We start from the raw sequence: 230556 nt of genomic DNA on the forward strand, positions 1-230556 counted from the left end.
AGCAATCAAAGGAGAAAGTTGTGTGTCTTCAGCCTGAGATCTTAAAAACTGAAGCCTTTCCAGAGGTTGCATTCAATTCCTGCTTTTAACATGCTAAATTCTCAAAAACATAGTCAAAAACACACTAAGACAAACTCAACCAAGCCCTTTCAGTCTTACCCTGATTAGCTGCTAAGCTAATTCTAAGGGTCATTAGCCAACTGGAACCATCTTTGAATCCAAGCAGTTTTACCAGCTTTTATTATAAACACCAGCACATTTCAAGTTTCCTCTTTTTGATCACAAATATAGGACTGTTTTCTCCTCCTCCTAAGTATACAGCATTGAGACACAGCATCCGGGCTTTCCAGCTCTTACAGACATTTCCATACGCCAAGTGCAGGATGGGCACCCACAGACCACACCCTCAGCTGCATCCTTTGGCATCTGGATTGCAGGGACGTGGACTCCAAGATGAGGTCGGTCCAGTTTTGGATTCCAGGATCACCTGAAAAAGATGCCTCCCACTGTTAAAAGGCTGCACATCTGGAGTTTGGGCCTGGAGCCGCCTTCCTAGGGCCCCAGATGGCTCACCCCTTCCTGTCTGAACATGGGGTCAGGGCTTTCCAATTGGGGGAAAAAGTGCGTCAATGGTGGGCAAGCTGAGCAAGGATGGCCAGATGGTCACTAGAGGGCCATGTCCTTACTTTCTCCCTTGGAAAGGGTGAAGATGTGGGTTGGTTGGTGGTGCTACATGATCTTATTCTTACTTGGCTTAATCTATAATATTCTAAGTAAAACCCAAGATTCTAAGTAAGGTCTGTGCTAAAACAAATTTCTTAGAAAGTTTCCTCAAATTTAGATTGCCGAATCAAGTGTTTTGAAAATATTTCTGTAAATAAAGGGCCCAAACAAAAGCTATTTGGGCAACAATTTCAAAATTTAACACAACTCCTGATCTGGGGGGACAAGGGGTAAGAGACAGAACTCAGCTCACCAGTACCCTGGAAGGGGGCATAATCTAGAGGACTAACTTCAACTCTCCGGGTGGTGGTGGTCCTCTCAGATGGGATTTTTACAGCATTCAGGAACTCGTGTCACCCTCTCAGTAAGGTCATCTGAAATGGGACACAGAGGGGAGGGACCGACCTGGTGCCTGAGTGCAAGTATCCCAGAAAGCTGGAGGCCTCTTCTCACCATAGCAAGGCTGGTGGCCAGGGCTCCAGTCGTTGCCCTGGAGGCTGCACCTCACTATTTCTAGAGGGTGGGGAATGAAGGGCCAAAGCTCTGCCTGTCCAGCCCAGTGTTGGAGGCTGTGCAGGACATACTGCATGGCGGCATCCTCCCCCACTGAACAAAGAATGTCAGGGGCAGGGAACCCAGAAACCACCCTCTACTCCCTGGAGCACCCTTTGCATCAATTCTGGGATTGGGATCAATATATAGGAAGGGGCGTGGGGTGGACCGAAAACAAATGCAGGAACCTCCCTAGGGTTGCTGGGGTGGGGTGACTAAGAGAGGGATGGTGGACAGGAGGCAAAGTACTTTTTCTGACCCATTTGTGTCCTTAACTCTGTGGGTGAAGTTCCTTCGTGAGCACTGAATGTGTATAGCCATCACTGAGCTGACTGTCTCGGTCATTGGAAAGAACCTTCCAGGTCTCGGTTGAGCCCTGTTGCCATCTGTGTGACTACTAGGACTTCGCCCACCCGCCTCCTCTACGGGCAAACAACCAGAACCATGTCTTACAAAGAACAGACTCCAAAAATATATATAAATAAATAAAAACCTTAAACATTCTTACAGGGATCTTAAAGAACAGAATACATGTTAAAAACTTCAGTAATTTATATCAATTTTAAGCGGTACGTTATATACAATGGGGGAAAAAAACACATGCATAGTCCAAATACAATGTTGAAAACAGCATTTTCATTAACAAAAACCCCGAACACTAAGTGTTAATACCATATACATGAATTCAAGAAGGACCACCCTTTTTGTCTGTTGCACACAGTTTATTTAACAATATGATATAAGAAATGAGTTGGTACTTTACCATCCTATACAGTGATTGAATCTTCTTGAATTTTCTTATTTATAGTAATTATAGCGCTTGCATGATTTACACTAGAATTGCTTTTCCTCATTTCAAGTTTCACATAGAAGAAAGAATGCTCTTCTCTATTAACATTAGCATGGTCTAAGAGAGTGATCATCCCTATTTTTTGTCTAAAACCAGTTTTATCAGAGAAACAAAGCAACAATTTCTACATCTGCAAGACAAGAGTTTGGCTTAAGCCAATATGTATAGATAGATGTGTGTGGGTGTGTATGTGTGTGCACGTAGGAGCCAATTCCTATCGTCCAGGGGTAATACTTGGAGAACGCCCACAGAGTTCACAATAGAAAAAATCTTCCCGCAACGTCAGAAAGTTGTCGGGATACATTATAAGCTTGCATTATTTCAAGAATCAGTTTCTGAATATTATTTTTCTTCTCACTTTTAAACATAAATGTTTAAAGTCTTGAAAATACAAATAAAAAATATGGATATAATGAACTTGTTTTTCCCATTAAAAAAAGGCATGAGTCACCAGCAATGACGACAAAAAATCCAAACAATCCCCCCTCCCCCCAAAACAAAAAAACAAAAACAAAAACAAAAAAAACAAAAAGAGAGAGAGACCAGATATTTAAATCAACTGGTTTTTAACAAAAAAATATATTCTTTGTATTGTTTCTTTAAACAGCAATCTACCCTTCCGTGGCCTGGAAGTAGCAGTTCCATCTAGGAATAAAAAGAACCTAGATGCTTGGATTTCAGTACAAAAGGTCCAAGAACATGAAAGGAAAAAAAAGTGATGCTCTCATAATGCTACAAACCCTCCACAAACTTTTCTAGGGTGTCTCCTGTGGTGTCGCCAACCAGGGACAGCTCATTGGACAATGCACTCCTGTTGGGGGTATTCAGCTGTGGTAGCATTGCACTCTGTTCGGGGTTCCCCAAGTGTCCCTGATCTATGGAGCTGGCCATGGTGACTGCGAGTCCTGGGTGGGGAGAACCAGTCTGGGGTGAGACGTGGTGTGGTGAAGGCTGGGGCTGTATCCGTGGTGATGGGCTGGAATGTGGAGGCTGGGACTGGGGCCGTGGAGACTGGACAGGGGCCGGAGATCGCACCTGGCTACTAAGGGATGTGGCCATCTGCTGGCCAGGGAGGTGCGAGGCCTGTGGCTGTCCTGAGAGCATGTGCTGCTGGGGGCTCATGGGGTTTGGCTGGCCTGGGGACCCAATCTGCTGCTTCATCTGTTGCTGCTGCAGAATCCGTTGCTGCAGAGCTTGCTGGATGTTGGGGGTGTTGTCTGCGCCCAGCCCAGGCTGCCCCATCTGGCCGAGCTGTCCCATCTGAGCTGCCATCTGGCCCATGGAATTGCTCTGCATGGGCAGGTGCTGCTGCATCCGCTGCTGCTGCATGGCCGGGGGATAGCCTCCAGGTCCTTGAGGCTGCTGGAACTGGCCATGTCCTGCCATGCCTGCAGCCATGCTAGCACTGCCCTGCTGTTGCTGCTGTTGCTGTTGCTGTTGTTGCTGCTGCTGCTGCAACAGCTGCCTCCGCAGCATCTCTCTATACTGTGGGTTCATACTCGCCATGCTGGGGTTGTGTCCCGGGTTCATGATGTTCAGGGCCTGACCCTGGGGGTTCAGGCCTCCCATTGCTTGCTGCTGCGGAGGCACACCGGGCCGTGGCCCGCTGGCTTGCATGGCATTCAGGTTCTGCAGGCTGGGCTGCTGGTGCAGGCCAGGCTGGGGCTGTAGGCCAGGCTGGGCCTGGAGGCTGGGCTGGGGCTGCAGACCGGGCTGACTGGCCACGTACTTGGCTGTGCGCTGTTTGATGAAAGCTGCCATCAGCTGAGGGTTTGACTTGAGGATGTTGAGCACCTGCTGCTGCTGCTGCGGGGAGCTAGGAGACTTCAGGGTCCGCAGCAGGTCCTGCAGGGCGCCGGGCGAGATGCTCCGAGGCGGCTGCACATTAGGCATCCGTGGTCCGGCTACAGCTGGTTGGGCCTGCATAGACATCACGGGTCTGGGCATACCCGGCATCGATTGTTGCTGGGGGATGGGTGCTGGCTGCCACTGCCCAGGGGGCAGGTTGGGCATGACAGGCCCACTGACCTGGTTGGGTCGGGGCACATTCAGGCCCACAGGGGCCATCTGGTTCACAGGAGTCACCATGCCTGTGCGCCCCGGGGGCATGCCGTTGTTGATGTTCACCCGATACAGATGCTGCTGCTGCTGAGCCTCACGTTCAATCTGCCGGGCTGCTTCCACTGCTGCAGGTGGGGGCTGGGCGGGGGGTGGTGGGGCTGGCACCTGGTTGGTGGGCTTCCCAGTGGACACTGTGGTGGGGGGCTGAGTTCGGACCACGCTGGAGAAACCGGCTGGTGACATGCTCACGGGTGAGGGCTGGGGCTGGGTTGGGGGCTGTGGTGTCTGGGGTGTGCTGGGTTGCTGTGTAGGGGTCCCGGGTGGTGCTGAGGTAGGGGAAGGCAGGCTTTGCTGAGGCACGTTGCGGGTGTTCATGGTGGCCATTCGCCGGCGCATGAGCTGCGCTTGCTGCAGGCGGTGCTGGATCTGCTGCTGGCGGAGCTTGTGTTTGATGTTGAGGCAGAAGGGCACGGGGCATTTGTTTTCTTGGCAGTGTTTGGCATGGTAGCAGCAAAGGGCAATGAGCTGCTTGCATACTGGGCAGCCTCCATTGGTCTTGCGCTTGCAGCCCTTGGTGTGCTGTACAACCCGCTTCATCTTCTGGCAGGACGGCAGCGAGCAGTTGGCGTTGCGGCACTGGCAGGCGTGCACCAGGGACTGGATGCAGCGCTGGATGCTCAGGCGTCGTGACTCCTGGGGGCTCTTAGACTGTGGCTCACCCTGGCTGCCACCCTCGTCGTCCAGGCCCAGCCCCCACTTAACCATCTTATGGGTGTGGCTCTTTGTGTTGTAGCAGTTGATGCAAAGGTCATAGTCCTGCAGACAAAGAAAGGGGTCAGGCTAGCATCAGCATGTGGCCCAGCGTTACCAGACATCCCAGCCACCCACTGGAACCCTCACTTCTGGGAACTCCTCCACAGCCCAAAAGGCTCCAAAGACCACGAGATCCATCTACTCGCCCTCACCCCACACTCTTCCAGGGGCCCCCTCGCATTTCCCAACCTTGTGAGCAGGTACATAGGCTCATCCATGCATATGGTGTGTGGCTTCATGTCCACCCAAGTCTTTCGAGTACATTGGTGGGCACTGGTTCCCCTTTCCTTCCTTCCTCTGCACCCTGGGAATTACACCCAGCCATCCTGCTCCCACGCCTGGCCTGGGAAGCCTGACAGTGAAGGAATGACTGTTGCTATACCCATTTGCTCCCAAGCGCCTGCCACATGAGCATCTGAAGTACCACAGACCTGAGTTCCTAGAGACTGGGTGCCCTCAGTGCATCCCCAGAGCTCTGCAGGGCGGTCCAGGAGGGCACTGGAGCTAAGAGGCCTTCACCGGGAGAAAGGCCCTCTCGCCAGATTTCTAAAAGCCGCCTATGTCTGGAGACAGACAACAGGTGCTAGAGCAGAGAATGGAACCCTATGGCCAGGACTAATAACCTTTTCATAGTAAAGACGTGAAAATCCCAGCAGTAGGAAATGAGAGGGAGAACAAAAGGAGGTTGGAAAAAGTAGGAAATAAAGATGAGGAGGGCATTACAAAGGATCTGCTCTTCCCCTCAGAGATCACAGAGCCACTGCTGTAGGGCCCACGACTGTGGAGTTCATCCTGGAGGCCGACATTGGACTGGGAGGAGTCTATGATTGTCTGCAGTTGGGGAGATGAAGGGCTCAAAATAGCCTGGCTCACCCCATGTGAGGGACCCATCTATGCAAGAGAAAGACCCCGCCCCTTCACACAGATGACAAGACTTCTGCAGGGGGAGCCAGTGTGGTATGGCCATGGGGTCCAACCAAGACAAGGGAGAAGGTTACCAGACAAAGTTCTGGAAGGATCAGAGCACTGCCAACACCTCTCCTGCTCTCTCCATGCTCCTGCTCTGGCACCATGAGGACTGTGGATGTGCCCGATACAGAGCCGGGATTAATGAAACACAGGAAATAACAAGTGCCTGTGGTCATCTCCTCATCTGGACAAGTCAGTGCTTGCTGACTCCCAGGAAGACCAGCTTGTCCTGCCAAGGGGGTCCTGTCACTGTCATGCTCAGTTTGGTCACGACCAGACCATGCTCCACGAAGGGAGACAGGCTTCTTCTTATCCTAAGTATCTGATGTTGAACCTAGTGCGGTCACATAGCAGGAACCCAATCAATAAGAGTTAGATCTTCTTATGTGTGAACTCAAAACAACCTATCTCATAATCAACAGCGCCCTTAGAGGAGCAGTGGTCATTTTTTCTCCCCTGAGAAGTGCCAATAGTTCAATCTAAAATGCAAATACATAGACCGCAGAGGGCTGGGAGCAGCCAAGGGGACCTCAGACTCGTGGACCACACCAGCTCTGCCAGTTCTGTCAGAGCGAGGCACAGGGAGGGAGATATGGGCCTACCTCGCACACGGTACAATGCCAGCGTGTCTCCACATGGTGCTTGCACTCATTGCAGGTGTAGACAAAGCGGTCCTGACCCTGGGTGTGCAACTCCACCAGCATGCACAGCGTGGACCACTTGGACCGCCTCAGAGAGGAGAATTCCCAGTGCTTGTCCCTGGCGAGGGTGAGGAAGGCATCGCGCCCATCCATGAGGTCGCAGCTGAGCAGGGGGTCGGGGTCAACAATAGGGGGCAGCGTATTGATGACAGGCCCAGCATGGAGGTGGATCACAAAGAAGACCTGCAGGAAGAACACCAGGAGTATGTCAGCCCACAGAGAGCGGTGCTGAGGAGGGCTGGCCCTGCAGGGCCCTGGGCTACCCGCTACCCAAGCCTGCAGATCTGAGACTGTGCTGAGCCTGACACCTGCTGTCCCAGGAGTGTGTCAAAGGCCCAACTCCCTGGGGATGAACTGACTTGATGATGCATTGTGTGGTGTTATCCAACCAGCCAGGTCTGCCTTCTAGGGGCTGGTCCTCCCTATATGCACCAGACAGAGTGTCACCATGCCTTTTCCCTTCTCTTGGCCAGGGGCAGGGTTGTGGCTTCTTCAGCAACTCCCCTCCTTTATCTTGGTCCAGAGGGGCACAAATGCTGGGTTCTGTGGCCTGCTCTGCGTCTCACCTCTTTGTGTTTCTCCATGGTAGCGTAGAGCTTCTGGGACAAGTCGTTGGACACGTTGGGCATACTGGGTTTCTTCTTGTTGGCCCGGCTGATACTGCTTTTATTTTTGTTGGTTTTCTTGTTGTTCTTTTTCTTGGCATTCTTGCTGTCACCCTGGCTGCCCTGCAACAACACAAACTTGTCAGACAAGCCCAGCCTCCTCCTCCAGGTCCAGTATCTAGCTGGGACTCCCAGCTCCAGGCCCTGGACTGTGGATGTGCTCAACACAAAACCAGGTTTAATGGAACACAGGAAATAAAATAACAAGTGCCTGTGATCGTCTGCTCATCTGGACAAGTCAGCACACACACACACACACACACACACACACACACACACACACACTCAGGGTGCTGAAAGTGTCACTCTAGGAAGCACCCTTTGCAGACCTCTACCTATGTGGGCTGTGTAAACACACTGCTGCCCTCAGAGGAAACTGCAGCGGGAAAAGTGATGAGGATGGAAGCAGGGCCTGTATATTCAGCTAAGACCCCAATGGGCACAGAGGTGATACATAAACATAGAGCAAGTGTGGCCTGTGTCATGAAGGCCACAGAACACGTTACCTCTTGAGGGAAGAACACACCTGGGATGCTAATTTGGAATCTAGCAACAGAGGAAGCAATTTTACATTGTTTCACGTCATCCCACTGGACACCTGCAGTTCCATGGCATATCCTGCATGCTCAGTGGCTTATTGCAAGACTCCAAATATCCACGAGTGAAATGGGAAAGGTGCTCATGAAGAAGCCGCTGCACGGATAGGAGCAGGGACTTGAAAGTGGCCCCTCCAGGTCCCAAGCAAGGCTACAGGACATCTTCCTGACCTGCTTCCATTCCCCAGGCCCATCAGGCCTGAAACACACCCATCAGTGCGGCAACTGGCTTAAGTCTAAGGGGTTTTGCTGCTCAGTTAAAATGCTCCTACTCTGGGAAGAACTCAGGCTTAGTCATTCAGGTTTCAAGGTGAGAACGCTCATTTGGTCTGGTCCAAAGAACTTAGTTTATAACCAGGGGAGAGAGAGGAAGAGGTAGGGATAGAAGGGTGGGGGGAGAGATAAACACACACACACACACACACACACACACACACACACACACACACACACACACTCTGGGTGCTGAAAGGAGTGACACTTTAGGGGAAGTGCAGTTGCACTCCACCTCCACCACCACCACCACCACCCCTGAGAAAGACCCAGGAGGGGACTAAGGAGTCCTGACAACTGGATGTAACATGGACCCAGATCAGAAAAGGTCACTGATAAAAACTAAGAACACTGAATGAACTTTGGACTCTGGTTAACAATGATGTATCAATATTGGTTCAGCAATTGTAACAAATGCAGCACACAGATTTAAGATGCCAGGTACTAGAATACATGTAACTCTGTATCATCTGCTCAAGTTTTCTGTAAGCCTTTATTCTAAAATATAAAGCCTATATTTTATTATTTTTAAAAAATATTTTTGATTTTTTTTCTTTTTAAAAAAATATATTTTAGCAGAAACCGGTTTGGCTCAGTGGATAGAGCGTCGGCCTGTGGACTCAAGGGTTCCAGGTTCGATTCCGGTCAAGGGCATGTACCTTGGTTGCGGGCACATCCCCAATAGGGGGTGTGCAAGAGGCAGCTGATCGATGTTTCTCTCTCATCGATGTTTCTAACTCTCTATCCCTCTCTCTTCCTCTCTGTAAAAAATCAATAAAATATATTAAAAAATATATATATATTTTATTAATTTTTCAGAGAGAGGAAGGAAGAGGGATAGAGAGTTAGAAACATCTATCAGCTGCCTCCTGCACCCCCCCCACCGGGGACGTGCCCACAACCAAGGCACATGCCCTTGACCGGAATCAAACCTAGGACTCCTCGGTCCGCAAGCCGCCGCTCTATCCGCTGAGCCAAACCGGTCAGGGCTATTTTTATTGATTTCAGAGAGAGGAAGGGAGAGGGGGGAGAGAGAGAAACATCAATGATGAGAGAGAATCATTGATTGGCTGCCTCCTGCAGGCCCCCCTCTGGGGATGGAGCCCACAACCTGGGCATGTGCCCTGACCAGGAATAGAACCACAACCTCCTGGTTCATAGATCGATGCCCAGCCACTGAGCTACACCAGCTGGGCTAAAAGTTATAAAAATATATAGATTTACTTTACAGTTTAGAAAACATAGCCAAATAATAAATAAAAATAATTTTATTTTATTTTATTTTTGCCACCAAAGCAATAGCAGCTATGCACATTTTATTTGTGTATTTTTCTTTACAAAGTTGGGGTGATACACAAGTTGAGGTTGCATCCTGGTGCTTCTCCACTATGGCAAGCACCTTTCCAGGTCTCTTTTAAGACCACTTTTAATGGCAAAGCATCCTTCCATCACAAGTGCTGCCCATAACTAAGCCAACCCTTAGTTAAGTGACTGGACACCCAGAATGGTGTCTCCATCCCTCACCACACGCAAATCCATGGTTAGCAATGGCTGGCTCAGGCATCAGCCTTTGTCTATTTCTATCTCCCAGAAAGCCCCACCAACACTAGGCCAGAGGCAGGCAACCGAGGTACATGTCCTTGACTGGGAATCAAACCCGTGACCCTTTAGTCCTAGGGCCAACGCTCTAACCACTGAGCAACTGGCCAGGGCTCCTCTTGGATATTTATAGGCATTGCAACATTAACATGTCTGCAGGCAATTCTTGACTTCTTCCCCCAAATATGCTCTCCCTCTTCCTCTTCCCTCAGGAAGAGGCAGCAACCGACACAACGGGCAACCCTGACCCAGGATTTTCCTCACATGCCACAAAGATCCACCCAAAACTCTGGGGCTGCTGTCAAAATAAACAGCGTATTTCCCACAGCCTCTACAGCTACGGCCAAAACATCAAGTCTTACTGGACACCTCAAAGCATGGCACACTTGCTTACAACTCGAATGCCTAAGTTTCTCCCCCTCCTGCTGGAAGCTTCTTCTCTCCAGGACCCTCTGGGTTCCTTCTCACCAGGTCAGTCTCTGCTCAGATGCCTCTGCCCAGACAAGCCCCTCCCCCCATTCCCTCCTAATTCCCTGTGTTTCCTTTTCTCCACAGCTTGCACCACTATCTCCGAATGTGCTGGGCATGTGTTTTTCTTGTTTCTCCTACTAGAACATACACCCCTTGAGGGCAGGGATGGTGTTTTCCTTAGTTCTCAGTGCACTGCTTAGGCCCATGACTGCACAAAGCGTGAGTACACAAGTGTGGACACCACAGAAAGAGCTTCAGGTGTGTGTGTTTGGTTTGTAAAATACTCTTTTAAATCAATTGATTGCTCCCTGGCTATGACACATTTGTTTCTGTCTCCATCTGTTCTGGGCTCCCTGGCAGGGCGCCCACCTCTCTCATCTTTCTGTGTCTTGGCCCTCTGTTATGCCCAGAGATTCTGAAGTAAGCACCTCCTGTCCCCATCTAGGAGGTGATGTGTCTCTAGTGCCCACATCTCAGCTCGCCCAGCAACCTGTGTGGTTTGTGTTTTCAAGCCCCAGACCTATTGTGCGTAGTGACAAGGTGAGGTTATGCATGAAAATACTACCACACACAAAAAGAAGGCCACACCCTGTGAACTCAATAGCATAAGTTCACTCTCCAACCTGCCAGAATTCGTCCTCCAGCGCACACATCTGGGGCACCAGCTTTCCAGGAGGGTGGGGTAGTGGGATGTAAGGGCTTTACCTCTGTAGTCTCACTGGCTGCAGTGCTCTCTTCCTTCTTCCTCTCTTCTTCTTCTTGTTCCAGCTCCTTAATGCTCTCCTCCAACACATTGGGCCAGAAGTCACCCTCAAAATAGGGCAATTCCTTGGCACTGGTGAGCCTGTCTTCAGTTGCTTGTTTGAAAATGTCCTGGAGAGTAAACAAAGCACAGCAGTGAGATAGGGACCCAAGCAAAGCCCCTGAGGAGGAGGCGGAGAAGGGCCACGACACAGAAGAGGATCCTGGTGCAGCATATTCCCATGGTGCACAATGGCCAAGATCAGCCAATTTAAACAGACGACATGACAGTACTGCTTTCAGACTGCCAACTAGAAATCTTGATAGACTGCAGATAAGATGCTTTTACATTTTTCACTTTTTTTCCTTTGGCTTTCTGATCTTCATAAATGAATACAATCTTATATAATAAAGAGGTAACATGCAAATTAACTGTCATGCAGTCACAAGACGGCTGCGCCCACAGCAGAGGCGGGGCTCCCATAATGAGCGATCAGCAGGGACCTGAGGCTGCGTGGAGCTGGGCCGGGGAAGCTGAGGCTGTGCCCCCTGCCCAGCAGGGCTTAACTGGGGACCTCAGGCTGTGCACCCCGCCTGGCAGGGTTTGACGGGAGACCTCAAGGCGCGCCCCCTGCCCTGGCACTGGGCCGGGGGACCTCAGGCTGTGCCTGGCGGGGCTTGACGGGGGGCCTCAAGGCAGGCCTCCTGCCCCAGTGCCAGGCCGGGGACCTGAAGCCGTGCCCCCCGACCTGGCGCCGGGCTGGGGGACCTGAGGGTGCACCCCCTGCCCTGCGTGTGCCAGGGGATCTGAGGCTGGGCACCCCCCACCCGGCGGGGCTTGACGGGGTTGGAGCTGGCTGGGTCTGGGTCTGGGTCTCACGTGATTTTGAGGCGCGCGCAGGTGGGCGGGGACTTGACTCTGGGTCCCGCGGCCCGCCCCAGACTCTGACAGGAGGAAGATTTTCATATACATTTTACTAATTTTCTTTCATTTCTGACACTTCTATTATAGAGAAAGGACAAAGAGCAATTTAAAAATATTTCCTCTAATTAATTCCCTTTTAATGTGCGCGAATTTCATGCACTGGGCCGATAGTTCTAACATATGTGAGTGTGAGAGAAAGACACCTGAAAGTATGTAAATTATCAGTGACAAAGCCACTGCATGCCCTCCTTCAGCAAGCACCAGGTACCTTGTAGTCATGGATGATCCGCTCTGCAAAAGCCTTGTCCAGCATCTTCTTGTACCACTCCTGCAGGCGCTTCGGTTTGGGGATTTTTTGATCAGGGGGGTGGCAATGGAAGATGTAGTCATCTCCTTCACTTGGGGGACAGGCCCAGATGTGTCCTGTCACATACCTGCAGGATACACACACATAATTCATATGAAAGTGTTGAGCAAAACTATCCCTGCTTTCAAGGAGTAACAGTTGAGGAACAGGGACCAAAGCAAGGACAGAAATAACTATATATAAAGAAAAAGGAAAGCAAAGAAATGACCACAATGCTTGCGGCAGAATGGATAAGACATTTAGAGAGATTCCAAACCAGTGTGCTGAGAGTTGGGGATACGTGGGTAAGGCCAAAAATCTCTAGTGTGCAAATGCACGCCTGGAAGTCAGCCCTAAGATGCTTCCTTCTCAGGTTGTGCAAGTCAGGCAGGAGCCTAGGCTGTAAGGGAACCTGTGAGCACAGGAGAAAGCCTGGGAAGACAGAGACTCATTAGGTTTATCAAATGGCTTTTACCCAGGGACACACTGAATTTCACCTACTTTCTTCTGCACATAGGAAAGGCAGTTGGATATTTCTAAGGGTTAAAGTTAAAATAAATCTTATTCATTCTGTTTAAGACACTTCAATCAAATGTCTCCAACTTTTTCAAATTTGGGAAAGGAATATGAAAGATCTAGAACATGACAACAGATATAAAGAATTCAGAGGCAAGAGACCACATCTTGTAGGTTTCCATTCCTACAAAACATTGAGAAAAAGCAAATTTATGGGGAGAAAGATTAGTGGTCACTGGGGGTAGGAGTGGGACAAGGATTAAGAGCAAATGGGCAGGGGGATCTTATTGGGGGATGACAATGTTCTGAGACTGATTAAGGGTGATGGCTACACCACTCCATAAAGTTACTAAAAGTTAGTGAAGTGTACACCTGAAATAGGCGAATTTTATAATATGTAACATATGCTTCAATAAAATTTTTTTTAAAAAGACACCAGAATGGAAAAATAATGAAAAGAATGCAGAAGGCAGAAAAAGTGCATGCATTGTGCTGAGAAGCCCCGAGAACATGAGAGAAGCTCTAGAGGCTTCAGAATCCAGCTAAGGACGCTAAAATAAAAACACATCAAACTTAAAGAAACATTCTCATTATTTCACAAACTAAACATACAGTGAAAATTAAAAATGGAACTTTAATTATTTCTGGATAATCTGAATGAAACTCACCCCAATTTCTTCACATATTCTAAATATCCAATAAGGATCTCATGGTAAACAGCTGTCCGCAGGCATCGGGGCCGGAAGAAATGAATACTGTCCAGATAAGATATGTACACACGCCTGGGGGTGGGAGAGAAAAATTAATCAACAGTTCAGGGTATCCTGAAATAAATTTTGTTCAATAGCATTTACACTGACCACAAAAAGGATATAAAAACATAAGAAAACTCCCATCGCCAACTGCTGCTGCCAATCAATAAAATGGAATCCAATTTCATCACCAAAGTGAGAAGCAATGGCATATCATCATTCACCACAGAGAACCATGGATAGATCAGGGCAAACTAAGAAGAGACATTTTTAAATTCCCTCTCACCCAGATTCTAGAGTGAACATGAAAGAACTCTTTATAGAGGTACTTCATTTTTTTTTTAGGTGCATCAGAGAATGTCCAGGCTCATGGAATGGTTCCCACCCCATTCTCTGTGGCTCTACCTGCCCCAGGTAAGACAGGGACAACAGCAAGACCAGAACCAGGATCCATGAGTACTCAAAACACAAAACAGGCTTGAAATAGTCATATAAACCCTCACACCCCACTTGCTTAGAGGAAACATAAACTAATTTGGTTAATCAATAGTGGATTATTTAATTTAAACCCACCTCTAAAGCACACAGAGTTCTCTAAGACACATAGAACCTTAGTGCATTATAAGACAGCATGACACCCCTTGAAAGGAGATAGAGGACTACCTTGTGTTAGGAGGGGGGCAATCAGAGCCATATTCTTGGACATGCATTCCAAAGAAGCATACATCCACTCCATCAATTTCCTCAAAAGCAAAGAGAGCTTTGGTTCGATACGGGAAAGATTCAGACATTTCCCCAGAATCCACAAACCTGAAATAAAAGTCAGAATCTGATGTTTGCATGCGTCATTGTTCATAAGGTGCTTTATAACCTAGATCTGCTGCTCTAAACCTGCTCAGGGTAGAGGAGATAAAGAAAGGCCTGTCACTTCTGACTACCAGCCCAGAGCTCTTACCACTAGTGCGAGCAGCTTGGAGATTTGATCCCATTTTTTATGACACAGTTTCACTTGCTTGGGAATTTTACCTTCTCTAATGAATTTGGGCTTGCAACACACTAACCACTGAAAATCATTTAAATTATGCAAAAAGGCTTGTCAGAAAGTGGGGCTTTTGTTAACCAGGTGGGGTAAGCACTGGGACAGTGCTGTTTTAGAAAATACCACAATGTCTGCACACAAACCGTGACTTCATCCCAGGCTTGACCTCCACAGTCTTATCTGAGCTGGCCACCACTCGAACAAAGACCTCCCCGGCTTCAGGATGATTCTGTCGCCGCAAAAACTTGTTGACTCGGTCTTCCAAGTGGTTTCCCAATCGTGTGGTCTGCAGTCCTGGAAAGTTTAGAAGGAGCAGGTGAGAGAGTTTTGGAAGGACGATGGAGAAGGCAACTGAGACCACAGAGTCCTCCTTTTCCTTTCAGGGTAATCTGACATATTTTATTTATTTTGGTTTTTTTTTGTGTGTATGTTTTTTTTTTGTTGTTTTGTTAATCCTCACACCCAAGGAAATATATACATATATTAGATTGAGTGGAAGAGAGAAGCATCGATGTGAGAGACACGACTGGTTGCCTTTGCACACACCCCGAGCAGGGCCCGGGGAGGAGCCTGAAACCAAGGTACGTGCCCTTGGCCGGAATTGAACCCAGGATCCTTTGGGCCACAGGCCAATGCTCTATCCACTGAGCCAAACTGGCTAGGGCAATTTGACACATTTTAAAAGAATTAACGTTCTGCCCTGGCCAGCTAGCTCAGTTGGTTAGGGTGTTGTCCCAAGCACCAAAAGTTTGTGGGTTCGATGCCTGGTTGGGGTGTGTAGGAGAGGCAACCGATCAATTTTTCTCTCTCACATTGATATCTGTCTGTCTCTCTCAAAATTAATAAAAACACATCCTTGGATAAGGATAAAAAAAAGGAATTAACATTCTCTAAAACCAGAAGGGACCTAGTTTATCCTATGAAGTAAGTGTTTTATGAGGGAAAGGGGTACTCTAGAATCTCAGGCACTCTACATCTTCAAAATTGCCATCAAGTGCCCTGATATTTCCATCTTTTTTGAACCATAAGGGGCAGAGGAGCCATGAAGGTGGACCTGAATCTGAAAGAAGATGGGCTACGGAGTAAAGTGGGGGAGCAGGCATAAAGAGGGCCATGCTGTGCCCACCAGCCTTCTGCCCCCTCCCCCTGGGCCTGGTGAGGCGGAGATCTGGCCCTGGGTGCTCCCACGTAGCTGCTCAGAGTCACAGCTGTGCCCCAAGCTAGAACTCTAACTGAAGCAGGGAGCCTGCCACTGCTTTCCCTGGAGGAGGTCAGGGCTGATGCGCTTGTGTTCCCTGACCCACTCTCCCCTTCTTGCCCAGCTTTGAGGAGAGTCCCCACTGCAGAGTTAAGACAGAGTGCACAGTACATTCCATGGCCAACTAAGCTCTGTCAGTGTTCCTATTATGGCAAGTGCACAGACACTGTCTCATATCCAGACCTGCCCCAGCTCTGTTCCTGGGTAGGTTCCTCCTCCCCTCCACAATCCTCTCTTCAAGGGACCACCCAAGCATGGCCATTGTGATAGGGCATATACAGCAAGCTACCCAAAGGCAAAACATTAGGTAAAGCATAAAAAACTCCTTGCAGCCCTAGCTGGTTTGGCTCAGTGGATAGAGCATTGGCCTGCAGACTGAAGGGTCCCAGGTTCGATTCTGGCCAAGGGCACATGCCTGGGTTGCAGGCTCGATCCCCAGTAGGGGGCGTGCAGGAGGCAGCCGATCAGTGATTCTCTCTCATCATTGATGTTTCTATGTCTCTCTCCCTTTCCCTTCCTCTCTAAAATCAATAAAAATATATTAAAAAACCCCAAAAACTTGCATGTGAGGAAAAAAAAAAAAAAAAAAAGACTAGCAGCAAGAGCTGTTCACAATGATTATATATATACTAGTAGCCCTGCGCACGAATCTGTGCGCCAGTGGGTCGCTGCCACCCTCCTGTAGCTCTCCGCCTGCTGCCCTGCCCTCCTGTAGCTCTCCCTGCCCCCCTTACCCCCTCATAGCTTGCTGCTCTGCACCCTCCTGTAGCTCTCGGGTGCCTGCTTGTAGTTCGCTGCCCCACCCTCCTGCAGATCCGTGATCTGGTCGTTATGCAGTTGGCCATTACGCCTCAGGGCATAACAGATAATTAGCATATTCCTCTCTTATTTTATAGGACTAGAGGCCCAGTGCATGAAAATTCATGCACTGGGGGGGTGAGGGGTGTCCCTCAGCCCAGCCTGCCCCCTCACAGTCTGGGAGCGCTCAGGGGCGGGAGGCAATCTGGCAATCAGGGGAAGGCGACACCCCATTACACCTCTGCTGCTGCCACTGCCAGCAGTGCAAGCCTCGGCTGGCCCTGGTTACCTAAGCCTCAGGCGGCCGTGGGCGGCTGGGGGGCTGAGGGGACTGGGGGACTCTGGAGGCAGGAGCGTTGCCATCTTGTGGCTGTGGGCGCCGCCATCTTTGAGGGTGGGGTAATCAATTAGCATATTTCCTCTTTATTAGACAGGATAATGGGATTTTAAAGTTTTCTTCTTTATACTTATTGATTTAAAAAATATTTACAACAATAAGAAATGTTTTTAAAAAGGTATTTAGGATTTTAGAAGATTCCTTACTGAGGTCAAGAAATATATGGAAAATTTAGACTAACTTTCTTAATTCCATTTTTCTGTGATAAAATACCAATGGTGGAATTCTTTTGATATATAAGTTATGCCTCAAGAAAAATGATTTAAAAAGAAAAACTCCATAGTGGCAATAAAATAAAAAACACACAGGAAAATAAAAACTTGAAAAGCTATAAAAATGCAGGGGAGTGAATTTGTGATCTATTTCACATGCTGATGAAGATGTACCCTGTACACAATTGTGTGGTCACACTCTGGACCCCTTACAATTCCGCACATCCCACACCTGAGACAGCTATCCTGAGAAATGCAGCATTAGCTGTAAGGCACAGGCCATCTCGTCTGTTCTTTGTGAAGCCCCTAAAGAAAAGTCTCACATTCTTGCCCATGTTCTCCCATTGCCCCTCCATGCTGCTGCTGAGTACGTTTTTTTTTTTTTAAATATATTTTATTGATTTTTTACAGAGAGGAAGAGAGAGGGATAGAGAGTCAGAAACATCGATGAGAGAAACATTGATCAGCTGCCTCTTGCACACCCCCCACTGGGGATGTGCCCACAACCTAGGCACATGCCCTTGACCGGAATCGAACCCGGGACCCTTGAGTCTGCAGGCCGACGCTCTATCCACTGAGCCAAACCGGTTTCGGCACTGAGTACGTTTTGTTCCCTCATGAGGAGTTTCCAATCCAGAAGGGAGGACACAACTAAGAAGGGCCACCATAGTGAGGGAATCCCCTTACCTTCTGAAAATATGACCCACACACTATGATTTTCAAATAGCAAACCAAAGGACCTTTAAAATCAGGTCTTTATACTTTTTTCTTCAAACCATCGGAGTGAAAGCAGGGTGATTCTCATCCATATGATGCACACATGGAGGTGTATTTTAGGTCTCTCAGTGTTTATGCAGTAGGCCTTTCTCCCAGATTGGGGGGGTCAGGGGGCGCTTTTCTCTTTATGTGATCAAATCCTTCAGCTTATTGCTTTCTCACTCTGGGTTTATTTTTTAGGAAGGTTTTTTATAACCCAGCACAGGAAAAATACTCTGTGACCTTGCGTTCACTTGCAGTTGTTTCCTTCTCCTTTAACCATCTGAAATTGAATTGTGTGTGTGGTATAAGGTAGGGAAGTGGCTCTGGATGGATGGTCAGTTGTGACTATCATTCACTGACTACCATTTGAAAGACATTTCTAATACTCAGTGCAAAGATGAATGAGGCAAACTTTCCTTTGTGATATACAAAAACTCGGAACACAAGGGGTGACGCTAGACTTCTAAGATCCTTTTCTGTAAGCAAATGTTCTATATCTTAAACACTAAAGCTCATCTACCAAAGGTCCATGTGTCTTTCTCTATCATTCTCTGGACTTGGGGTGAGATGAGAGCCGGGCCAGCTCTCGGCTCTTCTGTGACCCCCTACACCTCACCCTTGTGCCTTCCAGCTGAAGTTGCTCTTCTGGTGAGGTCTAGCTCTCTTGGCAGTTTAGTTTGGTCACTGAAGCTCTGGCCTAAGCAAGTGTTTCTAAGTTTCTGACTGCTTTAGTGATTTCACTCAGAATGGACCCCCTAAGGTAGAGGCAACTACTTCCCCCAAGGCACATCTGGCAAGGTCTGGAGACATTTCTGATGTTCACCACTCATGAGGATGGCGGTTATTGATATTTAGTGGGCTGCACCAGGGATGCTGCTAAAGTCCTACAAAGCACAGGACAGCCATCATAACAATTATCTGGTCCCGAATGTCAATAGTGGCTCAGTGGAGAAACCCTAATCTAAAGATAAATATTACAGTAGCCAATAAGAGGTCAATGGGAGAAAAAAGGGGACACATGTAACACTTTCAACAATAAAAATTACAGTAGCCAGTGAGTTTCTAAGTATCTCAAAACATTTTATAAAAGTGAGTTTAAGTTATAGGATAACTATGGATTTTATTAACTACAGAGTTTGAACTTGAATTGACAATGACCTGAAAGCCTATGGAATGACTTCCTTTTTGCCTGCTTCATGTCCCCTACTTCCCCCAGCATCTCTCTTCTACTCCCAGCACCTCAGATTACCTGGCTCTTGTTAGAGACACCCTGAGCTGTGTGCTAGTCACCTATCCTGCTGCAGGGAGTACTGGGAAGGTGCACTTTAAGGTTCCACTGTAGGTGGCTTTCCTACTCAGGTTCCCTATTAACTTAGCAAAAGGACAGCTTGGGAATGCCATGCTGTGGAAGGTGCACCCAGTACTTGAGAATCAAGTGGACAAAGGTTACGTATTGTACACATATCTATAAAAAAAATCAGATCTATGAAAAGTTACTTTCAGTAGCTACAGACAGATATCATAAAGAGACACCAGCAGCCACTCTAAATGCAGCAACATTCCCAAGTCTTTGTGTAGACCAGGCTCCTACCAGTCTTGGATGGATGGCGGCCGATTCCCAGGGAACTTGAGAGGGTCACTCCTCACAACAGCAGGGTCCACACCTAGTGATGGGCAAGTGGCTGCCCACATTTGGCCCCAAGACTGAGTGTGTCGCTCAGACAGAACAACTGTGTGTGTGTGTGTGTGTGTGTGTGTGTGTGTGTGTGTGTGTGTGTGTGTGTTGGCGGAGGTCTTATTTTTAAGCTACTTAAGAAGGATCTGCTGACAAATTTTCTCTTTAGAACTCACAATGTTTACAATGTATCTAAGCTTTCTACACTTGCATCTAAAACATGGATTGAGCAAAAAGCTGACTTTGATATCATGGTAAGGTCAAATGGTTCTTTAAGGGGAAGACAAGAAAAATACAAAGTATTAGAAAACAAACTCACAGATAAAAAAATGTTGGACAGGTCATCTACAAAGCCACGTGTTGAGAGGAACCAAAGGAAAACTGGGATAATTATACAAGTTTCTACAATGTACAGACCAGGAAAAAGAAATCCTTCCATAACTTACTCTTAGCACTGAATTTGTTTTCTTTTCGAGTTCTGCCAGTTTTCTTCAAGCAGTTGTCACATACAAAGCTGTAAAAACATAATGGGTGTGATTAGATTATACAAAACAGTATATGTTGCCAAACTAGTGAAATGCAGCATTAGAATACTTTGTTGGCTGTTTAAGTTGCATCATTATACAAAAGTGAAGAGGCAGACTGCTTTGATTCTATAATTCCTAAAGCAGGCAAACACTTAAGACTTAAAACTTAAAACCAACTGCCATCTATCGTAATTGCTGAATTCTTGCTGACAACAATGAATGAAATGCAGCAGCAGGCACCCTCCCCTCCACGCTGTGCAAAACTGCTTTCCTTTTCCCAAGATCACAGGAAATTACTCACCCTGACGGCCAAATGATATCATAGTGTAAAACACAAATCTGATGCATTTTCCGGCCACACTCCTTGCAATCAACAAAACTAGAAGACAAAGAAAGCACACTGAATGCACAGGGAACCACAAAACAGAGTGGTCTGTAGGAGCTTGTGTACTATGTTCTCTTATCCTCTTGAATACTTAGAGCATCTGGTATTAATACACCTGTTGATTGATTCAGCCATATTTTAAAAATGCATCAGTATATTTTCTGTGGGAAAAGTTCGAACCCTTCTTTGTACAAATGCCTCATTCCTCTCTTCTCCCAATCTCCTTTGCAACTAGGAATGAACCTTAACTTTTAAAAAGTGCTATGATAAAGGCACATTTTATGGGCCAGTATTTCTGACAGTACTATACATGTTGAAGACCAACACTTGCTCCAGGTAAGTGCACACTAATAGTAATAGAGAACAATACTTTCAATATTATAAACATTTATTCTTAGGCCTAGGCACAGGAAGTGTCCTGTTCTGAGTTAGTCAAAAAGGTGGGAAGTTCCAAACTGACTAGTAAATGACAGTCCTTATTCAAGTAAACACTGGAAAGCAAGGGGACGCACTGAGCCTCTTGCCCTCTACTGCAGACCCCACCCAAGCTCACCTGGAAATCTTAATTGCCAACTTACTTGAAGGTCAAAACCTGTATTTTAGCCACTCCCTTAGCATCATCACAACTGGTGGAAGTCTTAAGTGGCAAGAAAGTGGGTTCAGGCTCTTCCAATCAGTCTGGATGCTGAGCCCTATTACCGGATACATGATCAAGTCCCTGATCTTCCCACTGTCCTTGCTGAGCAAGGCTTAAACCACAAATCAAGCCTTACCCAGCTTCTCTGTCCCTGCTCTACTGGAGGAAAAAGACACATGCAAAACTGTGCAAAACCGCAGCACCATTAAATGGCACTCCCAGGCTGTGTTGCTCCCCCCATTCTATCTGGTGTTGTTCTGAACCTTCACTCCCTCAAGTGCCCCATCACTGTCAACAAGTTCCTTAGCTGAAATTTCAGCAGTTGAGCTCATCCCTGGGTTAAGAACTTAAAAGGTCAGCAAGTAATAATTCTCTCAGCTTCTGTGCCTGCTCCAAAGACACCCCATTCTCAACCCTTCCCTCCTATGTCAGGGAAGAGGAATGTAAAAAAATATGGTATTTGTTCTAGACCCCATTTTATCAATTTTGAATTTCAATCTCTCTCCCCTTCTATTATCAACCAACTGGATGACTCCCCTTCCTACATTTTTATTCATGCAGTTACCCAAGCCACCACTTAGACTGGACCTTTCCTCACCCTGCAGTGTGGTCTCTTCCACCAGAAGGCTGTTCAGGTCGGCCTTCCACCTCCTGCCTAAGCTGCTCCTCTGAGTCTCCTAACTAGTTCCCCTACTAGGGAGCAAAGTCTTCCTCTCCACTGAATCTATTCACAAATCCAGCATAATCTTTCCATAACAGAAGCCAATGATGTCCCTCCAAACCTCCTTAGCACACTCAGGAGAAATCCTACAGGTCAAAGAACTGTGTAAGGGGCCCTGCACCTAGTGCCTCTCCTCCACATCACACGGGGCTCCATCCACATGCTCTACCTACCAACCACTTGAGCTTACCGATGTTGTTGCTGAACATCCTATGTTCTTTTACTCCTTTGTGTATAGAATATTCTTCCCATTTTTCAACACCTGATTCCAGATGAGTGTCACCTTCTCTGGAATGCCGTCATGCCCAGGAACAGGGCCCCTCACCTTTGGACCACCTTACTACCTCCTGCTATCTGTGCTATGATCCATCTGTCTCTTGTACGGACGGACAGAGCTCCCGCCTAGTAATGAGTATTCCAATGTAATGTATTTTGAAGTTAAAAATGAATATAAATCACAGTGAATCTGAAAAACTGAAGGGGAGGACATAATGTGAACAGGGAGCTGGACAATTAAGACAAATAATTCACTGGTCATTAATGATCCGGGAGGCACCTCCTCACGCACCAGGCACTATGCTCAGGCTGGAGTTCTTGTATTCAATGTGTACCCAGCCTGGGCACTACTAGTAGGAGAGATTAAGTAAGCTCTCAATGTAAAGTCATGTTTCAATATGAGGTCTGGGTGGAAAGTCTGTCTCTTCCACTGTATCAATAGGCCTCACTAAAGCTAGGGGTTTGGAGCCAAGAGAGGGGAGGACCTGTTCTCAGTTCTGGATGCACTACAGTCACGTTTACCAAACATCAAATGGTGCTGGAGCCTGCGCTCACTAAGCAGCTCTGAAAGTGCATTCAGCACAGCGGTAGAACACAATGGGCCTCTCCACACACTGGGGTGGTCTCAGGACTCGGCTTTGGGGACCTGAAGGGGTCGTCACACTGAAGGGAGTTCTGAAGCCTCTTTAGGGGCCACCACAGAGCAAACTTTGCAAACACAGCATTCTCACTGAGCACTGGAGGAAAGTCAAATATCTGACAATGGCCTTTGAAAATATACCATGCCAAAGACAGTGGCAAGAACATACACCAGGCTTCTCATTTATTATTTTTAGAAAGTGGTTTCTAAGAGGTTTTGTTTCTAAAATTTCCCTTTAAATGATACTAGCACTACTCTACCAAATATTCCTACCTTTGTTTTCTAAAGATTCACACTAAATGGCTTCTTAAAAACACCAACGACCAACTTATTAGAGAGGTTCTATTTGAACAAACATCCACCTAAATCTTGTTAAAATTCAGTACCTGAAGAGCATGTTACAGAGACATACATATTTAGTGTGAGTTAAAGAAGGATTCATATATGAAATAACTTCACACAATAAAATTCCACCCAGGGCAATGCATTTACAATGTCTTCTCCCACAACTCAATCATAAGGAGGAACTGTTCTTGACCTGAAACTAAAATCTAAAAGAAAGAAATAGCTATATACTCACGGTTCAGGATCTAAGGTATCATTTTTCTTCTTTTCAAACTGATCCTTTGAAATTGTCCTTGTTTAAAAAGAAGTAAAAAAAAAAAGTTAATTAATTTAATTGATCTGTTGAGTATAAACTATAGTTTCTGGAATATTATTTTGCAACTAGTTCTTCAAACGGAAAATAATAGCTAAAATCTCAAGTGGATGCAATGATGGCATGAAGATATAAAACTCAGTTCTACAGAAAGCACCACCATTTAATCTTCTCTATCTTTCTCGGAACATTTCCTCCTAACTATCATCAGCACTTATTACAAGATTTAACTAAGACTAGTAAAAATACGATGGCAAAATTGTGTTTCAAACTTGTTAATTTTCAATCAAATCTATATGGTGACTGGCTACTAAATTTAACTGATATTGGTGTAATCAATTCTTTTTTTAAACTGATTTTTAGAGAAAGAGGGAGGGGGAGAAGGAGAGAGAGAGAGAAAGAGAAACATTGATATGAGAGAGAAACATCGATCTGTTGCCTCCCCTACGTGCCCTGACCGGGAATCAAACCTGTAACCTTTTTGGTGTACAGGACAATGCTCCAACAAACAGCCACCTAGCCAGGACCAATTCTTTTAAGTATAATATTCCCTCAATGACAGAAGGTCAGCATCTATGTGGGGATATTTTACTCTTAAAGGGCCGAGTATTTGGCTTCTATTGTCCTTTTGTTATGATCAGTGTATATATGTGAATGACTTTTGATTCACATAATTATACAATCCAATTATTAATCATGTAATAGGACCAAAAGATTAAGATGACAAGGGATAGAAAAATAAATCAAATAGGTTAGAATATCTGTCATTTTGATTTGTAAGTGGCCATGGTTTATTTTGCATTTGAATAAAGTAGCCTTGAGTTGCAGACTAAGTGTCCTACCCTGCTGGAAACTGCGTTAGTGTGAAGCCCTGTTGCCTGTGGGGGGGGGACATCACACTAGCAGAGTAGCCAGCGTGGTTGGAATCATGGCAGAGTCCAGAGAAAAGAGAGAACCATAGAACACTGGTAGTCCTGAGCAGACATGGTGGCTGGCAGATTTTTATGTTTCTCAAGCATATAAATGAGCTGACCACAGAGGACAGGCATTGGGACCAAAAGGTGGACTCAGTGAAGGAATGAAAGGGCCAACTCAGGCCTGTCTAAATTGGACCTAGTGAGCAAGAGTCAAGTTTCCAGCAAATAAGGAGACATTTACATTCTGGGAGCTCATTATCTGTGTTCCATTAGCTTCACAACTTAAAGGATGAAAGTAGGTACATGAAACTCATTTTTTGCTACTGCCAGTCTGTGGATAGGGTTATTTGGTTTCTTAGGTGTACTGAAAATTTATAACTTCCAAAAATGGAGGGTGGCAGCCACTAGGAAAAGCCAAGTGTTTTAAAAGAAGAATTGGAGCAAGGTTGAGAGAGACCTGTGAACCGCACGGTGCGGCTCTGAACACCACTGTACCGAATGGAGGGAAGAACATGGAAGTGTCACTGGTGTTTAGCTCAAACAGCTACATGTTAAAGTATGAATGTGAGCATAATTAATATGAGAAAATATACTACACACAAGTCAAAACAGCAGTAGTGCTTCCCTTTTACTCATGGACAAGAGACAAAAACAATTAAGAGTCACTCCCGAGAAAAATGACAGGATAGTACTTACGTCTGGGGTTGTGAAGGGTCGTCACCAAGGGTAACATTCTCCCCCTGGATCTCTGTGAAACACTTCTCACAAAAATGATACCTGTCAGCAAGAAGGCCATACTTGGGTGAACTGGTCCATCATAACACACAGCCACCCAAGCAACGAAGCCACCAATCAGAGCAGGGCAGATCACCACGACGAAGGGGGGGCGTTGTTGGTTGATTGATGGGTCAGTGAGAACAATGAGAGGAACAGGGGCAGGTTGGGAAGGGCAGGATTAGAGAACAGGGAAGGGAACAAATAGCACAGACATAGAGGTAAGACGCAAACACCAAGACAACACAGAGCAGAAAGCCAAGGCAAAGCATTGATTAGCATTCGGTCTCATTGCACACATCACAGGCCATCATCACTAACAACGACTGGGCTTGGTTCAGCTCCAAGATGCAAATGTTTGCAAGGAGTTGTTAATACTAGAATTGTAAGGAGCTTAAAATTTAGAAGTTTGAATTTTGTATTAGAGAAAAATCAAATACAATTTCAGGGTTTGAGATGGAAAAAATTTACTTTGAACAAAATAGTCTGACAAAAGGCCTTAAAAAAGCAATTTAAACTGAAAATGCTTTTTTTTCAAAATGGAAAATTTATGCTTGACAGCAATTCAGAGATTTTATTTCTGGTTTTTAAGCCAGATCTTTAAAGGTATAAAAATGTTCAGCACTCAAAACTGGTTTTAATTTTTTTCTCGTCTTTTTTTCTCATGTTAATCACTTAACTGGGTTATAATACAAATGAAACCAAATCCATTTTCTAGACAAACATTTAACAGAAATGCAATAGGGGTCAAAGACTTTCCAGCCATTTATCAATAAGAATATACAGAGAAAAAAATGATATATTGTATAAACAATACAATATATATAAATCCACAAACAATGTTAAAGACTTTTAAAATTCAATTCTAAGCTTTGACTTAAACTTTTTGGTACTGGGACCAATCATTCATCAATCTGAGATACTCAGTGATTGACTGCTCTGACTTGGTGACAATCCAAGTTAAGCAAATTTAGAAAGTTAAATCTTTAAAGCACAATCTGCATTTGAGAAATTATCCATAACCCCAATTTCTTGTAAGATAATACAGAGCCTCAGCTCAAGCTATCAAATAAGAATAATTAAAATAAAAACTATTAAATGTTTGGAAAGGACATGAATGAGAAATCAACAAAAATGCAGGCTGATGCTGCATAAAACAAGATGGGCACACAATACTGTAAAAAAACAACAAGCTGAATGAATGTGACTTATACAAGCAAAAAGGATGAGTATAAGGCAGCAACAGCAGCACAATAAAATGCGGTTTTAGTGCTCAAAACTACGTCTACAAGATGCCAAGAGGATTAGTGTTAAAGACACTATGACGAGACTTGGAGTGCCACACTGAACCAAGAGTACAGAAGGAGATGCGGCAGCTTGTAGTTTCACACGCACGCATGCACAGCTACAAACGACTGAGAGTCAGACACCACCTGGCCAGTTTGTCTTCATTACTAAAATAGGTCCTCTACAAGTCCTAATTCTAACCTAAATTAAATACATTGACATTTTGTCTGCTATGTTTTACTGGCTGAATACATAGTATATTAAAGGCATAAAACTTGAGAGCATGCACACACCCCAAGATTACACAATTTTTCAGTATGTTGATGAGGAACTTGACAGATTCCCTGTGGGTAACAACTGGATTAATGAAAGTTTTTTGCTGGGACCTGTTTATTTAGGACTAAGTCAATTAATGAATTCTGCCAAGATTAAAACTCTGACCAGAAACAGATTAACATTGCTGTTTTAAAATATATACAGGGGTAGGCAAAAGTAGGTTTAGAGTTGTAAGTACACAAAACACAATGTTTATTATTGTATATGTGTTTATTAATTATTATATTATTTGTCTTATAATTATTTCATAGCCTCACCTATGATTTATTTTTTAGTTAACGATGGCTGGTAATTTAACCTACCTTTGCCCATACCTGTATATTATGTTTTTTTTTTTTTCCTGAATGAACTTCAACAATATTCTGGCTACTCACTATTTTGTTAATATTCCTATGGAGCCTTGAAATCATGTAGTGAAAGAATTTTCATGTGGAGGACATGATCATCACTTGGCAGGAAAGAATGAAAGTACAGAAACTATAAACCAACTCAGTGGCGACCAGAACAATAGACAAAGAAGATATCCCCTCCATGCAAATAATTTCCCTTTTGAAAATAAAACTAGAAATTGAGTGTTCCAATTCATTTTAAGATTAAACACACAGCCACTATGGACTAACGAGAAGAGTAACTTTGAACACATTTTGAAATGAAATTGCCGCAATAATTACATGTGAGCATAAATGATTTTAAACCCTGGACAAATTCTTAGCTTTTGTTCAAGCTGGACATCAAGTCCAGCAACATTCAGGAAACAAGAATCATAAACCCATTATTTTCCAATGAAGGAAACTGGCCTGAGACAAATCAATGATGGCTAAATAGCTACAGAAACCTATGCTCTACGAGTAACTAACTCCCATCCCTGAAAAACTTCAAGGATCAGTAACTGGGAGAGACAGAGAATTAACTCATGCTAGTGCCTGTCCCAAAGCAATGCCAGGGACATTGGAGAATCAAATCTGTTGAGGTTTTAGAGGAGAGATGAAGAGGGCCCAGGGACTCACTCTAATACCCTCTGAGAAATTACCACAGTCCACAGAAGGGAGCATGGGCACCCATCTAGTCAAATTGGATGCAACCACCTGGCAATCAGCGGGTGAAAATATCTTATTATCTAGTCCAAACTTTATTCACCCTGGAAATATAAAGTGATTCAGAAATTCACTTTTCATTGTTAACAGCCTAGTTGACATTCTGCCTTGTGTGAAGGAAGCAGTTTGATGAACATGGAATTATAAAGGAGAAATACTTCACATAATCTGATGATGATGTACATCTGGGTACCTAATGTTAGCACAATGTAACTGCACAGTTTATCTGTAAGGATAATTTAATGTATGGAGTAAATTTTCAAATGCAGATTGTTTTAAGTACCATATCAGTATATACAAATAACAGGGATATCTATAGATAGTATCTATCTTACCTACAGATAATAATTGGAAAATCTATAAAACAGTTTCCCCAACATGAGTTTCTTTCAAATTTTTAAAGTATGGAAACAGGTGAAATGTAACCACACTCTAGTTTATATATTAGTTTCACTTGTTTAAATGGCCTCTAGGATTTCCTATTGTTTCAGTGCCCAAACAATTTATTATAAGTGTCAAAACAATAATTCATAAAAACAGCACAGTAAAAATGTAAGCAGTTAAAATGTCCAACACAGAATTAGGCTACTGCTTTATTAGAATTACATGTTAACCTCTTCAAGGTCAGTATTCTAGAAAGAACAGCTTATGAGATTAAGCTGAGAAGTAGTATTCCTACACTTACATAGAAATACAATTGGACATTTCAAAACTTTCAAAACAATTCTATTTGCACTCCATCAATAACCTCCTCCAATGGGTAAGTAGTGTACCCTGATGCTATCAAATTATGAACTTATTTGCTCTCAACTTAAATATGGCCAAAATCTGTGCAAATTAGCAAAGACAGGGTCTCAAAGGACTCAGGCACAATGAAACCAATAATGAAAAGGTCCCAAAACTTCAGAGATGGTGGCAAGCAATCTGTTGTCTTTTCTTCCTTCTATACCCAAACTGGCACCTAGCAGCAGGGGTGTTTTTCAGGGTATAGTTAATTTTAACCTATTCTCTTAAAATTTCATAATTTTATTTTGCTTGGCATATAAGTTTCCAAAGTGAACTCCTATTCATTATTTCATTAAAGGCTGATAACTGAGACCATCAGGGAAGGTGTTACTGTGCCCATATCACAAACAAGAAGAAGGTTAAGCTTGATACATATACATTATGGGATGTGCTGAAGACTACTAAGCTAAGATTGTAAATGGATGGACCAGAACTTCCACAACACTTGTCAGTATGGGAGAGATTCCATTAAAAAAGGGCTATGTATCATTTCAAACTTTGTCTTAAAATGCTTCTATTGAACGAAGGGCAAGCTAAGACAGAAATTAAATTCTGAGTGAGCTAGGCAAGGCTTAGAAACCTTTATTGGAAACATTTTTAGGTCAAAAGTTTTTTAAAGTAGAATTTTGATGAAAGTCATTAATAATATTGAATATGGGTATATATATATTTAAAATTAAAATAATTTAAAAACATAAATTGGAAGAAAAATAATTTCAAAATTCCAAATTATTCAGTCTGTGCATGTACCCTAAACAAATAACAAAAACCTCTCTACTTATCTTCTTCAAAATATTAGAACGTAAGCTATTACTAAGCAAACAAGATCAAAATAATTAAAACATCACAAGTCCTAATGTTGACATTTAATATTTGAAACTAAAGATGAAGATTAGGCATGAAGCTTCTTTGTGGTCACAAAGAATCTAATTGCCAAGTCATAAAATGGAGGCAATGTAACTAAATCTGACCAAGATTTACAACCTGTGCTTCAAGACATAATGCCCTCATGCTATAGCAACATGAGGCCACTTAAAACAATGAATGCAAATAGCTTAATTTTCAAAACAATCCCCAATAAAAAGTAATATTTTCATTTCCCCTTTACTTAAGATAGGGGATATATTCTTTGTAAGCCATCAACATTTGAAGAGAATGGTAAATATTTCTCAAGCATACCTACCACTTGAAAAACCTGAAATGGCCATCTTATAATAGGGAAGTTTTTTAAAAACTCAATAAAAACTCTAAATGTCATTCTGTATTGTGCAACTAATTAAGAACAAAAAGTCTATGGTTTTATTTTTTCCAATCAATTAGCACTAATGCAAGTCTTTTCATCAGACTGTCCAGGTCAAATTATCTAGACAAATATTTACACAGGAATAGTAAAAACAATGTTTCAACTTTATTAGTATCTTGAAAAAGGCAGGTCAATCTTTATTAGAGTTATTCTCAACTCCAGACTCTTTCTTATACGGTTACTTTTTAGAATCTAGACCATGACTCAAGAAAGAATGTACCCGATCCAGGTAGTGCAGCAAGCAACTGTGAGCTTAAATTTTTATACTGTAAAAGCATTCCTTAAAATTAAGACTGTGAACCTAACTGAGTGACCAAGAAACACTGAAATTGTGGCTCCTTTCATTGGAACTTCATGAAAGATATGTACCTGGGCTATAAGCAGACAAACATGCCTTGCTCTAAGACCTTTGATCTGTAGTTCAGGAAGCTGCTCAATGCTTACCTATTCTGATAGCTGTAGTAGGCTGCATCTCGAGGAATTGTACACAGTTGCTTCCCGTAGCAGCACAAAGTCTGTGGGGAAAACTCATACTGCAAAAACAAAGGAGAAAATACTAAAAATATAACCTATTTATTGTCATGTAAAGTTCTAGTCAACTATGGAGGGTCAGAGTCAACTAGTAAATTAGTTCTGTTAGTACACTGGATAGTTTCCGAACAATTTTCACAGCTATTTAAAGATATTTTTTGATACAATGCAAAATAATTAGTGTTTAAGAGACATGTAGTATAGCCCTAGCTGGTTTGGCTCAGTGGATAGAGCATGGGCCTGCGGACTGAAAGGTCCCAGGTTCGATTCTAGTCAAGGGCACATGCCCGGGTTGCTGGCTTGATCCCCAGTAGGGGGCATGCAGTAGGCAGCCAATCAATGATTCTCATCATTGACTAGAGGCCTGGTGCATGAAATTCATGCACTCGGAGGGGAGAGAGGTCCTTCAGCTGGGCCTGCGCCCTCTCTTGTCTGGGAGCCCTTGGGGGATGTCTGACTGAAGGCTTAGGCCCGTTCCCCACAGGGAGAGGCTCCCACCACTGCCGCTGCACTTGCCAGCCATGAACCTGGCTTTTGGCTGAGCAGCGCTCCACCTGTGGGTGTGCACTGACCACCAGGTGTCAGCTTCTGCGTTGAGCATCTGTCCCCTGGTGGTCAGTGCGTGTCATAGTGACCAGTCGTTCCACCATTTGGTTGATTTGCATATTAGCCTTTTATTATACAGGACATTTCTCTCTCTCTCCTCTCCATTCCTCTCTGAAATCAATATATATATCCTATCTAATAACAAGGAAATATGCTAATCGACCCTCACACCATCGCAAAGACGTTGGCACCTACAGCCAATAAGGGGAATATGCTAATTGACTGCCCCATGTTCAAAGATGGAGGTGCCCACAGCCAATAAGGAGGGAATATGCTAATTGACTGCCATGCCCTCAAAGATGGCGGTGCCCAGTCCCCTCAGCCCCACTGGGGCGGCAGGCGCAGCAAGGCCGGGCCTGCTCCATGCACCTGCCTCTGGAGTCCCCCAGTCCCCTCAGCCTCCAGGGCTGTCTCAAGGCGCAGGCAAGCCTCGGATGATGGTTGCCCAGCTGCCTAGGGCTGGCCCGAGGTGCAGGCAAGCCTCGGATGGCTGCTGCCCAGCCACCTAGGGCTGCCTGAGGCTCAGGTAACCAGGGCTGGCTGAGGCTTGCGCTGCCGGCAGTGACAGCAGCAGAGGTGTGATGGGGCATTGCCTTCCCCTGATCGCCATTTCGCCTCCCGCCCTTGAGGGCTCCCGGACTGTGAGAGGGGGCAGGCTGGGCTGAGGGACCCCCACTCCAGTGCATGAATTTGTGTGTGTATATGTGTGTGTGTGTGTATCAATGAGTGCATTGGAACAACAAATCGATGCCTCTCTCCCCGTCTCTCTAAAATTAATAAATTTAAAAAATGGAGACATATATTATTGATAGTGAATGCACACAGGGGCAGCCAGAAATGCTTAACCCAAGGCCTTCCCCCAAAAGCACCTCTAGCTTTGACCATCCATTATATCGCTCCAAGTAAGCAATTGTTTTACTCCATCTGGGTACTTCCCAGCACACACGTGTGGCCAAAATGTTGAGTCTACCATACTGTTGGACTAACTGGGAAAGTTCATTGTCCAGAAACAGTTTAAACTGTACCTTGCGTCCACAACAATATCCAAGGGACTGCATAACAGGGTCAATTTCTTGTTCAAAGACCTCTGCCAGTTTACTGCAAAACTTATAGACCCGAGACGTCTTGCGATTATAGAGCCAGGCATTGTTGAACATCAGCCAGACATCATCCACGTACTGCCAGGGTTCTTGGTACTGCCCTGTGTCTAACTTTCGCTTGATGGTGGAAAGGTCCATGGGGTTCTTCACAATGTCAAAGTAATCCTTAAAGACAAAATGGGGGAGAGATCAACCAAAGGACTTGTATGCATGCATATAAGCCTAACCAATGGACACAGACAACAGGGGGGTGAGGGCACGAGTGGGGGGGATGGGAGGGTAATGGGGAAATAAGGACACATATGTAACACCTTAATTAATAAAGAAATAAAAAAAATGACACCAATGAAGATCACCAATGATTTTATAGAATCACTCAAATCGTAAGCCATAATTTCCCATAAGGTAAACATGCCTCAAAATTATGAATGTTTTATAATGCAATTTCATTGTTGAAATAACTTTGTGCGCACAATTATTCTGTTGGAAAACGCATGTTTATGTTTTCACTTATAATTTAGCAACTGTAGTTTGTGTGAAGTATATAAATTTAAGAATTGTTTAATTCTTTCTGTAATGGCATTATCACATTATTTTTTATTTCTAGTAGATAGCTGAAGTTTATAGTTAGCTCTTAAATTCATTTAGAACAATCTCAACATGGTTTTAAAAAGTCTCCTGGGATCCAACATCATGTGGATAATTTGGAAAAAGTTCAAAATGTTAAAATAATGTAAAAATAAATCTTGTGAAATGGGGAAAAAAAAAAAAAGACAAATGGTCTCAATCTAGTGGATACCCCAAATTCCAAATGCCAGCCTTATCTTAAAATAAAATAGAAAGTACCAGAACAACTTCTGTTTCCAACATTAAGAAATAAGAACTGAAAACAAAATAACCTCTGATCTTCCTCTGATTTTACTATCTAAAATTAACATTTTCAAATGTGATCAAATTCCTTCAAAGGCAAAGTTAAAGAAAAAAAATTAAAAGAACTGTTTACTAAAAGATGCTGTTTAGCCCTGGCTGGTGGCTCAGTTGACTGGAGCATCATCCCATATACTAGAAGGTTAAGGGCTTGATCCCCAGTCAGGGTGCATACGGGAGGCAACTGATCAATGTTTCTCTCACATCGATGTTTCCCTCTCCCTAAGAATCAATAAAAACATGTCCTCAGGTGAGGATTTAAAAAAAAAGTGCTGTTTAAGATTTTAAAAATAAGAATTTTCATGCACTGAATTACAATGGTAAGCAAATTTATCAGACAATATGTTTTTCTAGAGATTCACTCTTGGTTCTACCAAGCAAAATGAAATTCCAAGATAAACATGAAAACTGAAAACAAAAATAGTAACACTGCTTAAAAGAATCTGTTGGGTCACCATGGCCTTTGCCATGGGATATCAAAATGAGAGGCCCATGTGTTTTATAATTGACTAGAGGCCCAGTGCATGGAATTCGTGCACTCAGGGGGTTCCCTCAGCCCGGCCTGCACCCTCTCACAGTCCGGGAGCCCTCGGGGGATGTCTGACTGACGGCTTAAGCCCAGGAAGCGGACATCCTTAGCACTGCTGCAGAGGCAGGACAGGCTCCCGCCACCGCCGCTGTGCTTGCCAGCTGTGAGCTAGGCTCAGGGCTTCTGGCTGAGTGGCGCTCTCCCTGTGGGAGTGCATTGACCACCAGGGGTCAGCTCCTGCATTGAACGTCTGCTCCCGGGTGGTCAGTGTGCATCATAGCGACCAGTCGTTCCACCCTTCAGTTGATTTGCAAATTAGCCTTTTATTATATAGGATATTCACCAATTCTTTTAAGTTCATTTTTTATTTTTATTTTATTTATTTTTTAAATTTATTTTATTGATTTTTTTACAGAGAGGTAGGGAGAGGCATAGAGAGTTAGGAACATCGATGAGAGAGAAACATCAGTCAGCTGCTTCCTGCACACCCCCTACTGGGGATGTGCCCGCAACCAAGGTACATGCCCTTGACCGGAATCGAACCCAGGACCCTTGAGTCCACAGGCCAACGCTCTATCCACTGAGCCAAACCAGTCAGGGCTAAGTTCATTTTTTAGACAAAATCTTACATAAAACCCCAAATATAAAGTGAGTCACCAGAAGCTGTGAACCAGAGCAAGTGGGTGGTGAGCCCAGTGCACAGTCCCCTCTCACACACCCTAACCTTTCCACGGACCCCGAGGCTTCACAAACCAGGTGGGAAACACATTTTAGTAAGAAGGTGCATTACTGTTTTGGCAGCAAACTTTTTTAAATAGTTTGAGAAAAGTCTACAAAACAAGGTTTTAAGAAATAGAACATGGATAATCATGAGTTACACTGGTAAAATTATAATATATTTTTACTATATGAACTTACAGGAATTCCTAGGAGCTGGGGATCTACAGGCTGGCGAAAAGGTAAGGACTCTGGATCCTGTCGATATAGCGCTTCTAGGGTTGGCATAAGAGCCTGGCGCAATTCCTCCGGCTTAAAGACTGTAGTTGGAAGGCATAAGAAAAAAACACACACTATTTACAAGGCACCCAGACCCTTCCTTTATGACACTTCAAATGAAAGTCTGGCCGTTTCTGAGAAGGTCTGAGTCATCTCCCTCCCGGCACTGAAGCTTACTAGGGTTCTCATTCAGCAGAGTCCACAGACATTCTAAAGCTATAAATCCAGGGTTTCTGAAATAATAGTAATATTGGTGTTTCCAAAAACTGTATACATGTCATGAGGCATAATACCACACTAAGTTCGCTCTTCAGTGAGAAATTTCAACATTAAAACTGTTGGAACAGAAAATGAAGCTCACTCCCAAATCTGCTTCATTGATCATACGGTGGAAGGGACCTTTCTTGCCTAAAGTAAACTCAGATCACCTGAGATAAATGGTTTTGTACTACAACCTCACAAAAGTACACAGTAACAGAGCTATAAAAATAAGTATTTTCCCCAAAAGTTCTATACTTCTCTCCCACATTTACCAATGCCCATTTCTCCAACCTCTCAGCTATTGCATTTCCTACTATATTTTCTGTTGTCACCAATCCAAGGATAAAACAGTGGCTGCCAGATACATTCAAGATGATACATTCACATGAAACCCAAATGAGTTCTAATGACACGGGGAAATGTGCACAATAGCCTCTGAAGGCAAGCAGCAGGTCAGGCAGCAGTGAGTGTGTTACAACCCCACCTTGCTCACACACATCCTATGTATAGGAAACTGACCAATAAGAGGCAAATACGTCAGAGGAGTTCTGATGACTTGGGTTATAAGTGATAATATATTTTCTCTCTCTCTCTCTCTTTTTATATTTTAAAAAGACTTTCTAGAACTGACATGTGGTAAACTATAATTTAAAAATCAGATTAACATACCATAAACATTTAAAGTTCTAGTTGGGAAGTGGCATACATCGAGTATATTGAGAGATGAAAATCATGGCCCTGAGAAGTTTCCCCAAGTTTATTGCCATTGGAGCCAGGGATCGCCCATATGTCCTGACTGACCTCCTGTGGAAAAGGAACACCTGGATGTTTTAGACCTGGGACAGCTGCTGGAGATCAGAGAGCATATGGATTATCCCAGTTCAGCGCTCTCCAGCAAACATTCCCATTGGAAACAAGTGCATCCTGCTTTCAGTGAACTCCCTTTCTTCTACTGTTTTCTTTGAATAACTTTCTAGAAAATAATTCTTAAGTTAATCAAGATTTTTTTCCATTCTTCTAAACGAGAGGTCAGCAAACTAGACTAGAGGCCAGCAAACTCTGACCCATAGGCCAAATCTAAAGGCCTATGAGCTAAGAATAATTTTCGTTTTTAATGGTTGGGGAAAAAAAGAAAAATATTTCCTTATATGTGAAAATTATACAACATCAAATTTTAGTCTCCAAAATAAAAATTTATTAGAACACAAGTGTGCTGATTTGCTGAGATGTTGTCTCATCAAACAACATTTGTATCCTACAATGTAGCTGAGTAGTTGCAACAGAGACCTTATGACACACAAAGCCTAAAATATTTATTCCAGGCTCTTTACAGGAAAAGTTTGCTGACCCTGCTTCAGACCTCATCATCTCCTTAAAGGCATCAAAATGACATGGCTTACATACAGCTGATTTTGGTATACAACTTCACCACACATTGTTTAACACTTATGCAGAGGAAAATGTATTTTCAAATTCCTGTCTTTATTTGAAATAAGTTATCTGCTACTAATGAGTATGGTGTGCTTTTTCCATACAATCAGCAGGGTGTACATCAGTAATCGTTGAAGCATGGACCATGGGTACCATGAGGAGCACTGTGCTAATATGGGAGCTGCCAGACTTATGTGGCTACTTAAAGCTAAGTGAATATTAAATAAAATTTAAAATTCAATTCTTTAAGTCACACTTGTCATATCTTAAGTACTCAGGAGCTGCATTTGGCTGGTGAACACCGTAACGGAGAGCAGAGAAAGTTCCAGCCCTGTTTCACGCCTTTCTAGGGGTCTGTGAAATCACATTTATTTATGTAATATAAAACAACTTTCATAATAACACTAAGTTGTTATTTGCCTTTTATGTCATGTTAACCTTCACACAGGTGGGGCACTAACAGGGGGGGAGTAAAATTTCTAGCATGGCAGCAGCCTCCCCAAACCTGACTCAGTAGTCACTATGATCTTTGCTGCCACTGTGCACACACAGGGGAAAATGCCAGCTGCACTTAAGGATATTCTTGCTGAAGCAGTTAAAATTATTACTTTTGTTAAACCTCAACCCTTGGCTACACGTCTTTTACCCTATATGAAAAAAAAAGGGGGGGGGGGAGTTGGTATAAGGCACTTCTACTGCATGCAGTGCTTGTCTTGAGAGAAAGCACTTGTGCGAGTGTTGAGAGCTGAAGTCATTGCTTCTTTTTTTAATGAAACACATAAAACTGGAATGACTGATAGACAAGCTACAGTTATTCAGATGTGGGTATGTGGCAGACATTTTCTCAAAAATGAACAAAGTGGGAGTTATTTCAAGGACAACTGGTAGTATTTTTTGCCAAAGATAAAATCTGGACTCTCATAAAAAATTAGAATTTTGAAAAATTTGTATCTATCACATGAGCTTGATATCTTGTTGAAATTTACAAAACTTTTTTTAAGAGAGTCATAGTGATGTTAATGAATGTGATTTAAAAAATTATTGTATAGTAAAGTATGCTAACATTAGGAAGATCTGCATAATTCAGTGAACCAAATTTCCAGATGACCAAAGGATCATGTTATAAAGAAAATCATGAAAGGCCAAAGGATCAATTCAAAGTACAAAACAGACAAATGGACTCTAAGGTCAGAGTTTGAAAAATTCAGTTGGAAAAAAATCTAAGGATTCCTATTTCACACTACAACTAATCTTTAAGAAACTTTTACTTGTTGAGTGTTGTAGTAGTATCAAAAAAGAAAATCACAATTATTTAAAAAGGCTGTTATTCTTCCCTTCATCAACTATCTATCTGGAATGGGACTTCATGTACTGCAACCAAACAACGTAATACAACAAAGTACAAGCAGGGGGCAGATATGAGAATGCAGCTGTGTTCACTTTTGTCTTTGAGCCAAAAAATTGTAAAAAACAATGGCACTATACTAGTTATTAATAGTTTTGGAAAAGTTATTTTTCATAAAATGTGTTACTTATGGGTGTTAGGTAATAGATTTATTTTTAAATAAACTAAATATTTTCAAAATTTCAAACTGAGCCAACAGTGTTAATTTCTAATAGAGTAGATAGCAATACATAATCCATACAGACAAAAACTCTTTGGGGTCCTCAATATTTAGAGTACAGAGAGGTCTAAGACCAAAAACTTGAGAACTGCCATACTCCATAATCTCCAGGGCCCCTTCCAGCAGCAAAACTGTATAGCAATAGACTCTAACATTTCTCTGCCATCTTTCCCAAATGTAGCACCTGCAGGCTTGAACTTCATGAGCCCTGTCCTCACATTTCCAAGGGTCACCTGACAATTTTCTGACACCCTGCTACCTTCTTTACTTTTTAGACACCTATCAAAGTAATTTTTAAAAATCACATTAAAAAAAAAAAAAAGAAAGAATGAAACAAATAAAAATCACATCCATTGTGAGGCTGGCTCACCCCACACAGCTCGGAACCCAAAGCATCTTCACTTACTTGCCCCCACCCACTCCTACTGCACTAGGTCACGGGGTCCCACTCCACCCACTTGTTACTTTGGGCACTTATCTGTAGCAGCAAACACCTACAAGTTCCTACATGTGTGCTGCCATGGTGATATTTTCCCCCATACCATGGCTTTCGGTCATTTTCCTGCTTGAATCTGTCAGTGGTTGTTCATACCTTGCTGAGTAAAGGCCAAGATCCTTGGCCTGCTCAAGGACTCAAATGCAATTTGAACTCCAGTACCACAGCCAGGACATCTCAGAAGACAGCTGTGTGCCCCTGAACTGCCCCCTAGAGCCAAGGCTTGTTTCTTATTAAGCCATGAACCTGTGAGATCTTAGGGAGGAGTCCAGTTTGGTGTCACTACTTCTACTTGGAGAATAGCAGGCAAAACAGATAAAGGGGGAGATGCTACTCTATTTCTCCTTTAGCTTTTAACCCATAATGTGGAATCACAACACAATGGCAAAGCAGCACAGTTCAATAAGTTCAAGAAAACACAACTTACTTTTTTTCCGTGGCTGCGAAGGAGATGCTGACTGGGAAGTGGCACCATTAGCGGTGCTCTCTTCTTCCTCTTTAGCTTCTACTTTTACTTCTGGCTTCTTTTCATCCACTTCCATTGGTTCTGATTTCTGCTCTGTTGTGTCTGATTCTTCTTTAACTTGAGAAGATCCTTGTAGATCTTCCTCCATCATCTTGAAAAAAAAAAAAAAAAAAAACCCCACAAAATTATAACTAATGATACATAGATATCAAAAAGCTTTATTCTAACTCAGAGTTATTGGAAAGCTCTTAAAAATCTATGGGTTTGCCGGAACCGGTTTGGCTCAGTGGATAGAGCATCGGCCTGCGGACAGAAAGGTCCCAGGTTCGATTCTGGTCAAGGGCACGTACCTTGGTTGCGGGCACATCCCCAGTAGGGGGCGTGCGGGAGGCAGCTGATCGATGTTTCTCTCTCATCGATGTTTCTAACTATCTCTCTCCCTCCCTCTCTAAAAAATCAATAAAATATATTTAAAAAAAAGATTAAAAAAAAAATCTATGGGTTTGTTAAAACCTTCTCCTAGTCACAGCTGCATTTATCATTCCTTTCCCTCCCACAAGAAGGAATAGAGCATTTGGTGTCAGTTGAGTTGCTTTAAGATAGTACCAGTACAATTATGTACTAATTTTTAAAATTTTATATGCTGGAGTACTTAAAATATTGCATATATACATATTTACCATCACCCACTCAGTAGTTTTACATATAGATTTTTCTAGTTTGGAACAAAAATTTCCTGGAAAATTGGGGCAGAGTTCAAAAACCAAATTGTTCAGCCCAGACAGCGTGGCTCAGTGGTTGAGCGTCAACCTGTGAACCAGGAGGTCACAGTTTGGTTACTGGTTAGGCCACATGCCTGGGGTGCAGGCTTGATCCCCAGTGGGGGTGTGTAGGAGGCAGCTGATCAGTGATTCTCTTTCATCACTGAGGTTTCTATCTCTCTCTCCCTCTCCCTTCTTCTCTAAAATTAATAAAAATATATTTAAAAAACAAAACACCAAATTGCTCAGAAGGCCAGGCAAGTAAAGTAAGTGAATGCAACAAAAAGATGAGGTGTGAGATAGCAGGAAGTTGTGGAGACTCTGGCAAACTGGAGAGCCCATGTCCCCTCTAAAGGTCATGCTGGTGTTCCCATCCAGACTGCTGCCAGAGAGGACTTGAAGAACAGTGCTGACAAAGCTTATCATTTTCAAGAAAACCCAAAAATCTGGAGTTTAATTTATGATTTCCCACTTTAAAAAATATCGTGTGAGCCAAACAAAACACTTAATATAGATTGGATTCAGCTTACAGTCTGCTAGTTTTCAACTTCTGCCAGTTTAATTAGTAAATGAATAAACCCCTTGTGTAATCTAACTCTGCGGACTATAAATGAATGAAAAATGGCAATGAAAAAGTTGCTGAATGATTCGAACATTTAAAATACAAACCTTTTTACCACTGAGTTTATTAATTGTAGGTTTGTCATATATTGTTTTTATAAAGTTGAGATATTCCTTCTAAATTTACTTTATTGAAGAGTTTATATCATAAAAGAATGTTAAATTTTGTCAAATGCCTTTTCTGAATCTACTGAGATGATCATATGGTTTTTATCCTTTATTTTGTTAATGTGATGTATCACATTAATGAATGTTGAAGCATCCTTCCATCCCTGGGATAAATCCCACTTGATCGTGTTGTATAGTCCTTTAAATGTATTGTTGAATCTGGCTTGCTAAAATGTTGTTGAGAAATTTTGCATCTATGTTCAAGGATATGGGCCTGTAATTTCCTTTTTTTTGTAATGTCTTTTTATCTGCTTTTGGTATCAGGGTAATGCTGGCTTCATAAAATGAGTTTGGGAGTGTTCCTTCCTGTTCAATTAAAAAAAAAAAAGTTTAAGAAGGACAGGTTTAATTCTTCTTTGAATGTTTGGCAGATGCCATCTGGTCCTGGACTTTTATCTAAGATCAGGAACAAGACAAGGATGTCCATTACCACTACTTCTATTCGAAATTATATGGGAAGTCCTAGCTACAGCAATCAGGCAAGACAAATGAAAGGCATCCAAATGGGAAAATAAGTAAAACTCAACTATCCTATATAATAAAAAGCTAATATGCAAATAGACAGAATGGTGGAACCGAACAAGCTATGACGTGCACTGACCACCAGGGGGCATGCGTGGAACATGGCGGCGGTGGCCGTGGTGGGATGGTGAAGCAGGTGAGTGGGGGTGCCAGACCACGGTGGGGTGCCGGTTGCTGTCATTGGGGCAGCATCTGGTGGTTACTGAAAATTCTTTGCTCTTGCGCACCATGGTCCCGCCTGGTGCTCACACCTGCTGCCGGTGCCCGATCTTCCCTCAGGGCTTCTCCATCTCCCCCTGCTCCCGAGGGGCAATCCGGGCCGGCAGCCGCCTCTCGCACCCACGGCCGGTGTCGGCCCCGTTTGCACCCGCTGATGGCGCTGGTCCCGATTGCTTGGCGCCGTCAGCGGGTGCGAGTAGTGGCTGCCAGCCCTGATCACCCCTGAGGGCTTCTCCACCTCCCCCAGCTCCTGAGGGGCGATCGGGATAGCAGCCACCACTTGCACCGGCCCTGCTCGCACCCACTGCCGGCACCGGCCCCAATCGCTCCGCGCCGTCAGAGGGCGTGAGCGGGGCTGGCCCCGTCAGCGCGTAGGAGCAGCAGTGGCGTGAGCGGGGCTGCCACAGACAGGGGACCAGGGGCCACTGTGGGAGGGGCCGGGCGAGGGTGCGGAGGATGGGCCGAGACCCGCCCCTGTGCCTACTGCAGCCTCGCGGCCCACAGTTCCTTTCAAGGTGCACAAATTCGTGCACTGGGCCCCTAGTTAGAACTAATAAATGACTTCAGCAAAGTTGCAGGACACAGAATCAATATGCAGAAATCTGTTCAGAATTCTATATAGTAAAATAATGATCAGAAGAAGATGTTAAGAAAACTATCCCATTTACAACAGCATTAAAAAGTATAAACCACCACCCTGGCCAGATAGCTTTGTTGGTTAGAGCATTGTCCTAATATACCAAGGTTGAGGATTCAATCCCTAGTCAGGGCACATACAAGAAGCAAGCAATGAATGCACAGATAAGCGAAACAACGAATCCATGTCTCTGTCTCTGTCTGTCTCTTTCTCACTCTCTAAAAATCAATAAATTAAAAAAGTATTAAATATCTAGGAATAAAGTTTTTAAAATATTTATTGTTGAAAGTATTACGTATGTCTTCTTTTATCCTCCAATATCTAGGATTAAATTTACCCAAAGAGGTGAAAGACCTGTACTCTGAAAACTGTAAGACACCAAAGAAAGTAACTGAACAAGATACAAACAAATGGAAGGATATATCTTGCTCACAGATGGAAAGAATTAATATTGTTAAAATGTCCTTGCTACCTAAAATAATATACAGATCCTATACAATCCCTATCAAAATACCAATGGCATTCTTCTCAGCATTAGAACTAATGCTAAAATTTATATGGAACTTCAAACGACTCTTAACCTTTTGCACTCGGATGTCAAGTGTGACTCGACACGGTTAGCATTGGAATAAAGGAATCGAGAAAAAAGGAAGCAAGTGCAAAGGGTTAATAGCCAAATAAATCTTGAGAAAGAACAAAGTAGGAAGTGTTATGCTCCCTAATATCAAATTATACTACAAAGCTACAATAATCAAAACAGTATGATACTGGCATTAAAAAAAAAGATATAGTTTCATGGAATAGAATAGAGAATACAGAAAAAATTCCTTGCTTATAAGGTCAATTAATCTATGACAAAGGAGGCAAGGATATTCAATTGGGAAAAGAAAGTCTCTTCAATAAGTGGTGCTGACAAAACTATGAAATTGGACCACTTTCTTACATCATATATAAAAATAAACTCAAAATGGATTAAAGACTTAAATGTTATACCTGAAACCATAAAACCCCTAGAAGAAAACATAGGCAGTATACTCTTTGCTATAGATCTTAGCAATATCTTTTTGGATATATCTTCTCGAGCAAGAGATATAAAAGAAAAAATAAGAAAAAACAAGTAGTCCAGTTTAAAAATGGGAAGAGAACCTGAGTAGCCATTTCTCTAAAGAGAACATACAGATGGCCAATAGACATGAAAAGATGCTCAACATCACTAATTGCCAGGAAAATGCAAACTAAAACCACAATGAGATATAACTTCATATCTGTCAGATGGTTACTATCAATAAATCAACAAATAACAAGTATTGGTGAGGATGTGGAGAAAAGGGAACCATTGTACACTGTTGGTAGGATTATAAATTAGTGCAGTCACTACGAGAAAGTGTGGAGATTCCTCAAAAAAAAAAATTTAAAAACAGAGCTACCGAAGAAAAACCAAGATGGCGGCATAGGTAAACACCTGGACTTGCTGCCGCGCACAACCACTTCAAAACTACAACTAAAAGACAAAACGGACATCATCCAGAACCACAGGAAGGCTGGCTAAGTGGAAATTCTACAACTAGAAGGGAAGAGAAAAGCACACTGAGATTCAAAGGAGCTGCGGAAGTAAAGTGCAGAGGTACGGAGGCGCACGCGCTGAGAGGGCTGGGCACTGAGTACGCGGCTGACCTTTTCAATCAGCAGGGAGACACAAGCTCTCGACTGCTCTGAACTCCAGTTCTGGGCGAGACTCTGGGGACCCAGACTCATACAGGGAGAAACTGGACTTTCTGGCATCAGGCGGAACTCGAGGGCGGCTTTCTCTCAGAGGTGCTTGCAGCGATTACCAAGGGACACTGAGACCCAGGGGCCTCTTAGGGCAGGGCTGACAGGAAGTCATTGCTGTTTGCTCCACCCTAGACTCCGCCCCATCCAAACTGAGCGCAGAGGATTTTGCATATGAATGGCCTGGTCCTTTGAAATCTAAAATTACCTAACAAACTGCAGCTGAGTCAGAAAGACCCAGAACATCCAAAAGAAGGCCCAAGGCCCCACAGCAGCTTGCACTGCTTCACAGCTGGGCCTCATCTGGGCACATCCAAAACCCAAACAAAGAAGAGGAATCCGTAGCTCTTGCTGGGTGGCCTCAGGCAGAGGCTAAATTAGCACCTCCTTGGAGATCCATGAGCCAGTGTACCCAGGGGTCAGAGTAGGACCATCCAGATTACAACTCCTCAGATCCATAAGGGACACACTCAGGGGGCAGACTCAGTGAGCACCAAAGCCCCACTGAAGCAAGTCTTATTTCATAAGGGTGTCTCCAGCACAGAAGTTCTCCCATCGTAGACACAGCTGATCCTCACAGCCAATTGGCCTGGAGGTCAATTCCTCCCAGTGATACCAACAACAATCAAAGCTTAACTACAACAACACTGTGCACACAGCCCACAAAGGGGTGCACCAAGAGTGTCCACCTCAGGTAACTGGGGAGGCTGAACCACTGGGCCCTATAGGACACCTAGCACACAAAGCCATTCTATCAACACAGGGAAGCAGCTAAAATGCGGAGACAAAGAAACAGGTCACAAATGACAGAAATGGAGGAAAGCAAACTAATGGATATAGAGTTCAAAACCACGGTTATAAGGTTTTTCAATAATTTTCTAGAAAGGGCCGATAAATTTAGTGAGACCCTCGAGGATATGAAAAAGGACCAACAAGAAATTAAGCATACATTGACTGAAATAAAAAATAATATACAGAGATCCAACGGCACACTAGAGGATCGCAAGAACCAAGTCAAAGATTTGAAATACAAAGAAGCAAAAAACACTCAACCGGAAAAGCAAAAAGAAAAAAGAATCCAAAAAGTTGAAGATAGTGTAAGGAGCCTCTGGCACAACTTCAAGCGTACCAACATCTGAATTATGGGGGTGCCAGAAGAAGAGAAAGAGCAAGATACTGAAACCTATTTGAAGAAATAAGGACAGAAAACTTCCCCCACCTGGTGAAAGAAATAGACTTACAAGTCCAGGAAGCACACAGAACCCCAAACAAGAGGAATCCAAAGAGGACCACACCAAGACACATCATAATTAAAATGCCAAGGGCAAAAGACAAAGAGAGAATATTAAAAGCAGCAAGAGAAAAACAGTTAGTTACCTACAAGGGAGCACCCATACGATTGTCAGCTGATTTCTCAACAGAAACTATGCAGGCCAGACGGGAGTGGCAAGAAATATTCAAAGTGATGAATAGCAAGAACCTACAACCAAGATTACTCTACCCAGCAAAGCTATCATTCAGAATTGAAGGTCAGATAAAGAGCTTCACAGATAAGAAAAAGCTAAAGGAGTTCATCACCGTCAAACTAGTATTATATGAAATGCTGAAGGGTATTCTTTAAGAAGGGGAAGAAGAAGAGAAAGGTAAAGATAAAAATTATGAACAACAAATACATATCTATCAACAAGTGAATCTACAAATCAAGTGAATGAAAAATCTGATGAACAGAATAAACTGGTGAATATAATAGAATCAGGGGTATAGAAAGAGAGTGGACTGACAATCCTCAAGGGGAAAAGGGTGTGGGGGGTGCGGGAAGAGACTGGACAAAAATCATACACCTATGGATGAGGACAGTGGGGTGTGGGAACCAGGTGGAGGGGAGCTATGGGGGGGAAAAAGAGGAACAACTGTAATAATCTGAACAATAAAGATTAAAAAAATGCTATGGAAAAGAATAGGAAGACACAATTTAGATACATAGATATATATTTAAAAGCATATGACCTCATATTGTACCTTCAAATTCATAAAGCAGGACATACTAGTTACATAAAAAAGAATAATAAATAAATAAATAAATAAATAAATAAATAAATAAAAACAGAGCTACCATACGATCCAGCAATTACACTGATGGGTATTTATTTGAAGAAATTATAAACACTAATTCGAAAAAGTATATGCCCCTGTATGTTCCCTGCAGAATTATTTACAAGAACCAAGATATGGAAGTAACCCAGATGTCCATCAACAGATAAATGGATAAAGATGTGACAATAAAAAAGAACGATGTCTTGCCATTTCTGACAACATGGATGAACCTATAGGTTATTATGCTAAGTGAAGTAAGTCAGACAAGGACAAATACAGTATGATCTCACTTATACATGCATCTGAAAAACAAAATAAATGAAAAAATAAAACACAAACAGACCCATAGATATAGAGAATAAGCTGACAGTTGCCAAAAGGGGGGGGAGGGTAGGAGAATGGAGTGGGAAAGAATACATAGATATCTTTATTTAGTTATTTATTTAAAATATTTTTATTGATTTCAGAGAGGAAGGGAGAGGGAGAGATAGATAGAAACATCAATGATGAGAATCATTGATTGGCTGCCTCCTGCATACCCCCAACTGGGGATTGAGCCCGCAACCCAGGCATATGCCCTTGACCAGAATCAAACCTGGGAGGGACCCTTCAATCCACAGATCAACGCTCTATCCGCTGAGCCAAACCAGCTAGGGCTCTTTAAAAGGAAATCTTTAAAAGATTATTTTTACAATTTCTGTTTAGAAAACACTGGTTTTCAAAATCAGTGTTTTCCTAAGCTTTGCATTTTTTTTTGTTAGTTCATATAATTTAATCTTTTTCTTTATTGATTAAGGTATTACATATGTGTCCTTATCCCCCCAATGCCCTCCCCCAACCCCAAGCTTTGCATTTAAAAAAATAAAGTAAAATATAAGCTAGTGCTCTTCATTTCTGGCAAAAAACCAAACAATCAAAAAACAAGACAAAAAAACCCATACCTATATCTAAAAATAAATAACCAATTTGTTTTTGATTATGGGTTTGAGTAGCAAGTAAAGAGGATATTAAAACAAAAAGCAAGGCCCTGGCCAATTGCTCAGTGGTTAGAGCATCAGTCCATGGACTGAAGGGTCAATGTGCGATTCTGGTCAAGGGCACATAAGGCTTGATCACAGCCTTGGTTGCGGCATGCTGGAGGCAACTAATCAACATGTCTCTCACGTAGATGTTTCTCTTTGTCTCTCCCCCTCCTTTTTACTCTCTCTCTAAAAAAAACCAACCACCTCAATGGGAAAAATATCCTCAAATGAGGATTAACAAAACAAACCAAAAGACACACCAAAAAAACAAAAGCAGGTACATCCATGATGGATCCCTGGCACCTACCGCAGACGCAGGCTCCCCCTTGGATTCACTGGCATCTGGCTCGGTGTCCTCAGTCTTGACCTCAGTCTTCATTTCCAGCATTGGTATTTCTGGTCCTGGCTGCTGGGAGTTGGTTTCAGCACTGGCCACTGATGATGGAGTGGGTACCCTGTTCTCAATGCTGGCTGCTGCCTGGGAAAGCTGTAGAAAAATCAAAATCATTTATCTCTGTTAATAAAACAATATATATGGTTTTAAACTCTGCTGCTGGTCACCCAATATACAGTTTTGTGTTAACATTTCTCAATACTAACCTAATAGCAACCCCATTTGAGAGAATTGAAGAACAAAAGTTCAAATAGGAGTTCTAGATGAAGACAACATCAGGCAGAAACACAATTGATTTCTTGCTAAATATACAGAGATGGAAGAGTAGAGCTTTCTACATGTGGATATGAAATTATTTTCTGCAATTTTTCTACCTAAGCCATAGAAAGAACCCCCTATTTTAAAATTAATTCCTTCCAATAAGATCATTAATGTTTATGATTAAAAGTGGAATTATAAATATACTAGTGACCTGGTGCACAGATTCGTGCACATTGAAAGGAAATTAATTAGAAGGTAGCCTGCAGGATGGGACTGGGCGAGACAGGCCACACCCTGGAGCCAATCTCCCGCAGTCCCTCCCTGGCTGGGTGGGAGCTGCTGGCTGGGGAGGAGTCATCACAGGTGCTGTTGGATGCTGTAGAGATGGCATGCCAGCGGCTGTGGAAGCAGGAGGTGGCGTCTGGTGCAATGGTGATTGTGTCACTGGTGGACAGGGTCTTAGCTGTAGGTGAGTAAGCAGGTTCCCTCCGGCAGGTGGGGACCCTCAGCTAGACCTGCGGGGATCGGGCCAAAACCAGCTCTCCGACATCCCCCAAGGGGTCCTGGAGTGCGAGAGGGTACTCTGCAAAGTTGCTGTTGTACATACAGGGTGTGGAATGCAAACACAAGTGTGTAGTAAACTAGATTCGGGGCTGACAGTGCCCCAGCAACAACATAACCCATGGCCAAAGGTGGAATCACGCGGTCCTGCGAGGAATTGGGCTCCCTCCTCTCTGGTTTCGGGGTGCATCACCTGAGAACCGATGCTGCCAAGTCACTGTGTTGAGCATCTACCCCCTGGTGGTCAGTGTGCATCATAGCAACTGGTCTCATGGTAGGAGGGACACTTAGCATATTAGCCTTTTATATATATATATATATATATATATATATATATATATATATATATATATATATATATATATAATAAGTATATATGTAGGAGGAGGAATAAAGTACCTATATGAAATAAGAATATATAATTAGCTTGTTAATTGCAGGAACAGTGTTGGGATTAGTGGCAGAGAAATAAGCAAACATTAAGAGAAGGAACCACTAAAGGAATTATAAATTTTCAAAGCCTTATCCAAGGTAGTTTAAAGTAAACAAACAAAAGATAACATAAAATTAGAAAGGCTTTGGAGAAATACAAATAGTAATGTTATCTTGGGATTGTTGTTGAGATTAATTTTGACATTTAATAAATACCTTCAGTCCCTAAGAAGAAAGTTAATGTATTTCAGGGGAAGAGGTGTTTCTAAGTTAGACTGATAAGAAAATGGATATTAAGATTGATTTTAGTGATAACTGGGGAGGGAGGTGGAGGCAACAAGAGGGCAGCCTTAGGTCCCTGGGTCAGTGGGGCAACCCAGCCTAGGAGAGGCACCCAGGCTGGGCACCTCCAGCAGGTCCACGAAGGACTGGGCAGATTTGAGCCACAGGAATTACTAACCTGGATCTGCCAAGTTGTCATAAAAAAGAAAAGGCTTGCAGTCTGAAAACAAGGCTGATTGGCAAGGTCAAAGCATATAGAATCAAGAACATGACCACATCCTTAAATGTTAGGAGAAAAACTACCAAGACTCAGAAGACATAAATCTAGGACAGATAATGGGAAACAGACTGCTCTTATAAACAGAGGTAGTTTAAAAATTCTACAGAGGACTCATGTATTATTTCTTTAGAATTGCTGATTTTTGCAAACTCATTTAAGTAGGAATGATAATAAGTCATGTCCCGCCAAACACGGCCTTTCAGTTACTTTTTGGAGTGGCACCAAGATTCTATAGCAACTTCATAGCAGAATTAATAAAAAATTTTACTTACTGATTTGAGAAAGAGAGAGAGGAGTAGAGTGAAAGAGAGAGAGAGACATTGATTTTTTTGTTCCACTTATTCATGGATTCATTGGTTGTTTTTTTGTATGTGCTCTTACTGGAGATTGAACCCACAAACTTGGCGTATAGGGACAACACTTTAAGCAACTGAGCCAGGGTCATCACGACAGAATTATTTATGGGAAAGTTCTCATTAAGAGTCTCAGAACAAAGATGACAGAGAGGCTCACCGGCGTGCCAGGAGGCTGGGTGTGCACAGGCGTTGGCTGCTGCTGTGATGACTGAGGGGTGGCCACAGATGGGGGCTGAACTGGGGTCTGAGGTTGCGGGGTCACCTGGGCTGCTGCCTGGACTGTAGGAGTGCTCTGGGCTTGACTAGCACTGGGCACTGAGCCAGGAGTTGGGGTAGGAGTCTGCCCGGAAGACGACACAGGAGTTGATGGCTGGGTGGGAGCTGCTGGCTGGGGAGGAGTCATCACAGGTGCTGTTGGATGCTGTAGAGATGGCATGCCAGCGGCTGTGGAAGCAGGAGGTGGCGTCTGGTGCAATGGTGATTGTGTCACTGGTGGACAAGGCAGCTGGGACCCAAGCATGTTCAGAGGGTTAGGAAGAGCGGCACCAGGCACCTGTCCCTAACAGAGGAAACAGAGTATGTTAAAATTATGCCCCCTATTTGGAAATGTGGCAACAAATTTGAAGAACTTCAATGTGTGAAAATCTAATCATGGTTTCTTGAAGAGGTCTGCTGGTTTCAGGAGCATGTTCCATTTGCAAAAATCTATCTAGCGGTACACTTATAATGTGTACTTTCCAATAAAGTTAATGCTATGTTTCTTCTATTTTGATTTATATAACTGTCAAAATTCCTGGTTTAAACAAACATGTCCACTCAGTTTACTAGCTTCATGCTCCATAATATCCACCTACAGCTAAGACCAACAGAAAAGATTATTTATCTTAAAAAAAAAATGTTTCAGTGCAGTGATCTCAGCTGAGGATATGCTTCAGAGTATCTGTAGAACTTTGAAAAAGTGATTCCAAATCACTGGTCTAGAACAAGGGCTACAAACTACTGCCTGTGGCCAAACCCAGTTAGCTGCCTATGTCTGTAGTAAAGTTTTATTGAAACATAGCTCGCCCATTCATTTGTGTAGGAATGAACATGGCTGTGATTTTCCCCCACAATGGTGGAGGTTAATAGTTAAGACAAAGAGTCTATCTATGTATGGCCCACAAAGTAAAAAATATTTACAGGACATATTTGCTGAACCCTGTTCTAGAGCAATGACATGTTATGGAAATTAAGAATTAATGAATAGGCATTTAGAGAGTAAATTTAGAATAGTCAATTACTTTTATTCAATATTACTTCATGTTAAAAAATTAAAAACACGAACTTCATATTTTAGAGGAAGGTTTGGCCTATTTTAAATGCATGTACATATTCATACAGCAACACTACTATACTATAACAACAAAAGGGTTTTAAAAAGGCAGTAAAATGGGGAGAAATACTTTGATTGGTTGCCTCCTGTACATGCCCTGGTGAGGGCCCAGGCCAGGGAGGGAGGAGCCAGCAACCAAGGCATGCTTCTGAATAAAACAAAAAATACAGAATAAATGCCCGGGCACAGTGGCTCAGTGGTCGAGCAAAGACCTATGAACCAGGAGGTCACTATTTGATTCCTGGTCAGGGCACATGCCTGGGTTGCAGGCTTGATCCCCAGGTGGGTCGTGCAGGAGGCAGCCGACCAATGATTCTCTCTCATCACTGATGTTTCTAGTTCTCTCTCCCTCTCCCCTTCCTCCCTGAAATCAATAAAAAGATATATTAAAAAAAAAAAAAAGGCAGTAAAATGAATGGAAAATAGTTCTCTTCAACTTTAGACTGAATAAGTAAAAACAAATTGAATAAAAGGATAACTACGCAACTGATCCAGTTAGCCTGACTTCAGCTGGACAGTTCAGGCACAGGTAACAAGATACACAAACCAAAAATCATTAGCAGTGAACTCATGGGACCCTTCCTTACTCACTTTTTAAAATTCAGTGTCTCTCAGGATTTGCATATGAAATTTAGAATTTAAAAGACACAAGTAAAAACCAAGAAAAAGACAACAACAACAAAAATCAAAATGCATAAGCACACAAATCAAAAAACCACAAACCACTCTAGTTTTACATGAAGTTCACCGCAAGATGTTAAGAGTCATTCCAAACAAGGTAAAAATGACAGGATAAAATAAGGACAATATCAAGAGATGCTAAAAGATAAAAATCAAATGTGTAGTCTAGAATTCTAATTTCCACAAAAAAAAAAAAAAAAAACACACAAAAAAAACATGCTTAGGTCAGTAGGAAGCTGGGGCTGTATCAATGTAGGTGGCCCAAAGGCAAACGGTACCTGTGACACGCCTGTCTGGGCCGCTGGCTGCCCCATGCCTACATTGTTCACACTCATTGCCCCACTGGGTGAAGGGAACTGGTTCTGAGGCAGGAACTGGTTCTGTGTGGGCGCCTGGGCCATCATGTTGTTGGCATGTGCACCCATCATGTTTGGAGGCTGAGGCATTCGGGAAGGAGAAATGGCCATCTAAAAGACAACAAGCATCATTGAGAATTCAGAGGACAAAAGCCAAAGTATTCAAGATAAAGTAGAAGAGACAGAAATCTTCAAATCCTCCCTCCCTCTTGGGAAAAGAAAGACCACTCACTAAGACCTTACAGCTCCGAGGCACTTTGCCAGCTTTCTCATGCGAAGTATCTAATGAGTGGGCTTCAGATTGTCCTCTGGATAGAAATCAATAGCATGCTATAATTTAAAGTTCAAGGTATGTTTTTCTGAGTTCTATGAAGCATTTAGAAAGCAGCCGCAGGAGAGTAAGCTCTAGGAGTCAACAGACACTGACAAGTCCCTCCTGACCACAAATCTGAGGCTGCCTATTCCATCTACAGAACTCCATCTTCTCAAAGAATCAAAAGTCCCTATGAAATTGGCATTCAAATAAAATAATGGTCAAATAATTTTCACTACAGTAACGAAGATGAGAGAGAGAGAGAGGGAGGGAGAGAGAGAGAGAGAGAGAGAGATGAAAGAAATAAAGCATAACCAAAATCTAAAGGAACAGGTACCATAGGATTCTAGACAATCTACAATTTCACTGCTTAGAGAATTTTCCTTATTTGGGCAAGGCCTTCTCAGCACAGTTAAGGCAAGCAGGACTTACCCCTGGAACGGAGCCCATGCTGTTCATTGGGACAGAGTGGTTCATGGGGGATGCTGCGCGCGGTCCCATGGGAGCTTGTGGCAACTGTACATTCCCCAAAGACATCGGATTAAATGAATTCATCCCTGTAAAGTACCCACAATAGTTCATTAGGAAAAGCATCCACAGGGAAACAGAATTACAACTTGCCCAATAAACTCTAAGCAAAATAAGATGGAACACATACACAACACATACAACTGAAAGGAAATCACCCAGTTAATCAGATGATTAAGTAACAGAATTTTCATATTCAGGAAAAATGGCATCAATGCTGGTGAGAGTGGTATGGTGGGGATGGGAGTGGGGGCAGGGCAAAATGAGGAGACGAGGGCAGAAAGCAAGGTAAACCACAAAAAAAATAAGGCTGAGGAAGCACTGATCAGCATGGCAGGACCCTGATCAAAAAGCATCAAAGTGATAAGGAGACGAGGCTACATCGGGAAGATGTTCCCAACTAAGGAAGAGGTATTAACTAAGGCCAGGGCACCAATCTGAGCCAACCTCTCACTAATGCGTGCTGGAGCATCTGGCTTCCGTCTTCTCTCCTGCAGGAAGCCCATTCTCATCCCCTCATCCTCCACCCCCACCCCGGCCTCCTAGTTCTTCAGCTGGGTTTATATTTATTGTTAGAATCTGGGATACGACTCAAAATATGGTTTTAATTTTGCAAGCAAGTTAAGTGTTTAGAAAGCATCCAAGAGTGGCAAGTTCTCAGCCTTCTCTCTACAGACGAGAAAAATCTCATGTTCACAGTACCTTTGCTGTCCCGGGGCTGCCCATCATTTGCAGAAATGTTACACCATGAAAGACACCTCACTAGCTGCTAAGTGTCTCCAGACCACGGCCTCTCCTTCTTTGTAATTTCCTACAATCCTCTGAACACTCTTTCCTTTATATTATCAGTTTATCTACCATGTCTACCAGTTTATCTACCATTATGCAATAAGATTACAGCAAACTTTAAAAATGACCTTTTCTCCCCTCCCAAACTACTAACAGCGGAACCAAGACTTGCTTTAGAATCTTTGGGTAATGTCACCACATTATTTCACAACCTGTAAAAACACCTTACTGTTCAAGTCTCAATTAGACAAAAACTATAAAAGGTTTGAAATGCCCCTGGTCCCCAAATTCCCAAACTAAAATGATGGCTTCAACCAAGCAAAAACCACAGAATTTCAACCTGAGAAAGAACCTTTAAAAGGTGAGAGACCAGCTGCCAGCACCCCAGCCTGATGTAGACTCTCTGAGTGTCAACCCTGCTGGCTAGGCTTGAACACCTGCACTCACAGGGCCCAGAACAGCCACTGCACTTTCTCCACCTCACCCTTAGTGCTGCTCGCTGCCCCAGGACTGGCCTGATGCTCTCCTTTCACGCATTCAGAAATGTTTCCTTCCCCCACCTACAATGTTTTGTAAGACTCTTCCTAAAAGTAATGACCTCTCTTGAATCCAAATACAACTGATATTCATACTGCCTGTGGAAATGCTCATCAACAATAAGGAATGTAAGGAAAGAAGTGCTATCCTATATAATAAAGAGGTAATATGCAAATTAACCCTTACGTCCTCACAAGAGGGCTGCCTACAACCAGGCTGGCAGGGGGGTTAGTGAGAGATGACCAAACGACTGAAGCAGCAGGCTGAGTGGGCGACCAGGCCGGCAGGGGGATTAGTGAGGGACGACCAAACGACTGAACAGCAGGCTGTGTGGGGCGACCAGGCCGGCCGGGGGGTTAGTGAGAGACGACCAAACGACTGAACAGCAGGCTGCGTCGGGCGACCAGGCCGGCAGGGGGGTTAATGAGGGACGACCAAATGACTGAACAGCAGGCTGTGTGGGGCGACCAGGCCAGCAGGGGGGTTAGTGAGGGACGACCAAACGACTGAACAGCAGGCTGCATGGGGTGACCAGGCCGGCAGGGGGGCTGTGAGGGGCAACCAGGTCAGCAGGAGGGGCAGTTAGGGGTGACCAGGCCGGCAGAGGGGGGCAGTTGGGGGCAACCAGGCCGGCAGGGGGGGGGGCAGTAAGAGGCGACCCGGCCAGCAGGGGGACAGTTAGGGGTGACCAGGCCGGCAGAGGGGGGCAATAAAGGGTGACCAGGCTGGCGGGAGGTGGGTGGGTGGGGGAGCAATTATGGTCGACAAGGCAGGTAGGTGAACGATTTGGATCCAGTGGTCCAGGATTGTGAGAGGGATGTCTGACTGCCAGTTTAGGCCCGATGGCAGTCGGACATTCTCCGAGGGGTCCTGGATTGGAGAGGGTGCAGGCTGGGCTGAGGGGACCCCCCCCCCCCGCACGAATTTCATGCACCGGGCCTCTAGTAAAGAAATAAAGAGGACAAGAGGAAAAAAAGAAACAATACACTTTGTGGCTGTTGAACGGTAAACAGAAAGATGATTCACAGCAATAAATACCTTGAGAAACCTGCATGCGATTCACTGGCAGGGGCATGGGCCCATCTATAATGACAGGGGGGAGGGGGGGGAAAGGTTATTTAAAATAATCCTTGATTGAGGAATAAGGAATTTTTCTTGAGTACTTCAAATTTAAAGAAAAAACCAGTCAACAGGTCCCAAAGCACTGCACATTTGATGCTCGCAAACCCTTTAACCCTTTGCACTCGCTTGCTTTTTTCTCGATTCCTTTATTCTACTGCTAACCATGTCGAGTCACACTCGACATCCGAGTGCAAAGGGTTAAAGGACCTCCTCATGAGAGACTCAATGTCTAAACATGGGCCAATGTACAAGGTCATGACAACTATCAGTCTCCAAAATGTGGGCTTCCTGAGAACATAATTCTATATACGTAGAAACACACCCCAAATACAGAAGGAAAAACAAGCAAACAGACTAAGGGCTGATAGAAGGAAATGAAGTCCTTACTTGGAGGTCTCACAGGTTGTGACTGTGGTATCCCAGGGGGCTGCGCCCCGGGGGCTGGTAAGGCTGGCTGGTTACCCAAGATGCCTTGTTTGTGTAAACGTGACCTCCGTTTTTCTTCTAGTTCTTTCTGTATCTTGTAGATTTTCTCTGCTAATAAGTGATAGTATTCATCCTAAAGAGCAATAAGATTAGGCAGTTAAAACTATAAAAAATGAATGATCTGGTTTTTATGTTTTAAAAAACTAATGAACTCTTTATTAAGTACACTGGCAAAGGTAAGTGTTCAACACTTCTAGCTAATAAACCAAAGGCCCAAATTCTTGTTGAACTAGTTACATTACAGGATTTAATAGACAGTAGGTATTAAATGGATGTTACATTTCATTCCACAATTGAACCTCTTCTTGGATATTCACCGGAGCTGGCAATAACATAGTATAAGCAAAACAAACAACTCCCACATGGACGTGGACATGAGATCCATGGATAAAATGCTATTTTGTATACCTCATTTACCTGTAATGGTGATACTATAGTAAACAAAGAGAGTTGTGAAGGGACCTAATTTTTTTTCAGAGAGGAAGGGAGAGGGAGAGAGAGAAAGAAACACCAATGATAAGAAAGAATCACTGATCGGCCTGCCTCCTACAGGCCCCACATTGGGGATCAAGCCTGCAACCCAGGTATGTGCCCTGACAGAGTCCTCAAGGTGATGGGCCTACCCAACTAACATATCCCTATTTCCAGACAAATCAGCCATACAGATGCAGTTATATCTACCACAGGTATGTGCAGGCTGGAACAAATATGGCAACCTACCCGGCTGTTGGCAGACTCATACATGTCCCCTTCCACTTTCTTAGCGTAGGCTACGAGGTTCTCCATGCGGCGATCCTTCAGGGCTGCAGGGTCAGGTGTTGGGAAGATGGCTTGGACGCTAGGAGGACAACATACTCTATCAACCCACTTTCAATACATCAGTATCTTGCCATTTTATATGTGACATGGAAAGAGAAGCTTATCTACCTACAGGGGTGATACACTGTTGAGAGAAATCCCAAATCTCTCTTGCCTAGAATATGAGTACACAAATGAAGTCATTCTCTAGAGACAATGCTAACCTGTTGATTTATCTTTAAGTCCAAAACAATATTTTGCTATTAGCAATAAATGCTAGGTCATCTCAAGAATAATACAAGTTTTTAAAAAGTATTTTTATTGATTTTAGAGAGGAAGGGAGAGGGAAAAAGAGATAGAAAAATCAATGATGAGAGAGGATCATTGATTGGCTTGCCCCCTAACACACCCCACACTGGAGACCAAGCCCACAACCCAGGCATATGCCCTGACTGAGAATTGAACTGCAACCTCCTGGTTCATGGGTTGATGCTCAACCACTGAGCAACACCGGCTGGGCAAGAATAATATGATTTTGAATTCCTACTTTTAAATTATTAATTACAAAAAATTTTTATTAAAATAATGAAGAAAACTTCGAGAGAACCATTGGTTAACTTCATCTTCAATTTAATTTAATTTAGCTTGCGAAAGTTAACTATTAACTTCCTGCATGTTCACTGACTATATATATGATAGTACTATCATGACATCTGTATTCACTAGGCCCAAATTCCCCCAATTCTCAGGGGTCTCCAGAAACATAATCTTGAGCCATAAAATAAGACAAAGCTTCTGAGCTAATCCCAGCTCCCTCATGTATCCCAGAGCTCAGAGGACATATCTGGCTGCACTGGGAGTGTTGGCCTCTGTGACATGGCTCACAGTTCATGCTCCTCTATAAGGTAGAGCTGTGAATGCTCTGGTGCCCCTCACTGGGAATGCAGGGTCTGGGATTCTCTGGCCTGCCAGCAGTGTCCATGGTTCCCTAAAAAAGGATGTTGAGTCCCTTCAGCTACTAGGGTACTATCACCTGGAACCACTTAGGAATTAAATCAGATACTGATGAAAGTGCAAAACTGTCACAATGCTATCAGCCACAAAATGTTTCTGTCACATGTGAATAATGGGTGAGGTGGAAACGTACAGTTTATGCACTAGATGGCTCCGCAGGTCCTGGGTGACATGTTCATGCCAGCCTTTCCGAACACCAGTGCTGGAAGTAGGTGCTGCTGTTGGTATAGTGCTGAGGGTTCCAATGTTTCCAGAGTTTGAGCCATCATTCATCAGTGGGCTACGGGAAGAACAAGAACTTCATCCATCTATTAAAGTGACTCAAATGTGCTTCATTTAAGTAAGGCCTTCAGCCATATGAGACTTAAAAAAGTTTAAGTTAGGAGAGCCAAGTGATGAATGTACAACAAAATTGAAACCATGTTTTATCTATTATCTGCTCTGCATTTATAATTAAAAGAAAAATAGCATGCCTCCACCCAAACTATTTTCTCTGCCTCACATTTAGAAAGAATCACGGCGTTTTGTGTGATTCCCAGCCCACTTTCATGTGTTACTATCACATAGGAGCTGATTGAAACATGGGTCTTACTTTGTGGCCCCAAGGGAAGTTGGAAGAGCTGATTCTGAAATCAAGTTTGGTGGCTGCTGATCTGTTGTTATTCCTCCTGTTGGAATGTTCATTGGGTTATTTCCTTTAAAAACAGAAAAGAAATCAACTTCTAAATTATAATATACACTTAAGAGTTCAAGTCACTATATGAATAAGCAATTCTTAATGAGTTATAATAAAAAACACTATGGCAGGAACTCTGGAAGTTATATTTTCAATAATGGTGATTGACTTGTAATACAAGTTCAGTTGCAGACTCCTTCCCACTGTATTAGGTAATTAAAATAAGACAGTTTTATGGAGGCTGGATGGTAAAATAAGTATACTATAAAGCTGTGGAAAAAATTAGAAATGATCCATTTCAGCTTTAGATTTTGATCCTGGCTTTATTAATACCATGCCCTAAACAACTAAACTGACTTGTCACATATATGTGCCATCTATTTTTTTTGTATATCAGAAAATAAAACCATAGATACTAAGTGTAGGTGAAAAGCATAAAAGGTCAATTTGTCTACAATATTCATTTTATAGGATAAAAGAAGTTACCAGTCTTATCCCAAATTAAACCATCAATAGGAATGGAGTTAGAATAGAATTCAGGTCTTAGGACTCCAAACCAATCTCCTGGTCAGTAGAAGTTAGATATACATTAGGGCAATTGGCTTCCAAATGAGATGTTTTCAAAGAGCCATTTTTAAGGTAAAATACTAAAGAGAGAGAGAGAGAGAGAGAGAGAGAGAGAGAGAGAGAGAGAGAGAGAGAGAGAGAACAAAATGAACACAATAACCTTGATTTAACTTGACTGACATAACTGCTTGGCTTAAGCCTAAGTTTAAAAGGACTATGTTGATTTAGCCCTAGCTGGTTTGGCTCAGTGGATAGAGTGTCGGCCTGTGGACTGAAGGGTCCCAGGTTCGATTCTGGTCAAGGGCACATGCCCAGATTGCAGGCTCGATCTCCAGTAGGGGGCATGCAGGAGGCAGCCGGTCAATGATTCTCTCTCATCTTTGATATTTCTCTCTCTCTCCCTCCCTCTCCCTTCCTCTCTGAAATCAATAAAAATATTTAAAATATATATTTAAAAAAGGACTATGTCGATTTAAAGAAAAATATTAAGTAAACAATATGCAGAGGTGGCAAAAATTTTGGAGATATGTAAACAAAAGACCAAACACTGGCAAATAATGGGATAAGATTACACTAGGCCAGGCGTCCTCAAACTACGGCCCGCGGGCCACATGCAGGTGTTTTTGCCGTTTTGTTTTTTTACTTCAAAATAAGATATGTGCAGTGTGCATAGGAATTTGTTCAGTTTTTTTTAAACTATAGTCCGGCCCTCCAACGGTCTGAGGGACAGTGAACTGGCCCCCCGTTTAAAAAGTTTGAGGACCCCTGAACTAGGCAATACTAATACATTGGTACACGGAGAAGGCTGAGACAGGAGAGATTTTCTGAGACTCCTGTTAACCGGTCCATGTCCCGGTTGGTCACTTCCGGCTGTGGGACAACCCATAACCAAGACATGCTAGAAATGGCAGACCATCTATAAGTTATCCTATATAATAAAAGCCTAATATGCAAATCTACTGAACTGCGGAATGACTGGTGGAATGACCGGTCGCTATGACGCGCACTGACCACCAGGGGGGCAGAAGCTCAACACAGGAGCTGCCCCCAGCCCACAGGCCCCAGGCCAGCCAAGGTGGGTGTGTCAATGGGGGGGGGGGGGGGAGAATCACCCCAGTGGTCACCCCACAGATCGGCCCTGATTGCCCACCAGGCCTAGTGCACTGGGCCTCTAGTCCATTAAATAAATGATGTACTGAGAGTCAATGCAAGTGGTACAACCATAATTCTAACTTGTGAGACTTTGCATTCTGAGCCATATGAAGTGCCCTTTATGAAAACTGTCCAGACAGAAGTGGCACAAGCAACAAAAATGTCAGGCAAATGCTACTCTTTTAACAAGCTGGTAACATATTCCATGAATTGGAAATGTTTGCCTTTTCCTGGAAGTTTTTTTTTTCTTTCAATTTACAAGATACCATCACCATAATATATACATTTATTAATTTGAAGTTAAACTGAAAACAGCCTCTGGTTCCAGGAAGACTTGTCATTTCCATGCTGTATTAGGACAAAGAAGTTTTCAAGAGTTCCTTCACTTACCCAAGGGGTTGAGAGTCCTCATCTGCTGGTGAGTTTGAGGCTGTGCTGGTTGCTGGCCAGAAACCTGAGGCTGCAGCTGCGTCTGGGGCTGGTTTAGGTAGGGAAGTCCAAGAGCAGCATATGCTCGCTGCATGGAGCTGGGGTCTATAGGATTTGGGTTACTTAAAGAAGTAGCATTCTGCTGGCCTGTACCAACAGAACCAATTGTGTTCTGAATTCCACTAGCTGGAGACCCCAGGATGGCTAGAACAACAAACAAACAAAAAAAGTAAGCAATAGAGAGAAGCCCATAAATTATTTTAAAACTACTGAGAAACAAGTAAAAATTTATCAGAAGACTATATGTCATGAAGTATTAGAACAAGTCTACCAAGAAAGGAGGTGTGCAGAGAGAAGGATCCTATTCTATTCATCTATTCTGCATGCCAGTAGCTGAGGAGCACAAAGTTGAAGAAAATCCAAGCTTCTCTCTTAGAAAATAACAGACCATAATATCAGAGATCACTTAATAAAAATTAATATGTATCAAAGTCTCAGAATAAGTCAGTTCTAGGGGAGTGGCAAACATGATAACAAAAAATGTTTTGATTCTTTTTTTTTGGGGGGGGGTGGTCTCCAGCCATCACTGAGATGAACTAATAGGCATCCCCCTCCTGCTGCCACTCCCCCTGGGTCCTTCACTGTACAAGTCAGAAGGATTAATAGAAGGAGCAGAGGTGATGCTCAGTCAACACTTATTAATAAACCTATGATGTGATCTTCTAAATAACAATATCATAATTCCTTGAAACTTATGTGTACAATGACTGCATTAACACCACACCTTTCTTTCCTACGAGTTTCCTATGCAGGAGGGCACCATGCTGAGCTCTCTGACTGTGTAAAGCTAATCAAGAAAGAATGTACTTGACTGACTGACTGATCTAGTTGAAATTAATAGATAGAAAGAGGCTTGGATTTTCCTTTAGCCAGGTGTCATCTCAGCTTCACTGATATTCAAGACCTGGGCTCTGCCTCCTGCAACCATTAGCTTCTCTAAAGGAAAATCTATGACAACATAAAGAACCTCATTCCCAATAGCTTCAAAGTTAACTGACAGATGACCCCTACTTGCAAATCCTTGGTCATTTCAAATACAATTCATCAGTCCGTCCGTCCATCCAGCCATCCAAATGTTCTTATTTGGTGAGCAGTTACCATATAATAAGTTTTATGACATACTATGTATTCTTAAGAGTTCCCTTCTGTCCAACTTCCCCAAACTTTAGAGTTATATTATAAATAGCTGATAAAATTGATACTATAACATATGATTCTTAATACATAAGATACTATATACTAAGGCCTTTTTTCAAAATCAGACCATTATGTGTTTATTTTCTCACATTTAACCATCAGTGCAACTATAACATAAACAATTCAAATACTTATTAGAGTAACTTAATTAAACTGAAATGTGTGAAAAAACTTGGTAATTACACATTCCATACTGCTAACTTTTCTAACAAGGATATTCAGATCTCAAACTCATTAATGTTTATTAGTTACAATTACACACACCAAGCATCTCATTACAATAAATGAAAAGATTCCCAAGCTATACTTTATGACAAGCGTGTAGCTAAAATAAATCACATAGAATATCTTTATTTTTTTCTAGTAGTATTTAATCATGTGCTCATTGTACTCCTGAAAACAACATGCTAAATTTTCTAAAAGCACTATGATGTAAAAAGGAAAATAATAATGGTAGGATGATTTATTTTTCTACCACCTTGTGGTATAAGCAAGAAGAGACCCAGACTACATTTGTTACACATAATGATCAATTGTGGAAAGGAATTAAAAAAATAAAACTAAGTATGTATACAGCTTTTCATTTCTATGTGAAGATGCAATAGAAATGCTTTAGTGACAAGTTCTATTATATTCCACTTTCATCCACACTTCCTCAAATACCATCCTTTTATTTTTTATTTTTTGGTTAATCCTCACCTGAGGATATTTTTTCCCATTGATTTTAGAGAGAGTGAAAAGGAGGCAGAGAAAGGGAGAAAAAGGGGAGAAGGAACACTGATATGAGAGACACACGTAGATTGGTTGCCTCCCACATGCGCCCAGACTGGGGCTGGGAATAGAAACTGCAACCCCTGACCGGGAATTGAACCTGAGACCCTTCTGTGCTCAGGCCAATGCTCGAACCACTTAACACACAAGCCAGGGTCCAAAATGCCATCCTTTAAAAAAATAAAATAAAAATTCTTTATTGTTGAAAGTATTACATATGTCCCATTTTCCCCCATTGACCCCCTTATAGCCTGCCCTGCCCCCTGCCCCAGGCCCTCACTGCCTGCCCCATTGTCTGTCCTTGGGCCATGCATATATGCATACAAGGTCCTTGGTTGATTACCCCCCACCCACCCGTCCTCCTCTGCCTTCCCTCAGATTCCCCAGTCTGTTCCATGCTTCCATGTTTCTGGATCCACTCTGTTCATCAGTTAATTTTGTTACTTAGATTCTACATGAGTGAGATCATGTGATACTTGCTTTCTCTGACTGACTTATTTCACTTAGCATGATACTCTCCAGGTCCGTCCATGCTGTTTCAAAGGATAAGAGATTCTTCTTCTTTACTGCTGCATACTATTCCATGGTATAAATGTACCACAGCTTTTTTATTCACTCATCTACTGATGGGCACTTGGGCTGTTTCTAGATCTTATTGTAAATTGTGCTGCTATGAACACAGGGGTACATACATTCTTTCTGATTGGTATTTCAGGTTTCTTAGGATATATTCCTGGAAGTGGGATCACTGGGTCAAATGGCAGTTTCCTATTTAATGTTTTGAGAAAACTTCATACTGTTTTCCATAATGGCTGCACCAGTCTGCCAAATGCCATCTTTTTAGTCAAAATGTCCCCATCTTAGGGCGAATTCCATTCCCAAGTCCAAGGTCTTTTTCAGGGCAGCCAGACAATCCCATGGAAACTGCTGACATGGTCACTGTAGTTGTGTTTATGTTAAAAAGCATTTATTTCCTAAATATAAAACATTACTATATTTTTAAAAAACATACCTATCAAGAGACAAACAAGTATTTGGAACTTGGCATTTGTAACAATCGGAGGCAAGGAAAACATAGTACAAGCAAAAGATGTCTGACATTTAAAAGCATGGCCCAATTTGAGTCCAAATGCTGCTAGTAGATGACATACTACTTCAGAGTAAGAAAACACAGAAATTTATTATTGGGGTGATGATTGGTTGAAAGGGGAGTTATCAGGTAAAAGCAACCATAAACTCCGTTTTGGGAGCTCAAGATGCTACCATCCCCTCCATGAACATTTTCCTGATATCTCTCTTGGGCAGCAGTCATTCTTCCCTGAATTCTCACATTACCCACTAGGGCTCTGCTTCTCTTTGGGCATTTACACTTCACATATTCACTTGCTCACTCTACCAATTAAGTTGGTACAGACTGTTTGCCAGGCACTGCTAGGCTTCAGGATACAGTGTGAGCACAAAGCCTGCACTCAGAGCACAGAATGTTGGGAGAGATAACAGACTAATCACTTAACAAATGTAAAACTGCAGGTCTCTATCAGAGAAGATCATGCTCATCTCACCTTCCCTGTACATTCCCTGAGGTGGGACCAATGTGTGACTCATCTTGACTTTGTATGTCGAGGTGCCTTGTAAAGTCCCCTGCAGAGTTCAAGTGAGCTGTAGCAGTTTAGCAGAATGACTGGCCTTTTTCAGACACCTCCCACCCCCAGCCCTGCAGCACTGAGTTCTTCAGGCTGAACAAATTTTAAGGAGTGCTAAGAACAGCAATGCTTCATCTGGCATCATTGATAATGAGGCTGTCCACATTAATCAATTTTATACATTACTGACGTTTATCTCCTTAAATGTCAAAACCTCTTATTCTTTTTACTTTTTACCTCTTTTTTTTTTCTTTCTTTGAGCTAATGCTATACATTTTCATACACAATCAACTGCCATGTCACACACTGCTGTATTAGTTGGCATTCCTGCTACCAGCACATCTTCAAACCACTCCCTGGCACCGCCACTGCCCCATTACTCCCCTTCTGTCACAGCTTCATCAGGACCCCATGACCTAGGAAACAAAAGGCTATGCTTCGTAGTGGTCTGTTTCCAGGACTCACTGTCACTTTTCATGTAGATCCAAGGCAGTCCTTCCCTATCGAGCACAAAGACAGTTCTTCCGTAGGTTCCATGCATAGTAAACTAACTTGCAAATTGAGTTCACCAGGAACTTCAGTCCCCAATCATTCTCAATAAAACCGAACTCAATTGAAAATCCAACAAAAACTGACACATTCCAAAGCTTTGTCAGAGTGGCGGGAGACATACCATTAAGCAGACAAAGCAACTACTTACTATCTAGTCACCACTAAGATTTCTACTGAAAAAGTTGTGCTGGAAGTTACTCAGGCCTGTATACACATCTCTGCAGAGTTGCTTCCACACAATGCCTTGCAGGTGCCATGCATGCCAGGCCTGCCTTCCTTTCCAGCATCTTCTTGTACACAGTACAGGACATGATAAAAGAGAACATCCTAGCCCAGTTGTCAGGCCTCCCATCAATCCACCATTGAGCAAGAATGCACAAACCAAAAAACAAAACAAAAAAAAAGCATGCACAAACCTTCCAACAGTTTTTCTTTAGAAGCCAAATGACTCAGGAGCGAGAAACACTATGTTACGCAGAAGAGCAAGGACAACACTGTTCTGATCAAACACATCACCAATGATTGGTACTTAAATCAGGGATAAACAAGCCCACCACTCTGTCCCTATTGCCATTTAAGTTCTACTGCCTCCTCTGCTCCCCATGCCAACAACAGTCTGTCAAAAGAAGTGTCTGAGAATCTCTGAGACCTCTCAGATGGAACAAGAGCCTGTTCAACAAACACTTACTGAGTACCTAAGAGGCTACTCTTTATGAGTAGAAGTTTTAAGGAGGTAGAGTTGGACTCAATATCACGAAGGAAGGTATTTTAAAACAATCAGAGGTGCCTAAAATTAAAACAAACAGCCAGGCTAGGGAGTGAGCCAGTGGAGGTATTCAAGCAATAGACTGGAGGTCTGCTGATTGACACTGTCAATAGGCTCATGCTGCATGAGTAAATGGGTTCAGTTCGACTCTGGGGCTGACCTTATAGCATCTATTTGACAGTCCTTGTGGATTTCTGAGTTGGTTTCCCCCAGAGAAGGACTCAAATCTCTTCAACAGCTCCAGGACAGATACACGGCCCCTTCAAGGCATTCCAAGAAGAGCATCTCAGCCGTTCATGTGCATACCAATAACCTGGCAATTTGTTAAAATGCTGACTCTAATATAGAGAGCCTGGTATGAGGCTCCAATGTCTGCATTTCTTTTTAAAATCTTTTTAAAAAAAACTGATTTTAGAGAGAGAGGAAGAGGGAGAGAGAAAAACATCAATGTGAGAGCCAGTTGCCCCCCACACGCACCAGGGATAGAACCTACAACCCGGGAGTCGAACCGGCAATCTTTCAGTGTGCCGGATGACGCTCAACCAACTAAGCCACACCGGCCAGGGTCCAATGTCTACATTTCTAACAAGCCACCTGGGAGTGCCCATGTTCCTGGTCTAGGACTACACCTGGAGTAGGAAATAAACTTCACTAATGAGGCAACTTGAGTTCTAATAGGCAATTTGGTCATGTGTCCACACAGCTCCAGTCCTCCATGTCACCCTATGAACTAGAATTTATTGAGAGTCAGATGCCAGGACTGACATTAGATATACTCCTTGGAAAGTCCTAATTATTCAATAAATTCTGATTATCTCTGTAAAGGATAGATAGCATGAGATTGGTGATTACAGAATCTCTAGAAAACTGAAAAATCAAAATCTCAACAACATAAGCCAAAAAGGTAACCAATGGTCTGAGATTCATTTCAAACAATCTCAGGTTAGCTCCACAAGTATTTCTGGTAGGTTCATAGAGACATCAATGAGAGAAGTCTGATAGTAAAAATGTGTGCACCAGGTAAGGTAAGCATCTGTGGGAAACCCTGCCTAGAAAGCACACAGTCTTGGTGGCAGAGGGCACATGCTCCACGAGTGGGCACAGTTGGGTCTGAGATAGCCCCCAGGGGTCCTCACCACCTCAGTACGAATAGTCCCTCTTTCCCTGAATTACCTTGTTTGCACAGGAACCTCTGAGTCCAGTCAGATCCTGCTCTTACAGACATGTCAACTCTGCTGACACTGTTCATGCTGTTTAGAATATTCTATTGTTACTTTATTGAAATTGGGTTCCATTAAGCCTCACCCTCCAGCAAATCCCGGTCTTCTCTCCTCAAGGATTGCCAATACTAGTGACTTGTCTCTACCTTGTTCCTTTAAGTGATACCACTGTCACATCATTTTTTTAAATTTTTTTTTAATGTTTTATTGATTTTTTACAGAGAGGAAGGGAGAGGGACAGAAAGCCAGAAACATCGATGAGAGAGAAACATCGATCAGCTGCCTCTTGCACACCCCCCACTGGGGACGTGCCCGCAACCAAGGTACATGCCCTTGACCGGAATCGAACCTGGGACCTTTCAGTCCGCAGGCCGACGCTCTATCCACTGAGCTAAACCGGTCTCGGCTGTCACATCATTTTTAATGTAGATATTCTGACGCTGGAACTGACTTTAAGGTACTAGAATGATGACTCTGCATTTCTTCTCTATTGCCTAAACCAAGTGTTCACACGGTTAAGCACAATTTGCTTTAGAAGAGTTGAAAAATACCAACAAACATTTACAGAAAAGATATCGTTGAAACTTGCTCATTATATCAAACTCTTCTATAGAGTAGTCACAACACTATTGTTAGAGCCCAAAGAATACACTCAAAGTTGAAACCTAATTTGAGAAGCATTTAATAATTTTTTAAATAGGAGCTTTCATAAAAAAATTACTAAAACTTTGTACAAAGATAATCTAAATATTACCATGACTATAATAAAATCGCCCTGGTAACTCCTTACATTATGACTAGTAGAAACACTGTGGTTTACCACTTCAGAGAGCACGCACCAGATAAACTGTCACAACAGCCAGAGAGTTATAAGGATGTTAAAAAAAAAAAAAACCCACAAAAAACCACATACATTTCTTTAAAAACACACACACAAAAACCACATTAATGTTTCTTAAAAAGAGAAATCACAAAAAAGTTTACAATTGTCATGGTGATACATACTAAAAACAGAAGGTCCCAGAAAAGCCACACCCCAAATTAAAAGTACAGAATGAAATCTTATCTCATTATTCATAGAATTAATACTGTACAACTACAAACTCGAATGAATATTTTAGCACTTAAAATGGTTTTATACTAACTTAGAGAAAAAACAGACTGTATTCTACTAGAACTATTGTCCCAAATATCTTGTTCTAGAATACCCAGATTCCTAGACTTTCAATTTATATGAAAGATGTCCTGGAAATTTTTATTAATTCAAATTTTGGTCAATCAAAAATTAGTTTAACTCATTTTGGGAAGTGACTTTGAAAGGAAACTTAGTATGACTCCTTCTCTAGAGAGGGAAGGAGAATAATGGGCCCATGACCCCTGGATGTCTCGCCTAAGTGACATGGACACTGTTGAGCAGAGTCAGCTCACTAGACATCCTCTCAGGAGCGGGTGAGCTGGACTTAAAGGAAAAGCACCTGGGTTATCATCGGTGCTCCACTCCCGGACACTTAGGAACAACGAGCTTTTCCATCTTTCCTTGTACCACTCGCAAAACAACCAGAAAAGAAAAAAGCACACATTCTCCAGGTAGCAGTGGGGTCTTGAGGAAGATGATCAAGAATGAGAGGAATGAACATGTAACCACAAACGGGAGGGTGGCAAGATGGCACAGACAAGATGGAGGAAGACTAGAAAAGATTGTTCTGTGCTCCAAGTCACAGGGAGCAGCTCCAGCCAAAGGGGTAACATGATATTAAAAAGCACGTCTTATCTGTCTAAACTAAGGGACGCCCAAAGACCACTGTTTTACGTCTAAAATGACAGGAAAGAACTTGAAATTGGGAAGAGATGCTCATCTTTTCACTGCTCTGATGACTACAGGGAACCCCTGGGAGTCCCACACAAGCCTCCTGAGCTGGGATCACTGCTTAAATGGTCAATCAGCTGAAGGCTACACAGATGACTCCAAAGACAACAAGCAATGGGAATGATCAGAATGCAGCCAGTCTGGGGCAGAGACTCTCAATCTGTGCTGAATAAATTGTAAGTTATGTTAATAGGACTGGGAACTGCAGCTCTATGGGGGATGGAAACCTCTCAAATGTCTACTACATGTGGGATTCTATACTGACCCAGCCTGACTGACTTATCTATGACTTTGGGGTAAGAGGTTTCCAATTCCAAAAGAAGTGTCCTTTTATTTCCCCTGCTCCACCCCAAAATCACTGCAATTAGTGACGCAACATTCAAATCCTCAGATACTGAGTATCTGTCAAGAAATAGGAAGAGTAGGTCACTTTGGTGATAATCCTTTCCCACTGTTGCCAATTCTGGTACAGGGGGGTGGAGGTGGCAGAGAATTAAATTCCAAAACAACCACGCCCACTGAGCACAATGAGACTGTCTACTCACTAAGCTTTTGCTTCATCCTTTGTCACTGTGTGTCTCCACTCACTACTGTCCTTTGTGGTTAATAATTTCTGCCCTGCTTCCTACCTATGCTTATGTATTCTCTTCAGAAATAGCTTATTTTCTCATCTCCAAGCTTCTCTACCCACAATGCTCACTTACTTTGTTGGTTTCGCTTGTCACTGGCATTTTTCAAAGGGAGGCAAACAGGACAGTCATGTCGTGTGCAGTTCTTCCAATGAGAGATGATTTGTCGTGAAGATGCACAATGGGCAACTATGACCAGAAAAACAACGAGATGTTATTTTTCTATCCAAATCGTCACACTTTCAAATACACCTAAATTATAATGCCAGGTTCCATAAGAAAATGGTAACAAGGGTAACCATAACACAGTACAGGCAGTCCTCAACTTACAAACAGGCAGTTTTCCAAAAAGTTTGTAAGGCGACTGTTGAGAATTCCAAACAAAAACTTCCCATAGAAGCAATGTTATGAATGATGGTGATTAAGGTTCAGCCCACAAAACAAAAGCTATTTGACCTGAAGTACTAAACAACTGGAATGAAAGGTAGAATAAATAATTCTGTAAGGTCACTATTTAAAATAAAAATGTTTTATTATGTTTAAGGATGAAGCCATCTAAATACTCTTGTTGAAGAAATACAAATAGAGAAATGAGAAGTCTGTGGAGATTCTGAAGGGGCCCCCCTGGGCACTTTTCAAAGTACTTGAAAGGGTAATTAAACCTGGTTATTCTCAGTCTTTACCTTCAAACTTCCATATTAAGGCACTGATTTTTTTCTAAAGGTTTGGCATAACCCTCCTTCGGGTTCTCCATCAGTTTAAGGGTTATGCTGGGGACTCACAAATGTCATAAAGGGAGAGAGGGAGATCAGGTAGACAATCTCCCCAAGGTTTAGGAGCACAAGAGAGAAAAGGAAAGAGGATAAAGATTAGAGGAAAGTATAGTAGTTAGTAAGAAACACTTTCTTTGGTAGAATCAAAGGGTCTGCCACAGAAGAGGGGGAAGGGAGGCACATGGTGTGTAAGTCACCACCGGGAGTGAGGAGGTGGCAGAGATGATATGGTGCACACAGTTCCCCAGGTCATGGATAGTCACCCAGGACAGCTTCCCTGGTACCCTGATTAGCCTCAAGACAAAAGTATGGAGGAGAAAGGCAGTGGCTTGACACACGACACAGTTGCAAGAGACATTATTGAGAAAAGGGTTTGTACATGCATGTGTGTGTGCTACACTGCCCAAAAGAAAACAGTGCCCTAGACATTTATAATGAAGACTATGTTTAAGAAGTGACAAATATTTTCTGTGACAGAGGAAGGAGGAAAGGAACAAATGCAGGGCACAGCCTTATGCAGTAGAAGGTCACAGAATATTATTATAAAACCAAATCACCTTTCTCCTCAGTAATTAAGTGTTCCAGTGGTATCTGACAGGATGGTGTGTAAAGACGTAGGTTGCAAGAACCTTATAAGAGAGCTGGCTAATAACAAGGACAAATTTCGTCCTAAGCTTTGCCAGTAGGATTTCAGAAAATGGCACTTACCTTGACAGGCTTTCCCAGCCTGACAGTGTGTCATGTGATTCAAAACATTTTTCATGGTTCGACAATGTGGGAGAGAACAGGCCCGAACCTCTCCGTTTGCTTGTTCTCGTCTCTGACATTTATGAGCGTGAAGCAGTAGAACCAGCTGCTGCTGTATCAGTTTGCGTTTTTCAGGATCTGCAGTGGGGCCCGTTGCAATTGCTTGTGTGGGTACAATTCCCACTGATGTTTGCATCTGAGACTAAAATAAAACAAATTAATAAACATTTAATAAGCTTTTAGAGTTCCAATTCATGTTCATTAATTATTTTTCAAACTAATGTTAAAGTTGATGGATATCGGCCACAGAGATAAGGCAGCTGGTGTGGTTCTCTTTAATTCATCAGACTTTAAGGAAGATAAAGAAGCAAAGAAATAAACCAACTGAAAAACAAGGCTGATTAAAGTTCACTGTGTATGACTATCTCAGAGCAAGAAAATGATGCTTATTCTTAACTGTAGTAACCAAAACCCAACTCACTCAACAATATATATAAGAGCAGGAAAAGCTGTGTATTATCTTAGGTTAAACCATATGAAACTATTGTTTTTGTAGGCCAAAATGGCCAAACATTGGCAATTTCATATGGTTCAACTTAACGGAAAAAATATCTGATGCAGAAGAATCAGAGCCACCCTCTGGATTTCATTATCTTGTGACCAAAGGACAATACTTTCAGTATTCATTACCTGTCCTAAAAGAATAATACACACTTATTCTTAATACGACCATCTAGTACAATTGCTAATGCTTATGAAATGCTTTGCCTTCCATTAAAATTTCCACTCCGATATCTGGACAATATTTTCAAAAAGTATTTGATGATCTGCTAAAGATACAGAAATAAGAGTTTAGTTGCTTTCATCTTTAAAAAATAATAAGCCAGAACTGCAAAGAAAATGGAAAAGGTGAGCCATGGAGTCTTCTTATTCTTAGAAACTACCAACATTCTTCAGACAACTCTAGTATTCTGACACTAACACTCCCAACTTGATTTTATAACACTCTCTGCCTCCCCTTAAAGTACACTGTCACTCTGACTTTTCAAATTAAGAATCTGAAATTGTTGCTCAATGAGATGAAAGGGTTGTATGAACTCTAAGTGGCCTGAAATTCATGTTAGAAGTATCCTTAGACTCTAAAAACTTCTCTGCTTAGTCCTCATTGCCCAGGTGGGCACCGAGAATGGACAAAAAGTGCTTAGACAAGAACCTCTCTTTAAAAATACAGAACCAAAACTGTGATGTTGTAAATACCCCCAAAAGTAGAGCATAAATTTTATGCAATTTTGTTTGAAAAATATTAAGAATAAAGGGACAAATCTCTCTTACCAGCTACCAAATTTACAAAACTACAGATTTCTTTACATATATCTAGAAAAACAAACATGTTCATTGATTCCAGTGTCACCTGAAAATACAAAAATAAATTCCAGACGAATTAGGGTGTATAAAAATAGGTTAAAATGGGAAAAACTATCTGAAAAAATAAAGAATATTTTTAGAATGAGGGTAAAAAAAACTTACAAAGACATAAAATTAAGGTTTAAAAAGGGAAAAATTGTGTGAAAAATTGTTACTTTTGAAAAGTGGAAACTGAGTCTAAAGTGAGGACAATTTTTAAAGCTCCTTATATACAGGGTGAAGCAAAAGTGGACTTACAGTTGTTGTTTTTGTTTTAAATTTTTTTAAAAAATATATTTTATTGATTTTCCACAGAGAGGAAGGGAGAGGGATAGAGAGCTAGAAACATCGATGAGAGAGAAACATCGACCAGCTGCCTCCTGCACACCCCCCACCGGGGATGTGCCCGCAACCAATGTACATGCCCTTGAATGGAATCGAACCAGGGACCCTTCAGTCTGCAGACCAACGCTCTATCCACTGAGCCAAACCAGTTTCGGCAGACTCACAGTTTTGAGTACACAAAACAGAGTTTCTTCTTTGTTTTTTTTTAAAAAAATCCTCACCTGAGGATATGCTTTTATTGATTTTAGAGAGGAAGGGAGAGAGAGAAACAATGATGTGAGCGAGTGCAACATCAATTGGTTGCCTCCTGTATACACCTGATAGGGGAGCAAAACTGCAACCTAGGTATGTGCCCTCACCAGGAACTGAATCTGCAACCTTTTTTGGTGTATGAGACAATGCTCCAACCAAGTGAGCCACCTGGCCAGGGCAGTTTATTCTTATACTAGAAGTCCGATGCACAAAGATTCATGCTAGAATGGGCTTCCCTTTCCCTGGCTGCCAGCACCACCTTTCCACTCCAGCCCAGCCCCTTTCCTCTCAGGCCCCGGAGCTGCTTCTTTCCACTCCAGCCCCACCTTCCCACACTGCCCAGAGGCCCTGAGAGACCAGGGTTGGGGCAGAACGCCTGCATTGTCGCCATGGCGTCCTGCCCGCCCCCCGTCACTCGGTGCCTGTGTATGCAAATCAACCGCCATCTTTGTTGGGTTAATTTGCATATCACTGATTGGCTGGTGGTGTAGCGGAGGTACGGTCAATTTACATGTTTGTCTATTATTAGGTAAGATTATTTTCCATACGAAGAACTGTAAACCTACTTTAGCCCCATCCTGTATGCTGCCAAATTGTTTTCCAGAAAGGTTGCAGCATTTATTATATAAACTGTCCTATATCTCAGTACCAAAAAAACTCAATGGAGAGAACAGTTTTTTTTTCAGTTATTGGTGATGAAAAAAAAAGGACAACTGGATATCCACATGTAAAAAAAGTGAAGATGGCTGAAACCAGTTTGGCTCAGTGGATAGAGCGTCGGCCTGCGGACTCAAGGGTCCCAGGTTCGATTCCGGTCAAGGGCATGTACCTTGGTTGCGGGCACATCCCCAGTAGGGGGTGTGCAAGAGGCAGCTGATCGATGTTTCTCTCTCATCGATGTTTCTAACTCTCTATCCCTCTCTCTTCCTCTCTGTAAAAAATCAACAAAATATATTTTAAAAATAAAAAAATAAAAAAAGTGAAGATGAAACCCTTCTTCACATCAAACTCAAAAATTAATTCAAAATGAATAAAAGACCTAAATGTGAGAGCTAAAACTATAAAACATTTAGAAAAAGATCATAGGAGTAAATCCTATGACCCTGGAGTAGGTAATGGATTCTCAGATATGTCATCAAAAGCCCAAACAACAAAAATAAATTGAACTTAATTAAAATGAAAAATTGTGCCCTGGCCAGTGTGGCTCGTCCCATGCACTGAAAGGTTGATGGTTCTATTCCTAATCAGGGCACAGGACCGGGTTTCGAGCTTGATCCCAAGTTGGGAGCATGCAAGAGGCAGCCGATGGATGTTTTACTCCCCCCCCCCCTTTCTCTCTGTCTAAAAAAATCAATTTAAAAACATTTAAAAATAATTAAAAATTGCTATGCTTCAAAGGACACTATGGAGAAAGTGAAAGACAACCCAAAGAATGAGAGAAAATATTTGCAAATCATAGATGTAATAAGGAACTTATATCTAAAACATACAAAGAACTCTTACAGCTCAATGATAAAAAGACAAATAACCTAATTTAAAAATGGACAAAATATGTGACTAGATACTCAACACCATTAGCCATTAAGAAAATGCAAATCAGAACCACAATGAGATACCACTTTGCACCCACCAGGATGGCTAGAATTTAAAAAAAAGACAGTAACAAGTTTTGGGGAACACGTGGAAAAACTGAAACCCTCATACACTACTGGATTGTCAAACTGAGCAGCCACTTTAGAAAACAGTCTGGTAATTCATCAAAGGGTTACACCTTGAGTTACCATATGACCCAGCAATTATCCTCTGAAGTATACATCCGAAGTAACTGAAAACATACGTTTACACAAAAACATGTACACAGGGTCAGAAAGAGATGTGACAACAAATGAAGGATTAGAGAGATGTGATGTCGCTGTCTTTGAAGATAGAGGAAGGGAAAGAACTATAAGCCAAGGAAAAGTAAGAAGCCTCTGGAATCTGGGAAAGGATTCTCCCCTAGAGCCTGTGACGCCTTGATTTTAAGAGTATAGGACTTTGCCTAGCCAATGAAGCTCACTGGTTGAACATCTACCTATGAACCAGGAGGTCACAGTTCGATTCCCGGTCAGGGCACATGCCCAGGTTGCAGGCTCAATCCCCAGTAGGGGCGTGCAGGAGACAGCCAATCTCTCACCATTGATGTTTCTCTCTCTCCCTCTCCCTTCCTCTTGAAATCAATAAAAAAATATTTTTAAAAAAGAGTATATGACTTTTAATCTACAGAACTGTAATATAATCAATATATGTTATTTTAAACCACTACAATTGCGGTAATTTGTTAAAGCAGCAGAAAACTTATACATTCTTAAAAAGACCATGACTCCCAATTCTCTATACTCTTCCTGTGCTGTATTTTTCTTCATAGCCCCAAACATATCTGCCATTTTGCTATATATTTGCTATTATTGATGTCTGTCCCCAGTAAGTTACAAAAGGCAGAGTTTGTCTGCTGTGTCCACAGTACCTAGATGTACCTGAACAAAAAGGACACACAAAACAAACAAAAATGTGTACAGAAATGTTTGTAGCAGCATTATTCATAATAGCCAAAAGAGCAGAAACTTTCTTAAATGCCTGTTGACACATGATACAACACAAACTATGAAAACATTATGGTAATTCAGTGATTTTTCAATTGTTTTGCCACGGCAGGCACACTGATATGCCTCAAAAATTTTTTAAAAAAGCAACACCTGACTATTTAGTCAGGGGCACGAACCTCTTTTCCCTTAAATTGTCAAAAAACAAAACACAACAGCCAACACAACAATGGCCATCCAGTGTGAATGAATCAAAATTATACTTTTTTTTTGTCAGATGGGCAAAAAATAATTTTTTGGTATGCCACAGAATTTTAGTAATTAGTTTATGTGTGTCATGAGATGAAAAGGGTTGAAAATCGTTGTGCTAAGTGAAAATAGCCAGCCACAAAAGAGCACAAATTGTGTAATTCCATTTCTATAAAATGCCCAGAGAAGATAAATGCACAGGGGCAGGAAATAGATTAATGGCTGCCTCCAGCTGAGGGATCAGGGGAAATGGGGAGTAACTGTTAATACTACAGGGTTTCTTTTTGGGGATGAAACTTTTCTAAAATTGACTGTGAAGATGATTGCCAAATACCATTAAACTGTATACTTTAATGGAGGGAACTTAAGTCTACAATAATAAAGGTGTAATATGCTAATTAGACCGAACAACTAGATAACCTCCCAGATGAAGCTGGGGCTGCGAGGGCCGAGCCCCTTGCATGAATTTTGTACATCGGGCCTCTAGTAGTATATAAATATATCTCAAAAAAGCTGCTTAAAAAAGTTCTATCCAATTTTTAATCATTAAAGAATTGAAACTAAAACAAAAGGCATTTTTTACCTATCAATATGATCAAGAGAAAAATACAATAATTGGTATTGATGATAATATAGAGAAACAGTAATTCTCAGGCACTTTGGTGATAGTGCAATTTAGTATGGCTTTGGAGAGCAACATATATCAAAAAGAAAAATGTGCATTTCTTTTGATTTAGTAGTTCCACTTCTTATGATTTATTATTAGGGAAGCAACTATAAACTAGTGCACTAAAATGTATGTGCAAAGACAGGCATCATGCCTTGATTAAATCACCAAGAATTGGAAAACTCCTAAATGCCTTTCAAAGGTAGACTAAACAAATTATGGCAACAAACTTAATGAAATAATATGCAGTCATGAAAAATAAGTGGGACCTCAAGAGATCCCAGTCACAGCCACGTGGAGCAAAAGAATGGCCTAGCTGAGGCCTGCCCAAATTCCTGACCTACAAAAGATTGTGAGATATAATAAAGTGATTATAATAATAACAATAATATATTAGACCATTATACTTTCATGAAAAGCTATCTCTAACATATGGAGCTAAAAAAGGTTACAGAATAGTACCATAAAGTCAGTTTTTTCTTTATTAACTTTATATATGTTTGTATCTGTTCTTAGAAAACTCTATTATCTGGGGGTTATCTTTGGACAGGATCATGTATTGTTTGAATGTTTTACAATAAGCAACTACTATTTTTAAAAAATTCTGCTTTTGGGGAAAAAGAATTCCAAAAAATCAGTAGAAAATGATAAAGAATTAAAGATAAAAAATAAAATTGTAAAGATACTAGAAGGTAATTAAGAGGAATATTTTGTAATGCAAAGGTGGTAAAGACTTTCATAAAAAATATAAATAAATAAATTAAGCAGTGGTTCCTAACCAATTCCCAGTAAAAACCTCTTCAAATACAAATTTCCCATTCTTCCTTCCCAGAAACTGTAATTGGAAAATCTACGGTGGAGCCAGAAGCAGTTCTACTTGTTCAAGTTCCATAGAGGATGCATTACTAATTTTAGCTTTATACTTTTCCCAGATTTTCCAAAATGAACATGTATGTACTTTTACAGTGAGGATAAGACAAAACATTTAAAGAAAAGGGCTCACAGGTGGTTCTGATGCAGGCTTGGGCCATACCATAAAGGGAAGTGCAAGGACAGACTACAGGAGAACTTACATTTTCTTCCAGGACCAAAGCATAAAGGCTATCAACAACAAAACGAAACACACAAAAAAACACAAAAACAAAAATACTAGGAAAAAGGAATGAACACACAAGACAAAGCAAGTTAATAACATAGGTATTATTTCTCTGTCCTCTTGGCTAGTCTTTATTTCTCAAGTACCTCGTGCCGAACTCAGTGCTCAGTGCTCATTTAATCCAATCTCCAAGGGAGAAACTAACTCAGGGCCAGCACCACCTCATAGGAGAAGTAACTGAGGCCCAGAGGTGTGCATCTTGTCCAGGTGGTATGCTCAGTGACGGAGCAGGAAGTCTGGTAGTAGAGCCCCCACCCTTATCCTCTCTGCTACCCAACTTGACAGAGAGGCCTGGATCACCTTGCTTTATTAAAGTGTTCTAAGAGACTCTTAACAGAAAAACGGGCAAAGGATAGGAACTAAACAACTCAAAAAAGAAATATGTATGTCTCTAAACGTAAGTACTTTAATTTTCACCAGTAATTTAAAAAATTATAAATCGAAGTAATGAGACACCACCACCTTCTGCTATCAAAGCCCAACCTCAGGAGCATCTTGTAATGCTAGTGATCTGGCTCGTGGCTTTTGTTGGAAGGCAATATCCATCCAAAGCCTTAAAATATATGCAATATGCATTTCTGGCACTCCAATAAGCTCATGTGTAATTCCTAATCAGGGAAAGAGAAGGCTAACATGGCAAGGAAGTCACATTGATTCAACCGTGACTCCCCCCACATGCTAGCATTTTGAACCAAGAGTAACAGCAGGTGAACACAAAGCACACTGACCCAGTGGCTGTGGGGGTACAGCCCACTCACCCAATCCCATCTTCACTAGATTTGGCCACTACTCTTTGCATGTATCATTTGTCACCACAGCTCAACCATCATTTGCCCCATGTCCATCAAATGATCTTGAAACACAAATATTTTATGTTTCTGTGGTCTTCCGTAATTTTTTAAAGGAATCATGTGCTTTTAAAGGAAACATGTGCTTTTAAAAATATGTTTTTATTAATTTCAGAGAGAAAGGGAGAGGGAGAGAGATAGAAACATCAGTGATGAGAATCATTGATCCGCTGGGGATCAAGACCACAATCCCAGGCATGTGCCCTGACAGGGACTTGAACTGTGACCTCCTGGTTCATGGGTCGATGCTCAACCACTGAATCACACCAGCTAGGCTCTAACGTGTACTTTTATTAGAATTGCTATTGTTACACAGGTTTGTATAATCAACACCATCCCCATTTTTCTATATGGCCTGTATTGCATCCTAAGAACATAATCACAGATGTGCACAGGAGTACATACTGTATAATAATTTATCCTGGCATTCTTCCTAGAAAAATAAGTTATTTTCCATTAAGTATATAAGACTAGGTTATAATGTCTGCAAAGGACTCCAGTGCAAGCAGTAAGAAGCAGAACTTGACCAAGACAGAATGGGGGATGAAAGTGTTTCCTCTTGCCACATAAGAGGAACCACTGCCCCAAATCCACATCAGGCTGGGATCCCTATAGATGGCCCTTCAGGACAACATGGCCCCAAATTCCACATCACTAATGGGGTACAGACCCACACTCTCCTGACATCCTTTCTCTGGCCCACCTGGAAACCTTACTTCTCCCCAAACTCCAGTTAAAGTAGAAAATGATACCCAAGTGAACACCAGTTGGGACAGGGATTGCTCTGCAGTATTTGCTTGTTCTGATTTCCCCAGAAGGGCCCCTAGATCAGCTGGGTATGAAAAGCTTTGCAGTCTTAAAATAAAGAAAATACTCATTAAATATACACCCCTATCTAACTGGGAAGAAGTGATAATTACCTTTGAGATGATAAAGATCAACTGGTAAGAAACAGCTATTTTAGATGGGTAGTATAGTGTTTCTTGTGCTTTCTTCTTTTTGCTTGGTGTTTATTGATTTTAAAAAAAATAAGATTACCTTACAATTTAAGATTTAAACTCAATAGGAAAATAACTTAAAATTATCTTAAGTTGGAACAAAATGATTTCTAAATAATCTCCCAAATCAGAACACTGTGATCTTACAGTGGAAAACAAATGGCTAAGTCAAGAAAGAAAACTCAATGGGTGTGATAAAGGGCAAAGGTAAGGGGTCTGATAAATAGACAGACACCCCCCCTCCACCAACTCTCTACACCCTGCCCCCAAATCCTTCCTTCTGAACTGGAGAGTTGGACTGCCAAGGAGGGGTGAGTGGTTACCTGCTACTGCACAAAGAAACCCTACAAGGTAAAAGGTACTGCATCAATTCCAATGGCCAATCAGACCAGCAGGTCTCAACTGAATTAAGGGTGTTTTGTTTTTGTGTGTGTGTTTTTTTAAAAATATATTTTTATTGATTGCAGAGAGAGGAAGGGAGAGATAGAAACATTAATGATGAGAAACATCGATCAGCTGCCTCCTGCACGCCCCCTAGTGGGGATGTGCCCGCAACCAAGGTACATGCCCTTGACTGGGAATCGAACCCAGGACCCTTTGGTCCGCAGGCCGACGCTCTATCCACTGAGCCACACTGGTTAGAGCTGAATTAAGGGTTCTTAAAAGGCACCAGGCCCATTGACCAAATTATCAGTTCAGAAGAATTACCAATTTACTAAAAACTTTTAAGGAATATTCTTCTTGTACACCATCCTATATAATAAAAGGCCAATATGCAAATTGTCCCATTGAACGTGAGTTGCAGGGGGGATGGTGGGGGGGTGGTGGAGGGGAAGGGCTGGCCTGCCAACTGCCCGCGGCCCCTCCCCTGGGCTGGCCTGGCCTGATACCACCCGTGCACGAATTCGTGCACTGGGCTTCTAGTCCTATATAGTAAAAAGGCCAATATGCAAATTGACCAAACGGTGGAACGACCGGTCGCTATGACGCGCACTGTCCACCAGGGGGCAGACGCTCAATGCAGAAGCTGATCCCTGGTGGTCAGTGCACTCCCACAGGGGAGCATTGCTCAGCCAGAAGCCCTGAGCCAGGCTCACAGCTGGCGAGCATAGCGGAGGTGGTGGGAGTCTCTCCCGCCTCCATGCTTAGGCCCGCTCCCTGGGAGCGGGCCTAAGCCATCAGTCAGACATCCCCCAAGGGCTCCCAGACTGCAAGAGGGCGCAGGCTGAGGGACACTCCCTGCTCCCCCCGCCGCCAGTGCACGAATTTCGTGCACCAGGCCTCTAGTCAATATACACTGAGTGGCCAGATTATTATGATCTCTGAACGCATAATAATCTGGCTACTCAGTGTCTATCCTATATAATAAAAGGCTAATATGCAAATTATCCCCTCGACCAGGAGTTCGACCAGCAGGCAGGCTGGCCGGACCCCACCCATGCACAAATTCATGCACCGGGCCTCTAATACATACACACACACACACACACACACACACACACTGACTGGCCACATTATTATGCGTTCAGAGATCATAATAATCTGGCCACTCAGTGTAAGGCTTAACCTGTTTGGTCAGTTCATGCCTTGATTCCTCAGTGAAGAGAGACAGGAGACAGAAAATTATGAGAGAATAGGACAAACAAGGGGAGGGGGGAGGGAGACAGGATAGGAAAACCTTCTGAAGTACTGAAGTGGACACAAAGACCAACAAAGTAAGCCCACTCCACAGAGGGACGGCTAGGCATCAGGTCACTCATACTGCAGTGAACAGTGACTCTGAAAACATTCTACATTAGCAATTTTCTTTTCTTTTTTTAAAAAAATATTTTATTGATTTTCTACAGAGAGGAAGGGAGAGGGATAGAGTTAGAAACATGGATGAGAGAGAAACATCAATCAGCTGCCTCCTGCACATCCCCCCCTGGGGATGTGCCCACAACCAAGGTACGTGCCCTTGACCAAAATCAAACCTGGGACCCTTGAGTCCACAGGATGACACTCTATCCACTGAGCCAAATGGGTTAGGGCGACATTAGCAATTTTTAACCTTTTTAATCTCAAGGCACACATAAGCTAATTATTGAAATTCTGTGGCACACCAAAAAAGTATTTCTTGTCCATCTGACAAAAAACATAGGTGTAATTTTTATTTATTCACACCATATGGGTATAGTTTGTGTTGGGTATTGCATGTTTTTAAAATTCTTATGACATTCTAGTTGAAAATCATTGTTCCACATCAAAGTTACTGGAGGAGCTTGTTTAAAACTATAGATTCCAGCCCTAGCCAGTATGGCTCAGTGGATAGTGTTGGCCTGCGGACCAAAGGGTCCCAAAAAGGGTCTCGGGTTTGATTCCAGTCAAGGGCATGTACCTTGGTTGTACGCTCCTCCCTGGCCCGGGCTCTAGTCAGGGCTCATGCAGGAGGCAACTAATCAATGCTTCTCTCACATCAATGTTTCTCTCCGTCTTTCCCTCTCTTTCATTCTGCCTAAAAGTCAATGGAAAAATAAACTAAACTAACTAAATAAATACACAAATCTGCATATTCCAGTGTCAGAGAGAGAACAAGCCCATCTATTTGGCAATTATCTTGAATTGCTTTATAGGGAATTAGGCGACATACATTGGGAAAGTGATAAAGAAAGAAACTTAAGTTTTGCAAATAGTGACCACAAAAACAGATTCATCACCCTTCCTTTAAGACAGCGATTTTCAACTGGTGCACCGCAAGAATTTTTAAAACATGGAATCAACTGACTATTCAGTCAGGGACACTGACTTCTCAAAACTACTGTATATCTATATTTTTGTCAGATCAATAAAAAACAGAATATATTCTTTGGTGTGCTGTAGAATTTTAGTAATTGGTTTATGTGTGCCATGTGATGAAAAAGGTTGAATATCCCTGCTCTAAGAGCGTCTGAACCAGCAGGACTGGGTGGGGCCCAGGAACCAGTCATTCTGATGCAGCGTGGGCCCACAGACACACTTTGAGAAACACAAAATTAACTCTGAGATGCACAGTTACCCCTGCAAGGGTCATGACTAATGGCTTGCCACCCATCTGCTGCCAGTGGCACTGTCCCAGATATGTTATTCTGGCAGGACACAGAAGACAATTCTATATAACATCCCCTGCAGGAACAGACGTCCACCAGTCCCACTTTCCTTCCATTTAGAGACCTGAACCAGTAGCTGCCTGGGAACCTCATCCAAGTATTTCATGTCAATTCTCTAACACACAACTGAAACAAATCTAAACACCACTCTCATGAGCAATCCTATAAATAAAGAGCTAATATGCTAATTAGACTGGACAGCATAATGACCTTCCAGGATGACCTTCCGGATGCGTGGGAGGCAGGGCTGTGAGGCAGCCAGGGCGCGAGGGCCGAGCCCCTTGCACGAATTTCCGGCATCGGACCTTGAGTTTTAAATAAGCAGCACTCCTGATAAATCACCTGTGTTACAACTTTAAGAATGGTGAAGTCTCCATAATGTAATCCTTGAAAAAAAGTCACACATAATAACTTCCTATGAGAAATTACCCTTGTTGGAGACCACATCCTGGGCCCAACAGGAGACTCCCTGGGAGAACCTGATGATGAGGCCCTTTTGGGCACCGAACACCGAACTTTCTCAGATTAAACCCAAGATGTGTCCCACTTCCAAACAATGCTCCTTTAATAACAACCCAGACCTGACTGTCATGAAGGTCCGAAATAACCTAACTGACAACTCAGTCCCACCTGGAGCCCCAGTTTTCCTTCTTCCTACAAACGCTCCCTCATTCTGTGTTAAGATGTTTTCTGATGAAAATGGAAGGACAGTGTCACCAGAAATCAGGTGGCCTCATCTTTCAGAGGACTGCCTCGGAACTACTTCTCCTCCCACACTTTGCTACATGCCTCTCCTTTGAGACAGCCCATTAGACCTCAACCCCAATCCACAGAAAGATGACATAATCCTCCCCTGCCCTCAAACTTGCTCCTGTTCTTTTGTCAGTAAAATTTATTTATTTTTAAAAAATATATCTTTATTGATTTCAGAGAGGAAGAGAGAGGGAAAGAGAGATAGAAACATCAATGATGAGAGAGAATCATTGATTGGCTACCTCCTGCACGTCCTCTACTGGGGATCAAGCCCGCAACCCAGGCATGTGCCCTTGACCAGAACTGAACCTGGGATCCTTTAGTCCGCAGGCTGACACTCTATCCATTGAACCAAACCACTGAGCCAAACCAGATAGGGCAGTAAAATTTAAACACCTTTAAAATTCTTCTATCCATGTAAGCTGTCCTGGAAAGCTGTGCAGTGAATATATGTTTAATAGTATTGTCACTCAATTCAACTTATGAGCAATTAAAAGAGTATACATACTGTATTTTATAAGATCTAAAACTTGACTGTATCTAAAAGTCCTGTTTTCATATATGCTACAATGTTAAAAAAAAAAAAAGTGCATCTTATAATTATGAAATACTAGAGGCCTAGTGCACGAAATTCGTGCACTGGGGTGTGTGTGTGTGTGTGTGTGTGTGTGTGTGTGTGTGTGTGTGTATCTCTCAGTCGGGCCTGCGCCAGTCGGGAACCCCTCGCTCCTTACCGCCTGCCTGCTCACTGCTCCTTACCGCTTGGCTTGCTGCTCCTTAGCACTGCCACAGATGCGGGAGAGGCTCCCCTCACCGCTGCTGCACTCGCCAGCCATGAGCCTGACTTCTGACTGAGCGGCGCTCCCCCTGTGGGAGCGCACTGACCACCAGGGGCAGCTCCTGCATTGAGCGTCTTCCCCCTAGTGATCAGTGTGCATCATAGCACCCAGTCGTACTGGTCGTTCTGCCATAACAGTCGCTTAGGTTTTTATTACATAGATAACACAGTGAAATTTCTAACAAACTTCCAAAATCTGTAGAAAGGAATTTATTTAATTACAAATAAAATGGTCAAAGACAGTGGTGCAATGAGATACATCAGAAAATTTAGGAATATGTGCTACTTGCTTTTGAACATTGTACTGCCCTCAACAATGACCCCATATGCAACAGGAGCCCCGAACTCTTCAGAGCTCCTGCAGAAGATGACAACAGAGCACCCTGATCTGCAGGTCTCCGTTTAAGTCTCAGTAGACAATGATTTACCCACAGATTCACCTGCACATTCCAGTGATGCTCTTCTGCCCTCATCTTAATCACCTCCACTGCACCAATTCCTTCTGTTCAAACATCCTCCTCTTTTGGCTGAAGGACATCATTCCCTTGCTGTCCCCTTTGTCGTACCTTCTTGACCTGCTCTCTCTCTGGTTCTCTCCCCCTGTGTGATCTCGTTCACTTCACAGCCCTTGCTGCAATATGGTTCCCACAGTTCCCACATGGATAGCGGATACCCTACTTGTATGTCCATCAGTGTGCCTGACATCCCCACCTGGACATCTTATAAGTATCTCAAAAGGAACACATCTGAAGTGGAATTACTGATGCCCACCTCTTTGTCACCCCTTTCCAAGTCTGTTCCTCCCCAGCTCTGTAAATGGTTCCACCACCCAACAAGTCGCCTCACATGATGACTCCACATAATCTAGTGGCAACTGTCATCTAGTCTCCTGTCCCTACTGTGATCAACCACCTCCAAACTACCATTTCCTCTCGCCCAGAACACTGCAGTAGTCACTGGCTCCTATTTGATCCCCAACATATACTCCCACTGCTCTCCCCTCACTCGAGAACCACCTTTCCCACTGGATATCTGCAAGTTCCTACACAAGCCAATGCTCTCCAACCAAGTTCCTGGATCTTCATGGCTTCTGCTCTCCTGATCTTGCCCTCAAATCTCCCTCTGTGGTGCAGCCGCTCCAATGGCTCCATCTAAGGAAGTTCCTGTTCCAACTTCAACCACTGCATACTACTCAGACCTGTTGGGGCAGTTTGTGTTTTGTAATTATTTTTTCTCCATCACCACCTCCCCCAATTTCATGAAAGAAGGTAAACTCTATGTCACACACATCTGCATTCCAGGTGCACCTAGCCCCAGAGATGGCATTCAATAAATGTGTCAAATTAAAGGAATGGCCACATCCTCTAGAAATGAGGAGAGGAGAAAGGCAATGACCAAGTGGTTTAAAATCATTCCGTGAAGAGCTCTAACAGGGCATCTGAATCCTGACCCTGTTTGGTACACTGAATCCAGTTGGGCTTCAAAAGATTACTCCCAATAGCATGACAAAACACGCAAATAAATTCAAGCCTTCGTATTTTTCTTTTTTCATTAATGAGACTTAGATTTTTGTTAATTGCTTTCCCTCACTGTGCCAAAATCTATGATTCCAAAGGGTCAGGCACAATTTAGAAAATTCAAGGAAGAACATGTTCGAGGAACTGCAAACAAATGATGGAAACACAGGCTAGTAGAGCACTCCCTGGACGCAGAGCTGCTAAAACATGACATCAGACATAATTAAAAAGAGCTCCGGGCTTTGCAGACAGGAAGCTACGGAGCCTTGAACAAACTAAAACTCTTCAGACCCTCAACTTCCTCAACTGTAAAATGGGATATGTAATGATGTCTTTCAAAGAGACTATTGTAAGAATAAGATAAAACACAGGACAAGATGGCACTGAGATGTCAGGTGAACTGTGTGCACTGACTGTCCCACTTCTCTGCCCAGACCCCTCTTGTTCCTGCTTCTATAGCATGAAGGCTGTGCCTGGGTTGCTCTGCCTCACAGGCACACACACACAGGTAAAGCACCACTCCCTGCCCTGGTAAAGGTCTGAGGAGCTCACTCAAAGTCTGCCCTCCTGGTGGGAAAGTGGCAGCTGGAAAAGCAGTGCAGATGGAAGGTGGAATGGGTAGAGAAAGGGAGAGGTAGAGATAAAGAAAGAGATAAGAGGAAAAAAACTGGTTTTATTTCTGTTAGATGTCACAAAAGCAGACAAAAGGATGAGGTGTTGTTGCTACTGCTTCCCCTAACCATACCCCAGAGCAGGGGTTGTCACCAGGAGCCACTATGCGAGGAAGAAAGGGGAGAGGGGGAGGGTGCTATGAGAAATCTAGTGGGTGGAGGCCAGGGATGTTGCTGAACATCCCACAATACACAGGACAACCCCCACCATAGAGAATGATCCAGCCCCAATTGTCAACAGTGCAGAGGGAGAGAGAAGCCCTGCTCAAGACCAAAGGGCTGTCCCCATTAGCCCTGGCACAGGTGAAGGGAACCAGATGCCTCTTTCTAGTCAAGTCTGAATTTGACCCTGATAAATGTACCACTTTCAGAAATTTAGTCCCCTGGATCAGCACAGGAAGGCAGGGGGATGTGGAGTGAAAGGATTCCATCACCAAGTTGTGGGTAAAGAAGAGAGGATGGGGAAGTGAGGCTGGAGAAGATTTGAAAAGAGAAAAGGAGGAAAATATTAAGTCAGAGTTTACGGGACTATAAAATACAGGATGGCTGTGAAAAAGCAAATGCTCTTACTCTGAAACCAAAATGTGCTCCAGGTCATTGAGCAAACTCAGGTGATGACTGCTAGAACAGGAGTCCATGCTACCATCCTCCTAATGAGGAATGGAAAAGGAAAGGCAGGTGAGATTAGGGAGAACATGGGTGCCAGATGCAGAATGCTGCCTCCAGAGCTCTGAAGGGCAAGCTAGAGGAGCAGGAGACTTTGTTTTAGGTTCTGGAGGTGTATGGCTAAAACTTGACAATCCTGGAAGAGCAGGTTCCCAGCAACAAGCCCAGGGAATGAAAGACTTAGCTGTTTCCAGCCTCAGACATTTAGTAGCTGCGAGTGCACAGTGAGGTCTGACAAAAACATACACACCTCCCCTTACTGTTTGGAATAAAAAGAGAGTCTATTTTGCAGTGCAAAAGGAGCTGTTTTCCCAAAATATCTTGGTTAGTTAGGCCAAGAGGTTACAAGGATAATCCCTATTTTATAGGTGAAATATCAGAGAGACTGAAGACCCGCGAACCCATCTAACAAGTCAGTCACAACACCCATGTCTCATAGACACGATACAGTCCTTGGAAGATGAATGTTCTTTGTTTGACTGTAACAAAAAATCAATGGGCTTCTACTGACAGCCTCAACCACTAACAGATAGAAACTGTGAGAAAAGCCTGCTTTTTGATTCTCTTGGCTATACTACTGAATCAAGAGGGTAATTGAAGAGAAAGGAACAGCGATTCACAGTCATGAACCCTCTGTCTCCACAAAGAGAACCTGGGAGGACTGACTGAATAACCTCTACCTAGCCCTCTGATTGCCAGCTCATCACAGAAAATGTAAACTCCCTGAGAGAGAGCTACTCATAAGAAATATGGGTTATTTTCTTATTACCTACAACATACTTTTAGTTACAGATCTTTGCTATCAGCACAATAAAATCTACCCAGCAAAGCCCTGAGAGACAAGGGCAACTTACCATGTTTGGCACGTTGGTGACTGAAGCATTCTTGATGTCTGCAGGGAAGGGAGGCAAACTAGTGACCACATTCTGCTTGCTGGATAACTGGGGGTTCACTCCAGGGGCTCCCATTGGCTGCCCTCCAGTTTGACTAAAGGGTTGTCCAAATGGACTTGTATTACCAGTCATTCCCATCTGAAACAAAAAGAGGCAACATCAGGTATTGGGAAAATCACATATAAAAGAAGGGCCTCAGGTATGCTCACTTTGACCCAGGGAAGCAACAACTGTTATTTCCTATGAAAGCTTCATATTAATTACAAACTAAAGGCTCATTTTCAGGGTTCAAGTCAGAATTATGAACAGAGCAACTTGCTCAAGCAGCTACACACTAAGGCAGAAGGCTAATAAAGCTATTCTCAACAGCTACATCTGTCTCCTCCTCCTAAGAGCCAGCAATTTCCCATCCTTACCCTCAGCCATACTCATCACCCAATTCCCCCACCAATGCATTAAGAAAATCATTTAGAGAACAAAACCTTCTAGAATCATTAATAAAGGGAAGCTCCTTCAGCTTAATTACTCTCTAAGTAAAGAGTTTCTTTCAGGTTTCCCCAACAGATTCAAGTTTAAAACACGCAGTAGAAACACTGACAAAGAAATGATATAATGTCTGGGATTTGCTTTAAAATAACCTAGTGAGGCCCTGGCTGGTTTTACTCAGTGGTTAGAGCCTCAGCCTGCAGACCAAAGGGTCTCGGGTTCGATTCGTGGTCAAGGGCATGTACGAGGCAACCCCTTCTCCCCCACTCCCTTCCAACCATCCACTCTCTCTGGAAATCAATGGAAAAAATATCCTCAGGTGAGGATTAAAAAATAAAATAAAAAAAGAACCTAGTGAGGCAAGATGTACTGGTAGGAAAGAAGCCTAGATAACAAACAACTGGCCATATGTTGGTAACTCCCAAATAGATGACAGGTACGCATTTGAGGAATTGTCATATTATCCTTTCTTTCTTTTTTTTTTTTTTATATTATCCTTTCTAATTTTAAATGAAATTTTCCATTATGAAATTAGTGAAAAAATATAAAATACATACTAGATAAAGGCAAAAACAGGAAGAAGGAACTCCCCCACCTATGCCTCTGTAAGGGCCTGTAACCAACACACGTCAGGAATCTCTTCCAGTTAACAGGATTCCCTCCGGACACCTCAGCTCCAACCTCCACAGGAGTGAATTTAGGAAACCTCAAATTTATATTCTGATGCTCACTCTCCTCTCCTCTCCTCTGGAGAAACAGAAACCAATCATTAAAAGACTGGCTTTTCTCACTGCCTGCCTGTGTCTTTCTCAAAGTTGTAACATTCCACCTGCTGTGTACTGCTCACTCTACTTTCCAGGTATCTTGGTGCGTTGGATGTTTGAAAACTGGGAGGAAGGGGACCCCCAGGAAAGACCTCCTATGGTAAGTTGTTCTCATTCAAGAGATCTGCGCTCCAGCTTGCTCTAGCCCAGTCACGCTGGGTAACTTACATTCCCCTTCTATAAACTTTGATCCTCATTTGTAAGACCTACATCTTGAACAAGATGAATTGCATTATTTCTTGCAGCTCTAAAATTCTAGGATGCAAACAAAGCAATGCTCCATACAACTAACCCTTTTCTGCTGAAATGTCCATATAAAAATACAAATAAAACCAAACTAGTGTAACAAAAATGATCTTGTTCTGTGCATTTTCATATGTACAGGTGGTTTTCACATGTAACTTTTTCAGCTTTCTCACTTTTTTGAAAGTGAACATATTCTAGCAGCCATTTTTGCCCTATTTGCTTTACTTGAGTAAACAGAAACAAATTTAAATTCCACTGAAACTCAAATTCAACTTGAATTTAAAAAAAAATTATTCAAAAAGCCTAGTTAGGCTCAACTTTGAATTCTGATGACTTAATCAAAGTAAGGTGGCAGCTCAGTAAACTTTTTTTTTTTTAAATATTTTATTGATTTTTACAGAGAGGAAGGGAGAAGGAGAGGGAGAAAGAGTTAGAAACATCGATCAGCTGCCTCCTGCACACCTCCCACTGGGGATGTGCCCGCAACCAAGGTACATGCCCTTGACCGGAATCGAACCTGGAACCCTTGAGTCCGCAGGCCTATGCTCTATCCACTGAGCCAAACCCGTTAGGGCAGTAAACTTTTAATATAAAGGGCATTTCTGATTTTCAACTAGGGTTTTGTTTTGTTTTTAAATCCTCACCTGAGGATATTTTTCCACTGATTTCTTAGAGAGAGTGTAAGAGATAGGGAAAGACAGAAATATCGATGAGAGAGAAATACATCTATTGGTTGCCTCCTGCATGCATCCTGACCAGGGCCTGAGCCACAACCGAGGTATGTACCCTTGACCAGAAATGAACCCAGGACCCCTTGGTTCGCAGGCAGATGCTCTATCCACTGAGCAAAACCAGCTAGGGCTGATTTTCAACTAGGTTTTTGTAGTAGTTATCCAAAACTCCGAACTGAAGCAAGAATTTGTATTTTCAGAAAGAATTAGATACATTAAATAAATTCCATGTAACAGCCCTGGCCGGTTTGGCTCAGTGGATAGAGCGTCGGCCTGCGGACTCAAGGGTCCCAGTCAAGGGCATGTACATTGGTTGCGGGCACATCCCCAGTAGGGGGTGTGCAGGAGACAGCTGATCAATGTTTCTCTCTCATTGATGTTTCTAACTCTCTATCCCTCTCCCTTCCTCTCTGTAAGAAATCAATAAAATATATTTAAAAAAAAATTCCATGTAACAATTACTTCTCCCAGAATTTGTTTTATCCCATAAAATCAAATTGCTGAAACACTTCTTAGAGGCCCAAGAATTTGGGGATAAAAAAACACATAATTACAATTTCTATTTCTTAAATTTTATTTAAAGTATCTTTACTAGGACCACATATTCAGAAGACATATGTATCCATTCACCACCTCTCCTTGAATCCAATCCATTCTTGCAGTTAGCAAGTTCAGGTTTCCCCCACTATCTGAAAGTAGAGTTCATATGAAACCTTTTGTAAACCAAATGCTGTAAAGTGAAGAAATTACCATTAATTTATTTTTTATTTATTTTTAAATATATTTTTATTGATTTCAGAGAGGAAGGGAGAGGGAGAGAGATAGAAACATCAATGATGAGAGAGAATCATTGATTGGTTGCCTCCTGCACGCCCCCTACTGGGGATCATTCCCGCAACCCAGGCATGTGCCCTTGACCGGAACTGAACCCGGGACCCTTCAGTCCGCAGGCCAACTCTCTATCCACTGAGCCAAACCAGCTAGGGCACCATTAATTTATATAGAAAAAATTTTTAGTGTTCCCAGACCCCAAAAATAACATACCAAATAATACATACAACCTAAAATAACCCTAACATTGCCCTGGCTGGTGTGGTTAAAGCGCCGGCCTGCACACTGAAGGGTTGCAGGTTCCATTCCTGGCCCCGGTGGTTGGGTGCATGCAGTAGGCTACCAATTGCTATGTCTCTCTCACATCTCTCTCTCCCTCTCCTCCTCCTCCCCCCTCCCCCTTCTTCTTCTCCCTTCCTCATACTCTCTAAAAATCAATGGCAAAATATCCTGAGGCAAGGATTAACTAACAAATTTTAAACCTAACATATAGTAAAAGCAGGAATGATATGATAAAATACACAACACACTTTGCACCACCTACCAATCCAATTCAAGCAACAGGCTTTCCATTTTATCCATTACTGAACATCAACTGAGAAAGACCACTTTGTTACTAGCAAAACCAATAATAATTTAGGCAGCTTTCAAGATTTTTGCTCTCTACACATCCTATATAATAAAAGGCTAATAATGCAAATCGACTGAATGGTGGAACCGGTAGCTATGACATGCACTGACCACCAGGGGGCAGACACTCAATGCAGAAACTGCCCGTTGGTGGTCAGTGCACTCCCACAGGGAGAGCACCACTCAGCCAGAAGCCGGGCTCACAGCTGGCGAGCGCAGCAGCTGTGGCAGGAGCCTCTCCTGCCTCCCTGGCAGTGCTAACGATGTCCGACTGATGGCTTAGGCCCACTTCCCATGGGGAGCGGGCCTAAGCCATCAATTGGACATCCCCCAAGGGCTCCCACACTATGATAGGGCACAGGCCAGGCTGAAGGACTCCCTTGAGTGCACGAATTTCATGCACTGGGCCTCTAGTGTGTAAATAATACGAATGGTAGACACAGGCAAGTTCAATGCACACACAATGTGATTATTTCACCACAATCAAAATGCTTAATTAGCCCTGGTTGGTGTGGCTCAGTTGGGTTGGGCGTTGTCCCTTGCTGGTTCGATTCCTGGTCAAGGCACATGCTTGGGTTTCAGACTCGATTCCCAGTAGGTGGCCACACAGGAGGCATGTAGGAGACAGCTGACCCATGCTTCACTCTCACATTGATATTTCTATCTATCCCTTCCTCTCTCTCTAAAAAAAAAAAAAATCAATAAAAATATTTTTTAAATGCTTAATTACACCCAGTTTACCCTAAACTTAACACCCTCGTGAGCTCTCTTAGGTTTTTCTGATATCTTAGGACAAATCTTGTTAATAGATGAACAACATAAAGAGAAAGCCCAGATGCTCACAAACACAATTCAAAGCTACAGTGGCTTGATGCTGAGTGTGGCTCCTGGGGAAGGAGCTCAGTTGGGCTACCTTCGGTGGAAGCACCTGGCTTATTGCAGAACTGCTGAACGCTATTTTCACTTTTCACCTTTTTTTCATAAAAGCAAAAATCCTCTTCAAATTTCTTTCAGTTAGTGAAAACAGGTACTAATGTAGGTCTTTGACAAAAGCAAAATGGCATAATGTGAACCAAAAGTGGGGGATACCTGGCCCTGGAGGGTGGCTTAGTTAGTTGGAGCATCATCCTGTTCACCAAAAGGTGGAGGGTTCGATTCCCAGTTAGGGCATATACCTAGGTTTCAGGTTCGATCCCCTTCCTCTCTCTCTCTCAAATCAATAAATATCTTTGGGTGAGGATTTTTTAAAAAGTGGGGGTTACCTGTATTCTCTAAGCTCCTGCTGTGAGCCAAGCCTAGTTCTGTGCAGAGGCAATTTTCCTACTTGTCATTGGAAATAAATACCAAAAGACCAAAGAGCTTTCAAAGGGGTCCTGTGGATCTCAAAGTTGACCCAACATGTTGCAAAAAACCTGTTTCTAAAACATTGTAAACATTTTTACAACATTCATATGATCACCTTGCCAGGCTGAAAATGGGGTGGGTGTGTGGTCTGTCTGGTCCCTTGAATATAACTTGCCTGGTCAGCTTCTGGGGCAAAGCACTTTCTGTCTGCACTGAAGTGTTTCAGGGGGTTTGGGAACACTCTGATACATTTCATCAGGAATATTTTTCACTTCTTCTTTTTGGCCATCCAGTAGTGAAGAAAACTATTTCAATGTGGTCTTGATCCTCATGGTGCAAAAATCAAGGTAAAATCAAAGTCAAAGTTTATTACCTGCCATCGTTACCTGATGGCAGGTAACGAACATCCAGCTAATAGGGACTGACTATACATTTAAAAAATTGAAAAATTTCCCCTCCCCAGCCTACAACAAATACATTCTACAGACGAACCAAAGCAAGTCAAGGTTACCTGCAGGATGTCAACTCTAACTAAGGTCAGGGCTCAGGTCTCTCAGTCCAGGGTCAATCCCAGCCTCTCTGTAACCAGTTAGAGTTAACAGGGAGAAGGACCAAAGGTCAGTCCTCCAATAGACCACTGCTGCCCAGCTCCTAAGTAAGGTCCCCATCCTGGACCCCGGGTCCCAAACCATTTCCTGGCAGAGCCTGGTAGAACCAGAAGGTATTCTCTAGTCCTAGCCTGCAGAGAGGGTAAAAGCCATTAGCTTTTAGAAACTTCTAGATTTCTAAATTCCAGTTCTACATCTATGGTCCTTTGATCAGATTGAACATTCCCAAGTCTAGGCTAACACACATATTTTTAACATCAATACTCATAACAAAATAGTCAAATCAGGACATAAAAATATTTACTCTAATTTTCTGACAGTTATTTGATAACAATTTAGTAAATTTGGCTTTATTTTCAACTGAAGTTTATCAGGATTTGGGTAAAGCTGCTTGAGAACCACCATGTAATCTTTTCAATAAAATTCATAAAGCAGAACAGCAGAAATAAGCAACTGTTAAGCTGATGGTAAAATTTATATAAAATATGAAATTAAAACATGTGAAATATTTACATTGTCTTATTCAGCAGCAACCCATACATGTTAAAATTTCCTTTTATTCTATTTTTTCCAGAGCCCCTTTAAGCATTAATTCAAGTTAAATCTGAGAAAACAAGAAAAGTTAACTATATTAAGTACCTAAAAAGGCAAGCTCTCCTATAATGAAATCTAAATTTAAAAATGTCTTATAGGTCTACCATGTTTTCCCATGAGAAAGCATTCTTGTAACCAAGTATATCAATCAATCATTTCAAAAAGAGAATAAAGACTTTTTTTTTTTTAAGAGAGAGGAAGGGAAAGCATGAGAAACACTGACCAGCCGCCTCCTGCATGAGCCCCAATAGGGGATCCAACCTGCAACCCAAATATGAGCCCTAACTGGGAATCAAACCCATCACCCCTTGGTGTACAGGATGTTGCTCCAACCAACTGAGCTATACTAGTCCCTGTGTACAAAGAAAGAAAAAACTAGGTAAGAAGAAGAAGAATAAGAGAAAAATACTAGTGCCAGATCTAGAGGCCTACCTGCCTTCTCCCCGAAGAATGGGGACTCTAAAGTATGAAATCTGATGAGAAAACCTCTTTATTAGTTGGAAAAAAACTAAACAAGGCCTACATTAGCCTTTATTACCAAAGCAAAGATAGTACCTGGAGCAAATTCTAGCGATACTTGGTCCATCAATCAAAAACTGCTAAAGTCTGAGTTGTCTGGCAAATAGGTGAGTGACAGCTATCCACAGAAAAGGGATAGACAATGCTTCTCTTTCTACTCTGGCGAAGGCATGTACTACAGATATGCTATGGAAAGTATAAAAAAACTACATAACTCTATGGCATTATCTGCCATAATAACACTTATAACAATCCATCCTGAATCTGTCTTGGACACAAACCAGGATAAAACTTGCCTTCCTGGAACATACATCTCTGTGTCCTTGGGCTCCAGTTGGAGAAGAAACCAAACAAATGAATACTCTAAAGACAGTGGTCGGCAAACTCATTAGTCAACAGAGCCAAATATCAACAGTACAACGATTGAAATTTCTTTTGAGAGCCAAATTTTTTAAGCTTAAACTTCTTCTAATGCCACTTCTTCAAAATAGGCTCGCCCAGGCGTGGTATTTTGTGGAAGAGCCACACTCAAGGGGCCAAAGAGCCGCATGTGGCTCACGAGCCGCAGTTTGCCGACCACAGCTCTAAGAGACCATGTATTAGGCAGGACCTGGGAACAAAAACCCCTACACTGGCCCCAAGAACAGAGACAATCAAAGAACTTGGGGCCAGTTCTAAGGCAGGCACAAATGAGAGTCACTATTAGTTGGAGGGGAAATAGAAAAGTCAGGAGTAACAGTCTCCTTTCTATCTTCTCAGCATCTGCCATAAGGATTTTAGCTACTAGTTGGAATGAACAGTCATGGAGTGGACAAGCATGCAAGTGAACTACCGATGCTAAAAGGCTGAACATATTATGCCCTTGGAGTTGGTTTTACAGGAGGATGATAGCTTTGTGTCCCATTGACAGCATATATGGGAGGTCCTCTGTGCTATCTATATCCATTGGGTCAGCAAATCCTTGGCTTTGGTACAAGGTCCTAGCCAAACCCCAACCCAGAGCTTCCCAACTGGTGTACTAAAATACTGATTCATCAGCCTCAGTGGTCACCTCTGACTGCAGTCTCCTCTGCTGACCTCAGTGTGTGGGACAAATATTTTCATTTTCTACATGTGTCATGATATGACAGCTATAAAAATAAGAAAACAAGCTTGAGCTTCCAAAGAATAGGAAGATTCTCTCCACTAACCCAGAGACTACCTCTACTACTCACCTAACTCACTTCATCAATTAAGGTAGTAAGCTTAGAAAAATATAAATGTCAACTTGCAAACATGAATGGAAAATTGCTTGAATCATTTACAATGTACCTGTGCTACTGACTATAACACAGATATTGAAGAGTTTCCAGTGGTTCTCAACCTTTCTAATGCCACGACCCTTTAATACAGATCCCCATGTTGTGGTGACCCCCCAACCATAAAATTATTTTTGTTGCTACTTCATAACTGTAATTTTGCTACTGTTATGAATCGTAATGTAAATACCTGTGTTTTCCGATGGTCTTAGGCTCTACAGCAGGGTCGCCTAAGACCATCGGAAAACACAGATATTTACATTACAGCATTAGAAAGGTTGAGAACCACTGGTTTAGACCAAACCGAAAGGGTATAGAACATATCATCAAAATGGAAATTTCTCCTGACTAGGAAAGTCAGAAGTAACCGTCTCCTTTCTATCTTCTCAACATCTGCCAGAGTAGGTTTCTACAATAGAAACAAGCCAATAGATGCATTTTATTGCTCCTTTGTAGCAAAAGGGGACAGAGAAATGCTTTCTTCGCAGTTAGGGCCACCATAGGGAGTAGCTCCTTTCCCATTATCAGCAACCCAAACATCCCTAGGATGAGGTGTGGGCCAGGCACTGTCTGGGAAGTCCATGGTATATGTGTATTTGTGTGTGCAGGAGGGCAGGCCAGGTGGTCACACCTATACAAATTTTGTGATGTGCACTTTTGAGAGATAAGGTCCATTATTACATTTTTAAAGAGGGGTCCTAAGATCTCCTAAAGATTAAGAACACCTGCCCCTGGGGAAAGACAACCCCCTGCCCACCTCTTACAAGGTGTCTCCAGATTTCACACATCCCTGCCACAAACAGGCCTTTTCCAGTAGACAGTTTCCCATCCAAAGATATCAACCACTCAATTATACAACTACCCTCATAAATGAACTCTTCCCAATATTATCTCCAAACGTCTCTTGAAATGCACACTCACGAGAAGGATCAGATCATAACCATTTATGAACTAAAAGCCTGATGCGGACACACTGTGTGACCAGAGGAGAATATCTGGAACAGAATGATAAAGAGAGGATGTATAGGACCGGAGGAGGCCAGTCAGAAACACGCTTCCACTTTATGGTTTTACTTAAAGAGTCGGTCGACCCTTCAGAAATGTTTTAAGAGGCAAGAAATGTTGAGATTGATGTGGTTTCAATGAGACCACTAAACACGTTGTTTTGGGTTTTTTTGTTTTTTTTTAAGCTGAATTCTTCAGTTTTCCTCACACCTTGATAGACACTTAAAACCACACCACACAACAGAGTGATCAAAGGAAGTACTGCGTGTGGGGTGGGATGCTGGTCAAAAAACATACAGAAAGCAAACAAAGTATGATCTTCAGCAATAAGCTTAGTAGAGACAATTGGAGAGGACAGAATTTTCAGCTGGAAGAGCCTCAAAGAGTATCTGTTTAAAACATATCACTTCTCAGGCCCTGGCCGGGTAGCTCAATTGGTTATTAGAGTGTTGTCCTGATATAACAAGGCTGCGGGTTCCTGATACACCAGGGTTGTGGGTTTGATTTCCGGTCACAGCACATACAAGAATCAACCAATGAATGCATGGATGGGAGGAACAGGTCTGTCTGTCTCCCCCGACCCCTCTTTCTAAAATCAATCCATCAATAAAAAGTATGAAAACAACAACAAAAAAATCCATATCACTTCATGGATGAGGAAAGGGTGGTCCAGAAAGCTTAGGAACCTAGCAAAATCAGTTGAAAAACTTGCTATGAAGCTCTCCCTTCCCCAGTCCAGAGTCCTTGACCCCTGCCACGAGGCTTGAAGCAGATCTGTGATTCCTCCAGACACATCCATACTTGCACACCCATGGCACTTGATACCACTGGACAGAGATAGCCTCAGTCCACAAAGATCAGGTATTAATGCCTGTTTTGGAAAAAGAAAAAAAAAAAGTTTTACTGGAACACGGACACAATAAGATTTCATCCAGAGAGACAATAAGTGCTGTGTTTAAATGTGTATACTCTAGGGATATTCACCTGGTCCGAGGGTAGCTCTGCCACTTGCTAAATGTGTGACTTTGGGGCAATTTACTTTAACCCCTCAATGCCTTCATCTTATCACCTGTAAATTGGAGATAGTAGCACTTCTTCTGAGGGTTTTGTGAAGATTAAACTTCACCTATGTAAAGCACCAAGGAGAGTTAACTGACATACAGTAAGTGCTATAGGAGTTAGCTAGTATGTTGGCTTTGGGAAGAATCACTTTACACTAAATATAATTTCTTTCAAAAGCATGATTAGGGTAGCCCTGGCCAGTGTGACTCATTTTAAGAGCATCGGCCTGTGGATCAAAGGTCGCAAATTCGATTCCTGATCAAGGGCACATATCTGGGTTGCAGGTTCAATCCCTGGTCCCGGTCAGGTTGGGTGCAGGAGGCAAACCAATTGATGTGTCACTCTCACATCGATGTTTCTGTTTCTCTCTCTCTCTCTCTCTCTCTCTCTCTCTCTCTCTCTCTCTCTCCCCCTCCCTCCCTCCCTCCCTCCCTCCCTCCCTCCCTCCCTCCCTCCCTGTCTCCAAACCCCAACCCCTCCCTTCCACTCAAAAAAATCAATGGAAAAAATTAACTCTGGTAAGGATTAACAACAACAAAAAATGCATAGGGTAATAATAAAATTAAATTAACTTTTAAATGAACATTTCCAGAGGCCATGTGATGGTGGGGAGTGGTTCAAACAGGTAGGATCAGAGCGAGAGGCCATCTGGAATTACTGGCATTTGATTGTAAGACATATTCAGAGGAACATGAAATGAATTTATAACAAAATAATCTTGTGCACTTACTAATTGTAGAAATACTTTTAACAGACAATTATTTTCTAGATCATAAACATTTTCAACTATTTCACTCTACATTGTTTTTCAGCTTTAAAAACACTCACAATGGGGGAGAAACCAAGATGGTGGCATAGGTAAACACCTAAACTGCTGCCTCATACAACAATTACAAAACTACAACTAAAAGACAAAACGGACATCATCCAGAACCACAGGAAAGCTGGCTGAGTGGAAATTCTACAACTAGAAGGAAAGAAAAAAGCACACGGAGACTCAGAGGAGCTGCAAAAGGCTGAGGTATGGAGACGTGTGTGCGCACAGAGAGGACTGGTGTATTGCTGAGTGTGCAGCTGGCTTTCTCAAGCGGGAAGGAGACGGAAGCTCCCGACTGCACTGAACCCCAGTTCTGGGCGAGACCCTGGGGACCCAGACTCATACGGGGGGAATCAGGACTGTCAGGAAGAGAAAAGCACACGGAGACTCAGGGGAGCTGCGAAAGGCAGAGGTCCGGAGGCGCGAGCGTGAGCGGAGAGGACTGAATGCTGAGTGCGCCGCTGGCTTTCTTAAGCAGGAGGGAGACGGAAGCTCCCAACTGTGCTGAAAACCAGTTCTTGGCAAGAACCTGGGAACCCAGACTCATTTGGGGAGAAATTGGACTGTCTGGCAGTGGGCGAAACTTGAGGGCGGCTTTCTCTCAGAGGTGCTTGCAGCAATTACCGACGGACACTGAGACGCAGGGGCCTCATAGGGCAGGGCTGATGGGAAGCCAAGATTGTCTGCTTCGCCCTGAGACTCCGTCCCATCCAAGCTGAGCACAGAGGCTTTTGCAATTTTGCAAGTCTTGTCTCATAAAGGTGTCTCCAGCACAGAAGTTCTCACAGCGTAGACACAGCTGATCCTCACAGCCAATTGGCCTGGAGGTCAATTCCTCCCAGTGATACCAACAACAATCAAGACTTAACTACAACAAGGCTGTGCACACAGCCCACAAAGGGGTGCACCAAGAGTGTCCACCTCAGGTAACTGTGGAGGCTGAGCCACTGGGCCCTATAGGACACCTAGCACACAAAGCTACTCTACCAACTCAGGGAAGCAGTGAAAATGCGGAGACAAAGAAACAGATCACAAATGAAAGAAATGGAGGAAAGCAAACGACTGGATAAAGAGTTCAAAACCACAGTTATAAGGTTTTTCAAGAATTTTCTAGAAAAGGCTGATAAATTTAGCGAGACCCTCGAGAATATGAAAAAGGACCAACTAGAAATTAAACATACACTGACTGAAATAAAAAATATTATACAGAAACCTAACAGCAGCCGAAGCCAGTTTGGCTCAGTGGAGAGAGCGTCGGCCTGTGGACCGAAAGATCCCAGGTTTGATTCCAGTCAAGGGCATGTACCTTGGTTGCGGGCACATCCCCAGTAGGGGGTGTGCAGGAGGCAGCTGATCGATGTTTCTCTCTCATCGATGTTTCTAACTCTCTATCCCTCCTCCCTTCCTCTCTGTAAAAAATCAATAAAATATATTTAAAAAAGAAAAAAAAAGAAACCTAACAGCAGAGTAGAGGACCACAAGAATAAAGTCAAAGATTTGAAATACAAAGAAGCAAAAAAACCCCAACCGGAAAAGCAAAAAGAATCCAAAAAGTTGAAGATAGTGTAAGGAGCCTCTGGCTCAACTTCAAGCGTACCAACATAAGAATTATGGGGGTGCCAGAAGAAGAGAGATAGCAAGATACTGAAAACCTATTTGAAGAAATAATGACCGAAAACTTCCCCCACCTGGTAAAAGAAATAGACTTACAAGTCCAGGAAGCGCACAGAACCCCAAACAAAAGGAATCCAAAGAGGACCACACCAAGACACATCATAATTAAAGTGCCAAGGGCAAAAGACAAAGAGAGAATATTAAAAACAGCAAGAGAAAAACAGTTAATTACCTACAAGGGAGCACCCATACGATTGTCAGCTGATTTCTCAACAGAAACTATGCAGACCAGATGGGAGTGGCAAGAAATATTCAAAGTGATGAATAGCAAGAACCTACAACCAAGATTACTCTACCCAGCAAAGCTATCATTCAGAATTGAAGGTCAGATAAAGAGCTTCACAGATAAGAAAAAGCTAAAGGAGTTCATCACCACCAAACCAGTATTATATAAAATGCTGAAGGGTATTCTCTAAGAAGAGGAAGAAGAGAAAAAGGTAAAGATAAAAATTATGAACAACAAAGTGACAACAAATACATATCTATCAACAAGTGAATCTACAAATCAAGTGAATAAAAAATCTGATGAACAGAATAAACTGGTGAATATAATAGAATCAGGGGCACAGAAAGGGAGTGGACTGACAATTCGCAGGGGGAAAGGGGTGTGGGGGGTGTGGGAAGAGACTGTACAAAAATCGTACACCTATGGATGAGGACAGTGGGGGGAGGTAAGGGCAGAGGGGGGGATGGGAACCGGGTGGAGGGAAGCTATGGGGGGAAAAAGGAGAAACAATTGTAATAATCTGAACAATATAGATTTATTAAATTAAAAACAACAACAACAACAAAACCAAAAATAAATAAATAAAAACATAAGAAACCCAAAAACACAATGTTCATTTTAAACAAAATATACTATAAGCAATAACAATATATAATCAAAATACCCTAGCCTAACCTTCCTGGGTTGAAATTTAAAAAAAACCCATAGAGGAATCAAACAAGAAAGGGCAGTCCCACAAAAAGAAATTGATGTAACTCCCACATGACATAGCAACAAATGTTCCATTTGAGATGTGGCTTCGACCTAACTCAACAAGCTTATTAACTTGAAGTTTTTAGCATCTTTCTTCACACATTGGTAAACATATCAAACCACAAATACATATAAGGTGTGTAAAACAACACAATTTAGTACACCAAGAGCAAAATTTGCCAAATAAAGATTAGCCAGAAGTATTCATTCTTTTCAATGACATAAAGAACCAGAACTAACCCAGAGTATGGCCATATCATTCATAAAGCCAAAAGCATTTTCTTTTGGCAACCTACCATTGTTGGGAAAAAGCCAAGAAAAGCAGTTTTCATGGAAAGACACATGGCTGTATTCAGTTGTCTGCTATCACCCGCTTGCTCTTGGAATCTTTCCAGTACCTCAACTTGGCAAATAAAGAATAAGTAGAAATACGAACAGACTGCAATGCCAAAGACATTGCCTGGCCACCAGAGTCATCTGGAATAAGAGAACTAGGCTGAAGATCCCAGGCACATGAGCACACCATCTCTCACTGAACTAAACTCTTACAATGATGCCAACTCTGAAAGAGTTCAGGAAAATACACAGCCCCGAAGGGTGAACATTTACCTTAGCCTGATAAATCACAACTGGGAGATGGGTAAAAATACTTAGCAATTCTCATGGAATTTCACTTAAATGATATATGACCAGAATATGACTTAGAAAATAGGATAGAAACTCCTAAAGGGAAGGTAACAGGACAGGGGAGCACTGTCCGGCTTCATTTGTATTCGCCCAATTGCTCTAGAAACTTCCAGCAACAAAAATGGTTCCCTAACACTGTTGGCAAACTTCAGCAGTCACAACAGTTAGACACACCAGGTCCCCAGGGTACAGTCTGCATTAATCCACAAGCAAAAGCACAGGACCAAAGTCAGTAGGGAAAATGTTTATAATCCTGATTCTGCTGCTAATCAGATGTGTGGCTGGGACAAATCTCTTGCCTTTCCTAAGTCTTAGTTCTCCTCAGCTGTAAAACATGAAGTACTTAGATGACCACTAGGTATCTTTAAATTTCCTTCTAATCCTAAAATCCGATAAACAATCAGTGCTTGAATCGCATGAGGTCTATACTCCTGGAAGGTCCAGCTATTTGCAGTGAGTAACAACTGAGGACTCAGAATCTGCTCAAGCTAAGAGAGCCAGCCTCTGGAACTGGAGGACTTCATCGTGGCAATGCTCCCTCTGGGAAGCTGTGGGGTGGCTAGGGGTCTGTCCAGAAGACTGAGGATTTTGGAGGGTACGCCAAAATGCACAGGACCCAGGCTTTCTACAGCTTTGCATCCTCCACACCATTTCCCAGAGTATTTACATATATTACCACTAAGCCAAGGCAAAATAATCCGAGGTGATGGTGATACAACTTAAATTGATTACTTCTAATTCTTCCAAGTCTTAACATCTTTTTAGGTAGAAAAGCAGTCTGTTGAGGATTGAGTACTCCTTTCTTTTTTTATTTTTAACAGTTTTTTTCATACATATATTTTTATTGATTTCAGAGAGGAAGAGGGGGAGAGAGAGATAGAAATATCAATGTTGAAAGAGAATCATTGATCAGCTGCCTCCTGCACATTGAAAGAGAATCATTGATCAGCTGCCTCCTGGGGATTGAGCCCACAACCCCGGCATGTGCCCTTGACCAGAATCGAACCTGGGACCCTTTAGTCTACAGGCTGACGCTCTATCCACTGAGCCAAACCAGCTAGGGCAATTGAGTACTCCTTTCAAGTGATGCAAAGCCAAGGCAAGCCACAGTGGCCATGGAGAAAGAAGAGGAAAGAGGAAAAGATGATAAAATAGGATGAGGGAAGAAAAAGAAAGAAACATGTTTGTAAAGGTGAATTTTAATTTACATTGCAGCTCAGCTATAGCACAATGGAATAGAGATCTGAACTTTAAAAAGAAGTCACTCGCCGAAACCGGTTTGGCTCAGTTGGATAGAGCGTCGGCCTGCGGACTCAAGGGTCCCAGGTTCGATTCCGGTCAAGGGCATGTACCTTGGTTGCGGGCACATCCCCAGTGGGGGGTGTGCAGGAGGCAGCTGATTGATGTTTCTAACTCTCTATCCCTCTCTCTTCCTCTCTGTAAAAAATCAATAAAATATATTAAAAAAATAAAATAAAATAAAAAAATAAAAAGAAGTCACTCAATGAACTAAGCCTTTACTCCAAACCCTCTGCAGGGAGAGCTCACCTGTTCCTTCTTCAAGGAGTTACTATCCACTAGAAAAGTGATGAAACAGAGGAGGCAATGGAGGAACAAGGTAACGTCCATACAGGTAATGCAGGAATTCAGGGGAAGGAGAGGTAAAGATGGGACTGAACATACAAAAAAGGCTTGAACAAAGAAAGCACACTGCATGGGAGAACATATTTGCCAATGTTATCACCAATAAGGGTTTAATCTCTAACATTTACAGGGAACTCATACAACTTAACAAAAGGAAGATAAACAACCCAATCAAAAAATGGGGAACGGACCTAAATAGGTACTTTTCGAAAGAGGACATACAGAAGGCCCAGAGACATATGAAAACATGCTCAAAGTCACTAATTACTCGAGAGATGCAAATCAAAATGACAATGCGGTACCATCTCACACCTGTCAGAATGGCTATCATCAACAAATCAACAAATGACAAGTGCTGGCGAGGATGCGGAGAAAAAGGAACCCTCGTGCACTGCTGGTGGGAATGCAGACTGGTGCAGCCACTGTGGAGAACAGTATGGAGTTTCCTCAAAAAACTAAAAATGGAACTCCCATTTGACCCAGTGATCCCACTTCTAGGAATATATCCCAAGAAACTAGAAACACCAATCAGAAAGGATATATGCACCCCTATGTTCATAGTGGCACAATTCACCATAGCCTAGTGCTCATCAGCAGATGAGTGGATTAAAAACCTGTGGTACATCTACACAATGGAATACTACGTTGCGGTAAAAAAAATTTCCTTTTGCAACAGAATGGATGGAACTGGAGAGCATTATGCGAAGTGAAATAAGCCAGTCAGAGAAAGATAAGTATCACATGATCTCACTCAGTTATGGAATATAATGAACAACATAAACTGATGAACAAAAACAGGTCCAGAGACAGAGAAGCATTGATCAGGCCGTCAAACCTCAGAGGGAAGGTAGGGGAGGGTGGGGGTAAAGGGGGAGAGATCAACCAAAGGACTTGTATGCATGCATATAAGCCTAACCAATGGACACAGACAACGGGGGTGGGGGGGCATGAGTGGGGGGGGGCAATGGGGGGATAAGGACACAAATGTAATACCTTAATCAATAAATTTTAAAAAATAATTTTAAAAAAAGGCTTGAAAAGAGTCCACAATTATTTCTAGTGAAATTGAAAGAAGAAAGAAAGCTGACATTTCAGAGAATTGTTTTTCTCTTCCTCAAAGGAGCAGGAAAACTGGTACATGGTAGGTGTGAGGATACCAGCTCCGGGTTTCCTGTGGCCTCCTACTAGCCAACCTCTTGGGCCTCAAGAGGACCGAAAGGACTCAAGTAAGGTCCCACCCACCTTATTAAATGCCATAAATCACAAACTATAAAACATACCCAAAGACATATCAGTGTTTTGAACACATGAACTCTATTTCTAACCATAAACTTAGTTGTGTAAAGTCCTACCAAATATACTTGGTGCAGTACTGGTTATCCCTACTGGTGAGAAGATGGAATATAGATAAGACTTTGTGAACACCCAAAGCTACCTCAACACTCTATATATTCTGCAGATCATTCCTAAAGATCAAGCTGTAAGCACCTGGAAAAGGAAAGTATGACATCAATGTAAAGCAGTGGTGGTGATATTGAAACAGTTCTTTTACTATGAAAGTCATTCATTACTAATAAGGGAAAAATGTTCCTTGTACATTTTTTTAAAAAAGGATACAAAAAGTATAATCTCTCTCAATCTCAATCAATCAATATCTCTCTCTCTCTCTCTCTCTCTCTCTCTCTCTCTCTCTCTCTCACACACACACACACACACAGCAAGGAAGAACCACCACCAAAATATTTAATAGAGTTATCACTCTATGGTGATTTTAATTTTTAAAATATTTTCTACATTATTCAAATTATCTATACAATGCATTATTTTATCATAAGGAGGAAAAATTATTTTTCAAAGTCATCCTTTATTCAAACATTTTGACTGTCTTTAATGACAAGATGACCCACTGGCTGCACAGCTGTATTTAAAATACTAATTTAAGCTGTCAGTGAATAAAACTAGGTAGATCAAACTGATTATGAGTGTTAGAGATTACTCCTGGGTGGTAATTTAAATCTAATTCACCCTGGTTATAACATGGCTATAAGTTGTCACATTTTTGCTCTAATGCATTATATATGTGATCAGAAAAAAAAAAATGAACGAGACTCAGCCACTCAGACATCTACCACCACTATTTGCAAAGTAGGCTGAAAGGAGGGAAACATGAAGCAAACATAGTCAACCACCAATTGGGTTACAAAAAGGTGTATGTTTCTCCAACAGCTTATGTTTATCGACTTGGAAATTGCATGGCTGACTCTTGATACAATAAAGACTCCCTGTACTCTGGCTCACAGTTCAGGCAGTGAGGGATACCATTTCACCTGAATCTATCTGGTACCTAAGCTTTAGAGAGCAAAAGGCAAGAGGCAAGAGATCGGATAATGAGGGTTACCATGTGTTTAGCTTCCAGATGACGAGGTGCCTTTATAATTGGACAGTACCTATTCAAGGACAGACCTTTCCCAGCAAGGAGACACTACAGCAGCTCTCACATTTGCCCAACTCTCACTAAAGCCTACCTGCGAGCTAGCTTTCTTTCAGCTCTTAGCAATGATGTTCTCATCTAAAGGATAGTGGAAGTGGGAAAGGCTGTGAAAATATGTACACTATCAACCATGAGGATAATATTTATTAAGTATCTTCCAGGAGGGAGATACTAAGGGATGGTGGAGGTGCATTGCATGCAGGACCACATCCTCCCAAGTTCAAGGTAAGAGACACATGCTACAAAGAAACGAGATGTGCGCTGTCAGCAGGTGGCACTGATACCAACTGCTAAATGTAGTCTGAAAAGGGAGACAGGGGTCCTGGCCCAAAGGACAAACAAATGGCTCAAGAGGTCAAACCTCAACTGGACCCTGAAAAGCAGGTTAAACACTAACAGTAATATTCACCGTGGTGGCCAGTTCTGCTTCCTCTCCATGAATGAGAACACAGTAAGACACCTCAGGAAGGGGCCTGAATATTCACTAGGCCCAGAGAAGTTATTCTTGCAGTTTTTGGGGTTTTTTTTGTTGTTGTTGTTAATCCTCACCTGAGGATATTTTTTCCATTGCTCTTCAGAGAGGAGGGGAGAGAGGGAAGGGAGAGAACGAAACATCAATGTGCAACCAGTTACCTCTAGCACCCTCACCAACTGGGAGCAGGGAGCAAACCTGCAACCCAGTTGTGTGCCCTTGACTGGGGATCAAACCCTTCAGTGCGCAGGCCAATATTCTAACCACGGAGCTATGCTGGCCTATTCTTGCAGTTTTAAAGTCTATCTCTACTCAAATATCCGCAACAATAGGACTTGCTGGCTAGACATCTGGCTGGGAGTTAATTGATAACTCTAAGGTATTAATTAAAATGAACATCGGGACTGGAGAGCGCAAAATAAGCTGGTTATTAATGCTGTTGATCACTCATAAAAAGTAATCACTGTCTCAGAAGAGCATCACTCATAACATCAACAGACAAGAAGGAAAGCTTCTATGATCTCTCCAATCAGATCCTGACAGATTTGATCTGACAGTCACAGCCTCCAGTCTTCTGGCCGCTCCCACCACTGCACACCTTTCTTTAATGAACCTACATGCAGCAGCAGCACACCTACACGCAGCCACACCCTGACAACTATGAGAGTACAACTGCCAAGCAGCCCAGCACCTCCTATTTGACAGTAAATCTCCAAGCAAAACATGCAAGGTTTTCAAGAGAGAAAACATGCTCTGTACCCTCCCCTTGGTTTATCCCTTATCTCTATGCTCCAGTGCCCCCTTTCTCACCCCCACTCCCTATCAGAACGGCTGCTCACCACTGAGATCATATACCCCTGAAAGCCTGCACACAGGGCTGCTTGGACTTCCTATGTCTGACTGAAATGGAATAGCACATAGGAAAACACTTTGAAAACCACAAAGCTCTGTGCAATCTTGAAGTGGCTTTGAGATCTCTTTCCAAAAATAGAGCACAGAAAACTTCTACCATCGGACAGGAGTCTCTAAAGTGAAAGATTTTGCCATAGCTGGTTTGGCTCAGTGGACAGAGTGCCAGCCTGCAGACTGAAGAGTCCACAGTTCGATTCCGGTCAAGGGCACATGGCCACGTTGCGGGCTCCATCCTCACGGGGGGGGGGGGGGGGGGGGGGAGGAGGGGAGGAGGGGAGGGGGGAGGGGGGTGCAGGAGGCAGCCGATCAATGATTCTCTCTCATCATTGATTTTTCTATCTCTCTCTCCCCTCTGCCTTCCTTTCTGAAATAAAAATATATTTAAAATAAGGTGAAAGATTTTCTACAACACTGAAAAAAGACAGGCACGCATCCCAACTTTAACAATTTACTAAGAAGATATTTGAAGCTGGCACATACCCACGTTGTGGGCTCCATCCTCAATGTAGGGCATACTGGAGGCAGCTATCAGTGATTCGCTCTCATCATTGACTAGAGGCCTGGTGCACGAAATTCATGCATGTAGGACCCTAGGCTTGGCCAGCGATCAGGACTGATCTGTAGGGTAACTGGTGGGGTGATTGGGGGGCCCCTGCTGCCACCCGCCTTGGCTGGCCTGGGGCCTGCAGGCTGGGGGGCAGCTCCTGTGTTAAGCATATGCCCCCTGGTGGTCAGTGCGCATCATAGCAAACAGTCATTCTGCCATTCGGTCAATTTGCGTATTAGGTTTTTATTATATAGGATGTTTCTCTCTCTCTCCCCCTCTTCCTTCCTCTCTGAAATCAATTATATATATATATAAATTGATTTAAAAAGTTATACTTTTTTAAAAAGTTATACTTATGCTGGCTTCCTGCATGTGAGGTAAACACACATTTTCACTAGCCAGAGGACTTTTGTTGTTGTTGTTAATCCTCACCCCAGGATGTTTTTCAGTCCTCGGGTCCATGCTCTAACCACTGAGAAAACTGGCTAGGGCAAGAATGGACTTCCTTATGATTACTGCAAACCTGCTTGACTGAATTACTATTTAAATTGAGAGCCCTAGCCCAATCAGTCTACAGAGATGGTTCAACACTATACATGGGTATGTTTCTAGAAAGGTGTAAGCAGTAAATCTTTTCATATGACAAAAAATACTACTGGGATATTAGACTCACTATCAAAGTTATCTATCTATTCTATAAATTTTGTTGATGGGGTAAAACTTATCCATACACATAAAATTAGGTTTATGTACTTCCTCACCATATTTTGAAGCTTTGCTATATTACAAACAAAATGGTGCAGTAGAAAAAATACAGACTATGAAGTCAGACATGAATGGGTTGTAATTTAGAGCCTGCCACTTTCTAACAGGTGTCATCTTGATTAATTTCCTGGGAGGCAGGAAAGTGGTTCTTATTATTTTATTCCATGTGAAAAACAGATATGACAACTACCTCACAAGATTATTAAACATGAGATGAAGTGAAATCGTGTTGCAAAGCACTTAGCACAGTGGCCAATACAATGGGCACCAGAGAAATGCCACTCGTTGCCTGCTCTACTCTTACTACAACTCAGAAAGAGTAAATACAGTTATCGTTGTTCGTTACAGGATCATACTGAAATTTTATATTATAGTCATTATTTAATTGTGAAAATGCTAAAATTATTTCATGGGAATCAACATAAAAACCCTAAATGTTTTAACTTGGGTGACAGATGGACAGCAAATTACAGTAAATGTAAATCTTTCCAATATACTGCAGGAACATTTTGTAGAAGTTGATCCTTGAAGTCATGCTTTGGACCTATTTACATAAAGAATGTTAAGTTTAGCATTTCCCAACTTTATACACTGAACAATGAAGGAAGTAAGAGAGATGACTTTTAAAGTGTGACATATCCAATAACCATTATATACCCTCATGTAAGCTCACACCAACAAGACAGACAGATCTCCCAGAGCCCCCAGAGCAGCGGTCGCCAACCTTTTGAACCTCACGGACCACCAGTGGTCCATGGACCACCGGTTGGCGACCGATGCTCCAAACGTTTCCTTAAACTAGCGGTCGCCAACCTTTCCGACCTCCCAGACCACCAGTAAGTAGTCCACGGACCAAAGCCACAGCACCAGCTACTCAGAGAGCTGGTCAGAAAAGCCCATATCCCACCCCACCCCCAAGACCTCCTAAATGAGAATTTGCATCTTAACAAGATCACCAGGTGAGTTGTTAAAGTTTAGGAACCACAGCCCTAATCTATGCTAAAGTCTGAGAGACAGGTTAATGACTGGGTTACAAAATGGTTCCTAAAATGTTTGTACTGATGGAAAAGCACCGAATACAAACAGCAGAAACTTCAGATAGACCCTGGGTTGTAAATACTGGGCAGCCATCTCCCACCTGTGACCCTACCTAAAATATTTTATTTCTGAGCATGAAACTTGCACCTATGGGGTGACTTTAAAGTTTAGGTACAATGTTTCCAAATTTCCTCCTAATCTGGTCTGTCACCTGACATGCAAGGGGCCTGTCCCTTCAGCCCATCTCTGAAGCTGGCTTGCCTGCCATGGTGCGGGCTGGCCTGAGGGTCAGGCTCTGAGCTTCAGACTCCCCGCCCCCTCCTCCTGGAAATTCTATTTGTTCAGATCAGGCAAGTTTCTTCCACAGGCAACAAATAACAAAATGCAAAGATCTACAGGCAATAGAGAGCAAGCCCAGGGAAGAGTTTGAGAATAGGCTTAAAGGAACCTGTGGTCAGCTACTATTAAGGAATTGTGCACTAAACAGATTTCAGAGCGGGGCACAGTGCTGGAGACATAGACCAGTCAAAGGTTCAAGATCTTCCTGACATCCCAGGAATTCAACTAAGACCCCAAAAGGCCATGTCTCAGAAAAAGGCTCCTCAAGACCTGCCTTAAGAAAGTTTAAAAACAAGCCTTGAAAGGATCAAACTGATTTGTGAGTCAAATGCCTGTTAAAATACAAAACCCAAAACTCTGTACAGGGAGACAAACACATTTCATATTCAACAACATATCCACAATGTTCACTACATAGTCAAAAATTACTGAATGTGGCAAAAGGCAGAAAAATGTGACCCATAACCAGGAATTATATATTTAAACATACAGCCGCAAATGAAACAAACTGAGATAACAGAGATGTTAGAATTAGCCTTCAATAGAAGGTCAGGAAAGAAACAAAACACAGAAGGGGCAAACAGAAAACAAATAGCGAGATGGGAGATCTAAATCCAACTATATCAACATTCAATGTAAATAAATTAAAAGACTAAGATTGTATCAGGGGATCACTTGGTAAAGAACATGACTGTCTAATCACTATGCAGCATACCTGAAGCGAATACAAATTTTGAATGTAAACTGTAATTGAGAAATAAAAAAAAAAGACTAAGATTGTACCAAGTTCCAACTAAATGCTCTTTACCAGAGAGACATTTTAAACACAGATAAGAGGGTAAAAAAGATGTATTTGCAAATATTAATCATAAAAAAGTAGAAGTGGCAAGGTTAATGAGACAAAGTAGATTTTAAGACAAAGAATATTAACAGAAATAAAAAGGAACTTTTAAAATGAAAAAGGCTCAATTCATCAGGAAGACTTAATAATCCAAAATATATATTCACCTAATCTAAGGGCTTCAAAACACATGAAATAAGTAGTCAGATTTCATCCTGATTAAAGGGAAAATCGACAAATCTATAATTATAGTTGGATATTTTAATACTCCTCTCTCAGTAACTGATAAGAGACCAAAAAAAGTATGGACATAACTGATTTGAACACAATCAACCAACTTTGACATTTACAAAAACGCTACACCCTACAACTGTAGGATGCACATTCTTTTTGAGAATATGTAGAACATTCATCAAGACAGACCATGTGCTGGGCCATAAAACAAGTTTCGATAAATTTCAAAGGACAAAAATCATACAGAATATGTTCTCTGATCACAATGAAATTAGAAATCTAAAATAATATTTGCAAAATTCCCAGATATCTGAAAATTAAGCAACACAATTCTACATAAAAACATGAATAAATCATAACACATAAAAACATTTTGAACGAATAAAATAAAAACATATCAAAATTTATGGGATGCAGTATAGAGCAATATTTAGGGTGAAACTGATTGCTCAAATGGTAACACTGGAAAGTCTAAAATCAATGATCTAAGGCTACTCCCAAGAAGCTAGCAAGAGTGAAGAAAACCCAAAGTAAATAAAATAAAATAAAAAACAGAATAGATGAAATAGAACACAAGAAAAAAATGGCAAATCAATAGATGGTTGTTTGAAAATATCAATAAAGTTGACAAAGCCCTACCTACGTTGATCAGGGAAAAACAAGAGAGATAAACACAAATCAGACAAAAAGAGGGGACACTACATTAGATTCTACAGACATAAAAAAAGAAATTAGGGGACTATTGTATTATGAACATCTTTATGCCAGATAAATTCAAGAACTTAGAAGAAATAGATTAATTCCTTGCAAAACATAAATTACCAAAGTTAACATAAAGATGAAATTATTTAAATTGCCTGTAAGTATTAAACAAATTGAATCATAATTAAAACCTCCCCACAAGGAAAATTCCAGACCCAGGGGGTTTCACTAGTGAATTTTATCAAACATTTAAGGCATAATACTAACCTTAGACAAACTTTTTCAGAAAAGAAGAAGGAATAATTCCCAAATAATTTTATGAAGCCAGTATATTCTTGATTCCAAAACTAAATGACATTGCAAAAAAAGAAAATATAGACCCAAATCCCTCATGAATACAGATGAATACATCATGAACAATATTTTAATAAATCAAATCCAGTAATACATAAAAAGGGTAATCCATTACAATCAAGGGAGGTTAACCCAGAGATGTAAGATTGATTCAACGTTCAGAAAGATGCCCTTCACATTAAAGAGTAAAGAAAATCCCTAAGATCATCTCAATAGATGCAGAACAAGTATTTGACAAAAATCAGCAATCATTTACAATCAAAAGATTCAGTAAACTAGGAACAGTAGGGGCCTTAATCAATCTGATGATGTATGTCTTTAAAATCCTACAACTAACACCGTACTTAATAATAAACAACTGAATGATTTCTTCCACAGATCAAGAATAAGATAAGGAATGCATGCTCACATTACTTTTATTAAATATTGTACTGGAGATCTCAGGCAAGAGCAGTAAAGCCAGAAAAAGAAAAGGCATGCAGATTAGAAAGGAAGAAGTAAAACTGTCTCTATTCAAAGAGGAAATGACCTGCCCTGGCTGGGTGGCTCAGCTGGTTGGAGCATTATCGCATACACCAAAAGGTGGCAGGTTCTATTCCTCTCAGGGCATATACCCTGTTATATGTTACTAGAGGCCCGGTGCACAAATTCATGCACGGGTGGGGTCCCTTGGCCTGGCTGGGCCAATTGGGGCTGTGGGAGGTTGGCCAGGGGGAGGGGCTGAGGAAGGTTGGTTGTAGGAGCACACTAACCACCAGGGGCGGCCCACTGGTGGTCAGTACACATGATAGCGACTGGTCGACAGGTTGTTCGGTCATTCAGTCGCTTAGGCTTTTATATGTGTAAATACCATCACATACAAAAATATTTTGAACTAAATACTGCAGGTTCAGTCCCCTGTAGGGGCACATACAGGAGGCAACTAATCAATGCTTCTCTCTCACATCGATGTGTCTCCCCCCCCCCCACCTAAAATCAGTAAAAAACAAAGTGACCTAGAAATTTCTAAGGTATCTACTAAATAACTAACAGAACTAAGTGAGTTTAGTAAGGTTAGAGGATATAATGTTAATACAGAAAAATATATTTCTCCTTATCAGCAAAAATCAAGTCAAACAATGATACAAAATCTAGAAATTAAACAGAAATGAAAATGAGAAACTAAGCACCCTATTTTAATGCTTATTATAATGAAGCTAAAGAAATGGCCAAATAGATCAATGGAATAAACTAGAAGAGGGGTGATAAACATTTTTTCTATAAAAGGCCAGTTAGTAAATATTTTAGTCTTAGCAGACAACCTATGTTTTCCATTCCTCATTCTTCTATTTTTTTTTTTTTAATCAACCCTTTAAAACTATAAAAACTGCCCTGGCCGAATAGCTCAGTTGGTTGGAGCATCGTCCCGATATGCCAAGGTTACTGGTTCAATTCCCAGTCAGGGCACATACAAGAATCAACCAATGAATACATCAGTAAGTGGAATAACAAATCTATGTCTCTCTTTCTTCCTCCCTTTCTAAAAATTCATTAAAAAAAAGAAAACCTTTCTTAGGTTACGGGCTATAAAAAACAGTCAACAAGCCAGATCTGGTCCATGGGCTACACAGCTTACTAATTTCCAGACTAGAGTCCAAAAACAGACCTCTCTCATCTAGTCAATTCCACTCCTAGTTATTTATCCAAGAGAAATGAAAATTTATATGTCCACACAAAGACTTGTACAAAATGTTCACAGAAACTTTATTCTAATAGCCCGAACTGGAAACCACTACAATGTCCATGAATAGGAGATTGGATAAACAAATCACGGTAAATTCACACAATGAAATACTATGTAGCAATAAAAAGAACTAATGTCCTGGTATGTGCCCTGGCCAGGTGGCCAGTTTGGAGCATCGTCCTGTACACCAAAAGGTTACGGGTTTGATTCCTGGTCAGGGCACATACCAAGGTTGTAGGTTCAAACCCTGGTAGGGGCGCATACAGGAGGCAACCAATCAATTCTCTCTCTCTCAAATCAATAAAAATATATCCTCAGGTGAGGATTTAAAAAACACCAAAAAAATTACTGATTCAAGCAACAACATGGATGAAACTCAAAAACATGCTGTAAGCAAAAGCAGGCTTGCACAAAAAAAGTACATACTGTATGATTCCATTTATATAAGGTTTGAGAATGGGTAAAACTCATCCATGGGGAAAGAAATCAGCACTGATTATAGCAGTGGGGGTAGGAGGGACAGAAAAAGAGAGAAATTTAAAGGAACTTTCCAGAATAATGTACCTTGATAGGGTTGTGGGTTATAGGGGCATGAGTTTGATAAATGCATCAAACTGTAACATTTAAGATCTGTACATCTCTATGTAATGTATATCTCCAGTAATAAGATTAAGACAACAAAATATTTTTAAAGCAATACATGTAGGTCTTTAACTCCAGATCCTAATTATTGACCTTTAGTTGGAAAGGAACAGGTTGCCTGGTTTTTCTTACAAGTAATACTCTTCAAACTAGTCACCAGGAGCTTATTAAATCAAAGTATTCAATGTTGCTATTATGCAAAACATTCATTCAGTTTGTTACAGAAAATAATCAGTTATAAAGTACTAGGGAAAAAGAAACATAACTCCAACTTTGACTTTACAAAGAGATAATTATACATAAAAGACTGGTAGAGAAAACATTGAAAAGTTAACACTGAACTAGATGATAGAATTATGGGCAATAATTCTCTAGACTTGCAAATTTTGTACAATAAGCATAAAATATTTTTATTAGAAAATATTAACTGAAAACATTAGAAAGCAGTCTCATCACTCCAAATATTTTATTGTTTTCTCAAATCCTTTATGTAAGAAAGCACCTAGCCAACTAACCAAACTTCTCTAAAAGTTTTTTGGTAAACCCAGACACTATGCTAAGAACTTGACAGATTTCTCCCTCAGACTCAGTAGTCTGTCAGTGGGAGATCCTTGCCTCCGTCCCCTCGCCAACTCCAGACCAATGGAGCCCTACAAGTCTCAGATATTTGTGAGTGAATCTCCATCTAAGTTGGCCAGGCTGGTGTCCAAATCAGCAATGCCTGGAATACAGCATCCAGTCTGGTGGCCAGATGTTAAGTGACAAGACCATTAGGGGAGGAGATGACTCCTTTAACACCTTCTTTAGTGAGATAGGCACTAACAAACATGTTCCGAGGGCAGTATTTGTAGAACTGGAACCCATCCATTGCCATTGATAAAGTTCGCACTAATACCTACTGCCAGTTCTTCCACTCTGAGCAGCTCAAGACAAGGAAGATGCTGCCAATAACTATAACCGTGGACACTACACCATTGGCAAGGAGATCACTGACCTTGTCTTGGACTAAATTTGGAAACTGGCTTATCAGTGCACAGGTCTTCAGTGCTTCCTTGTTTTCCAGTTTTAGTGAGGGAACTGGTTCTGGATTCACCTCCCTACTGATGGAACAGCTCTCTGTTGATTATGGCAAGAAGGTCAACCTGGAGTTCATCTGCCCATCCTCTCCAGTTTCCACAGCCCTAACATCCTCACCACCCACATCACCCTGGAGCACTCTGATTATACCTTCATGGTTGACAACGAAGCCACCTACAATATTTATCATAAAAACCTCAATACTGAGCATCCAAACTATACTAATCTTAACTGCCTTATTAGGCAGATTTTGTCCTCCATCACCACTTCCCTCAGGTTTGACAAAGCCCTGAATATTATTCTGACTGAATTCCAGACCAACCTGATATGCTATCCTCAGAGAAACATCAATGATGAGAGAGAAACATGGATCGGCTGTCCCCTGCACGCCCCCTACTGGGGACCGAGCCCGCAACCCGGGCATGTGCTCTTGACCCGAATCAAACCCAGGACCCTTCAGTATGCAGGCTGATGCTCTATCCACTGAGCCAAATCAGCCAGGGCACAATGTGTGTTTTGAGCCGGCCAACCAGATGGTGAAATGTGACCCTCGCCACGGTAAATACATAGCTTGCTACCCATGGTGATGTGGTTCCCAAAGATGTCAATACTACCATTTCCACCATCAAGACCAAGCATACCATTCAGTTTGTGGACTGGTACCCACTGGCTTCAATGTTGGCTTTAATTACCAGCCTCCCACTGTGGTACCTGGTGGAGACCTAGCCACAGTACAGTGAGCTGTGTGCATGCTGAGTAACACGACAGCTGTTGCTGAGGCCTGGGCTCACCTGGGCCACCAGTTCGTCCTGATAAAGGCCAAGTGTGCCTTTGTTTACTGGTATGTGGGTAAGGTCATGGAGGAAGGAGAGACACTTGAGGACATGGCTGCCCTTGAGAAGGATTTTAAGGAAGTTGGCAGATAGTGGTGGGGGAGAGGAGGGTAAAGAGTATTAACTTGTCTGCTACAATGTTACACTCCAGTATCTTGGGACTGTCTTATTTCTGTTGTTCTGTGAAGTTGTTCATTGTGTCCCAAATTTGTTAATGAAAGTATTGTTTTTACTTAAGAAAACAACAAAAAACTTTATATACACTATCTCATTTAATCAACACAATTCTATGAGAAAGATATTATTATTATCTCCTTTTAATCTACACAATTCTCATTGGCAGGCACTACTATCATCCTCATTGAAAAGAGAGAAAAAAAACACCCAAGACCTAGAATGGTGATGTAATTTTCCCAGGGATAAGAATTAGTGGACCCTGGATTTGAACCAAGGCAACTTATTCCAGAGCCCAAGCTCTGTTTTTAAGCACTTACCTGTACTGCATCTGGGGAAGGCAGGCTCTGCTGCTGCTGCTGCTGCTGCTGCTGCTACTGCTGCTACTACTACTACTATTACTACTACTGACAACACCCAGTTATATATTATCTCATTATATCTCATATAATTTCACTAACTATAATTTTTTAAAATGAAACAAATTCATGGATAATTATCATGTGATGTTAGATGCACCGTGAATCACATATTCTAAAGGATAACTATGATCACCTTCCATTAATGTCACAGTAATGAGCTGGTACAAGGCTGCTTAATATTTCTACCAAAAACCTGTGCCTACAGGAGCTATATAAATCTCACAGCACACTGTAGTAATTCAAAGCTTTCAGTCTTTTCATTCTATAGACAAACCCATTTATTTCCACTGTGACCTTTTTAAAAGTCCAAATTAAGATTTATTTAATATAACATCCCCTTGTTTTCTTTGCATTAGTTTAAGAATCAGATAAGATATTAATGAAAAAGAGAAAAGCATGAGACAAATGTACAGTATGTCTCTTTGTTATTAAATATTAAAAATGTCCAAGTATCATTCCAAAATAGAGAAAGTAGATGAGTCATTCATTCTTTTTTTTTAATATATATCTTATTCATTTTTTTTTTTTTTTTTTTTTACAGAGAGGAAGGGAGAGGGATAGAGAGTCAGAAACATCGATGAGAGAGAAAGATTGATCAGCTGCCTCCTGCATACCCCCCCACTGGGGATGTGTCCGCAACCAAGGTACATGCCCTTGACCGGAATCGAACCCGGGACCCCCTAGTCCGCAGGACGACGCTCCATCCACTGAGCCAAACCAGCCAGGGCTCATTCATTCTTTTAATAACTGACGTGGCTCTACTAATTCTTTACTGACTATATTCTGGCTAATCCATTCTGTCAGCATACAGGTTTACAGAGCATGATCCATGACTAGCACAACTAGGGTCACCTGGTATCTGGCAAGAAATACAAATTCTCAGGCCATAGCCCAAATCTGCTGAATCAGCAACTCTGAGGAGGGGCACAGAATTAATTCTGAGTTAACAAGCCTGCAGTGATTCTTCTGGACACTCAAATCTGAGAACTACTGCTTTATCCTACCTGACCAAAGTGTTGGTTGACTGGGTCCAGAGTGTCTGGATCTAAATAAAAACTTTAAAACACATACACATTTACCTGTTAGGGAGAGCTCCAAGCAAAAGCAAGCTCTTTGTTTTCTGACCACTTTCTAAAACAGAAAGTTTCAAAAACCTTATCACAAAATAAGCACTAATCTAACCCCCTGTAAAGAAGGCTTACCGTACAAACTATTTTGGTCCCTTTTCAGATTTTTATTTGTAAGAAAGGACTAAAAGCATTTCTAAGGCTGCAAAAGCACATTTTTATCAACCTTAGAAAGATTCTGAACTCGTTGGCCAGATATCACACATCATCTTCTATCTACCAGCTTTTGCTTCCCTCTTCCACCTTCTCTGTGAGGAGTAACACTTCTCAACACCTGTACCCACGAGAATAACTTGATTGTTTGTATGGCTAGTAAATCCCACTTAAATGTATCTTTTTTGCTTTCCTTCTGCCCGGCTGGTGTAGCTCAGAGGTTGAGTGTTGACCTATGAACCAGGAGGTCACGGTTCGATTCCCAGTCAGGACACATGCCCAGGTTGCAGGTTTGGTCTCCAGTGTAAGGTATGCAGGAGGCAGCTGATCAGTGATTCTCTCTCATTATCAATGTTTCTATCTCTCTCTCCCTCTCCCTTCCTCTCTAAAATCAATTTTAAAAATAAAATACAAATAACAAATATATATGTGTGTGTTATTTTAAGTAGAATATGTTACCAAAAAGTAACAAATATATATATATGTGTGTGTGTGTTATTTTCAGTAGAATATGTTACCCAAAAGTATATAACATATCAGATTTTGCTACTGCTGAAACAGAGAAACAATTTTGTTTTATATTTTAAGAGTCACACAAAATTAGGAATGAGCAAGGGGAAATAATCAAACATCCAGAAAGTCTGAAAGAGAACCTTAGCCAAACTGTGAGAGCCAATTCTGGTTCTGCCACTTACTGGCTGTGTGATCATGGAAAGGTTATTTAACTTTCCTCCATTCTGTGTGCTTCCATTTCTTAACCTGCAACATGGGAATAGTAGTACATAGTACCCACTTTATATTTTTAATAAGTACAAGTGTTAAATATTCTTAGCTTTCCTTTAAAAGTAAATTTAGACTTTTCTAAAAGAAAAATATATGGACCCAAAAGACATAAAGTCCAAAAGGTCAATATTTACAGAAAATAGCAAGAGTATTGTCAAAGATCTTAAGTTGCTCCCTAGGAAAAAAAGCTTCAAGCCCATACAGTTGTACAGGTGAAGTCTCTCAATTCTTCAAGGAAAAGATCATTGAAATGCAAAAACATGCCGAAACCGGTTTGGCTCAGTGGATAGAGCGTCGGTCTGTGGACTGAGGGGTCCCAGGTTCAATTCCGGTCAAGGGCATGTACATTGGTTGTGGGCACATTCCCAGTAGGAAGTGTGCAAGAGGCAGCTGGTCGATGTTTCTCTCTCATCGATGTTTCTAGCTCTCTATCCCTCTCCCTTCCTCTCTGTAAAAAATCAATAAAATATATTAAAAAAAAAAAAGAAATGCAAAAACATTCCAGAGCACAGATGTGAAAGGCTTCCAAACTCTTTTGACCAAGTTAACATAACACTGATATCAAAACCAGACAACACACAAAAAAGCACTATGGATCAACCTCATTACTGGTTATTGAGAAGCAAAGCTTCTAAACGAAAGGCTAGTAAATAAAATTCAGCACTACACTAAACTTTCAATTTCACAAGCACAGAGATGGTTCAATTTGATGCTAGGAAACCTATTGAGATAATCTGTCACATAAATAAAACAAAGGAGAAAAATCACAGGGTAATCACCACAGATGTCAATGAAAGGGAATTTGATAAAATTCATCTTATAAATGAAGAATAGATTATTCCCCAATTTTAAATGACTGCAAACCAAACCTCACATTATCTATCTATAATAATAAAAGCGTAATATGCTAATTAGACTGGACAGCCGAATGGCCTTCTGGACAGCCTTCCAGACGAAGCCGCCGTGGCGGGGGCCGAGGCCGAGGCAGCCGCCATGACGGGTGGGGGTCGAGGCAGGGGAGGTAAGGGGTGATCAGGCAGGCAGGCAGGCAGGCAGGCGAGCAGTTAGGGGCGATGCGGCAGGCAGGCAGGCAGGCAAGCAGTTAGGAGCCAGAGGTCCCAGATTTCGAGAGGGAGGCCTGGCAAGGGGTCCCAGATTGCGAGAGGGTGCAGGCTGGGCTGAGGGGACCCCCCGCACCGTGCACGCATTTTGTGCACCAGGCCTCTAGTACTTAATAATAAAACAGTAGATATACATCTCTATTTAAGTCAGACCCAAAATAGGGATGCCCAAAAGAGCACAAATACTGGTAGAAACACTGGCAAGTTGAAAATAAAATCTATCTATACTAATAAAAGGTTAATATGCTAATTAGATTGGGAGACCTTCTGAACGTCCTTCCGGACAAAGCCATGGTGGTGGGGCCAAGGCAGGTTAGGGGCAATCAGGCCAGCAGGGGGGGGGAGGGGGGGAGAAAGTTGGGGCGAGCAGGCTGGCAGGGGGGCAATTGGGGGCAAGCAGGCCGGCAGGTGGGGGCAGTTGGGGGTGAGCAGGCTGGCAGGCGGGCAGTTGGGGGCAAGCAGGCCTGCAGGTGGGGCAAGTTGGGGGTGAGCAGGCCGGCGGGGGGGGGGGGGCAGTTGGGGGTGAGCAGGCTGGCGCGGGGGGGGGCAGTTGGGGGCGAGCAGGCTGGCGAGGGGGACAGTTGGGGGTGATTAGGCCAGCAGAGGGGTGCAGTTGGGGGCAAGCAGGCTGGGGGGGGAGGCAGTTGGGAGCGAGCAGGCCGGCGGGAGGGGGGGGTAGTTGGGGGTGAGAAGGCTGGCGGGGGGGGGGGGGGGCAGTTGGCAATCAGGCCGGCAGGCAGAGTGGTTAGGAACGATCAGGCAGGCAGGCAGGTGAGCGGTTAGGAGCCATCGGTCCCAGATTGCGAGAGGGATGTCCAACTGCCGGTTTAGGCCCGATTCCACAGGGATCGGGCCTAAATCGGCAGTCGGACATGCCCCGAGGGGTCCCAGATTGGAGAGGATGCAGGCCGGGCTGAGGGACACCCCCTGTGCACAAATTTCGTGCACCGGGCCACTAGTCATCAATAATGCAAAAAGATGGCTATCTACTAGGAATACCTAAGACAATCACCTGAAAAAGTATTAGAATAAGAGAATTCCATAAAGTGAACAAATTACTAAAGTGACATATATTCAAGTAACACATATACAGCAATGTCTTTTCTATATTAAAACAACTAGTGTGCCGAAACCGGTTTGGCTCAGTGGATAGAGCGTCAGCCTGCGGACTCAAGGGTCCCAGGTTCAATTCCGGTCAAGGGCATGTACCTTGGTTGCGGGCACATCCCCAGTATGGGGTGTGCAAGAGGCAGCTGATCGAAGTTTCTCTCTCATCGATGTTTCTAACTCTCTACCCCTCTCTTCCTCTCTGTAAAAAATCAATAAAATAAAATAAAATAAAATAAAAACTAGTGGCCTGGTGCACGAATTCATGCACATTGAAAGGGAATTAATTAGAAGAAATATTTTAATATCGCTATTCACCCTTTCTCTAATATAGAAGTGTCAACTAAATTCACGGTTGACAATGACAGATCGAAACACACTGTGATTGGCGCCAACAAGAGCTTTATATGTATCGTGCATGCTCAAGTCAACTTAGCCTTTTATAGATATAGATATAGAATAAACTTGCTTAATTAGACCTGCTTTCTGATTTAGCTAAACCTTTTCCAGCCCAGTGAAGTACCCCAACTTTTCTTTCAGGTAACTGTCAGCAACACAGTGATAAATATCAACTCGAAGCAGATTATTATTGTAGATCACACAGAGAGAACAAAGGATAAAATATTTAACTACAGCAGTGTTTGACTATATTCTTCGCAGTGAGAAAACCTGAAGTCATTTTCAAGGTCCACCATTTCTTACTTCTTTTCAGTCGGGTCAAGTTTCTAAGCTTTCTAAATCTCCATTTTCCAGCAACGAAAAGAAAATAGGGATTCTACCGAGTCTCCCATCTACCTACTCAGGACTTCTGTGAGGGTCAAATGAGATGAGGCATGGCAAAACGCTTCACAGACATTTGGTTAAAGTGTGAAATGTTTCCATCTGGCTATAAAGCAAGTCATGTTCCTGGGCTGAAGAAACTGCAAGGAGGCTAGTCATCGTTAGGGAGAGGAAGCTGGGTGTTGCTATGTGTCATCATTACTGGGCACCTACAGCGACCGTTTCCAGGCTGGGCTGGGCTATGGGTCACATTTTGCACCATGGGGTCTTGGCAGCGTTGGCTGCGATTTGGTGGGGTGTCGCTTGGGGTGGTGATGAGGCCCGTGCCCACTTGGGGGAAGCCGAGTGTTGCTTTGTGGGCGCCAGGTCCACAGTGCCGTTCCTCTGTGCTCATCACAGCAGCACCTGCGTTGAGTGTCTGCCCCCTGGTGGTCAGTGTGCATCATAGCGACTGGTTGGACACTTAGCATAATAGCCTTTTATATATACAGCTAGTAAGTTAGGTGATGAAATAGAAAAATTCATTCCCAATAGCAATAATGAATTCATTACTACATCTAGGAATAATCTTAATAAGAAAGGTGTATTACCTATATAAAGAAAACTATACTATACTTCTCAGCAACTTAAGATTCCATGAAAAGACAACTTACATGTATACAATAAGATAACTCAGGAAGCCACAAAATTGCTAAAATGTCAAATTTCGCTGCAAGTGATTTATAAAGTTCAATACACTCCTACGAATTTTATTTGTTTGTTTTAAAAGATTTGAAAAACAGTCCTAAAGTTTATCTGAAACAGTAAGTTCTCAGCCGTGGCTGCCATGAGAAACTAATCATGAAGAACTACAAACTATATTAATGTTCATGCCATAACCCGGAGATTCTAACTTAATTGGTTTGCAGTGGGTTCAGCCATCACATTTTTTTTTTTTAAATCCTCACACGAGGATATTTTTTCCACTGATTTTTAGGGAGAGTGGAAGGGAGGAGAGACACAGAGAGAGAAACATCAATGTGAGAGAGACACATTGACTGATTGCCTCCTGCATGTACCCGACCAGGGCCAGGGATTAAGTCTGTAACCAAGGTACGTGCTCTTGACAGGAATCGAACCTTTAGTCTGCAGGCCAATGCTCTATCCACTGAACCTAACTGGTTAGGGTTCAGGCATCACAATTTTTTAAAAAATATATTTTTTTATTGATTGAGGGAGAGAGAGATAGAAACATAAATGATGAGAGAGAACCATTGATGGGGCTGCCTTTTGTACGCCGCACACTGGGGATTGAGCCCGCAACCCGGGCATGCATCCTGAACGAGAATTGAACCGTGACCTACTGGTTCATAGGCTGACACACAACCACTGAGCTATGCTGGCCAGGCTCAGGCATCACATTTTGATGTGCAAGTAATTCTGATGTGTAGATAAGGGTTAAGACCCACACATCTGGAAGAGTATCTTAGAAGAATGGTAAAGAAAATACTGAATATTTGAAAAAGAATAAAAGGCAACTAGCTCCATTATACATTAAACTCATTATACAGGTAGGATATGTTTCTAGCACAGAATAAGCAAAACAGCAATGAAACAAAAAGTCCAGAATTAGGCCCAAACCTTCCATATGTGAAAACTAAATAAAATATACCAAAAATGGTGCATCATTAGTGGGGAAAAAGCTGGATTAGCAATATCTAAATAAATGGTACTGGGATGACTATAAATTGAAAAAAAAATTATACAGCTAGATCTTTATAACTCACTGAAACCAAAATAAATTCTGAGTTAAAGATCCAAGGTATAAGGGGAAAAATACACAAGAATAGTTCATAATTCTGTAATAGAGAAAACATTTTTAAACATGACATAAAACTTAGAAGCCATAAAGGAAAAAAATAGATAAGCCTATTTCTATAAAAACAAAAAACATCTATAGTCAAACCTCAGTTCTCGAACATCTCCCATCTCGAACAATTCAGTTCTCCACAAAGTTGTTCACAGAAAAAAATGGCTCAGCAGTCTACCAAAACTTGTTTTTGACCTGACAACCCTTTCATGCTAATACCTCAGCATGACAAAAAAGCATCGCTCAGGCAACAAAAAAAAGGAGAGAATGCTTTTGTTGTTGGCTAAATCAATGATTAGCACAATTTTAAAACATAAAGGGCCATCAAGAGTGATAATGGTGTGAAAGAAACAATCACAGGCAACTGAAGAGGTAGAAAAACTGTTGATTGGATAAACAAAAAGCAGTTAGAAGGTGACAGATTTCAGAGGCAGTGATGTGAAAAAGCATAGATGCAGCATACTGGCCTCCTGAAAGACACCTCTGGAAGGAGCGCTGATAGTGATTCATTTAAGGCTAGTAAGGGGGTGATTTGATAAATTTAAAAAGTATTTGTTTATAGATTAAACAGCACTGTTTATAAGAAAGGTTAAAACAGGGAATCATTTGGGGGTCTAGAACGCATTAATTCAATTTACATTATTTGTAATGGGGGAAAAAATGATTCGATTTTCAAACAAATCACTTCTTGAACAGCCTTCTAGAACGAATTAAGTTTGAGAACCAAGGTTTCACTGTATTTGGTAAAAGCATATCTATCATAAGAACTATCCCACTGTAAAGCTGAGTGGCCATATTCCTAGCAAAACAGAATTGAGCAAATAAAAAAAGGAGGGAGAATTTGCACTTATTAAAAGGTTTAAACCTTTACCATACAAAGAATATTAAGACTCTAAACCAACAACAAAAAAAGGGGAAATAATGCATCAGAAAAACAAAGAATGTGATCAATAGCAAAATACAAATGCCCATGAACTTATTATAAAGAGACATTTTACTTAAGAGACAATTTGCCTAAGAGAATGGCAAATCAGTAAAGAATGACATCACTGTTGGTGAGAACTGGGGGGCCAGGGACTCATTTGCTGCTGGTAAAAGTGTAATTTGCACAATGCTTTTAGAGTGTTTGGCAATATCTATGCTTATTTTAAAAGTCAATATCCTTTAATCCAGAAATTTTATTCCCAAGAATTTATCCAGCAGATATAATCACTCAGATGTAGAAAGATGTAAACACAAATCAAAATTGTCAAACAGCAAAACATTGGAAATAAACCTAAGTATCAAGCCAATGGGACACTAGTCCTATAAATTATGATATACCCTAATCAGAAACTACTACTGCATCGTATCTAGTAAAAAGGACTGAGAGCTCTATCTAATGTGGAATAACTTCCATCTTACATTGTTAAATGGTGGGAAGGTGGTGCATGTACACACACAATACACATGCACAGAGAGAGGAGAGAAGGAGGGAGAGATTGGTTATTATACACTACTCTTTATATTTAAGAGAAATATTTACACACTCACCTCATTATACCTCTATATGCACAGACCACTTCTTGAAGGATAGATAAGAAATAGTAGTTGTGTTTGGTGAAAGAATTTGGGAGAACCAAAATCAAGAATTAAGAGAGATTTATTTTTCACCCAGCCAGCATGGCTCAGCATATTACACTTTTATTATATAGGATACTTAGCTGTCAGTAGAAGAAAAAATTTTGTGTGCACTGACATATGGATATATGAATATATGTTATATGTATGCTGTTAGGTAAAACAGCAAGGTGCTTATACAGTTTGGTTCCATTTGGTATTTAAAAAGGATGTGTGTTAATAAATATACATAGAAGTAGTTATCTATAAGGTGTGAGGGCCTGTTCTTATTAATTTATATAAAATACGCATTTGAATTATTTTATAGAAAACATGCATTTCCTGTGTAATAATTTTTAAAACAAAATTACCTTTCAAAAAAGTTTCTTTTCCCCATATGCATTTTAAAATCTTAGTTGGCTCTACTATCATTATATTATAGAGAAGAATAGCTTAAAATGAACTTGTCTCTTGTTCTTACTATTTGCCCACCACTATTAATTCTTTTGTCTCACCCAAAGGCCATGACAATCTTTCAAAAATGACAGTCCTTGCCCTTTCTTCACCATAGGCCTCTTTGGGATACCTATGGGCAATAGAGAGGACTACCCTCACAACACTAATGTAGCTTACTTTCCACATAGTATTGTTTGAAAGAAAGGTCACTCTGTATGAAGGAAAGAGTCCCAAGACAGAATGAAAAACCTGGGTAAACAGAGGGACACTGAGTGACAAAAATGAAATCAGCAAAGCCCAGACTGGAGGAAACTTCCCAGAACAAGCAAAACCACCAGATTCTTCAACAAATAAAATGTAAAGCTCTTAGAGATTAATAGATTCTTAAGAGTCCTATAAATTGACTGAAAAATGGGTTATTCAAATTTTGAAAAATAATCTGGAAAAAAATATGACAAAGGAGACCACTGGAAATTTGAATATTTAGTGGACATTTGAATATTTAGTGGACATTTGACATCTCGAAGAAACTATCATGCATTTACAAGTGAGAATGACACTTGTGTTTGGGTATGCCAAGTCTAACTTTTAGGAATACATGTTATCAATGGCTAAGTGTATATGGTCAGAGGGCCAAAACTGTTTTCATGAAATACTAAGACATTTTGGTTTTTTTCACTTTCATTCTCTCATAAGAACAGAGTTGTTTTCCAGAGGCTCTGTGACATGTGATGTCACCATGCTTAATGGCTAAATGGAATATATACTTGTGTTTTATAAGTCTGTTTCAGTATCCAGTGTGGCAAATATTGACAGATATAATCCACATTTTAAAGAAATTTCCTTAGGGCCCTCAATAATTTTTAAGATTATTCAGGAATCCTAAGACCAAAAAGATTGAGAAGTCCTGCACTAAGCTACTATGTCTACTTTTGTATATGATTTAAATTCTCCAAAATAAAAAGCTTTTTTTTAACTGGGTAGTATGGATTGGAATGATGAGTGAATTAAGAAGGAACAAACATCAATCTATCCAAGAATCCTAAACCCATCAGAAATCCCTTCTCAGCCCAACTCTAAAAAGCATGTGCATACACAGACCCCTCTTCAAATTCCAGGAATAACTAAAGTTTAAGTTCACATTGTCTTTTGCTAATTTTCAGAAGAGATAACTGCAATTTCGATGTTGGGAATTACTTCACCTTTGTTTCTTAAGTTTAAAAAAAAATCTGCTCCTTACCTAAGATAGTCACAGGACTTCGTATCTGTCACCTAATGCTCACAATCAACCTTGTGGGGAAATTGTGTTCTATTCTAATTTCTCCCTTTTCCTTATATGGGATTAATCAAATCCAAAGAACAGCCCAAACCATTTTTCTATTCTGGAATTTGCTGTACCAAATATTGCTTGAAGTAGATGCCCTGGTGGCTGTAGTTCAGAAGCCTTTGTCTCAGGCTCCTACGGGCATTTGTTCCTTCAGTGGGATTTAGCTGGCATTCTTCTTCCCTTGTGAACTTCAATCTTTTCCAGTTCTCTCATATCTATCTGGGCATTTGCCTTCCCTATGATATAAGTTTGGTTCCTACTCTACACACCAGTTGCAAGGCTGGCAGCTACAAACCCCAGCCTGGGCCTTTCCTCAAGCAGAGCTCTCAACCTTGCCCAGGCCTCGAAACCACCTAGAGCGGTGGTTCTCAACCTTTCTAATGCCGCAACCCTTTAATACAGTCCCTCATGCTGTGGTGACCCCCAACCACAAAATTATTTTCATTGCTACTTCATAACTGTAATTTTGCTACTGTTATTAATCGTAATGTAAATATCTGTGTTTTCCGATGGTCTTAGGCAACCCTGCTAGCGGTTCTCAACCTGTGGGTTCTCAACTTGTGGGAGAACCGCTGCTGTAGAGTGTGGAGAACCGCTGCTGTAGAGCCTAAGACCATTGGAAAACACAGATATTTACATTACGATTCATTAACAGTAGCAAAATTACAGTTATGAAGTAGCAACGAAAATAATTTTATGGTTGGGGGTCACCACCACATGAGGAACTGTATTAAAGGGTCGCGGCATTAGAAAGGTTGAAAACCACTGACCTAGAGGCTTCTTAAAGCCTGGAGTGCTGGGCCCACCCTCCGTTTCAGAGTCAGCAGCTATATACTTCTAAGTAGCTCCCGGGTGATATTGATGGAGACCCCACTTTGAGAACTAGAGCTTTGAGTTTCCTCTGGTACCCAAGAGACTGCACTGCCCCACTGGCTCTGGTACTTCCCTGTTAACCATGGCAAGTAGCTGACCAGCTTGGAACACAACTTTTTTGCTGGTACAATAGACAGTGACAATAGACACTTTATCAGGTGGTTGTAAAAAAGAAAGGGTATATAGAGTAAAAACTCAGCTAGCTGGGTAAAACAGCCTTTATCAGATTCACTGATACAAACGGATTCTCAGCAGAATTTGCCTCTTTCAACCATGTGCTCCTATTTCCACACATTTTCTTCAGAGGTTGAAAACTGGTAATCAGTTCGAACATATTCCCTATGTTTTCAAATGCCTGATGTGCATGCTATTCTACTTTTGATTCCTTTAAGAATTGCCCTTTTTAATACATGGAGCAGAGATCTTTATCCTGGAAAGTCTCCAGATACCAAATCTGTTTCTTCCAAGTAGGAGGGGCAAGAAGAAAGCCTAAAGGAGACTTTCCACATGGCCCCACTTTCCACATGGCCCCATTTTACCATGTTACTTGGAGGGAGTAGCCACCGATTAATAGGAAGCATTCAAAGCACTGATGCTCACTTACCTTGGTCATGCCTCCTGCCTGTGCCGTGTTCAGTCCCGCATGACTGGGAATTTGTGGCGAAACCTGTGTTAACGTCTCAGCCAGCACGCTGCTTGTGGGCCCCTGCATGGCTGGAGCAGGGTACGGTATTCCAGCTCCCCTTCCTCTGCCAGCAGTCCCCAGAGATCCATTCATGACTTGCGCCTGCCCCTGCTGGGCCTGGTTCAATAAACTATGGCCAGAGTTACTATTGAGGAGGCCTGGGTGGGTCTGGTTAAAGTTAGCATTCATGCAGATCCCAGGTCCTGTCTGCGACGTGGCAGGGCTGCTGGTTACCAGTCCCACTTGTTTTTGTGCTTGCGGATTCAGTGGTTGGGAAGCAGGGGGAGTGGGCCCAGAGGTGCTGGCTGCCTGCTTGGGCAGGCTGGGGGCTGAAGAATCTCCCTGGTTCAGAGGGCTCTTGCCCATAGTACCCAGATTGGCCATGTTCGCATTGTTCGGCTGTCCTTGAGCCTGGCCACCAAGGCCTTGCTGCACAGGGCTGCTGGCGCTCACATTTCCTATTCCTGGGTTGATACTAGAGCCGCTGCCTCCGCGCAGAAGCTCCGACAGTTGTTTATGTTTGGAAGCAGCATCTGGAACAAGGTTCCCACTGTTTAAAAGGCCTAATTCTCCATTGGGGATCAGTTCATCAGGAAGATCATTTTCCAAGTCAAACAATGGTCCAAAATCTAGAAATTAAACAGAAATGGAAATGAGAAACTAAGTAACCATAATAGCTCTCCAACTGTCATATGCTACTATAAGCTTAACCTAAAGAGGCATATGTAACATACAACACCAGCATGTCTTAAGAGTAATGTCAAAATGATTTGAAAGTTAATTTGGAAAAATAAAACATGAAAAAAATTTTCAAATTCTGAAAAAGAAAAAGTTAAACAGAGATGAGAAGAGAGCTAGCCCTATTAGATTTGATCACATTTTCAAACAAAATTAAATCATATGTTATGAGGACAAACACATAAACAAATTAGAGAAAAACAATGGAGAGTTAAAAAAACTGAATTATAAGGTAAAAATGCTTTTAAGAATGTATTGTGTAAAAAGCAATTGGGCATTAGATTAAATAGCAATTTGGGAAAATTAAAATAAAGCCTAACCTAAATATGTAATTACATATTTAAAAAGTAAGTTATAAAAAAACACAAACTAGCCTTAACAGAACATGAGATTCCTCAAAATGTTGAAGCTGTAGAAAATAATAAATACATATACAGAAACCAAAAATAATTTAAGAAAACAGGAGTTAATATTTGTATCATATGAAAGGTGTTAATGTCAATCATACATTAATATGAGAGGCACCCTGACTCCCAAGTATAAATGCACAAAGGACAAAAGCGGATATCACAAAGAAAGATTTAAACAGTAAAAAAAAAAATAGATCATCCTTCCTAGTAATCAAACATAAAAAGTGAAAGCAACTCCTTTTTTCTGGTCCTTTCTCAAAGTAACATTTCTCTAACATGTGGTCTATATTCGTCATCTCTAGTCCCTCACTGACAATGCATTCTTCAACCCACAACCTGGCTATGCATGCATGTGCAAGGACAAGATATGTAGAAATATGTTCGTCATAGTATTAGTAACATCAAAAGAGGGGATAACAATATCCAGCGGTAGTTTAACCTGACGGCTATAGACCCAGACTGCCTGCATCTGAACTCCAGCTCTGCTGCTAGCTCCCCGCTAATTAGCTGTGTGACCTCACGTAAGTTACTTAGACTTTCTGAGCCTCAGTTTTCTTACTTGGAAACTGGGGTGACAATGGCCATCATACCCCAATAGAAAATGTTGTGAGGACTAAATGAATAAATGTATAAGTGCTCAGTAAGTATTAGCCTTTATTATTACTATTGTCCAATAAGTTTAATAAATTGCTATAAAATACAAAACATTATGCATTAGAATAATTATGAAGACTAGAAAAATGTAGAAACATGTTTATATGGTGTATAAAAACATACCAATGGAAACTGTATGCAAAATGACACCTAGAGTAAGATTAGAACTAAAGTATGTGCATATGGGCAGTGGCTGGAGAGTAATATGCCAGAAATAAAGAGTTGTCCTGGTAAAGTGGTCAAGGGGATGAGTGCATGTGGTTTTTTTTTTTTTTTTTTTAACTTAGCACAGCCACTCCTCTTCCCACCATTCACTTATAGAAATTTTTTTTCTCTATGGTGACAGACCCTGGTGGCTGCTTACACAACAACCTCTTTTGGCTAGCTCCTCAGAGGTTCTTCTCAGGAAGGGGTAACACCTTTTAGCCACAGGAGGGAGAGCCACTGGAGAAGCCAAACACCACAATCATCTCCTTGCAGGTGACACAATCCTGGCTAAGGGAATTAAAGGCAAGTTGGCCAAGACAATTCTGGAAAAGGCTTTCCTTTCTAATAATAAAGGATGCTCAGAAAGAGATTCCCCTTTTACTAGATTTCATTACAGAACTCTGGCAACTCTCTTCAACCAGGAACGGAGACACCATTCACACACTAAGGATGGCTGCCACACAAAAATGCAAACACCTGGGTTCATGAAGCCATCTCTGAGCTGAATTATCTAACCCTGTAACTTCCCTATCTTCATGCCCTCCCTCCCTCAGCATCCAGAATCTTTTTAATAACAAGGTAGGACCTGGGGTTCATTTTCTGTACCCATGGCTAGCTTGTCAGCTTCTTGCGTGTTCGAACTTCCGGCCCTTGGATCATACGAAGAGTTTGGTGTGGCTGTGAGGGATTCCTGGGGCCTTGCCAAAAATGCCTGTATACTCTGAGTCCCTTGCAAGGACCAGAAGCAAAACAAGACCACATCCCTCGGGGGGAGTCCAGGGCCAGCTGGTCGAAGGTGAGGATCTTGCCCCCAGCCTTGAGGATGTGGCTCTAGGAGCAGCTGCTCACACGAAGTGCATACACCTCCAGTCTGGACACCTCCTGAACACACACATCATAGATTATAGTCCCTACATCCACGGTGGTTTTGCCCTCCTGGCCAGGAAGCTTCATATTCCGGACCATCTGGGAAAGCGACAGAGGAGTCCGGTTGGTACAACTGACGAACAACCTCTTCAGCACCACTTGAAGTTGGAGTTGGTTTGAAACTGGCCAGAAACCTGTATAGTTTAACCAACAGCCTTAGGTAGATGTCCTGGCTCTTGGGCTCCTCGCACTGAACCTTTTGGTCTTTGTTGTGGCAGATGTTGATGGCGCCTTCTGCTCCACCAGGTCAGGAAAGAGCCACACTTCTTATTACGTGAGGAAATACATTTCCTACCATTTAAGTCATTCTAGCTGGAGTTTAATGTTCCTCGCAGCTGAAGGCATCTTGATTATCTCCATCATGTCTATGGACATAATTCAAACTCCTTCGTAAGATGTACGAGGCCATCAGAACATGGCCCCAGTCCACGTCTCAGCCCTTTCTGATACCCTACCATGCAGCCATAACACAATGAGCTCTCACATGCATCAGCAATCTTTCTTCTAAATGAGCTCCCTCACTAGAAAACCTTACCCCCAAGCCCTCACTAGGATTAGTCAAAGTGACCATGAAGACATTTTTCAGGCTACCCCTACAAAACTGACCAGGTCCCTCTTTTCAGGCTCCACAGTTCTGTACATACATGCCTAATAAACCATCTCTACCACACATGTATTTCTTCCTGCCTGGCTGTAAGGAATTAGACCTGGGTAGTGTTTCATTTCATTAGCAGCACACTGTTTTTGCAGAATCTGTGAGAGTAAGCTGCCGACAGTATGAGCCTTTCCTCCTAAGTACTTGACTCTGCATCTCCTAAGAACACCCTTTTACATAAACATAGTACATTTATCTTCAGGAAATTTAACATTGATACAGTACTTAATGTACTGATCGCCCTTACTAAGATTTGGCCAGTTATCCCAATAATGCCCTTCATCACATTTACTTTCCTAATCCAAGACCCAATTCAGGATCTCAGTGCACTTAGTTATCATATCTTTTTCTTCTCTTTTCATATAGAAAGGTTTCTCAGACTCTGTCTTTCATAGCTGACATTTTTAAAGAGTACAAGCCAGCTGTTTTGTAGAATGTCCCTCAATTTGGGGTTGTTTCCTCATGGTTACAGGACAACAGGAGTTGACTCCTGGAGACAGCAGACAGCTCTGAGAAAGAATCACTGACTAGGCCTTGCTGCTGGTCGTTACCCTGCTTCTGTGTCTCAACATGATTTTGTGTCTTCCATTTCATTGCTTTTATGCTATTGTGTTGTCCTGAATCTGGAGATTCACAAGTGTCTCCAGATACAAAAAGCACATGAAATAAGTAAAAACAAACAAGCCTCCAACATAACTAACATTTTTGTTTGTTGCCTTCCAGGTTTTTGCCCACATGCACACACATTTTTACTTAGTACTCTTTAAAAAAAATTTTTTTTTAATTTTAATGCAATGCTCCATCTAAGAACATGAAAATGAAACTTTAAACCAGAAAGCAGGAGCCATTATAACAAAGATTGGGTTTTCTTCCTATTTTCAAGGAGGGGAAGAACAGCTGGTGCCTAAAGTTCCCCTGACTGGCTCTTCCAAGTATCCTAAAGCAGTTTTCCTAGGAAAGAGGTTCCAGGCCAGGACAACAGCAGGTACGCCCAAAAGAACAGTTAATAAACATGGCAGTATCAGCATCAGGCACCCTCGTCCAGTGTAGAAATCAGAAAAAGAACACTTGGAATTAGAACACATGAGTTCAAATCCTGGCTGAATCAATTATCCCTCGGGTCCCTGGACAAACTGCTTAATCTCTGTGTCTTAATTCTCTCATCTGTAAAACAGGGACAACAGTATCCCAGGGTTACACGATGAATGCTGGACTGAACGCTTTGTGCCAGATACAGGTTAGTTTATTCTATCTTGCACAAAAACTTTAAAATTTCTTACCTTTAAAAATTCACTCTTCATCCTGTCACTCTCAAATTTACATTTGTGTGTATGTGGTTTATTCCAATTCTAGTCCAAATGTACGTACAACTTTTACAGTTGTAGCAGGGCTCATGTTTTAATTTATTTTTATATTTTTATTGGTCTGCCACATTTTGTCTACCTTGACTACTTTTTCTCACTGTTTCGATAAAGACACATCTCACAACTGTTTGGGTACAGGAAGATTGACTAATTCTACTTATATCCTCACCTACCAGTCCAAGCATGTATGAACATGTATACAACCAAACATATAAGGTGTGGCTTTTAGAAAGGCAATACAGGTCGTGTAGGGTTTGTGGAAGGCACATTCATACCCACACCATTACCCTCCTTTTCACAATTATACTGTCACCATTTTCCCCTATTCTCTAGTTCAAAACATTAACAAAGAAGAGTGAAGAAGGAAAGTCAGGATATTGCAACATAACACAGCTATGCTTTCTACACACTAGTGTCCCAACACCCAGGTTGGGCAAAAGCAATCTGAATCATGGGAAATTCCTGTGATTCAAGATTGAGCACTACCATTTCCAATCCTAGGTAAATTCCTTTCTCCCTGCCAAATCACCAGGGGGCCCAGGAGACCAGGAGAGAGCAAAGCTGGGACTGAACAAGATTCGTGGGCACCCTGCTTTCTAGCGGTTGTTAACTCTTAGCAGGAGACTGTCATACAGCAAACAGCAAAAAAGTCTGTCATACTTCCATAGCTAGGAGCAAGACTTTTCTCTTTTGGGGCTTCCCAGCTGCCAACCCCAGAACTGGTTCCTTTCATTAAGCTGATTTGAGAGAAACAAAGCTATTAGCTTTTCAGTCTCACACTCATACAAGACTGGGGCAACCACAACAGCAGCTTAGGAAGGAGAAAGTCACAACTAAACTGGGCCTGCTTTGGGAAACAGGAGGTCTTCATCACACATTATCACAAGGTGTATTTCACTTCTAGGCTGGACCCAGAAACTTTGTTCCAGGTAACCATCACTTCTGAACACTGAAAGACAAATGGTATTCCACACATGTTCTAAATCCATTCTTATTCATCTTGATCATAAATCAGTATTTCACCTTAAATAAGGAGTGAACGGCTGCTCTCAGGTACTCTGGAAAAAAGCTTTTCATTTTACAGAATCAAATGCCAGGTAAGGGGCTGAATCAATCTGTCCAAACAATGACATTTGATAACAGTTTTGTTTGAAAAAAATTTCAGATGTGTCAGCTAAACAAGTCATCCACAAATCATATCTTTATTCAGGTTTTCTAACATCTCTTCTGTCATAACAACACCATATATTCTTTTCTTTGAATTGCATTTGGAGCCCCAAGTTCTCTTTATTGGTAGAACTGATTTTTCTGTCAAAGTATGTACAGACCAGTTTATCATACCTTCTATTAGCCAGAAGTATGAATTCTTCTGTACTCTATACACATAGTGAGTGAGTCTTAAAATCATACGATCAATTTCCTGTTATAACTCATGAGGCTGTAAGCACCAAGAAAGCAGGGATCCTGACTACTCATTGCTTAGCCTAAAATGCCTGGCATATACTAGGCCCACAACAAACATCCATATGCTAAATGAGTGAATGAATTACATAGAAGAGTGCCAGAGTTACAAAGGATACACACTATCAACTCTAACAAGTTACTTGCCTAGCCAAACACATAAAGCGCTAATGTTAACATTTATTACTACTTAAGACAGAAACAAAGAAAACAAATTTCAATAATGAATTATCTTGAAATGTTACATTGTTCTACTTTTTCCCTTATACCCCTTTATCTTCTAGGGGACCAGTCAGGTCTATTTCACTCTTCAACTACACCTCAATATCAGTGAACCTCTATACCATGGTTGATTAAATGGCATAATGTAGAATGAGAAATGGTAGTGTGAGAAATAAACTATGCACAAGTTTAGATTGCTGTTTTATGTTCAAGTTTCTCTAGTTCCAAGCATGAAAACTCCCCTCCCAAGGACCTCTTATTTCTCTCTGCAGTCCTTATTCCCTGTGTGTGTTTTTTAAAAAGGTCTGCTTTCTTGAAATTTTTTTTCATAATTTTAGTCTTTCTTCAGCACTGCTTGTACTCTACTCAAAATGCTTCTCTTAAATCTTTCAAAAGCTAAGCACTTTTATTCATCCACCTAAAAAATTTTACAGAAGGAATTTTTAATTCCTAAGTCAAAACTGGATACAAAAAAATTGATCCAACAAGGGCAATACATCCTGGAAAGGCTCACATCTAAAGATGAGGAACCCACTGAATGGTAGACACTTTCGCAGGGTTATTATTCTTAAATGACTCAAAAAACATTCTGGACCTTCACAGTGCATGTATTAATATAGTACTAGTTAGACATTGACAATACAGGAAGTATAGTCTGGGGTAGTGATAAAAGTACCCAACTGGTTTTGATTCAGCTCTGTCTCTGTCACTTACTACTACTACCTCCCTATGTGTGTGCATCCTCAGCTCTAAAATGGAAACACTAGTGCCTGCCTCTAGAATCACTGATGAAAGAATTAAATCATACAATGTATATACAACACTTAACCTGGCATGCAGTGATGGCTCAATAAATATTAGACATTATTACCACTGTCATAGCCCCATCTTCCAAGATTACACATCATCAACTTAGCAGCCCATGCCTGGTACAGGGTTCATGCTCAATGACTGTTATTTCTCTATGGTAAAGCCCTAATAATCTGTGACAATTATAGAATAAAACCTCTGAAAATTCTTGGAGACTGTGCAACTAAATAATGAAACAATTCTCCAACAACTAAAAATGAAAATACAAATAATGAAAAGTAAAAGAAAAAAGGCATTGTTTTATTAGCATTTATGCCATTACAATTTTTATCTAACCATTTAAACAAGTTCCCAAGACACGTAAACTTTTCAATAATTATTAGAAAATAATAAAGGCAAGTTCTTTCTAAAATCTTCTGTAATTCAGGCTTCTTTTATGCAGATACCACACCCTAATTAGTACAGGATAATAAGGTTTTACTTCATTCTGACCAGTGAGCTTATAGTGCGTGAAAAATCTTGCCTTTTCTCAAAATCACTATCAGTTCAAGAGCCAAAGTGGGTTGGGCTGGGCAACCTGCTTCCTCCCAGGCCTTCATATAGTGGGAGTAAATGTATTTCGTGGTTACTCTGCATCAGGTATCAAGAAATCTCCTTCACGAAATATTTTCTATTTATCTTCCAATTAAAGAACCCAAGACAGTCCTGATCAAAAGTTCTTTGTCACACTGAACCCTAAAATCAGCAGAGTCCTGGAATTACAGCCAGCCTCCTCTCTTCATTTGATGCACCTAAGAAGTTTCCAGAAAAGGGCTATTCCTAGACAGCAAGGACAATTTTACGCTTCCTAAATGTGGTTTGTGTGCTGCCTCCCTCAGCCCTGAAAAGTGGAGAAAAGGCTTCAAGGGACAAAGGTGGAACAAGAGGCGCTGCCACAGTAGTAAACCACCAACAGACTGGCCATAAATCACCCAGCAGCCCCTAAACGGCAAACAGATGTTCTGGAGCAGAGGAAGCAGAAAGGGGTTCACTATTCTCCACCAAAACGGTTGAGAGGGACCCGGGTAAGATACTGTAATCAGCTGTTTAGCCACCCTGCAATCCAATTAGAGGTCCTAGATGAAGAATGTGGGGGCTGAGCTAGGATCCAACCTCTGCAGAAGCAAACCCCACCACAAGTGCTGGGGTACCTCAGGTAAGTATAAGCAAGCAGATGCCCAGAGACTAGGTCTTATGGCCTAAATGTTGGGATCTATAGCTGGCAGGCAGCAACACCAAGTCAGGAAAAGGGGAAAGATCGTATTCTGGACTTAGAGGTGTCAGCGTACAACATATGGAAACAGATGGACTATATGAGAACCTATAACACAAAATGAATGTATTAAGTCCAAAAAGTACACCAACATCCAAACAATGGAACATTATTCAGCACTAAAAAGAAATGAGCTACCAGGCCATGAAAAGACATTGAGGAAACTTAAATACATACCACTAAGAGAAAGAAGCCAATCTGAAAAGACTATGTACTATATGATTCTAACTATATGACATTCTGGAAAAGGCAAAACTATGAAGACAGTAAAAAGATCAGTGACTGCCAGGAGTTAGGGAGTGTGGGGATGAACTGGTGGAGCACAGGGGATTTTTAGGGCAGTGAAAATACTCTGTATCAGCGGTCGCCAACCTTTCAGACCTCACAGACCACCGGTTGGCGACCACTGCTCTGTATGATACCATAATGTTCGCTACATATCATTATACGTCTATTCAAACACACAGAATGTATACCACCAAAAATGAACCCTAATGCAAACTATGAATTTGGGGTAATTATGCTGTGTCAATGTAAGTACATCAGGTGTAAAGGATATACCGCCCTGGTAGGAGATGTTAATAATGGGAGAGGCTTGCACATGTAGGGGCAGGAGGTATGTGGGAAAATCTCTACACCTTCCTCTCAATTTTGCTTCCTCTCAATTTTGCTTCCTCTCAATTTTGCTATGAACTTGAAACTATTCTAAAAAAAAACACAAAGTCTTAAAGGAAAAATAAAGTATACCCTAAAGCTATGGAGATTGCACAAAATGATGGAGATCACAAACCGAAGAATAATGTATCATCAACTAGACAATATTAATAAATAACATACACAAAATAACTAGTGATGTCTATGCTGGATATAAGTGTGCTGCTTTTAAAACTTTAAGAATCCACCAACATACAAGTTCTTAGAGAACAATTTGATGACATCATCAAAATTAAAAATGCATAATCCTTTTAACCATTAATTCCATTTTTAGGAATCTGTTCTATAGATATACACATAATTGTGCAGAGCTATTCATTGAAACACTGTGTTGAGACAATAAGATTGGAGTCTAATGTCCATAAGTGAGGAACAGATTAAATCAATTATGGCCCATCTCATATAATGGAACACTAGCAACTATAAAAAGATAATGAAGAAGCTCTCCATGTGCTTCTATGTACAGGTGTGCCACAATATGTATAGTATGCTACCTTGGGTAAGAAGAAAAGGGCAGCAAGGGGGCAAAGGAGCTTAGAGTAGACAATGTCGCTTGAAGAGACAAATCCTGGAGAAGAGCACAATCTACTCACATCTGGGGACTAGGTAGAGGGAGGAAGGCTCCTAACAAATTTGTGTTCTCTGATTTTTGAACCATGTGAATGAATTACTCGTTTAAGTAATTTAAAAAATTGAATTTTTAAAGGCAGCCCCGGAGGTGTCCAGGCCCAGCTGACCAGCTTTGACCCAAGTGGTAACACCTGGAACACTTCCACGCATTCCCGATTCCAATTGGAGTGTTTACTGATTGAGGTGAAATCTGAAATGAGCTCAATATTAGTTTAAAATACTGTAAGTGTTTAAATGAGCTTAAAAGGCAAGAAAATAAAAAGTATTTTAAGGACTTTTCAAAAGTACTATTTTTTCCCTAAAGGAATGTGACAATCTACATTCTATGCCCAACGTAGTAGTAAAATAAATGTTGCTCACATCAGGAAAGCTAACATTATTTCAAAATACTCAAAGAAACATTAGTTGGCTGTCAGGTCTTGTAGCTTCCAGCACATCAATGAAGAAACCTCTAATAAAAGGATTCTGTTAAACTCAGAACTCGTGCAAAGAAGTGATGACTGGACATCACAATAAAACACAATCATATTTTCAAATCTTTGAACAGCACCTCTGAATTAATTTACACTTTGTTCAAACCATTTTTGCTAAAGGTTTTGCAACAGGAACTAACCAAAACTCCACTTCTCACCATTAAACAGATTCTTCTAACCACAAATACTAAAGATGTTTTGCTTTGGATTTGATTTACTTTTTAACTAGCTTTTCATGACAAAAATATGTTTATAGGTGTTTTTTAAGGCATTTGGAATATAAAGTGGAAAATAGAGAGCCCTCCCAAACCATCTCCAGTTCCTCACCCCTAAGAAAAACAATTCCTAGAGATTTCCTTCTGGAAATCTATGCACTAAAAAAATAGTAAATATCTTTTTACCCCTAAAAAATCTACCATTTTTATTCTCCATCTCTTTTATGTAATGATCTAACAAATTTATCTTCTCTCTTAAGTGCCCATGACTCTCCCTCCTCCACATCTGCAATAGCAGAGGACTCAGCTACTCCTCTTCTGAAGGACTTTTGGGTCACTTTAATAATGTTTTGCAATCTCTAAATTAATTAACTAAATTAATGAAAAGGCCTGGCGTTAATATGAATATTCTTAGTAGTCCTACCAAGCAAGAAACTGATTTCTACTTTATTTGCTTTCTACATTATCTACTAAGGTGGGAAAATAAACAGAACTTTGGTATGACCTGGTTGCATGACGTGCAACATGATGACAGAAACAAAACTTCTAATATTCTTTGAGATGACATGGAATTAAATTTTTTAAAACCTCAATTCTTGCCAAAACCGGTTTGGCTCAGTGGATAGAGCATCGGCCTGCGGACTAAAGGGTCCTGCGTTCGGGTTCGATTCCGGTCAAGGGCAGGTACCTTGGTTGCAGGCACATCCCCAGTAGGGGGTGTGCAAGAGGCAGCTGATCGATGTTTCTCTCTCATCGATGTTTCTAACTCTATCCCTCTCTCTTCCTCTCTGTAAAAAATCAATAAAATATATTTAAAAAAAAAACAACAAAAAACCCTCAATTCTTCTTACATATTCAGAATAGTGAAAACACTAAAATAATTTTGTTATTTAAGTACAGCACCAAAACATTTTACCATTAAAAAGTATTTTTAGAATGAAGAGTGCTCTTTGAGTATTAGTATATCCAACAGCTCTGAGATTCTATCAGTCCAAAATTTACTTATAGTGGAACAACAAGTATAATGTGTCACTATGGGAAGAAAATAGAGAGAGCATGTGCTTATATATGCATAGCATGTCTCTAGAAAAATGCACACTGGTTACCTGTGGGGAATAAAACTGGTTAACTCCAGAAACAGACAGGAGAGGGAGGCTTTCCGCCAAACATTCTCTTGTGCTTTTTGGAATTTTGAACCCTATGAATATATTACCCACTTTAAGAAATTTTTTAAATATATTTTATTGATTTTTTACAGAAAGGAAGGGAGAGTGATAGAGAGTTAGAAACATCAATCAGCTGCCTCCTGCACACCTCCTACTGGGGATGTGCCCACAACCAAGGTACATGCCCTTGACCGGAATCGAACCTGGGATCTATCCGCTGAGCCAAACCGGTTAGGGCTTTAAGAAAAATTTTAAACAACTTTCATGGTTTTTTCCTTCTACAATGGGATGTGGGAGGAGAGAGAAAATTTTCAACTCTCCTTGCAGATAGGAACTTGGATGGGAACACACCCTTGGAAAAGCTTCTCCAGGCTTCTCCAATTACCTTGGGAAGCAATTGGTTTCTAAAATTTTGTATTGTTTTTAAAGCCCTAAAAGAATGGCCTGGACTCCCTGGTCTGACACTTGGAGGCTCTCGACTTTGCTTGCCTTCAGATGCCTAGCCTGACTTCCCACATAATTCATCCTGCAAAAGCTCCAATGTCCTTTCCGCTAAGAAGTTTCCCTGACCATCCTACCTGAAGCATCCAGTTTCCTCCTTCCACAACTCTGATCTCAGTTTGCAATTAGACAGGCATTGGTGGGACTGCTGGATTGCCTGCTTACACCACTATGCTCTGAGTTCCAAGAGGACAGAGCCACCACTGTTATCACCATAGCCTAGCAATATCCCACATAAGAAACATATAATTAATTTGAATTTTATAAGTATTTAAATATTTGTTGAATAAAAGAATGAGATGGTAGAACTGAGACTGGAACCCCGGCTCACCCAACTCCCAAGAGCAGGACCACACCAGCAGTCTCCACCTCTCAGAAGCAAGACCACACTGATTCTAAATGGTAGCCCAATGAACGTAAACCAAAAACAAAACTGGTTTTTGCAGAAACTGTTACACTCAAGAGATTATACCTCCAGACCTTCACACTTGCTATTTATGCTGTTTCCAAGCCTAGAATAGTTTCCCCTCCTCCCAATCGCCTGTTTATCTTTAGGTCTCAGGGCTAATGCCTCTTCCCCCAAGAGGCCGTCCCATATCCAGAACAGACTCTATCCTGTCCCCTAATCACGCATGAACCTCTCCTCTGAGGTCACACCTGACTACAGATGCCGTCCATGAAGGCAGACACTAGACCTGTTGTGTCTCCAGAGCTGACACCACAGTGTGACATATTTTCTAAACAGTGAATAATCCTAAATGTACAGCACTGAATATTTCTGAAAGTACCTTCTATCTTTAAAAGACAGTCCCTTTAAAAGAACTTTGTCTTTTAGATAAAAAATATCTTAAAGAAAACTTTAGCCGAAACCGGTTTGGCTCAGTGGATAGAGCGTCGGCCTGCAGACTCAAGGGTCCCAGGTTCGATTCCGGTCAGGGGCATGTACCTTGGTTGCGGGCACATCCCCAGTGGGGGGTGTGCAAGAGGCAGCTGATCGATGTTTCTCTCTCATCGATGTTTCTAACTCTCTATCCCTCTCTCTTCCTCTCTGTAAAAAATCAATAAAATATATTTAAAAAAAAAATACTTACTATTAAAAAAAAAAAAGAAAACTTTAGACAAATGAGACTAAGTAAATGTATTTAGGTCTGTGCTGTACAATATAGAAGCCAGTAGCCAGATGTGGCTATTTACACTAATAAAAATTAAATAAAATTTAAAATTTAGTTCCCGAATCACATTAGTAACAGTTCAAATGCTCAATAACCACAAGTAGCCAATGGTTCCAGTACTGGACAGTGCAGATATAGAACATGTCCATCAACACAGAAAGTTCTACTAGGCAGTGGCGACTTAGGAGATTATCATAAGAATACTGGCGCCCAGCCTTCGTGGCTCAGTGGTTGAGCATCGACCTATAAACCAGTAGGTCACAGTTTGGTTCCCAGTCAGGGCACATGCCTGGGTTGCGGGCTTGATCTCCAGTGTGGGGCGTGTAGGAGGCAGCTGATCAATGATTCTCTCTCATCATTGATGTTTCTATCTCTCTCTCCCTTCCTCTCTTAAATCAATAATTAATATATGTGTATATATATATATATATATATATATATATATATATACATACTTTTTAAAAAAAGAATACTGGCATTTCAAACAAAGAAAATGTCTAAATTTACTCTTACTATTGTGAATCAGTTTTTCCTTAAACATTAAAAGATTGAGAAAATCATCAGTGCATGCTAAAACATTGAATTATCTCTTGATAATTTGAATGATTTCCTCAGAGATTTTTTTAAGAGAAGCTCAACTCTGAGCAAGCTGTGCTCTTCAAACAAAAAACAATCCCAATAGTAGCAGAGGCACAACCAAAACAACACAGAAAATCAATACTTTGTCTTTTTGTTGTTTTCAAGAAGAGAAATGTCCCACAATAAGCAAGGAGCTAAATCTCCTCCTTTCAAGACCAGTGGTAACTGAACCAAAAAGGAGATTAAATTTCACTGATAATTCCTTCAACCAATCACCCTTACTAAACTGCATAGTGATCCCAAGGCCATTTTCTCCCCTAACCCTGTTTTCTGAAAAGAAAGACTAGCCCTTGGCCGGAGTGGCTCACTGATTATAATATAGTTAGAGCAATGGCTTGCCCACTGGGGAGTCGCAGGTTCAATTCCCAGTCAAAGGCACCTACCTGGGTTGCCAGTTCTAGTGTGGTAGGGGACCAATCCACATGTCTCTCACATCGATGTTTCTTTCTCTCACTCTCCCCCACCCCACTCCCTTCCATTCTCTCTAGAAATCAATGGGAAAAATATCCCCACTCCTTGGGTGAGGATTGAAAAAAAAGAAGACTATCGTTGTAATTTCGCTACTCGCTTTTCCCTTTTAAATCCTAACCTAAATCAAGCCCTTGTTCTGAAATACTAGAAAATTAGTTTCATTTAGACTTCAACTTTCCAATAAAATAACAGCTTTTAACTTGAAATCCAGATTGAGTAAAAAGTGTCAAACCATTACTAGTTTTATAGGATTCCTAGATCTCAGCTTCTAATCACTCTTCTGCAAGCTGGTTCTGAGACTATACTAGCCCTGGTGCTGGAGGCAAAACAGGCAGGGGAGGTATCTTCACATTTACTCAGCAAGGAACTTCCAAGGATCTGGTTCTGGGTCAGACTCATAGCCTACATCATCCCAACCTTCACCAGCCAGCGAGATTGGTGACATGTATTTTCCCACACAATTAAACAGTAATAATAGCTGCCACAACCTGCTATATTCCAGGAACCATAGTAGCTCCAATATACAAAGCTTATTAAAGTAAAAAGAAATGGAAAGTTCTAGAAGAAAAAAATCATTTTAGAGATGAGACAACCCTCCCTCTTCCTTACCAAAGCTCAAAGGTAACGTCACAGACCCCAAGTCACAAAGCTGATGAGCTGGTAGGCAAGATTCAGTGTCTACTCTGAGTGGAGGCCAGGGCTCCCTCCTTACTACCACACTGCCCACATCCCATATAAAAAGCTCTGACATTTCCTTCAACTCTGAGTCACGGTTAGAAGGTTCTACTTTTAATCAGGTGACAAATACTCAAAAGATTTTAATCCAAAGGAATTGGGTCAAGCTCTTCTAGTCCATAATTGTCAAAGCAAACTCTAATTATTTGATAGATTTCTATAGTCCCCGAGTGTCATCATTCAGTTTGTAATCAAATGCCAAATACACTTTAAACATTGCACAAGCCTCTTTCTACAGGCTCTTATAAATAGTAGCTTATTTTTCTTGCTATTTCATTGATAATAATATAGTTTTGATAAGAAAAAACACACAAAATATTTGGGGGGTAGGGCAAAGAGAAGCTTTTAAATTATAAAAAGCTTGTACAAGAATTGTACAACCCCATTAAACAGCTACAACTATTAAGAAACATCTCCTGTAGCCCTGGCCGGTGTGGCTCAGATGGTTGGAGCATTGTCCTGTACACTGAAGGTTGCAGGTTCAATTCCCACTCAGGACACATGCCTAGGTTGCGGGATCTATCCTGGTTGGGGCATGCACAGAAGATAACCGGTCAATGTTCTCCCCCCCCCCCCCTTCCCCTCTCTCTCTAAAATCAATAAGCATATCCTCAGGTGAGGATCTAGAGAGAGAGAGAGAGAGAGAGAGAGAGAGAGAGAGAGAGACCGACCTACTATATACAGTAAGGCACGGGTGTTATTAGAAAGACTGGCAAATTGAGATTTCAAATAGTAGCAGATGGAACACCTAGAAATAGGAAAGTCAGATTTAGTCAAAGTGAAATTTCTGTCACCATTAGATTTTACTATTCTTAGCTATAGTTCAACTAAACTTTCTTTTGATTAATGGAAATGAAACACAGGGAAAGTGTCACACGGGATGCTATCCAAGTCTTTCTAAGGGTAAGGTTTAAAAAGAAAAGAATTAACTTTTAGACATAGAGCTCAAGAATAGCCTTGCTTCCCAAATTTAGAACAAAAAGACACCTAAAAGGCAGTTTTTCAAATACAGCAACATTCTCAAACTTGTCTAAGAACTTGGAAAACAACAAACCACTTTTGCTTACTTCCATGCCTTTCCTGCCCCTCTTCCATGTCCAAAGAGCTCTCCACCAAATCTGAGTGAGTCACTTCTCTCAGTCAAAGCCCTGATCTGCTCTCACTGGACCCTGTGCATAACTGTCTTCTGTGTCAAAGGATCACAGCCCCCATGCAAAGTCGAATATACAAAGCCCCCCCACCCCACCTGCCAACAAGCACTGGCAAAGAACTTACACTTTGGCACCAGTGATATGCTGCAACGGAAGCATGTTCCTGAAAGTTAAGCCTAAGACTGAATTGGGAGTGTGGAATCCCTTCCCATAGTTAATGCAGGGGCTGTAGACAAACACACCAGACCCAAGGAGCCCATTAGCCATGGAAAAGAATTCTGAGGAGAGAGGAATCCGTAGGAAAAGGCCTCAGAGCAGGCTGAAGGACACCAGGCACATGTGCTGAAAAACAGAAGGCAAGGCCAGAGAGCTTACGAGAGAGAGACTGTCTGGGACAACCAGAGAGAATGGACATAGATGAGAGCCCCAGGGTGATCACACCCTCAAAAACAAACTGTTGAGAATTACTAGGGTGTCTTTCCCAATAATAAAGAGGCACAGAAAACCAGCAGGCTCCCCAACTATCTGGCTCCTTGCTTTGGCCCAGCAGGAGAGGCCCAAGAGGCACCAGAGTCCAGGAGCAGAGGGCCCACCAGGCTATTGCTGGTGTGTGCTTCTCTTAGCCAAGGCCCTTCACCCATCCCCTAAGTCTAAGGTGCTATCCCTCACTCAGACGCCCAGCCCTGGGCTTCTGCAAACAGGGGCATTCAGTAAATAGCAAGTGTATAAATGAAGCCCTCTTCGAGTTGCCCTTTCTGACTCATGCATTTAGCATTTGATGGCATTTTGTATTCTTTTTCAAGTTTTGCCTCTAAGTCTCATCTTGTCAACATAGTTCTAAGCTACTCAAAAGCATCGATAAGAATCCTTTGTACACTGCTACTGCCTAACAGGTACCTCAGACTGAATTGCAATATATCCAGTAAAGAAATAGAATCACATATTCGTTTGATACTTAAACAGTCCATGAAATATGCTTCAAAATTAGCAAGAATTTTCAGAACATACCACACCACTTAAGTTTTTGCAATTTTAGAATTTCATGGCCATTGTGTGTCTATTTAAAAAATATAATTGAAAGTGGTGGCAAAAATCAATAGTATTGATTATATAATTTTTGACTATATACTGAGTAGGCTACACTACAACAGATCTGCTCAGGGGACCTGTGTGGATATGCATAGAAGGTTCCAGAACCATCGACAAACAAATCTCTAGTCCAATTAAATGAGCACTCCCAGTGAGTTTGGACTACAGGGCACACCCACCTTCCCTGACAAGGACAGTTCCAACAGCCATGCACTGAGCATTTACTTCAGACCAGGCACTTTTCACACATCATCTCATTCTACTCTCATAACCACCCTTTGAGATGAGAATGGTGATTATCTCTATTTCATAGATGAAGAAATTGAGGTTCAGATAACTGATCTAACTTAAGGTGATTTTGTTCCTTTGCTTGTCATTTTGCTCTTCGTTGTCATCTTTTGCCCTCCAAGTCTACATCTTCCAGTGAAACTTGAAGGTGAGCAGCTCTGCTCTGCAAAAGCTTGTAAGATCTTTTCACAGCCATATGCTAGCACAGGGGAAAGGGAGAGACTGCACCCACTTGGCCTGGCTCCAGAGCCAGTGCTTTCACCCCCATACTGTCCAGTCAACACCATGACCTGTGCTAACACCACTAGGATCCCCAAGAAGCCTATAAGAGCCCCAAATAGGCCCTGGCCTGAGCACTCCTACAGCTAGCCAGGTTGGTCCACAGGTGAAAATGCACAGGTGCACATCTGTATCTCAATAGAAATTAGGATTAGGACAAACAGATCTTAAAATTTGTGGCAATTAACTTAAAAGCACAATCTTGTGAGAAAAAAATATAAGAACTTTGAAAGATAAATACTGCACATTCATTCACTCATTCCCTCAAGTATTTCCGGAGGGTCTAACATGTGCCGGGCACTGCTCCCAGCAATGAGAATATGGCTGTAAAAAGATCTTGCAAGCTTTTGCAGAGCAGAGCTGCTCACCTTCAAGTTTCACTGGAAGATGTGGACTTGGAGGGCAGAAGATGTCAACAAGGAGCAAAATGACAAGCAAAGGAACAAAATCACCTTAATTAAGTTAACTGTTTTTGGTAAACTTACCTGATTTTAAATTATATGTAAAAGTGTTTAAAAGGAACAAAAAAGACACAGGGGCTCTGTCTGCGGCTCACTGCAATTCAAGGGCTTATAAACCCCTGCTACCCGTGCCTGAGGGTCAGCAATCAGATCAGCGCATAGTAGGTGCTCAAAAAACCTGTGCTGCTGCTGTTCAACTGATCTTGTCCTAAAACTCCTCAGAGACAGCGAAGACTAGTGCAACCCCAGCAGCCCAGTGCTCCTAATGGATCCTCAGAGCATTAGTCGCACATGACATTAGGGTCCCCGCACCGAAGGCCAAATTGTAGTTTTATTGGCACACAGCCACACCCATTCCTGTATTACTGTCCAGGACGGCTTTCTTGCTAAAAAGGCAGTGTTGAGTAGCTGTAACAGATCATAGGGTCCACAAAACTGAAAATAGGTCCTCTGGCCCTCTACAGAAAGTCTGCCCACCCATGTATTACATAATAAAGGTGTGGGGCCCTGGCCAGTGTGTCTCAGTAATTGGAGCATCAGCCTGAGCATCAAAGGATCATGGATTCAACTCCTAGTCAAAGGCATGTACCTGGTTCAGTCCCACCCTGGTCAGGGTGCATGTGGGAGGCAACCAATCCATGTGTCTCACATCAATGTTTCTCTCTCTCCCTCTTTCTCTCTCCACTGGAACTCCCTCCCTCCATTCCACTCTCTCTGAAAAATCAATGGGAAAAAAATATCCTTGAGTGAGAGTTAATAACAACAAAAAAGGTTTGGGAATGGTGCAAACTACAGCCATCAGTACACAATGGTTCTGGGAAGGCCTGAACTTAAGTTCCTTGGCTATTTCCAATCTCATTTGAGAAACACCTCTTCACGTGCCCTTTGGTTTCTTGAAATATATTCGAAGTGCTGGTTTGCATAAGATAAAAAGGTGGCATCTTACCCTGGCCTGGCTGGGTAGCTCAGTTAGTTAGAGTGCTGTCCCTATATGTCACGGCTGTGGTTTTGATCCCCGGTCAGAGCACATACAACCCAATGAATGCATAAATAAGTGGAACAGCAAATGATTATCTCCCCCCTGCCCCAAAATCAATGGGGAAAAAAAAAAAAGAGATGGTGTCCTGACTAAGGTTACCCCAAGAACCAAAATGGCTCATAAACCAAGCTTTCCTAATCTTGCTTTATGCAATAGGTACATTTCATTTTAACAAGGCATACTTTGGAAAAATCGTTTTTAACTATTTTGTGTGGTTTCTTTTCCTTGTTAGTCCTTACCCAAGGATATATTTTCCATCGATTTTTTTTTAAGAGTAGAAGGGAGAGAGAGGGAGAGCGAGAGAGCGAGAGAGCGAGAGGGAGGGAGGGAGGGAGGGAGGGAGGGAGGGAGGGAGAAACATCAATGTGAGAGAAACATAAACTGGTTGCCTCCTACACGCAACCTGACCAATCAAACCTGAAACCCTTTGATGCTCGGGCAAACGTTCTAACCCCTTAATCACACAGGCCAGGGCAACTGTTTTGTTCTCAAACACACTAAATAAAAATACAAAGTTGGCATTTATGTAGCCCCACGTAATATCATACTTTGTTACACTACCATAAGGACACGAGTCAGAGGTTTTAAAAACACTGGTTAGCCCAACTGATGTGGCTCAGTGGTTGAACATCAACCCATGATCCAGAAGGTCACGGCTCAAGTGGCACTGCACATGCCTGGGTTTCAGGCTTGACCCCCAATAGGGGGCGTGCAGGAGGCAGCTGAATGATAATTCTTATCACTGAGATTTCTATCTCTCTCCCTCTCCCTTCCCCTCTTTGAAATAAATAAAAACGTTTAAAAATAAAACAAAACACTAGCTAACAATCTCAGCATCAACTTCTGACTGTAGAATTAAGCCTCAGTCCCTTTAGAACTCATTTTCAATTCTGTTTAAGAATTACAGAATCAAATCTGAATGTTAAACAGGAATGATTCTCAATCTTCTGATCAACTGCCAAAGCACCTTGGTGGGATTCATTCCCATCACCCCTGAGGAACTTCAAATGGAACCACTGTTCTCACCCTTCTCAGTTACTTAAAAGCCTCTACTTTTCTAACAAGTAAAAGCAAAGCAAAGTCATGACAAGCCCAAGCCCTAGAAGTCTCTACAAAACTTACACTTCCTATTTAGCCAGAACTTAGTTAAGAGATGAAATAATTTGACGACCCTCAATTATTCACTGCAATAACCACGAAGGTAAGACCAAAGTGTAAGCCCCAAATAACATCCTGTTGCTGCCAAAACCAGAGGGAAGGGGGAGTCTCTGCCCCGAGCCTCAGCAGGAAGAACACACCCCTGCTCCCCCCATAGTGATTACAAACTTTCCCCATAGGGATTTAATTCACTTGCTGGAGTTATGCTATTGAAACTTGCCAAGTACTGCAGTCTCCTGGGTTCATGATTAAGGCAAATTCCATATTTATGGATGCAGACTTATGAAATGAATATACTGAATAGACCTATTTACTTTACTGATTTTGGTTCGGTTCTGGTTTTGACCCTCTTATTTTGGGCAGATTACCTCTCTCAAGTATGGTGCCTCACCTAGAAGCCAGCAGGAATAATATCTCCCCTTCCTACCTCATAGGATGCCGTGAGGAACAAACTGAGATGATAAAGAGAAAAGCACTCTGATGCATAAAGCACTGCACATACAAAAAAGATCATAATTTTATTGTAAAAAGTATTTTGGTTGATAGCTGTTTTTACCATAAGCTTTCTTTAAATATAGTTTTCTATTGCACTTACAGGGGTTCACATAAAATGTAATCACAACTGTTCAGGGACACTTATACACATGAGATATACCTATCTTCAACTTTTAGAAGGCAGCCTTATTAAACTTTTTTTATAAAATCTATTTGCTGTATGTAAATTTGGCCTCAATTAAGCTGACCAAAAAAGTCTACTGCTTACCTAGATATTTATTTCTCCTACACTGTGAAATCATGAATCTCTGCTATTGAAAGACTAATATGCTGTTATAATTTGGACATATTAAATGAACAAGTTTCCAAAACACTCAACTAACTATATACTGGTAACACAAAGTCCTACTTCTTATAAAGGATGCCAACTAAAGGAAGACTAGTTGTGAGAAAGTGTTTAAGCTTCTTCCTCTTGCTGCCCTCCTTTGGGGCGCATTCCCTATTTCCTGTTTCCAAATCACCTCTGCATGTTCTCCTCAGCCTTTCCTGACCTCTCCTGCCTGCCATTGGTGGCAGGGGCATGTCACCTGGAGATGTTGCCTTACTTCACAGTGGAGGCTTTTATACACATCCATGCACCTCCTGGTAGACTGCAAGTGCCTGCAGTCTGGGTGATCGTCTCACCAACAGCAGGGGTTCTGTTCTCTTGGCCAACTGCCAGCCCCCAGACTCATCACAGGCTAGTCCCCACATCGTGGCAGTCCAAGTAACTCTCTCTTGTTTCTCAGGCCTCTTCCCAATTCTAACCCCTCAGCTCTTCCCATGAACAGAGTTCCTCTCCCTCAAATTTTACCACCAGAGCAGGGAACACACCTTGTTCCTACTGGCTCAATTTTCTCCTAGAAGCCTCAAACACACAATTCCTCATTAAAATAAGATAGAGTCTCTCAAGAATGTTATTCCCAGGTCTCGCCTCACTTTCCCATCTAACCAAATGCCTTCACTCCTTTGACTCTTTGTAGTGTAATTCTATTAGTCCTTTATTTCCTTAATCTAAGGCCTTAAGATCTGTCTTAGACTACTAGTTACAGGAGACAAAGTTGTATCTTGTTTAATTTGCTCGGTGATTCCCTCCTTGGCCCCCACACAAATTTACCCTATCACGATAACGTACCTTATGAGGATCAAAATTGGAAAGGAACGGGAGGAAAGTGGGCAAGAATGGAAAATCCTTTCTAATAAATTTCATTGTGATTAGCAGCATAATAAATATCTGACCATCCAAGTAACCGAAATGCTCAAAAGGCCATCCTTTGGACTCTATCTTGGAAACAGCTAGATGTATATAGTGGGACAAACCTTTTTGTTAAGTCTTAGTTACTAATTTCTTCCTCTGTATAAAACAAAATTTGCAATACCCTCATTCAACAATAGCAAAGCTGCAAAGCCATCCAAAAAGTTATGTTTCAGAGAACAATCTTCAAAGCTGAACTTGCCTGGTATGATCTACGTTCCACTCAAACACAGCAAGATTAATCAAGCAAAGATCTATTCTGCAGTAAGAGGGCATTTAAATCACAGCTGTTTCCACATTTCTCACTTCACATTAGTTGATTTTATAAAGTTAACATTAAACTCAAATCTTTATCAGTTTTTAAAAGTCTTATTAGAGACTTTTATATTCCATGAGACATATTTATTCCTTCCCACTGTTTAACAAATTTCATTTTAATTAGACAAGAATCTCCTTATGACAGATTTTTTAAAAAAGTTGTTTGTCTCACTTCTACATTAACTAATATTCTAAGAATTGTATTAAAACCGGAACCATAAAATTCAAGTTTTGTTTAAACAGAAATAGATTTTCAGACCACTAGTAGAAATATGCTAGTGGTCAGTCAGAAATATTTGCAGAAGTTGAACAGCTGTTGTCTGCTACAAATATGAAGGGATTGCTACAGCAATGTAATTCAATTTGGACCCATTCATTATAAACTGATTTTCAGATGCTGCTACTGCAAGATGGTACTGGAGAAATGCAAGCTACACCAGAGATAGAACTGTTCCCACGCGGCGACAAGTTTTTACTGCAAAGGAGAGCTCTAAAAGAGGAAATACAACTAGTTCACAATGCTACCATGAACCAGCCCAGAAGAACCCAGAATTATTAAATGAATGGAAAACTAAAACACTAAAAACTAAAATGATGATTACCTAAGAAACTTTTCAAGGAAGCTGTTTAATGAAAAAAAAAAACAGATTTATTCAGTATCCTGATAAAATATTTTTTAAGAAATCATAATATCTTGATTTTTACATCCCTACACTGGTAAAAGCAACATGAGCTCAAATGGTGATTGCAGCCCAAGTGAATCTGCTATTTAACTTTCTTTTAAAGTTACACTTTTGTAAAATTAAACACACCACAGCAACTTTTAGGACATCTTGCTAACCAAGTTTGGGGTTGTGAAAAAAATGGAATGATTTAGGTTGACCAAACAACACGAGTTTTCAAAAATACTCCAGGAAACTTCTAAGTTGTAAGTCACAGGCGGGCCGCTGCCCGGAGCGTCTTCTGGTCGCAGCACTGCGAACGTCACCAATTCAGAAAGCACTTGGGGTCCGCGGCGCTCCCCCCTTCCCTAGCCCTCAAACTAACTTACCCTCCGCTGTCACCCCTCCGGGCAGCCGCGCGTGTGGACACACGGCGGCAGAGGGAAACGTACGGAATCACCACGCAGAATAAACACGCTCCACTTTACTTTTCCTCCCTGGAAGGACCACTCGGTTTCCACGCGAGGAGGGCTCCCGAACTCCGGGAAACCCGAGTGCACCGGGCATCTGCCCCCACTTCGGGCCAGGACAGTCTCCCCACAAACTTCCCCTCTCTGGCGGGGCTCCGGGGAAGGGGCTGTGCCGGCCTCCACTTGGGGTGGGGGGGTGGGGGGGGGGACGCTCCGCAGGCACGCCGCCGAGTTCGGCTCTCCGGGGACACTCACCAACGGGGGGATCTGACAGCGACCCCCGAGGCCCCCGCCCCCCGCCCGGCCCCCTCCTCACCTGTGCTGTCATTCGCCGGGAAGCCGGGCGAGCTGAGTTTGGCTCGCTTGGGGTTGGGCGGTCCGTCCAGCAAGTTTTCGGCCATTTTCACCTGCTCTCGAAAACAGCCCCGAGAGCGGACGGCAGGGCCGGCGAGGGCTCCGGGGCAGGGGTCGGCGCCGCCCCGGCCGGCTGCGAGGGGAGAGGAGCTAGCGCGAGCGGCGAGCCGCGAGCGAGCGCCGAGAGAGAGGGAGGGCGCAGGGCCGGGTGGGGGAGGCGGCGGCCAAATCTCAGCCACAGCAACAGCGCCCCGCAGCGCTCACCGCCCGCCCCCGGCCGCCGCCGCCGCCGTCGCCGGCCGCGGCCCCCTCATCCCCTGCCCGCCTCCCGAGCGCGACACTCCGCGGCGGGGGCGCCCCGGCGGCCCAGCCGCCCCCCCGGGCCCGGCAGGCAGCGACGGCGCCCGGCCGGCCGGCTTAGGCAGTCCCGGGGAACATGGTGCCGCCGCCGCGCCGCCGCCTCACTACCCCCCCCCCCCCGCGCCCCACTTAATTAATTCGCTCGCGGCCCGACGACCGAGGGGCTCCGGGCTCCACTCCCCGCCCGCAGCCTGTCGCCGTAAGAAAAAACAATGCGCGAAGCGGAGCCGCCGCCGCCGCGCCCCCCCCACCCCCCGTTCCGCCGCCGCCGCCGCCGCCGCTGCCGCCGCCGCCGCGGCTCCGGGAGGCCGAGCCGAGAGGGGAGCGGGGCTGCCGGAGCGGGCGCCGAGGGCCGGGCGGAGCGGGACGGCCGGGCGGAGCGGGGTGCGCGGGCGGTTGTGGGGCCCGGGACCGGCGGGGCCGAGTAGATCGCGCTCGAAGCCCCGGTCGGGTCCGCGACAAGATGGCGGCTGTTGATTCCTCAATTAAAAAAAAAAAGAAAGTTTTTTTTCTTCTCTTTCCAGAGCCTGAACGGGGAGGGGGAGGGGGCGGGGCACGCCAGTGCGTCACCCCCCCCGCGGCGTCACCACGCACGGCCCCCGCTCCGCCTCCTCCACCTGCGCCGACCGCGGCGGAAAGAGCCGAGCGCTCTCGGGCGGAAGGGCCGAAGGCGCTGCAGCGGAGTGTCAGGCGGCGAGGCGGCGAGGCTGCGGGGCGGCGGCCGGGCCTGCGGGACCCCGGGCTCCCGGCCCGGCCTCCACTTTTGTTCAGACTCCAGCTGGGCTGCGGGGCCCATCAGGGGCTGGGGGCGGTAGCCTGGCCGCGGACCAAACCCCCAGGCGCGGAGTCAGCGCCGGCCGGGCCCGACGGTCTGGAGACTGCCCGGTCGCGGCAACTCACTTCCCTACCCGCGACGTCCGGGGCGACCCGAACCTGGCCTGCTCCCGTTGCCTCGCCAGATGCCGGCGGTGTGTCGTGGCCTCTGCAGGTCACAAACCGCCCTCAGGTCCGCCTGCGAGCTTGTGCATATGGGGAAACCGAGGCAGGAAGTGGCAGGACCAGGGTTTGAACCCCACCCCGAAAGTGAAGTGAGGGGAAGGCAAGACTCCTGAGCCCCAGTCCAAGGCGACGGGGTCCCCAGGGCCGACACCCTCATCTATAAGGGGAGGTGGTGAGTGCTGCCCCACCCAGGGCTTGGGCACGGCCATCCTGCGAAGGGCCCAGAAGGCCCCTTTCGTCGGAGCTTAGGGCCCCGACAACCACTTGGGACCTCCGAAGGTGCTCCAGACAGGCCTGGGGTCCCATGGAGACCGGCTCGTGTGGCCACTTCCCGTGGGACAGTTACACAGAAATCTAAAGTGTTCACTTCTCAGTTTTATCTCCTCCTCAAAACTCATCCCCAAGTCCTTATCTGAAAGGTATCACCAGCAACCCTGTTTCCTAAACCAGAAACCAGTGAGTCATGGAAGACTCCTCCCTCTGTCTCCCCACCCACCACGAACCCAGTCTCCCCAGTCCTTTACCTGGGGAAACGGCTCTTCCTCCCCATACCACTGCCCCAGAGTCGTCCAGCATCACCCGGTAGCTACGGTGGCAGATTAGCACTTAAATGTCTTTTGCTCTCCACATTTCTCCCCACGGAGCACCACAGTTAACTTCCTGGAAAAAGAGGGAAAGAACTCCGTTTAAAACCAGTAGCTGCTACACCTAGCATATATATTCTCCTTTTAAGAATATGTACAGTCTGTTTAAAATGCCATATATATTTAAAGAGATTGTCTTTGAATGTCAAGACTAATCTTTCTTTTTTTTCCTATTTATATTGCCCCACCCCTTCCTTGCATCTGTCCCATTTTCCAACCCTCATTCCATTCCACTATCTCCTCCCCACACCCACTGAGCCACTAGGAAGTCCCCTTTATTCAGGCCTTTATATACTCTTGTAGATGCTGTTCCCTATGCTGAGAATACAAATGCCTGGCAAACTCTAACTCCAAGACCCAGTTCAAATGTCACTCTGGGAAGCCCTCCCAGCCCACTTAAAGATTCCAACAGCACCCTGGACATACCTGTGTTATTACTTTTATCCATTCATGTTGTTATTTACCCATCAAATATTCCTTGAGAACCTCCTGAGGTCATTGCCATTTTGCAGTTTTGGGGCAAAAAAAAAAAAAAAATTCCTATATATTCAAGGAGGCCAAATAGCAAGCCCCGGAAACCATAAGCAGAAGTATGCAAGAAGTCAATTTGCACACAAGGCAGGAAGTAAAGGAAACTGCAGCACCCTGTATGGGAATGTGCCGTGTGTCCCTCTCACAATTAATCTTTGGGCTCCTTGAGGGCAAGGGCCATGTGTGTTTTTTGTTGTTGTTGTTTTTAAAAATATTTTTGTTGATTTTTTACAGAGAGGAAGGGAGAGGGATAGAGAGTCAGAAACATCAATGGGAGAGAAACATTGATCAGCTGCCTCCTGCACACCCCCTACTGGGGATGTACCCGCAACCAAGGTACATGTCCTTGACCAGAATCGAACCTGAGACCCCTCAGTCCACAGGCCAATGCTCTATCCACTGAGCCAAACCAGTCAGGGCAAGGGCCATGTTTTAATTACAGGACAGTACCCTCCAAAAAGCAGGTTTGTAGAATTTGATGAGTGAATGAATCAATGAATGAATGAACATTGTCAGGTCCCCCTGAGACCTAGAAGCCTCCAGGCCCCTAAGAAGGGTGGGTTCCAAATCAAGGCAGCTCCAGGCTACTACCCCACAGAGGGGACAACATGTCAGGTCATTGAGGAGCCTCATCTAGGGCCTGCCTTGGTTTAGTAGGGTCATCTGGCCCTCAGGGTCACTCAGTAAATAGTTTGTACAGACATGTGCACGTGAGCTTGGACTATCCCCCCGTCAGTGGGCAGCTATGGCATGGGTCATGCCCCATTTTACAGAGGGGGAAACTGAGGGGACCCAATCCCAATGACTTAGAGGTAAATAACTTGGACACATCAGGGCCAGGCCAGAAACAAATCTTCAAACTCCAAACCCATGCTTCTCCTGCCTAACCATTCGCAACACTAACACATACCTTCTCAGCAGTCCCTTTATCTATCACATTTGTATAATTTTTATCAATTCCTCTGTTATTTCCTTATAGCTGCTTTTTCTTTTCTTTCTATTTATTTTCCCCTTGGTCTGACTCTCATCCAAGAACACTGTACTCAGAAATTGATGGGGGAATATCAGGGAGGAAGTATGGTTTCTGCCTACATAGACTTAGCTGGGGATCAAGGTTGACACAGATGAAAGGGATGCAACACTGTTTGAGTGCCTTCTGTATGCCGGGCCACATGCTGCACTTGGATCAGCACTTCCCACAATCCTAGAAGGAAATACCTTTGTCTTTGTTTTATAGATGAGGAAATAAGGCCTAGAAGAGGGCAAGTCACTCAGTCAGTAATGGGCTCATCTGGGTTGCAACCCTAAGGCTGCCTGCTCCTTCCAAAGACCTCAGAGGGTGTAGGACCAAGGAATCCCCACTTACAGAATGCTTGGGGGCCGAGAGAGCATGTGGTGGAGAGGAACAAGAGGTAGAAGTAAATCAGGAAAGATTTCCTTAGAAAAGTTCGTCTGAATCCATTAGCTGTTGAATGGGTAAACATAATTCTATATAATAAGGAGGTAATATGCAAATTGACCCTCATGCCCTCACAAGATGGCTGCCTACAACCAGGCTGGCAGGGGGGTTAATGAGGGATGACCAAATGACTGAACAAGCAGGCTGCGTGGGGCGACCAGGCCAGTGGGTGGGGGGGTAGTTGGGGGCGACCAGGCTGGCAGGGGGGGCAGTTGTAGGTGATTAGGCTGGCAAGGGGAACAGTGAGGGGTGACTAGGCTGGCAAGGGGGCAATTGGGTATGACCAGGCCAGCAGGGGGGACAGTAAGGGGTGACCTGGCCGGCAGAGGGGGGCAGTTAGGGGCAATCAGGCCGGTACACAGAGGCAGTGAGGGGCAATCAGGTAGGCGGAGGGCGCAGTTAGGGGCAACCAGGTAGGCAGGCAGGTTAGCGATTAGGAGCCAGCAGTCCAGGATTGTGAGAGGGATGTCTGACTGCCGGTTTAGGCCTGATCCCAGGGATCGGGCCTAAACTGGTAGTCGAACATCCCCCAAGGGGTCCCAGATTGGAGAGGGTACAGGCTGGGCTGAGGAGACCCCCCCCCCCATGCACGAATTTCATGCACTGAGCCTCTAGTGTGTTATAATCACACAATGGAATATTATTCAGCCATATAAGGAGTGGGGTACTAATATATGCTATGACATTGATGAACCTTGAAAGGAGCCAGTCACCAAAGACAATGTATTGCATGATTCCATTTATATGAAATGTCCAAAATAGGCAAATCCATAGAGATAGAAAGTAGAGTAGTGGTTGCAGGGCAGGGGGTACTGGGGAGAGGGACAATATAGTGGGTGGTAGCTAAAGGATGTGGGGTTTCCGTTTGGGGTGATGAAATATTATAAAATTGTTGGTGATGATAGTTGCACTTCTCTGAACATATTAAAAACCACTGAATTGTACACTTTGAATGGGTGAATTGTATGGTATGTTAATTATATCTCAGTAAAGCTTGTTCTTAACATGTCAAGTTAGAAAGAAGGAAGAGAGACCAGGAATGACAGAGGGAGCCCCTGCTTCCCAGTAGAAGGAAACAAGTCAGGGACAAACAAGGTTGAAGGAGCACACAGGGATCTGCTTGGTGGTGCAACGAGGAAGGGTCCAGGAGGATCTGATGTGATTGGGATTTCCCAACTGGGGGCTGAGGGATGAACCGGCAGGCAGAAGACAGAGACCGAGATTCACAGGCTGAACTAGCACGAGAGGAAGGGAGAGACTTTCCCCTAAAGCTCCAACTGCATAACCAGCTGCCTGCTGCCTCAGACCCTTGTGGACACCTCACACTCGGGGTGGGAGTGGGGGGGCAAGCAAAGGCCACAACCCTCACCCCACCCCAGCTCCTGCTCACTCACACACTCCTGTCTCTCTCCTGTGACTTAGCTTCCCACCACCCCTCTCCTGAATCTTTAATCTCTTACCTCCTCCCTGCAGTGACCTCTCTGCAATAAACACAATCTCACAGTTAACCTTGACACTGCCCCATCTTTTCCATTCTCAGTCAAGCTGTTTGACCAAGTTGTCTATACTGACCCAACTGGCTTCCTCTTCTCCCATTCATAGTTTTTATTTTTACTCATGAAAATTTCAAACAAGGTGTAAAAAATAATACATAGATACTTGTGTCTACATTATTGAGGTAGACAATGTTAACATTTTGCCACATCAGGTCTTTTCGTTATTTAAGAAATAACATGTTGCGCTGGTCGAGTATTCCATTGATTAGAGCGTCGTCCCGACACAGCAGGTTGTGGGTTTGATCCTGGGTCAGGGCACATACAAGAAGCAACCAATGAATCCATAAATAAATGGAACAACAAATCAATGTTTCTCTCTCTCTCTCCTCTCCCCTCTCTCTCAAATCAATCAATCAATAAAAAATTTTAGAGAAAATATCTTTAAAAAGAGAAATAGCATGTCAAAGATAGAGCTGAAGCCACCATCACCCCCATTTCCTGCCTCCCTCCCCACAAAGTTGCCACTTTCCTGAAGTTGGTGTATATCATTACCAGATAAGATGTGAATTTTTGTTAAGTCAAACCATATGAAACTGCCAATATTTGACCTTTTTTGTGTATTTTTATTGATTTCAGAGAGGAAGGGAGAGGGAGAGAGAAATAGAAACATCAATGATGAGAATCATTGATCGGTTGCCTCCTGTACACCCCCTACTGGAGATTGAGCCCAAAATCAAACCGTGACCTCCTGGTTGATGCTCAAGCTCTGAGCCACACCAGCCAGGCAATACTTGACTATTTTTGATCCTGTCTAAAAATAACAACCATTGCATGTGGATGTTGTATGGACCCTGATTCCAACAAATTAAAATAATGAGACATTTAGAAATTGAAATATTGACTGGTATGGAATGATACCAAGAAATCATTGTTAATTTGATTAAGTGTGATAATGATATTGTCATTATATATTTTTAAATAGTCCTTGTATTTTAGAGGCACAAGCTGAGGTATTTGTAAATAGGGAAATATGATACCTGGGAGGAGTAGATGGGGAAACATGATACAAGATTGGCCAGGAGCCTGGCTGGTGTGGATCAGTGGTTGAGTGTTGACCTATGAACCAGGAGGTCCTGATTCAATTCCTGGACAGGGCGCATGCCTGGGTTGTGGACTCGGTCCCCAGTGGAGGATGTGTAGGAGGCAGCTCATCAATGATTCTCTCATCATTGATGTTTCTATCTCTCTCTCCCTCTCCCTTCCTCTCTGAAATCAATAAAAATATTTTTAAAAAAATGATTGGCCAGGAATTGATAATTATGAAAGCTGAGTGATGGGCACACGAGGATTCATTATATAAAAATACTTTGTGTATTATTTAACGTTCCATAATTGAAAGTTTCTAAACTATTGAAATATTGAGCCTTTCCATCCACAAACATGATATAGCTGTTTTTTTATTTACATTTTCTTCTATCTTGTAATAAAGTTTTATATACTTTTTTCCATAAGGTGCTGCACATCTTTGGCTGATTCAACAAATTTGCTAAAACTCTGTTATTAGTTCTCACAACACTAATAATTTTTCTCTAGAATCTCTTGGATTTTCTATGTTGGCCATCATATCATGTGTTAAAAAAATAAAAGAATGAAAATTTTGTTTTGCCTGTCCAATACTCATAATTTCCATTTCTTTGTCTTGTTATACACTGCTGGCTAGAACCTCCAGAATAACGTCGAATACAAATAGTAATGGATGCAGCTACATCCTGTTACTGACTTGAATAAGAATGATGTTTTTTGTAGGTTTATTCATTCCACAAATATTCTTTGAGCACCTATGATATGCCAGGCACCATACCACGCACTTAGGATACAACAGTGAACAGAGCAAAGGTCCCTCACAACCTTGCATTCCAGTAGGCAGAGAGAGAATGTGAGAGCAATCAATGAGTAAATCTACAGTATAAGTGAGAAGGTGATTAATACTGTGCAGAAAAAAAATACAGTAGGTTAAGGAGGATTCAGAGTGTCAGTGTGGAGATAGGTGCAATTTTAAATAAGGTGATGGAGTCAATCAAGCCTCGCTGAGAAAATAATATTGGAGCAAAGACTTCTAGGTGGAAAGGAGTGTGTGAATTTCCTGGGGAGCACTCTCCAGGCACAGGGCTCAGTCAGTTTATGGCCCTGCAGATGTTTGAAGATGAGAAAGGAGGCAAGTGAGGCTGGAGTGGCTGGGCAGGCTGAGGGAGAAAGAGGTGAGATTACAGAAGAAATAGATGAGGGTGGGAGCTGATAGTAGAGGTGTTGACTCCATTCTTGGATCTCTTCCCATTTTTAAAATTTTATTTTAAAAAAATCTCATTTTCTGCCGAAACTGGTTTGGCTCAGTAGATAGAGCGTCGGCCTGCGGACTCAAGGGTCCCAGGTTCGATTCCGGTCAAGGGCATGTACCTTGGTTGCGGGCACATCCCCAGTAGGGGGTGTGCAAGAGGCAGCTGATCGATGTTTCTCTCTCATCGATGTTTCTAACTCTCTATCCCTCTCTCTTCCTCTCTGTAAAAAATCAATAAAATATATTTTTAAAAAATCTCATTTTCTAAAGCATCCTGACTTCAACGATACTTAGACCCTCTGAAGACCTTCACTCCATGAATACTGTCCCTTTCCATGGTTCCTCACCTCCTTAGACTCCCCCTTTCCTTTCTTTCCCAGCTTAAACTCCATGCTCAACTGCCTCAAACACTGCCCTGCACATATGCTCCCTTTTCCTGTCACGTTATTGTTCTTGCTTGGCAAAACCGCCACCTGGGGTAACTCCAGCTTCCTGCCCGCTCTTCATTTGCACCCGAAAGTTGCACTTGACTGGAAAAAAAGCATGTGACCACACTGACTGGTGTGGATTTAATTAATTATCCCAATTTTGAATGGGTGCTTACTGTCACTGGGCAATCACACTGTAATTCCATAGTTGTTTTCTCTCCCACTTTCCTCCCCTCAAAACTCCAACACTTTCTTCCCCATCCTCACTCTTAGCTGATGAATTCTTATTACTTTGTTGAGAAAATTTAACCTATCACAATAAAATTTCCACATGCTCCCTGAGATACATTCGCTCACAAGCTTGCATTAGTGCCTGTATACTATCAGCTTTCTTGCTGGTGCTGATACCTAAAGTCAATCCCTCCATCTCTGAACTCTCGAGATCTATCTTTCTTTTTGTCTGCTCAAGTTCATATCTCCAAGAACTCTCTCTGACCTGTCATCAATTTTCCCCTCTCGCCCTAGCTGGTTTGGTTCAGTGGATAGTGTGTCGTCCTGCAGATGAAGGGTCCCAGGTTCAATTCTGGTCAAGGGCACATGCCAAGGTTTCGGGCTCTGTCCCTAGTGGAAGGGAGAGGGAGAGAGAGATAGAAACATCAATGATGAGAGAGAACCATTGATCAGCTGCCTCTTGCACGCACCCTACTAGGGATGGAGCCCACAACCTGGGCATGTGCCCTTGACTGGAATCGAATCTGGGACCCTTCAGTACACAGGTCAAAGTTCTATCCACTGAACCAAACCAGCTAGGGCTGTCATGTTTTATATTCAACATGCATGAATAGACCTCACCTAACTATGTTATTGTTATTTAAATAGTCAATTGCTTTTATAGTGAATTATAGGAAGAAATAAGATCCTTTATGTTTGCCCTCTTATTTACTTTTTTCAGCTTTTCACTTCTTCTTGTAGATCTAGGTTCCTATTGAAATCATTTTCTGTAAGACTGAAGAATATCCTTTTGCATTTCTTAACATTGCAGGTCTATTGGCAACAAATTCTCTCAGCTTTTGTTTTTTTGTGTTTTTTTTTTTCTGCCTCCATACGATTCTATTCTCTTTCTAGGATTCCATTTCTATGGATGTCCAATTGCTTGATATTTTTCCTGAAGCTTTGTTCATTTTTCTCCAATCTTTTTCTCTCCATTCTCCAGAGTTTACTGACTCTTCTGCCATATCCAATCTACTGATAAGGCCATCCAGTGATTTTTGCTCACTTCAGTTATTTTATTTTTTCAGTTCTAAAACTTTTGTTTAGTTTTCTTTTAGATTTTCAATTTCTCTGCTAAAATTCGCTATTGGTTCACTCTTAAAAGTTCAAACTTTCTTTTAATTAATTGAGCTAACTTTTCTTTTTAAATATATGCATAACAGCTACTTTACATTATTTGTCTGCTAAGTGCAATATCTGGGCCATCTTTTGTTCAGTTCCTATTGACTGCTTCTTTTCTTGACTTTAGATCATGTTTTTGTGTGTGTGTGTGTGTGTGTGTGTGTGTGTGTGTGTGTGTGTGTCTAGTGATTTTTGATTGAAGAATAGATATTGTTAAAAACACATTGTAGAGATAATGGATTCTGTTATTTTGTTCTGAAAAGTATTGATTCTTATTCTAGCAGACAGTTCTACTACTGGCTGATCATTTTGCATTTCAAAGGCTTGTTTTCTCTAGAAACTCAGGATTTTCTCTAGCCCCTCTGACTTGGCAGGGTTCAACCTTCAAACTCTGCCTCTGCTGTGGATCTTTTTGTGGTTTAGTGTTGGGCTTTGTTAGAATGAGTCTAGAATACGATCTTATTCTAGAAAACAGTTTGGCAAACTACAACTTATAGGCTGAATTCTCCCATCTTCACCTGTTTTTTGTAACTTAAGTTTTATTACAACACAATCATATCCGTTCATTATGCAATGTCTATGGCTGCTTTCACACCACAACAGCAGAGTTGAAGACTTGGGGCAGAGATCAGATAACCCACAACGCTTAAAATGTTTGTTGTCTGCCCCCTTTCAGAAGAACTTTGCTGACACCTGCTCTACGGCATGGTTCTTACTGCTAAGGTCTATGTCTGAGCTGGATGCCAGGAGCCTTGATGAGATGTTAATGTAGTCTCTCTACTCACGCAGGACCAGAACTCCAATACTGCCAGCACTGCTCTTCCAGCGCTGCTTGACCCCCCTGTTGGAAACAGTCACCCTCTGGTAAGCCTGGGGGTAGCTGCACCCTGCACATGTACAGCCCGGCTCCCAATCATGGACTCATTGGAAACTACCCCCTCCCAAGACTAATGAGGTCCCCTCTCTCTCCAGAGCTTCCTCCTCTCCGATTTCAGCCTCACTCCACAGATTTCAGCTACTTTAGATCTGCTGAGCCCTAGTTTCTGTTTCCTCATTTTAGAGTGGCCACTATGCTTTTTAAGAATCCAGCTCTTTGATTGGATCGGGAAATGGTCCTGAGGCAGAGAGCCTGGCAACTGTGGGGCTCACCATGAATTTCCCTTCTCTTAGGGAACATGGTCTTGCACTGCCTGATGCACAATACCTGAAAACAGTTGCCTCATATATTTCTCTAGTCTTATAGTCAGTTATGTTTGTGGAGCTAGTCAACACACACTTATTTAATCATGCAAGAAGCCAAAGCTCCACACTTTTTCTTAAACCCATTCCAGATAGGCTTTCACACTCACTGTTCCACTGAAAACTGCCTTTATCAAGGACATCAATGACCTCAAAGTTGCCAAATGCAATAGTTAATCCTCAGTTCTTATCTTTCTTGGTCTATTAACAGCATCAGACACAGCCAAATGACTCCCTCTTTCTTTATGCACTTTCTTTACTTAGTCCTTAGGACACCACACTCTTACTTTTCTTCCTAGCTTTACTGTTCTCTCCTTCTCAGTCTCCTTGGCTGGTTCCTCCTCTTCTTAGTTCTTGATGGAATGTTACAGGGCTCAGTCCTTTTCCTTGGATATCTTCTCTACCTTTACTTATTCTTGGTAGTTTTATCTGATCTCTTGGCTTTAAATACCATCTAAATGCCCATGACTTCTAAATTACATCTCTAGCTCCGACTTCTCCCCTGAACTCCAGATAGAGATAAAATAGATACCTCAAAATCAACGAAGTCCAAAAGTAACCTCTTGATATTCCCTCCACAATACCTGTTTCATGCAATGTCTTTTCACTCTTGGTTGATTGCAACTCAGTTTTTCCAGTTACTTATGCAAAAAAAAAAAAAATGTAGAGTCATTCTTGATATTTCTGTTTTTCTCACTCAACATCCAACTCATTTAAAAAATCCTCTAGGCTCCACCAAAGAAACGTATCCAAAATTTAACCCCTCTCCATCATTTCGCTGCTACCTCTCTAGTTCAAGTAACTACCTTCTCTTGCCTAGATTATTGCAATACTCTCTTAACTGGCCTTCTTGCTACTGCCTTGCCTTTCTACCGTCTATAATCAACACAATGTTCACAATGACTTTTTGAAAACAGTCAGATGACTCCTCTCTCAAAACTATCCATGGCTCTCCCATTTTTACAGTCATTGTTTATTTTTAAAATATTTATTGTCGCCGAAACCGGTTTGGCTCAGTGGATAGAGCGTTGGTCTGCAGACTGAAGGGTCCCAGGTTCGATTCCGGTCAAGGGCATGTACATTGGTTGCAGGTACATCCCCGGTGGTGGTGGGGGGGGGTGTAGGAGGCAGCTGGTCGATGTTTCTCTCTCATCGATGTTTCCAGCTCTCTATCCCTCTCCCTTCCTCTCTATGGAAAATCAATAAAATATATTTAAAAAATATATATATTTATTGTGAGCCTTCTGTGGGTCAGGCACTGTTCTAGAAACTTATAATACATCAGTGAACAAAATAGTAAAAAATTCCTATCCTTATGGAGAGATTCTACTATAGGGAGAAAGTTAATAAATAATAAACATAACAAATGAATTTTATACTGTGTTAGGAAAGGATAAGTGGCTACTGTGAAAAGATATAGAGCATGGTAAAAACAAGATTGGGAATGTGAGGTGAGGGAAATTTTTAAATAAGAGTCATTGAAAAAGTGATATTTGAGCAGAGACTAGGAGGAGGTCGGCTGTGAGGGCTCCTGGAGGAATAGACCTCCCGGCAGAGGAAACAAATGAACAAAGGGCAAAGGCAACAGCAGACCAGACATGTTCTAGAAACAGCCAGGAGACAAATGACTGGGAAGGACTGAGTGAGTGAGAGAGCGTGAGTGATAGAAGATGAGGTCAGAGACATAATGGTGGACCTTGTGCAGTGTCTTGTAGGGCATTTTAAGGACTTGGGCTTCTACTCTGAGTGAGAGGGGAGCCATTGGAAAATTCCAAAGCTGAGGAATGATGTAATCTAAATTAACTTTTAAAAGGATCCCTTTAGTTGCAAATCATGTATTAGATAAGTGACTTGTATCTGGAATATATAAAGAACTATTACAGCTCCATATTAAAAGATAAATAACCCAATTTTTAAATGGGTGAAGATTTAAATAGACAGTTCTTCAAAGAGCATATACAAATGGTCAATAAGCACATGAAAAGATGCTCAGTATCATTAGCCATCAGGGAAATACAAATCAAACTACAGTGAAATACCACTCCACACCCACCAGGATGGCTATAATCAAAATGACAGAACATAAAAGTGTTGGCAAGATGTGCAGAAATTCTAAATGTAAAATCGTGCAGCCACTTTGGAACAGTCTGGCAATTCTTCAAAAGATTAAACATAGCATTACCATTTGACCCACCAATTCTACTTCTAAGTATATCTCCAACAGAAATGAAAACATTTGTCCACACAAAAACTTGTACATGAATGTTCAGAGTAGCATTATCCCAAATAATGGCCAAAATGTTCATAAACTGAGAGTAGATAAACAAAACATGGTATATTCATACAATGTAATATTATTCAGCAATAAAAGGAATGAAACACAGATAATACATGCTATAGTATGGATTAACCTTGAGAACAATGGGTAAAGCCAAAGAAGCCAGTCACATAGGACCACATGTTGTATGATTTTATTTATATGATATGTTCTATCCCTATAGACAGGTCTATAGAGATAGAAAGTGTACTTACCTAGGGTTGTGGGGGGGGGGGGATGGAGGATGGGGAATTGGTGTTTATTAACTTAGGGGTGTGTGATTTCTTTTTGGATAATGAAAATGTTCTAAAATTGATTGTGAAGGGAATTCTTACCATTTGCAACAGCATGGATGGAACTGGAGAGCATTATGTTAAGTGAAATAAGCCAGCCAGAGAAAGATAAATATCACAAGATCTCACTCATTTATGGAATATAATGAACAACATAAACTGATGAACAAAAACAGATCCAGAGACAGAGAAGCATCTTTTAGACTGTCAAACCTTAGGGAAGGTGGGGGAGGGTGGGGGTAAGGGGGAGAGATCAACCAAAGGACTTGTATGCATGCATATAAGCCTAACCAATGGACACAGACAACAGCGGGGTGAGGGCATGAGTGGGGGGATTGGGGGGGAATGGGAGAATAAGGACACATATGTAATACCTTAATCAATAAAGAAATTTAAAAAAAATAAATAAAATTGTGACAAGAGATACACAGCTCTGTGAATAGCCTAAAGGCCATTGAATTGTATGATTTAAATGCGTGAATTGTATTATAAGGGGATTATATCTCAACAAAGATGTTTAAAAATAAAGGGTACCTTTGCATGCTTCATTGACAGTATTTGGGGGCAGGGATGAGGTGGCGGTAGGCAAAGCTGGAAGCAAGAGTTCCAGGGACGAGATAGCACATTAAGCCAGGCGGCAGTGGTTTGGACTAGTGCTAACAGTGGAGATGGTTTAAGGAAGTGACCCTTCTCATCTTCGTTTACTGAGAGTTATCAAAAACAGTGTTGCCATTTATCAAAGAGTTTTTCAGCAGTTAAGATGAATCTATATATTTTCTCCTTTAATCTGTTGATGCTGTGAAGTAACACTAATAGGTTTTCTAATGTTAAACCTCCATTCTATTCCTGAAATAAACTTTTCATGATCATAATTTGATTGTGAGTTTCTTTATATGTTTTCCTGTGATCATTTTTAATATTTTGCTGCATTTGGTTTGTTAATGTTTAGTTAGGATTTTTACATCTAGTTTCATAAATGAGATTGGCTTATAATATCCTTATTCGTATTGTCCGTGTATCAGACTTACGTAGATAAATTGCTTTCTTTAATTAATTTTTTTTCTTTTCTGGAATAGTTTGTATAGGAATGGATATAATTACTCATTCCTTCAACTCATCTATAACATAAACTGTGTGTGTGGTTGTATTTGATTTTTTTCCTCTCATGGACAGAATTTTAACTACTGATTTAATATTTTATGGTTATAACTTAATATATGTATTGTCATTTTTCAAAATGTCTATTTTATCTGTTTTTAGAAGTATTGGTAAAGAGTTGTTCACAGAAATTTATTTTTAAAACATCTGCTATATCTGTAGCTATCTTTGTATTTGTATTGTCTCTATCTTTTTGTGTCTATTAGTCTCGCCAGAGTTTTGTCTATTTTTTTTAATATAAAACTAACTTTTGTTTCTTTGATCCACTTTATTGGTTCTTTGGTTTCTATTTCATCAATTCCTGCTCCATATTAATAGCTATACCAAATGTAAATGACCTGAACACCCCAATTAAAAGGAAGAAATTGACATATTGGTGAAAAAGCATGATACAATTATACGCTTTTTATAAGAAAATTTAATTTATAATTTATTTTCTTTAAATTTTTATTGCTTTTTAGAGAGAGAGGAAGGAAGAGGGAGAAAGAGAAACATCTGTGGGAGCGAAACATCAATCAGCTGCCTTCTGCATGCCTCCTACCAGGGATCAAGCCTGCAACCCAGGTATGTATCCTGACTAGGAATTGAACCAGCAACCTTTCGGTCCACAGGACAATGCCCAACCAACTGAGCCACACCAGCCAGGGTTTATTTCTAATTACATGTTAGTTATAAAGACACAGATAATTAAAAATAAAAGACAAAGATCATGCAAACACTAATCAAAAGGAAGCTAGAGTAACTATATTAATATGAGACAAGGTAGGTTTCAGAAGCAGGAATATTAAAAGAGATAAAGAGGAACATTTTATACTTATATTAAAGAGGTCAATTAAAAGTACATAATAAAATTAAAAGTATATATACCTAATAGCAGAGCTTTAAAACATATGAAGCAAAAGCAGATAGAATGGAAAAGAAAAAAGAAAAATCCACAGGTAGACTTGGAGATTTCAACATTCCTTTCTCAGTCACTGATAGAACAAGTAGACAGAGATTTAATATGGATATAGACTTGAATAGCATGGTCAATCAATTTGACTAAATAGGCATTTATAGAGCCTTACACCTAACAACTATAGAATACACATTGTTTTAAAACACCCACCAAGATATGCTTACCAAGATAGGTCATATTCTGGGTCACAAAACTAGTTTGACTAAATATCAGAGGATTTAAATCATAAAATATGTCTCCTGACCATAATGAAAACTGAAAATTAAAAAAAGAAAGCTATCTGGAGAATAATCAAATACTTGGAACAACCAGTTGTTCAAAGAAGAAACAATAGGGATATTAGAAAATATTTTGCACTAAGTGAAAATAAAACTGTGTGAGATGTACCTAAACCAGTGCTCAGGAGATTTTTAGTTTTTAAGTACTTGTATTTAAAAAAAGAAAAGAAAAATATCTCAAATTAATTATCTCAAATTCCATGCTTAGTAGTTAGAAACAAAAGAGCAAATTAATACCAAAATAAACAGGAAAAGGGAATAAAATAAAGACAGAAGGAAATAAAAAGACAAGAGTGGAAATCAGTGAAAGAAAACAGAAAGTCAACAGAGAAAATCAATGACATCAAAAGCTGGTTCTTTAAAAATATCCATAAAATTAATACATTTTTAGAAAAAAAGAGAGAAAAATTTCCAATGTCAGGAATTAAAGAGGAGAAAGCATACCTATTCTGGTGGGAGGGGTAATAAGGGAATCCTATATAATAAAACCCTAATATGCAAATGGACCAAATGGCAGAACTACTGGTCACTATGACACGCACTGACCACCAGGGGGCAGACGCTCAATGCAGGAGCTGCCCCCTGGTGGTCAGTGTGCTCCCACAGCGGGAGTGCTGCTCAGCCAAAAGCCGGGCTCACAGCTGGTGAGTGCAGCGGCAGTGGTGGGAGCCTCTTCCACCTCCCTGGCAGTGCTAAGGACCCCTCGAGGGATGTCTGCCTGCCAGCTTAGGCCCGCTTGGCAGGTGGACATCCCCCGAGGGGTCCCAGACTGCAAGAGGGCGCAGGCCAGGCTGAGGGATGCCCCCCTCCAGTGCACGAATGTCGTACACCAGGCCTCTAGTATTATGAATAACTTTATGCCAACAAATCCAAAAACTTAGATGAAATGGATGAATTTCTTGACACAAACAATCACATTATCTTTTTAAAAAAATAAATTTTTATTGATTTCAGAGAGGAAGGGAAAGAGAGATAGAAAAACCAATGATGAGAGAGAATCATTGACCCGCTGCCCCCTGCACACCCCTTACTGGGGACCAAGCCCACAACCTGGGTATGTGCCCTTGCCCAGAATCAAACCTGGGACCTTGCAGTCTGCAGGCTGATGCTCTATCCACCGAGCCAAATCAGCTAGGGCCTACTACAATATCTTGATTTCAGACTTCTAGCCTACAGAATTATAAGAAAATAAATTTCTATTGTTTCTAAAGTCACAGTTTGTGGTAATTTGTTATGGTAACCTCAGGATATAATACACTGACTAAAAAACAAACCAACCCCTCCCCCCCCCACCCCATAGCTCAGCCAGTGTGTCTTAGTGGTTGAGTGTTGACCCATGAACCAGTAGGTCACAGTTTGATACCCAGTCAGATAACATGATGGGATTGCAGGCTTGATCCCCAGTTGGGGGGGGGGGGGCATGCAGCTGGCAGCTAGCTGATAGATGATTCTTTCTCAGCATTGATATTTCTCTCTCTCTCTACCACTCCCTTTCTCTCTCTGAAATCAATAAAAACATATTAATATATATATAGTAAAAACAAACAAACACAGAACAGAAAAACCTATAATCATCTCTTCTGATGAAAACCCTCCAAATTTGACAAAATGCAAAACCTATTCATGATTAAAAGCACACACACAAAACCCTCAGAAATAGAATAGAAATAGAAAGGAACTTCTTAATCCTGATAAGACACATCTACATAAAACCTACAGTTAAGATCACATTTAGTGGAGAAAGACAATTATTTCCCCTAAGATTAGAAACAAGGCAAAGATTTCCAATTTCACACATCTTATTTAACACTAGAGGCCCGGTGTGCATGGGGGTGGGATGGGGGGAGGGTGTCCCTCAGCCCAGCCTGCACCCTCTCCAATTTGGGATCCCTCTCACAATCCAGGACTGCTAGCTCCCAACTGCTTGCCTGCCTGCCTTCCTGATTGCCCCTAACTGCTTCTGCCTGCCAACCTGAATACCCCCTAACCCAGTGATGGCGAACCTATGACACGCGTGTCAGCACTGACACGCATAGCCATTTCTGATGACACGCGGCCACATGCCGAGGATGAAACATTTGCTGCTCCTGAGGATGAAACATTTGCGACTAGAGTCTTGGAGTTAGTTTTTCCTCAAAGTGACACACTACCCAAGTTATGCTCAGTTTTTTGGCGAAGTTTGACATACCAAGCTCAAAAGGTTGCCCATCACTGCCCTAACCACTCCCCTGCCAGCCTGATTGCCCCTAACTGCCCTCCCCTGCAGGCCTGGTCACCCCTAACTGCCCTCCTCTGCAGGCCTGGTCACCTCTAACTGCCCTCCCCTGCAGACCTGGTCCCCCCCAACTGCTCTCCCCTGCAGACCTGGGTCCCTCCTAGCTGCCCTTCCCTGCAGGCCTGGTCACCCCCAACTTCCCTCCTCTGCTGGCCTGGTCACCCCTAACTGCCCTCCCCTGCAGGCTTGATCGCCCCCAACTGCCCTCCCTTGCAGGCCTGGTCCCTCCCAACTGCCCTCCCCTGCTGGCCATCTTGTGGCAGCCATCTTGTGTCCACATGGGGTCAGCCATCTTTGACCACATGGAGGCAGCCATCTTGTGTGTTGGAGTGATGGTCAATTTGCATATTACTCTTTTATTAGACAGGATTGTAATGGCGGGCCTAGCCAGTGCAACAAAATATGGACAGGAAATAAAATGGATACAGACAGTAAAGGGAGATGTAAAAGTATCTTTTATGTTGTTGTTGAGTTTTAGAGAGAGAGAGAGGAGATGGAAGAGAGAGAGAGAAAGAGAGAGAGAGAGAGAGACATTCATTTGTTGCTCCACTTATTTATTATTCATTGGTTGCTTCTTCTTTTTTAAAAAATATATTTTATTAATTTTTTACAGAGAAGAAGGGAGAGGGATAGAGAATCAGAAACATCAATGAGAAACATCGATCAGCTGCCTCCTGCACGCCCCCTACTGGGGATGTGCCCACAACCAAGGTACATGCCCTTGATCGGAATCAAACCTGGGATGCTTCAGTCCGCAGGCCGACGCTCTATCCACTGAGCCAAACCGGTTAGGGCCATTGGTTGCTTCTTGTAGTGTCCTGACCAGGGATCAAACCCACAACCTTGGCATTTCAGGATGATGCTCTAACCAACTGTGTTCCCTGGCCAGGGCTAAAAGTAAAAGTATCTTTATCCACAGGTGACATAATTGCCTCTGTATAAAATCCTAAGGAATCTAAAAACATATATCCTAGAACTAATATGTATTTCTATACTCTAGTAACAAAAAATTGGAAATTTACATTCATGAACAATAACATCTAAAGTAGCATAAAATTTGAAATAGTTATGAATTTAACAAAAGAGGAACAAGACCTGTACCCTATAAATGGCAAGATATTTCTGAAAAATGAAAGACCAAATAAATGAAGAGGGTTACTGTGTGTGGTCTGGATGTGTCTCTCTCAAAGTCATATGTTGAAATCCTAATGCCCGATGTAATGGTATTGGAAGGTGGGGACAGTTGGGGGGCCCTTCCTCTGTGTGGGAATACAGTGGAAGGATATGACCTGGCAAAGGCCCTTGCCTGACCATGCTGGCGCCCTGATCTTTCACTTCCAGTCTCCAGAACTGAGAAATAAATTAGTGTTGTTTGTAAGCCACTCAGTCGGTGGTATTTTATTACAGCAACCTGAAGAAACTAAGACAGATGCTATATTCAAGAATTGGAAGACTCAATATTTACATAGAAATTTCTCCAAAATTGATCTATGGATCAATGCAATCCCAATCAAAATCCCATCAGGCTTCTTTTTTTAAATTTTATTTTAGATATTTTATTGATTTTTACAGAGAGAAGTAGGGAGAGGGAGGGAGAGATAGAAACAGCGATGAGAGGGTAAACACCAAATGGCTGCCTCCTGCACACCCCCACCAGTGATCGAGCCCACAACCCAGGCATGTGCCCTCACCAGGGATCGAACCGGCAACCTCTTGGTGCAAGGATCGATGCTCAACCACTGAGCCACACCAGCTGGGCCCATCAGGCCTTTTAGAAAGAAACTCATAAGCTGATTTAAAAAAATGTATGAAGCCTGGTTCGGTGGCTCAGTGGTTGAGCATTGACCTATGAACCAGGAGGTCACAATTTAATTCCTGGTCAGGGCACATGCCCAGGTTGTGAGCTCGATCCCCAGTGTGGGGCATGTAGGAGACAGCTGATCAATGATTCTCTCTCATTATTGATGTTTCTATCTCTTTCCTTTCTGAAATAAGTAAAAATATATTTTAAAAAATGAAATAAAATAAAAAATGTATGGAAAAGTCAGGGACCTAGAAACACCCAGAAGGTCACTGTGGCTACTGTAGTAGAGACTAAAGGGACCAGACCAGAAGTAGGAAGGCCAGTTTATTGCTTGAAAACCCAGGCTAGTGATTGGGCAACAGTGGAAATGAAGATGGAGAAAAATGGGTAGTTTTTTTTTGTTTTTAATTTATTGTCTAAAGATTTACCTATGTCTCCTTTTTTCCCGATTGACCCCCCCGCCCCTGAAAAATGGGTAGTTTTGAGAGAGATTAAGGAAATAAAAACCCAGAGGTTTTGGAGATGAAGTGTTGAAGTGAGGGGATCAAGAATGACTCCCAGATCTCTGACATGGGAAACTGGATAACTGGTGAGGGTATTCATTATGATAGGGGATGCAAGAAAACAAATTTTGAGAGGAGAACTGATAATATTACTGTAGGACATGATGAGTCAAAAGACCCTTTGACATAAGCAAAAGGACATTCCAGCAGGCAGATGATTTATAGGAATTGTTCTGGATTGGAGGTGCACATTTAGGAGTTATCAGCAAAGAGATGGCAACTGGAAACAGAAGTGGCTGAAATATCCTAAGCGTTGTGTAGAGCAAGAACAGGGGATCTAAGGTCAACCCACTGAAGTACTCTAAGCATGTGGAGAATGAGCTGGATGGGAATAAGAGTACTAGGAAAAACTGGTTTGGAAGTTACTGCTTTAGTTTTGTTGCTGCTATGGTAGCTTAGACCAAGGAGGAGGAAGTAAAAGTAGGAACACTTGGATTGATTCCAGCAACTTCTATTCAGGTATGGGAAGGAGTTTCAATTGGATCAAAATGTCTATGGCTTGCAACTACAAATTCTGTACCAAACATTAAAAAACAATTACCTAAAAGCCCTGGAGAGAAACCAAAAGCAATACTGGAGGGGCATTAACACTTGAAAGAAGGAAACTGCTTTAGATGTTTCACATTTTTTCATGGTTTCTAGCCTGAGGGGAGGCTGCAGTAACTGTCACTTCAGGTGGCTAAAACTACAGTAGAAAACTCATGGCTTTATTGGTTTGAAGAACCCCAGGACAATTTGTGACAAGTTTAGTTGCTGGAAAGGAAGGAGGGAAAATCTGGAAAGAACAGAAACAGAGATGGCATGTTCCAAATTCTGTGTATAAATTTTGCCCAAATCTCTGGTTCACTCCTGAACATTGCATGCACATGGGAGGAGAATAACAGGATTCAGAGTCTCCGAAACATATTGTTCACAATTCACTCTCACTAGACACACAGGACTTATGAAAATGTGTCCTACTCTCCAGAGAAAAGACAATCAATGGAGACTAACCCTATAATAAACAATACATTAGAATTAGCAGACAAGGATTTTATAGCAGTTATTATAATTTGTATTGGCATCCTAGAGCTGCCATAATAAAATACCACAGACTGGATGCCTTAAACTACAGAAATTTATTTTCTCATAGTTCTGAAGGCTGAAAGTCCATAATCAAAGTGCTAGCAGAGTTGGGTGCAGATGGCACATTCTCTCCATATTCTCACATGGCTTTTCCTCTATGCTAATGCATATTCCTGGAGTATCTTTCTCTTTTTATAAGAAGACTAGTGGCCCGGTGCACACTAGAAATTCATGTACGGGGCAGGGGAGGGGGGTATTCCCTCAGCCCAGCATGCACCCTCTCCAATTGGGGACCTCTTGGGGGATGTGGGATTGGGCCTAAACTGGCAGTGGGACATCCCTCTTGCAATCTGGGACTGCTGGCTCCTAACCGCTCACCTGCCTGCCTGCTTGATCCCCCCTAACTGCCTCTGCCTGCCTGATTGCCCCTAACTGCCCTCCCCTGCTGGCCTGATCTCACCCCCAACTGCCCTCCCCTGCTGGCCTGATTGCCCCTAACGGCCTCTGCCTTGGCCCCTACCAACATGGCTGTGTCTGGAAGGAAGTCGGACGTACGGACGATGGCCGGTCGACCCAGTCTAATTAGCATATTACTCTTTTAGTAGTATAGATAAATTATATAGGATAGGACATTCTTAGAATGTTCTTCATAGGTCATGATGTTGTCTGAAAATATAGTTTTACTTCTTCCCTTTTAATTTGCATAACTTCCAGTCAGTTGAGCCTTCAGTCGTTTTGGATGTTATGGACCCTGGGTTTTTATATATTAGGATTAGTCATGAGGGATTAGGTCCCTACCATTATGATTTAATTTTACCTGTTTAAAGGTCCACTATCTAAACACAGTCACATTGGAGGTTAGGGCTCTAACATATAAATTTGGAGGCAGGGTGTTGCATGATTCAGCCCATAACATAACTGTTCTCAAGGACATATATGTATATGTATATGTGTATATGTATATGTATATGTGTATATGTGTATATATATATAGATATATATTTATATAGATATAGATACACACATACACATATTTAGAATAGGATATAGAATATCTCAGGGAAGAGAACAGGAACAGAAACCAATGAAAATAATTAAATGAAAATTCTAGAAAAATATGTCTTTAATAAAAAATTCATTGGATGGGCTTAACAGCAGATTAGACATTATAGAAAAAAGATAAGTGAACTAGAAGACAGAACAATAAAAACTATCCAAACTGAAGCTTAGATAGAAAAAAAAAGCATAAAAAAATAGAATAGCCTCAGTGGCTTGTGGGATAAGATCCAAGAGGGTAACTAACTAAAGAGTAAATTGAGTGCTAGAAGGAGAGGAGAGGAAATGGTCAGAAAATTTTTTTGAAGAAATAATGGATGGAATTTCCCTATGTTTGATGACATACACTTACAGATTCAAGAAACTCAGAAAACTCCAAGCTGGATAAATACAAACAAAACTACATCCTGGTACTTCATAGTCCAACTGCTGAAAACCAAAGATAAAGAGACCATCTTGAAAGCAGACAAAAGAAAAGTGACACTACAGATACAGGGAAATAAGAATCTGGATTATCCTGACTTCTTATCAGAAACAAAGAAGGCCAGAGTGCAATGGAATAACACCCTCAAAATTTTAAGAGGAAAAAAAAAATCTATCAACCCAAAATTTGTATCCAGTGAAAAACCTCCTTCAATATTTAAGGTAAAAAGATATTTTCAGATAAAATTAAGAGAATCTATTAGCAAAGATTTACTGGCAATAAATCTATAAAGACTGAAGAGAAATTATACTACCTGGAAATGAAATTTTCAAGACAGAAACAACATTGAAAGTGGTACATATGGGGGTAAATATAAAATAATTTTTCCTTGTTAATTTTGTTAAAATGCATATACCTATTTAAAGCAAAAATTAAATAATTAGATTGTAAAGTTTACAATGGACATAGATATAACATATATGACAACTCTAGCATAAAGGATGGGGTGGGAAGTAAATGGATGTCTACAGTTAAAAGGTTTCTACATTTCTGGTGCAGTAGTATAATATTGACCCTAAGTAGACTGGGAAAATTTAAGGATGTACATTGAAATCCCTAAAGCAACACTAAAGAAATATTGCATAGAGGTATTGCTAAAAATATTCAGTTACTGCAACTGAAGGCAGGAAAGAAGGAACACTGGAACAAAAAATAGGGCAAACAGCAACCAAAAGGTAAAATGGTTAACCTAAATCCAACCACAGGAGACAGCCCATCAATGACTGTCATGATTGATGTTTCTATCTCTCTCTCCCTCTCTCTTCTTCTCGGAAATCAATAATAATAATAAAAAAGAAACAAACCCTGGCTTAATGTCAGACCAGATGCTCTTCAAATATCCATTGTGAAGACTATTCATGGATCACTTTAATTGAGTCAGTATATTCTAGTTAAAAAAAAGAAAGAACATCCTGAAGTATTTCATGGTTTTGGATACCATTATAAATTGATTTAATTATAATTTTAAGAGTTTTATATATTGTAGTACATACAAATGCAATTTATCTTTCTTTAATAATCATTTTTTACTGCAACCTTGTTAAACTCACTTATGAGTTCTAGCAGCTTTTATAGATTTCTTAGAATGTTCTTCATAGGTCATGATGTTGTCTGAAAATATAGTTTTACTTCTTCCCTTTTAATTTGCATAACTTTTTCTTTTTAAAAATTCTTTTATTATACTGGTGAGAACCTCTAGTACAGTGATCGGCAAACTCATTAGTCAACAGAGCCAAATATCAACAGTACAACGATTGAAATTTCTTTTGCGAGCCAAATTTTTTAAACTTAAACTTCTTCTAACGCCACTTCTTCAAAATAGACTCACCCAGGTCGTGGTATTTTGTGGAAGAGCAACACTCAAGGGGCCAAAGAGCTGCATGTGGTTCACGAGCCACAGTTTGCCGACCACAGCTCTAGTACGATGTTGAATAGAAGGACTGAGAACAAGCATTCTTTTCTATTCTGATATTAGGAAGAGAGCACTCAGTCTTTTACCACTAAATATGATGTTAGGTATAGGTTTTTTTCAAATACACATTGAGAAATTCCCTTCTATTTGTAGTTTAAAGGGTACTTCTATTTTTTAAAAAAATGCTTTTATTGATTTCAGAGAGAGGAAGGGAGAGGGAGAAGGAGTTAGAAACATCCATGATGAGAGAGAATCATTGATCAGCTGCTTCCTGTATGCCCCCTTACTGGGGTTTGAGCCCGCAACCTGGGCATGTGCCGTGACTTGGGAATCAAACTGTGAACTTCTGGTTCATAGATTGATGCTCAACCACTGAACCACACCAACTGGGTTAAAAGGATACTTCTTATATTTCCTTTTATATACTCACTAGAAGCCCAGTGCACGAAATTCGTGCACGGCGGGGGGTTGTCCTTCAGCCCAGCCTGTACCCTCTCCAATCTGGGACTCCTGGAGGGATGTCCGACTGCCCGTTTAGGCCCGATCCCACCAGGATCGGGCCTAAACGGGCAGTCGGACATCCCTCTCACAATCCAGGATTGCTGGCTCTCAACTGCTTGCCTGCCTGCCTTCCTGATTGCCCCTAACCGCTTCTGCCTGCCAGCCTGATCACCCCCTAACCACTCCGCTGCCAGCCTGGTTGATGCTTAACTGCTCCCCTGCCAGCCTGTTTGCCCCCAACTTCCCTCCTCTGCCAGCCTGGCCACCCCTAACTGCCCTCTCCTGCAGGGTTGATCACCTCCAACTGCCCTCCCTTGCAAGCCTGGTCCCTCTCAACTGCCCTCCCTTGCAGGCCTGGTCCCTCACAACTGCCCTCCCTTGCAGGCCGGGTGCCTCCCAACTGCCCTCTCCTGCTGGCCATCTTGTAGTGGCCATCTTGTGTCCACATGGGGGCAGGATCTTTGACCACATGGGGGCAGCTATATTGTGTGTTGCAGTGATGATCAATCTGTATATTATTCTTTTATTAGATAGGATAGAGGCCTGGTACAGGGGTGGGGGCCAGCTGGTTTGCCCTGAAGGGTGTCACAGATAAGGGTGGGGGTTCCCTTGGGGTGTGGGGCGGCCTGAGCGAGGGGCCTGTGGTGGTTTGCAGGCCGGCCACGCCCCCTGGCAACCCAAGGGGAGGCCCTGGTATCTGGAATTTATTTTCCTTCTACAATTGAAACTTTGTAGCCTGGGGCGGCAGCCATTTCTGTGGCAGTTAATTCACCTTCTACAATTGAAACTTTGTAGCCTTAAGCGGGTGGGCCCGGCCAGGGTGTGCAGAAAGCTTTGCTTTCCCTGTTGCTGCCAGCAACCCTGGCCTGCTCTCTCAAGCTCCATTCTGCTGCCATTTGTTTGAATTTGTTTACCTTCTATAATTGAAACTTTGTAGCTTGAGTGGAGGCTTAGGCCTGCAACGGCTATGGAAAGCTTGGCTTGCTCTGTTACCTGGGAAACCTTGCTCTCTGTGGCTGTAGCCATCTTGGATTGGGGTTAATTTGCATACTCGCCCTGATTGGCTGGTGGGCGTGGCTTGGCTGGTGGGCGTGGCTTATGTAGCAGAGTGATGGTTAATTTGCATATTACCAGTTTATTAGAGAGGATGATTTGTGATAATATTTTCAATTAAAATGTACTGGTATACATACTATCTAATAAAAGAGTAATATGCAAATTAACCATCACTCTGCTACACCCACAAGCTTCACCCACCAGCCAATCAGGAGCGAGTATGAAAATTAACCCAACCAAGATGCCTGCGGCCACAGAGTGAGCAGGAGGCTTGGGTTTCCCCAGCAATGGAGGAAGCCAAGATTTCCGCACACCCTGGCTGGCCCAGGCCTCCACTCAAGGCTACAAAGTTTCAATTATAGAAGATAAATAAATCCCAAAAAAATGGCTGCGGCCACAGAGCAGGCAGGAAGCTTGGCTCCGCTCAAGGCTACAAAGTTTCAATTATAGAAGATAAATAAATCCCATATACCAGGGCCTCTGCTTGGGTTGGCGGGAGGGCGTGTCCAGCCTGCAAACCACCACAGGCCCCTCACCCAGGCCACCCCACGCCCCAAGGGAACTCCCACCCTGATCCGGGACACCCTTCAGGGTAAACCAGCTGGCCCCCACCTGTGCACCAGGCCTCTATCCTATCTAATAAAAGAGTAATATGCAAATTGACCATCACTCCAACACACAAGATGGTTGCCCCCATGTGGTCAAAGATGGCTGCCCCCATGTGGACACAAGATGGCTGCCACAAGATGGCCAGCAGGGGAGAGCAGTTGGGAGGGACCAGGCTTGCAAGGGAGGGCAGTTGGGGGCGATCAAGCCTGCAGGGGAGGACAGTTAGGGGCAAACAGGCTGGCAGGGGAGCAGTTAGGCATCAATCAGGCTGGCAGGGGAGTGGTTAGGGGGTAATCAGGCTGGCAGGCAGAAGCGGTTAGGGGCAATCAGGAAGGCAGGCAGGTGAGCAGTTGGGAGCCAGCAGTCCTGGATTGTGAGAGGGATATCCGACTGCCCGTTTAGGCCCGATCCTACCAGGATCGGGCCTAAATGGGCAGTCAGACATCCCTAGAGGGGTCCCAGATTGGAGAGGGTGCAGGTTGGGCTGAGGGACACCCTCCCCCTACCCCATGCACAAATTTTGTGCACCAGGCCTCTAGTATATAATAAAATACTCATACAATAGATGTGTCATTTTAAAATGTTTTAAGAAAAATGTAAAGGAGAACAAAAAGTAAATGGATGGAAACAGATATATCATACAAGCAGTAGACATAGGCTGCAGTGGTTATATTAATGTCAGATAAAATAGGCTTCAAACACAAATTATTATCAGATTAAAAAAAGGAACATTTTGGCCCGGCCGGCATGTCTAATCACTGGGGTGCACACCTGAAACTAATACAATATTGTATCTCTCTCTCTCTCTCTTTCCCCCTTCCTTTATGAAATCAACAATATATATATATATTTTAAAAAAGAAATAACTAAAAAAAATTTCCCAGAATGGATAGACACAAATTTCTAGATGAAGGGATACCCACCAGTACCCAGTGTCAAGCCCACTCCTAATACTTGTAGGGTATGGGCAGGAGTAAAAATGAAGGCCAATATGCTATATGTCTAAATTTTTTTTTAAGTTATAAATGAAGCTAACAAACAAATAAGTAAAATATGTTCTATCCTCCTACCTTGACAAACATACCTTCAGAACTACCTGGAAGGCCAGGTTCCAATATAGAACACTCAGGTTCTTTGGAGTTCTGCTCCAGAAGATGGAAGTGTGGGGGTTGCTGGCCCCTGCTGACATCTCTTCACCTGCTCCCTTTTTTTCCCAACTCCTGGAACTGTCCCACACCATGAAGGGCCTCATGTGCATACATGTCGACACTCCAAGCTCCATCCCTATCTCCCACAAAGAGCCATTTCTTGGCCACTTGATAGCATAAGCAAGCAATAGTGGTATGATCTGTGCTCAGGACAGATCTAGAGAAGATGACCAAATGGATCTTAGAAATGGGCTTTGAGCTCTTTGGACAAGGAATTCCAGGTATGTGCCTAGGTTACTGTCAGAGTGTGAGCTCTGAGTTGCTTAGTAGACTCTTTGTCGGATGAGAAGAAGCATGGCTGGAGCATATCCAGAGGGGGGCTCTCTGAAGGATAGGGCCTAGGACAGAGAACACTCTTGCCCATGTCTCAGGGTGGCTCTTCCCAGCCTGATGGATGAAAAGAGACACACACAGGGCACTTCATTGTGTAATTTCAGAACACTGGGGCAAAGAGAAGATTCTAAAAACTTAGGGAGAGAGAGCCAACTATCAGAATGAAAATGGACTTTTCAACAACACTAGAAGCTAGAATACAGGAAGCAATAAGTTCAAAATTCTGGAGGAAAATGGTTTCTAACCTAGAAGTCTATATCCAGTCAAATTTTCAATGAAGTGTAAGTAAGTATAGAATAAAGGCAACTTTAGGCCTGCAAATTTGTTCTCCATATACCTTTCTTTGGAAGCTACTGGTGAACGTGCCAAACATAAACCAGGGAGTAAACCAGAAATGAGATACAAGATACAGTAAAATGAGAGGCTGTTCAGGAGAGAAGTAAAGGTGCCCGCCCCCAGTATGGGTGTATTTGTTCTCTGTTGTTGTGTAACAATTACCACAAACTTAGCAGCTTAAAACAATGCCCATTGATCTCCCACTTCCATAGGTCAGAAGTCAGGGGCAGGGCTTGGCTGGGTTCTCTGTCTGGGGTCTTTCAAGGCTGAATACAAGGTGTTAACTGAGTTTCATTCTTACCTGGAGGATCTGGGGAGGAATCCACTTCCAAGATCACTAGGTTATTGGCAGAACCTGGTTCCTTGTGGTTGTAGGACTGAAAGTTCCATTGTTTTGCTGGTTATTGTCAGCTCCTAGGGACCACTGTTAGGTCTTTGCCCTCTCCATCTCAGCAACAGATATCGTCCCTAAAGGGAAACTCTCTCCACTCACACTCCTGACACCAAATGTGTGTTTTCCACACCAAGCAATTCTCCAATTCTCTATGGACACCAACTGCATATCCTATGATTTAATTCTGACACTGCCTAGATTTAGCACAGATCCTAAGGGCTTAGTCCCAGAAAGTAGTGGGTCCCTAGATTACCCAAACTTTCATCTGATTGGCTACAAATCGAGGGTTCCCATGACCCCTGTTTTGGATTGGATAATTTGCTATAATGGATCACAGAATTCAGGGAAACACTTTTACTTACTATTACCAGTTTATTATGAAGAATATAATAAAGGCTACAAATAAAACAGCCATTTGAAGAGGTACATGATGTCTTATCAACCCAGGAACTCTCCAAACCCCGTGGTTTAAGGTTTTTATGGAGGTCCCATTACACAGGCACGATTAATTAAATCATTGACAATTGGTGATTAACTCCATCCCCAGCCCCTATTCTCTCCCCAGAGATCATGGGGGTGGGACTGAAAGTTCCAACTCTCTAACTGCAGAGTTGGCTCCTCTGGCAACCAGCCCCCATCATGAAATTACCTAGGGAACCACCTAGGGTCACCTCATTAGCATAAACTCAGGTATGGTTGAAAGAGGCTCATTATGAATACTAACAGATAATCCTCTCACCCCTATCACTCAGGAAATTATAAGAGTTTTAGGAGGCCTGTAGCAGAAACTGAGGAAGGCCGAAAGTATAATTCTTATTATATTGCAATGTCACAGTCCCTCACATTGAATCCCTCTTGGAATCTCTCTGACTTCCTCCTCTACCACAGGCCAGAGGAAAAGTCTTGGCTTGGAAAGAGCTATGTGATTAGGCCCACCTGAAAACTCTCCCCTATTAGGAACCTAATCACACCTATAACATCTCTTTTGTTATACAAGGTAACATAATCACAGAAGTGACATATCATTATCACAGGTTCTGCCCAGATTCAAGGGAAAAAGCTTATACAAGGGCTAGGTTCATTGGGGTCATTCTTAGAATTCTGCTGCCTCAATGAGGGTGAAAGGAAATCCCAGAGCCAGCAGACTCTGGGGGAGTTTTCTTCCTTCCTTTCTTCCTTCCTTCCTTCCTTCCTTCCTTCCTTCCTTCCTTCCTTCCTTTCTTTCTTTCTTTCTTTCTTTCTTTCTTTCTTTCTTTTCTTTCTTTTCTTTCTTTTTCTTGTTAATCTTCACCTGAGGATATTTTTCTCCATTGCTTTTTCCGAGAGAGTGGAAGGGAGGGAGGGAGAGGGAAAGAGAAAGAAGCATTGATGTGAGAGACTCATCGACTGGTTGACTCCTGACCGAGGTTACCAACTCCTCGGTTGGTAACCCCCAACCCAGGTACATGCACTTGACCAGGAATTGAACCCTAGACCCTTTTGTGCACAGGCCAATGCTCCAACCACTGAGTCACACCAGCCAGGGCTTTGGGGGAGATTTCTTAAAGACAAAATCGACTTTAAAAATGTGTATGAACATATTGAGAGGAGATTTTTTTCCTCCCTGGGAGAGAATTTGTAGTGATATTACTGATAAAAACAAAACAAAAACAAAGAAAATTGCCCTGGCTGGGTAGTTCAGTTGGTTAGAGTGTTGTTCCAATATGCCAAGGTTTCAGGGTTCGATCCCTGGTCAGGGCACATACAAGAATCAATCAATGAATGCATGAATAAGTGGAATAACAAATCAATCCTTCTCTTTTTCTCTCCCTTCCTCTCTCTCTCTCTCTCAAATCAATAAATTAAAACACACACACACACACACACACACACACACACACACACACACACACACCAAGGAAAACTGAATCAAAAACCAAATCAAAACAAATAATAAAAACTGAGACAATAACTTCCTGGAAAACAAAATGTTGCTCAGGAAAGAAAAAATAATCATAGCAGCTATGTGGCTCAGAGGTTTGAACAGTGTGCTACATACTCATAATAATGTAAAACCCAAACACTGTTCTAACCCCCGCAAACTCCCAAATATCTAATTTTAGAGGGTAGGGGCAGAGGAAGTATATGTGAGTGAGACTATGTTGGAGGAGGTGGGTGAAAGTGAAATGCTCATCTTCCACAATAGAAAGTGTCTCTAATTTAAAAGCTGAGAAGAAGGAATATAAGTATATTATATTTAGCAATAGGGAGGTAAATAATGGGGGGAAATCAGCTAAAAGAGTTAAAAGTGAGGTGCTTTGACAGGGAACAACCTTTTTTGTAATGAATCTTGTAGAATTCCTTTACTCTATGTTTATATCTATCTTAGATAAAAATAAAAATTTAAAGAAGAAATATTTTAGAAAACTGACATACCCAGGCCTCTGAACTCAGCTTTCCTCTCTTCTTATAATCTAGATCAGTGGTCAGCAAACTCATTAGTCAACAGAAACAAATATCAACAGTACAACGATTGAAATTTCTTTTGACAGCCAAATTTTTTAAACTTAAACTATATAGGTAGGTACATTGTTATTAACTTAATTAGGGTACGTGGTATTTTGTGGAAGAGCCACACTCAAGGGGCCAAAGAGCCGCATGTGGCTCGCGAGCCGCAGTTTGCCGACCACTGATCTAGACAATCTTAGCCACCTATGGCTTCAACTCTCCCTTATTTGCTGGAGACTCCCAAAAGCCTAAACCTGTGCAACCAAATGCTTACTGGGCATCTTCATCTGACTGACCCATGACACCTTTAAATCAATGTGTCCAACCTGTCCATTTTCCCTGACCCCAGACCTGCACATGCATTTCTTAGCTCAGGGCATCTGCCCAGGTGTTCAAGCCAGAGACACAGGAGGATCCTAAACTCTCCCTTCACCCCTCATCCCACAATGAATCAATTTTATCTCCAGCCCTATTGCCACTATCGAGGTTCTCTTATTTAAGTTGAACTTATAATAGTGTCCTCATCATGGGAGAACATATTTGCCAATGATATCAACAATAAGGGTTTAATCTCCAACATTTACAGGGAACTCATACAACTTAACAAAAAGAAGATAAATAACCCAATCAAAAAATGGGCAACGGACCTAAATTAGATACTTTTCGAAAGAAGACAGAAGGACAAGAGACATATGAAAACATGCTCAAAGTCACTAATCATCCGAGATGCAAATCAAAACAACAATGCGGTATCATCTCACACCTGTCAGAATGGCTATCATCAACAAGTCAACAAATGACAAGTGCTGGCGAGGATGCGGAGAAAAAGGAACCCTCGTGCACTGCTGGTGGGAATGCAGACTGGTGCAGCCACTGTGGAGAACAGTATGGAGTTTCCTCAAAAAACTAAAAATGGAACTCCCATTTGACCCAGTGATCCCAATTCTAGGAATATATCCCAAGAAACTGGAAACACCAATCAGAAAGGATATATGCACCCCTATGTTCATAGCAGCACAATTCACCATAGCTAAGATTTGGAAAAGCCTAAGTGCCCATCAGCAGATGAGTGGATTAAAAAACTGTGGTACATCTACACAATGGAATACTACGCTGCAGTAAAAAAGAAGTAGTTCTTACCATTTGCAACAACATGGATGGAACTGGAGAGCATTATGTTAAGTGAAATAAGCCAGGCAGAGAAAGATAAATAACACATGATCTCACTCATTTGTGGAATATAATGAACAACATAAACTGATGAACAAAAACAGATCCAGAGACAGAGAAACATCAATCAGAATGTCAAACCTCAGGGAAGGTAGGGGAGGGTGGGGGTAAGGGGGAGAGATCAACCAAAGGACTTATATGCATACATATAAGCCTAATCAATGGACACAGACAACAGGGGTGTGGGGGCATGAATGGGGGGATGGGGGGTAATGGGGGAATAAGGACACATATGTAATACCTTAATCAATAAAGAAATTAAAAAAAATAGTGTCCTCATCTTATTTCTCATTTGCTCCAATTCATCCTATGCACCACTTTAAGAAAGATCCTTCCAACAAACAGACAGACAGACAGACAAACAGACAAACGTTTAAAAGTCCTCCAGGCTCTTCTAGTTACCTGCAGGACAACATCTAAAATCTTAAGTACAGAATACAAGGCTCTGTCTACCTGTCTTTAGATGTTCCTGACAACCATCGCCCTAAGTGCAAGCTGTGTGGCAGTTGTACCAAACTGCTCCAGCCCCATTTGCAGTTTCCCCCAAACCACACATTGCCTGCTCCAGTTTCATCTGCTATTTTTCCCACTTCCACCCTCCATCCCTGTCCACTTGCCCAACACATTTCTGCCCTTACCCCCCTGCCCAAGGTTTAAAAAGGTTTAAGGTGGCATCTGCTTCCATGTGAGGCCAATCCTGCAGGGAGAGCCAGGCTGCTAAGCCTCTGTATCCTGCCTTGAGTCTGCTGCCCAAGTTCACTGCAGCCGCAACACTGACTGGCCTCATTGTGAAGCCTGACAGTTAGAAAATGCCTGCTGAATGAATGAGTATGGGTCCCCTGAATTCTGTGGGGAAGCTATGTTTGTGAGATCCTTATCCATTAGGATTCTTTTAGTTGTAAGCAACTGGGAGCAGAGTTGTTTTAACCAAAGGGAAGTTATGGGCTCACATAAACTGTGAAGTCTGGGCAGGACTGGCTTCAGGGGCCTGCAGCCTGTAGTTGGAAGGCTCTGTGCTTGAGGCAATGGTCTGCTGTCACCAGCAATTCTTTTTTCTTTTTTTTAATCCTCACCCGAGGATATGTTTTTATTGATTTTAGAAAGAGAGGAAGGGAGAGAGAAAGAGAAACATTGATGTGAAAGAGAAACATCCATTGGTTGCCTCCTGTATTCACTCCAACTGGGGATTGAACCTGAAACCTAGGTATGTGCCCTGACCAGGAATTGAACCTGCAACCTTCTAGTGTACGGGACGACGTTCTAACCAACAGAGCCACCCAGCCAGGGCTCACTGGTAATTCTTAATAATGCCTTTGAACTTAGGTTTTGTAATTGAAGTCTGGTGGGACAACAGAGCCTGACTATGGGTAAGGGAAATATGTGTAACACACATATCTGTTGTTCCTTGGTGCTCATTTACATAAAGCATGAAGATGCCCCATGAGCACAGAATTCAGGGGACCCACAATGCATGGAATTTCAGCAAGATTCAAAGTGAGCAGAAGGGAAGTGTTTTACATCTGTGACTGACTAATCGGGTGGCACTGATACCCCCAAGAGACCACACATTCATCTGCACCAGAACTTTTCTGCTTCAAATGCAGAAAGAAGGCAATGATGTTCTAAGAAACAGAACAATCAACGAACTGTCTCCTACCTTTCATAATTGGATGTCATATCCTTGCATCTGCCAACCAATTACACTGAAAATGAGGCTGTAGAAGGGAAGAGACAGACAGTGCAGCATTCCATTCTTCCTTACGAATTGGTAAACTGGAGGTTGAGAGTATCGATAGAAAGTGCTCCTATCAGGAAGTGAAATAGCATTGGCCGGTGTTGATCAGTGGTTAGAGAGTTGGCCCTTGCAGCAACCAGTTGACATGTCTCTCTCACATCAAATTCTCTCTCTCTCTCTCTCCCTCCTTCCTTCCCTCTCTCCCTCCCTTCTACTCTCTCTAAAAAGCAATGGAAAAAAATGTTGTTAAGCCTCAGGTGAAGATTAACAACAACAAAAAGTGAAATAAAACAGCTGAGTTAGTTTTTGAGCAGTATTTCTATTGTTCTCGTAAGAACAAAATATATGCATGTGCTGTGCTATGTAATACAAATTGTGTAATTTTGGTAATTCCACATATCACTGAAATGCTCATAATCTGCATTTAAAACTGGCCTAGTACCATATAAAGATAAGGGCAAAAATTCACGCTAATAATTTACAATTTTAATTTCTTTCCATTTAGAATGGCATTCAATAGCAAATAAAGAAATACTACAAGAAGTTGAGAGAGAGAAACCTTTGAAAGGGAGGGAAAAAGCTTTATATTTTAGTATCTTTAATGGCACTTTGCCCCTGATTTTGGAACAGGGAGTCTGTATTTTTATTTTGCATCGGACTCTGCAAATGATATAGCCTGGCTGGCATCTGTAAGTAGGTTTGGCTTCAGATGCCTTTGGCTTCAGGATTTTAAATCAAAACTTGGCTTCTCTCTGGCCCTCCTTGTGCTGGCTTCAGTCTCAGGTCTCATGCTGTGGCAGGACAGAGGTGCTAGTTCCAATGGTAGTAGCTGAAGGCTCTTTCCCAGAAGTCCCAGCAAAAGCTCCTTGATTTTCATGGGCCTCGTGTTTTCCTGAACCCGCCATTCCTGTAAGGAGAGTGTTTTCATCCTGATTCACTTACTCAGCCTCATCTGAGCTGAGGATGGAGGAGAAAAGGGTCTGCAAAGGGAAATCAGGGATCAGTGACCAGAGATGAGCAAAGGGGTCCAAGTCTGAGAACACAGCTCTCCCCACCCCTTTCAGAATTCCCAGTAGCCACACACACCCTCTCTCCTTACACACCCTTCTTCCTTACAGCTACAAAGATGCATTTATATACATAAAATGTGTTTATTCTCTCCCCCAGAGCAGACAAGTCAGTTTTATCCAGTCACACTATAAGACTGTAATCTCTGGGTGATTTGCTGTCCTTTCTGCTAGGTCTGGGATGCAAGTCCTTATGATCTGGCCGCCTATTGCTAAATGATGAATTCAACCAACCCCATTTCATGAATAGGATATTCTAGAAAGAGGTTGGTAAAACTACCCCAAATAACTCTCACTCAGAGAGGGGAGTATGAGGTACATTCCGATGTCCACCCCCCAACCCGGTTCTGCTCTCTGCAAGGACTTCCCATAGCCCTTGTTCTCTCAGACCCTAGCTATGTGGTCCATTGCGGAAACACCTGAGTTGGCTTTTGGGGAGAATCTCCCTTCTGGAAGCTGCACATCTTCAACAGGCCGCTTCTTATTGGCATGGGAGAGAGCATAGAATATGAGTAATCATCCACTTTTGTCAGCCAGATTTGGGATTGTTGGCCCGGCTGGGCGTTCATCTATACTTGTTTCCTGCCATTTCCACAGGCTGGAGTTACTGAAGCCAGAGACCTGTCAAGTTGGAGTCTCTGTACGTGAAAGGTGGCCTAGTAATTTCTGTTTCCTAGCAACAGGCTCCCATGCTTGGTCCCTGCCCCGGAAGCGGAAGCTCCGTGTCCTGGCTTCCCCGGCTGCCATCTTGACCACATCCACATCCGGTTTTCTGTGGTGGAGAAAGCGGAACCATAGTGTCACAGGTGGGAGGCACGGCTAGCTTCCCACAGGCTGCGTGCTGGCTTCGTTTTTATAAATTAAAGAGAGGACTTGCACGGACCAATGCTGAGATGGAACTGAGAACCAAAGAGCATGAGTCACTTAACCCTTTGTGCGGGGGTCAAAAACTAGAGGGGAAAAAGGACTACACTCAAATTCATGCATTGCATAATTTTAGAAAACTAAGTTTTTAAAAAAAAAAAAACTCATGAGAAAAACTCAATGACCAGAGAAACCATTGTCAGTGAAGGATTAAAACCTACTGAAGAACATCATCAACTTTGAGGAAAGGTTAAAGGAGTTGCCTGGACACCTACTAATGAGTCGTGTGAAGACAAGGCCTACAGTGGGTTGAGTAAAGATGTCAGGGTGGGGCTGAGCTCTGTTCAGCCACCACTGGAACTCCACCAGATCCCCTGGAGCCATCAGCAGGAATCTCATCGGATGTTAAGAACAGATGACCAAGCAACACATGACGGAGACCAAGCGTGTAGGGGAGTAGAGCTGTGAGCAAACACATTTGTAACAAGATTCTCCTGACATGTACTTGGTGCCATGTACAATCCTTGCTGGGTAATAACACACCATCAGCATCCGTGGTAAGCATATGTAAATAGTGATATTGCTGCCAAGTTGACCAAGAGTTTACATGGTCAACCATGGGGAGGGATTGAATCAGGGGAACAGGAATATGTGCTGAGGCCCCTTTAAGTTCCTGTGACTACAACACACTATGACTCAGGCAGGTCCCCTTAGGGGATGTCCGTGAACCAGGTCATCCTGGAGCCTGATGCTGACAGTTGAGCCAGTCTCCCTGGGGCTGGGACTGGCACAAAGTAGATGCTGTTTTCCAGGTTGCATTGGATCAGGGTGAGGTAGCCCTGTTCCTCCTGAAGTGGGAGAGAACCTCTGCCCATTGTTAAGCCACAGGGATACTTCAATGACTCCCCACGTCCTCTCAGGCCTGAAGGATCTAGTCCCCTAACTGTGGGAATGCTCTGGGAATTGCCCTTGACTGAGGAGACTTGCCTCATCCAAGGTCATGTCCCTTTCCTGGGGGTCTGTGTCCTAGATGATAGATGTAGGTGTAGAAGGCTTAGCTGCCCACCCCAACCTCACTCTGAATGGCCTTCCTGACATCCAGCCTAACTTCTCCCTCTGCCCTGTCCTGCTTCCTTACTTTCCCCACAAGAATACCCCTAATACACTTCCTGCATGCTCATCTCTATCACAGAGAGCCCAGCCTTAGACAATAGCACTTGTATTAGTTTCCTGGGACTGCCATGACAATTTACCACAAAATGGGTAAAACGCCCCCCCCCCCACACACACACACATACACACACACAACAGAAATTTTGGGTTTAACACAACAAAAATGTACTGTCTTGCAATTTTGAAGGCCAAAGTCTGAAATCAAGGTGCTGCAGGGCCATGCTCCCTCCAGAGGCTCTAGGAGATGATTCTTCCTGTCTCTTATAGTTTCTAATGGCTCCTGGCATCCCTTGGCTTGCGGCCACATCATTCCAGTCTCTGCCTCTGTCTTAGGTCTTCACATGGCCATCTCCCCTGTGTGTCTCAAACCTCTTTTCTCTTGTAATGACATTTGTCATTGGATTCAGGGCCCTCACAAATAATCCAGGCTGATCTTATCTTGAGATCCTTACTCTAATGACATCTGCAGAGATCCTTATTCCAAATAAGGTCACATTTTTATATTCCAGGTAGACATATCTTTTGGGGGGGTCCAACTGAACCTGCTGCAGCAGCCCAGGCTCCCATTTCTACAGCAATAGTCACGACAAACAGTGAGCTCCTGGAGGGAAGGGATCTCTGCTGCATTGTCTCTGGGCCTCCAGGGGCTCTTCCAAAGGGAGATGGCATGAATAGCCCGAGCTGCCACTGGCCTGTAGAGCTGGTGCTGAGAGCAACACAGGGTGTGCAGGGGGAAACACAGACCCATTACCCATGTCAGCCTCCTCAAAACTGCGGCCACTGAGAAAGCCTGGCACCTAGTGGGAACTCTACATAGGACTCCATGAGAGTAGGGATGCCTGCCTTTGTGTTCTGGGGTGGGTGGCCATAGAGTAGCTGCAGGGTGCCCAGGTGGGGCTGGGAATCCATGTATGGTGCCTTGATCAACACTGCACTATATATTTATGGTTTTTACTCACTTTGAGGAACACAGATGTTTAATGGCTTGCCTAAGGCTAACCCCAGCAAAAACCAGAGTCCTGTATACTGCAGGATTCTAAATAAGGGATAGAACCATGTTATATCCACATGACTCATGAAACATAGAAGCCCTTAAATGCTGCATATGTGATTGTGTGCATTCATATATCCCTGTATGGGTGCATGGACTGTTTGTTCCATCTCTGAGGTAAACCGTAAAGGCTTAGCGGCAAATAGCAGGTGAACAGGAACGCTGACCTCTTATTCCTTGAAGTGTCACAGTAAGCCTTGGCCCCCAAAATATAGGAGGTCAGGTGGGAGCAGAGCTTTTTGTAGAAAAGCTGCTGGGAGTTACAGGCACTGGGGGTTGACTTCTTTTAGGAAGTGGAGCCAGGTCCAGGGTCCAGAATTCCTGCTTCTTTGGCAACAATCTCCTGCTAACTGGTGGCCTCTTCTTTCCCTTTATGAACTCTATTTCTCCAGGTGTGCCAGCATGGGTCCAGTCATAAACTCTGATGGGTGCTTTTGTCCTCCCTTTGCTACTCAACACTTCCAACCAGTCCACAGGTAGACCATGATATATGACCTCCCATGGTAAAAATACTTTATCTACTTACATAGTGAGACACATCTTGGAGTGTAGATATAGTTCTAGGGCAAATAGACACTACCGGCCATTGGGATGTTGACAGATCTGATGCAGGTGGGCCCGCTCTTTCCTGACCTGAAGAGGTTCTTGTCCTGCCTCCTGTAAGGGCCTTGACTCCTCCCCCCATCTGCATCCAGACCCCTCAGGAGTCTGACTTGCAGAGGGAAAACTGAAGGCTATTAGAGTAAGAGTCAATATTGATGGGATCACAACATTCCTTGATGAGGCACAGTACTAATAGAGAGTAGGCCATCCCCATAAAAACGTTCCTAGGCCAGCACCAATACAAGTGTATGAAATTGGGCAACCCTCCTGAATGGTGACAATGAACTTGGAGAGCTGATGTCCTCTGAGCACTTACTATATGCTGAGGCTGAGCCAAGAGCTTTCCACACGTTATCTTGTTTAATTCTCTCAACAGTCCTGAGAAGTAGATGCTGTTCTTATTATTCCCATTTTACAAATGGATCATCCAAAGCTCAGAAGTTAAAGTATTTGTTCCTGTACTGTAGAGAAAGGCAGCTGGCTGTGGACTCCCCACAGCATCAGTCCCTTCCTAATTGCATAGCTGGAAGTGATCAAACAAGTTCTATCACATACCATCACCACATCCCCTCCGGCTCTTGCAAGCACCTCCTGGTGATGGACTAAGGGCAAGAAAGGAAAGCTTCTAGTCCCACCTTCTCCACCTCCTCCACTGAGAACCCTGAGATCTGCCCAGTGGGTTGGACCCTCCAGGCCTTGAGCCATTCCTATCCCAGGCAGCATACTATATAAAATATCTGGACTCGAGTTTGTGTCTGAGCCCAGTGGGTACCCTGAGTATACACTCCCCTTAGCCCCTATGGCACTGTCTCAATTTTCCAGTAAGAAAATCCTGCCAAAACCGGTTTGGCTCAGTGGATAGAGCGTCGGCCTGCGGACTGAAAGGTCCCAGGTTCGATTCCGGTCAAGGGCATGTACCTTGGTTGCAGGCACATCCCCAGTAGGGGGTGTGCAGGAGGCAGCTGATCGATGTTTCTCTCTCATCGATGTTTCTAACTCTCTATCCCTCTCTCTTCCACTCTGTAAAAAAATCAATAAAATAAAATAAAAAAAAGAAAAGAAAATCCTAGTTTGGGGCCTACATTTGGCCTTAGACTGGATCCATGACTGAACTCTGACATTTTTGGAAATGCAAGTTGAGCTGGTAGGTCACCTGAGGAAGGGAAGAGCCAGGCCCAGCAAGCTGACCCTCTAACAGGTGGCTTTGTCAAATGGTCCTGCACCCAGCACTCATGAGGGGTACCCAGAGAACTGGGGGAAAGAGAGGGGTATGTGTGCTGTAAATACAAACAAATGGGACTAGCCAACCCTATAAAACAGGGAACAGGCATTGCTCTGGCAGTTAGAGCAGCTGCCATGCTCAGAGAGAGGAGACAAGGCCTGGTGAATCAGAGGCAGTCAAGTTGTTTGAGCACACTCACAGACACAGACAATTCCTCAGAAGCTATGGTGAGGCTTGTGCACTCTACTAGTGTAGCAGCTATCTCCCTGGCAGCCTGGCATCAGGCTCTGGAGACCTGGGTTTCTAATCCCACTTCTGCCACTTCCTTGCAGTGTGACCTGATACAAGTTCATTAAAGACTCTAAACCTGGGCCGTGGCTGGTGTTTCTCAGTGGTTAGAGCGTCAACCCACACACTGGAGGGTCATGGGTTTGATTCCTGGTCAAGGGCACGTACCTGGATTACAGGTTTCATCCCTGCCCCAGGTTGGGGCACATGCAGGAGGCAACCAATCGATCTGTCTCTCTCACATCAATGTTTCTCTCTCTCTCTCTTTCCTTATCCTTCCTTCCACTCTTTAGAAATCAATGGGGGTGGGGCGGGAATATCCTTGCTCCTTGGGTGAGGATTAAAAAAATAAATAAAGACTCTCAACCTGGCCTGGGAATGATGCCGCCTATTGTAGTGGTTTTAAAGTATGTCTACAAATTCTTTGAACTCACTTCACAAGGTGGAGACTAGTTCCCCTTCCTTGAGTGTGGGCCAAACTTGCTTCTAGTAGAATAAAACAGGAGTGAAAGTGTGCGACCTTGGAGACCTGGTTCTAAAAGGCATTGTGGCTACCTACTTGCCTGCTCCCTCTCTTGCTCTTGGATCACTCGCTCTGGGGAAAGCCAGCTGCCACATTATGAAGAGAAACCCAATGGTGAAGAACTGAGGCCTTCAGCCAACAGCCATGTGAGTGCAGCATCTTGGAAGTGGATCCTCCAGCCCCAGTCCAGCTTTTAGGTGACAGCAGCTCTGGCCGACATCTCAACTGCAACTCATGAGAGACCCTAAACAAGAACCATTTAATTAAGTTGCTCCTGAATTCATGACCAATGGAAATGGTTAGATAATAAATGCTTGCTGTTTAAGTCAGCACATTTTGGGGGATAGTTTGTTATACGGCAATAGATAACTGATACACCCACCTCAAGGTATTTGTCAGGATTCACTGAGATAACATACATGAAGGGCCAGAAGCCTGATGGACACTCAGTCTCATTAGCTCCTTTCCACTCTGAGGTCTCAGCAGGCCCCTCCTCAGGGGACTAAGGTTTAGAATGTGGGTTATGCTCACTCAGAGGCCAGTCCTCCTACCAGGTTCCCCAGCTTCCTCCCATTTTCTCCCAGCATATCTTATGGTCTTGCCCACCAGAGACACTGTCATACCGGGGGAGGCCTGCTCTCTCTTTTATACAAAGGATCAAAGAAATTGGTTGACATCCAGTTTAATCCAAGTCATGTGGCAATATTGTACTGGTATACCAAGGTCTCTTCCCAGATTCATCTTCTGCACACAAACAAAATTGGGATGACCAAACTATAAATCAATACACACCACTTCTCACTTAAAACTCTCCAGCAACTTCTCTTTACCTTGAGTAAGAATCCAAACCCATTACCATGGCTATAAGACCCGTGATATGCCCCACCCCCACTGTAAAACCATTTATTATGCTCCAAGCTCCTATCTTCCTCATGCCCCTCAAACATGCAAAACCTCTGCACTTTGTTTCTTCTATGGAGAACAGTCTCCCACCAGACCTTCACAAGGCTGCCTTCTTCCCATTATTCTCAGCTTGACTCAGTGTCAACTCCTTGGAGCCCTAGCCCTACCCCAGGTCCTCTCCGTCACACATTATCTTATTTTATTCTTTTTATTACCAGCTAAAATAACCCATTGGCTTGTTTATTGCCTGAAGCGCACATTGGCATGAACACACCTGAAGAGCAGAGCTTTGCCAAGCTTAGTCCGAGAGCTAGAATGGTGTTCAGTACCCAAGAGACACTCAGATGAATGTTTGTCAGGTGGTTCTTTGAATAGCAATCAAATTCCCTTTTGCAAGCTTTGGAGGCAACTTTCTTCATGAGAAATGCTCTGGAAAATCTTACCTTATAATAGACAAATATGCAAATGGACCGCACCTTTGCTACGCCCAAGCCACGCCCACCAACCACGCCCACCAGGAAACCTTTGCAGGGACGTTGGGGTGTGGCGGAGCCCAAGGCCGGGAAAGCCTCAGGCGGCTTTCCCGGCCTTGGGCACCAGCGGGGAGCCTGCACGGATCGCAGGAAACCACTGGGGGTCGGCTCCTGCGATCCTTAGCAGGGATGTTGGGTGCGGCCAAGCCCAAGGCCACCGCCCGGGGCCAAGCCCCGACCCTGAAAGAAGGCAGAAGGCGGTGGCCACAGCCAAGGCTTGGGTCCCCGGTGCCGGCAGAAAACTGGTGCAGGCAGCCAGGTGAATGAAGATCTATTGCACGAGTCTTCGTGCAAACGGGCTACTAGTCCTTTTATAAAGGGAATAAATCACCTTCAAATTTTCTAACAGTAGATCATACCTGCATCATAATAATTTTAATCCAAGAAGGTTCTTGTTAGGGGTTTTGAAACACCGTGTTCTGAGGGGAGGAAATCTTTCTCTGATTTGGTTCTAGGTATCATGTGAAATGCAACATGCTGATTATTTTCCCTTGGCTGGGTTTTCATGGGTTATCCTGGCCAGCTGTCCCTCTGCGGAGAGCAGGGGTCTGAGAACTGCAGAGTCTTACATGCAAACCTCCTTCTCACCCACCAGGAGTCCAGGGTCTGATCAAGGGTGAAGTAAAGAAGCCAGAACATTCTGAAGTACTGGAGGTTGGAAGATGAAAAGAGAGAGAAAGGAGCAAGTAGGACCCAGCATGGGGTTGAGTGGGATGGGAGCTCAGCCAGAGGGGCAGATTACAGGGCCATCCCTGAGCACTGAGGGCCAGCAGGAAAGGTGGCCAATGGCCTCCAGGGCCAACTGGCAGAGCACTCTGCGTGTTCCTGCTTCCGGGGCCTGGGAGCTGCACCAAGTGGTCTCCTTGCTTTTTGTTGTTGTTGTTCCTGAACACCTTCAGCGTCATCTACACACAAGATCACATCTTTCCTCTGCTTGAGATACTCCCCCTGTTCTCAAAACACAGACACATCTCCACACTGATTCTCACCTCCTCCAGTCCCAGCCCCTGCTGCTCAGTGCATCATTCTCTTCCCAACCTTGGCCTTCTCTCTGTTCCCTCATCTGCAAGGCAGTTCCTGCCATGCCACCTCCTGAAAGAGACCATTCAGGCCTTCCTGGCCAGTCCAGCCTGTCTCCCCCTCCTTCCTGTCCTGTGGGGACACGCACTGCCATGCTTTCAGCTCTGAAGTGTGTGCTTGATTATTGCCTGCCTCCCTTGCTGCAGGACTCCCTTGAGAGCAGGAATATTGCCTGCTTTACCCACCACTGCACCCAGAGGGGATGCCCAGGGGAGGCCCTGGCACTCAGCAGCCCCTCAGAGCCTATTTCTGAGTAAAAGTAAGAATAGGAAGCTCTAAGGGCAGGGTCAATGAGGCATCATTGGAAATGCAATGAAATGATGATCGGGGCTGGTGATTTGGGTGAAGTGAGTTCAGGCAGGCCTTGGGCTGTGTCTCCTGATGGGTGGATGTGTGCAGAGAGATGAGGAACAGGTTGTGTCCAGGTGTGTCCTGCTGGGTGGTGCTAGGGGTACACCGGCTGGGGAAGCCGAGGGCTTGGTGCCAAGCTGAGACCCTGACCCCACCTCCTTATCCTCTTCACCCAGACAGTGAGCAGGTGGGGAAGGACACACTTGGATGTGAAAGGAAAGAGAAGGATACAGTGTGGTCTGGGGGAACTCATGGCGCCTTGGTGTCACGCAGCTTAGCCCAGGGGAAGGGAAGAGCTGGGAGAGCTGAGGGAACGAAGGAGTCAGGAGGAAGTACTGTGCCCCAACAGGTGCCCCAGGAAAGTGGCCCGAGTGACACTGCTTAGACTTGCTGCTTTGTGGCTGAGCCCAGGGCATCCTCTGTGTCCCCACTTCTGTGTGTGGAGCCAGGGTTGGAGCAGCAGCTCAGCATGAGATCACACCACTGCAGGGGGAGCTTTGGAGCCAGAGCAAAAAGTTCAGGACCCTCGGGGCCAGCGGCACATTACCGGAGGAAACAGGTGGGCCCTGAGCAGGTAAGTCATGGGCAGGCCCAACCAGAAGGGACCTGCCACAGCAGTGAAGCAGGGTTCTGAAGGCTCCCTGTGGGCCAGGCAGGCCTTTTACTTGCTAGATTTAGGAAGGTCCCAGAGTCCCTGGAGAGGGGTGGGTGGCAGGGAGGCCAGGAAAGCATTCCGATTTTAATGCTTGGGCCAGTAGTGCAGCGCACACTGGCCGAAGTTAGCTGAAGTCTCCTACCGGGCCCGCAGCCTTCCATCAATCCCTGGAAGACATTGCTCCCTGGGGCTCTGGCACCCAGTGAAGTTCCCTGACCCCAAGGCTGATCCAGGTCCCTTGGTCCCCACCAAAAATACTCATCCTTCTCAGGGCCTGACTTTGCTGCCACATGCCTCAGTTCTCACTTGCACAGGGATGAATTTCCTACTAAACTCAGCCCAGAACTACTATTTCTCAACACTCTGTTATCAACATCTCATTAAATATCTGCTGAGTGGATGAGCAAACAAATAAGTGGACTAAAAATGCCCACCTTCTTATGGGTCCCATGACCCTTTTCCTTGGCTATAAATTCAGGGAGGGGGTACCACTTGTATGGTCAGGAAAACATGGGTTCTGTGAAGATGCTGGGATGTTAGGTAAGTAAGAGAGCCCACGTGGGCTAGCTTGTGAGAGACACTGATCCTGCAAGAGAATATGAGGGCAAAGTGGCAACTTCCAGGGGCCAGAAGTTTGAAGACTGGGCTTGGCGCAGTGGAAGATTTCCTGTTATGTGCACGGCTGCGTCGATGGGATCTTTTCAGCACAGAATCTCCTTCCATTGTCACTGGCTAAGGGATTCTTGCCCTCTCAAGATAGAAATCAAGAGAGGAGGCAAGATTCAAAAGAAGGTTTACTGAAAAACAAAGTGGAGGGAAAGGAGAAAGGGAGGGAGCTTGGTGCATCAAGGGAGACACTCTAATGAAGAATGACTCCCGGGATCTACGCAAGGCTGGGTTCTTCACGCAGGCGCAGGATGGATTTCATCGTTTTCTAGGTTCCCACCAGGAACTGATACCCGCCTGCGCAGGTGCAGAGCGGAGCTCTTTGCTTTCCAGGAACCCTTTGCTTTCACCGTCAGGAGTCAAACAGCACCTGGGTACAGCGGAGCTCTCTGCTTTCGAGGGCCGGTGTCAACCAATGCATGTGCAAAGCAGAGCTCTTTGGAAAGTGCCCGAATAGAAACTAAACTTATATAGGAGAGGCTCAACCGAAAATTGAAGAGCATTCCCATCCTTTTAAGAGATGCTCAGCCTGTCTAACCATGGCTCGCCTCTGAGCCCGTCTAACCACACATGGGCAAGATCCATGTCTTTGAAACATTGTTGGCATTGCCAAGGACCAAAACAAACCATCTATCCATTCTGTTTGACTATCTCCCCTCATCCCCCGCCCCCAATATTCAGTCTTTCTTGACTGGCTGGAAAGATGGTAAAACAAACAAAAAGAGTATGGAAAGGGGATTTAATTAAAGGGCATGGGCTAAATAAAAAAGTTGTGACATTTCATCTTTTCCTTAGCACCACACCAAGAGTAGGTGAGAAAGAGATGAGAGATCTTCCTTACTCCATTCTTTGGTTGCCTAAATTGGGAAGGTTTCAGCCAGTTATTTCCCAGGACAGGAGCTGAAAGCAATTCTGTTGGGGGCACAATGCACATGTGTTAACACTCTCTCCCCTGAGCGGTTGGCAGGGGGACAATCCTCACCTGCTTGTGATGGGGCCCCTGTCATGCACAGCCTTGGGCCGAGTCTCCAAGTCCACGTATTGTCAATCAGCACACAGGAAGTCAACTTGCTGGCCAGAGCCCAGACCTCGGCGAGGGCAGGGAGGAAGCTGCTCGCAGGACTAGGAAAACCCGTTCTGTTGTGTGAGGTGCAGTGCACACAGGGAGCCCTGATCAAGGAGGTGAGCCTGCAGGAAATGTCACTGGAGGACCTACATGGTGTTTGCTAATCTTGAGTGGGTCCCTGGCTGGGAGATTTAAAAAAATTGTATATAAATTGGGTAAGATGCCCTTGTTCAATGGAGAAACAGGGGTAGAGATAAAGTGAGTGACTCTGAGCATTAAAGAACAAACGTGTGAAACCTGCCCCTAATGGAAAAGCTGAAATAGAGGGAAAAGTCTAACAAAGATGGAATTAAGCATTTGCCAGTCTTGCGGACAAAGATTTGGAAATGTCTTTCTTCCTGCAGAAGGAGCTCAGCTGGTTCACCTTCAATCGTGTGGATGAGGGTGATGCAGGGAAGCTGAAAGCAGAACCGGAGTGAAAACAAAAGGAGCATTGCTCCGTTGGGCAGGTCAGGATATGGGGGCATCACTCATCACCAGGGAGCTGAAAATCAAAGCCATGCTGACATGCCACTCATACCCACTAGGAAGGCCATCTATATATATATATAAAAGGCTAATATGCAAAGTGTCCCCTCAGGCATTCAATCAGGAGAATGGAGTTCCATCACTCGCTATGACGTGTGCTGACCACCAGGGGGCGGCACGGAACATGGTGGGCAACCAGTGGTGGCAGCAGGGCACTGAGGGAGCGAGGGAACAAGGAGGTGGGGAGGCAGGGAGACGGGGAGGTGGGGAACCTGATTGGCCCTGTTTACAGGCCAGGCCTGGGGACCCTACCCGTGCACGAATTTCATGCACTGGGCCTCCAGTAATAAATAAAAACAAAACAGAACTGGAAACAGCAAGTGTTGGTGAGGATGTGGAGGAATTGGAACCCTCACACACTGCTGTGGGAATGTAAAATAGTGCAGCTGCTTTGAAAAACAATGTGGCAGTTCCTCAAAAGGTAAAACATAAAGTTATCATATGACCCAGCAATTCTATTCCTGGGTAAAGAGAAATGAAAACTTGTATGCACACAAAAATGTGTATACAAATGTTCATAGCAGCATTATTTATCACAGCCCAAAGTGGAAACAACTCAAATATCCTCAGGCTGGTGAATGGATAAACAAAATGTGGTCTATCCATACCCATATTTTATGACAAGGGAATATCATTCAGTCATAAAAGGGATGAAATACTGACACACGCTACAGCATGGACGAAACTTGAAAACATGATGCTCAGTGAAAGATGCCAGACACAAAAGGACAAATACCGTATGATTCTATACATATGAAATGTCCAGAACTGGCAAATACATTGAGACAGAAAGTAGAATAGTGGTTGCCTAGAGTGGGGAATGGGGAATGGGAGGATCAGGGAAATTATGATTAAGGTTCTGATGTTTCTTTTTGGGGTGATAAAAATGTCCTAATGTTGATTGTGGCAATGGATACACAACTTTGTGAATATACTAAAAGCCACTGAACTGTACACTATTAATGTGAGTGAATTGTATGGTATGTGAATAATATCTCAAGAAATCCATTTAAAGGAAAAGAATTTTGGTGGGCCAGTGAGTCTCTTCTCAGCTGGGCTAGGGGAGATCTCATGTTATCCCCCCATCCACAAATGGGTCTATGAAAGGACTGGCCTGAGCCAGACAAAGCAAACAATAAAGGACTTTCTTATTATAATAAGTGCATAGATAAGGGGTATAGATTCCCTCCTGAGCCACACATAGGATGTGAGAATTAGAAAAGAAAATGGCACCCTAAAAATTCAGAACCAAGAAGAATCAACTTGTAATGCCTGAGTGTAGCAAACTTCAGCCATATAAGAGAGCACTAGTTTGTTCTGCAAGACACTATCCAGCCGACTGCACCTTCCCAGGAGCCCTCTGGGTTCCCATGTTCCCTGCATTATAGCATCAACACATGTCCCAGTCTCTGGCTCATGGAAGCCAAATGCCAGGTATCTTCCCAAAAAGGCTCGAAGCTCCTTTAGGACAGAGATCTCTTGTTTATTTCTCTTTATATACTTGATTTCTCTAAAATAGTAACTTACATACAATAAGCACAAAAATTTTTGCTTAAAAAAAAGTGAGTTGGGCACTTCTACTTCCAGTAGCAATGGTATAAAGAATTGGTACCAACCTGGCCAGTGGAACAACTAAAAATGTTGTACAAAATATTAAAAAACTGCAAATAGACCTGGGCCAACATCCAAGTAGGACAAAGATCTCCAGAGGTGAATCCCACATTTTAAAAACATATATCTTTATTGATTTCAGAAAGGAAGGGAGAAGGAGAGAGAGATAGAAACACGAATGATGAGAGAGAATCACTGATTGGCTGTGTCCTACATGTCCCCCACTGGGGATCAAGCCCGAAACCCAGGCATGTGCCCTTGACGGGAATTGAACCTGGGACCCTTCAGTCCGCAGGCTGATGCTCTAGCCACTCAGCCAAACCAGCTAGGGCAATCCCACATTTTGATGTTCTCTGTCCAGCAGCATAAGGACTGTTTGTTTGCTGATCTGAAGAGTGAGCCGAGAATCTGAGTTGAATGTTTTTCAACTTCATGGGGCTATGAAAAAAAGTTGCTGCATGACTGTAACCCAGCTACATCAAGTAGCCCAGTCAATACCCAATCCTGAAATAGGATTAAGGAGGTCCCACACTGACAATGCCCCAGGCATCTGACAAAACAAAACAAACAAACAAACAAACAAACAAAAAAAACCCTCTCTGGAATAAGATAGCATGATTCCCAGCCCCAGAATATCCTACAAATAATTTTTCAAAAACAATGGCCAGCACAGAGATAATCAGGCTCATAAGGTGGTCTTTCTCTCCCTGTCCCCTCCACTCTCTCTAAAATCAAGAGCCAACAGGTAAACAGACCACTAAAATAGATCCACAGGGCGCCTAGATATTAGAATCAGACATAGATTATGAAGATAATTCTGCTTGCTATATTCAAGATAAAAACCAAGCTTGAAAATTTTGGCAGGAAAGTGGGATATTCTGAAAAGTTATGGAAAGTTTTAAAAAAGAAATAGAAATTTTAGAACTAAAAGAATATATCATGATCAAATTTAAAAACTCCATGGAAGGGTCTAATAGGAAATTAAACACAGCTAAAGAGAGAATTAGTAAAATGGAAGTTCTGTGTGTTTATAAAAATTTGTGAGGGATGTCTTATTTCACCCCCAAAAGTAAACTTACTTTGATAGTGTGTTTTCTCCTCACTTTGTTAAATTGTAAACACTTTGTTCTTACAAAAGACCTTTTCCCCCAACATGATGTTCTGTGAAAACTCTTTTAAAAAAGAATTAAGTGGTAAAAAAGTGTTTTGCATTTGAGATGAAGCCAAGAAAGCAAAAAAAAAAAAAACCCCAAAAAAACAATAACAAAAAAACCCTAATACTAATACTCCTGGTTAATATAATCTCTAATACTAGCAGAAATTTTAGCATAAAACCTTGGCCCACTCTAATGCCACTGAGCAATCTTTTCCCTGCATCTCTCTGGAGAATATTGAACTGGGTATTTTGCAGACCACAACACAGACTGTGAGGTTACTCCAACCCCATAGCTAGAGGAAGGAAGTATTGTTAGCAGAGCCACTGATGTACCAGGTGAGAGTCACTAGTGGCTGAGTGATTCTGATAAGGTCATGCATGCTTGCCTATTCCCCACAGACTTGCTCCCTTCTTAGGTGAAGGTGTGAAGTGTGTGCGTATGTGTGTGTGTGATCAGTAGCTTCCCTCAGTATTGTGTAACCTTTGACACATAGGGCTTAAGTTTTATGGTTAACCTTGAGTTGATATTCTGAATAAAACATTCAAGAGTGCCCAGCTGGTGTGCTCAGTAGTTGAGCGTCAACCTATGAACCAAGAAGTCTGGTTCGATTCCAAGTCAGGGCACATGCTCAGGTTTCAGGTTCAGTCCCCTGTGGGGGATGTGCAGGAAGCAGCCGATCAATGATTCTCATCATTGATGTTTCTATCTCTCTCGCCCTCTCCCTTCCTCTCTAAAATCAATAAAAATATACTTTAAAAAACTCAAGAGTGAAGTGTGAAGAGAAAAACAAAGAAAAACAAGAGATGACTTAAGCACAAGGTTTGCTGACTTTTCAGCTTCAACAATGGAAGCCAGAAGTAGTAGAATTATATCCTTGATGTGTTGGAAAAGAACTTCTACGTAGTGAAAAATCTTGCATTAAAGGGTACTTTAGCCAAAACCGGTTTGGCTCAGTGGATAGAGCGTCGGCCTGCGGACTCAAGGGTCCCAGGTTCGATTCCGGTCAAGGGCATGTACCTTGGTTGTGAGCATATCCCCAGTAGGGGCTGTGCAAGAGGCAGCTGATCGATGTTTCTCTCTCATCGATGTTTCTAACTCTCTATCCCTCTCTCTTCCTCTCTGTAAAAAATCAATAAAATATATATTTAAAAAAAAAAAGGGTACTTTAGAATGTTCTTCAAGTAGAAGAAAAATTGTCCAAGGGAGGAGATTGGGGATAGAAGAATAAATGAAATGTGAAATGCAAGGGCAAATCCAAATGAATAGTGACTTTATAAAATAATATCTTGTTGGGATTATGATATATATATGTATAGAAAATTCAAAACAATAAATGTACCTTATATGGGAGAGAGGTAAATATTCTAAATTTCTTGATTTTTCTAGGAGAGGAGTAAAGGTAATAATTCCTATTTGATAGTGATTACTCAAGGTTGCGTATTGTAATTTCTCAAATATAATCACTAAAAAATAATAAGAGCCTGAATAACTATCAAACTAACAGAGGAACAAAATGAAATATAAGCAACTTAACCTTGAACCTTCCTGTATGTTTGGACTAGCTGCTCCAGCCTCCGGGGCATGCCCCATTCTCCCAGCCTGTGAGCAGCAGCAGAGAAAAAAAAAATTATGTATTTTCTTGCCCTGTACACACCTTGAGGTGAGCAAAACATTTTAATTTGAACCACAAGGGAAATTGTGTACATCCAGAAATTGTGGCCAGTGTGGCAACCAAATCGGTGCCAAGTTCTGGGAGGTGATCAGTGATGAACATGGCATTAATCCTACCAGCACCTGCCATGGGGACAGCAACCTGCAGTTGGATCGCATCTCCATGTAGTACAATGAAGCCACAGGTTGAAAATACGCTCCTCTTGCTATCTCAGTGGATCCAGAACCTGGGACCATGGACTCTGTTCGCTCAGGTCCTTTTGGCCAGATCTTCAGAGCACACAACTTTGTTTTTGGTCAGCCTGGGCCAAGGGCCACAACTGGGCCAAGGGCCACTATACAGCAGGGGCCAAGTTGGTTGACTCAGTTCAGTATGTGGTGTGGAAGGAAGCAGAGAGCTGTGACTACCTGCAGGGCATCAGCTGACCCACTCCCTGGGCTGGGGCACAGGCTCTGAAATGGGCACCTTCCTCACCAGCAAGATCCATAAAGAGTATCCTGACTGCATCATGAACACCTTCAGTGTGGTACCTTCACTCAAAGTGTCTGACACTGTGATTGAGCCCTACAATGCCACCTTCTTTGTCCATCAGTTGGTAGAGAATACTGATGAGACCTACTGCACTGATAACGAGGCCCTTTATGACGTCTGCTTCCACACCCTCAAGCTGACCATGCCAACCTGCCAGGACCTGAACCACCTCATCTCAGCTGCCATGCACAGTGTCACCACCTGCCTCTGCTTTCCTAGCCAGCTCAATGCTGATCTCTGCAAACTGGAAGTCAACACAGTGCCCGTCCCATGCCTCCACTTCATGCCTTGCTTTGCCCCTCTAAGGAGCCATGGAAGCCAGCATCGGGCCCTCACTCTACCCAAACTCATCCAGCAGGTATTTAATGCCATGATCATGATGGCTGCCTGTGACCCCTGCCATGGCCCATACCTCACCATGGCTGCTGTCTTCTGTGGACAGCAGATGAGGGAGGTGGATGAGAAAATGCTCAATGTGCAAAACAAGAATAGCAGCTACTTTGTGAAATGGATCCCCAACAATGTCTCCCCCCCCCCCTCTCTCCTCTTCATTCTCTCTAAAATCAATGGAAAAAATATCCTTGGTTGAGGATTAACAACAAAAAAAATGTATGAATAGTAAAATAGCAATAAATACATACCTATCAACAATTACTTTAAATGCAAATGGCTTCAATCAAAAGACTTATGGTAGCTGAATAATAACAAAACAAGACTCTTACATATGTTTTCTACAAGAGACTCATTTCAGATTAAAAGACAGACTAAAAATAAGGGGATAGAAAAAAATATTTAATAAAATTATTTTGAACTGAATTATATATAATGAAAATTTTAACAACAAAATTTATGGAATAAAGCTAAAGCAGTGCTTGAAGAGAAAATTATAGCCAAATTGCTTCACTAGTGAATTCTATCAAAATTAAAGAAAGAAAAAATACTTACTTATATATCTCTTTGAGAAAGTAGAAAAAGCTTTTCCAATTATCTTTGGGAGACTAGCATAACTTTTATACTAACACCTAACAAAACAGTACTAGAAAAAGAAGACACAGGCCAATGTCATCATATATAATAAAAGAGTAATATGCAAATTGACTGTCACTCCAACACACAAGATGGCTGCACCCATGTGGTCAAAGATGGCTGACCCCATGTGGACACAGGATGGCCACCACAAGATGGCCAGCAGGGGAGGGCAGTTGGGAGGGACCAGGCCTGCAAGGGAGGGCAGTTGTGGGCGATCAGGCCAGCAGGGGAGGGCAGTTGGGAGGGACCAGGCCTGCAAGGGAGGGCAATTGGGGGTGATCAAGACTGCAGGGGAGGGCAGTTAGGGGTGACCAGGTCGGCAGAGGAGGGAAGTTGGGGGTGATCGGGCCTGCAGGGAAGGGCAGTTGGGGGGGGGGGACCAGGCCTGCAGGGGAGGGCAGTTAGGGGCAATCAGGCTGGCAGGGGAGTGGTTAGGGGGTGATCAGGCTGGCAGGCAGAAGTAGTTAGGGGCAATCAGGAAGGCAGGCAGGTGAGCAGTTGGGAGCCAGCAGTCCTGGATTGTGAGAGGGATGGCCGACTGCCCGTTTAGGCCCGATCCCAGTAGGAACGGGCCTAAACAGGCAGTCGGACATCCCTCAAGGAGTCCCAGATTGGAGAGGGTACAGGCTGGGTTGAGGGACACACACCCCCCCATGCACAAATTTTGTGCACCGGGCCTCTAGTTCATGAATATGAGTGCAATAATCATAAAATAAAACAATATGAATCAAGTGATATATTAAAGAATAACATACCATGATCAACTTGAATTTATCCTAGGAATGCACACTGATTTAACATTAGAAAATAAATAAATGGAATTCATCACATTAATAAATTAAAAGAAAATTCATGGTCATGTCAGGTCTTGCAGAAAATGTGTTTGATAAAACTCAACATTTATATATAATAAAAACTCATAGGAAAAAATGAAACTTCCTGAATCTCATAAAGGATGCCAATAAAAGACTAGAGCTGAAAACTTTCAGCTTAAGATTTTGGATGAGATAAGGAAGCTCACTACTATAATTTCTAGGTAGCATTTAGCCAGTGTAGTAGGTAAGGAAGAGATATACTGGTAAATGGTATAAGGGTTGGAAGGGGGGAAACCTAAGACAGTCATTATCTACATCTATATCTATATATATAAAAGGCTAATATGCTAAGTGTCCCTCTGCCTGTCCGACTGGTTGCTATGATGCGTACTGACCACTAGGAGGCAGGCGCTCAATGGAAGAGCTGCTGTGATGCACACTGGCCATTTACAGAGAAACAGCAGCGCGGACCTGGTGCTGAAAAAGCAGCACTTGGCTTCCCCCAAGTGGGACACAGGCCCAGCCACTACCCCGTAGCGACACCCCACCAAATCCCAGCCAACACTGCTGAGACCCCATGGCACAAAATGTGGCCCACAGCCCAGCCCAGCCCAGACCAGAAACAGTGGCTATGGATACTGGGTAATGATGTCACGTAGCAACCCCCAGCTTCCTCTCCCTAGTATATATATAAAAGCCTAAGTGACCGGCCGACCAGCTGACCGGCCGAATGGTAGCTATGATGCTTACTGACCACTAGGGGGCAGACACTCAATGCAGGAGCTGCTGAGCTGCAGTGACTTGGCAGCTGCAGTTCTCAGGTGACGCATCAGAACCAGAGAGGAGGGAGCCTGATTCCGGGGTGTGTCACCTGAGAACCGCCCTCTCGCAATCCGGGACCCCTTGGGGGAAGTCAGAGAGCCGGTTTTGGCCCAATCCCCTCAGGCCAAGCCGAGGGACCCCACCATTGCACAAATCTGTGTACCAGGCCTCTAGTACTTAGATAAGGATTCTATATGAAGACAATCCAAAAGACTCTACTGATAAATGTTAGAATTAACAAAAGATTTTAACAGTGTTACTGGATATAGAATCAATATACAAAGATCAAGAGTGTTCCAGAAGTAAACAGAAAAATAAAATTTAAAAATACATTAAAAATAGCTTTAAAAAATATCAATGCCTAAAGAATAACATTAGAAAAAGATATGTAAAGTCCTCTAAATAGAAAACTAAAAAAATTACTGCAAGAAGTTTTTAAAAGACCCAAATAAATGGAGAGATATAATATATCCATGGATAAGAAGACTTAATAATGTAAGTACATCAACAAAAAACTGATCTACAATCCTAATAAAAATTTCAAAGGTTTTTAAGAAATAGAACTTGAGCCCTAGCTGGTTTGGCTCAGTGGATAGAATGTCAACCTGTGGACTAAAGGGTCCTGGGCTCGATTCCAGTTAAAGGTACATGCCTGGGTTGCAGGCTTGAACCCCATTAAGGGACATGCAGGAGGCAGCCGATCAATGATTCCCTCTCATCATTGATATTTCTATCTCTCTATTCCTCTCCCTTCCTCTCTGAAATCAATAAAAAATATATATTAAAAAAATAGAACTTGACAAACTGATTACAAAAAAAATGGAAATGATTCTAAAGTCTACCAACAATAGAATGGATAAATTGTGGCATATCTAGAGGATGGAGTGAAAATAAGTTAACAATGTACAACAATATGAATGACTCTTGAAAAGAAGCCAGATGCACGCATGTGCACACACACGGTCACAGGATTTAGAGATGCATGTTTTGATGAGAAATTATAGGTAAACACGAGGAAGTGATTAAAAAGTTGGATGGGCCCTAGCCGGTTTGGCTCAGTGGATAGAGAGTTGGCCCTGGGACCGAAGGGTCCCAGGTTCGATTCTGGTCAAGGGCAAATACCTAGGATCCAAGTGCAAGCGGCAGGCAACCAATGCATGTGTCTCTCTCACATAGATGTTTCTCTTTCTCTCTTCCTCCCTTCCACTCTCTCTAAAAACCAATGAAAAAATATCCTCAGGTGAGGATTAACAACAACAACAAAAAAGTTGGATGGGAGTGGAGAAGATTTCAACAGGAAAAGGGCACACAGTAGGTTCTGGGGTGCTAGCAGTGTTCTATTTCTTGACTTCAGTAGTGGTTATACAGGTATTTGCTTTATAATTAACCATTGGGTAGTACTTTTTTGTTCTGTGTACTTTTCTGTATGGGTGCCATATTTCACAATGGTTTTTGAAAGACAAAGAATATTTGTTTTCCACACTTAGAATCAGGGTGTCTTAAGTCTTCATCAGAGAGACAAAATGAAAGAGAATGTAAAATAAACAGCTGTTTAATGAACTGTAGCGTGACAAAGTCCATAGGGAAGGTAGTGGCTTGGACTGAGTCTAGGAAAAAAGATTGCCAAAGGCTAAGAACTTGCTGTTGTTTATTCAGCACTAACAATGGCAGAGGGACACTGTGACTGGAGGATCACCAGCCAGGAACAGGGATGACGCCTTGTTCCACCTCAGCCGGACAAAACAAACAGAATTACCGGCTCCCTGGGCTCTGCCTCTGGGCATGCTAAGAAGCCTTCACATGACTAATTTGGTTTCTTGAACATGTAGAGAACAACACAGTATTTATTCCTTGAATAAAAGGCATGAATATTCAGATTTCAGGAGAGGTATACTTCTGTTATATATTAATAAAATGATACTCTGGTTTAATTGTTTAGTTTCTACAGGCTTGTACAGTATGATGTAATTCCCTAGGGAATGATCACCTTTGGGTGATCTGATAAAATTGAGTTCTTGAACCTGTGTAGCAGAAGCTCAGACCCGAGTCCCAGCTTTACCCGTCAAATATACCTCCTAAGAGACTCAGGTGAACTCTTAGCCAGCTTATCTCATCTTATCAATAGCGCCTGGTTATCACCAAGGGCATATCTGGGAGGAGGACCCTGCCTGGGGAGAATTTTGGACTTGGAAATAATCTCTGTGGGGAGGACTTCCCTAACCCTCACATTTTATTTAAGAAGGAAGTTGGGCTCAGTAATAAAGACATCATAAAAAAAGAAAACTACAGACTAATATCCCTCATGAACACGAATACAAATATCCTCAAGAGAATGATAGAAAATAAAATCTAGAAATATATTCAAAGATTCATGACCATGTGGGGTTTATCCCAGGAATATAAGGCTAGTTCAACATTTGAAAAGCAATTAATATAATCCATAGCAATAGAATTAAAAGAGAAAAATCATATGATCATCTCAATACTATAGTGTCAGAGAAAGCATTTAATAAAATTTAACATCCATTCATGAGAAAAATTCTCAGCAAACTAAGAATATAGATCAACCAAAGGACTTGTGTGCATGCATACGAGCCTAACCAATGGTTAAGGACAACAAGGGGGTGGGGACATCTGTGTGGAGGGGTGTGGGATGGGAATGGGGGGATGAGGACAAATATGTGACACCTTAATCAATAAAGAAAAAAAAAAAGAATAGAAGGGAACTTCCACGAAAGGATAAACCTACAATGAACATAAAATTTATGGTGAAAGACTGAATCTTTTCTTCCTACAATTTGGATCAGGGTGAGGTTGTTCACTTTAATTACTTCTTGTCAATGTTGCAAGTCCTAGCCATTACAATAGGCATGAAAAATAAATAATATAAATTCAAATTGGCAAGAAAATCACAAAGCTAATACAGAGAGGTCCTGTATATCTTTTCCCCAGTTTTCCCCAATGGTAACATCTTATACAACATATAAAAACCAGGAATCTGGCATTAGTATAATGTTAGTAAACTGATTTTTGACGAATGTACCAAGGCAATTCAATGAAGCAATTCATTTGTGCTTTCAACAAATAGTGCTGGATCAACTAGATATCAGAATGGAAAGAATAAAGCTGACACAAAAATTAATTTAAAATGGATTATAGGCATAAACATAAAAGCTAAAGCTATATAACTTATAGGAGAAAATCTTCATGACCTTGGGGTTAATAAAGATTTCTTAGGACACAAGAAAGCACTCACTATAAAAGAATAAAAATGATAAAATAGACTTAAAATTTTAACCTCTTGGTCTTCAAAAGGCACCATTAAAAAAATGAAAAGGCGCCCGGCCTGTGGACTGAAGGGTCCCAGGTTCGATTCCAGTCAAGGGCACATACCTGGGTTGCAGGCTCAATCCCCAGTAGGGGGCGTGCAGGAGGCAGCCAATCAATGATTCTCTCTCATCATTGATGTTTCTCTCTCTCCCCTCCCTTCCTCTCTGAAATCAATAAAAAAAAATATTAAAAATAAAAGCAAAAGGCAAGCCATAAACTGGGAGAAAATATTTGTAACACATATATCTAACAGAGAAATAGTGTCCAGAGCATATAAAATCCTTTGTAACCCAAACACAGTCTGAACAACCCAATTAGAAAATGAACAAAAGTTAATAGGTATGGGGGTTTCTTTTTGGAGTAATGGAAATGTTCTGGAATTAACAGTGAATATACTAAAAACCACTGAAAAGTATACTTTAAAATGGTGAATTTTGTTATGTGAAGTATATTTCAATTTTAAAAAAGCACTCTAAAAATGGGCAAGAAACTTGAACAGACAATCCACAAAAGAAGAAATATGAATAGCCAATATGCATATGAAAAGATGTTTAAGGTAGTTAGTCATTAGGGCTAGGGAAATGTAAATTAAAACCACAATGAGTACCTCTTCACACCCACTAGAATGACTAAAAATTTTTTTTAAAATTACAATCCCAAGTGGTAGATGATGTTGTGTAGCGGCGGGAACTCTCCAGCACAGTTAGTAGGAATGTAAAATGGTACAACCCCTTGAACAGTTTGGAGTTTCTTATAATATTAAACACACCTATCCATAACCAGCAATTCCACTACTAGGTATTCACCCAAGAGAAATACCTAGTTCTACAAAGAGATTTGTACACAAATGTTCACAGCAGCATTATTCATAATAGCTAAATAGTGGAAACAGCCCAAAAGTCCATCAACTGAAGAATGGATAAACAAATTGTGACATAGCCATACAACAGAATTCTATCCTATATAATAAAAGGCTAATATGCAAATAGACCCAACGGCGGAACAACTGAACAACCACTCGCTATGATGTGCGCTGAACACCAGGGGGCACACGCAGAACATAGCAGGTGTCGGCAACAGGCGGCAGAGCGTGAAACATAGCGGGCATCGGCCATGGCGGGATGGTGAAGCAGGTGAGCAGAGGCGCCAGACCAGGGGGGGGGGGTGCTGGTTGCTGTCATCAGGGCGAGCGTCTGGTGGTTACTGGAAATTCTTTGCTCCTGCACACCGCAGTCCTACCCGGCGCTTGCACCTGCTGCTGGCGCTGGCCCCACTCGCACCCACTGCCAGCGCTGGAGCCACTGCTCATACTCACTGCTAGTGCCTCGCGCCAGCCCCAATCACTTGGTGCCATCAGCGGGTGTGAGCGGTGGCTGCCGGCCCCAATCGCCCCTCAGGGCTTCTCCACCTCCCCCTGCTCCTGAGGGGTGATTGGAGCTGGCAGCCACCTCTCGCACCTACTGCCAGCGCCGACCCCGCTCGCACCCACAGCCAGAGCTGGAGTTGCTGCTCGCACCCGCTGCCGGTGCCTGGCGAGCTCAGCACTGTTAGCTGGTGCAAGCGGGGCCAGTGCCGTCAGCGCGTAGGAGTGGCGGTGGCAGGAGTGGAGATGCCTGCAGACAGGGGACAGGGGCCGCAGCAAGAGGGACCAGGCGGGAGCCAGAGGATGGGCTGAGACCCGCCCCTGTGCCCACATGCAGCCTCGCGGTCCACAGTTCCTTTCAAGGTGCACAAATTCGTGCACTGGGCCCCTAGTTTAGCAATAAAAAGGAAAAAATGGCTGGTACAGGAAAAACATGATTGGATCTCAGAGACATTATGTTGAACAAAAGAAGCCAGACCCAAAACGAGTGATTCCAGTTATACAAAAGTTCTAGAACAGGCAATAGAAATCAGATCGGTAGTTACTTGGAGCAGAGGTAGGGGTTGGGGAATTGACTATATGGGAGATGAGGGAACTTTCTGGATAGATGATGTTCTATATCCTGATTGTAATGGTAGTTCTGTGAGGGCACACATTTGCCAAAACTCATCAGACTGTAGAGTTAAAATCTATGCATTTTAATATATATCAGTTATATCTCAGCAAACTTAAACAAATGTAAAAGAGCATGAGACCTGGAAACAAACTACCTGGGGTTGAGTCTTTCGTCCTGGCTCCACCGTTTAAAAGCTGTATGACCTTGGACAAGTCACCTATCCTTTTGAAACCCCAGTTTCCTCATCTGAAGAACGGGGATGCCACTCAGATTCAAGAGAGGGAATACACTCTGTATCCAGGTGTTGTGTGTGTGTCAAGAACGGCTCTGTGCTATGTGCCAGGCACTGGGCTGACCAGTTTGCACAAAAGGGCCACCAACTGGATGGGGAAAAAAGATGTGCATTGTGGGCTCCTCGGCTCCTTCTTTTCACCCTTGAACTCCAGGAGTGGGGGTAGGGTGGGGAATGCATTTGTTTGCTAGGGCTGCCAAACCAATTACTGCACGTGGAGTTCCTTAAACAACAGAAATTTATCCTCTCACAGTTCTGGAGGCTGGAGGTTCAAGACGAAGGTTTGGTGTTTCCCAAGGCATCTTCCCTTGGCTCATAGATGGCTCTTCTTGCTGTGTACACACATGGTCTCTCTTCTGTTTGAACCTCTCTCTCCTAAGGACCCACGTCAGATTGGATTAGGGCCCACCCTAAGGGCCTCGTTTTAAATCAACCACCTACTTAAAGACCCTATCTCTAAGTGTAGCCACAATCTGAGATCCGGGGGGTTAGGACTTGAACATATGAATTTGGGGCAGGAGGGGGGTCACACAATTCGGTGCATAACATGATGAATCCAGATTTGATCTAGTGAGTAGAGAGGTAGCTCAGAACAATTGACAGATCAGGGAAGTTGTCTGTTTTGCCGTTTTATAGCTGCAGGACCTTGCATGTGACACTTATCTACAAAGTTGACCACATTAAAAGGGGATATAGTCTTATCTCATAGGGTTATTGGGAAGAGCACCTGGATGGACACTGTTAACATGGGATTAACTAGATTAGGCCATGTCTGTGCCCTGGAATAACACAACTGTTGAAATGATGGGGTAATTATCTCAAAATAAAAAGTTTAAAAGAATGATAGCAGGCCTGTATATCTGCCTATAAAGAAGCTCCAAGATACATAACTGAACTAGCAAAGCAAATTTCAATTTAGTATCAGTGGGCTCCAGAATCACTGTGGATTCTAACTGAATTGGTGTTTTTAAAAACAAACAAAGGTCTTCTCATCTGCAGCCCAGGGCTAAAAACAATTGACAACAATAAGGGATAAACTGTTATTTTGTCTATACTGTAGCAGCCACTATTCTAAGCACTCTGTGTATATTAACTCACTGAATCCTCACAACCATCCCACTTTACAGGTGAGAAAAGTGAGCCACGGGTTAAGAAGCTTGTTCATAATCACACAACCTAATGGATGGTGGAGGTGAGATTTGAACCCAGAGTGGTTCCAAAAACCTAGTAGAATTCCAAGGGGTAGGGGAAGGAGAAGAGCAGCATTTAGGAATTTTCCATTTGCGTCTATAGGGGAGGGGACCAGAAATCCAATGACCAGCCAGGTTTGGAAACTTAGAACCACTGTTCCCAGCTGCCTGATAAAAGCCTCCCAGGGAATTCTTTCAATGTAGAGATTCCTGAGTATATTACCCGGAGAGTCTGATTCCTGCGTCTGGGGCAGGACCCAGGAACCCGCAGGTTAGCCAGGCTCCCAGGCAGGGCCTGGGGCCTTGATAGCCACGTAGGACCAGAGCTTGGTTCAAAGCTCTGCGGGGGACGGGTGGAAATTCTCCATAACTTCATTTTTGAACTCATGTTTTGTAAGTGATGTGTACTGGGGGCTCAGAGGCTCAGCACACCTGTGATCCCACCTCTCTGCCTCCCCGAAACCTGTTCTCCACAGCCCGGGCCCTACCCACTGGTGCCCTGTGGCCACTGCTGCTGTCTGCCCTTTGCCCTCTAGTCCTGCCTGCCCTGCCCGTGTTCAGTCCGTGCAAAGGCAGGTTACTGCTTCTCTGTCCTCCCTCCTGCCTGCCAGTGTCCGGGGTCACGGGAAAGCGCAGGAGGGCACATCAGTCTGTGCTTCGCAGGGGAAGTTAGTTCAAAGAGGTGACATTTTGGAGGAAGGTGGTAAATAGATAATACGGGTGCACACGGGAACTGGGGCTCACTCGAAGTCTAAGACTCTGTTCTTTTTTTTAAAAAATATATTTTATTGATTTTTCACAGAGGGATAGAGAGCTAGAAACATCGATGAGAGAGAGACATCGACCAGCTGCCTCCTGCACACCCCCACCGGGGGATGTGCCCGCAACCAAGGTACATGCCCCTGACGGGAATCGAACCTGGGACCTTCCAGTCCGCAAACCGACGCTCTATCCACTGAGCCAAACCGGTTTCGGCTAAGACTTTGTTCTTAACCCGTAGTCCTACTGTCCTCTATAGAATCCCCCCCGCAAAGTGCAAACTACTGATGCCCCCTTCTCCCTCCCGCCCCCCACCCCCGCCCCCCAGATCAACTGGTCTGGGATGCGGCCCAGATATTTGTCTGTCAGTTCCCCTGTGATTCTAACCGCCTACCAAGGGTGAAGGACTGGGGGAGCATCCAGGTGGTTTCCGCGGTATTCTCTGCACCTGGACTCCGACTTTCAGGGCCCCGCCCCCACCCCTCCCGTGCTCAGGGCCGTTCTCGCCCGCTGTTACACACACACACACACACACACACACACAAAACCAAAAACAACAACAACAAAAACGGATGCCGGGAAGATTCAGGCGGGACTAGGACCCTGTCCCTGCTCCCGGTCCAGCCCTCCCCGCCCCAGGCCCCGCGGCGCCGGAAACCCCAGAGGGAGCTTGCCTCAGTGCCTGCAGGACTCCGCGCGAGGGGCGCGAGGGCCAGGGCTGGCTGCGAAATCCGGGTGTTCCTTCCGCTGCACTTGATCCCCGGACCCCGACACCTGTGCTCCTGAAGGCAGGCGGTGGGGCTGAGCCCCGCCGGGAGGGGCCGACTCTGGGCGCGGCCAACGCTAGGTGGCGCCCGAGAGCTGGGTCTGCTGAGCTCCCCGCGCCCTGGGACCGTGGGGGCGCTGCGGGGCCTGGGGGGCCTGCTGCTCTGGGTAGCAGCGAATCACCCCTTGTGGGGCGCGGTTTCCCCACCTCTTTCTCAGGGCTGTCGGGCGGGCGGGTTAGTACAATCACTTCTCAAGACCTGGCACTTGCCTGGCCCCTTTGCCTTCTCTCACCAGGTGGGCCTGTTGTATCAGGTGAGTTGCACTTTTTGATTAGCAAACCTGGAGGGTTTTTCAAAGTGTTCTTGCTCAATGAGTGTCTCACAGGGCAGTCGATTGGCAAGAAAATCACATTTTTTTAAAAAACAGGAAATGTATCAAAATAAGGTGAAAGAACATATTTTCTACACTCATGTAATGGGGTAAGGAAAGTAAGTCACAACGAGGACCCGGAGTCACTATAAAATCCCAACGTTAAAAAGATCCGGTTTTGTTCAGTGTTATTTCATGGAGAGTGCTTTAAGTCTTTAAATATTTTATAATAATGTTGGAAGCAGGGACCCGTCACAGGGTTGCTACTAATGTCAGCCCTCCCTGATGCACAGGAAGTCACAGAGAGCCCAGCAGCCACGCCCACTGAAGTAAAGTGTCATCTTGCAGTTCTGAATACCTAAAACAGTTCCTTTTGAGAAAGAGTTTGCTTTTGCAAAGTAGTCTTTCCCATTGTTACCAATTATTTCTCTACTCCCGCCCCATTTTATTTGAAAGCTTTTGGCAACTCACGTTTACTTGCCAGTGTCTGGGCCAGACCCTGGAAATATATAATAACAACAACAACAGCAACAATAATAGTAATAGTAATAATAAGAAACTGTCTCTATCCCTAGAAAACTCACCATCTAGTGGGGAGAAAGGACAATATGTAAATAACACCAACACTGCGTGCTCAGGGACTTTATGAAAGCCTGTGTGTTCAGGGGAGCGATTCTTTAAATTTTTAAACTTTGTATTATGAAAATTTCAAACATAAACAAAAGTAAAAGGAATAGTATAATGAATCTGCTCTGCTTGTCACCCAACTTACAAAATTATCAACGTTTTGCCCATCTTGTTTGATCTATGCCTCACCATCTTGCTGATGATTTTTTACAGTGTTATGAAAGTAAAATAAAACTCATACCATAAAATTCACCCACTATAAATGTATAAATCAATAATTTTAATGAGTTTACAGTTGTGCAATCATCACAATCCAACTTTTTTAAAATTTAAATTCTTTATTGTTTAAAGTATTACATATGTCTCCTTTTCCCCTCATTGACCTCTCCCCAGCTGCTCCCACCCCCCAGCACATGCCCTCATCCCCCTACTGTCTGTGTCCATTTGGTTGATCTCTTACCCCCCCTCCATCCTTACCTGCCTTCCTTCTGAGGTTTGACAATCTGTTCGATGTTTCTATATCCTGTATCTATGGATTTATTTTTGTTCTTCAGTTTATGTTGTTCATTATATTCCACAAATGAGTGAGGTCATGTGATATTTATCTTTCTCCGACTGGCTTATTTCGCTTAGCATAATGCTCTCCATGCCCACCCATGCTGTTGCAAATGGTAAGAGTTCTTTCTTTTTTACTGCAGCGTAGTATTCCATTGTGTAGATGTACCACAGTTTTTTAATCCATTCATCTGCTGATGGGCACTTAGGCTGTTTCCAAATCTTAGCTATTGTGAATTGTGCTGCTATGAACAAAGGGGTGCATATATCCTTTCTGACACAATCCAACTTTTGATCATTTCTACTATCCCTCCAATTTTGCCCATGCCTATTTGAAGTCAATCTTCATTCTCATCCCTAGCCATACACAACCATTGATCTTCTTTCTGTCTCTATTGATTTGCCTTTTATGGATATTTCACATTAATGGGAATTAATAATATGTGTTTTTTTTTGCATCTGGTCACTTTCACTGAGCATGTTTTCAAGGTTCATCCATATTGTAACATGTATCAGAACTTCATTCCTTTCTTATTGCTAAATAATATTCCACTGTATGAATATACTACACTTTATTTATCTGTTATTAGTTGATGATACATTTGGGTTATTTCCACTTATTGGCTATTATGAATAACATGTCTATGGATATTCACTTTCATGTCTTTTTGTAGGTATATTAGAGTAGAATTACTGGATATTTATGGTAACTTTATACTTAAAACTTTAAGAAACTGCCAATTTCCCCCCCAAAGTGGCTGTTCCATTTTAAGTTTCCCTCAGGAAAAAGACTCTGATTTCTCCAGATCCTTGCCAACACTTATTTCTTTTTGATTATAGCCTTTCTAATTGGTATGAAGTGACACCTAATTATAGTTTTAATTTAATTTCCCTAATGAGTGATAATGTTGAGCATCTTTCCATATGCTTATTGGCCATTTGTATATCTTGGTTAAAATGTCCATTCAAACCTTTTGCTCATTAAAAAAAACAACTTTTAATTTTATTATAGTTTTAGATTTATAGAAAAACTAGAGGCCCGATGCATGAAATTCATGCACTCGGGGGTGGGGGGGTCCTCAGCCTGGCCTGCACCCTCTCGCAGTCAGGGAGCCCTCAGGGGATATCCGACTGACAGCTTAGGCAAGTGGGCCTAAGCTGTCAGTCAAACATCCTTAGTGCTGCCACAGAGGTGGGAGAGGCTCCCGCCACCGTCGCTGCGCTTGCTAGCAGTGAGCTGGGCTCAGGGCTTCTGGCTAAGCCGCAGTCCCCCTGTGGGAGCACACTGACCACCAGGGGGTAGCTACTTCATTGAGCATCAGCCCCCTGGTGGTCAGTGTGTGTCATAGTGACCGGTCGTTCCGCAGTTGGGTCAATTTGCATATTACCCTTTTATTATATAGGATTGTGATGAGAATACAGACTGTCCATATTCCTCACACGCAGTTTCCCCTATTATTAACATTGGAGTGTGGTACATTTGTCACAATTAACTGAAGTCCACACTTTGCTCAGATTTCCTTAGTTTTTATTTAAGGCCCTTTTTTTTGTTCCAGGATCCCATCTAGGACAGCACATTACAAATAGTTGTCATATCTGTTGAGAGTTTCTCAGATTTTTTTTTTACCTTGATCTTTGATAACCTTAGCAGTTTTTTTTTTTTTTAATATTTTATTGATTTATCACAGTGAGGAAGAGAGAGGGACAGAGAGTTAGAAACATCGATGAGAGAGAAACATCGACCAGCTGCCTCCCGCACACCCCCCACCGGGGTTGTGCCCGCAACCAAGGTACATGCCCTTGACCGGAATCGAACCCGGGACCCCCCAGTCCGCAGGCCGACGCTCTATCCACTGAGCCAAACCGGCTTCGGCACCTTAGCAGTTTTGAGGAGGATTGCTCAGATATTTTGTAGAATGTCCCTGCATTGGGATTTGTTGGATATTTTTCCTGTGATTGGGTTGGGTTTTTGAGAGGAACACCTCAGAGGTAAAGTGCCTGTATTAGTCTGCATGGGGCTGCCATAACAAACACCATAGACTGGCAACTTAAACAACCAAAGTCTATTCTCCCACAATCTGGAGGCTGGAAGTCTAAGATCAATGTGCCAGCAGGGTTGGTTTCTCCTAAGGCTTCTCTCCTTGGTTTGTAGATGGCTCTCTTCTCCCTGTGTCTTCACATGGTTTTCCCTTTACCTGCCTGTGTCCTGCTCTCCTTTCATATAAGGACACCAGTCATATTGGATTAGGCTCCAACTCAATGACCTCATTTAACCTCCATTGCCTCTTTAAAGATCCTATCTTCAAATACAGTCACATTCTAAGGTGATGGGAGTTAAGACTGAACATATCAATTTGGGGTGGGGCATCATTCAGCCCATAAGAGTGCCCTTCTCATCAGATCAAGGGTCCATGCTATTAACATAATGATGTTGATGTTGACCTTGATCACCTGGGTGAGGTGTGTTTGTCAGGTTTCTCCACTGGTTTTTCCATGTAGAGTAGAAATCATGATGTGCAGTCCACACTTAAGGAGTGGGGATTATGTTCCATAAAACCCTTAGAAGAAACATAGGATAAATCTTCATGACCTTAGTTTTGGCAATAGAATCTCAGATATGACACTAAAAGCACAGCAACAAAATAGGAAATAGATAAGTTGGAGTTCATGAAAACTCAAAACTTCTGTTATCAGAGGATATTATCAAGGAAGTGAAAACACAGCCTACAGAATGGGAGAAAATATTTGCAAATTATATATCTAATAAGGTTCTAGTATCCAGCATATATAAAGAACACTGACAACTCAACAACAAAATGGCAAAACTTTAGCTTTTACAAAAAAAATGCTGTAATGAAGAAGCCTGTGCAGAAATCATTTTGCATGTTTGAGCAGATCTGTAGAATAAATTCTCAGAAGGCCACATACCTTTCTAATTTTGACAGCTCTTGCCAAGTTGCCCTCCACTGAGGGTGTACCAGTTTAGATTTCTGCCAGGATTTATTTCCAAACCTACTCTGAAATATGCCAACACTGACAAGACTGCTCATTGCAGTGTTACTCATAATAGCTTCGAACTAGAAACAGCCCAAGATACTCAACAGGAGAACAGATAAATAAGTCATGGTCTTATCATACAATGGAATACTACATAGTAATGAAAAAGAACGAAGTTCTGCTACCCACAATGTGGAGGGACCTCACAGCCATGTCAATGAGTGAAAGAAGCCAGGACTCACTGTGGGATTCCCGCCAGATGAATCAATTATGAAGTTACAAGGAAGAAGGCATCTTCCTAAGGTGACAGAGACAAAAACAGTGGTTAGCCTTGGATGGTGGGGTTACTGACTACACAGGCACAAGACAGTCCCCCGAGGTGCTCAAAACGTCCTACACCTAGACCTAGCTGATAGTTACATAGGTGTATAAATACGTAAATACTCATCAAGCTATGTGTAAGTTATGGCTCAATTTTTTTAAAAGGCTTTTTTTTCTTCTTCTTTTCTTTAAAAGCAAACACTAATGTGCTAACAACATGGTCAGGGCAGCAGGCAGTCTCCATATCTACAAAGGGTCACACGGCCGACGCTGTGTCTCTTTTGTCCAGTCTTAAACCAGCTGCGGGTTCTGGTTGTAAGGCGGGGAGGTCTGTAGCTCCCTCCGGGGCCGTCTAGGGTTCCTCCCGCACACTCAAAAGGTGCGCCCAGTTGGGTGCTCTCTTATTCTCTGCGCCAGCTGTTGAGCAGCTGCCTGGCTATTTATAGCCTTGGGGCTCTGCATGAAAGGAGCCTCGTTCAGCAGCTCTTTCTCCTGCCATGGACCCTGCTCCTGAGCCCTTCTCACACCACCCCCCACTCTCCAGCCCCCACCCCCTTAGTCCCAAGCTTTCATGTTTCTGGAACATTCCAGGTCCCATTGCTGGGCTGTGTGTTTCTGTGATGAGCGGCCTGCCCTGCAGAGCTGATTCCTGGGGCTCATCTGTAGGACTCTCCTTGAAGTGACCTTGAATGAGATGAAAGAGCTAATTTCCCACCAGACTCGGGCCAGGGCCAGGTCTTGGGCACTCAGCTGCCATGCCGTCTCCCGGGTGAAGTCACATCCACTCGGAGGCTCAGGAGGAGGGTTCGGTTCCTTCCCGGGAAGCATGACGGTGGCCCTGGCCTCTCCTCCTCAGGATCTCCTGGGCCTTCTTAGCTAAAGAGGCCAGCCAGGCTCTGTCCACCACGCTCCTCCTACGCCTGGTGCAGGCCTCCCAGAGACCGGGCACTCCCCTGCCTGCCCCATCCTATGGGAGCTTCTGGTTCTGAGTCCAACCCCCTCCAGGACAGTTTAGCAAGGGGATCAACTCTGTCCCTCATCCCTACCCCCTATTCTAGTGGGGACAGATGGACGCATCCTTCGGGAGCCTTGAATCTTTTCTCTAAGTTCCCTTTGGCACCAAGTTAGTCCCTTTTTCTCTTTTTTAAAATATATTTTTATTGATTTTAGAGAGGAAGGAAGAGGAAGAGAGAGATAGAAACATCAATGATGAGAAAGAAATCATTGATTGGCTGCCTCCTGCACGTCCCCCACTGGGGACTGAGCCCACAACCCGGGCATGTGCTCTGACCGGGAATTGAACTGTGATCCCCCGGTTTATAGGTCAAGGCTCAACCACTGAGACACGCTGGCTGGGCCCAAGTTAGTCTTGTTCCTCATTTCAGAAAATCAGGACACTCCCACTACCCCGAATCGAAAGGGTGGTTTGCTACCCACCCCACCAGCCGTGGAGGGAAGGAACCAAACACCTGCTTTCATGGTCCAGCTGAAAACTCCGTGGGGAAGCCCATACCCTGGGAACAAGGCACAGAGCTTCAGCTCCTCTGTGTTACCAGAGGAAGGGTGCTCACTGCAGGAGACAGGATCTGAAGACAGGATCTAGAAGTGGATCTGAAAACCAAATCCATTTTAAAAGTAGTAAAGGCTTTGCCTGTTTGCCTTTTTCTTCCTCACTACCCTCTCCCTCCCTCCTTTCCTTCCTTGGAAAAGTGAAGGATCCCTCTGACCATGGAGGAAGGTCAGGTACACCAGACTGGAATGGATTTCATTGCCTTGGTGTAATGCATAAGGTCTGCGTTCTTTGTGTAACAGACAAGCTGAGTGAGTTGACCATTCAAGACAGTGGGACTGCCCCATGTCTATGGACCGAGAGGTGGGGCACTGAGGCTAAACAGTGTTCAGGAGCAGAGAAGTTCACTTTGCCATGACCTATCACCTTCCCCGTGGCCTGTGTGCACCTGACCTGTCAGAATCCCCCCTGGGGCTCCGGAGTGTGGGCCGCCAAGCAGTTACTGGCAGAAAAACAAGAGCAAAATTAGTTTGCGTCCTTTGCGTCTGTGGCTGCCTGCCAACGTTTCCTTCAAATATGCACGTTTTCATTCTGGAAATTTTTGTCAGGTTTATTGCAAATGAAAGGGAGAGCAGACAGAAACAAAATGACATTTGCTGGGCTGGAAGGACTGTTTCTAAATCTATTCTTATGAATACACCAAGGTTTGTGTGCTTTTCTGGGGGGACTTAGAATCCAAGTCAGAGACAGCCTCAGTTTACCACTAGTCTTGGGTCTAGATCAGCAATTTCCAACCAGTGTGCCATGGTTGACCTCCTTTCCCTGAGATTGTAAAACAAAAGAAAACAAACAAACAAACAAACAAACAAACAACAGCCAACACAGCAATAGCCATCTGGTATGAATGAATCAAAATTATACCTATTCTTTTTGTCATAACAGCAAAGAAATACATTTTTGGTGTGCTGCAGAATTTTAGTAATTAGTTTATGTGTGCCATGAGATGAAAAAGGTTGAGAATTGCTGGTCTAGATGCATGCACATTTCCACATGTGCATAGTAAATAGGCATATGGCCAATGTATGGCAAGGGCCATTGTAAGCCACCGCTGAAACATATGCAAGACAGATGGGCACTAAATCCACAAGATAATGGAGAATTGTAATGAATTTCATGGGCATCAGATTTTTATGTTCCTGTAAACTTATGAAAGCCATGAAATTAAACGACCGCCTCACAACAGTACCAGAGTGACTAATTTAATTTTGGAGGGGGGGGGGGAAGCTCTCTAAAAAAACCAATTGGTAAATCAAAACTAAAAACGAATACTCTTTTAGAAATGGAGAATGATACCCCCCCCCCCCCCCCCCCCCCCGTTTTAACATTTGCTCACAGATCCCTTTGGCTATAAGAGTTTATTATGCAAGATACTCTCTTGTTTTACAAAAGGACGTGATGCCTCCAATCACACAGGGCAGGCCCCGGGGCCCACCTGGGATGACTATTCAACCTCAGGAGAGCCACTGGGCTGCAAAGGGGGCCCTTCCGGGGCATGACTGTGTTTACAGAGATGCTCTCTTATTTTTCACACGAGCTTGATGACTGGAAAAGGGAGAAGGTGAACTACGTTTCCTTCGTGGACAACACAAATGTGACCATCAGGGCATTTGCACATCGAATGACCTTCCTCCTCACTTCCCTGCACATCGCTCAGTGGCTAGAAGAGCAAGAATGTCTTTTTTCTAGATAGTTGGGCTGAATTTAAAAAAACAAAATCAAAAACGTCCAATCTCCTCCCAAGAGGAGTGGAGCTTTTCTTCGTCTTGTGTTTGCTAACGGGCTTCGCACACCCGTTTACCTAACCCCCGCTAAAGAAGCCAGACCCAGAGTGAAGGCCTGCACCCGGAGCACTCCTACAGGAATCTCACCCCACCTTGCAGAGTGCGCTCTGACTCGGGGCGCTAAACTTGTGGGCTCGGTTTCAGCATATTCTCCAGTCCAGGAACTGGAGGTCACACTTCTAACTTAAAAGATGGGGAAACCGGGCCAGCGAAGAAATACTTCCTATTGGATTGCCCCAAAAATCTTTGGGGGAAAATGAGCTCCTTTTCTTCTATTTTTGCCCAAAGCAGTCCAAAGAAAACCAGAGTCGGTTCGCTCCAGTCTGTGAGCTCAGCTCAGTGTTGAACCAACTCCAGTGAAATCACAGTGAGAGCTGGCACCAGACCTGGGATCTAGCAGTGCATCCACCTACACTCCTGACTGCAGAGGCCGCCTTTTCCCTTTCAGCTCCGGGACAGAGACCCTCCCGGAGAGGGCACTTCGCTCTCCTTCTTTATTTTCCTGTCTGCAGGAGGAAAGGGGCCGCTGAAACTTCCAATCCCAAGAGTGGCCTTCAAGGCCGTGAAAACATGCAGCTACACCGTATGTTGCTCTGGACACCTCCACTCAAGCTAAGGGGAGCTGCCCGTGGCCCCGTGGAAGCCGGGCCAGATCTAGGGCCGCAGCACCTTCTCCCCGCAGCGCCTGCATCTGGGTTAAAATGCAGCGGCCAGCTTTGGGCCCACGTGGACTGCACGGTGCACACACGTGGGTAGGCTCTATGGATCGGTGTTCCGTTAAAAAGAAGTTTCTGAAATCTTGCAGATAAATTAATTTTCTGGTTAATTTATATTGAGTACATTTTTTCCCCCTGAAATTGTGCCAAGCCCAGAATAGACAAACAACGACATTTGAGGCAATTACACTATATTTTGAATTTTTTTCCCCCCAGCTTTTCTCGGTCTATAGCATAAAGTTTTCTCGGATACAGTAAACCATGTTAATATACAATAGATCACAAGTCTGTAGTAATGAATGAAAGATCGTGTGCTTTTATCTATACAGAGAGACACATGTATAGTTCACAGATACAGTTCTTCCTGGGTTTGGTTGTTGACAGACCATAAACAGTTTCTTATTTTTTTATTTACAATTAGGCTCCTTTCCTTTAACTGAAACTTCAGGCTCCTCTCTCAGCAGTATTCTTACCTTCTGGGAAAGAGAAGATAGGAAAGCGTGGATGAGTAGAAGTTTGGAGGGGAGGAAAGAAAGAACCACAAGCAGTGGCTAGGACGTATGTTGATGACAAAAGAAAACGATCCATGCTTTGGGATGGAAAGATGATTAAAATATTCTGTGATTTCTTTCTATAGTCCGTGACGAGCAGGCTTCAGTGCCGTGCAAAGGAAGCCTCAGGCAGGGGGTGTGAAAGAATGTCAGTGCTAGGCTGGAACATACAACCACCCACACGTCAAAAGGCTGCTCCCACAAACCACGCCGCCTCTTCACGGTGATTCCGCACCACAAGCCACGGGAACCTGCTCTGTGACGGGTGAGGCGGCGCTGGCTGGGGCGACGTGACCGTGTCAGGTTACACCGCCGCCGGAGGGCCTCACAGCATCGGTTTTGGAAGGAGGATGACTGCGTGGATGGAGACGGTGGGAGCTGCTCTTAGTGATGAGATCATCTCAGGGACGTTAAATCCTAGAACGCCGTCTGTTACAAATGGTGCAACTGACACAGGATTCCCGAGAGGATGTTAAGGCTTTGGGTTTTTCGCTCGGTGCTCATCCGTGTGTTCTTGGTGCTTCGGATTAATGCTGTAGCGTGAGGAGGGTGCACCAGGAGGCCCTGCTGGCACCCCCCAACTAATGGCTTGTGGCGCCTGCAGCTGCGGCACCTGAGGGGCGCAGAGGTGGCTAAGGGCTGACCGGATGTTGGTGAACTGCACTTCCTTGACACCCACTTTTCCGGGCATTCCCAGCTGGTCCTCTGCTCTGTCCCTGCACTCCCCCACGTCCAAAGACAGCTTGGGACCCCGGAACCCTGGGTGAGATTGGCTGGGGTCTCTATGGGTTCCACGCAGGCCTGAGAGTCTGGTTCTCTGCTGCTGGGCCAGCCCAGGAGCTGAGGCGAGAAGATCCTCTTTCTAAGCCCGAACCGGGCCCAGAATGCCCAGTTCACCACTCTGGCGGTGCTTGCGGCGGAAACCAGTGGGACGTGCAGATGGTTTTCCGAAGGGTGGGGGTGCCCAGGTCCTGAAGCATTCAAGCCGGGCCAGTGCATGAGGTACAGACCACGAAAAGTGTTACAAGCAGAACACGAGGCCATCGCTCTTCACCAAGAAGCCAGAGCGGCAGCAGGAGGGTTGGCACCGTGCTGGGGCGTGGAGGCTGCTTTCTCACCCTGCCAGCCGGTCTCACACACAGTGGACACTCCTGCGGCTCTGGCAGAGCTCCTGCTCCCAGTCACCCATGGGGCTGTTGCTATGGGCACAGATGCACGAGGTCTTGGGTTTGTGGTGGTGCCAGAAGCCACCTGTCAGGAACACAGACAAACTCTTGGGAGTTCTGGACACTACTGCATGGCTAGTTCACGAGCTCACACTTGGTTTTCTCTCAAAGCACGCAGGTCTGAGCCTACTGTAATTCTGCCAACAAAACGGACAGTTAAAGAAGGAGATGAGGAAATTTGGAAATAAGATTCTGAAAGGGCTGAGGTGGCCCACTGTATTGGCTACATAAGAAATTGAAGAATTTGAATCACTATCCATGTGATTCATGCAATAAATTCATTCAATAAATTTTGTCCCACTTGAAACATTTTAGGAAAAAGGATGCTTTTACCCTCAATTAACTGCTTCAAATCTCTTTTTAAAAATAGTTTTACCTTATCTTCTTAGGCTTTATGGTATTAATTTCCTGAAGGTTCATATAAATAACGTTCTTCAATATTAAAAAAACATACAAACAAGTCTGAACATTCTTCCAGTGTCAAGGTAGGTTAGGGTGAGAAGTCTATGGAAGTCCTTGGCTGAAAATTTTGCAAAGTACAACTTGTCATGCAATTAATATAAGCAGGGGAACAAGGACAGTATTCAGCCATATTCTTCTGTGCTAAACGAATACTCTAAATGTAGCTGTGATGCCATCAGAAGCCTTTATTCTTGAGGAAGAAGAGATATCACCCTGGCCAACCAAAATTACCAAAGAGAAGTTCCATCAACACACCGTGTTCTAAAACTTGGTTCTAAAAAGTAAACTCTTGGTGTTCTCAGTCCTCTGTAAACAGTCAACAGTCTGTTTTTTTATCCAAGATCCCCAAATTGGTGTGAAAATTACAAATTGTGTTCTATGCTATTTCGAGTTAAAGGCCAAGTGATATTTGTTTTTTCTTTCCCTTTCTCTAATATGTTCCTGAAATATTGGAGATGTATAGATATATGGTAAGGTATTTTAAAAATGATCTAACGTTATAATAAAAAAATTATTGTGTAATAAATAATTAGAAAAAACAATTTTGTGTTAAAGGTACATGATCTATTGCTGTTAAATTGGAAGGTAGTACAGGACACCAAAATAATCTGTGTTTTACACTAATCTTTCTGAAGGCACCAACGTGTTGCAAACTTTGCCTGTCTTCCCTGATGGTCTTTGTTAGCACATGGACACTTGAATAACTTTAAAACTTCTCCATTCTAAGCATACATTAGATAATAATTTAAATATCTGACACATAATTCAAGTAGCCAGTCTTACAAAAAGAAGAGTAGAGGGAGAGAAGGGAAGATGTATTGTACCTTGTTGGTCACTTGCTGACTACTGGGTACTTTCACCATTTAAATGCACAGTGTCCCACTCCACCACCTGGATTCTTTGTTCTTTCCTGGCACAGGAAGGGGGAGGCCAAGAAGTTATTTCACTTGGATTTGCAGCATGCTCTGCTTTCTGGCCGTGTAACTGGAAATGATGGACAACAAGCTGAACCTGGGCAAGCCACTGAGCAGCTCTGAACCTGAGCTTTCAAATCTGCGGTACAGAGAAAGCACCCCTGCCTACCCACTTGGATGAGGCATCATGGGGATAAAAGGGGTTCCAGGCGTTTTGAGTTCCTTGGTGGAAATGCATCATATAATGAGAGACTATTTTACATATAGAGGTATATTTGCATATGTGAGAACTGAATTTACATAGAGGCATATTTGCATATGTGAGAACTGAATTTACATATAGAGGCATATTTGCATATGTGAGAAGGACTTACTCTCTTTAAATAAATAAAGTGTCTGCTAAATCATGTTGCTGTAGTTGTATCTATATTTCTGAAGTTAGAGAATGAGGATGGCATGGCACTGAAACCTACTTGGGAGGTCAAAGATGAAGGGAACGGGGGTGGGGACACATGTTCTCGGAGAGGAATGGCCACCCATGACACACTGAGACAGACTGGGTAGGGCTGGGCCATGGTTAGAAGACTTCCAGAGGCCAGTTTTGGAGACCTCAGAAGCTGGGGAGAATGAGAGCCGGTCCAGAGAAGGAAGGGCATGGCGAGCCATTGAAGTTTGCCTCCGGCACAGGGTGTCTATGCCCAGGGGAGTCCAAGCAGAGTCTACAAGTCTACATCACTCCCCTTTCCCATTCTGCTTCCTTTTCCCAGAATCACATGGACAAGTTTCCAAATGACTCCTCTTTTCTGATACCAATCCTCACCCTCCCAACCTAGAAGGCAAGACTTTTCTGAGATCAAGAAGGTCAGAGGAAGACGGGGAAAGAGCATTCCTTTCAAAAGACTGCTGGACGCTGGGCTGCCTCGCCTCCCGACCAGACATCGGCGGAGATGGGATTGGCAGAGGCTTCCAACCACCACGCTCCTCAGAGAGCGGAACACCCTTCCCTGGTGGTTATTCCTGAAAGGCTGCCACCAGCCAAATCAGCCCAAGCCAGCGCTTTGTTCCATCCGGCTCGGAGCCCCTCGTGTTGGGACCGAATTGCCATCAGGAGAGGATTGTTTTAAAAACAAAATGCATGATCTTATGAGTAGCATGTGGAGGGGCCCCTCTCTCATTGTGGATCCAACACAATATTGGTGTAGTTGTTTTCTCTGAATGTTTCTCACCTATTGCTCCTTCTGGAGAGGCTAAGCAATCCATAGACCATAAACACAAAAATAACCCAATGGGTTACAGAAGATACGAAGAAGCCACTGTTTAATAATGTCAATGTGACCCCCAGGTATCTGGAACTTCCCTTCAGTTTACTGGTGGAATTCACAGTTGTAGAGCCATCATGAAAAGCACAGTTTCTAATCACAGCTGTTACTCAAATATTCTCAAGTACTGCAGCAAATTTAACAACCTAAATAAAGGGAGCTTTGGCATTACTTGGCACATAGTAGGTTGTCAGTAAATACTGGCTGGATGTTACTTAAATGTTGGGAAGAATCTGACTAACTTTATGTTTATATATTGAAAAGCTCTTTGAGTAGCTCTTCAAATATATTTAGGTAACTCAGACATAAAATGTAAAATATAATTTTGGTTGGAAACGCATATATAAATAAGCAGCATTAACACTTTTAATCAAGTTCCCAATGGAGAGTCCAGAAATGCCTAGAAACAGGATTTGCAGATAGCAATAATTACAAACCATCATTCCTTTAGTTATTGCAGATCAGGGGCATTTTATTTAGTTCCAGGAACTCCTGAAATTGTATGCAACATTAAGAGGGCTTATTTTTATGTGTGTTTTCTGGAGAAAGGAGCCACAACTTTCATCCAATTATCAAAGGCTTTGTGAGCCAGAAAAAAAAGGTTAAGAATAGATGCTGTTGATGACAGATTTCAGGAGGCACTCAGATTGCTCAATAGATGATTGCTTAATTCACTTCTCCTTCCGACTTCCAGGCCCAGCAGGAATATGAGAATTCCCCAAGCTTAAATTACTCTAATATACAGTAACAATTCTTTGGAGTCATGTTATTAAAAAAACTATTTTTTCCCCAAAGGAACTG

At 42.9% G+C, this 230556-nt stretch overlaps 2 protein-coding genes and 2 pseudogenes across 5 annotated transcripts; 2 read left to right on the top strand and 2 right to left on the bottom strand.

Annotated features, from left to right (window-relative positions):
• Window positions 1-1805: 1805 nt before the first annotated feature.
• On the bottom strand, window positions 1806-154214 carry CREBBP (CREB binding lysine acetyltransferase). Of its 2 annotated transcripts, none has more exons than XM_079793388.1 (31): window positions 153288-154214; window positions 128711-129420; window positions 87348-87524; window positions 70387-70627; window positions 68981-69094; window positions 60162-60404; window positions 57969-58071; window positions 57510-57656; window positions 56285-56402; window positions 55466-55637; window positions 54995-55039; window positions 52535-52659; window positions 51712-51900; window positions 49538-49933; window positions 47122-47301; window positions 38962-39151; window positions 34644-34762; window positions 32195-32434; window positions 30477-30565; window positions 25149-25229; window positions 23458-23514; window positions 20520-20597; window positions 20138-20205; window positions 14736-14886; window positions 14217-14363; window positions 13470-13583; window positions 12208-12373; window positions 10979-11146; window positions 7236-7397; window positions 6571-6852; window positions 1806-5002 (listed from the first exon to the last, which is right to left on the bottom strand). In XM_079793388.1, the coding sequence occupies exons 1-31, from the start codon at window positions 153370-153372 to the stop codon at window positions 2858-2860; spliced, it is 7302 nt and encodes a 2433-aa protein (XP_079649514.1). In that variant the 5' UTR covers window positions 153373-154214; the 3' UTR covers window positions 1806-2857. The 2 variants fall into 2 exon arrangements, with proteins under 2 accessions (XP_079649514.1, XP_079649513.1); XM_079793387.1 differs by having other exon boundaries at window positions 49538-49939.
• On the top strand, window positions 107531-120438 carry LOC307112619 (tubulin alpha-1B chain-like; annotated as a pseudogene). The gene has a single exon. The product of its transcript is annotated as a tubulin alpha-1B chain-like (transcript).
• LOC307109787 (large ribosomal subunit protein eL18-like) lies at window positions 131421-133863 on the bottom strand (annotated as a pseudogene). Its single transcript has 2 exons — window positions 133845-133863; window positions 131421-131961 (listed from the first exon to the last, which is right to left on the bottom strand). The product of its transcript is annotated as a large ribosomal subunit protein eL18-like (transcript).
• Window positions 154215-204883: 50669 nt separating the features above from the next.
• LOC307110358 (tubulin beta chain-like) lies at window positions 204884-205952 on the top strand (the record flags this gene model as incomplete). Its single annotated transcript, XM_079789447.1, is given in 3 exon segments — window positions 204884-205138; window positions 205141-205246; window positions 205249-205952. Coding segments are annotated over 3 exon segments (882 nt in total). The 5' UTR covers window positions 204884-205066.
• Window positions 205953-230556: the final 24604 nt, after the last annotated feature.

The sequence above is a fragment of the Cnephaeus nilssonii genome (assembly GCF_951640355.1).
Source record: "Cnephaeus nilssonii genome assembly, chromosome: 2".
Lineage (NCBI taxonomy): Eukaryota > Metazoa > Chordata > Mammalia > Chiroptera > Vespertilionidae > Cnephaeus > Cnephaeus nilssonii.

What these genes read in the sequence shown, in the direction of transcription:
- CREBBP (XM_079793387.1), bottom strand. Translation starts at nt 153,372, where the DNA reads ATGGCCGAAAACTTGCTGGACGGACCGCCCAACCCCAAGCGAGCCAAA. An exon ending in AGGGGGAGCCTGCGTCTGCG is followed by an intron (nt 39,152 to 47,121) that starts GTAGGTGCCAGG and finishes TTTTTTTTCAAG; the next exon opens with ATGATGGAGGAAGATCTACA. An exon ending in GGATCATCCATGACTACAAG is followed by an intron (nt 11,147 to 12,207) that starts GTACCTGGTGCT and finishes TTTACTCTCCAG; the next exon opens with GACATTTTCAAACAAGCAAC.